General features: G+C 47.2%; 2 protein-coding genes across 5 annotated transcripts; both read right to left on the bottom strand.

Moving 5' to 3' along the window:
- Nucleotides 1–8511: 8511 nt before the first annotated feature.
- Loxhd1 (lipoxygenase homology PLAT domains 1) lies at nucleotides 8512–159207 on the bottom strand. Of its 3 annotated transcripts, XM_060376893.1 has the most exons (41): nucleotides 159075–159207; nucleotides 155021–155135; nucleotides 148670–148750; nucleotides 146555–146739; nucleotides 128306–128404; nucleotides 119812–119960; nucleotides 118169–118292; nucleotides 116427–116677; nucleotides 112344–112479; nucleotides 111763–111923; nucleotides 110725–110811; nucleotides 110023–110158; nucleotides 94542–94696; nucleotides 93460–93620; nucleotides 89910–89986; nucleotides 88047–88243; nucleotides 85320–85512; nucleotides 82966–83126; nucleotides 79803–80277; nucleotides 79184–79338; nucleotides 76755–76888; nucleotides 71228–71394; nucleotides 70380–70484; nucleotides 68361–68489; nucleotides 67084–67248; nucleotides 64270–64451; nucleotides 61116–61232; nucleotides 60117–60279; nucleotides 56028–56182; nucleotides 52507–52716; nucleotides 52237–52372; nucleotides 50097–50305; nucleotides 49157–49342; nucleotides 46340–46467; nucleotides 43469–43586; nucleotides 41849–42023; nucleotides 39890–40075; nucleotides 25418–25588; nucleotides 20970–21102; nucleotides 19771–19929; nucleotides 8512–9367 (listed from the first exon to the last, which is right to left on the bottom strand). In XM_060376893.1, exons 1-41 carry the CDS (start codon nucleotides 159205–159207, stop codon nucleotides 8887–8889), a joined length of 6840 nt encoding a protein of 2279 aa, XP_060232876.1. In that variant the 3' UTR covers nucleotides 8512–8886. The 3 variants fall into 3 exon arrangements, with proteins under 3 accessions (XP_060232876.1, XP_060232877.1, XP_060232878.1); XM_060376894.1 differs by lacking the exon at nucleotides 49157–49342; XM_060376895.1 differs by lacking the exons at nucleotides 79184–79338; nucleotides 79803–80277 and having other exon boundaries at nucleotides 159075–159204.
- Nucleotides 159208–172227: 13020 nt separating this feature from the next.
- On the bottom strand, nucleotides 172228–234774 carry St8sia5 (ST8 alpha-N-acetyl-neuraminide alpha-2,8-sialyltransferase 5). Of its 2 annotated transcripts, XM_021662323.2 has the most exons (8): nucleotides 234374–234774; nucleotides 215883–215990; nucleotides 197344–197436; nucleotides 188326–188412; nucleotides 185865–186009; nucleotides 182836–182948; nucleotides 180017–180109; nucleotides 172228–178711 (listed from the first exon to the last, which is right to left on the bottom strand). In XM_021662323.2, the coding sequence occupies exons 1-8, from the start codon at nucleotides 234502–234504 to the stop codon at nucleotides 178243–178245; spliced, it is 1239 nt and encodes a 412-aa protein (XP_021517998.1). In that variant the 5' UTR covers nucleotides 234505–234774; the 3' UTR covers nucleotides 172228–178242. The 2 variants fall into 2 exon arrangements, with proteins under 2 accessions (XP_021517998.1, XP_021517999.1); XM_021662324.2 differs by lacking the exon at nucleotides 215883–215990 and having other exon boundaries at nucleotides 234374–234772.
- Nucleotides 234775–254560: the final 19786 nt, after the last annotated feature.

A 254560-nucleotide genomic window follows, 5' to 3' on the forward strand; every position in this document is an offset into this window, starting at 1 on the left:
AGTTCTACCCCAGAAACTTAAACTATGCTCTGTTACAAGGTTGTCTAATAATCTTCCAAGAAAACAAACAACTTCTCTGCTAGAGTCTTCTGAAATTCTAAAAATTCTAGAAATTCTAAAGTTCTCCCAAAACAATCTTATTAGTAGTATGTGTGTGTACGTGTGTGTGTGTGTGTGTGTGTGTGTGTGTGATTTCAACATTGTGTAAGACATAGGGGTAAGAGTTCCCTTTCCTTCAGAGATGTGGGTGCCCCACACTCTGAGGTTCAGTGCAAAGGATCAAGGAGATGCCTGAAAAGCATTTCATTGTGTAAAATCTTAAGCAGAGTTCTTGAGATCAGTATTTGTTCATGATGTTCTTGACACCAACAGCAAGATGAAAGAGGCCATGCATGGTGTGTTTGGAGCCTGAGAAGGTTCTGGCGAGGGTCCAGGTGTCTTCCTCATTGGTTGCTATGCTTGTCTCTTGCGTCTGTTGTCCACAAGGGAGAGTGCTGTCATGTGGCTCATGTTCTGAAAGAGCTGACTTCCTGTCATAGACAGAATGTGTGACAAGAATGTGGAACCGAGATTATCGCTTTCTGCTGTGTCTGCAGACCACCACTGTGGTTAATATGAGGCTCTCTTTGTGTGGCTTCAGGTGAACAGCCCTCTATCTGTATTTTCATTTTCTACGGGTCTTGCAGCTTCTTTCTCTTTGGAGATCCCAAGAAAAGGCCAGATTTCATCTTGGAGGAGGAATATTTCTTTGTAAATTCTTTTAGGAGAGTTTTCAGTGCTTATATTTTCCAATCCTTCCAGTATTTTCTGCCTTTTGGAAGCTCTTTCCCTTTCTAGGTGCTAATCATCTGATTGTTTCTATTGCCGCCATTTTAAAGGAAGAGCCAGCTTCTAAGGGCTGGCCACTACCCTTCCCTAGGGGTTCCTGAGCCCTCAACAAGTCTCATCACTTGAGTCCCTTTGGTCCTTCTCTCCATGCTGAGGCTACAGGTGGAGAAGGGCCACAAGGTCCCCTAGAATGAAAGGCGGGAAGAGGCAGGCTCTGCTGTACCTTATCACCATGTTGCTATGCTTGTCTCTTGTGTCTGTTGTTGTCTTCTGTCCAAAGAACTGAGGGATACTTTTGAGAGGCCCCCAAGGAAAGGCCTGGCTTTGAGCCTCACCCCACCTGCTTTGCTTTTCAATTCACTCCTTCCCCAAGCAGGGCAGAAAGCAGGGCCACTGGGACAAAGACAAGAAAGAGCTCAGGATGTTAATGAAAGAGCAGAAGTTAAAGACTCACCCAAACTCAGGGGTAGCAAGTGCAAGCTTGGCCCCCAAGAACAGCTCCCCTGTGCATTTCCCACCTGGACAGATTGCCAACCTTACCACAGTCCTGGCATCAACAGAGACTCTCTTCCATCTGCAGCCCCCTACAGGACTCTGTACCCCGACAGTCCTAATCCTGAGCCCAACAGGAAGGAACACAGTCCCTTCTGGGAAAAAGATCCCTTCTATCCCCATCTTTCCCTGCTGCCACCAGGTTCCCGCATCTTTGTTGGCCCTGCTCTGTGACGGGCAGATAGGTGAGCCTGTCATTTCTGGTGATGCTCCTCTCTAGAACTCATAGTGAAGCAAAGGAAAGATTGACTCCCCTTCTCCCAGCTATTCCTTTCCTCCCCAAAGCCTCTGGAGAACGGGGGTGGGGAGGGGAGGCTCACCACAGGTAGCAAAAAAGCTCTTTTTCACATGGGTGGCTGGTTGAGCTCCATCCTTCCTCAACAATTTAGGGTTAAATCTACATTCAAGACTATTTGGAGAGAATTGTAGTTGCTTTAGAGCAGCTCCTAACAAAGTATTTCCAAACAAATATCCCTGGGGGTCTACTTTAAAGAAAAGATAAAAACCTTTTGCTACTAGCACAAGCTGTTTACATATAAATGGTCGTAAGAAGTCTAGAAAACACTTGCCGTTTCAAATAGGTTCAACAAAAGCCTTCCAGTTGATTTTTCTCAGGTCATGGGCCAAAGAGCTCTTTTCATTCAAGATTTTGATGAAAGTAAATTCAGCTTAGTCCAGATATTGTCTTTCTCAGCCGTGAGCATGTGCAATCCGAAACAGAATTGTGGGTCCCCAAAGCTGCGTTGGCACCAGGCATCTAATGTCCACCACACTGTGGAGATCTCCACCATATGGGACCGGGAACACAGGAAAGGTGGAAAGGAGCCTGGCCACGGGAGGGACATGGGAGGGCCCCACGTAACCCGCAGTAAGAGACTCTCTGGCCCTGGTTTTCTCCTGGTGACAGGAAGGTCCAAGTGACATGAAAAAGCTGTTTCTCCACTCTCTTTCCATCAGGGTTGGGTACCTTCCAGAGGTTCATCTGGAGGGTGGGTAGATGCAACTCTGGTTTCTCATTAGTACTTAAACTACTATCACATTTGCCTTTCTGTTTAGAGAACGGTGTTTTTGGTTTGTTAAAAATTAGAGATGTGTTTTTATTTATGTTTCTGTGTCAGTGGTTAAAGAGGAGAGTTTTTGTTTTATTTTTGTTGTTGTTTTGTTTCTGACACAGGAACTTATCACATTTAGCCCAAGTTGAGTCCTCCTGCCTTGGTCTCCTGAGTGCTGAGGTTACAGGAAGTACACTATCATATTTAGTAGTCCTGACTTAGAGTTAGCTCGTGACAATAACACATGAAGTAAAATTTTATATACACATACATTAGTGCACGTGTGCATGCGTGCGGGTGCACGTGTGTGTGTGTGTGTGTGTGTGTGTGTGTGTGCGAGTGCATGCTTGCATGGGTCAGCATCCTTCATGTGAAATGCTGGAGGCCAGAAGTACTTCAGATTTTGTGCTGTATTTGAATATACACAGTGAGATATCTCAGGAGTCGGACCCAGGTTTAAATACAAAAATTCACTATGTCTCACATGCACCTTAGACACACAGCCCAAAGGTAAACTTACGCCATATTCGTAATGCACCTGTGTTTTGACAGCAGCCCTTCACGTGAAATTGGCTGTGGAACTTTCCACCTGTGGCATCATATCAACATTCAAAAAGTTTCAGACTTTGGAATATTTTGGACCTCAAATGTTCTAATTAGGATGATGCTTAATCTGAATTTATCCATTGTTCGTCTGCAACCTGACTATGGAAAATAAAAGTTAGAAATAACTCCATTTAAATTTGAAGATTAAAACTAACTTAAGAAACTAGAAACCCGTCATCTCCTGGCCTGGGAGACAATGAATGCCTCGCAGTATTTCGAGGTGAAAGAGGATGAGTGAGATAAAGCCAAGTGGCAAAGCAGCTAGCACACGCCAGGGGTCAAGGAGCCAGCATGAAAGAGCGTCTTCAGGACAGGGGGCGCTAGAAATTTACCCAGAGAGCAAGGAGGTGGGAACCTGCAAGCAGGCGGCTGACTCAGTCTAACGATCAGTCGGACCCCTGGACTCTCCCCACACCACTCCCTGCTGGGCTGCCCCGGCACCTCACACTTCTGATACTGTTTCATCTGCTCTTTGAACAACTTGGTGGGTCACCATGGACCAGGGACAGGGGCCTCAGGGACTATGGGAAGGAGAGCTGCACACTTTCTTTGCTTCGGCAGGCTCTCACTGCATAGTCCTGGCTGGCCGGGAACTCCCCAAACTTACAGGGTCTAGCCTCTGCCTCTGCCCCCTGAACACTAGGACAGAAGGCATGGGTTACCACACTTAGCTGCACACCTTCATTCAACATGCACGTCCTCACTCTACCTTGAGATGTCCACTCTACCGACTCTTGGGGAGTTTGTTCTGTTTCTTGCATGGGTGTAGGGACCACTGATCGGGAGAAAAGATGAGAGCCCCAGTAATGCTCACACAAGCCTACAAGGCCACAGAGGGCTGCTGTCCTTCCGTGGGCTGAAGATGAGGCTTTGAGGACAGAGGGTGGGGCCATTCTGCAAGAGAGAGGGTACGGGTCAAAACACTCGACTCCCGGATGCTGACTCCATGAGAGAGGTAGAGAAAGGCCTAGTTTGTGAACAAAGTGCGAGAGGGTACGGGTCAAAGCACTCAGCTCCCGGATGCTGACTCCATGAGAGAGGTAGAGAAAGGCCTAGTTTGTGAACAAAGTGCGAGAGGGTACGGGTCAAAGCACTCGGCTCCCGGATGCTGACTCCATGAGAGAGGTAGAGAAAGGCCTAGTTTGTGAACAAAGTGCGAGAGGGTACGGGTCAAAGCACTCGGCTCCCGGATGCTGACTCCATGAGAGAGGTAGAGAAAGGCCTAGTTTGTGAACAAAGTGCGAGAGGGTACGGGTCAAAGCACTCGGCTCCCGGATGCTGACTCCATGAGAGAGGTAGAGAAAGGCCTAGTTTGTGAACAAAGTGCGAGAGGGTACGGGTCAAAGCACTCGGCTCCCGGATGCTGACTCCATGAGAGAGGTAGAGAAAGGCCTAGTTTGTGAACAAAGTGCAGCATTCACGCTGGGCTAGAGTGTCCCTTCACCCATGCGTACTGCACAGGTGTGCAGGTGTAACCAAAGGCATTTCCAGACTGATCTGTAATGTTAAGGCCTTTATAGAACTTTTTTTTTCTATAATTTTCCAGAAGGATGGGTGGAGTGGGAGGAGGATGCATCTTAGCCTCACCAGTTGCTACAAAGAATCAGTTCCCTGGACAGAGGAGTCTTCTTTCAAAGACAGGATGTGTGGACAGGAGCCCAGAGATTCCAGAAGAGACAGGAAGACTAAGCCAAGGTCTATGTTTACTAGGCAAGAGACCAGCTGGCAAGAGGAGAGGAAGCATGGGCAATCCTGAAATCTATGCTCGTCTTTGTCACATTGCCCTATGTCACCTGATAACTCCTGAGGCTGAAGTCACCCTGGTAGCCACCAGGTCACCTCTTCCTCCACAGTGATGGGGGGTGGCTTCCAGGCTGTGGTCTCCTGAGGAGAGAAGGGCTTTGCTCTGATTCTTGTTCCGGTAGAGGCCACAGTTGGATAGAATAGGAAAGCAATGGCAGAGCATCTGGTCACTGGCTCAGAGACGGGGTGATTACATTCCTGAAGCCCTCATGTAAACCTGCTAAGCTGGTTACTTAAAGCATTGAGTTAGTTTCTCATTTCTAAGGAAAATGGAGGTGAAGGCAACTTCAGTGACTTGCCCAAGATTTGATCCAGACTCTTACCGCATATTCAGGCTTTAGTGTCATATTCCAGGGATGCCCAGAGGAAGTAGAAGGTGTAGGAAGAGTTCCTTTATCTGAGTATGTCACTGAAGATGCTCTCTACCTTGAACATGGTACTTGGCTTCAACTGCCTGCTTCTCTACCCTGATGAAATGGTAGCTCCCATTTCCTGCTCACTTATGAAGCAGACCAGCAAACCTTAAGCCCTTGCCTCTATAGTCGTCTCTGTCAAGAAATGGTGGTTCAGGCAGATGTAGTGGCTCATACCTGTGCTGAGGTAGGAAGATCACCACAAGTTTAAAGACATTCTGGGTTACATTGTGAGTTTCAGACCATCCTGGGCGACAGAGTGAGACTTTATCTCTAACAAACAAGCCAACGTTAAGTCCGTTCTTTCAGATGCACAGGCAAAAACTTTTTTTGCCTTCATCAGCTTTTGCCCCAGGTCTCACATTTCATGTTCAGCTGTTCAGGGAAGCATGTGGCTCTGCCTTCCAGACCATTCTGAACTACTCTTACTGTTCCTGTTCCTGTTGAAGTCACCCTCTTCTCTTGCTTAGGTGACTGTCACCGCCTCTCATTGGATTTCCTTACTGCCAACAATGCAGCAGTCTGGCAGGGTCCACATGTGAGTTAGGTTGTACCATCCTCTGCGCATAAGCCCCGGTAGCATCCCGTGCTGCCCAAGGACATGGCAGAGACCTACAGGTGCTCCAAAGGCCTTCTGGGGCTTATCACTACTGACCTTGCTAAACATTTGGCTCCTTCAAGATTACACTGCCTCTGTCACATGGTCATCTTAACATTCTCCCACATTCAAAATTCATCCTTGCTGTTCCCTTTGTCCTGAGGGCCTTTCCCTCTGGTGAAGACATGACTGGTCATCTCTCCTTCAGAGACTGATTTACTCCATGCCGTCTCTCCAGCATTTGAGTTAAAGTGGGCCTACACCCCAATTATATCTTTTCCATACTTTATTTTTCTTTGCTCTAAGTTTTTAATCTGACATACAGTAGGTTTATTTATAATTTTTAATTGATAGACTTTAAATACCAGCAAGGAAGAGTATTTTTTATTGCTCACTGCTCTTCCCCCCAGTATTGCCTGGATTAGTGGTTTGAATGAGAATGGCCTCCATAGGCTCATGTATTTGAATGCTCAGTTCCCAGTTGGTGGAACTGTTTGGGAAGGACTAGGAGGTGTGGACTTTTTGGAGGAGGTGTGTCACTAGAGGCCAAACATGAGGTTTCAAAAACTCACACCATTCCCAGTTAGCTTTTTGTCTATTGTGTTTGTTGTGTCAACATGTAAGCCCTTAGCTATTTCTCCTGTGCCATACCTGATGCTGCCATGCTCCCCTCCATGGTGGCCATGGACTCAGCCTCTGAAACTATAGGTCCAATAAACTCCTTCTTCTGTAAGTTGCCTTTGTCATGATGCCTTAGTGCAGTGATAGAAAAGTAAGTAAGATAGCTGAGGTCTTGTAAATGCTGAAGTAATGGATAGTTCTAGGCTGAACCAGGACTTCTAGCATTCATCTTTCCTGGCCCCAGCAGCACACAGGAGTTCCCTGAGACAAAGGGCTTAACATGGGATCTCCCTGAGCAATCTTTTCTTTCATATACTCCAGGGGTAAGTTCACGAAAACTGCCAGCTGATATGTAATATGCACATTCCAAATACAATTTCCAATCTTGTATTAATGAACTTAAGAATTCCATTAATAAAGAGTTATGTTGCAAGAAGATTAGGTCTTTGGAGAAATGACCTAGAGTGGCTAGGAAGGGTTCTTGGGGAATAATTGGAGGATCAAGAATGGTTTGTTCATGAAAGAATTTTAGCTAGAAGTGATGAAACTGGGCATCCTCAAAATCTTGAGCCAGCACAAGTCTCAGCAGAGAGGGTATTCTAAGTACTGAAATTAATTCATTTGTTATGTAGGCCCATTTACCCTCTCAACAGCACATCCAACCACCTATCCAGCCACTTATAATCTACGTATCCACCAATCTATTCAACCATTTACCCCTCAATCCACCCACTCGATATCCCATTTATCCTTCCATATATCCACTCACTAGCCCATCTGTTCATCCATCCATTCACTCACTATCCTACCCATCCATCCATCCATCCATCCATCCATCCATCCATCCATCTTTCCTTTCTTCTGTCTTCTCCATCTACCACCCACTTAACATACACATTTATTTACTCACTTATCCTTCCTTCTGTCCTTCCCTTCTTCCTTCCATCCTTCCTTCCATATACTATTCTTCCAGTACCACATGGGTTTAGAGCACACACTATTCCTTGAGCCTCATGACAAGTTCTAAGATTACAAAGATGAATTAGACCTGATCTTCCTTGAAGACTGATGGTCTGGTTAGAGAGGCAATCCCCCGCAACATACCATTCATAGGTGTGGGCACAACATGAGGCCTCCCAGGTCTATCATGAGGGAGGGAAAATGGAAATATTTACTGGCAGTGAATGAAGACCTTGAGTTGAGGGGTGGATGGGCAACAAGGACACTTCTAGCAGAGAGGAGAGGCTCGGGAAGGACAGGAGATTGTGAGGCATTGCTAGCGAGCAGTGGGCTGGGCTCAGAGCTGTAATTGACTTCCCCAAGGTAGAAGTGGTCTGGGTCTCAGGAACCTGGGGAAAGGGGTGAGTGGGAGAGGTAGGAGGGGCCCTATGGGTAAAAGTACACCCCAAATCAACAGAAGTCCCAATAGTTTAATTGGTAGTTTTCAGTAATGTTTTCATCAGGTCCTGGCAAGCCAGCCCTCTGAGGAGCGTAAAGTAAGCAGGGCAGGTTAAAGAAAGCAAGAGACTTGGATATACATGGTATATGGTAGAGCCAGGCTTGCTCTGCTCCAAGAGCGGCGAGCCGGCGTTTACGGAACACATCATTAGCAGAATGAAAGCACGAAAGAGACCCTTCCTGCCCTAGAGGTAGTAGCTGCCCCAAAGATACCACCAGGGAGCTCTTGTCAGGGGAAGTGGCAGAGAAGTGGTGTGGGCTCTGAACTGAGCCCGTGTTTTGATGGGGAGGAGGGGCTGAAAAGAGCAGAGCAGGACAGGCAGAGAGACAGAGGTAGGCAGATGGGTGGGGGATGTGTGTGTGTGTGTGTGTGTGTGTGTGTGTGTGATCAGTGTGTCAAGCTCCTTTCTCTTGGTCTCTGTACAGTGGTAGGAAGAATTATCTACTTTTCACAGACTCATAGGTCCCCCAACACTTCCTCCTGATGTTTTTCTGCACTTGCCCCTGGATTTGTTGGAACTGGGAAGAAAACATACACTTCTTAGCACACAGATTTGTTCTCTCTGGGGTGTGGCTGGTAATAATTTAATTAGCCCAGCTTTTTTGGGAAATAAGTGTTAATTAGTTTTTGCTTAAAATACACCATCTTGATAACCTCTCCTTCCCCACTTGTCTCCCCTGAGTGAAGCCCCAATTTTCCATCCACACCCTGCAGCAAGTCCTAGCCTGGGCACCACTGCTATTACAAGAAAAGGGAAAAAAAGGTGGTTTGTGCAGTCATGGATTATGACACGTGATGATGAGAATTCTCGTATGTCTGAGGGATGGAGAAGGCAGAGGCTAGGGTACCACAAACAGGCATTTGCAAGGTGCTGCCCTAGATGCCACCCCTGGAGAGCTGGAGAGATGGCTGTTGAACACAGGGTAGAAAGAAAAAGGGGGTGGCCAGGGCATCTCAGACAGACGGGAAGAGATCCCGCCAGGTGAGCCCATCGCCCCGAGACTTGTCTAGCCACCTGCCACAGGAGAAGATGGTGGCCACTCCAGTGCTTGTGTTGGTGACCTCCACCTTCTCCACCAGCCAGCCCGAGTAGTAGCCGCTGCCATCGTGCTCCAGCCGGACCTTGCGCAGCTCCCCCAGCTCCAGCGTCTCCAGAAAGAAGCGGTCCGTGCTTCCGCGCTCGAAGAGGTTGCGCATTTTCTGCTTCAGCTCGCGCTTTCCGGTGTCCCCGTTAGCGCCGAAGATGGTTACAAAGACGTTGGCGTCAGTGCCCGCCCCTGGTTCGTAGCCCGTCGTCACGATGACCTCATACTTGACCAGCACCAGGCTCTGGATCCTACTGGCGAAGCTCTCTGTCGTTTTCGTAACCTCAAACACCTTGAAGTACTTCCTCTTCCTCTTGAGGGGGATGAGGCAGTCACAGTTAAAGAAGTACCTGACAGAAGGATAAAAAGCAGATAGGCATCGGCTCTGGAGACACTAGCACAGGGTCCCATAGCCTCCACGCATCATTCCCCTTAAGACACCGAGGCTGGATGGTTCATCCTTCCAGTTGCTCCTCGTTTCTTCTAATTCTTTTTTTTTTTTTTTAATTCTATTCTGCTTGAAATCCATAACCCAAACCTGTTGGTCCTATCTTTCAACTGTGCCTAGAATGAGCCTATTGGTCCCGCTACCTCACCCCCGAGTATCTCCCCGTGTGCTCTGCTCTGATCCAAATCACCATCCTCTTCTACCTGAAAAACATCAAGGACCAGGTAAATGGTCTTTGTGCTTCTTGCTCCCTAGGTTTTGCCACGAAAAAATTGCTATGGTTTCTTTCTAGTACAAATTGCTGATTGTAGCATGCTGTCTTGGAGGCCCTCTGAACTCTGGGCAGCTGTGATTTTCCACACACAAAAGACCAGAACAAGATTCCATCATGGAGTGGGAGAGGGACGCACAAGGCCCTGCCCCTTCCTGAGCATTTATAGGTAGTTAACCATTGCTGAGGTGTGTGTGTGTGTGCTAATAAGGTCTTGTCTCTCCTTGAGAATTTATCCGCAGTTAATGATTCTGAGGGTGAGGGTCTCAGGAAGCCCCGCCCCTCTCTGAGAAAAGGCTATAAGTTCCTGGGGCGGGGGGGGGGGGGGGAGACACATTTTGTTCAGCTGCTTATAACTTTCCTGTTCTCGCCGAGTAATCCCCTATTCAGCTCCCTGGTTCACCAGTCTAGATGTAGATGGAACCATTTATTTGTTTTGTCATTGGTTTCCTGTCTGGGATGAATAGCTGTTTGTTCATCTCCCCAGAAAAAAGTTCCCACAACACTGATAATTTAGCAGCTTTTGAAATAAAGCAATCTTGGAGCTTGCTAATGACTTCAGGAATGCAGCAATGGAAAAGTGTGCCCAGAGGTGAATACACTGGAGATGGGTGGAGGGCAGCCATCCTAAGAGGCTCTCTATAGAAGCAGTGGCAAGGAGTCAGCTTCAGAGGTTCCCTGCTGGGTCACCGGCCCAGTTCTAGACCAACGCTCCCTCCTTACACACCAGGAACACACAGCAAGTGTCTCAGGTAGACTGGAACATGGTTGGCAGCAGCACACCTCTAGATCAGAGAGAGGAGGAAACTGTGACTCAAAATTTCACTGTGTGCTGCAATGGAAATTTAGTTTGAACCCCTGGACACATAGAAAGAGGACCAGGGCTTGCCTTTCACCCTGTGGTAACCAGCACAAAAGGCAGGACCTGCCCCTGCTGTGCCTCCAGAAGAACCTTCCAGAGAAAGGATTTATTCCAGCACCCCACCGATGTGAGAACACACACAGGACTGGCCCACAGCATCTGTCTAAGTAAAAGCCCATGGAGCAACGCTAGCATTCATACCCTAGGCTCACAGAACACACACAGAGGCAGGTCCTATATCCGTGACCCAGCCCTGAAGTGACTAGTAAGCACCAGTGTCCTTCCTCTATGAAGACTCCAGTGAGTACTCCCATAGGCAGAGCCAGCACCAAGCCGTGCAGGGATCAATTGCACAAACTGGCGTGGAATTAGGGGTCTCCTTGTCTCAGTTCCTCAAGTGTTGGGATTGTTTTTGGTTACTGATTGCATCTCTCTCTCTCTCTCTCTCTCTCTCTCTCTCTCTCTCTCTCTCTCTCTCTCTTTTTCTCCTGTGTGTGTGTTCATGCACATGTCGGCACATACATATAGAGGCCATAGGTCAACCTTTTATGCAATTCTTCAGGTGCTACCTACCTAAGTAGGGTCTCCTCTTTGAGTCAGGGTCTCTTAGACTATGTTGGCTGGCCATCAAACCTCAGAGATCTGGCTGTCTCTGCTTTCTAAGCATGGGGGTTACAAGTGTGTGACACCATGACAGGCTTTTCTTGGGACTCACACTCAGGTTCTCATGCCTGCATGAGCCATCTTATTGACTCAGCCATCTCCTAGCCCTGACTGCATTTTTTTACCACCTTCTCTTTTCATTCTATATTCACTTGGAGCTGCCTTATCTTCTCCCTTTATCCTTTGTTCTTCGCCTATTTACCTTTCTCTCTTGTATTTTCTCTGTTGCTCTAATTCTACTTTCTAGTATTACTCTGCTTATTTACTTCCCTCCCTACGGGAAGTAACTAATATCTTAGGACATGACATTCTATCTGTGCTTCTTACTTCCTCCAAATTATTTACAAGGAAGGGCGATTGCTTTTATCTGACTATTGTTATATTTTTATAAGTCTATGTGTTGTTTATAGCCCCAATGAAAACAGGATTCTACTCTTGGAGGAAAGTTGGAGAGCAAGCACACAAACTGGAGTTTTAGCCACATACCCAGGTCAGTGAGGATAAATGACATATTGATCCTTCCATAACCTACTACTACCTGAACATTTCAAATACTTAGACTAACTGTATATGCATGATTAAAAGTAAGATTGAAAGCGTCCAACCTCCAACCTAATGCATAAAACCTAATGCAGAAACATCACTGATTCCACCATGATTGACCACACCAAGAGCAGATGAGATGTAATCCTGGACAATAATGTAAAATTATTATAAGAATGTTGCACAAACTCAAAGAGGACATGAAGAAACCCCAGAAAAATCACAAAGAGAACACAAATTATTGAATAAAATAAAGAAGTTAATGCAGGATATTAAAGAAAAATTCAATAGAAAGAAGTATTATAATTTTTTTCAAAAAGAATGGAAATGAAAAGTTCAATAAGGGAAAAAATGGAGAGCCTCATTGATAAAATAAATTAAGTGAGAGACAGAATATCAGGGTTTGAAGACAAAGCAGACAAAACATTCAGACAAGTGCAAAGACAAAATAATAAAGAAAGCTCAACAGAACACTTGAGACCTGCGAGATACCATGAAAGACATAAACGCAGAAGATGTAGAAGTTCAAACTAAAGGCACAGAAATCATATTCAGAAAATGCACAGCAGAAAGCTCCTCAAAAGCAGAAAAAGTGATGACCAATTAGTCAGAAGAGACACTGAGAATACCAGACATACAGAAACAAAAAAGAATTTCCCCACATCATACTTTAAATAAAACATTAAGACTACAGAGATGAACGTTGAAAGCTGCAAGAGAAAAGGATGAGGTATCAAAACAAAATTAATAGGAAGAGATAAAGAAAGTCACTTCATATTGATTAGGGGAACAGGACAGTAAGAGGATATTGTAATATGAACTGAGTATTGACACATAACTTTATAAAACAAACACTAATGGGTGGAAAGGTACAGATTTACACCAACACAATGATAGTGCCTCACTCTCACCAACAAACAGGCCACCTGACAAACAAAACCAAATTAACAAGAAATATCGAAGAAACATCACAGCTAAATGACACTGCAGATCAAATAAACTTAGCAGACATGTCCAGAATATTCCACCCAAACATTGCAGAATACATGTTTTTCTCAGAAGCTTGTGTAGCTTTCCTTAAAATAGATGACAGTTGAGGACACTAAAGAAATCTTAAAAACACAGACACACACACACACACACACAGACACACACAAGAAGTTTCAAGTAATTTCTTATGTCCTATCTTTAAAAAATTCTCTTGAGGTTCTAATTTAATTCAAACACTTCCTCTTTCCCTTTGTTCATGTCAAACCCTACCACATACCCCTCCCCACTCTCCTCCATTACATCCTAGTTTATTGCAACAAATAAAATAAGCATCAAGAGAAACAGTAGAACATAGCTCATGGGGCTTGAACAACTACTAAATGATAAATGGTCATTGAGGAGATCAAGAGGGTACTTTTAAAATTTCTAGAAGCAAATGAAAATAACAATACAACATACTAGATCTTGTGGAGCATCATGGTAAAGCAATATTGGGGTATTTATATTTACAAACACTTGCATTTAAAAAAAATCAGAGAGTTCTCAAATAGAGAGCTTACTGATGCACCTGAAGGCCTGGGAAAAACTAGAATAAGCCAAACCCAAACCAGTAGATGAAAAGAAATAATAAAGGTCAAGTCAGAAATGAATGAAATGAAAACACAAAAGAATAATGCAAAGAATCAATGAAAGAGTTGGTTCTTCGAAAAGATAAACAAGATTGGCAACCTTTTAGTCAAACTAAATAAAGAGAAGATCCAATTCGGTAAGATTAGAGATCAAAAGGGAGACATTACAACAGGAGCCAATGAAATTCAGAAGATCATTAAGGCATTCTTTTAAAGCCTCTGTTTGAGCTTGTAGGAAAGCTGGGTCGTGAGGATGCTTGCTAACAAGCCTGAAGACCTGAGTTCAGTATCTAGAACTCACATGATGGAATGGGAGAACCACTTTCCACAAGTTGTCCTCCAACTTCTCTGTGTGTGTGTGTGGGGGGTGCATTAAGAAATGAAAATACCAGATACCTTTCTAGATAAACAAACCTGCAAATATTAAACCTAGATTATAGAAACAACTTAAATAGATAAATAACAGGCAGTGAGATCGAAGCATAAATGTGAAGTTCCTCAGGCCGAGACCCAGTTGGGTTCACTGGCAAATTTCACCAGATCTATAAAGAACTAAGATGGATGTTTCTCAATGTAGCATATAAATCAGAAAAAAGGAGTGCTGCCAAACTAATTTTAAGATGGTATAGTACACTGCAATTAAAACCAGACAAAGACACACACACACACACACACACACACACACACACACCACTTGTAGACTGTATTCAATCACACATCACACATCAAAAAAAATCATGCACCGTCACCAATTGGGCTTTGTTGCAGGGATGTAAGGACAGTTCAACATCATAAACCAATAAATGTAATACATCATATTATAGATTCAAGGACAGAAATCATATCATCTCAGTGATTACAGAAAAAAATTTCTGACAAATTCCCATTTCCCTTCATGATAAAGTCCCAGAAGAAGCTAAGACTAGAGCGATGTAACAAGGATTCTCTGTGACAAACATTTAACATTGCATTGACTAGGGAGAGACTCAAGGCATTTCCACTAAAATCAGGAATGAGACAAGAGCGCCCAGTTTCTCCATGCTTGTTCAACACAGTCTGTGAAGTCTTAGCTAGAGCACTAAGGCAAGAGAAAGAAATAAAAGGAGCACTGACATACATGCAAGAAAGAATCAAACTATTCAAATCTGTAGATGATATGATATTATACATTAGGGACACTAAAGACTCTGACAGAGCATTCAGAGCAGAACCATAAAAGAAACCCAGCTGAAGATCTTCCTCAAAAGAAAACTTTGAAAGAGCAAAGTGAAGGCAATGGGAGACAGAAAGACCTCCCGTGCTCATGGATCAGCAGAATTAATTCAGTGAAAATGGAAAGAGATTTATTGCAATCTCCATCAAATTCCAATGACATTCTTTATAAAAATAGAAAAAAAAAATACAGCTAACACAGAAGTGTACAGAAGGCCCTGGATTGCACAAAGCTGTCCTGAGCAAAGCACAAAATGCCAGAGGTGTGCTTGTAACCACTGCCTTTTTTTTTCTAATTTTTAATTCACTTAATCTGACTGTAACCCCCTACCTCCTCACCTCCCAGTCCCACTCTCCCTTTCTCTCCTCCTTCTTCCCTCCTTCTCCCCTACTCCTCAGAAAAGGGGAGCCCCCACATCCCACCCTAGCACATCAAGTCTTATGAGGACTAAGTGCATCCTCTTCCACTGAGGCCAGGCAAGGCAGCCCCGCCAGAGGGAAGTGATCAAAAAGCAGGCAACACAGTACCTGTCAGAGACAGCCCCTGCTCTCCTTACTATGGGACCCATAGGAACAAAAGTAATGCAGTGCCCACAGAAAAACAGGGTAGTGAGAAAGATTTAAGGACCCAGATTTAAATTCATAGCTGTAGACGCCTGATTTTATGTATGTATTTATTTTTTTTTCACTAAGTTACTAAATAACATTCATTGTAGAACAGACTGCCTTTTCAGAAAATTCTGCTAGGGAAATTGCATATTCATGTGTAGAAGAATGACATTAGATTCTCATGTCTAGTCCTATACATAATCATTTCCAAATGGATGAAAGGCCTTACTATGAGACCTGAAACTCTGATATTGTTAGAGGACAGTAGGAGAAGGCTTTCAGGATACAAGCACAGGCAGAGGCTTTCTCAAAAGGAGACACTCAGGAACAAATGCCAAGAACTGGTGGATGAGATCACATGAAATTGAAAGTACAGCAGATGCTGGAGGGTTGGGTCAGAGGTTTAGAGTACTCTAATTCCCAGGGTTCAATTCCAGCCTCCACACAGAGGCTCACAATCATCTGTTACTTCAGTTCCAGGTGGTCTGACACTCTCCCTTGACCTCTGTGGGCACCAGGCACACGTGTGCACATACATATATACAGCCAAAGCAGTCGTACATATAAAATAAATAAATGTAAAAGCAATTAAAAGTACAGGAAAGGAAAAGATCAGCAGAGAGAAGCGACAGCCCATAGAATGGGAGAAAAATCTTTGTTGCTTATTCATCTGCCAGAGGATTAATATCCAGATCATATAAAGAACTTCAAGAAACTAAATTCCAAACAAGCCTAGTCAAGACATGGACTAATAAAATAAGCAGTTCTTAGAAGGTGAAGTAAAAATGGCCCAGAAAAACAGGAAATGTTCAACATTCTTAGCCTTCAGGGAAATGCAATAAAAACTACACTGAGAGTTCCATATCATTCTGGTCAGAACGACTATTAACAAAGAAAACAAATAGCAGCAAAGGCTGGTGAGAATCCAGGGAAAAGGGAACCTTTATGCCCTGCTGGTGGGATGTAAGCTGTCCAGTCACTACGAAAGTATAGTGTTCGTGAACAAACTAAAAATAGAATTATCATATCGTTCCTCCTGGATATAAACTTCCAGGATTCTGAGTCAGCACCCCATGCCCGTGTTCACTGCAGCGCTGCTCACTGTAGGCACGTTATGAGATCAGCCTATGTGTCTATCAACATGACCGAATAAGACAATATGGCATAAGCACACAATGGAGTTTTATCCAGCCACAGAAAAAGTGAAACTGTCGTTTTCTGGAAAAATAGGTGCCACTAGAAATCATCACGTTAAGAAAATCAGCCAAACTGCAACTTCGAAAATCACATTTTCTTTAATTTAGAGATGCTACTTTTTTAGAAAACAGATACATAAAACTAGTTGTGTTTGTATCTGACGTGAAGATAGAAGAAAGACTGGGGGAGGCAGGGGAATGAGAGAAAGGGCACAAGGTGAAGGGGAAGAGAGCGGCTATGGCAAAGCTTGGTAATATGCTCGAAAGAAATTAATTTTACAGAGTCTAGCACACGTGCTGTAAACAGATGCAAGTGAAGAACTAAGCATTGTTCATGTATGTACATTGGTTTTTACATGTATGTATGTGGCTGCGGCAAGCACCTGCCAGGGCATACATGTGGAGGCCAGAGAGCAACTCGTGGAAGTCAGCTACCACGTGAGGCCCAGGCATCAAACTAAAGCGAGCATGGTGGCACACACTTTCACCTGCTGAGCCAACCCTCTGGCCCTTGATGCCAATAAAGAAATTTTAGTTAAAAAGAAAGAAAAAATTTTAAGGAAAAGTAATAAATGTGCCTCAGAGGGAATTTTTCTTCTGTTTTAAGATCTCTCCTCCTCAGTTTTGTCACTTGATGTATTTAGACTTTTTTTTTTTTTACATACCAGAATATCTTCAAAGGAGATGTATATTCATTGTTCAGTTTAAAATTATTCTAAAATGTGTTTTTTGCATAGATTCAGTAACATTCATAATTGGATGTAAATGCACCAATTGTGTGTTCACATCCATGGGTTTCCAAGTGTGGTCTCTCTCTTCCTTTCTGTTGGCTGTGTGTTCCCTCTCTCTGGTTCCTACTGCAGCACCCCACCCTTACCTTAGATAACCCACATAACAGCTGAGGGTGCAGCCTGCCAGACTTCCTTCCACCCTTCTGACAGACCCACGTACACACAGACATATGGAGACGTCAGTGTTCTCTTTTCTGCACAGCATCATCGTACAAAACATGTTTTCCTGCATCTTGGTTTCCTCGCTTGGTACTACTTCCCGGGAGATGCTCCAAGTCATCTGTGCACACTTAGATCATTATTTCAAAAGGCTAAAAAAATCCCGGTACAAAGACAAGGACATGCTTCCTAATAGACAGCTAGAAACACGGCCCAAGATGTGGGGCTCAACACCAGGGGAGCCGAGGCTGTGGCTGGACGTGGAGGAGGGGCCTATAAGACTAAAGGTGGAAACAGTGAACAGAAAGGAAATCATCTGGCTTAACACCCAGGCATAGCATGGCCACCTTCTGTGAACACTGCATCCACAAAGGGTCAGAAAACTAGAGGGAAGAATGAGGTTCTCGAAATGCTCACAATGGCTAGCTCTGATGGGTCGGACCTTAGGGAAAATTTTCTGCCTTTTACCCACTTTTGGGTCTTGTTTAAATTTTGTAGTGATTATATATTAGATAAACTGTTTTGATAAAACAGTGTGTGTTTTATATTTAAAAAAAATAGATAAAAGCCTCTCCGTGTCCTCCCACTGGAACCTTGAGGGCATTAATGATGAACAAGAATGCCAAGAAGCTTGGGGATGCAGCTCAGTGATAGAACACTTATGTAGCATGTGCATGGCCCTAGGTTTTATCCCCCACATAAAAAGCATACCACACACACACACACACACACACATATACATACGTACATATATTCATACATACTTATATACACACACACACAGGAGAGTGGGAAAGGAGGGGGGGAGATTAAGTGAGGTTACCCTGTACAGAGGGATAGTGCACTTCTGAGATGCCATAGGTTATGAAATAAAAAGCCTGGTGCCACTCCCAAACAATACAACTTACTGCCATTGCTCTTCTTTATTCACTGAAACAAGATGGTAAGATCCTGCTGCTGAAGACACTACTTCCTTGAGTCATAGGAGATGAAGACACCTGCCTGTTGCTTCTCTGTGTGTAGTGACTGCCTTCCCAAGGAAGGAGGAGCTTCACCATGTGGAATGAGCAGGCACAGTTCCAGAAAGCAGAATGGTGGGAGACAGGCCAGCAATGGCCCTGGGTGAGATGCCCACAAGCAGTCAGTGGCACACTAGCCTTGTGGGCTGCACATCTTTCTATCTTATCCTACAAGGTGAGCCTTGGCTAACCCACTAGGCTTCTTGGGATTCTTCTCAGCCTCTCCCCAGGTCTTCTAGCGCCTTAGTGGTTCTCAACCCTCCTAAAACTGTGACCCTTTACAGTTCCTCATGTTATAGTAACCCCCAACCATAAAATTATTTTTGTTGCTATTTTATAAATGTATTTTTGCTATTATCATGAATTGTAGTATAAATATTTATGCTTTCTAGTGATCTTAGGTGACCTCTGTGAAAAGGCCATTCAACCTCTCCCAAGGGGGTCACGGCCCACATGTTGAGAACTACTGTCCCAGGGCTTTTCCTGGCTTGTTGTAACATCACCAAGTGGTTTTAATCACACCTGTTGCCCAGGTAACTAAGGTTCTTACTCTCCCAGAAATGGCTGAGTCTCCACTCTCATGGTGGAAATGCCAAGCCATAGGCACCTGGAAAGCAGGTGTACTATCGAATTACCTGGCTGGCCTGTGTTTATCCATAAGCTACCTCCTCACTAACATCTCCTAAGCCACTGGCATACAAACATCATTTCTGGGTCAGGAAGGAAGGAAGGAAGACAAGGAAAGCCTCCAATATCTTCCACTATGTGCCTTTCTTGGTGTTCTTAGAAGGAAATCTCCCTGAACTGAAAAAGCAGGAGCCACTCAAGGTCAGCCGATCTATCCCCCGGTTCTGGGAGTGCAAACATAGTTCAGAGAGCTCTGGTATCGACAGATCACCGGAGACTGCCCATGCCCTGCCTTCCCCATTACCATGCCCTCAGGGGTTCAAATCCCATCCAAGTAGATTCCCAATTACCCCACTGATCTCAGTCTGTGGATCTCGACCCCTTTGGAGGAGGCTGAACAGCCTTTTTACAGGGGTCACCTAAGACCATTAGAAAACAGGTTTTTACACTACAATTCCCAACAGTAGTGAATTTACAGTGATGGAGTAGCAACAAAAATAATGTCATGGTTGGGGTCACCACAGCATGAGAACAGTATTAAAGGGTCACAGCATTAGGAAGGCTGAGAGCCACTGCTCCAGCCCATAGCAGCTGCTTTTTGCTGTCCTGGATTATAGGTCAGTATCCATGAATAAGGTAACCCTGGCCTTGAAGGACACACCTTCCCACACTCGCCATCTCACACATGTGTGGTTGACGTCCCCGCTGCACCCCAGACTCAGCTTTATACATACACGTTGCCATATTCCATCTCGGTGATGGTGATTGTCTTGACATGCCAGGCCAGCTCTCTCTTGGGGATGAAACGGTCCTCCCTGGCCAGGTGGCCCACACAGAGGGAGGCGATGTCTCCTAAGAAGATGCTGTCAAATTCAAATGTGTCTGTGGTCCCCCTACAGGAAACAAAGGTGTGATCAATGAGCTGCCCGTGGCTATTGCTGCGGTGCACATTTGCTGAAAGCCTGCTGGATTCCAGGATGGTATGGAAGGAAAGTCCTGGTGTCAGCCAAGCGTTCCTTGAGGAATTCAGGCTAGTTTTAAATCAAGACAATGGAAAAGCATTGCCAGCAATCTGGTCCCCACACGGAGATGGCAATGCCACTAAGAAGGCTGCACCTCAGCTGGGGTTGGAGCAGCAGAGGGAGGAGGAGAAGAAAGAACCTTCTAATAGGGATCTAAAGGTTTTTGAAAAAAAATCTTACAATAGTGGGAATAGTGGGGTGATGGGAATCCACTTGGATGGCATTTGCATGAGGGCATGGTAATGGGGAAGGCAGGGCACGGGCAGTCTCTGGCCATGTGTTGGTACTAGTCTAGGCAGCTCAGACTCTGTACTCGTGGAAGGAGAATTTGAATAAAAGGTTGTGTGGTAAACAGAATGGAGCACCCTGCCGAGTTTGTGTATTGAAACCTAGGCCCATGTGGTGTAGTTTGGAGCTGGGCCTTTGGAAGGTGATTGAACAGCAGAGCCTTTGTGAGTGGAATCTTACAAAACAAGCCCCAGGGAGCTCCTGCACCCTTCTGCTGCATGAGGACACGGTGAGAGGACCCCCATCTGTGAACCGGGAAGCAAGTATCAGCTGACACAAAATCGGCCAGCAGCCTCAAGAACATGAGGAAAAGATTTCAGTTGTTTGTAAGCCACCATCTTGCATGGCAGCTTGAATGGGCTAAGATAAAGGAGGCTGAGCAGGAGGAATGTAAGACCTTCCTTGCGGTTCTGGCCAGAATAGACATGAAGTGAACACAACCACTGAAGCCTCCCAGGAGAAACAGGGTGGGGAACTCTCAACTGGGATGTGGGATAATATTTTCAAGGGAATCACACGTCCGGCCCACAGTCTGTACTCTCTGGCCCATTTGCAGGCCACTCAGTTGAGGGTATCTGCCTTACCCTCCCCACCTCCATTCCATCCTGCACCCTTCTTCTTACTTCCGAAAGGCCCGCTGTCTGGAAGAATTTTCGACCAGAAATTCCTTGGATCTGTTCTTTCTGCCTTCCAGGATGAGCCAGACGTTCTCTCTGGTTTCGCCTCCGTTGCCTGTTTCTATGACAATCTCGTAGGCTGCAGGGAGGAAGTGGGAGAGGGTCAGCAGCAGGAAGCAGCTGCCTGCAACCAGCCAGTCCCTCCCTCGGGGACTTTTCTCTGGCCTTAGGCCACAGTCTGGGTGTAGGAGGCGGGTCAGCCTTGCTGAGACCCTGGCACCCTAAGCAGAACTGGTGACTCAGGGAATGCAGTGGGCAACCTCCTTGCTGGCAGATATGGGAGTGTAAGAGCCAAAGGGAAGGAAACAGGAGGTGGGAATGAGTCCCCAAGAGATGTTAGGGTCTGGTTCTCACAGCTGGGTCAGCCACTATACTAAAGTGCAGCATAGAAGCCACATGCTGGGAAGATGAGGGAAGAGAGGCAGGCCCCAGCTACAGAAAGCGCAACACAAAGACCCAGGAGGTAAGGGCCTCAAGGAGCCTTGAACTTACTTTAGCACACAGCCCGCCCCACTCCCACCGACCTCACAGCAGTCCCTGCCTTGCTCTCTTTCTGCCTCCAGCCTCTGACCCCTAGCTCTTGCTTAGAGCTCTGTCACGTTCCCTCTCTCCACCTGACATGTCCATCCACTCCCCACCTCCTTTGGGTTATGTCCGCACCACCTGAGGGATTCCTGTGCCAGTGCTGTAATTAAGGTGGTAGCCTGGTCCCCTGACACTTCCATTCTGCCTCGCCTCGCCTCGCTGTTGTTTCCTTTAGTTCCCATCATCTTCAAACATTCCATATCATTTCAATTATTCAATACTGTTTATTATACCTCCTCCCCCTTCCTAAGGGAGAGTAGGATATGTTCATTACTAAATTCCCAGCTGCCAAGAACGGTGCCTGGCACATGGTGGGCCCTTACTACATGTATTCCTAAAATTTATTTATTTCTATTTTATGTTTATGTATGTCTATGTACAGTCTGTGTGTAGAGCCTGGGGATGGTAGAAGAGGGTGCTGGATCCTGTAATTACAGCCAGTTATGAGCCATCATGTGGGTGCTAGAAATGAAAAACACTGAGCCTTCTACAAGAGCAGCAAGTGCTCTTGACCACTGAGCCATCTCTTTAAGGCCTCCCCCACCCCCCACCCCCACCGCATGTCAGTCAATAGCTACTGAATGAAAGAATGAATAGCTAAGCGCACCAATCACTAGGAGCCTCATGAGTAAGGAAGCCAGAGCCTGCTGTTGTGGGATAGCTGTGATACAGTGAGCAGAGGATGGAGGAAGGGTCCCAGGAAGAGGGAAGAATGTGAGTGAGGACACAGGATGCACGTGTGACCCAGCCCAGGGATGGAGCCAGCATATAGGAGCACACATTAAATGTTTGTCTGAGATGGTCCTTATGCGGAGAGAGTAAACAGATGGGTAGTCTTGAGACAAGAAGGACAAACACAGGACAGCCGTGGAAGAATGATAGGGGGGACAGTGTGCTTCTGGTTGCCATCCAAAATTTTACTGCTCCCCTTTGTCAGGACTCTTATATACTGTAGAGCTCCCTGTCCCATGATGGGATGGACCAAGAGATTCTCCCCAGAGATATGCTCTTTCCCCTTCCTCAGAGGCCATTCAGCAGTAAGAATTCAGGTCGGTGCTGCCGGCAGCCATCTTCCTGGGATTCAGGGAAAATTAGCACTAAAGCAAGTTAACATACTGGGGGAAATCGAGCTGAGAAGAAAGACGTACAGTACTGGTACCCCTGGGGACAGCAAAGTTGGAACCAGAGCCATCTCAGATTGCAAGTTCTAGGAGCCAACACAGCTCCTGCATCCAGCAAAGATACGGTTTCCAGGTATGTGCTACCGAGAGTCCCAATCATTCCTAGAAGCTTCTCTTTGACCCTGTTGGGGCCATCAAAGGATGGAGGCTTCAAGAACATACATGTGAGGATGGATTCTACTGACTTGTAGACCAGTGAGTGTTCCATCTCCAGGGGCTGGTCAGCAGAGGGATGTATTGGGGCTAGAAGCAGGGCAGATAAATGGACAAAGCAAACCAACCTAAAAGACTATCATCAGTCAGGAAAATGAAGGGCTGGAAAGGGAAAGGCACCCTTCAGCTGGAAGGTGTTCCAGCAGGAGAGACGTATGCTTGTGTCTGCATTTGCACACATGAGCATACATGTAATCACACTGTTTAAGCAAGACCCTGGAAAAAGTGAACCCAATGCCCAAAAGCTTGGATATTAGGACTACATGCGAAGACTGCCAGCAGCATCTGGCTTTGGGGTATGTTGGCGTGAGCTGCAGAGGCGAATGCTTGCAAGACGGCTGGAGCAACTTCTGGTAGGGCTTCAGGGAACTGGAGATGAAGCCTGGAAACAGGATGCTGCCTGATGTGGGCAACTGATAGATGTGCTGTGCCAGCCAGGCCCAACATGGAGAAAGCATCCTAGAGCCATTTCGCAGTGGGCATTGTGTAACCTTTCTGAATTTTCGCTTTCCTTAATTTTTTATGCAGGAGAGTAAATGGCACCCCGCTTTCTCCTTATGATAGACGTTGGATTTCCAGGGCTTAATGAGAACCTGGTGTAGAATGCCTTCACACAGACGAGGCTTTGTTCAAGACTGAGTATCCCCAAAGACCCAAGGTGACCAGAAGGAAAACTCCAGGGTATGGGAATGTCCTCTGAAGTCAGGGTAAGGCATGGCACTCGTGACTGCTCACTGTGGATTTGTTTCATTATTAAATAAAGGCAGCTGAGAGCTGGGATGCAGCTCAGTGCGGGCCACCTCCAGGACCAGCTGCCGCACGAGAACAAAGGTATGCCTACCTGTCTGTCCCCATGCGAACACGCAGCTGGCTCCAGGATGCTCCCTACACATTCTTGGCTCCCTGCTCACACTCTCCTACTTTCCACACCCACAGAACTCCCCAGCCTCAGCCCGAATCCTGAAAACATCAGCAACTATTTGGCTGTTTGGTAATCTGAGAAGGAGTCTTGGCAATGGCGATGGGATTTACAGACTATTCCTCCCCTAACTGCCAATGAGCAGTCTCCATTGCTCATCTTGGTTCTGTGTGAGGAGCTTAAGTTTCTACCTCAAAGCACATCTTAAGGCTCAGCAGCACAGCACAGCACAGCAGCCTTTCACTGAGCATCAATTCACTGAGACTCAAGGTCCATAGTACTGCAGAGGGTGACAAACATGAGTGACACTGCCCTGAACCTGTGTAGGTCACAAAGCAAGGCATATCACTCACAGCTTCCAAAATAAACCGGGTACCCAGTAACTCCTTAGTACAATTGCAGAAGCAGAGAACACATTCTCTAATTGGGCTGTGGATCCCTGTCCTTACAGAAAACTCAGCAAATAGCTACTGTTTCCATCTGAGTGTGTTCCCAGGTTTGCAATGCTCACCACCTTTCAAGACTTTAACACTGGGCAGTTTGGCCTGGCAGAAATGGCAGGGGGTTTTCAAGCCAAGAAGCATACTTCTCTCTCACAGTGTAGAGTGGTCATGCAAAGAGCTTCGCAGTCAGGCCCAGGCACCCTTGTATCTGACAGAGCCATGAGACTCGTTCACCCAAACAAAACGCAGGTTAACATGCTGAGATTACACAGGTTTCTTTTTTGTGAGTCACGTGGGAGTCGTAGCGTAGAGGCGGCGGAGGCATAGACAGAGCTTGGGCTCCTAAATCGCACCATGGAAGACATCCCACCTCACTCCCACACTGAATTACAGACTGCAGAAGTGAGAGAGAAACCGTGTGGTGCTAAGATGCTGAGGTGTGTGTGGCTGGGCTGCCTTAATAACCGTGCTTGAAAAATCCCTTCGTCAATCAGGCTCTACCTTGGCGGGCCCAGATGCTGGCCTGGGTACCAAAGAAATGTCTTTTGAAGCTTTGATGGCCATTCCGCTTAGGAACTGATCACTCCTTCCTCCATGGGAGGGAGTAGGAGGCGAAGACCCCTGCTCTCCATGACTTCTGCTCCTAGAAACTCTGGGTTGGCAGTCATTATCATAGGCATCAGTTGGAACAGGCCAAGACAAAAAAAAAAAACAGCCCTCAGCTGCCCTGCCTAGCTCAGCTTGGCCCTTAGCTCAGGGAAAGCCTGTCCCCAGTGGGTTTTCCTTCATGATTCAGGGCTATGAGTTTCTTAGCAGTTCTAGGAATTCCCTTTGTGTGTGTGTGTGTGTGTGTGTGTGTGTGTGTATGTGTATGTGTGTGTTGTGTGTTATTGAGGAATCTCCTCTGCAACTGCATGGAAACATCTCTTTCCCACTTTGTTCCCTACCTCCTCTAGCCAGCCCTTCCTCAACTAGAAAAGCCAGCCCTTCCTCAACTAGAAAAGCCAGCCCTGGTGTCAGAGTGGGCTGGGTCCACACAGACCCACTACATACTGGTCTCTTCCAGCTCGTCACGAATCTCATTGTTGGCACACGCGAAGTCGCGGACGGTTTGTCTGTCACCCTCGCTCTTGGACAGCCAGCAGTCACACTGGAAGCGGAAGGTCTCATCACGGGAGTTGTCCTTCACATCAACATAGCTCAGATGCCAGCCCGGAAATATCCCTGTAGAAGAGAGGACGTGGAATGGAAAGTGCCCCCTCCCTGCCAAGACCTCCCTTCTCCCATTCATAGCTGTGTGACCCTGGACAAGTTTCTTGTCCTCTCTGTGGTCTGCTGTCCTTGTTGATGAAGTGACTGGCTGGGCTGGTGTCTTTAAGGACTCCTCCGGTCTGAGGAACACAGGGGCCTTTGTGAAATGTGTAGAGGACTTATGAATGAGGTTCCAGCTGTGGGCTCCAGAAAACTGCACTGCTCTCTTTCTGCAAAGTTCTCCCATTGAGAATCTATCCAACATGAACATTTCAGTGAGCAAAAGGCTTTGGCTTCCATCTGACTCATAGTGGAGGTCTTCAAGACCTTTCAACAGCTCCTTAGCTGGAGGGTGGCTTCTGTTGCTTCCTGACCTATGTCCACCCAGCTCCTATCAATGATCCTTTGGCATCAGTTCAGGTATCAGCTCCAACAGGAGACCTTTCCTGACGTCCTAGAGGCCATAGCAGGAGCCCACCCCCATGCTCTGTGGTACCCTGCATCCGTCTTCAGTACACTTTCAGGTTTCTGTTGCTATTATTTACACGTGTCTCTTCCCTGTGACCAGGGTTGTGTGAGGTCAGACTATCTTGATAGAGTTTGTTTTCCTAGTGCTCAGCGTATAACTGGCAGATCACTAGTTGCTCAATGAATGTTGAGTGAATAAATATGGCTTGTGTTGGGGGTTCTTGGCGGAACTGTTCAGCGATCTTGAAGGGCCCAAAAGCTGCCATTTCTTGGGTTGTGTTCCTGCATTTGACACATCCTGGCAGATCACGAGCAGAGAGCTGCTCTGTTGTAACTGTCAGGGCTTTTCTCAGAAGTGTCCCCACCACAGCAGAGCTGGCAGTGCGGGCCAATGTGGGTTTGCTGTGACAGCTGTGTGTCACTTACTCTGCTTCCATCACTCTTGTCAAACTCCTTGGGAGTGTGGAGCATTACGGGTCCCACAGAGAGAACAATCTCAGTGCTCTCTCGTGCTAGGTGATAATGCTTGCTACTCAAAACATATCCACGAGGCAGTCCCATGAGTGCACAAAGGTGGGTCTCACCCCCACCCCTGTTTCTTAGCCCACCTATGGCTCTAGAGGCATTCTACTGTCACCAAAAAAGCCTTTCTGTGAGATCCAGACCCTGTCCAAAGCAGCACCTCTAAAGATCCAGCCTCTGCACCCAAGAATACATAAAAGCATCATAGATTCCAGGATGCTGGTGTCAAGTTCATCGCTGGCATACATATGTTAGCATTATCTCAATTTAAAAAAAATATTGTTTGAGGGTCTCATACATAAATTTAAAGTGTTTTGGTCAAAGCTGTCCCCATCCCTTCCATCACAATCTCTCTCATATTCCCTCTTCATATCCTGCACCACATTTCCCTCCCAATTTTGTGCATTCTTTTTTTAAACCGTCTGAATGTGCTCAGTGCTGCTACTATGCAAATGGGGGTTGGTCCGTGCACTGGAACGTGGGTGTCCTGATCAGGGGCTGAATCTGAAGAAAAACAAGTCTCTCTGCCCTAGCACCCACCAACAGCTCTGGAGATGGTGGGATTCTGTAAGCCCCTTCCCATCCACACGGGGACCTTGGCTGGTTTGCTCTTGCGCAGGTCTTATGCATGAAGTCACAGCCACTGTGTGTTCATGTGTGCAACACCCTGTCATATACATAAGATACCACTACACACAAGCCTTCTGCTACATCCTTCTACTACCTCCGGCTCTTACAATCCTCCTTCCCCACCTTCTATGACAATCCCTGAGCCCTGGAGGTAGGGGCGTGGCCTAGCAGTCACACTCTGCGTGTTCTCTGCACTTTGGCTGGAATTTAGTCTCTGAATTAATCAACATGTACTATAAAAAGATGTTTCTCTGATGAAGGTTGAGAGATCTATTGGTATAAAGATAATTATTTCAGGGGCAGTTTAATATTGTTTCCATTAGGCTGAATTCTCCCCTAGGAACTCTAGCCTGGCCAGCCAGGGTTCTTAGCCCAGTATCACAGTTCTATCTTGTGGAGTAGGTTTCAAGCCCAATCATAAAGCTGTTGGTTATCCTCAAAACGCTGTGTCACTATATAGCAATAGGCATAACATGCCAGGCAAGTCATTATTGTATCGCTCAGTGCTCATAGCTGGGTAAGACTGTTGCTGACTTTTTTCTCCCAAAAGAGCACCTTCTGGGTGCTATGAAAACTAGCCATTAAGGAGGAAGGCTCCAGGTTAGTACCAGCTTGATTTCTCTGAGCCGCATGTCACTCAAAATGTCTTCAAATTAGGGTCTTAGCATCAAATTTGCAGTGGCAATACTTTGTATTATTTTGTGGATTCATGGGAACTCCCATTGACCAACAATTTGAATGGAAGTAACCCATGCCTGGTCCTTTTCTTTGTACTTCATAGACTATGACATCTGGAGAGGCATTACTCCCCTATACAAGGTAACTCCATTTAGACTCTCTTTATATGTTACATATCTATTTTAGAAAGCTTCTCCAACTGTAGGTTTCCATATGGCTTTTTCAAAGGTCTTTGGTGTTGGTTATCTCGCACTGTATTTATTGGGTTTTGTGAAGCCAGATCTTTGCTGAAGAAGAAAACAGTGAGAGATAACAGAAGTGAGAGTGCAAAACACTTCTGTTGTGTTATACAGCAGTGAGGTGAGTTAGTTTATTCATGAAGTTGCTTAGTACTTGATATGTTTTTTCTTTTTTCCGTTTTCTACAAATTAGGGCCAGTCCCATCTGTAAGTTTACAGATTGGCTGAATCAGAGATGGTCTTTGGTATACCATGAAACTGCTCACAGAAGTTAGCAAGCCTCCGTGCATGCAGAACGGAAATGATGAGATGGTCAGAGCCTTTTTCTCAAGGCTTTAATCTTAAAACACAGACAGGAAGTAGCACATGGAGAAGAGGCCACACACAGATGATTGTGCTGATAAAGAACCCAAATGAAGAGATACTGGGCTTTCCTCGTCCTACACTCTGCCTTGAGCAGTGTGTGTGGGTTCTCTCACCCCATATCCAATTCCCTTTTCCAGCTGGAACGCATCATTGCAGCTCTTTCCACTAAACAACAGGTTAACCTCAACCCCCTTCATGTGAAAAGCCTTGCATTCCTGATGGTTTTCCTGCCCTGCTTTGGAAATACAGAGTGTGACCGAGAGAGCCTAACTTAACAGTTTGTGCTACTAAAATCTAATCCAACCTGCAAGTGGGAACAGGAAGCTCTGTGTGGTCTGATGTCACCCAGATTTGATAGTGAAGACAACAGGATGGCAGATAGACTCATAGGTACAGCATGCTTAACTGACAGCCAGCCTGGTGGATCAATAGGGAATCACCTGAACCTAGTTGTTCAGAAACTCACTTCTTGCAGAGTGCCTCTTTTGGTGTCTCCATGCATTTTCACACAGAGAGCAAAGACCGCAGACAGTTCACCGCCACAGAATGTAGGTGTGTCTCACTGTTGATCAGAGTTTCCCAGATCACAAACTGCTCACCTTATCTTTGCTGCTAGAAAACTACCAAACTCCCCAGACTTTTGCTCCTGTGTGTCAGGCTCTTAGAAACACCTGTAGCATAGGGCACCATAGTGATCTTTTAAAGCCACAAATCATTTTGCCAAAATAAACCCTCACTGGTTTCTTATCAGTCCAAGAAACACAATCAGACAAACAACAACAAAGAACACACTGTTCATGGAGAACTGTATGGAGCAACACACTGAACTCCACATCTCCGTGACTCCTCACAACCTCACTAGGTCACACCTTTGTCACTCTTCTTCTGAAACCTTGATTAGCAGAACTTCGCTTATCCACCATCTGAAGTGATGATCCCCAGGCTCTAGGTACCGATGCTGCCTCATTGCAGCATAACATCCCTGGGAGAGTGCTTTGTTTGCACTTTCTCGTTCCGCAATCCTTGCTTTCAGTCTTCATGTGCTCACCACTTGATCTGAAATCACCTTGCTTTCACATCATTGTATATTGTTTTTGCCTGTCTCTGTCAATGAGATCAGAACCCTCTGAGATCAAGAGGCTGGCCTCATCTAGGTATTTTATCTCATAAAGCTTATTGCATGCGTGAGTTCATGCAAAGCCTGAAGATGAAAGAACAGGAAATCAGCAGTGGTGGTAGTTTTAGGACAGGAATTTATAGCCTTACCTAGAAGGAATGGTCTGCCCTGGTACTATTGGTTATTATATCCCAAATGTCCTAAACTCACTTTCAGGAAAAGGCCTAGAAACCCTAAACTGCTGTGGGGTCCCAATACCCCAGATAGGAGATGACAGGCTGAATGAGAGTGAGGCTGGTAACAGTTTGGACTCCCAAATGCTTCCTACTGCCCACTAGCCTGATGGCCTTCTGCATCTGGTGGCATGAAGGGCTCTGTGCTCCCTTTAGACCATTTCATTAAGCCCTTGTGAGACAGATTCATTAGGTATCCGTTTGGCATCTCCTTTCTCCTCATTAGGACTTCAAGCTCTTCCCCCATGCTCAGCACCTGCCTGCTCGCTGCACAGTATGGCTCTCTCTGCCTTGGGGCCTCTCTGCTGTCCCTTTGTCTACACTGTTCCTTCTGAACTGTATTAGTTATTTTGACCATCACCATGACCCAAATACCTGACTGGAACAACTGAAGGAAGAGTTAATTTGGCCTCAGTTTCAGGGGACACAGTTCTCCCAGAAGGGAAGGCATGGCGGTATTTACACAGCAGGAAAGTGTAGCAAAGACCCTCACATGATAACAGACTCAGAAAAAAAAATGACAGCACCCACTATTTCCTTCAGCCATATTCCAGCTTCCTAAAGGCTCCACAGCCTTCAAAATGGTGCTGCTAATGGGAGACTATTTAAAATTTAGCCCCTGGGGAACATTCCAGATTGAAACCAAAACATGTCTGTTCTCCTGGCCATGTCCTCTGATGTCCTGAGAAATCTCTGCAGCTGAGGTTATAACGATGCCTTAACTCTTTTAAGACTATTTTTATATTTGAGTCTGACTTCTCCAACATCAGGGAGTGGGAATCGTGTCTTACGACCTCTTAATTATATTACTTAGTATTCAATGATCATAGAAGCGACAAATTATTTTCACTATCAAAAAGTCAACTGTCAGTATTTTTATCCAGTGCAAACCATTGAGATTCTTCTCAGGTAGAAAGATTCGCTTCACCAAGCAACACCTTCCCTAAAAATAACCTGTAAGAAGCTAAAAGCCCATATGGCTGACTCACTTTTCCTCAGCAAGATCATGAATGGTTTGAAGTGAGCTACAGCACCATCGGAGAGCCCTGGGTATGGAAGAATAGAAGACAAGCTATCATCCTTTCAAATGCTCTCAAGGGCCTTATCTCAGAGGCCCAGGCAAGTCCTTGGGATTTGGCAGATCTGAGTTCGGGCCTCAGTGCTTCTGCCTAAGTGAGCACACTGTATCAGCCCTCTGATTATTTCTGAGGCCCTTCCTATTTCTATGGACTTACATTATTCAAAAAATGTCAATCAATTTTGTGGTTGAAAATTCTTTGCGAAACAGAGCTTTCATTTAACCAGAGGAAGCAAGAAGAACAAGACGGATTAGAAAATAAACACATTATTACAATTTGTTCAGTACTATAAAAGCTATCTGGGTAATTAAAATTAAGTAGAAGAATTAATCATTTATCTTGATTTTCTTCTTCAAACTGTGTTTTGTGGCATTCTAATAGCCACAGGGGAAAATTTTTTAAAAAGAAAACCCCTAGCTGGTGAGTGGAAGAGAAATGATAGACTTATAGCATCACATTTGTAATTCTAATTGATCATCACCAGATGAAGCCATTAGATAGAGAGTTAGGAAGGAAATTTACAATGGAGCAACCACGCTTGCAAGTGCTGGATCCAGAATTTGATATTGGCACTAGGAAGAGCAAGCCTTCTTCCTATATGCTACTGTATCCACACGCATTTCCTCAACATTTCATACACTCTTCCATGGACAGCACATAACTTTTAAGTGCATTTTCCTAGTACATACACTGGGGAAATGTATTATATAGTAGAAACTGAGTCATTGTTAAGTGTGATGATGGTGGGGTGGTTTTACAGAAAAAAGTCCATTTCCAAAGGAGAAAGACAGTAAGTGTGAGTGTGTTTGGAATGAAGCAGTACAAAATTTAGGATTTGGCTTCCTATTTTCTGGCAACTAGAGAGGAGTCAAGAATAAAAGACAAAAACAGTTAAGTTGATGTGATAAAGGGTATTCTTTGAACTGATAGACAGGTGGGAGTTGATGTTGCTATTTTCTTCACTTTTGTGCACATTTAAACGTTTTCACTAAATTAAACACACCCCAAAGGTCAAAAGTTTTTACTAATTTAACGCTTGCCCTCCTCTCCTAAGCAGATCCAGGGGATGAGAACACTATGATTTAAGTTAGCTAAACATTTGTGGCCTCACTTATATATTTGTTTAGAAATATTTACTTTTTGGCAGAAGAATTTCAAACAAAACGCATTTGTTCTCACACATTTTTATGCAAGGACAAGATGGAGTTGGGGCGGGGGAAATTGGTATGAAGAAAGTATGACAAAGGCTGGAGTTAAAGACATGCTCAGCAGCCTTAGCTTGTATGAACATCTAAATTTCCATCCTTGAAAGAGAAAGCTGCTGTAGAGAGGAATTGAGTGAGGGCCTGGCTCTCCTCAGGATTTGTGTCCCAACTACGTAGCTTCACCTACTCATGGTTTTATTCTGCTTTCAGGACCAAACTGTGCCTGGAAAGGACACCCACTTCTCTGCCTACAAGGGAAAGGGTATCATATCAATGACTCAAAGTTTGTTTGTACCCAAGAGTCATCATGGGACCAAGGCCATCAGACAGTCTTTGCTATCTAAAGCAGGAATCAGTGTCAAGCTCTCTGGGGAGTCTGGAATCTAAGACAGTGAACAGCAGCTAGCTGCAGCATGGAGGAGGATGGCGCTGTCCGCGGTGCTGAACCCTCTCCCTCCTTTTGCAGGGTTTTCACAATGAAGAGAAGAAACTGGATAAATGGGTGTTGGGTTTTTGCATGGGAAAACATACATAAAGAAAGCCCAGATAGTCTAGATATATGCACAAAAAACTGTCAGGAGAAGGGGTGTAGGCATCTAGAGGACTTAATCATGAGCTCATCTGAGGTTTATGGCCAGCCCCCTCCACACACACACTTTTTGTTATTGTTGTTTGTTTGTTTGTTTTCAATCAAGGCACAAGGAAATCTTTAGCCCTGAAGGAAACTAAATCTCTTTATGATGAGGGCATGAAATAAAATGAAAGATTTGAGAGCCTTAAAGAAATATGTAATTAAGTTCCATTAAACTAGACTAATTCCCACTTATATCACAGGTAGTGAACTGTCATCAGGGAAAGGCCAGGACAGTGGAACTCCTCATGGGACTACAAGCCAAGTGTGCTGGCTGGTTTTATGTCAACTCAACACAATCTAGAGTCACGTTGGAAGAGGGAACCTCAACTAAAAAAAAATGGTCCCAATAGATTGGCCCGAGGGCAAAGCCACAGTGCATCTTCTTGGTCGATGATTGATGTGGGTGGGTTCAGTTCACTAGGAGTAGTTGCCACTCATTGGCTGTGGTCCTGGATGCTATAAGAGATCTGGCTGAGTAAGCCATGGTGAGCAAGCCAGTAAGCAGCACTCCTCCACGGGCTCTGCTTCAGTTCCTGCCTCCAAGTTCTGGCCTTGAGGCTGGACAGTAAGTTTTTATTGAAAAGGGGAAGACATAAAGACACTTTCTACCCAGAGGCAGGGAAGTACAGTTGTGTTGGGATGCATGCTTGGGATCATGACACAAGGCAGAAATACTGGCAGCTGGGATTAAGCGGAAAGTTCATAGTGGGAGTCAAAGCTAGTTGATGATGTCACCTACACCAGACTGTTTCCTTTTTCAAGCTTAGAGGATGCCTTGTTTCTGTCTCCCAGTTCCTGGAAGACTGATTTTAGGGCTGTAGAGACTCAAGTTATGAAAGTTGATAGCATTGCAAGCATTATTACTGGACCATTCAGTCTTGCTGTACTTAATGTGCACCAGTTAGCATCTCTGACACTGAGCTTGCAATAGAACTGTGTACTCTGGTTTGCTGTGTTTTGCTTGGTCCCAGTGTCTTTCCATCAGCAGCAGGTCCTGAAGTAGATTCTCTACAGCATGCACATGGCTGAACTGGGACACCAGGGAAGTCTTTACTGTTTCTTAAAGGTTATTCCTCACTTTTTTATTTTCCTGGAGCTACAAAAATTACTACCACAGACTGATGTTTAGAAAAACAACAGAAAAATATTATCTCATGATTCTAGAGACCAGAAGACTGAAGGCAATCAAGGGTCACTTTCTTTGAATAAGTTTTTCTGACTTGTCTTGGCTTCAGTGTCTCCTGGCAATCCTTGCTGTTTCTTGGCTTATCACTACTGGCTAGCTCCACCTCTGTTTCCATGTTGCCTCACATGGTTGCTTTCCTGCATCCTTCTATGGTCTCTCTTCTTCTTGAAGGAACACACATCATTTTTAGATTTAAGAACCACTCTAGATCAATGATGATTTAATTTAAAACCAACTGTATCTATAAAGGCTCCATTTAAAAATATAATCATACTCTGAGGTTCTGGGTGAGCAACAATTTGGGGAACAGGAAACACTACTGAGCGTACAACACCTAGGCTTAGAGAATTACAAACACTTAACTAAGTGCCAGATGTGATGTGCTACATCTGGAAACTGCTCAGACATCTGGAAAAGAGATCTGCATGGATGACTAGAAAATAATCTGGAACCATATCAGATCCAGAAACTGCAACAAGCTGACATAGAACATCAACCTATTCACTCACTCACATAATTATTAGGGACCTATTAAATACACTTGGCATTGGGAGTACAAATCTCAATCAAACAAGGTCCCTATCCTTGAGAAAATGGAAGTCTGTTGATTGTAATTGGCAAGATTGTTATAATTAGGCACCACGCTACAAATAGAGGCACATATAGAAATCAAAGGAGTGGAGAGCAAAGAGCATTTAACTTCATTCAGGGTAGTCAGGAAACTTCATGAAGCACTTAATAACTAACATGGATTCTGAAGAATGCATAAGAATGTAACAGAATTGTAGATAGGAAAATATCTCTTGGGAATTTCCTTATGAAATACTTGATTGTGAAAAATATGTGAACCCTTGCAAGGTAACATTTAAGCAAGGGTTGGGCTCCAGTTGTAGGAAGATATTAAAGAGAGTAAGGAAAAGAGCAAGTCTTTAGAATGAAAGCAATACTCAGAGAATCTCTACCACAGACTCAAATGTACCATAGCATTTTCTGAATGGAGTAGAATTATCAAAAATAAAAGGGCAAATCCACATAACAAGGACCAAAAAGCAGAGAGACTGTGGCTTTCTGAGAGTGGTTCCTTGGCATTGTGTCTGGTGGAGAGGGGGCTCTTGGGAGACAGTGACCAGCAGTTTAGTTTATTGAACCCATATTCATAAAATTCATAAATGATAGAAGCCTGCATTCTCTCCATTGCAGGGACTGAAATATTTTGCTGTGTAATAAAACCTCTCAACCAGAAATTCTGGGAATTTGTAGAAAGAAACTGATTTTTATTTTACTATTTATTTTTATTTTACATGTAGGTGTATTTGCCTGTATATATGTATATATGTGTGCCACATCCAGGTTTGGTGCCCATGGAATCCAGAAGAGGGCATCTGGCCCCCTGGAACTAGAGTTATAGACAGTCATGAGATGCTATGTAGATTCTGGGAACCAAACCTGAGCCTTTTGTAAAACCAGCAAGTGCTCTTAACCATTGAGCTCCAGAGAAATGTATAAAACACTTTAAATTGCTTCATTATTTGAAAGCAAATGCTACTTCGTATTTCCTATATTAAGTTTATGTCCAAGAAACTATGGAGTCAGTACATCACAGCTTGGGATCTCACTAGAGTGGCCAGTCCTCAACATAAGAGTTCTCCAGATGAGTCCCTGCTTCCAAAATGCACTCTGGTTTAAAGAGAAAGACAATTTCTCTATCCACTCCTCTTCCTTCCCTTTATTTATCCCATTCAAAGTCAATCTTCTTTTAGCCACCCCTGATCTGCTCAAGCTGCATTCCCTTCATTGAGCCTTATTTATGGCTTTAATCCTGTCTGCTATAGTTTGGATCTTAATTGTTCCCTGAAAGACCCAAGGCCTAAATTTTAGCTTGGTTCCCAGGATGGCAATTTTGGGAGGTTGTAGAGCCTTTCAGAAGTAGGGCCTGGTGCAGTTCCTCAGGTATGCGAGCATGTGCTCTTGAAGGGAGATGGCACGCTCCTTCATGTTTTGTTTCCTGGGTTCTGATAGGGGTGGCCTTGCTCTGCCAAGAACTCCTGCCATGATGCCCTGTCTTGTCATGGGTGCAAAGCAATGATGTCAATCAGTCATGGACTGGAACCAGCAAAACTGCAAAGCTACTTTGGCTAGCTGACTGCACTGATCTATTTACTGAGATTGGCATTTGAATCATGAAGGTTGTTAGAGCTACAGAAGTAAAGGGCCTGGTTGCTTATTTTATTTAGGGTGTGATCATACCAAATAAGAGGAACACCCCACAGGAACATGTAAACCTGGACATCACTGAAAACAAACATTGTCCCTGTCTCATGAAAAGTTCCTGTAAGACCAAATATTACCAGAGATGTGAGCCTCTTCTTTCTTGGATTGGAAGGAAGGGTACAGCATGAAACATCCAAGAGGACTTGAGAAGGTTCTCTGTGAGAAACACACAGTGTCCATGGAAGCAGACATTGTGAGAATTGGCAGCTCCATGAGAAAATAGATGGGGGATGAATAGGTAGATAGGGCCCAGATTTGAATAAGATGGAGCTTTTATACTTGGAGAACAGAAGTGTGAGCTATGACCATTGACCCGCAGTCCTGTGTCTTTCATGCTGTCAGCTTGGGATAGGATGCATGAGATATGGATGTCTTTGCCAAGCCTCTGAGTATCTAAAGTAGGGTCAGGATGAAGATAGCCACACCTGGGTGGAGTAGCTCACATCTCTATTTGTAACACTCATGAGGTTGAGGCCAGAGGGTTGTCAGGCCAAAATGAAATATATAGTGAGTCTCCTTGCCTAGGCTACTGTGTGAGGCCTCAAAACCAAGCAAACAAACAACAAAAACAAGAAAGAAAGAAACTAAAGAGAAGTAATGAGGTAAGGGAGGAAGTAAAAAAAAAAAAAGAACTAAATAAATGAGTGAGTTGTGAAGTCACAAACCCCACATCTGGCTATGAAGTCCAGAGTGAACAGAAACTAGAAGTCAGAACCTTGGACAGTTCCACAGCTCCCAAAGAGAGCTGGTTTCTACAAAAACATGGTCTTTCCTAAAGAAGGACATCCTCAGCCTTTTGGTCATAACCGTACCCTCACCCCATGAATGAAACACCCACGTTGCAATAGTTCTGGTGTGGTGTTCCTTTTTGAGAAACATTGATGGGCTTAGTTGACACAAGCTTCTTCCCTGTCTACTTTGGGGCCTAACTAGAAGTTACTAAGGTCTCCCTGTCTTGCGATGTGGCTGTTGGTTTCGGCTGCCTGGGTATTGCAATCTTCCTTTTTGGGCATGAGTTCTAATGTTTCTGAGGTGGAGGGTGTGACAGAAGTCTTGAAGACTGTCTTCTGCCCTCTTTCCTCCACACTGGCACCATCAGTCTAGTCTATTGGGTCTTGTTTGTTTTATTTTTCAAGACAGGGTTTCTCTGTGTAGCCTTGCCCATCCTGGACTCACTTGGTAGACCAGGCTGGCCTCAAACTTACATCGATCCACCTGCTTCTACCTTCCCTAGTGCTGGGATTAAAGGTGTGTGCCACCACACCTAGCTCTGTTGGGTCTTTCTAATAAGGCCTATGTGCAGACATACACCTGTGGCTTGGGGTTTGCACATTTGTTTTGACTGAGGAAGTCACTGTGGCATGCCATATTAGAGGCTGAGCCTGATCTTTTGAAGTATCTGTGTCAGAAGACTATGGTATCATTCATTCATTCAGACTTTTGATTGCCATTCAACCCACTAATAGGAATATCATGGGAAATGGCAGCAGGAAGCGAACTCAGAAGCTTTGTGGTGGTTCCTCAGTGGAGGTGAGATTTACTGTGGATATGTGAGAAAGTCTCAAAGGAATGGGTCTCTCCACAGACTTGTGATGCCACCTGAGGTGACTAATCTTGATTTTAAAACTGACTAGGCCAGGAGGTTATTAAAGCACAGCCTAGGACCTAGTTAATAAAACTAAAATGTAAACAGGCAAGTGGGAGGCAAGTGGGACTGTGCAATGTGGGGTCTGCTGGAGGCAAGTGGGGTCATTGGGGTAGTTATTGAAAGGCAAGAGCTCAGGACCCTGGCTGTGTTCCTCTCTGCCTCTCTTGGCTGCAGTGATATGAGCAACCTTCCTTGGTCATACCCTTCCTTCATGATGATCTACCTCACCACATCCCACAAGCAAGGAAGCTGGCTTACCATTACCTGAATGCTCCGACACTGACCCAATATAAATTCTTCCTCCCTTATTTTATTATTTTTAAAGATTTATGTATTTATTTTATGTATATGAGTGTTCTATCTGCATTTACATCTGCCAGAAGAAGGAATCAGTTCACATTATAGATGGTTGTGAGCCACCATGTGGTCGCTGGGAATTGAACTCATGACCTTTGGAAGAGCAGACAGTGCTCTTAACCACTGTGCCATCTCTCCAGCCCTTATTTTCTTATTTTGTCCCAGTGATGAAGAGGAGCTCCTAAGCACTGCACTTTGTTGGGATGAGAGTTTTATCCTGAACATCTGATAATAAAGCAAACAGAGGATGCTTTTGCTCACACCGCCATCTTCCTTCCAGGTTCTCTGGCATGAGGGCAGTCAAGATGCAGAATTATGGTCAGTGGGATGGACATGGTGGATTAAAAGAACATCAGAATACTTGCTGATGACTGCTGGCTGGTCCATTTGCTGTTCGGTGGTCCTGAAATGGACATCCTAAGGCCTCGATGTTCTTTGGTTACAGAGCAGAGAACCAGTAACATCCTTTTGTAATGTAAGGTCACAAAAAACACTGAATGATCAAATATTTGCATCTCTTGCTATCTCACAGGGTCCCAGGCCCACCAGGAACACATAGATGTTCAGGGTATGAATGACATAATAGATGGAGGAAATCTGACAGCTGTGAAGTGCTGGGCAAGTCTACGTCATTGTTATTGCTTTGAAGAGCAGCTGTTTTTTATGCCTTATCTGAGATTATTGTCATAAGGGAAATGCTTTGACTGTGACCCCATGTTGAAACAAATCAGTGCTATTGCTCCTTCTGCAAGTGTAGTCAGCTGCGGAGTTGGATCTGTCAACGACCAGCTGCAGTGGGATTTGAAGAGCCTCAGGACAGCTTTGTAGGAGGAGACAGCAAGGCAGGAGAGGGCCTTAAGCAGACAGCTCAGGGGAAGCTAGTTTTGACTGAGGACACTAGAGATGAGTTAGAGGAAGTAGCAAGCACAGAGGTGACAAAGTCTGATAATGAACCTTTAACTCTGATATCAAACAGAAGCTGCAGGTGCAAAGCCAGAGTAAAGAGATACCTGCAGAGAGCAAAGCTGTGGTCAAAGGAATGTAGAGGCCAAGGACTCCATCACAGCAACAGATAAAGTACCCTGTAAGTGCCTTGGAGTTAAAAAGTAAAGTTCCCACTTGGCTTGTATCCTGCTTAAACTTATGAGTGAATGTAGCTACCTCTAAACTCAGTGTTGCAAGGGAAAACATGTAGAAAATCCATGGGAAGTGGACTTGGTGAGACTCCCTTCCTCCCTCCACTTCTCCCTCCCTCCCACTCCCTCCTGCCCTTTCCCCCTCACACTTTCTCCTCCAGGTATAGAAAACAGGACCTTTTGCATGCTAAGCAATTAAGTTACATTTGAGCTACTGACCCAACTGAATCCTCTTTTTTTCTACTTTTTTTTTTATGCCTGAACTAAGTAGAATCCATGCTCAGATTCTACTGGAATGGATTTCTACAGAAATGAAGAATCATTAATAACCCAGGGAGAAACAGAAGGAAATAAGTTACAGTATAACACCGGCCCTCGAACTGATGGTGCATCCAAATGCAGCAATCATGGCTGACTCGCCTTCCAGCTGGGGTAGAAAGTCAGGGGGCCCAGGAAGCACCATCCCAGGGAGACCCTTTACCACCCTATCTCAGGCCGTAGCTACCTTTGTTGTCGTGCCAGACCCTCAGTTTGCAGAGGTGGCCCAGGCTCAGCATGTCGGAGAAGCTGAAGGTGTCCGTGTTGTTCCGCTCAAACTTGTTCCAGTTGGCTGACTGCTTCAGGGCCAGGGTCCCGCTGTCCCCGTTTTCCCCAAAGATGATGATGAACACATTGGCATCCGTGCCTGCCCCTTGGGAAATACACAGGGTGAGGCTCTGGGAGCTGATAAAGCCCTCTGCTTTAGCCATATTCCCAGACCCTTGGGACACATGGGGACAGAATCTAGAGTCAGTGAGACTAAGGGTAAAATCAGAAAGGCCAGAAGTGGTCTGAGCCTCTTAGGTGTTGCAGGGAATCATGGAGCTGGCCTGGCCTAGTTGCCTGGAGAGGCATGAGTCATAGGTTTTTCTGGTTGGAGTCCATGGTTCTTGGGGCACTGTGTGCCCTTCAGTTCCTGAGAAACTGAGGAACTCCCTCAGGCAGTGAGGCATTCAGGGTGCCTTGTGATTCTCCATGTCCCCTAGAAGTCAATAAAGCATTTAGAACCTTGATACAATTAGTCTTACACATTAATCTTGTGTACTCTGTATAGAGTGCCAATATCATTGTATCCTGGCAACTGCCACTGTATTGATCCTGGCAACCATCATCATATTCTGCTTCTGATAAATGTATACTGCTTGGAATAAACCTGTCTCAGCCTTAGTCTTGCTGAGACCCCTCCATCCAGGCCTGGTTAAGATTCATTTCTAATCATCCATATCAGCCAACCTCGGCCTGATGAGTAAGCACTGGCACCTACAACGTGTCCAGTTCTCTCCCTTGCCTTCTGTTTGCATGTTGCAATTACTGTTGGTCTAATTGCAATCAAAGTAACACAAATACTTAGCACAGAAATGCATGTTCACGGGGAGGTGCTTCAAACAGGCGCTGGCCATGTTTAAGAAGCCAGAGCTCCTGAAAGAGCTATTTGTGAAGCTTTCCTGTCACATACATGTTGCCATCAAAGAATGTAATTCTTTTTCTGAGAGCATACCATAAAGGAATGAAAAGAGGCCCTTCGAAGCATGTGGACACTGGGAACGTCAAGAGATAAAGAGGAAGACCCACTGTGAGGAGAAAAGAAGTAAGGGACAAGCTAGAAACAAACTCTACCAGATTCCCTGACCATCTCTTGTGGCTGAGATTTCCACCAGCACAGCTGCTTCTTTGGCAAACTGCTGTGTTAAAAGTGTGAGCTCTCTTGACTCATGACCAACAAGTCATCTAGGGTGAATGTGAATGAATCAGCCAAATTCCTGTCCATGGTCCTTGCAGAGAGGCCCTGGCTAGAGGAAGGAAGGCAGGAGGCACTGCCTCCTGGCTAGATCAGGGCTATCCCTTTCTCTGCTTAGAAGCTTTTCTTCTTAGCATCCTATCAACTCAATGGCTTTGTTTATCTTTCTGAACTTGACTTGCCAAGTCAAGTCCAGAAACACCAAAGATGACTTTGGCAACTTTCTGGGACGCCTTTGTGGCCCTTGCCCCAATAGATATGGGCAAGGCTCCCCAGAAGCACTTAGGCTGACATCTGTCTTGGCTAATGGTGTGTTAGCTCCAGCAGAATATAAGACTTGTGGGTCCCCTGGAGCCACATCTTTGTCCCCAGAGTCGCATACAGATGTGAAGCACAGCTGTGCCAAGGGTCACAGTACTGGGCTGAGACACATACAGCAATAGCAGAAGTAGCAGGGCTCTTTGCCAAGCAAAGGCTGTGTAGCTGAGGTTATCTTCTCGGTTTCTGTGGGGGGTTGGGGAAGAAACCAGCTTGGTCATTGGGAGGAAATACTCTGCCCCCAAAGACTGTGATACCCTATGGAGATGATTTGGCTTCAGAAGGTTACATGAAGAAAAATGCCCTGATTAGGAGCCAGGATTCAAGAGTGGAAGGCAAGGGGAGAGGAGGCAGGAGGCCACAGCCTACCCAAGATGTCACTGGTCTTCACTGAGACTGTGTAGGATGTCCACTCCATCATCTCCTCTTCATCAATGACTGCACACATTTCACACACCAGTGTCTTCTTGCCCTTCCTCTGGGACAGCCAGTCTCCGTAGTAAAACATTGTCAGATCTCCTGTGTTCATGTTCTTCAGCAGGATCTGGAGAGGGGCCGTGAAGAAATGGGCTCTCCATTCCCTGAACGCCACCCCCACCCAAACTCCCTGATTCAGATTTGTGGGTGTAGGGAGGGCTCTGCTTATACGCTTTACTGAAAGTCCCATGCAAACTGGAAATTGGAAATTTATCCGAAAAGGCTTCCACAGCAATGCCTAGCATGATGTATAGGAAATGTTTGCTGAATAAGTGATAGAAAATAAAACTAATTAACCCATTCCTAGCCTGGGAGCAGGGCGCTGACATTTTCCAGGTTGGCCCGGACTCAGTATTGTCAGCTCACTGACAGTCTGCAATGGCTATATAGGGAACGGGGAGCCTGAGGAGAACCAGGACAGATGGCCTTGGGTGGACGAGGGGTGGGAAGACTATTTCAGACAAGCTTGCAGAAGGATTTTTATTATAAATTAAACTGTGTTCCCTCAACCCTGAGTGTTAGATATTCAAGTTCCAATCATCAAAGTCTTGAGATACAAGCTTAATAATAATCAGTTAAGATGAGGTCACAGAATGGGGGAATTTACACCCAACGACATATATACTGGGAAAAGTGCTATGTGACCACTGGTAGCGCTTGAGGACAGCCAAGGTCAGACCCTCTGCTGTGTTCAGAGGACACCCGACCTGCCTGCACCTTTGTTACTGAAATCCTGGAGCTTTGTCACACAGCTGCAGGAAGCTGTCTCACACTGTACAAGGAGAGCATCCAACACCAGCGCCAGCCCGTTTGACACTGGAGCATGCCTGTGGGACTGTCATCATTGTCATTTGTTCTCATGAAAACAGAGCAAGCTGAGCTGTGCCCTGGGAGCACTCTGCTCTATAGCAGTGCTAGTGGCCGTCCCCTGGTCCTGGTGTCAGAGTCTCGCAAGGGTAATGAGGAGCACAGACACCGTCTATCCTTGGGAGAAGCTGAGCCTGTGACTATGTGTGGTAAGTGATGCGTTCTGTATGCTGTGTGCTTGAGAGGGGAAGATGGAGGCAAAACAAAGCCATGTCATGCTTCCACTTGATGTAACTTTCTCACTATCCCTGTTAAGGATGCACTCAGCCTGCCTGAGAGCCCAGGGATGGGCTGCAGCCTGGCTGCCTGGTGAGTTCAGGCTCCTCCAGAGAGCAGCTACCTGACGGTGTAATTACAGGGTTCAGAACAGGCCGCCATCCGCCCAGCTCTCACTGCCTCAAGTCTGCACTACGAATTCCTCCAGCTCTTGTCCCAAACGGTGCTCACTCCAAACCTTTTCCAGGCCCTGCCCCCTGTGCTGTGTTTTCTGGCAGCAATCCAGCTCTCTCTAGACACAAATAAAGCTTCATTTCCCAATTAATTCACACCAAAGTCCATGGTCAGGACAGCTGCATTATAAGGTCACTTATAACCAAATGGCATGGAGGAGAGGTGGGTAGGGACAGAGCGAGGGCTCCACGTTACCCTCTCCAGGAACCACTCTGGCCGGCTACCCATTCCATCAATGCGGATGCGCATCTTGGTGAAGGGAGCAATGTCCAGGATCTCCATGATGAAGGTGTCGTTTTGTTCCCTCTCAAACCTGGGGGTGGGCATGAAGAAGGGACGTTGGTAAGCCAACCTGGTGATAGACCAGGTGCCTTCCTGCTCCCGGCAATTTCCCAGCTGCCCACCTTTTGCACCCCAGGTGGGATCCTGGAAGACAGGTTTAAGCAGGCTTGGATGATAGACACATCCCCGAACCCAGAGCTGACAGCTTTGGGTTTTGTTCTCATTTGCTAGTTTCCTACCTTCCTCTCTGGGACCAGGGTTCCCCACTTGTAATCTAGGGAGAATGACACCCTGTGGTTAAGGCTATCCTGGAGACCAAATAGACGGGAAGCCAACTTTAAAGGTAAAAGGAAAAAGTTCATACCTGAAAAAGCTTTAGGTGACATTCTATGAGTGACAAGGTCCCCCTAAAGGGCGGGGCAGGTGGTACACCTTCAGATCAGCCTCATTTCTCTGTGTGAAATTGTGCAGCTGAGCACAGTGGCTCTGGACTGGTCCGTGTCCCTGACAGTTGTGAAGTGGCAGCAGAAGCAAGGCCGCATTGCTGTGGCCATCTTTCTCTTGTCTGGCAGCCGCATCATCTCAGAGAAGTTCTACCCTTAGTCTTTGCTGCTCTTTGCACAAGTCCTGACTGGTTGTTTGGCTTTGGGCTGATTCTATGATACTGCTGGTAGGGTCCTGTGCTGGTGCAGGTGGTCCTGAACAGGCGAACTGAGTGGCCTCTGGGCACAAGACACACTTAAAACAGACCATGCCCAGCGCTAGTGAGGCTGTGTGCCACAGATTGAGAGCAAGGGGCTTCCTCGTCTTAGAGACAGTGTTAGTTCACATCACCTCTCCTTTGACAATTCATAGGTGTGTGTTTCATGACCATCAGATTTCTCTAGAGGTGGGGAGCTTAGATGAGGAGAATGAGTTGCTCCTGATTGCAACTGACAATAGGGGCCTCGCTGCACCATGATAGGGCCCTACTGTAAGCACTCCACAGTGACAGGGGCCTACCACAAGCACCCCACAGTGACAGGGGCCTACCACAAGCACTCCACAGTGTCTCTGTACATGTGTATGCATATGTGTGTATGTGCTGGCCTTCATCTGGGCCACACAGCTTTTCTTGGGGATATGTTTCTCCCTGAACAGCCCCATGCAGTGATTATGACACACACCCAGAGTGCGTTCTGTCCTCATCTGCCTCCAAGACACCCCTGCCATGGGAGAACCCCTCCTGGGAGCGGATGCAGCAAAGCGAGGCGTAGCTCAGGAAGGAGCTTCATGCCAGATCAAGTAAGACATGCAGTTTCCCTCTCACCATTAACCTATGTAGAGAAAGTCAGTCCACATGACCAGTGTCAGGGTGTTGGAGCAGAGAGAAGCGACTAGCAGGAACTGAACATGCGATGGGGCTATCGCCAGACCATGCCTAGAAATCAAGCCCCGACCCACAGCCTCCTTGGCACCTGGCTCACAATGACCACTTGTCCATCGACTACCAGCTTCCTTATTTGGTTCCAGTTTCCCAGCTCAGGACCAACAGGAGAAACAACATGTCTCTCTAATTCAGTCACATGGGATGCCTGATTTTCAGCATGCCTCACCAAACCACAATGATGCTTCACAACACATCCTTCCACGTCACCATACCTGGAAACATTACCTGTCCTGCGTCACAGCAAGCTCTAAATAAATCGCCTCTGTGCTCAGGGGTGCTTCATTTTTTCCCCAAGATTTCTGAGTTCAAACCCCAGTGACCTTGGACTATTTACTTTATCTCTTTGTACCTCAGGACTTCATCACAAATGGGAGATGCTAACAGTGCAGACTAAAGGCGGTGCCCTGGATTAAAACAGGTGGCAAAGCTCGCTGAGCAGTGCCAGGCATCGAGTGGGTACTCAGTGCGAGCCATCCCAAGGGTGTCACTGTGTCGCTTGCATACCAAGAGGGTGGAAGTGTAAGAGAGGGCAGCAAGGGACCCTTAGCAGACCCCTGTGATGAGCTGCTGTGTGGGAAGAAATCTCTGCCTGGTCTGCACTGCTTCAGCAGCCTACCCCCCTTTGCCACCTCCATCACTACCATCCTCACCCTCATGGACCATTTGTTAATGTTATGAAAGCTGATCACTTCTATTTTGCAATCATTTTAGATGCAGAAAAGCCACAAAAGCAAAAGAACTCCATGCACCCTTCACGCTGCTTCTCCCGCTGGGACATCTCACCTGATACAGTGCATGGAACAAAACCACGATGTGAATAAGATGAAGCAATGTCAGCCATACGGGCCTTCCGGTGAACATTTTTGGAAGATCAGATGAGTGAACAAAAGAAGAAGTGGGTTGGAGAGAGGTGCAGAGGTTGAGAATACTGGGCACTCTCCCAGAATGCCAGGGTTCTATTCATAGCATCCACATGGCAGTTCATAACTATCTGTGACTAACCAGTCTTAACTAACCAGTCTTAGGGTGTCTGACACCCTCTTCTGGCCTCCACCCAAGTGGTGCACAAACATACAGGCAGATAAAACACTCATACACATAACATAAAAATAAGTATTAGTTTAAAGGAGGAAACATTGTCATGGGTTTTGGTACTCAATGAAGGCTTCCTGGAGCAGGGATATTTAATCTGGTTCTTGAAAGGGAAAAGTGTGGGAAAAGAGCAACGAAAGACAGCTAGGGAGCCTTATGGAATACAGTGGGTGGGACAGAGCGAGCATGCCTGAAGACAGTGTGGCTGAGGACAGAGGAGGTCAGAGGTGATCAGGCTGTGGGGTCAAGCTCCTGCTGGATACCTGGCCTTCTTTTTGTCCAGCTGCACCTCTTCCGTGCTCCCGTTGATGCCATAGAGGGTCATGAAGATGTTGGAGTCCGTGCCTCCACCGACCACGTCACCAGTCCATACTGTCATTTCATAGAGCACCTGCCACGAGAGGGGTGAGTTCCTGACCCTCATCCCCACCCACCAAACCACCTGACCCATCAGTGTCCCCAGGGAGAAGAGACATGCTCTCCAAGCCCTGCAGCTGTGAGCTGAATCTAGTGCAGTTGACCAGGAAGCAAAGCCAGTCCAGCCACACCTCGCCCCACCATAATCACACAGCTGGGGCTCTGGCAGAGGCTGCAGGCTATGGGACCCCACCCGCACGAGCCCTGTGAAGGCAGGACAGTGGTCTTGGGAGCATGAAGAGCTCCGTCTATCCAGGTCTGCCTTCTGCTAGCTTTTTACCTGGGACAGATGCCCCGGCCCTATCCTTTCTCCCTTTACGGAGAGATGGGGCGGGGGAGCCAATCCTTGTAGACTCATGAGATACGCAGGTGGCTGAAATACAGTTGGTGCTGGCACTGGGCCTACCATGTGTGTGGAGGAGCTATACAAGTACATGGTCTGGTACCATGTGTATGGTGTCCATGCATGTACATAGTATGGACCATCTGTGTACTGTGGTGCCATGTATACGGACGGTATGGCACTATGTGTGTGGTAAGGCTATACGTGCGAGGACGCTGCAGTGGTTCTGAATGTTCCCAACTTCCTGTCATACCCAGCTAGCCCTGATGTCTGTGAGCAAGACATCTGTGGGGATACGCATGTGTGTGTGTATGTGTATGTGCGTGTGTGTGTGTGTGTGTGTGTGCATATGTGTGTGTGTGTGTGTGTGTGTGTGCATGCTTTGAGAGTTCTGCCTCAAGCTACTTATGAAGCCTGCAGTCAATTACCTGTTCATCCAATTTCCACTCTAGATTTGGATTTTTCTCCTAAAGGACCATATTCCCTTTATTTATCTTCAGGCCCTGGGTGGGGAAGGGGGAGCAGAGCTTGCCTTGCCTGAGTGTCTGACTTGAGGCACTTTGAAGGCTCTTCTTCAGAGGTGGCCTTGGGTGGAGGTGTCACCTGTGTGTGGCACCCTGTGGTCTTAGGTTTTTTATTCATCCCTTCTTAACAGGTACCCACAGACAGACTAGTAGCTCTGAGAGCTGAGGAGAGGTGGAGGAAAGGCAAGCCTGCCACATCCTGTCGTACCCAAGCCACCGCCCAGCCCCCATGCTCTTCAGGAAGACTTGGACCATGAACTGTGTGTGCTATGTGTGACCGTGGCCACACCCTGGTCACTGTTCCAGATAGGTGCTTTTCTGTAGTACCTACACTCTTCTCCAGGGTCAGCAGCAGCATGGGGAAGCTTGGCTCTCAGCAGAGCACAGGATATCATTGAGGAGAATGGACAAGTATAGGACTGGAAGAATTACTGAGCACAGGCAGTGCCTTTCTTGCTCTTATCCACACAGGCACAAAAGATAGAAAGGTCAGAAAAGGGTGTTGATGGCCTGGAAGAGACCAGCTTCTGAGGTCAGGCCCTGCTAGTTCCTTTGTTCTCTGGGTCCCTCATTCTCTCCATTTACAGACACAGGTCTTTTTAGATAATTGACATGTTTCCAAATGAGAGATGGAAGCAGGGCTGGGCTCCTGCCACTCTGGCTGGTTTCCTGGAGAGAGGACAGCACAAAGGGCCCTGCAGTTCCTCTCGTGGCTAGCCTGTGTTCCTGAAAGGCCCTGCAGTTAGTACAATGACTAGCCTACAGTCCTTGAAGGGCCCTGCAGTCTGTGTACTGACTAGCCTATGGTCTTTGCTCTGTGAACAGTGTGATATGGTCCTGCATTTCCCCTGGCAGAGCTGGGAAGAGCTGTGCTGCACAGGGTGTGGTGTGTATGGGGGTGAGGGGTGGGGCTCAGAGACACACAGAGGCTGGGAAGTGGGTCAGGGAAGAAGCCCAGGATAGGCAGCAGGTTCACCCACACTATCCATCTGGCCACAGAGGGAGATGTCTGTGCTTCAGGAAGTTGCCCTGCCCCCGACTCCCCTGCTGGGGAGGGCAGGCACAGGCACAGTTTCCTGTGGAGGATTTGGAGTGCAGAGTTCAGTCCCTCTTGGCCGCTCCCATCTCAGCACAGGAAGGCTTGCTTGGCCCTGACCTCAGCAGGTGGCCTGACTGTACAGAGCTGGGCTGCTGTTGGCTCCACAGCCCATGAAGGAGAGAGAAAGAGAAGCAGGTGAGCAGGAGGCCTCTGGATCGCTAACCTGGTGTTTGTCGTTGGACCACCTGCCTCCTGCTTGACCCTGACGTATGAGGTTTTGCAACTCACCCCAGCTCATGTGACCCATTAGACAGAAAGTAAACCTCATGCCTTCTTGGCTCTTCTTGATGCGATGGGTGTCATGTCACTGTTATACTGTGAGATCCTGAGGCCCTCAGTCTCTGGTGTCCCTTCCCCTGTTGCTATGCCATGGGTGCAGAGAGCAATGCAATGTGATCTGGGCAGAGCTGATACCACCCAAAGCTCTTCAGGGACTGTTAGCCATCTCATTGATTTTGGCCAAGACTGAGCACAGAAGGCAATGAAGGGAAATGCTTTTTGCATGTGGTGTAGGAGAAGAGGAAGGGGCTTCCCCAACGATTCACAGCAGCAGACCAAAAGGCAGCAGTCCGCTCAGCTAAGTGAGTCCAGCCATCTTTCCAGGCTACCGCTTCTGTCCGTACCCCAGCAGCGGCTCTCCTGCTTCCTCCACACCCCTCTCCCCTGTGTCTCCCACTTGCAGAAGACACACACATACCTTCACCCCGATGTTCACAACCATGGCATCCAGGAGGTCAAAGACGCGGGAGGAGACACCGTCGCCTCGGTCCTTGGCAAGCCAACAGTTGCAGCGTAATGTGTACTTGGTACCCTGGGTGGGCACTGCCAAGCACAGCTCCTCTACCAGCCAGCAGCTCTCAGGGGAGGCTCCATCATGGCCCAGCTGTGAGATACATCATCCCTGTGAGGATCTGGACAGAGCTGAGGAAAAAACCTTCCCTGCTCAGTGTCCTCTCCTGGCTTATGCTCCCCCTCCAGGCGTTTCCTCCCAATATGCATCGGGACTTCCATGGAGGACAGGTGATTTATCAGGGTTAATCAAAACATGAAGTGGATGTGACCTCATTGGGTGAGCTATTTAAAAGAGACCATGGGTGTTAGGGATGGAAAAAATCAGAGACTTTTTGTCCAAGCTCTTCAAGCTCTCCTACTGGACAAGCTTGGATGAAGGGCATGGATAGGTTTCGGTGATTGTCACAAGGCAAGGAGTAACAGGAAATGAAGGCCTTACCCCCAATAGCAAGAGAATGGTATGCCAACAGTCAGTAGGCTTGGAGAAGGATGGAGGCTCAAGAAAATACCACAGGCCTGGTCATGCTTTGCTTTCATCTCAGGAGGCCCTGAGAAGTTCCAGCCAGACTCCTGACCCAGGACAAGGCACACACCTGAGTTGTTTTCAGTTACCAGCTTGATGTTAACTTTTAACACAGCAATGAGGAAATGCATACAGAGTTATCTCCACTCAAGAGGCAGAAATAGGAAACCTGAGGTCACCCCACACACTGATGGTGAGGCTGGAGATCAGAGGAGCTCCAGGTCATTGTTCTGTGTGTCCAGTTTCACACCCCCACATGTTGACCAGTTGTTTTTAACTCCCCGGGGGGGGGGTCACCGTCAAGGAGACCCAGTGCCAGCACCTCTATTTTCTTGATGATGCCCACATCCAAGCCGCCGACGTAGAACTCCTCCACAGAGCCGCAGCTGAAGCCTCGCTTCCCCTGGGGATAGTCCAGCCAGATGCGGTTGGTGCGCTCATCATCCTCCCCAATGAGCACGACAAAGGCCCGGCTGTCCGTGGCCGCATCCTTGTGCTTCCCCGTGGTCACAGACACGTAGTAGGGGATCACTGCAAGAGATCGGTTAGCATCACAGCAGGCTGTCTTGTGGGCTTCAGAATTACACTGACCTTGGGAGGACCCTCTCCTTCCTCCCTCGCTCAGACACCAAGTGCCACAGAGACTTCCAGATAGGCCGCAACTTCATGGTGTGTGTCTGCTCTTCAGGAAGGAGTAATCAGTGATGCCCAATGAAAGACCCAAGAGAGCCTCCTCGTATCCCTTGCAGTGTCAAGCTTCTGAAAGCCCCATTTAATCCATTATCTTAGGTGAATCTTTCCCTCCCAGGCAAGGAAGAATATGAACAACTTCCCACCAGGTCTGGGGCGGTTACATGCCTGAAACAATCACCATTGCTGAGAAGGAAGGTCTCACAGAATGCAAATCAAAGAGTACTGTAGCAATAACACGGCTGAGGAAAGTTCAAAAGGCATCCATTTCCAAACCAAACCACATTGGTTTGGTCAGCAGACAAACTCATTCAGGTCACACAGCTCAGATTTTAGATACTCAATCAGAGTTCATTTTCCTTCCACTAGGGGTGGTTCTGATAGGTAAGCCAGTGGTTGCTGGGTGGGATTCTAGGGTAACTGTTTCAAGGGTCTGACTCTCCTGGAAGGAGTGCCCTATTCTGCTGGGGATGTGGATGTGAAGGCTGGTGCCTCAGCCCTCATTGGGGAAGGTTATCTTGGGTAGCCTTTAAGGTAGGAGCCTTTGATAAGGTGTCCAGAATGAGCAGGTTGTATTATCAGGGGCATCCTGGAGCCGTTGGGTTAGCTTTAGATGGCTTTCCTTTGAATTTTATTGCACTAGAGAAATGCTGGAGTTGTTTAAGCCATGGATCTCCAGATCCCTGTCATCGGCAGTTAGGAAGCCTTCTCCTGGCCTGTCATCCCAGTTGACAGGAGTCACTGCCCCGCTGCAGGGGGCTTAGGTTGTGCCATATGTATCTCTCTGAAAGTTAACCAGACGAGCCTCTCCCGGCTGGCACGCTGTACCAGCACCTTGCTTGGCTCTCCCCCAGGTGACCCCTGAGCTTTGTTAAGGGTAGCCATTTTGTGGATCCTGTCATGTTTCACACAATGAGAAGGTGGCATGTGGAGAGCATGTCAGTCTCTGTGACCCTATAGATCTATCCCATGCTGTCCTGGAGGGTGACCTCGTGCTGGTCACACCCCTACATCTAAGAAGGTAGGACTTTCAAATGTTCAAGAAATAAACATAGAACTGTCTCAAAAATATGATTGGTGGTGGAGTGAATTTTTTTTAAAAAATTATTTATTATCTATAGTCTCCATGTATGTATGCCTACACACCAGAAGAGGGTACCAGGTCTCTCCATAGATGGTTATGAGCTACCATGTGGTTGCTGGGAATTGAACTCAGGACCTTTGGAATAACAGCTAGGGCTCTTAACCTCTGAGCCATCTCTCCAGCCCATGAAATGAATTTTTCAAGGACATTGCTTCATGGAGGAAACAAACACAGAGGCCAAGAGACTGACTTATACAAAGCTGGTTTTACTGTCAGAACCAGAAATGGATTTTAAGTCCCTAAACTAACAGCTTGGGACCTCTTTTTCCTGGACACAGGAACATACCACGTCACACTTCGGGTGACGGGTTCCTGTTGGTCCTGCTTTCTGTTGGGTTGCCCCAGATCCTCTGGCTGGAACTCATGTTCTGAGAGTCTGGGTGAGGACGGAGTTCAGGACAACACCTTTCTGACGGGTTAAGGAGACCATCACCACAGTTCTCCCCCCTGCTTCCTCTGTAGGGGGCTTCTCTCTGCCTGCTCACCTCACAGGGCTGTTGTCTGTGTAAACACCACCAAGTACAAAGCTCTACATCCACTTGGTCAGTATCAGTAGAGCAACACCTATCTAAGACTAGCGTAAAGCCTCCTTCCTGTGCCTGCTCACCTCCCGAAGAGCTCTGCTTACCCGGGCCATCCTGAACATAGTCGACCATAGGTCCCGTTACTGTGGCGATGTCCACGTCTGCCATCTTGGAACTCAGGGCGATCTCCCAGAAGTCAGCGGGGCTGCTGCAGTTGCTACTACGATCTCCAGTGTACTCCTGCAAGGAAAAGCACAGCCTGGGCTCATTGCACGGCTGGCACCTTCTGCTCCAAGGACTGTCCCTTGGAGACAATGACAATGACGACAGGTTGTGGCTGCACAGAGGTCCCAGCGCCCCCTCCCTGGTGGTACCTTCTCATAAAAGAGCCTCTCCAGCCGCCCATCCTCCTTCTTCAGGGACAGCCAGCGTCCACACAAGAAGAGAAACTCGTCCTCGTTGGTGTCGTTCCAGATCTCCACCTTCTCTACATACCAGTCCGCACACCATTTGGTGTTGTCATGGCGGAGCTTGATCTTGTAGATGACACCCAGGTCAGCGGCCTCGATGATGAAGGTGTCAGCCTGGAGGGACCAAGTATGGGGACTTGGCGAGAACCTCACTTTAAGCCCACCCCATCCTCCTAAATTACGGGGTTGAGCAGACATTCCCAGCTGGAGATTCCCCTCCAGAACTGAATTCCAAAGATCAGTGTTTACTGTCCGAGCTCAAGCCTCGCCTCCTCCCTGGCCCCATTATACAGCCCATTCATGTAGGCCCCTCCTGGAGGAAGACTGCCTTTGCCTGGATTTCTCTTGGGATGGGCCTGGGGGTGTCTGGAAGAAAGCGTCTCAAGAAGTGTGTGAAATACTTGAAGGCTAGTGCAAATGAGGAGTGAGGTCTGTCAGCCAGAAGAAGCGGCAGCCACTGAGTCAGCTAGAGTCAAACCAAGAGTGCACCCTCCTCTTGGTTGTCTCCGTGTGAGCGGAGGATTTAACATGTCCACTAGGACATGTGCAATGGGACAGCTCGACAGAGGGAGGTCAGAGGCCATCTGGGGCCTTGCCCCTTTGGGACCAGCAGAGCGAATGTGGGACCGCATTTTCTGTGGAGTAGGTGGCTACAGAGGTCCCATCTCCAGAGATGCCAGCCCCCGTCTCTACTATCTCGATGGTAAAAGATTTCCCCTGCATCCTACTGAATGCACGGGCCAGATGAGAAGTATTTAGACAGCATCGTGGCTTTTAGGTAAAAGAGAGCGCCTAGGTCACATCAGCGCTGCGCGGTGCTCCTGTGGCACAGGGTGTGAATGCAGAGAAAACGTGGAAAGGCCGAGAGCGGAAAGTCTGGATACTCTTCAAGCTGGGCTCAGTGGCCTGCTGGGGGCTGTGCAGGGCGGGTCCTACAGTCTGCAAACAACCATGGCAGATTTAGGTGACATCCCTGATCGGTGGCGTGTCCCCAGAAAGAAGACACTGTTCTGTTAGCATGGGGGGGAGGGGCCAGTGGCACCTGCAGGGGAGAGAGGTTGGGTTCAATACAGAAGCAGCCGAGGCAGGGCTGATCCCAGCAGATCTGAGGGCGCTTGTAAGGAGACTCTCAGACCAGGGAATTGATTGAACGTGGGCAGGCAGAGGGTGCTGGTAAAAGAGGAGGCATCAAGCGTGACTGCCGGCTCCCAGAGCAAGCAGCTAGAGAGCAGCAGCTTTCAAATCCTCAACAATGAACTTAGGAAGTCACGTTAGTAACTGGGCCAGATGCAGCTTCAACCCTTCTTGTGGGACAACAAATCAGAAGAGGTGGACATGGTGGCCCATGTCTGTAATTCCAGCACTTGGGAAATGGAGGCAGGAGGACTGTCGTGAGTTTGAGGTCAGCTGGGGTCACATGGTAAGTTCTGGGTAAACTTTGGCTATAGAGTGAGACCCTATCTCAAAAAACTCCAACAAAACAAAACAACAAAAACTACAAACAAAAAAAATCAGAAGAAAAAAAAAAACAACAACGTGATGGGGCAGAGTTCTTAGAGCAGAGAGAGAGGAGGGAGGAAGAGAGAGAAAGAGAGAGATGGAGGGAGGAAGAGGAGGCAGAGAGGGAAAGGGAGAGGGAGGGAAGTGAGTCTGAACTTAAAGAATAGATTGCTTACATTTTTGTTCATGTATTCTCTGTGTGTATTTGTTAAGCACCTATTGTTTGCCAGGCTCTGGCATGAACAAAAGTCTGTCCATCAGCCACATGAGGCACATTACTATTATACCAATGTCTTTACCAGATGCCAACATAGGCATCCATGGCAGGTGGGGGGAAGGAACTCTCACAAGCCTTAGCAAGACCCAGGTTGGCTAGCCAACTGGGCACAGTTGGGCATCTCATGGTTTAATTCAGCTGGCTTTCACAGTCACTCAAAACTATTTTATGAGACACGGAGATATTAAGTAAGTTGTCCAAAGTTACATAACCAATTAGTCTTAGAGCCGGTGTCTAATTAAGGAAATCTGAGCCCATCTGGGTACTTGATCAAACATGTACTTGGTCTAGAGCCAGGGACATCACAGGAATTCACTTTGGCCTCTTCAGCTTTCTATTTTTCTAAAACGAAAAGAGCAAGATAGGCCCTTCTCCTGAGCAGTGTACTCAGGCAATAAACAGTTACATCTCATGTTCTCTCTCTCTCTCTCTCTCTCTCTCTCTGTGTGTGTGTGTGTGTGTGTGTGTGTGTGTGTGTGTGTGTGACTTGTAAATTATCTTCCCCGGTATGATGTACTTTTCTTCTTGATCAGTGCAGAGGTCTAATTAGGAATCCTGTTGTTATTCCCAGTTCAGAAGCAGGAACGTGAAGTTAAAGGCTGGTTGATGGTCTTTATCTAGCTGGTTAATGAGAGTGCTTCTGAGGGACCTGGCTTCTGAGGGACATGGCTTCTGAGGGACCTGCAGCCAGGTGAGCATAGCACATGGGGTCACCAGGCATTTCAGATCCACTCACAGGACACCTGCTCCCTGTCCCGCTGCTAATTTTTCCTCACAAGCAGCAGATGGTTCAATACAAAAGGCCTGTCTGGCTGAGAGCTGGGCTCTTGGGATGTGCATGGATGTTTGCACAGGCATGGCCATTGGCAAGACAGAAGCTGGACCAGCCCTATGACTCTCCTCTTTGGAGATTCTCCTGGAGAGGGAAGCTGAGCTGCACAGATGGGAAAGTTTCAGTGGACTTTCGTCCTTCTTGTAAATCATAGCACAGCAGAGCTAGAAGCGCTGCAGACACCGACTGGCCACGTGTCTTTCAGGCCTCTTTAGAGTCACAGAACCCTAACAGAGAGCATTATTGCCCTCAACAAACTGGTCAGGTCAAGGAGAGTCTACCTGGGTGGGTAAGAGGGCCTTTCTGCTCCCTATTATTATTTATATTGTTCCCGAGGGCCCCAGCTCCATGCAACACACCTGAGCCAACTTCTCTTTACTTCCTCGTCCTTGAGACAGGGAAACTAAGGTCAGCGAAGTTGAATCAGACAAGGAGGTGAAGGCAGAGCCAGGCTTCCAGGCCACTAATCAAGTCTCTGTCAGGCCAGCCCCTGCCACGGTACAGCCTCCACCTCCACATGCGTGCACCCTCCACAGTGAGCTGGCTTCCTGAAGAGGCCACTGCCACACAGAGAACAATCTGGAGCTCAGGTCCACACTTCCACTCAACCCCACCCTGTATACAAAATGTGGAGAAATGCACTGGCCAGAAATGGGGACAATCTGTGCTTGCAGGGTAAAAGCAGTATCAAAAGCCCAAAGGAGGATCACGGCATCCCACAGAATCCAAGATAGCCTCAGGGCCAGGAGACCTGGCACTCAGATGGATGGAGCCAGAGAGGAGACAGGTGATATGAACCCAGAGTGTCTCTCCTACCGTTCCTCTCTCAAACTTGTTGGTGCGGTTCTCTGACTTGCCGAGGTACCTCTCCCCCGTGTCCCCGAGGTCTCCGTAGATGGTAATGTAGACCTTGGCATCTGTCCCTGCCCCAGGAACGTTCCCAGTGAAGATCTGCACCGAGTACAGCACAACTACCCATCAAGTTGGGCAGACAGACAGACAAACGGACAGACAGATGGAAGAGAAAGGTGGAACGTTAGCTCTCGGGAGCAGGGTTGGTCGGTATACAAAGGTCTCTTCCAGGCCCTGAATCAGCAGCATTTTCCTTTCGCTCCTTGGCTATGTGTGGTCAGTGGCACACTGTGCAGGGTCTTCAGTCAGAGGTCACATGTCAGGTCTGGATTCTCAGAAAATTGAAAGATGGTCGTTTTGGGAGTGCCCTCCCAGTCCGTTCCTTCACCCACTCAAGCCAGTCCAAGGAGACTGCCTTAAGTATGTCTTCACTATGGCCACTGAGTCTTCATGTTGTGACAAGGCCTCAGTCACCTAACTACACCAGTTCCTTCTAACTGGATTGGAGGTGTGTGTGTGTGTGTGTGTGTGTGTGTGTGTGTGTGTGTCTGTGTGTAGTGGTTTTTTAAAAAATCACCATCATTCTTATTTTGATTTATTCTTCAGCCCACCCCCTAGTACCACTCACCTTGCCCCAAACAAACTCTTTCTCCCCAAACCACAGTGACTGATGGCTTCTCCTTGTCCCCACAGTGCCTGGGAAAGGGCTCAGTATCAGGTGACTAGTATACAAAGATCTTGAGGAGAATGGAACTGAGTGTGGGGTCTTGGTTTTGTTCTGATCATGTGGCTCAGCAAGGAAGAAGACAGCTGCTTCCGCAGCCTCCAGCCCCATGGATTAGAAAGTCCTCCACGTGCTTCTAGAGAGGCTGGGGAGACTGTGTTCTCTCTCTACATGCCTTTGCTCTGGGAAATCCAAGGGAACAGGATGGAGAGGAAGCTTTGTAGAGTAGTGCTTGGAAGCTGGGGGGTTTCCTGCAGGACTGCTTTTGGTCACCCAGAGAAACGGTGGACTGTCAGCGTGGACCCAGAGTGCACTGGTACTGCATGGCGGGTAGCTAGGGTGGGGTGACTCCTACCCTGGACGGAGGGCCATTCCTACTAATGCTGGGGACTTACAAGACGTTAGAAAATGGTTCTCTTTTACACACTGACCAAGATGAGCTTTCTCTCTGACCCCTGTAAGTGGGCCCACAGCCATCTCAGTGTTGCGAATCAACGTGCTGTGGGCAGCACAGTTAGGGACACGTCCATGCCCTGTATGGTTCCTGATGTGTTCTGTTTTTCCACTGGATTCCACAGCATCATGCTTCCTTCTGGCTTTCTTGGGTTCCTCACTTTCCACACAGCCCATGGCCACTAAGTTATTTAGCTCCATCTTCACCCTCCTGCTCTCATTTTGTACAACCTGGCTGTAGAGTTTTCAAACTCTATTTGAAGTTCCTAAAGCCTCTCCCTTCCAACCCCCAACCCTAGGTAGGACAGAGAAGGTGAGGGAGGAGAAGGGGTAGAGACCACTTTACTTCTCCTGGCTGTTTAGGGTCATACGGGTTCCCCTGGGGCTGTACCAGTCTCCATCAACAGCAGACACAGCAGGCAGTCTCCTCCAAAACCTCTGCGTTGAAACATTTCTCTCCGTCCACCACACCTTTCATCTCCGGTCGCTCCAACTGGCCCACCCCACACACCAACACCTCATGTCCCCTTTCTCTCTCTGGGCTTTCATATTTATATCCTTCAGAGTCCTAGACGACACCTCTCCTTGTGACACACGGAGCAGGCTGTTACCAGCTGGCAAAGGCCATACTCTGCATGAGACAATTATCAGCTATGGAAAAATGAAAACCCCAACTAAAACCCCACACTTGGGATTCAAACAAAAACATATCTATATAACATAACTGAGTTTACGAAGGAACTGAAACTTCCACCTGGCTTTGTCTTCCTTGGCCTCCTGAATCTCCATCTTCAACCCAGGTTCCTGGGCTTCAAACTTCCAACTCCTGTCACCTAGTAACTGCCTCTCCAAGACTAGACCCCAGCGTCACAAACTTACACATCTATGTGCAACTTGATCCCTCCTGTATCCTACACCATCTCCAAACCTACCCTTACCTTCCCCCTCTTCATAGCTCATGCTCCTTCATTCTCCCTCATTCTCCCTCGTTCCTGACACAGTCAAGAGTGGGGGACCAGTCCCATTTGCTCCAGCTCTACCCTGCTCAGCTTAGCACAGAAGCAGCCAGCTTGTCACAGGCCTCAGGAACTGATGATGAAATTGTCTTTTTGTAGCTTAAAAGAGTCAGCAATAAGTACCCAAGTCTGCCGGGCCAACACCAACACAAGGTAACATTAGGAATCCTGTCAGAGCTTAGACACAACATTTGATGACTGTCCTCTCCCTGCCACACCCCTCCGCTTCTGGCTGCATTCAAGCTCAGTTCTGCAGGCGAAATTATCACAGGTGGGTGGAGCTGTTAGAAATTCCTTTTCTAGGCGCCCTTGTCCCAGACTGGATGAATGATCTTCTAACACCCCCACTCCACCTCCTGCTGTTTTCTCTGGTCCTTTGGGAATTGAGAAAACCAATTCAGCTTCTGGATGCTGAGCAACACGGGGATACAGGATCCAGCTATTTCTGGATCCTCCTCCCTCACATCCCACCCAGGCCACACAGCTTGTCAAGGAAGAGGTGTTTCCTTAGAAACCTCAGAGAAGGTTCTGTGAAGTGCGGTTTAGAAAGAACATCCCAAGAGTGATGCTGGGAACAGCAGCCTGGCTTGTCCATCTGTGGTCCAAATAGAAAAAAAAATACATCTCCCTGACTGAATAGTAAAGACAATTTGGAGAAAAGGATGTGGATGGAGAGAGAGGCACTCTTGAGCAAGATGGTTTAGATTAAAGGAAAGCAGGGGCTGTCACTGTTTTACATAAAAAGGAAAACACATTTGCCTCTTGTCTCCTATCTCTCATAGCAGAAAGCTCTTGCTTTTTGCCCCCACTGGCTTCCTAAGAGAACCTTGAGTTTTAATGGAATCCTGGGTGTTACTCCAGTTTTCCCCAAACCGTAACACTATAAATTTGGGTTGGTTTCCAGGTTCTTGGAGCTTCTATGGTCTTTTTAGACTACCACGTTGGGGAGGACCATGGGCACCCTTTGTGTATCATCAGTGGTGGAAACGTCTACAGGTGACATTGACTCTCGGATATCTAAAGCTTACTCAGAGCTGAGTGGCTGGTCAGTGCTAGCTGTGTGGTAAAGGAAGGACACGTGTGTGTGTGCATGTACAGGCATGGGCACACAGTGTAGTTAGAGAAGGCTGGGGGATGAGCCTTGCATGCCAGTAGGCACAAGAAAGGACCTACTCTAAGCAGACTATTGAGGGAGGTAGGAGGATAACCAGAAAATGTGACGTCACTGAGACCAAAGGGAGGAAGAGGCACAAGGAGTGTGTGGTCGGGATGATTCAAGTTCTGACAAGAAATAACGTCCATGGGTGACAGTGACTGGCTCATGCAGAAAACAAAACCCCACAACCTTGGACAAACCTAGATCCTGGACCTAATCTCCTGAGATTTCTTGCCAGGAGATTTCTACCTTGTTTGGTTGTTGTTGTTTATTCTGTTCTGTTTTTCTTAAGAAACAAATCTTTTACAGTACAGGGTTTCAAAGCAGTGTTGGGCATTTACTCTCCCACTGAGCTGCACTCTGGCATAGACTGTCCAGCAAGAGCAGAAAGGGCCATACCACATCAACTAGTAGCCCAATGAGCTAAGCAACAGAAAGCTAGGAACACGGTAATGCAGGTAGTGGGTGTTATCTGAACACACACTTGAGGGAAACAGGCCAGACTCTGAAGACTGGCTTGCCATCTACCAGCTGTGTGAATGTGGCTCTGTGACCTCTGTGAGCCTCAGTTTCCCAGTCACAGCATAGACCATCCTCCAGTGTGAGTAGGCTCAACATGGCAGGGGCAGATGCTCTACCAGCAGGGCTGTGGTCACAGAGCTTCCTGTGTGACAAGGGCCACCTCTACCTCCCCCCCCACTTACTGTCCAGAGGCTCTTCCACTTCCTTGTAGACTTGTCTTAAGGACCCGTCTTTCATGTACTTCTCAGTGAAGATGTCATAAGGTACCAGTTCTCGGATGGTCTTCTTGTCATCCTCAGAGGTGGCCAGCCATCGATCACATGGGAAAGTCAGGGTCTCTGTACCCTGGAGCGAGGAGGAAAACCAGTCTGTGAGGAGAGACCACCAACTCCAGAGATTCGCCAGCATGATCAAGCTCACAGGAGCCAAAGACAAGTAAGGCGTCTCCTCATAGTGAGAAGACACGGGGAACCTTCCTGGCCCAATTAGAGGAGACCCAGCCTTAGAGACTCGCACAACCACAGCAGGAGGAGTTAGCTTTATGAAGCCTACACCTGTTGGGTCACTATCTGACCCCTCTCCCAGATGCATGGGGTCAATGAGTGACCCCATCTTGTCACCAGCAGCTCGCCATCTCCTAACTGTGGAAGTTTACATTTTCCTAATGTTTTCCAAGTTGTTCAGGTTAGATTTCCCTCTGGAGCTGACCCTGAGTAGAAGCAAGGACACGCTGATCACTCACTGGTCCTGTTGCTTTGGAGCTTGGGACAGAGACATAGACCGGACTAGATTGCCAAGGTCAGTAGTTCTCAACCTTCCTAATGCTGCAACAACCCTTTAACACAGTTCTTCACACCAGGGTAACATCCAACATAAAATTATTTTTGTTGCTACTTCACAACGGTAATTTGCTACTATTATGAATCATAATGTAAATATCTGATGTGTAGGATATCTGATGTGTGACCCATATGAAACAGTCATTTAACCTCAAAGGAGTTGCGCCTCACAGGTTGAGAACCACTGGCCAGACTCTTCCCTGATCTCTTGAAGATTCTGCCTTGGACCCAAGGTGGTTAACATGTCCCAGAGGCTGGAGCAGCCAGCAAGCCAGTATGTGGTGACCTAATTCCAGAAGAAGAAGAAGATGAGGCAGCGGGACAAATGCCTCTCAGACTTACGTCTTTATCGGGGAGGAGCCTGCGGATGTCCACGTGGGAGCAGTGCCACCCGGGGTTTACGCCTGTGTTATCATGACCAATCCGAATTTTTTCAATGATTTCACCCACGTCTTCTAACTTCAGAAAGGGAAAGAAGGCACTGCGTGTTAGCGCAAAGGCTTCGGTCACGTTGCACATCCTTGGGGCAGCCATATTCAGATCCCTCTGGACCTTATTTGCTCTCCACGTGTCTCTACTGAGTAGGCAGGCTGAGCCCCTGCTCTGCACATGCTAATGCTACATTCCCTCAGTCAGGACATAGTTGGCCATGATCTGGGCACTCGGGTCTTTCAGGGGTGTCTGACTCTATTTCTTGATGCCATGGGAGCCATCGTGGTATGTCCTCTAAGAACTGAGTTGGGTCTCAGAAGAGGAGATTTGGTACAGCCCGTGCTACTGTCTCTCTAGGCAGGCCATGTCCAAATCTTCCATTTCTTAAGAGCCCCTCCACTTTGGCAGTTCTTTTTCTATACTTCTACAAATTCTACTCCCTCAAACTTACAGAAAATGGTGTCTGAGTCACCCAAAGCCAGGACCGTGGCTGGGACACTCCACTGAGATCATGCCTAGGTCAAAGACCACAGCATGGTTCTTTTTTGTCACCTGATCAAGCACCATGCTGTCCCATAGACTGACAAGGATGTCACAGCTTCCATGAAATTGCTGCTCCTCCCAAGATGCTCTACTACCTGACACCTGCTCTGAATCAGAGAACAGAATCCATGGCCACAATGGTCCTTAGAGGCCTTGCAAGCCCAGAGAGCTCAGTAACTAAACAAAGATTGGTGCTTCCTGGTAATGTAAGGCCTGTAGAAATTTTAAATGGATCTTATTTATCTGTCAGAGAAGTACTGTTGCCCCAAGTGAAGGCTGTGGTCCACAGCATCTCAACTGACAACCTTGCTGACCAAAGTGGCTGGGAAATGAAGGGTCCCTGGCTTTTCTTCTACCAGGGGTCTTCTTTTCCCTTTCCTGTCCCATAGGCTTTAAGGTTTGGGGCATGTGGCTTCAATGGGACTTAGGAAAACTTAATTGCTTGTATCAGGGGACCATCTTGGCTGTGGTACCATGGACAGCAAAGAGGCCTTCAGAGGACTGGTAATCAGGGGTGATGGGCCTCATAGATAGGTTCAGAAGGTATGGGCATCAGAAAAGGCTCTAGTATTCTTCCTTAGGAGGGGTGAAGGCATTGCCCAAGAAGGCTCTGGAGCTGAACTCCCTAGCTCACTGCATAATGCCATCTTTGTAAGTTTCAAATGTTTCTTGTTCTGGGTGCTTATGTGTGATATGGGATTGTTATAGCACCATCCTCTAGGTATTGTCATGAGGAGTCAATGACTTAGAACAGGGCTGGCATTTCAGAAGAGCTCAGGAATCCTAACTGGTCAGTGTTCTTCTCCCCAGCCAAGCCTTTAGGGTGGACTACAGAGATGGGGAGCAGTTTGCTAATGGCTGATTCAGACTCAGGACAGGAAAGTGAGCTGTGAACTGAGTGACGGACAGAGAATCCATCAGGGAAGTGTAGAGAGGTGGAAAATGTAGGCAGGAAAGAGAAGCTAGGAGACAAAGCCTTTTCATTTGTTCAAGTTCCCTTGTTCCCCTAAGAGCCAAACATTGAGAAAGGAACACCAACAGCAAATGAACTGGCAAATTATGGTTGCCTAGTAATGGGGGACCTCATTGGTGAAAGCCCTGCTGAGATGTTACCCGGGCACTGATGACGTCACATGATCCACCCACAACATCATTATGGGTGGAGAGATGTTAGTCTGTGTAGATGAATGAATCTGCCTTGATTTTTTCACGAGAGACCTCCCACCAAAGCCAACTGCTCCCAGAGAGGGTGAGAAAGAAAGTGAGATTCTTGGGGCAGCAGCTGGATGAGGAGAACAAACTGGACATTGTTTCCCACCATACTACAAGGGCATAGCACCACTGGTCCCCATCACCCAGCGAGTTGAGGCTCCCAAAGCTCCTGGCTCCTCTTCAAGTCTGGCTTCATCCCTACCCTCTTCCTAAGTCCCACCAGGCTCCTCCTGGCCCCTCAAGCTCCATGCTGCTCCTGTTCCACCCATGGGCTATTGGGTAAAATGCCTCTCTTCCTTGGCCCCTTGCTGTCCCTGTTCTACTCATGGGCTATTGAGTGCAAAATGCCTCTCCTCCTTGTCCTGAGAAGGCCCACCCACATGCCTGGCTTTAAGCCATCTCCTCCAGGACCCTTTCCTCTCTGAACACTAATGGCAATCTCAGTCCACTTGGGAGTCTACCACAGGGTAGAAGAATACACATGCCAAAGTCAGTTACCCGGGTTTCATTCTGGTTCCCCTGCATGCTAGCTGTGTGGTTTGGGAAAAACCACTACCTTTGCTGTGCCACAGGCCCCTACACTTTACCCATGGCCAGTACATCACAGAATTGTTACAAGAGTCCACTAAGTGAACATAGATAAATCCCATAGGACAAGTGATGGTGTCAATCCCAGGTTTTCCATCTTGTGTGGAGGACTAGGCTCTCCAGCTATCCCACAAGCTCCTGGCAGGCAGAGTCTGGGCTCTTCTGTTGTGTCTCCTGCCCATGCTAGCTCACTGCCCATGCTAGAGCACATAACAAGTTGCTCTGCAAGCATAATGAGTTGCTCTGCATAGAGGCAAGTGGGAATTCCAAGGTGCTGGAACCCACATCTCCCAGCAAACATCAGACGGCAGAATCCCTTGCCCAAACCTGATAGGAGCCATGAAACATACAACAGTTCTGTGTTCAACTGGCTATAGCTTGAAAGCCAAGTAGGTGACACAGCCCTGCACAATCTCCTGGGAGAGATTTGCAACACCCAGCACCCCAGCTCCTGCCTTCCTGGAAGCCATGCTGCATGGGAGAAGCAAGAAGATGTCCTGTTTGTATGGCTTTTGTTTCCCCAGGTTCTGGTCACTTGTCATCTTTAATTATGACGCTTGTCCTAGAAAGCTCCAGCTAGCTTTATTGCCCTCCTGTCTGACTGGACACAGGGAGGCTCGGAGAGGCTAGGCAAGCTGCTCATGTCCTATTGGCTGTGGTCAATCTAGATGAAGTGCTACTCCAACCCCATCCATCTTTGGCAGGGCACAGAGTCAGGTACCTCCACAATGAAGCGGGAGGCAGACTTCCTCTCGAAGAACAGCTTCTGCTCCCTCTTGTTGGTGCACAGGAACTTCTGCCGGGTACACACAGCATCACAGCCATAGATGACTACAAAGATGTTGGCATCAGTCCCAGCAGCAAAGACATCACTAGTGTAGAGGGTGATCTCATAAGGGACAACTGAGAGGGACAGCAGAAGGCAAGACCAGGGGTGGCAGGAAAAAAAAATAGAAGAAACCGTAGATGAGGTCAAGTCCTTTATAGCATCAACTTTTCATGCCTAGTATCCAAAGACAGCCCCTGATCCTTCAGACCATGGATTTACGACTGCAGGCTGGCTGAAGATGGAGGTAATGGATTTTGAAAATCTCAAGCCCGAATCTAGAACCTAGCTTGATGACTAGTGTGTCCTGGACAAGTTATTCAGGAGCTTTGGTTTCCATTAAAGTGCCCTCAACATGAGGCTTAGCAGTTATTTGTAACCCGGAGCTTTATATTTCAGAGGCAAACTGTTGGTAAGGTCACCCAGGCTGCCATGATAGGACACTATTCTCTCCTCATCCTGTCCTTGGCTCTCAGCCTCTCATTTGCTCCCTTGAACAATCCATCTCACACCTGGCCTCTCATTCAGCTTCCCTGGCTTTATAGATGCTTCTTATAGGGGAGTGGCCAGGAGGAGGAAAGGGATTCTCTGGGGTTTTCCCATAGCCACAGGGCTATCTGTCTTTAAAGGAGAGTTGGTACATTAGAGCAGCAACTTCTGAGCACAGCTGCTCCATGACACGTGACCCTCTGTTTCTGTGTGGGCTGGGGATCTTCTCTTCAGGAGCTCTTGGACAGATTGATAAGCAGATATTCCTAAGCCCCTCTTCAGATTGTCTATGGGGTGGACCTAATTCACACCTCACACTATGGTTTGAAGTTTTTAATCTAAAATAGCAGTGTCAACTACAGGGCGAGATTCATTAGCAGGTTATGGAAGTAAGTGAGCAGTCAGTAGTGTTCTGAACAAAAATTACTCTTGCCTACCATACCGAGTGAGGTCATTTTTGTGACGTGTTTGCTTGTCACATGCATATATGAATGAATGTGCTCATTATGGATTGCTAGAGAGAGAGAGAATGAATACAGGCTGGGAAGAGGGCTCAGTGGGTAATGTGTCTGTCATGCAAACAGGGGGACCTGAATTCAGATCCCCAGAACCCACATAAAAAGCTAGGCAATCTGAAGTCACACACCAACATCACCAGCACCTAGGGCTAGGAAAGAGACGAGCAGACCCCTAAAGTTTACCAGTTAGCTAGCCTAGCCGAACTGATGGGAGCTGCAGCTTCAGTCTTGAAAAATAAGAGGTACAAAGCAATTGAGGAGACATATAACACTGAGGTCTGACCTCAGCATGCAGCGACACACATGTTACACATGATATATCACATACATTACCAAAGAACAGAAGGAGGTAAGAGTTGGAGGAAGGGAGGAAGGGAAGAAGGGAGGAGGAAGGAAGGCAGGAAGAACAGAAGGAAGGAACAAAGAAAGGAAGGAAGATAAAAAGGAAATTAAGACCCCAGAGGAGTCCACAAGCAAACACACCTTATTTTGTGCTTTTGGATCTTAAAGGGAGCCATCCATATGAGGAGCTACCAGCTCTTAGGGATCCCCACCTTCTCCCAATGAGGAGCCTGCCTTCAGTGTACTAAAAAGAATTCTCTGAAGACGGACAGAGGCTTCCATGCCTGTGCTGATGTCAGTCTGGGAACTTGTCCACCAGATTCAACACTATACCCTCGACAGTCATTTTAATCCCCCTTGGTGCCTGGTATTGTGCCCGTTTTATCACAGGAGAAAGCAAGACACAGAGAGGTGAAGACCTGAGCAACTGTTATTGTCTGCAAGGGTCCTGGAACCAATCCCCAAAGATACAGAGGAATGCTCGTGTACTCAGACCATGTGAAATCCCACGCTGCTGGGATACAAGGCGTGGCCTGTTGGTGCAGGAAGGGAGCTGGCAGCTGCTGCAGGCTGCATTCTCTCACTCCTGCTGCCCCTGCTGAGTGTCCTGAGACTAGCCTGCACTGCCCAAGCCATGACTAGGGGAAAGGTCACTTCAGTTCAGAAAATACACTGATGACCAGTTGGTTTCCTCTTTGGCTGCTGTAGCAATGCAAAAGCATGTTTCTGGTCCATGCTGTTTAAGTCTAAGTTGTTTGAGAAAAAAAATTAGAACTGTTCATTATGTAGCTAGAAAAAAAAAATGAATGTTCTGTGTGAATTTTAGATTTCACCAAATTCTGACAGATTTTCACAGTTGGGCTGATTTCCGTTTGGGTGTTAGCACCTAGCACAGACTTACAGGGACATGAGCATGAGATGTGAACATTTTCATGCCTCTTTGATTTGTCCAGTGAAAGGAATTATATTTACCCTCAAGTTCTCTCCACAACCCCCATCAGCAGAAAAACCTCAGAACAGGGATTTCTCTGGCCCAGTAGACTGTAAAGAGGATTGTGATCGGGTCATGGCTCCTCAAGACCACCCCCATCATTGTCCCAGAGAGGCTAGGTGATACATTGTCAGATGTAAGTGTCGGGAAGAGTTTGGAATAAACCCCGTATTATCTTTTGGGGTCCTGGGCTAGGCCCACAGTACCCCTTCAACCCCAGAGCACAGGACATTTGGGGAAAGAACAAGAGAGAGGAACAGAATCTCTGAGCTGACCCTAGCTCAGCTGTAGAGCATGCTTGGAGGCTGAGGTGGGATGACAGGTCATGGGGTCCCCCAGGAGGACCAGCCTTGCCATGAGGGTTCCTACATGGCGTGTAAAGCCTTGTCTGAAGTTCTGCATGGAAGAGGTCCCGGACGATGGCTCCGTCGTCCTCATTCTTTGCCAGCCAACGGCCGCAGGGAAAAGTCATGCACTTTCCAAGAGATGGGGCATCCACCTCCACCCAGTCTACAAACCAGCCTGGGGCCTTGCCTGTAGATGGAGAGAGAGAGAAAGGCAGAGCCCGTTAAGAGTGTGTGCAGATGCAGCTTCCTGGGGTGAGCTCAGAGACTCCCGGGACGCTCCCCTTCTTGACATTGGCAACCAGAGCTCTACCAGGTCTGTAGCACCGTCTTGCTGACAGCATTGTCAAGATGACATGTATTAATACACATGGCTGAAACTGCATCTCACTCCAGGCTGGACCAGTGAAAGCAGGGACAGTGGAAGAGCAGAGGCAGAAGACCAACCTGTCGTTGTTGGTCTAGGAGAAGCACCAAGAGGCAGTAACAGGAGGGTAGGCAAGTTTGGGCAAGGGAAGCATGGATGCTGTCCAGGGTAGGCAAAGCTCTAGGCAGGAGCTCAGGGATGAAAAGAAAGCTTGTGTCCACGGAGACGTTCTCCTCTCATCATATGTTGGAGATGAGGCCCACAGCTCCCTGATTCTGCTTGTGATGGATGAAAGGTGAGGCAGCAGGTGCTAAGCTTAGGGAAGAAAGTGAAGACCAGGTAGAGACCCTAATCCTACAGTCTGCCAGCCCCTGCTTTGAGGAAGGGGTTTCTTCTCACCCTAAGAAGCAGAGTTTTGGGGAACAGCACAGAGTCCCACTTTCCTGTGGAAAAATGGACACCTTTGCCTGGCTGCTTTGCAAGTGGCTTCCATGAAGATAAGGCCGGCTTGTTGGTCCTGCACTGGGGTATCTAGGCTAGCAATTGTGTATGAGCAAGGGACTTGAAAGTCAAGCACATTCTCAGAATTCCTGAGTCAGAGACACCCTGGTGGACTTGGGGGTCATGCTCCAATGCCCCCTCCCACTTAGGGTGACACCAGTGCACCGCCAGGCCAGAGAGCCATTGTGCTATTTCAGGGGCTTTCTAACACAGTTGCACATTACAAGCTCCGGGGTTGGGATCTGGAAAAGGGCTCCTCAAAGCACCCGTGTTCAGGTTCCCAGGCAGAGCAACCAGCCCCAAATCTGCCGCAGCCAAGGCTCCGCCGGGTGAGTGGGGCCCGGAAGCTGTGCCATCCTGGAAGACTGCCGTGCACACTGACTTGCCCCTGGCTCCCGAGTTCTACCACAGGACAGAAAGAGGGGAAACCAGACCTGTGTTGTCATGGCCGATCCTAACTTTCCACAGCTCTCCCAGCTCCAGCGTCTCCACAGTGAAGATTTCAATGCTGTCCCTCTCAAATTTGTCACTGTTGGTCTTGGAGGACTTCAGGAGGGTCATTCCTGCCAACCAGAGAACCCCAACATGACTGGCTGCCTCTAAGGCCCCCCCAACTTGGCCTCACCCACCATCCTAATGATGCCCAACCTTCTGAGTTTCCATCAGACCATCAAAGGTGCCACTCCACCCACAGTGTGTGTGTGTGTGTGTGTGTGCATGTGTGTGTACATGTGTGTGACGTGTACATATGTGTGTGTGGCATGTATGGTGTGTGTACATGTGTGTGGTGTGTATGGTGTATGTATGTGGTGACTGTGTGTATGTATGTATGTGTGTGGAGGATGCATGTATGTGTACGGTGTGTGTATGTGTGTAGTATGTATGGTATGTGTATATGTGTGTATGTGCTTGTGTGGTGTGTGTCTATGTATGTGCAGTATGTGTGTGTGTGTGCAGTGTATGTAGTCTTTCCTTATTGATCTTCCCTTCATGTATGCTCGCAGTCCTCTTTCTGCATCTGCAGCAAAGCCCCCTCCACACTCATCCAGGAAACGGCAGCAGGGCTTACAGCCAGTGTGGGCTCTTCTTCCACAACCTTACAGTTCTCTGCATGGGGCAGGCCCGCTGACAAAGTCGCCTTCCCCACACCCACGGACCACCAGCGATCCCTATGGGGACGTGACGTGCAAGAATTCCCTGGAGACTCACCTGGACCTACAAAGAGAGACAGCTTCAAGTGCCACACATGAAATTTGGGGCTGTGGTGTCCACATCAGTCTTCACCACGCCCTCCTGCCCGCTTGGTACAATGCGGCCTCGAAGCCCATCACCCCAGGTCTAGTCCCTCCTGCAGAAAGCCTCTGACACTCAACCTTAGGGCAGACTGACATAACTGCTCAGGCAGACAGATAGACAGACAGATAGACAGACAGACACCCTGTTCTGGTGCCTGGTTTTGCCTCCTACCATCCATTGGTCCTGGGAAAACGGCTTGGTGTCTATGACTTGCTTCCTCAAACACTGGAAAGAGATGATCCAGTGCTTTCCCTGCAGAGCTACTGTGAGGCCTGAAGAAGTCTACGATGACGAGTGCTCAACATGATGACAGCGGAAAGCTCCAGGTGGTCCCTCAGACATGACCCAGGCTCACTGATTATCAGCCGTGACCTAATTTGTTCATTAAACACCATTTGTTCTATTCGACCTACTAAGCAGTAGTGACAATTGATGTTTTTGAGTACCCCTTTGACCCCCAAATTTTAAGTGTTCAGTGTAATGAAACTCACAGTTCCATAAGACATGTAAAGCTTTATCGCTGTTTTACAAATGGGGAAAACTAAGGCACAGAGTAGCTAAGCCACTTGCCCCTGGTCACACAGCCAGTGCTGGAATGGAAATTTGAATAAACCAATCAGGCTCCAGCTTTGAATTAGCGCATCACTGCACTAGAATGGAATCGCCTCACGGTCAGGGGCCAGGTAGGTTCATTCCTCGAGTGTTGGCCCAGGGCTTCAAGCTAATGCAAGAAGACTGCATGAAGAATTGTTTCCTCTGTAGACGCAGGCAGAACACCTGGGAGAGTTGATCAGAAGGTGACAATGCTAAATTGAAGGTGCCACCTGCCCTGAGCTTCTGTATAGCTTCTGGAGTAACTGGAATTCCCTGAAGACCTTATCATGGGGATCCCTGGAACTCCCAGGGCTGATTTTTATAGAACTCGAAAGAGTCCTTTCTTCCATTTGATTCTTGGGGTACAGTTAGGGCAAGCACAGCAGGAGCAGGCTGGCTCCAGGCAGAAGAGGTTTTGTAGGAACAGAGAAGCTGCCTTTGTCTCCTTGGGCCCAGTACTGTGTTCTGCTGTGAGATAGGTATGCAAGAGAGTTTCCAGAAAGAGAGAGACCTTCTGACAAGTCTGCCAGGGTGCCCAGAAAAGCCCTGTGTTTCTTTCTTACCGTTGTCATCTTGTGTGCCAAAGAGTGTGATGAAGACGTTGGCATCTGTGCCCGCGTTCTTCTTGTCCCCGGTCTTTACGGTCACTGAGAATGTGGTTGCTTTATCTGCAGGAAGAAGAGGACAGAGACGTGAACTTAGATCACCTGGGGGTACCAAGAAGTGGAAGGGGAGGCCATGATCTGTCCACTGCGCCTCCATCACTCCAGTTCCTCCCCTGTATCCATCCTGTAGCAGTGAGCTGTGGTAAGCAACAAACGTGTCTGTTCACCTGGTCAGTTCTGGAAATTGCGTTCCTTGTAGTGCCTTTAACTCTAAAAACTCCCCAGTGGCACAGAAATGCCCCTGCTCTGGTTCCTACAGGAAGTCCTCGTGCTTCGTGGTCAAAGAGACATGAGGTGAGTGGGAGTCAGAAGCCTGGCGCTCTGCTCTGACCTCTCTAGGCTGGGCGGGGCTTCAGGGATAGGCCCCATGGGCCTTTTGCTAGATGGTGCTAATACTTTTTTTCTTCAGAAATATGCCTCAGGAGCCTAAAGATGTACCTAGAGGACAAAAGATAAGTCAGAGCTAGCTCAACCACTCTTTTCCTGAAAAGCAGTTCACAGCTGTGGACCTCGTTATTCTAAGCCCTATGCTAGGTATATGGGAACACTGCTCCCCAACCTCTACGTTCTCTCCATGGAGGGAGGAGAAGGCAGGACAGCTACAGGGTCAAGGAGGAGGTGCCCAGAGTCTATAAGCAGGGAAGAGCCTAGAGGAAGGGAAGGGATAGGAAGATGGAAGTGGGGAGGAGGAGAAGAAAGGGGAGGAAAGAGAGAAGAGATATTGGGGGAGATTATCTCTAAGATACCTTTTTGTTCCAGAGCCAGGTTGTCAAGGGGGTTACTGTCACCACGTCCCCCACCCTCTTCATCTTCGCTGGGTAGCACGTAAGACTCATCCACTGGCAACAGCTCCCTGGACAGCTGGCCGTCATCCTCCTCAACCGCTAGCCAGCGCTGGCATGGGAAGTAGTACCTGAAGGTGCAAGGTGAGGAAGATTGGGGTGTCTCTTTGGAAAGATCTCATATGGGAGTTGAAACAGGCTGAGGACGAGGGCCCTCCCCAGGGCTAAGACCCCCAAGCCTGCCCTCCACAGAATTGCACCCCCATTCTGCCCAGCCTAGAGATTACCCATATGTCTGCCTGGGATAAGTGATAAGCCCAGGGCACTCTCAGTCCATGATACATTAGGTAGAAAAATATACAGAGAGGGATTTATGAGACCCTTGTCACATCCTTCTTGGGCAATCTGAGTCCAGTGACTCTGGCACAAGGGAAGTGTTCCATGACCATGTACGGATGTACGGAGTCCAAGGACTTTGGTGGCATGGACCAAGTGTGCTTATGGGGGATACAAAGTGTATCTAAGGAGCAGAACGTGACATCCCAGCCTTCAAAGGAGAGGATGTCCATGAAGATTCCTCCATGGAAAAGCAGTACCTAGCACAGTGGCTGGGCCTGGAGAGGAAGGTAGACCAGGAGAGGGTTAGACAGCTTACTAAGGACTCACTTCTGAAGTTCAACTCTCAGGCCCCTATCTCCTGAGGACTCTTCAGCTAATTCTTGTGTGACCTTGAGCATCTTCCTTCCTAGGATTGTCAGATTTAGCCAATGGAGGGCCACGACTCCCAGTCACACTTGAATTTGGCACAAACAATGGGTCATGTTTTTGTGTGTATCCCGCGTGAGATCTGGAACATACTTGTTCCACAGCTAAGGGCATGCTCTCTGTAGGAAACTGCTAACTCAACAGCTGGGACTCTGGTTTCTTTCCTTGCTTCTCTTTCTTTCTCCTCCGCCATGTTCAGGTGATCGTGGAGGTTGTAGGCTAGCATCTAAGCTTTGGAACTGCTCAGAGGGTCTGAGGATGCAGCTGGTGTACAGGCTGGGGGCCATTGCTCTCTGTCTGCAGCTCTTCTTCTTGCCCTGATGTGAAAAGACCATTTATGAACTAGTCCACTTCTGGGCTGGACAGTATCCTGGCAAGTGTCCATGTCCTCAGCACCTCCAAATGCAAATCAGAGGGTGTGACTTCAGCCCCACACTCAGAGAGCCAAGGAAGGCCATGTTATACTGGAAGACTAGGAGGGTGAGAGTCACTGCTCCGGGGTAGCCCTGACAGCAGTGCTTCTGTGATGAACACGCACTGCTCTACTTCTTAGCCTTTAAATGCATGAGTCGACAGGCTAAACTTTAACCCAATCAAACGGCTCAAGAATAACTGGCTGCAATTATGTAAGGGGGTTGGGGTAGAGAGCTGGATTGTGGCAGAGACAATGAGAGCCGGCAAAGGCAAGGACAGAGGCAGAGACAGAGACTCTTAGAAAGAAAGAGCCTAGGAGGTGAGAGCATGGGGGCAGAAGCCAGGAAGGAAGGCTCGGCCCTCCCGCTGGCGCCTGCTGAGCACAGGCAGCACACAGGACCCAGAGGCTTTGTGGAGCTCCATTGTCCCTGAGACACCTGCAGCAAGATTCTGAAGGCCGCCACAGGCTCACAGCTGCTGCACCAGTAGGCAGAGCTCCAGCAGGCGGAAGCAGATGGGAGCTGGAGCCAAGCCAGGATTGGGGGGTCAGCCCTCTTCCCCCAGGGCCGGTGATCACACGTGGAAATCCTGGGGGACTGGGCCTAGTGACCCTTCCATCCTCGCATAGGAGTAAGTCCTGCTCAAACAGGTCTCTGGAGGCAGAAGATGCAGCAGGCAGAAAGTTGTAAGGAATAAAGGACAGGGGCAAGCAGGCATCCCAGCCAGAGGCAAACTGCACAGCTCAGACCAGGGTGGGGCAGAGAGGAGCCCCAGGCCTGAGCAGCAGGCGCTTCACATTGAATCAAAGCTTGGGAGCAGTTTAACACACACACACACACACACACACACACACACACACACACACACACCTTACTTGAAAGTACAAAAAAAAAAAAAGACTAAGATTACGCAGTCGAGCATCGTGTGTAAATAGCTAGCAGGGCCTGATGGTACTAAACCTGTAGTCTCGCTACCAGAGAAGTTGAGGTAGGAGGATCAGAAGTTCAAGGCCAGCCTAGGTAACTTGGCGAGACGCTACTTCAAATCAAAAGCAAAAAGGCTAAGGATACAGCTTGATGTACAGTGAATGTACCCAACTAACTAACTAAATATAGATGTTATTCCCCACTTTTTAAAATATAAGTAGCAGATGGTGGTGCTGATGGTGATAGCCCCAGTCTAGAGCTCAGGAACTCTGAACTTGGGTCTTGTGCAGCCACGCTTTCCTCTAGGTACTGGGGAAGTCACAATAGGAGCAGCAGAGAGGACGTTGTTTCTTCCCTGTGCCACTGTGGAGAAATGATAACAAGTAAATAAGCCAGATAAAAAGCCATCCAGAGAAAGGAGCAGGGAGGGGATTCCAGGGGTCCGTGAGGCAGTGACAGCTAGGCAAAGACCTGCCTAAACACGGGGGAATGGAGCTCTGGGGAGGGAATGCAAGAATAGGGGACCGCCAATGTTAAGGCTCCAAGAAGATCCATTTTTTGTTTGGCTCAAAGAATAACAAGAACTGAGAAAAATAGAGGTGGGGACAGGGCAGGTGGGACTAGAATCAAGAGCTAGGAGAGGAGAGGGAGACTAGCTAAGCCACTTAGGGCATGCTTGTGTTCATCCTGTAGGTGATAGGAGTCTCTTAGGTTTTAGAGCAGAGGCCTGAAGGATTCTGGGTCAGGAGGCTGTGACCAGAAGGGTGAAGTGGTCAGATGTCACCACGGACTTAGACTCATGCTCTTCTGAGCCAAGAGCCACAACATTCTGCCACCAGACTGGGGGAAGGTGTGAGACAGAGAGGGACGGAGGAGAACTGGCCGCAAGGAGGTTGCTACTGTGGTCCCAGGCAAGTAAGGAATGATGTAAATGTTCTCAACCTCCCTGACCACTGGGCGTTTCCCCTGCCCTGTAGAGGCTGGGAGAGCAGAGGGCAGGCCCTGAGACCTCTGTAGGAGAGCTGCTGTTGTCATTCTGTCTTTTGCATTTTCTTGAATCTCTCTCTTTTTTTTTTTCTACCAGATGAAGCTGTGCTCAGCGTCGGCGTGAAGGCTGTTGAAGCCAGCTCGTTACTGAAGAGAGCTTCTTATTAACGAAGCACAAACCAGTTACACATGCACAGAAAAGGATGGGGCAGGATGGAAAGATGAGAAAGGAAGGAAATAAAGGGCAAAGGAAAGACCAGTGAGAGGACTTTCTTCCCAAGAGCAAGAAGGACTTCTTCCCAAGAAGCACACTCTGCCTGGACATAGACTTAATCAGAACGAGTAGCCGTTCAGAGTAGAAAATTGTTGCAGATTATTGAGATGCACAAATGAACAGTTGGACAAGAGAGGAAATGTACCCGGAGGGGGTTGGCACTTTAATTTCTAAATATACAATTCCCCACATATTCTTTTAATGGCAGAACAATCAAACTCTCAAGAGGAGCTTTTGTTCCCCCCAAATCATTTAATGTCTTGATTTGAAAAAGGTAAGAATAGCTAATATCTTTAAAGGATAATGAAAGAGGACAAGTGCTGACAGATATTCAAATAGATTACAAAGCTACAATAATTTTTAAATTGTTGGGCTGGACCAAAACTGTCAAATCAACAGAAGAGAGTAACTAACCCTGGATGAGCATGAGGGGAGCAGGGCAGTGTCTTTTTCCAGCCTGTTTCGGCAGCACTCTGTCCTTTTCCCAGCTGAAAAGCCTGGGATTTGGCAGGGACATCTTGGGAAGTCAGCAGAGCAGTGTCACTGAGCTTGTTGGAAGAGGAGATGACAGCCATAAAGAGGTAACTTAGCATGACTTTGGCAGAGGATCTACCCAGGTCAGGACCCCTTGCTCCCAAGTCACAGGGTGCTTTTGGCAACCAGACACAGAGCTACCTGTGAGGTGAGCTTCCGGTCTCCTTGGGAACGACCACAAAGGGTGGAACTAGGGTGAGTCCTGCTACCTCATGTCCTGTATGGCGCTTAGCACAAGAAAAGGACATGCTCCAACACACAGCAGGATTCAGGCCAAGAAACTTATTCAACAAATATTTATTTACTAAGTGCTCACTAAATTTCACACACTGTCAGACCCTCAGCAGTCCTGATAACCATTCGAGAGTTCGCATGCTTTTCTCTATGCCACTGAACTCCACATGGAGGAACCTTCTTTCAGCTCAATTACCCTGGATCCCCTCATCCAGGAGGCAGTGTGACCTAGCGGTAGGAAACACACCGGGGCTCACAGCATTGGTCTGGATGTCGTGTCCTGTGCTGGCACCAGCTGGTTCTGGGCCAAGGGCTCCTTCATCTGTGGGGAGGACCAAACACCCTCTTCTCAAGCTAGGTTAGAGGGTGGCTATGAGTCTCCAACAGGTACCAGTCCAACCCAACACCTGCTCACATATATCAAGCCCACCATAGGTTTGCATCTCTAAGTGGTTGGGAAGAAAAAGTTGAAAGAATAATAGTATGTTGGGGTATGAAATTCAAATTTCAGCATCCACAAATGAAGTTTGGTTGGCACACAGGCCCATTCCCCATTTCAGTGCCATTTAAGGCTGGTGTTTTTGCTTTGAACCAGGATCTCACTATGTAGCTTAGGCTGGCCTGGAACTCACAGAAGTCTGTCTGCCTCTGCCTCCCAAGTGCTGGAATTAAAGTGGGCCTTAGCATTGGCCTGCTCTTTAACTAACTCCCCCTGAGGGGGAAGCAGCATTACCAGGCCACAGAAGAAGACAATGCAGCCACTCCTGATGAGATCTAATTGATTAGGACCAGAAAGAAGGAAAAGAAGACCTCCCTTATCAGTGGACTTGGGGAGGAGCATGCATGCAGATGGTGGAGGAAGGGAGGGATTGGGATGAAAGGAGGGAGGGAACCACAGGGGGGATACAAAGTAAATAAAGTATAATTAATAAAGATTTTTTTTAAAGTGTGCCTTAGCACATTCAGCTAAGGCTGCGACTGTAGAGTGCCTTCTACAGAGACCAAATGCTGTTCAGACCTGGAAATGTTTCCCACGTGGCCCTTTTAGAAGATTTGGCTGATCTCTGGCCCCCAGAACATAAACACCAGGTACTCTAAGTCGATCTCTCCATGGAGAGTTATGGGTGAAATGAGATGCTGAAGTGGGTGTTCCAGAAGAATGCTATCCGAAAGGACAGGAACTTCTGGGAGGGAGAGAAGAGGAGCGATGTTCCCCAGATTCCTTTATGGTCAAACTCATCCTGGCCTCAGCCAACCCACCCACCCTCAGACATCACCGTCGAACACCTGGTCCCCTCTCCAGGAATAGTTGAGCACCAAGCAAGATCCCCTCTTTCTCTGCTTGAGTCCCACTCACGTGATCTCATTATTCATGTCGGTGATGTCTACCCTGTCCAGGAACCAGCCTGGTCTGCTGCCTGTGTTATCATGGCGAATCCGAATCTTGGTCAGAGCCCCCAGGTCAATGGCATAGATGGTAAAGTTGTCTGTCTAGGAAGAGAGAAGCTATGACTCAGAAGAGCAGTGCATGTCCTCCCTTCCCTTGTCTTCAGCTCTAGTCTCTCAAGCACCCGAAGGAAGACCATAAACCCCAAAGCAACCAGAGCTAGGGTGTGGAGGTAACACTTCTGGTTTTTTGAGCTCTGCATGTAGCTTAGGTTGGTCTTGAACTTGTCGCCGTCCTGCCTCTGCCTTCCAAGTGCTGATATTACTGGTGTACACGACTATGCACAGTTCTTACGCTGCTGCTTTATAACCTGAGCCCATGAGGGCATCTTCTCACTATCATTGTACCAAGAAGCTAGAGAAAGGAGAAAGACAGTGACCTTGAGAGAGGCAGAGAAGACAAAGGAGCATGATTTTACATTTGTTGTTTGTTTTCAAGACTGGGTTTCTTTTGTGTATCCTTGGCTGTCCCTGGAACTAGCTTTGGAGACCAGACTGGCCTTGAACTCAGAGAGATCCACCTGTCACTGCCCCCTGAGTGCTGGGATTAAAGGTGTGTGCCACTACTGCCCGCTGGATGATGATTTGTGATGAATGTGAGGAGTATATAGGTGTGGGGAGGGCTATTCTCAGAGTACACATGTATACAATCTCCTTCCGTCCTAAGTGTGCCGAACACCTGCCATGAGCCAGTCCTGAGCAGATCCAAAGAGACAGACAGAAGTGATCTGGATGTGCCTGTCCCTTAGGTGGAAGATGAATGGAGTGAGAGCCATGCACAAGTCTGTGGGTCGCCATATGCATCAGAGGGAGACGATAAGACAGATCCAGTGAGCGAATGGGGGCTTCTGGACAAAACTTTAAAAAACTATTTTGAAAAATTTTAAACCTTCAGAAAACCCACAGAAATAGATATAACCATGACCTGCCTTCTCCCTGTGCTATTAGTGGAATTATTTCACTTCATCTCTCTCTTACATTCTTTCTTTGTCTGTTTTTTTTTTCTGGATCAGTTTAAAATAGGTGGTAGATACTAGGATCCTTTACCCCTAAATAGTTCAAGGTGAATCCCTAATAACAAGGACATTCTCACTTAACAACTTTCAATGGTCTAATTTGTGTTAACTTCAACACAATACAGTCACGGGCTCTTAGAAACAGACAATGTTCTGAGAAACACGTTGCTAGGTGAGTGTTGTCACCATGCAAACACCAGGCTTTGTGTTTATACCAGCTGAGATGGCGCAGTGTCGCGGGGTGACACACTACTAGGGGACCACAGCGCACACTCTATTCTTCGCCAGCTGAAACGTTGTGTGACATGTGGCAGTGCTGACAATCAACGCATAGTCAGTATTAACGCAGACTGCACCGACTCTACCAGCCTGTTCTCTACAGTGACGTCCCAATCCAGGAGTGCAACGGCTATCAGTGTCCAAGGTAGGCACTGGACACAGAAACAAAACCCAGTACTGAGTCATGGGAGGGATGCTGAAAGAAACATGGGGTCGAAAGGGCTGCAAATAGCTCACAGTGTGAGCTTGAGCGTTTTAGTGGATTTGACAGGTCCGTTCTTGTGTTGACAAGAGGGGCAAGAGAGGAGGGCGGGACAGGCGATTTTGTGAAATCTTGAAGGGCAAGAAAGCGCTTTCTTTTTCATCTTTCCTTTACGGTTGGAGGAGTGAGGTGCATACATTCCACTCACGGTTTCCCTTCCTCAGAAGCTGCAGGCCACACAGCCACACCATACTTATCAGTCCAGATTAAGTCACTGCTGTCCACCAAGCCTGTCCACCAAGTGTCATCTCTTTGCTTTGTGAGACAGAGTCTCACTACATAACTCACGGCTGGCCTCAAACTCAGGGGCTGGAGAAACGGCTCAGCAGTTAAGAACATTCCTCCATCTTCTCTAGGACTAAACTTTGATTCCCAGCCCTCACATGGTCATTTACAGCTGTCCACGCCTGCAGGGCAAAGGAATCTTAAGCCCTTTTCTGGCCTTTGTGGGAACTGCCTGCGTGTGGTACACACACATACACATGAGCAAAACACCCATACACAAAAATATAAATAAATATATATTTTAAAGCCTCTCAGCTCACTCCGTCAGAATACCTGCTACAGGCTGTAGTCTCTGGCTGACCCTGGGGACCAAGTAGCTTATGATATTCCCTCGCAGGAGTCTGCCTATCATTTTCTCATAACTCTACCAAATACTGGTGCTTACAGAAGGGTAGCTACAGCCAGCCAGACCTCTCTGGAGCAAACGTAACACCCTGTTAGACACACAGCAGACAAGATGCTGGCTAAGGTTGCTACAGGCAGGAGCTCTCACTCTACCTGGCCCTGCTCAAACTTGTTGGACTTGTCTGATTTCTTCAGGGGCCGCTCCCCTGTGTCCCCGTATTCCTCACCGTAGATGGTCAGGTAGACGTTGGCATCGGTGCCAGCCTTGGGCACGTTCCCTGTGATCACCTGGACCTCGTACGTATTGGCTGGAGAGAAAGAAAGATGCAGCAGCTGAAAATATAAGAGCCACAAGACAGCCACAGCCCATGCCCTGGGATCCAGGTAGGCCCTGGAAGGAGGAAGGTGCCACAGCTATGTCCATACCAGCTCCCCCTCTTCCCACCTAAAACTTGCCTTGAAACCAAGAGCCACTGGGCCCCAGCAACCCTCCTACCTTAACCCCAAATTTGGCTATCTCAAGGAGTGTGAGGGCTCCTCCCAAAGCCAATGTTCCCCTTGAGAAGCACAGGTCAAGGGCTGTGCTTAGCTCCAACAGAGGGGGTCAAAGGTCACTGTACAGGTGCAGGTCAGGAGAGCTATGTATGAACCACACTGGAGTCCTGCCTACTCAGTCTCTACCTGGGGATACTGAATCATCCTGCCCCCTCCCTGGCTCCTGTAGGGGAAATATGGCACTTTTTTAATTTAATTTAATTTTTTTAAGGCTTACGCTCAGGACCAGGCCGACCGGCTGGGACCAATTCCACGACAAGTTCATTGTCCTCCTTGCCCCGCGCCAGCCAGCGGTTGACTTCGAACTTGTACTGCTCAATCACCTCCTGCATCCCTGGCCCATACTCCTCTTCTTCCTCCTCCTCCTCTGTCTCCTCCTCTTCTTCCTCCTCAGACGAGGACTCTTCCGAAGAGGACTCTTCTTCCTCCTCACCCTCATCCTCCTCGTCGCTGCCTTTCTTCTTTTTCTTCTTCTTCCTCTGCAGCTTGGCCTTCAGCCTCTCCTTCCTCAGCAGCTGCCTCAGCTTGTCCTTCTCCTTCTTCTTCCGGGCCTCTTCCTCCGGTGTCAGGTTCACCTCCTGCACCACCAGGTGCCGCAGCCACACCATGTCCACAAACCAGCTGGGCCCAAAGCCCTCGCCTGTGTGTCCCAGTCGGATCTTGTAGATCTCACCCACGTCCGCCGCTTCCAGCTGTGCAAAGTGCAGGGCAGTAGCTTACGAGGCCCCTGCCAGCCCTGCCCTCCCCCGTGAAGCCAGTGCTGAGCTGCAGTGTAGAGCGCCAGGGCCCCACTCACAAGTATGGAAGATCCCCCTCTCCCACTGTGCCTGGCTCTTCCTCAGGCTTACAGAAAAACAGTTCTTTCTAATTCCCATGGTCTCCCTGTTTCTGTCATTTCTTTCACCCTCACTCTTGCTTCTGTATCTGCTCATATGGCAGAGGCAGGCAGATGTGCTCACATTTACATGTAAATGTGCTCATATTTACATCTGGGGTTACATCACTTTTACATCTGGGGTTCTGTGAGTTTGAGGCCAGCCTGGTCTACAGAGGGAACAGCCAAGGCTACATAGGGAAACAAACAAATGAATGAATAAGCAACAACCCCCCCAAACAAACAAACAAACAAAAAACCCAGACAATATTTTCTTGGTTTTTCTTTACAAATGTGTCCATGATTTGGGCAATAAACAAAGAAATGGGTTTCTTTCTTGTAACAAACTTTCCCATTTCCTCAGAGTTCTCCATTTTTACCAGTCATGCAGCCTTTGGTTTACCAGACCCTTGAGCTCAAAAGGGGCTGGCCCAGGATTTAGCTGGCTCTGGTCCTATCCTGCCATCTTGGGGCTCTAGAGCTGTGCGGTGGTTTGAATATGAAGTGGTCCCCATAGGCTCCCGTGTCTGAATACTCAATCTTCAGCTGGTGGCTCTGTCTTGGAGATTGTGAAACCTTTAAGAGGCAAGGCCCCGCTGAAGGAACTGAGTCACTGGACGTGGACCTCAACTTCTGATATCCTGACCACATTCCCTGCTGCTCTCTACTCTGTGACTGTACATGCAGTGTGACCTCACTCCTCCATCATTCCTTTCTTGCCATGATAAACCCTATCATCTTAAACCATAAACTGAAATAACCCCTTTGTCCTTACTTGACTTTTCCAAGTATTTTGTCACAGTCATGAAAAATAAACCAATACAAGCTATGAGCTCCCTGTAAGGACCAAGAGCATCCTTTTGGGTCTCTTCCCACAGCCCAGTGCATGGTGGCTCAGCCTCACTGTGTCACACATTCTTAGGAGGAGGGGAGGGACTGAGATTCAGATTTTGGGGGCACCTAACCTGAGGTCCTTTCTGTCTGGCTCTCCCGAGTACCTTGATACTGAGGCCATCTTCATGTTTGACTCTTTTCAAGGTCAAGTCCCACCAGTTTTTCCATCTGAGTGCCAAGCATCAGAGACCCAAGGCTGTCCTTAGCTACTCAGTGTCTACCCTTTCATTCCAGACTTAGATGAGAACAAAGCTCTCCCAACTCTGTATTCAGGAAACCACAGTGGAGCTAACGGAAATCATCAAGCAAGATGGTGCCTAGGGCCTCGGTAAAGCAGATTTCCCTCTCCTTGTTGCTTTAGGGATGGGAACTGAGCGCTGTTCAATTTCGTATCTATGACTGCTCACAGTTTCCCAGGTACGCATCTGACACTGACTCTTTGTATTGCAATGGGAACTGTGATGCAAGCCTGGTTAAATACAAAGCTGGATTATACTGATGAAGAAGCTGAAGAGGTCTGGAAAGGTCAGGTAGATGCGCTTGGGCCTGTCAGTAGTGTATGAGGACGTAAAACCCAGTGGGGATCCTATAGCTGTAATATTCCAGACATTTGTGATCATGTCTAACCCAACTTAGATAGGGTCTTTAATGGGCACTGGAGAAGGCTCTCCACCGCAGACCAAGGTGTTTGTGGTACAAAAGCACACACAGAACACCCAGCATGAGCATGTTTCCTTCACACATGTAGATGCGCACACACGTACTTGTACACACACGTACATACACACATGCTTTCGTGTCTAGCATAAAATACTCAGTGGCCCCTGCATCCTCCTCTCTTACTAACAGTGTGCTCACATTTACATCTGGGCTTACGTCAAGTTTACATCTGGGGTTTTGTTGGTTTGTTTTGTTTTGTTTTTAACTCTAGCCAAAGACTCGCAATGTGAAGAGAGGAAGCCCAAGGACATTAAAAACTCATTGGCAAACTCTGATACCTCTCAGGGGCCTGCCTGAGAAATATGCACATGTCACCAGCCTGGGAGAAGTTAAGAGTCAGAGCCATAGACAAGGAGCAAGCGGAGGAACCCAGCCCTGATGCCATCGTTCGTGAAAGAAGAACCAGTCACACAAGACTCGACAGTACGTTGGTTAACTGATTGAACTTCCAAGAGAAATCTACCTCAGAAAACACACCCTACTTCCAAAGATCGATTTGACTGGCTTGGGGTGTGGGGTGAAATAGTACTTTCCCTTAAAGATGGCCAGGTAACTCAAGCATGAGGCCAAGAAGGACAGGAAGGACTCTTAGTCATTTCAGACCCCAAACTCAGGTCCAAGATACAAGCTACCATTCAAGGTGGAGCATGGACGAACATCCATGTTTTCTCCTTTCCAGTTCAAAATCTACAGTTCGCTCATTGCTTCCAGAGTTCCCCAGAACCCAAGGGAATTTTAGTTCCACCTGTCCCCCAGGTAGCATCCCCCATTCGGCTAGAGGAAGGCAGTCTTTTCTCCAATGGGCATTAGCTGAGGAAATAAGATTACCTGGCGTACCACCTTAGTGAATGCTAGTCCTCGCCCCCCCCCCCATTGCTTCACTCTCACCTACCTGGAATATGTCCTTGGATGCCCGATCAAACACTTTGGAGCGGCTGGAGAGGAAGAGCACTTCGGTCTTGCCTTCTTCCCCATAGATCTGCACGTAGACCCGAGAAGTGGTACCTGCACCACCCACATCCCCTGTCCAAACCTCAATCTCGTAGTGGACCACTGGTGGGAGAAATGGGCTGGTCAGTTAAAACAACGGTAGCAGCAAACATTCCTCTACCCCCCCCCCCCCCCCGCAAAAGCACTTGCCAAGCCCAGCCCCACCTGGTCCTTCACAGGCACCATCCTACCTAACCAGCCCAACACGATGAGCCAACATTTTGCAGATGGATGAAGCCCTTAGGCTTAGAGGAATTGAGTAGGTTGTGGAAATGGCAAGCCTAGGCAATCAGAATGTTATGTCTGGTCCTCCATCACAACGCATGTGTCCTTGGAGACCAGGAATGAAGGGGACTCGCACACCAGCTGGCACTCTCTATTGTCTGCCTGCCTGCTAGCATCTGAATGTTTGTCCCATCCAAGACTTGTATTGGAAGCTAGTTGCTATTAAAAGACGTAGAGGCTTTAAGAAGTGATCGTGCCGTGGGGGCTCAACCCTTCTGGATGAGACTGAGTGTGTCCCCTTCTTTCTCTGTCCCTATCTGCCATGTTAGAATTAATCAAGAAGGTCCTCACCAGATGCCAGCGCATCAGCACTGAACTTCTCAGGGTACAGGACTGTAAGCCAGGTAGTTTGTGTTCATTTCACACTATATAGTCTATAATACTAAAACACTACTATAGTATTGTATTGATACTATATTTTAGCAACAAAAATTAAATTAAATTATAAAGCTAGATAGATCCTAGATAGATACCACAGGTCAGGAGGAAACAAAAGCTACTTCATTTTATAAAGGACAAGAGGTGGGAATGACAGTGCTCATTGAAATCTATGCAGCTATCAGACTATATCAACACATGCGCAGAAAAAGCTGTGCATATCTTGAAATGCTATTGATCACGGTGTTAGAGGGTGATGGAAGCATGTTATTGGCAGGTAGCAGTAGAGGGCCTTGCAAATAGAGTTGATGTGTCTCCCTCAAGGACTATGGCACCATGCCGTCTATCAATGTGACTACTCTTGAGAATTGTTAGAAGACAGTGTCAGAATTTCTTTTCAGGTAAAAGAAATCCTCTCTCTCTTTCTCTCTCTCTCTCTCTCTCTGTGTGTGTGTGGGGGGGGGCGGCAAGTGTGTGTAGTATGTGTGTGTATGTATGTATGCATGTGTCTGTGCGAGTGTGTATGGTGTGTGAATGTTCACGTAGGCATGAGTGAGTGTTTATGTCTATGTGGATGAGTGTGTGTGTTTAAGTGTGTGTATGGTGTGGGAGTGTTGTGCATGGAGTGCCACCCTCTATTATTCCTCACTTCAATTTTTTTTGAGGCTGGGTCTTTCTCTGAGCCTTTAGCTTATTCATGTTAGCTAGCTGACTGCCAGTGAGCTCCGGGGATCCACCTACCTCCTCTCTCCCTGCCCGCTCAGCCCCGGGATGGCACACATGCATGGCCACACCTAACTGTTTAGTAAGTGCTGGGGCTCCTAACTCAGGGGCCTCATTTGTCCAGCAGGCACTCCGCTTGAGGTCTGGCTGAGGGAGAGCTGGCTCAGCTTTGCATTGCTTCTCAAGAGAATTCCTGGGAAGAAGGCTGTGGGAAGAAAGCTGCAGGCAGCTGCTCTCAGGAGAGGGACACAGTGGCCATGGAAGGATGACCTAGCCACTGTCGTCTCCAGCCTCCAGACACCCTCGGGACACTGGAAGACCGACACAGGACCACCCTGGCCTTCAGCTCTTATGCAAAATCTGTTCACAAAGCCACTAACCCCACTACTACCCTCTCACTCTGCTCCGTTCTCCTTAGAGAGTGAGCTCACAAGGACAAGGCCGTGGCCTGTGCTGGGTGACAGCTGCCTTCACAGAGCCCAGGGAAGGACTGGCTGGAGAAACCTCCTTAGACATTTACTGAATGAAAAGTCTGACCTCCTCAGCAAGGTTTCCTTAGGAAAGATGAAGACTATGCCCCAAATTTTCCACAGGGCTGAGACTATTCATTTCCTAATTTTGTTTTTTCTATTTCTCCAGGACAAAAGTTCCATCCTTTGGGTCCTCATTTTTCCCATCTGTGAAATGAGCCCTTGCTGCCTCCCAGAAACCACGGCACTAGAGACGACTGAAAGCCCTCACCTCCCCCTCCTCTCCCCTTCCCACCACAGGGCTCCTCTTCCTCTGACCCTTCCTTCCTCCAACTCCATCACTCCCCCTCTCCCAGGGGAACAATGCTCAGTGCTGAGGCCCCACCGGCTCCTTCCTTACATTTCTGGATCTCCACCACCTCGCTGGGGTAGAGCTCCACCTCCAGGCGCCCATCGGCCTGGTTCTTATCCAGCCAGCGGTTGGCAGGGAAGGTGTACTGCTTGCCTTGGCGAGGCACACGGATCTGGACGCTACCCAGGAACCAGCCTGCATGCATGCCTGTGCTGTCATGCCCAATCACCAGCCTGTTGATCTGCAAGGAAACTCCAGAAAGGGCGTGTGAGCAGCCGTGTGCAGAAGGATTCAAGCCTCCACCTCCCTGAGCCCTGGGCAAAAATCTCAGGGTCTCCGGATCCTTGGGAGAAGTCTCTGACCCAGCCTGTCCAGTGATCAGGAGCCTGGGGGACTGCCTACCCAGGTGGTCTTTTCCTGCCGAAAGGCTCCATCTCCTCCTCCCTAAACTAATCCACCTCCAAGGTCAGAGGCAGAACCGAGTAGGACTTTGAAATCTGTTAGGTACTTAAAAATGAGTGTGGACACAGAAGCAGTGAAGTGTGCTGCATGGCTGGCAACTGCTACTGCCTCACTTTGCTTCAATCTGAAGTGATACAGTATTGTACACATTTCTGCATTGTTTCTTTGTCCTTCCCATCCTATAGGGTGAGAATTTGCAGACAACCTCCCTGGACGTGGTGGTCCTATGTCTAATTCTCCTCTTACTCTTAGACCCAAGGAACATTTCTCTCTGTCCATTAACAGTCTGTAATCACTTGCTTTGCTCTTTGACACTGTACTATCTTTGCAGGGATGAGAGCTGTACTATCAACAAGGATGAGAGCTCAGATGGTCCCCAAAGCATCCTTATGTGTAGTTGGTTTCTCAGGGTTTGAACTGCTTTCATTTTTGTGGAAATGTTGTATACAGGGTAATTTTAACCTCAGAAGGGATTAGCAGATGGCCTCTGGGAACCCTTCCAGCCCTGAGTTTTTCTCTCTAATGATTTGGAGGGTGACACTAACCTTGTCTCGTACCCAAAGTCCACATTTAGAAAATTGTCCACTCAAGCGTTGGTTTTTGCTTTCCCGCACACTAAGTGCTTCTTGGCAGCTGTTAATGAAACATTGCCACAGCCATGGAGCACAGGGTGTGGAGCAAAAGACCCTGAAATTGCCAGCTAAGTTTATAATGCCTCAGAGTCCTCAAATGCCTACCCCGGCTCAGAGGACAGTGCCATTGTTTCTCTGTGCTGCTGGAACTGGCACAGTTCCGGGGAGAGTATAAGGAAGAGTAACGACAGGGTCTGCTATCTAACAAAACTGGGGGTTCCCTAAGGATGGGGACTGCCACTCAGTAGTTATGCATCACCTTGGACTCGAGGTGGAGTAATTGTTTAGCGATATATACTGAACCGGACTATAAGCACCTGGGTTTGTTAACATATTCAATACTAATCACAATCCCCATGGCACCTCCATAATTTGGAATGAAAAAACTGATGAAAAGGTTGGTTAACCTGCACATAGCAAGTCAGTAGAAATGCTAGGCTCCCAAGCTCTTGGCCACACTATTCAGTGAGGGGGTTTCACCAACCCAAGGACAAGTGTCCATGGTCTTCTGCTGTCAACCCCCTCCCCTAAGGTACCCAGAAATCCTTCAGCAAAGGGAGCAAAATATTTAGTTCCACAATTATTGATTTGGCTTAAAATGTAAATACATTTGAAGTTCATTAGCCTCAAGGGGTAATTGACTGTCACAAGATCTTTCCCAAGGGTGCAGACTGATGGCAAAAGGAGACTTCCAGAGTACCTGAAAGGCATGGGGGTGGGGGTGGTATACATGAGAGGAGGGGCAGGGATGATGAGTTTCTGAAGGGAACACCCCATCCCAGTGCTCATCAGCTGGCACTTGGAGATTGGCAGATGCAACACAAATCCTAGTGCAGACAATTTGGAGAGTGTCCTCAGGGCTCCAGTCTTTCATTTAAGCCTGATTCTCCAGGTGACGTTAAGAAAGAGTGTCGCATGGACCAGCTCTTGACCAGGTTACTACTTGACTGAGTGTCAACCTTGGTCTATAAAGACTTAAGCAAAACACTAGCAGAGTTTAAGTAGATCAAGGCCACATTTCTAGAACAACTGTCAGCCCCTCACCTGAAATATTCAGATTCCAGTCAAGCTGAGCTTTCAGCCCAGCTCCTGGCTCTGGGATCTAGAAAGGTGGGAACCTAGTTCTTATAGGTGCCAATTAACAAACTCAGGTGTGTTTCCCATTGCCCGCCCTTCCCCTTACCTCTTCTCACTACCGGAATGCTATTGAGTTCCTACTGACCATCCTCCTATCCCCCTCCCCTCTTTAAGTCCCTGTAAACCTCTGGGCAACTCAGCTGAATTCCATTCACTCTGGCTCTTTTTCTGTTACAGTAGTCTATCACTGATTAGTCTGCCTTTCCAGTTAGTGGCCAGCATGCTCACATCACCTACAGCAAGGCCACATGGAATCCTGAGAATCTCGGGCCTCGTTTCCCAAGGCGCATTTCTCAGGAGTTCCCATGAAGGATGCACTTCTGGACACAATCCAGAAGCACACTCACATCTGGAATTGAGAACTATCTTTATCCCTCCTTTCCCTCCCTGAATCCAGTGTCCGCTCCTTCAGCATCCATGCTCCATCTATACTCTCCTGGCAAAAACACTGGGGTAAAAACACATCAGTGCAGATGTGAATGCATATGGTCCAAGGTAGAAACATGGTGGGAAGATGTCACTCGATTCTAGGATGGACACTTACAGTTCCAATGTTCAGGGTCTCCAGGGTAAACTCATCTACTCGGCGACGTTCAAAGTAGTCTTTGAGGTTGTTGTCAGAGACAAGAAGGACTTGCTTGATGGTGTCAGATTTCTCTCCATAGAGCTTGATGTACACCTTAGAATCTGTGCTGGCCCCAGAGACATCCCCAGTCTTCACACTGATGTGATAGCGGAAGTCTGAACATGCCAAGGCAAAGAGAGAGGGGAAAGTTAGTGCAGGTTGTACAAGGAGTGGGGTGTTTGAAAGGGGGACAATCTTCAGCCGGAAAGATCAAGGTTAGGACAGAACCCTGGAGTCTGGACCCTGGATCCTGGAACTGAGAGCAGAGGCCTCCTATATCTCTGTGGAGCCCCCTTATCTATAAAACTAGTGCCTTGGCTCTTTCTGTTCTGTAAAAGGGGAATATGCTGAGAGAAACTTAGACAAGAACACCCACACAGAGACTCAAAGCATCTTCAGAAATCTCCTGATCCAGCTTCTGATGCGCAAGGAACTGGCACCAAAGGCAATAGGGCCTTCTAGCATGTATCACTTTGGGCACATATTCTATGGTATTACTTCAGGTGCTCTCATTTCAGCCTTGCAGGAAAAGAATGCAGAGCTCAGGTCAGGTGTTTGACATGAGGTGGTGACAGTGAGGTTATCCAGTAGTAAAACCTTGATACGTATTTAAAGCCACTCCCGCCCCTAATGGAATGTCCCATTGTAGCTCCCAGAAATCTGTGCAAGGGTGAAGAACACAAGAGGGGATGATAAGTTACGGGACAATACGAGCCAAACTCTAGTTGTCCAGGCAGGCCCCCATGGTGTGTTTCTTAAACAAAGAAGAAAGATTTCAAGGCCTATTACTCATTGCTTCTTTGGGGTATTTCCACTGGAGTAAAGGGTCTGGAGAAAGCAAGTTGTGATGCCATGCCTGGGGCTATCTGCAGCAGGCCTAGCCCTATCAGATCAGCAATACCAGGGAAAGATTAGGTGGGAACCTAATGCCCCTTTCCAGATAAACCTTTGCAAATTTGGGACTAGGATACCAGGAGGATGGGGGCTTCGTCTACATGGTGAGCTGAGAGCTTGTTGCAGAGGGAAGAACAGCAGTCTAAAGTAGAGATGCTCAGGAAACTGATCCCAGCTCCATTGGCAACCATAGGTCTGAGTGTTCTGGTCATGGCGTCCTCTTATTCTAAGCATGGGTGACCTCTCCTCTTGACCTCCTTCCCAGGTTTTAGGCTCTGTGATGCTGCGTCCAACACTGGATTTTCTAGTTTCAACCACGTCAAGGTAAATATAAGTATCTAGGTCTTCCAGACCTTGATTTCCCCATCTGACAAACAGACAACCTCAGCTCTGCCTCCCCTTGGACGTTATTGCAGGGCTCACATGAGCTACAGCCTAGAAACATGAAGTGCTGCATTGTTGGGAATCTGGGGGATGTTTCTTTTAAACGTTTTCTAAAGCTCATGTTCCAACCATGGCATCAGAACACACATCACTAGTAAAAAGACCTCCATGGCTCCAGGACAATGCTCAGCATTTAAAAGTCCCCATTCAAGAGCCCCTCCACAATGCATTTCTGCTCACAAAGCAATGACCCCTGCGTTTGTTGCCATCAGCTGGTGTTACTCTTTTTATCACTCTGTTGACCCATATGCAGTCAGGGCCTGACACCATGCTGCACCCGGACTGTGCATTCAAAACAGGCATACAAGAAGTCTTGTTTCTCCACCACCCTGTGCTGCATCCATGAATTAAAATGAAGATGTGTCTTCTTTGAAGGTCTAGGTCCTGTTTAGCTGAGGAAAGGCAGCCGTGGACACCCATTACCTGGCCATCAGGGCGACTCACTTTTGAGTGTGGCATTGCTGTCGCTAGGTAGCAACTCTCGAACCAGTTGTCCATCATCCTTCTCTTTGTCCAGCCACCTTGAGAGAGAGGGGGTTGAGGGGCGAGTTTTTTCAGTGGAACAGGCAGATGTGCCAATCATCACATCCCTCGTGCTGAGTCACCAGGGAGGCCCACAACTTTGAATTGGCACTTTCTCAGACAACCAGGAATAGTGCTTCCTCAAGATCCAGTTATACCACTCCTAGGCATATACCCAAAAGAGTCTCAAATACACAATAAGGACATTTGCTCAACCATGTTTGTAGCAGCCTTCTTTGTAATAGCCAGAAGCTGGAAACAGCCTTGTTGCCTCTCAGTGGAGGAATGGATGCACAAATTGTGGTATAACTACACAATGAAATATTACTCAGTAATAAAAAACAAGGAAATCATGAAATTTGCAGGTAAATGGTGGGATCTGGAAAAGATCATCCTGAGTGAGCTATCCCAGAAGCAGAAAGATGCACACGGTATATACTCACTCATATAGACATATAATATAGGATAAACCTACTAAAATTTGTACACCTAAAGAAACTAATCAAGAGGGAGGAATCTTGCTAAAATGCTCAATTCCTATCTAGAAAGGCAAAGAGGATGGATATCAGAAGAAGGAGAAAAGAGGGAACAAGTCAGGAGCCTGACACAGAGGATCTCTGAAAGGCTCTGCCCTGCAGACTATCAATGCAGATGCTGAGACTTATGGGCAACTTTTGGGCAGAGTGCAGGGAATCTTATGAAAGAAGTGGGAAACAATAAGATCTGGAGAGGACAGAAACTCCACAAGGAGAGCAACAGAACCAAAAAATCTGAGCACAGGGGTCTTTCTTGAGACTGATACTCCAACCAAGGACTATGCATGGAGATAACCTAAGAACCCTGCACAGATGTAGCCCATGGCAGTTCAGTATCCAAGTGGATTCCATTGTAATGGCAACAGGGACTGTCTCTGACATGAACTGATTGGCCTCTTTAATTACCTCCCCCTGAGGGGGAAGCAGCATTACCAGGCCACAGAAGAAGACACTGCAGCCACTCCTGATGAGACCTAGTTGACTAGGATCAGAAGGAAGGAAAAGAAGTCCTCCCCTATCAGTGGACTTGTGGAGGGGCATGCATGCAGAGGGTGAAGAAGGGAGGGATTGGGACAGGAGGAGGGAGGGAACCACAGGGGGGACACAAAGGGAATAAAGTGTAATTAATAAAGAATTAAAAAAAAGAATAGAGTGTAGCGCTCTCTCTCACTCTGTCACTCCTCTTACTCTTGCCTCCCTCTCCCTCTCCCTCTCCCTCTCCCTCTCCCCCCTCTCTCTCTTTCTTGAAGCACCCCATTCTCTTTTCTCTCTCTCTCTCTCCCCATCACGCCCTGTTCCCCCACTCCCTCCATACCCACCCAATAAACCTCTTGCATAGAAAAATAAAAGAATAGAGGGTAACAACCAACCTTGCTTGCTTTGCATTTCCCCTTAGCTTTTGCAACCTAAGCTTTGCACAGTTGTGAGCTTAAGTTGTCGACTCTTCGTGCTGCTGACCCGAGAGAAATACGTGTGTGTGTGTGTATGAATGCTGTGACAATTATTTACTGAAAACAGAAAACAGGCTGAAAGCTGCCTTATAAAGTGAATATCCACCATCAATGCTGGGAGCAGCATTTGGACATATGGCTTTATAGTGTTTGCTTGTTACCTGGGTCAGCTGGCGTCAATGACTTAGTTCCTTGTAAAACTCTGTATTCCCCATCCCTTACCCACGTGCTGCTTTCTGTGCTGTTCAATGAAAGAGAGAGCAAAGCCCTTTGCTAGGGACATGAAGACTCAAAGCCAGGGACAGACAAGTTCACAAGACAGTGTTCAGGCAGGAGTGGATTCAAACTCACAAAACAGACAGGGAAACATGATACCAGGAAGGAGAAGTAAAAATTTCAAATCAAGGATCTCTTTGGGTTAAATTATAGCAAGGGTGAGCTTTTTAATTTGTTTTCTTTAATTACACACCTGTACATTATTAGTGACTGAGTTTGCCATTGATACATTCAAACAGACACATAAGCCTACAAAGGAAGCCAAGGCATTTCTTCCTCCTCACCCCTTCTGGCATGAAGTTCGGGACTCCTGAAGAGCCAACGAGGCAACACTATGCTTTCTTCATCTCTTCTTATTTATCTCATATCCAAATCCCAAGAGCCCCACTCCCCTGGGACCTTGTTGTCAGCCTGTATTAGTTAACTTTAAAACGCTATTCACTTATATAGGGTTCGTGGCTAGGATTTAGAACACTGGAGAGATGAAACAGAGACTCCAAGACACAAAGATTCATGGTAGCATTAAGTGTTGCTCACACAGCCTATGGGAATTGCAGAGTTCTAGCTACAGTCCTTTCCTTAAATTGAACCATTGTGACTTTCCCTTCCTCTGTCTTGTCAAAGTCACTGATGGTGCCCTGAGTCACAGAGCCTGCAGGAGAGATGGCTGGGATGTTGCCTGACCATTGATGGAGGCAGACAGGTCCCCAACCACCAGAAAAATTCCATCTACTGTTCATTGTCCCCTCGGTTCACCTAGCTCTAATCCCTCCCGTTTGGTAAAAGGAAACCATGACACATCCTTCTGTTGCTACCCAAATACTGTTGAGGTATTAATAGACATAGTTTTAAAAAGCAATTTCCTTCCAGCTTCAATTGCTTCAACCTAGTTTTGCCGTGAGGTGTTGCCAAATGGATGTCAGCATGCTGGTAGCTTCATGATAGTCTTCTGGGAGCCTACACAAGCAACTCAGGTGAAGAATGAACAGTGTGTGGGCTCAGGACCAAAGTTAATCTGGAAGTGTGGTCCTCCCAGGTATAACACACGTGAATGAAAGACACTGGGGTTTCACAAAACACTGACATTTCTCCTTGTTCTAAAATGTCTCTATTGACAACCTCCGAAATCAGCAGGAGCGCTGGCTGAGCAAGGAATGCTTCCAAAAAAGTAGTGCAGAAAGTCCTCTCTTAGGTTGAGGGAAGGAAATGCAAACAAAGCCGGGTTGGCAGCATCCTAAGCATCAGTGACACAGGATTTGGGGACCACAGACTTCTTGCTACCATCCCTTAAATCGAACCATTGGGACTTTCCTTTCTGCCTTGCCAAGATCACCGACTGCCCCTTAGTCACAGAGCCTGCAGGAAAGATGACCTGAAATGATGTAACCAGGCCAGAGATGTGGTCTGGCTATTCAAACCAAAATCCAACTTGTATTCCTATTTCATTCTGTACCTAACTAATTCCCCAATAACCCACTTAATTTCAGGAAATGTCAGGGTTTTATTTTTATTTTTTCATGAGAAAAAACATCCTGTTGGCATTAGGTGTGCACTGAAGTGCCAGACTCAGGTCACACACCTCCTGCAGGGCCACCTCTTTATTACATCAATGACCACCTTGAGTCACTGTTTCTTTTACTGTTCCCCGTAAAAGGTCTGAGTCTTTCTCTAGCACAAGCTGGAAGAAAGAAAGGCAGAGGACTGATGTACCTGAGGCATGGGAACTCCACGTTGTCGCTCTCCGGCTGCCCTTCCTCTCTTACCAGCACCCTGTCCAGGTACCAGCCGCTGCTTGAGCCTTTGCCATCATGTCTGACCCTCACCCGCCTCACCTTCCTCAGAGTGACAGACTCAATGGTAAACTCGTCGGCCTTTGGGAAAGAAAAGACAGCAAGGTCATGTAGATGGTGATGCCCCTGAGACCCAGCACCAAGTGGGGTCACACTCCAGAAGTGAGAAGGCAGAGCTGAGAGAATAAACTATAGTTCTTCCACAGGTGCACACAAGCTACCACAGGGAACAGAAATATAAAATACATGCAACAATAACCTCATTGTCCCTCCCAAGATGGACCAAGCCTACCTGCCACCTTCTAATGAGAAGGGCTTTACCAACACAGCCTTCAAAAGCCCATCCTTGGATTGGTTCAGACAGAGTATTCCATTGCATCCCAAGGCTCACCACTTCCCCACCAAGAAAAGGGTAAGTGGAAGAAGGAAAAGCAAAAACATCTACACATCCCTTTCATCTGGAAGTCCTCACCAACTTCATATCACCAAAGCAATGAGTCTTTACTGGGTATCTATTGTGTGCTGTGAACCATATCTGATCCCTACAGTTCATCAGTCCTCTGTAACCTTCACAATAGCCTGTCACAGGTAGGCATCGTTTCCCTCATGTTATATACAAAGAAAGTGTGGCACAGGAGAGTGGAGTGAGTAGCCCAAGGCTGGCTTTCCCTAGACCTATTTGGTTCTTTCTGCACTGCTTTACAGCCTTTTGGCTCACAGTAAACCTGCTTGATGGTTGTGGTAACATAGGGCCATACCTAACACATTGTGTTGTGGCTAGCAATGAGCCAATTGAGCTGAGTTCCCAGGTATCCAATCAACCAGATATTTCTGTGCCTTTAAGCAGCTCCTACCTGGATTCCCTAGACCCTACTTCTCCTCATCCAGATAGATACCATCTCATTGCGGGGGTCCTGCCACCAGCCATCAGCTCTACTCTGAGAAAACAAGGAAGGTGGAGGATAGAGCAGGGGTGCGTTGAGAGGGGGTGTCATAACTTACGTTGCCTTTCTCAAACAGGTCGGTGTTGTTCCTGCAGTTGTAAAGCAGTCGCTCCCCTGTGTCCCCCACATCACCAAAAAGGCAGAGGTAGACGTTGGCATCAGTCCCTGCACCTTCGAGCTCCCCTGTGCATACAGTCACACGGTACCGGGCCACTGGCAGACAGAAAGGGGGACACCATTGGCTGGATGCCTCTGCTCCCATGCCTAAGCTCTGCACCCACTTCTTCTGTCACCTCCTCATTTAGTACTTTCCAAATCCCAGTGCAGTGAGCCGCTTGGGAGCTGACTCATGCCAAGCCTTGGCTTAGACAGACCAGAGGCTCTTGATGCCCATCAATTATCAGAAACCCATGGGAAGTGTTTACAAGAATTCACATTTCTGAGGCCCACTTCAGACATCCCAGGCCTGAATTTCCAGAGGGAAGACCCTTAAAACTGGGTAATTAGTAAACTCCCTCTGTGGAGTCATCAGAAACCCAATGAAAAATATTTACAAGAATTCGAATTCCTGAGGTTCACTTCAAACTTCCCAAACATTAATTTCCAGAGGTAAGACCCTTAAAACTGACCCCTAAATCTGCAGGGAACAGCAATATAAAATACATACAATGATCACCTCATTGTCCCTCCCCAGATGGGCCAAGCCTACCTACAACCTCCAGATCAGAGTTATTAATGAACCCTCCATGTGGAGTCTCATGAAAAGAAATGAGTGTTACCTAGAAGTAGGGTTCAGTGGAAACAGAGAGAAGGCAACAGCTACTGTGATGGTGTAATTTAGAAGCAACTGTTGGTAATGGCTCAGATAGGTAATCAAGAAAAAGAGAGGAATCAGGTTTTGCTTTGAACAAATAGTGGAGAGAGTTGTTGATAAGGATTGGGAGGTCTAGGGTAAGGGTATGGTTGGAAGGCGTGGTTGTGCACATCTTTAATGCCTGCACTCAGGGGGGCAGAGGCAGACAGATCACTGTGAGTAAGACGCCAACCTGGACTACAAAGTGAGTCCAGGACAACCAAGATGACACAGAGAAAATCTGTATGAATTGAGGTGGGTTAGTGGGAGTCCCCTTTTCTGAGAAAGAGAAGAGGGGGGAAGAGGAAGGGAGAGTGGGACTGGGAGGAGAGGAGAGGGGGCTATGATTGGAATATAAAGTGAATAAATAAATAATTATGTGAAAAAGAAAGGAAGGCAGGAAGGAAAGCAAATGTGTTTGGGAATTGAAATCAAGGCTTTATTCTGGTCACTACACATTTGAGGTGCCAGTTAGATACTTAAAAAAAAAGAAGTCAAGATGGCAGTTACATATATGTGAAAGGCCAGGTCCAGCAGCATGACTTTAGTCATCATAAGTAGATGTCTTCCATTTAGAGCCATGAAATCTGGTGAAAGCCATGATGAAGAAGATGTAAACAAGGATTAAAATAACATTTGAAAATAAAATGGTCCCAAATTTCCAAATTTGAATTAAAAATATTAATCTGTATATTTAAATTTTTATGTAAAATGAAACTCTAAGTAAGAAAAATCCATAGAGATCTACTTCTAAACACATCATAATAAAACATGTAAGAGTGAAAGACAAAGAGGAAATCTTTAAAAGAAGTAACAGGAAATTAAGCACAAGGATACTCAATAAAAATTAGCAGACAACTTTTCATCCAAAACTATGGAAACCAGAAAGCAGTGGAATGCTAAATTCAATAAGCTGAAAGAAAAAAACCATTATCTGAGGATCCTATATCTACTAAAACTACCCTTCAGGATGAAAGCTAAATTAAAGCATTCCAAAATAAACAAATAATTCAAGAATCTCCCATCACTAAAAGACCTTCTCTATAACAAATATTAATGGGAAATCTTTGCATTAAATAGTAGGCAGTAACTTGAATTCGCCTGGAGTATTATGAATCACCAGAAAAGATAAAGTGATAATAGCAAAGATGCTGTACATGTATTTTTTTTCATTTTTAATACCTGTCTTCTCAGATTTTATATAAAATACAACCGCAGAGAACAATAACCATAAAATTGCACTGGTGAGTCTGTAATGTATAAAGACACAAATTCCCAGTATAGGGTGTCATATATCCCAGACAAAGACACAATTTAAATGATAACAGTTGTATGAAAGAAAGTGCAAGGGAGTGAAGTTTTTATGCTCCTGAAACTAAGTTGACATTACTTTGAACTAGATTGTTCTAAGATGTGCATTGTAATTTGGGAGAGACTACTTTGAGAGTAACTGAAATAATATATAGTAAAAGAACAGGGGGAAAATGGCCCCACATCTCCTTTGGGCAGTGCTGTGCAATGGCGGGAGAGCTGGCCCCACCTCTCACCTGGCCAAAGCAGTGGAGCTGGTCCTACCCCCAACCCCTGCCTAGGCAAAGCAGTGGAGCTGGTCATACCCCTCCCTCACACCTAGGCAAAGCAGGAGAGCTGGTCCTGGCAGTGCAGTCACAGGACAACTGACAGGTTTACTGTCCAGACCCAGATCCAGGGCTTTGAGCTGGCCCACCCTAACATCTATCCTGTCTATGAACTGCAGGATCACATGAAGGGGCTGGTTCTGCAGATCCAAAACTGCAGGATCTCCATGTGATACATTTGATGTAATTTTGATACATGGACTTAATGTTTCAAGCAAAAATCAGAGTATGGTGGGCACCCTGCAGAGATGGGGGCTCATGATGTCACTACACACAACCAGCCAATGTAAGATGTATTGTTGAACTCCTCTATGGCTGGTGGGAGTGCAACTTGTACAACCACTTTGGAAGTCAGTCTGGCTCTATCTCAGAAAACTTGGAACAGATCTACCTCAAGACCCAGCTATACCACTCCTGGGCACACCCAAAAGATGTTCCACCATACCACAAAGACATTTCCTCAATTATGTTCATAGCAGCTTTATCCATAATAGCCAGAAACTGGAATCAACCCAGATGTCCTTCAAAAGAAGAACAGATAAAGAAACTGTAGTATATCCACACAAAAGAATACTATTCAGCTATTAAAAAACAAGGGCATCATGAAATTTTCAGGGAAATGGATGGATCTGCAAAAGATCATTCTGAGTGAGGTAACCCAAACCCAGAAAGATGGATATTGTATATACTCATAAGTGGATATTAGGCATACAATACAAGATAATTATACTACAATCTACAGACCTAAAGAAACTAAATAATAAGGGGGACCCTAGGGAGGATGCTTAATTCTCATTCAGAAGTCAAAGAGAATGGACACTGGACATGGTTGAAGAGAGGGAACAAGGCAGGAGCCTTCCATAGATGTCCTCTGAAAAACTCCACCCAGCAGAGGACTGAAGTAGATGCTGAGACTCACCGCTTAACTTTGGGCAGAGCACAGGGAGTCTTATGGAAAAGTGGGAAATAGAAGAACCTGGAGAGGACAGGAGCTTCACAAGGAGACCAACAAAGCCAACAAATCTGGGCCCAGAGCGTCCTGCCTCCAGAGACTGATGCATCTGCCAAGAACTATACATGGAGAGGACCGAAGGCCCCTGCTCAGATAGAGCCGATAGGCAGCTCAGTCTCCATGTGAGTCACCTAGTAAGGGGACAAGGAACTGTCTCTGACATGAACTCTGTTGCCTGTTCTTTAATCACTTTCTCTGGGTGAGGTGACCTTGCCAAGCCACAGGGGAAGATGCGACTTGATAGTCTGGGGTCAGTTGGTAAGGGAGAAGGACTCCCTCTTTCTGAGGACTAGGGGAATAGGGATAGCAGGGAAGAGGGAGGGAGGGGGATATGATCGGGATGTAAAATGAATAAATTAATAACAATAGAAAATGAAGATAAAAGTGATGTATTGTTGACATGAGGGATTCTAGGGAAAGCTTACCAGGCTTTAAAGAAGGTTCACAAGCAAAGAGCTTGAGAATTTATGGTGGATAAAGGATAAGAAAGGTGAAAAGATCCTGTAAGGGCCCAGGTAGGACAAAATTTCTATCAGTGTTGAGGACCAGAGAACCCATACATTTCCACTAGCATCTGTTATACAGAGACTCTCAAAATGGACATGGATTTAAATATCTTATCACAAAGAAATATACTTTAGATCCTGCAACACAAATAGGTTGAAACTAAAGAATGACTATCAAAACTGACTTGAGATCAAACAGATTTACAGAAAGGAAAGAAAGAAAGAAAGAAAGAAAGAAAGAAAGAAAGAAAGAAAGAAAGAAAGAAAGAAAGAAAGAAAGAAAGAAGAAAGAAAGAAAGAGAGAAAAGCTTATGTCCAGATGTCTTGGGATATCTACTATACATAAAAAAAAAAAAACACTATTTCTTATGAAGATTATGTAACAAGAGAAGAATGGGTATATTCATTTACTTTTCTTCTAGTTGTGACCAAATGGATACCTGACAAGGAGCAACTTACTGAAAAAGATACTTGTTTTGCTTCAGGAGTTTAAGGGACTCGGACAGCCCTGGCAGGAAGACATGCAACATGAGTGCCCACAGCTGTGGTAGCAGCTGCAGGAAGCTGCTCGCTCACAATTGGATGAGCCAAGAAGCAGAGAGATATGACAACTCGTGCTTGATCCTCTCTTTTGCACCATCCACCCCTCAGCCCATGAGAAGGCTCCACCCCCATTCTAGATGGGTCTTTCTCAATCTGGGTAGGTCTCTCCCTTGGTTAATCTCCTCTAAAATAACCTCAAGACATACCCAGGAATGTGTGTCAGTCTCCTAGGTGATTCCAAATCCAGTCAGAGGGCAATAAAATTAACCATCACAAATTCACCCTTCATCAACTTGACTTTTAAACACATCACTGTAATCCATAGTGTTCCACTGCTAACCAAAAGGCCTGCGCCAGTCTGGTAACACCGAATGCATCCAGTCAAACTTTAGAAGGTCCCACAGTCTTGCTGTTCTTGGTAGGATCTTGCACCTGAGGCTCCTTTACTTTTGTCCTGCCAAGTCCCTGATTTGCTTTAACATTGCTAATGTCTTTTAACAATTACAGCCACTTTGTCCACAGCTGCATTGCCTGTGACTTTAACTGGGTTCACGCTCCTTTTCTTTCCTAACTATGTATTTTTTTTTTACTCCTGTCTGTTCCACCTTTTGCTTTGAATTCTCACTGTAGGACATCACAAAATGCAGTGAGCAATAAACGGGGCCAGAGTCTACATGGTATACTGAAGTTTGTAGTTCTTCTCATCAAGTAAATCACTCCATCGCTTTTTAATTCAGTCCCACTTGAGTTTTCAGGGTGCAGGTAGAATGAAGCCAGTTTCTTTATCATAATATGACATGCACGGCCTCTAACCCAGTTTTCAGTATGATCATCACTTCCTTCTGAATCCTCGTAAGTGTTGCCTTGTCTGTCAATGTTTCTATTGGCACTCTGGTCTTCCTCGCTCCTGCTGGAATATAGTTTACAGAATTCTGGGCCTTCCCTGTCCTTCATCTCCAAACTCAGCCATAGACTTTCTACAATTCAGTTCCAAAGGCTTAAGTACCATGTGCTCAGGTTTCTCACTACAACAGAAACAGCCTTGCTCCTAGTTTTCTATGTTTGTTTGTTTTTCTCATTGCTGTGGCCAAATACAAAAGCCGATGAAGACGTGGCTTGTGTTGCCTCACAGTACAAGAAAATACAACTCATCACAACAGGGAAGTCGCCACAGGAAGTGGCCCGTGGTGGTGGCAGCAGGAAGATGAGACTACTAGTTCAGGAATGGAGGGCAGCAAAACACTAGCGTTTAGATAACTTTTTTCTTTTTCCTTTTTGGTGCAACTTAACCCCCAGCCCATGGGATGGTACCTTCTTACTCGGGGTGGATCATTCTTTCTTAGCTAGTCCTCTCTGAAATGACCTAAAAGATGCACTCAGATGTATATTTCAATCTGCTAGGTGGCTCATTCAAGTTTGTAATAAAGGATAATGATCATCTTAGGGAACTCATTTTATGAAAGTCACACATTCTTGGTACCAAAGCTGGTAATGGCATCATAATAAAATAAAAGTATAGGCTAATATCTTTTATGAATATAGATGCAAAAATTCACAACACGATTGCTGTAAACCAAATACTGCAACACAGATAATGAATCAGCGAATGAGTGACTCATGAATCAGTGCGGTGGTTTTTCAGGAAGCTGGGTAGAGATCTACCTCAGGATCCAGCTCTCCCACTCTTGGGCATATACTGAAAGGACCCTATATCCCACCACAGAGGCTTTCACTCTTCTACATTCATTGCTGCTCTATTCATAATAGTAAAAAACTGAACACAAAGTAGATGTTAACAGATGGATGAAAAAAATGTTACACAATGAAATAATGTACATTTATTAAAAATAAAATAATGGGGGGCTGGAGAGATGGCTCAGAGGTTAAGAGCACTGGCTGCTCTTCCAAAGGTCCTGAGTTCAATTCCCAGCAACCACATGGTGGCTCACAACCATCTATAATAAGATCTGGTGCCCGATTCTGGCATGCATGTGTATATGCTGACAGAACATTGTATACATAATAAATAAATATAAAAAAAGAAACATTAAAAAATTAAAAAAAAATAAAATAAAATAAAATAATGAAATTCACAAGTAAATGGATGGAGCTAGGAAAAGAAAATCACTGAGTGAGGTAACCCAGACCCAAAAAGACAAATACAGTATGGAATCTCTTCTATGTGGATGAGAGCTTTTGGCCTTTGATAAGTATACTACAATCAGTATAACCAGAGAGGCTAGGTAAAGAGCAAGGAATGAGGGGCAGGAGGGGTTTGCCAAGGAAGGAGAAATAGAAAACATTGTTATGGAGAGAGAGAAGCGTGACTGGAGCAGAAAGATAGAGTGAAGAGGAGGAAGGAAGAAGTAGGTAAAGGAGGGAATATGAGGAAGAGCAAATAACACCATCTGAGTGGAAACACGGAAAACTACGACAATAGAAATGTCATATACATAGATATGTAATCCAAATGGGATCACCACATAACAGAGGAGACGAAGCCCCCAACTTTTGCCACCAGGTGAAAACTCCAGTGCCAGAAACGAGTTACATATAATTGAATTGTTGGCCAAGGCGGCCCCATGAGAACCCCCAAACAACTCAGACTATGCCGAGGTTATTGGTTTCTCTACACAAACTGATGGCAAGGCCCTCATGCTAAAGACAACACTTACATACCTCACTGAACATGAGTGGCACTAGGGCTTCACTAGAACCTTCACCCCCTACTGACCAGTGTCTGTGGTACTAGAAGGCACTCTGCATGCTACCAGAGAAGAGAGGTAAGCACCAACCCAGCTAAAACCTTGCAATCTGCAGTGGTGACCTGCCTGGATGGCACGATGATGTAATAGTGGCACAAATGGTGTGTGAGTAACCAATCACTGTCTTATAGGATTTAAGGTATATTCCATGAGAGAGAACCCAGCCCCGAAAATGTTCAGGTTGCCAAGAACCTGAGACTAGACAGACCTAGGAGAAAACCGAACATTATTGTTTAGCTAAAGGAACATAGCAATAAAATGACTCCTGATGATATTCTGCTATATCTGTAGATAAATTGTCTCATTCAGCCATAGTCAGAGACACTTCCTCTTTCCATAGATTGGAGTTATTGAGAGACCCAATGTGCAGAATGAGAGACCTTGGAACATTCAGTCCTAAATAGGATGTCTTCATCAAATCCCTCTCCTCAGGGTTTAGGGGTCTATGTAGAAGAGGAGGCAGAAAGACCGTAAGAGCCAGAAGGATGGATGACACCAAAGAAATAGTGTCACCCAGACACAACAGGCCCGATGCACATGTGACCATGCAGCAGCACGCACATGACCTACATAGTTTTAAGCCAGCATCGAGGGGGGGGGCAGATGAGCTCCTACTCCTAGCCAAGAAGCCATCTTCAATTGACAAGTGCATGCGCAGGAAAATAAGTTTTCCCTAATGGAGTATCACTGGATATCTAAATGGCACTTATGGGTAGGCCCCATGCCCAGCAATACATAGCCAACATACACAAATTCAGGGATGACTCTGAGGATATTTTGTCTCATATTGCCTTGTTTTAGTGCTTTTTTTTAATCTTACTGGTCTTTTACTTGTATACAATAATTTGTAATTTTATTGTTTTGGGTTTTGGTTCTCTCGTGTGTGTGTGTTTCTTGTGTGTTTTTCTTTATTAATTCTGATTTGTTTGTTTTACATATTTGTTTACTTTCCAAAGAGAAAGAGAATGAGTTGCATTAGTGGAGAAGTGGTAAGGATTAGGGAGAAGTTAAAAGGGGGAAACCATGATCAAAATATATTGTATGAAATATTTTCAATAAAAATCAAATGTACAACTCAAATAAAAATGTTTGATAAAGTGAAAAGTTAAAATAAAATACCTAATTGGAGTTCACACATACACAAAGAATAAGACACTATGACAAGTTAGGATTTGTCCTAGGAATACAATTTGGTTTAACTTCTAAAAGCCAATTAATGTAATATGTCATGCTAATAGAACAAAAACCCCAAATCACATGATCATCTCAATAGACACACAAAAAGCATTTGACAAACCCTTTCATGATAAGAACCCATTTTTAAAAGGGAACAAAAGGGAATCTCAGCTCATAAAGGTCATCTGTGAAACACCTACACTTAAAAGTTCAAACACGATTCTAGCAATTTTTCAGCAAGGCAAGAAGGAGAGTAAAGTTATGCTGGTATCCAGATTAGAAGGGCTGCCACAAGGTTGTGCCTGCTCATGGATGACATGATTGCATGTTTAGAGAATCATAAGGGATCTGCTAAAAAAGGTTATTATAGTTAATAAGTTCAGCAAAGTTGTAGAATATAAAATCAATATCTGAAAAATCTACTGTATTTGTAGTCTTTTATAATAAGTAACTTGAAAATGAAATTAAGAAATCATTTCTGGGCTGAGAATGTAGTTCCTTTAGAAGAGTGCTTGCCTAATATGCACAAAGCCAAGGATTCCATCCCAGCACTGCAGAAACTGGTTGTGGTAACACATGCCTGTAATCCTCATATTTTCAAAGTAGAGAGAGGAGAATCAGAAAACCCAGATCATTCTCAACTATATAGTGAGTTTGAGGCCAGTGTGCAATACATGAATCCCAGTCTCAAAAGAAAATGTATCAAAAGAAGAGAAGAGGATAGGAAGAGGGAAGGGGGAGGAGAAGGGAGGTGAAGGGAGGAAGAAGGAAGGGAGGGGAGGGAAAAGGAGGGGAGGGAAGGAGAGGGGAGGGGAGGGGAGGAGAGGAGAAGGGAGGGGAGGGGAGGGAAGGTTTTTCATTCACAACCACAGAAAGAATAAAATGACCTGGGGAGATGGCTCAACAATGAGGCTAAGGGTGCTTTTCGCTCTTCCACAGGATCCAAGCTTGGTTCCCAGCACCCACCTCAGGTGGCTCACAATTGTCTATGATGGCTTCTTCTGGCTTCTGCAGGCACTCAGACACCTGATGTGCATGTCTACATGTGTGTGCATACACACATAAAAATAAAAGTGTAAATAAATGTTTTTAAAAGAATAAAATATTGTGGAATAAATTCAACAAAACAATTGAAAAATTTATACCTTGAATATTGCAAAACATTATTGAGATTAAAGATTCAATAAATGCACCTGGAAATGTTCCGTGTCCATGGACTGTGTGACCTAGCATCATTAATATAGCAATATTAATGTCCCCAAACAGAACTACTTTGATTCAGTCCCTATTAGAATTGCAATGGAGTTCTTTGTAGAACTTGATAAGCTTTTTATCAATGAGACATTGCAAAATAAACTTCAAGAAGAAAACCAGCAAGTGTTACAAGATTTAGACAAGTGGGGACCTCCCGTGATACTGATGAAAACGTACCCATCTTTTGAAAAATAGCTCAAACTGAACCACCAACCAGAAAGCATGCATGAGACGGACCTAAACATATATAACAGATGAGCAGCTTGATCCCCATGTGGGGAGCCCTAACAGCAGGAGCAGGGCCTGACTCTAATGCTGTTGCCTGCTTTGGATCCTTTTCCACTAACTAGGCTACCTTGTCTAGCCTCAGTAGAAGAAGATGCGTCCAGTTCTACTGCAACTTGATATGTGAAGCCAATATGATATCCATGGGAGACCTCCCCTTCTCTGAGGAGAAAGAGAATAGGGTAGGGGAAGGGGAGGTGGCAGGGAGGGGTTGGAGGAAAGGAGGGAGGGGAAGCTGCCATCAGGATGTAAATGAATTAATTAACAAAAAAATTCTAGAAACATTTAAAAAAGAGAGAGAAAATCACCTCAATAGTTGCTTTAAAAGTTATGGGGAGAGGTCTGGAGAGCTGGCACAGTGGTCAAGAGCACTGGCTGCTCCTCCAAAGAGCCTAGGATCAGTTCCCAAAACTCACATGGCAACTCATAACTGTTTGTAACCCTAGTACCAAGGGATCTGACACTCACACCAGTGCGCATAAAATAAAGTTTAATATGGGGAGAGTCACTGTCTGACCAGGCTATACAGCCAAAGACCTAAAAGCATGTTTGAAGGGACACAGGTGCAGAAAGGTCAGAGCAGCAGTGCTCCTGATAACCAAGAAGCAGAAGCAACCTAGTGCTCAACAGTTGAGCATGCTACATCCATATAATGGGGTATCATTCATCAACTAAAGAGAAATTATGGGCCATAAAAATGGCTCAGCAAGTAGAAGCGCTTGTACACAATGCTGGTGACTTGACTTGGCTCCCTGGCTACCACAAAGTGGCAAGGCAGGATCAACTCTCGGGAATTAGCCTTTACCCAAGCTGCTGAGACACAAACCGGGCTAAGTGGCTGTCAGAGTCAAGAGTGAGGTGGGGAAAAGGTAGGGTGCTAATGCACATGGAGTTTCTTTAAGGGTGTGAAAACACTCTGGAATTTGATGGTGTGATGGATGTATAGATCTTCCAAACATAGATCAAAGGCCATTGGCTTGTGAACTTTTAGCAAATGAAATTAATGCCAGTGAACTTATCTCAATAAAACGGATGTTTTTAAAAGAGACATTATTCACTGAAAGTTCATCTAAAGTGAGGATGAAAGAGATGAGAAACGAGACAAATCTACGGGAAGTTTGGCGCATAAACTCAATTTTATTCATGTGCACAATTCCATATAGAGGCATCTGAAAAATCTGTCTGACCATGTATAATATGGGTACATGGAGATATTGTGGTATCTGTGCCAAACATTTGTTAGAAGGCAAAGAAGCATGGCACGTGGAGTCCTGTTTTAAGTAGAGTGGGTACAGGTGGACACTTACAGCATGGGTTGAAGTTCAGGAAAACATCTCTTGTTCCCCAACATTACTATCTTAGAGAACCACATTACTCACAATTAAATCATCCCTTCCTTCCCCAGGGAACTGTCAAAAGCCAAATGCTATAAGCCTTTATATATGCAGCAATGTGCATGCTTTGATATGGTCTGGATCTTATGTGTCCTGCCCCCCCAAATCTCATGTGTTGAAAGCTTGGTCACCAGTGCCATTTAGCGGTGGGATTTGGGGAGTGACAGGGCCATGACAACCTTGACCTCATGACTGAGCCATTCATGGATTCCTAGCTTAGACTGTTCCTGGGGGTGGTGGTGGAAGGTTTTTGAGGTGGGGCCTCCTGGAGGAAGTGGGTCTTAGGAGGCATGCCTTGAAGGGTATGTTTTGCACCTGGCCCTTTCTTCTCCAGCTCTACCTCTCTTCCTGTTTCCTAGCTGCCATGAGCTTTGGTTTGCCACATGATCCCTGCCTTGATGATCTGCTTCCTACACACCCAGGAACACAGATGGACTAAGCCCTCTGAAACCAAGAGCCAAAGAAATACTTCTTCCCTTCAGCTTGTTTACCTCAGCTTTTCCGTCCCATTGACAGAGAGCAGACTGGAACATGCTGTGATGTGATGGGACAACAAGAGGAATGGGCAGTGTTGGCTGGTGTGTGCCAACACAAGAAACCAGGGGGAAATCAAAGCCCCAAACCACAGTCTTGTTGCAGTCTGATTTGCTCATAAGTCTTGCTCTTAATAGTCTTGCTGGAAAATTCCTCAAAGCAAAGTGGTAACAAACATAGGAATCCCTTTCCTGGGGACCTCGTCCCCGTACGTCCAAGAGTTTTAAGGTCTGTTCCATTGGAGGTCCTGACAAGTCCTTACTCTCTAAAGGTCCCTCTGAGCCTACTAGCCACTGAGGTCCCAAACTCTGCCTGGAAAGACATCTGTGGACAATTGAAAATAATTACATTGTTAGTCATCAACAGTGAGAGACGTTAAACAGATGGGCAACTACCACAGCCTCTTGGGCTTTAATTTAAAAATTACGGCTCAATCTGATTAACAAGCAGCAATAATATTCAACACTCATGTCCAATGGACTCTTGCCCACTCATCAGTAGTGTGTAATCACAGTGGAGAAAGCGGATCTCATTTATTTTGCCATCTCACGTTCCTCCTGAGGGAAAGTCAAGGTGGAAATAAATTGTGAGTTGGTACATGCTTTGTCTGCACCTCTAACCAGGAGAATCACTCCTGAAAGCCCCTGAGCAACTAGACCTGATGTTAATTGCTTATTTGGCTGACCTTTATTTTGTAAGTAAATTGGGAACACACAACTTCAGACTCCAAGAATTGGTTTTAAATTGGTATTTACTCATTGTACATGACTGCAAGATTCTCCATTAAAGGCTCTCTGGGAAACCATGCATGTTATTTGTTATCTGCTAGAAGAGCATGACTTTGCCTTTGGCTCTGTTTAGTGGTACAAGAAACAACACAGACCACCAGAGATCTGGGAGAAAACAGAAGTGCATTCTAAGCACAAGACAAGAAAATCATGGGCCAGAAAGAACAAGTGATTTCAAGGAATTGGAGTCAGTAGAGGTGTCAAAGAACTACCAAAGACTTGCAGAAGGTATCAAACTGTCTTTATAGCCAAGATAGACAGACAGACAGACAGACAGACATTCTACCTATATTGATCACTAAAATGTTTCTCATTGAAATGGTTCTTTAACAGTACAGTCTAATTACAGTCATGAGCAGCCTGTATTCTCTGCACAGCCGATATGGAGTCTGTGGAAACATTCTTCCTCCCATGGCCTCTACTGTCAGAGCCCTTGCTTTCCCTGGCTTAGATGAACTCTGTCTGAAGCTCGAGACAACAGTTGCCGAGACAGAAAGTTTATCACAGCTGGGGTTCCACAGCAGTTACAACCACGCCCCACCAGCTCCACCTTCAAACAATTTCTTGAGCGTATTTTCTCTGCATGGAAAATCATTTGTGGGTTTGCTTCTCAAACCCATACCCTCACACTGAAGAATGGAGCAATCCTAGCACACCAGAAAGAAATGTGGAGACAAAGGTCTTAGAGGGATTTGAGGATGGGGACGGGTGGGAAGGCAAGGGGTATGCTTGCTGACAGCAGCATTGCCTGTGTCCTGGTTCCATTTCTGTTGCTGTGACAAATACGCTAATCAAAATCAGCTTTGAGAAAAAGGGTTTACTTGGCTTATAACTCCAGGTTACGGTTCAAAGAGCTGAGAATGTTCTGGATATTCTAGGTAAAACTGGCAGATGTTTCCTTGGAATAACTTCACTAAAACAAGACTCTATAGTTGACTTTAAAGATCTAACCAAATAAAAAGCTTTCACCAAGATGTCTGCTGGAGAAGACAAATATAGAAACAGCAAGAAAATTCCAGAAGCTGTAAAACAACAAAAAAGTGGACCATCCTTAGTGATGGTGGTTCCTAGTGTACTTCCTTGGGGGTAGTGATGATATTCCTAAAGGTTTCTGGACAAGTGCATTCTGGGGTCTTACTGCAGACCCACTGAATTAGAAACTCTATTGCAGAGCCCAGCAATGTGGAGCTCTACAAGTCCTCTATGCAATAAGGCACCTTGAGAAAGCTGGTCAGAGCTGGGAGCTGAGACGCATTGAAAAGCAGCCCCTTTCCCCAAAAACTCAAGCATGAAAGTGATGGGTAACTTCAAAAGAAGAGACTCGAGAACTAAAATGATAATAACTGGTTAGAAAGATTCAGAAAATGGCTAGGTCCCAAGACCTTCTTCCTGGGACCTGCAGGCACACAACAGATGCATTTCTACCCTGCTGAACTATGCATTCCATAACATCTCCATCAGATGGAAGTCAGTTGGTGTTAACTTATGGAAAGAGAAATGATAGTTTTGCCTTCAAAGCAAATATCAAGCATACGAAAGTAGGGATGGACTCTCAGGATAGACAGTCATTGAACCAATGTGTAAAGGATCCGTTCTGGCTTTGACGGTCTATAATCCACTGTCTAAGCAGGAGCTTCCTCAGTTCTACATAGGCTAATGCTAGATCTTGTGAACACAAGTATTCTGAAGTTATAGACCGAATTAAAGTGAAGAAGAATCCCCCAAATGCAAGAAACATGGCACTAACTGGAAGTATTGTCTTCTTATTCTAACGGATGGAATGACCTCATTTTAGATATTTGTTATCTGGAATATATTCATACTGTGCATATGTATATGTCTGTGTAAATATATGAGTATTTAACTCTAGTCAAGTTATTTCAACAAATATATCGAAAGCGTCTACTAAGTGTACAACTACAGAGTGTTCAGAATATTGCATGATCACTTGTGAACTGAGTTTATTGAAATGCTTAGGAGGCTCCAGGAAGCATACCTGGTTCTAATTTTCCATATATTCTTCATTTCTTATGATTTTTCAATTTCACTTTTGAAATATTCCTATTGAAAAGTTAAGGTCTGCCACAGGGTAACAACTAGGTTAATTTTCCATGTCAAGTCTGATTAGTTTGGCAATGGCTGCTACAGTGCTACAATGGCCATCAAGCTCAGTTCCAACTGAGCAAGAATGTTGTGATCACTTAATAAGCAACGTTTCCCTAAGAAGGGGACAGAGCACATTCTTCATATTTGCCTCTATGCTGCTGCTATAACCCAGAGGCAAAATGGCCTCCCTTTGGTCTTTTGAAAGTAAATGCTGGACTCCAGGTTAAAAGCTTAATTCTTCTCATACTGGCTCCAAACAGATAAAGGATTCATTGGGTACCAGCTCAGTGTGTCATAAAAAATTTTGAAAAAAAAAAAAAAAGAGCTCAGATCCATCCTTACAGTATAGAGAGAACTCAGGCATTTCACAACGTGAAAGGTCAAGAAGTTCTTGCCTTTAATTTCAAGGAGGTTCTGCATAACTGTTGTTTAGTGCAGATTCTTCTGGTCCTTTTGCGGCCAACTTGAAGACCTATATGTTTCCTTTTCCTCCATACCATACCCATCAGAGAAGAGTTCTAGCTTCATGCCCTGGAATGGATCCTTCCAGCCAGTCTCAAGGCTGGAACCTAGTTAGTCCACTGCAGTGTTCAGAGCAGTCAATGCCCAGTACACAGGGCTACCAGCCCCCACTAGCACACCAAACGAAGCCCCAGCTTTGATACAGCAAACAGCTCAACACTTACTTCCCATTATCCTGCGCACAGTTGGGCCCTCCGCAGTCATTTCCCTCACAATTTCATTGTCATCCTCATTGGCATCCAGCCAGCGATTGCAGTTGAAGTTATACTTATCCTTATTCAGAGTATTCATCAGGGTCATCTGCAAGGAGGTAGCCCTGAGGTAAGCAGGTGGGCCCATCAGAGATTTTCACCGATGGCCTATAGTCCTCATTCTGCTCTCTAATTGTGTGTGTGTTCCTTTTTTATTTTATCTTATTTTGTTTCTTCAACACAGGGTTTCCCTAGAACTCACTTTGTAGGCCAGGTTAACCTCAAACTTAGAGATCAGCCTGGCTCTGCCTCCCAGTGCTGGGATCAAAGGCGTGTGCCCCCACGCCAGGCCTTCTTTCTCATCTTAGGGAGACCCACGCCATTTCTTGACTCTTGAAGAAGGCAGGTGATCAGATTGCTTTTTCTTTTCCTGGTCTCCTAGAAGCCTACACTCACCTAACATCTGCAAGACAGGACAGGATGCAAACCCCACAGATACCTGAGCATTTTCTCTGTCTGCTTTGGGAGGACTCTCCCTACCTGTTCCTGCCAAAACACGCGGCCGATGTACACTCTTCCCACCTCCAACCCTAACAAATGAGAGGCAGATGTATATGACGCGATCATGAAAAGGGGTAGATCTGACTCCTCGGAACACCTCAAGGAATACCTTACCTTTTCTAAATGCCATCCAGAGCCAGGGTTCTGCCTATCATGCCATGCCCGAATCTTATAAAACCTGCCAAGATCTGGAAGCTCCATCTACAAGGAGAAATTAAAAGGTCTGTGTTGACACAGTCATGGAAGTGCGTCTATCTTCACAGCTGACCTCAGGCAGGTGGATACTCCTTTAGGCTGCTTTTTCCTGGTAAGGATGGGTTTGCTCCTAGCCACACTCAAACACTACATTCTCTCATGTTCCTGCTAACCAGTGGCTCAAGGGACCAAGACGGCTATGTGAAACTAATGTTCAGCTTGGGCTGGTGAAATTGAATAAAAATAACTGACCCACAGTAGGATTCAGCCAAGAGATCTTCCAATAACAAAATTCGTACAGCAGCCCTGCAAATTAGCACAGGGCCATAGCCCAGGGAGTCTACTGGGCACCGAGACAGACAAAAAGATCAATACATCAGCCCTGCCCTTTCCCTGGGGTCTCAAGTCTGCCAGAGAAGACAAACACATAAAGAGGAATGAACTTGGTGGTGGAATAGAGGTGTCAGTGGGGTGCTCGGAAAGGACAGCCGCTGATTACAGTTCTTCCCCTCAAAGGTCGGCAGCACTTCTGACTCGCTCTGCGCACCAACTGCAAAGCTTAAAGCTGCATTTTTCTTTCAAATGCTCCAAAATTCATGTTTTTCCTTAAATGCTGTCCTCACGCCCGAATACAGCCAGGTTGAGCAACCTAAATGTGCTCTGAGCCTCTGAGCCCACAATTCCCCCGTTCACCCCGTTCCTGAGTGCTCCAAGAATTCCATGTCCCCTAGACACCACCCTAGATGATTTCAGATGTAGGGCCAAATATAAACTGTATTTCTTTCAATAAATTCCCTATAAATCATCAAATTTGCCACTGCTGTGGGAGCCCTAACTCTCCAATGTACCTTTTGTCTTTAAACTTGGTCTAAAGTCTGACATAGAGAACTGAAATGTCCAGTACTTCCTCCAGCTCTTTTTCCCATCTCACTCCCATCCGTCCCATTTCCTTCCTACCCTGAACTTCTCAATGACGCCTGGTTTGAACCATTTGTTGTTGGGGTTCAGAAGAATCTCATCTGTCCGCCCCTTCTGCCCATAAATCTGGATGAAGATGGGTGAGTTGGTGCCAGCTTTCTTCAGATCAGTCGTCCAGACCCAAAGGGACCAAGGAAACTCTACAACACAGGTCAAGGGGCATCATAAACTCCAAGAGCCAATCGGGGGAAGAAAGAGGCGGGGGTGGGGGGAAAATCAAGTGATCAGGACGTAAGTTTACACACAACTGTGTCCACTCTTCGCACCCATTAAAAAAGTGCGGAATATGGAGCTAAGAATCCTCTGTGGTTAAAAGTCGGGCCTGTCAGTGTCTTAAGACTTTCTGCGTTTTAGCACTGGGGGAAGAGTTGACCCCACCATCCTGTGTCCAGTGTCTTAGGGGTTCCCTGAGAGAATCCCTCAGTTTAACCCCGTGTCCGTCGCAACAGCTCCTTCAGTTTGGGACACTGGAGTCACCTCCGCAACAGGGCATGGCCTGTCCTTTGACGAACTGAGCTCCTGTCTGGGAGGTCTCCACATGCCAGGCTCTTCACACTTACTTTTCAGCCTCTTCTTCCTCAGAGATACCATCTCATAGAGCTGGCGCTCGATCAGCCCATCTGCTCTCTTCTCATCCAGCCAGTTGCTGCAGGGGAAAGTCTGCTGGATGCCGGTGAAGGGGCACAGGACCACTACCTAGGAAGGCAGACAGCAAGTGTCTCCATAATAGGTCCACTGACGGGACCCACCCCAGTGCTCAGCAGCCTCCACAGCACCAATACACAGGTGTCTGTGCTAGGACCTTCAAGGAATGGCATTTTCCATGTTACCTTTCTCACTAAATCTTAATGAAATATACCTCATTCAAGAAAATTTTTGCAGATTAAAAACATAATTTTTTTAAAAAATTATTACTTTAAGAAGTCTTTCATGGCAGCTGCCATTCATCCTCCAATTCCACTAGCTCAGATACCAAATCCTCTCTTCCATACATTGCATCCTTTTTGGACAGCAGATGTCTTCATGTCCATCATAAAATCTGTTGATCTGAGCCAAATGGCCTATTCAGCCCAATTAATTTTTGCAGGAAAAGGGTGAAGCACATAAAAGCTAACCAGTTCCTCTCTGGAGTGCAATATGGAGCCAGATGCCTTCCCCATAGACTTCATTTCTATGGACTTCTGTCTCCTAACGGTTACCAGCCACACTGGTTTAGAGCATGGAGCCTGCCCTCTTTGGCCACTCACTGTGGTTGTCCGGAGAAATGGTCCCGACACACTACCAGAACTCTCTAGGCAAAGAAGACATTACTCTCAAGTTTCTAGATGCGCAGTTTTATCTTCTTTTTAACCTGGAAAGTGATCTGAGCTTCCTCCTGCTCCAGCATCTTTACTAATTATCATTTCATCAGATCCTTGCTGTTTGTTCTTTAAAGGGGTTGCCGTTGGCTGCACCTTCCTCAGCGTGACCCTTAGCCCTCAGATTAGACAATGATAAGGAGTCAGTTCACCAGGAAGAAGGCCTGTGCCTAACAACATGCCTCAAACCACACCCAGAAAAGACAGCTGATTCTAAAAAAAGAAACTGTAATGTCTGCTACTGAGGCGGGAAATTTCAGAAGACCTTTCTTAGCAATAAATAGATCAAACAAGTAAACAATCAAAAGGAAATATCACCAAGGAAATGGAAGATTCACACGTCAAAGGTAATACAATTGAATAAACAAAACCAAAATCTTAAATTCAGCTGTTAGTATGCAAACACATTGTGAGTGTTCTCCAGTGTTGAAAAGGGACATCATAAAAAACGTATTTCATGAGTAAAATCATTTAAAGTATGCTTTGAGAAGATGATTTTAATAAAATAGTATTTCTAGCATTAAAACCAGTGAAAAGAAAGGAAACTTGAGTGACAATGTCACTTGCATAGAAAGATTTCACATTAAATTATAAGGACATGTAAAATTGTAATCCACCGTCACCCAGGTTAGCCTAAAGAAGCAACGCAGCGTTGGCTAAGCATCAGAAAGTGCAGTCAGCCGGTGCAGTGTCTCCACCTAACAAACGAGGAAGAGCATAGGACTAACTCACTATGAACAGAAAACAGCTGTAACAGAGTTCAACCCAGCTCAGAAAACAACTCTTAACATTGAAGAAATAGAAAACAATTCATTTAATCAGTTTAATAACATACACCAAACCCCTCAAACATAATTAATGAAATAAAACATTAGAAGCATTTGCTTTTAACTACAAAACAAAAACTGGAGTGCAAGTCCGTGGTAGAAGTTAGCAAGCATGCTGCCCCAGGCTTGATGTACACGCACGGGGTGGTGGGGAGAGAGAGGAGAAAGAGAGACCCACACACACGTATGCATGCACACGTGTGCATGCACAGATATATCCACATGCATGTACCATCTCACACAGCATTAGAAGCAAGAGTATAGGCTATTCAGCCTTCTGTTCAGCACGCTACTGGAGATCTGAAGCGCACTCCTAATTTAAAAAGAAATTGTAACGCTTGTCTGCTGAAACAGATTCTGAAGACCAATCAAGCTGTGGGAAGACTCGCTGACGGAAAAAGACCTTCAAAGAGTGCATGGAGAAATCATTAAAAATTAACATACAGCTTAAAAGATGATTGTATGTAAACTCGGTGCTGGAAAGTACTTAATCAGCAACAAGGATAGTTTATAAGAGCACTATGACGACATAAATTTTAAGATCTATATGATTACACCTAACAAACTCTTTCCCAAGTTGGTCTTGAACTCGCCCTGCAGCTCAGGCAGACTCCCAAAACAAACCCAAACTCCTTTATTGGAAACTTCTTGGAAAGCACTGATTCTAGTTTCATTGGGGGGGGGGAAAAACCTTCATTTTGCACTGAAAGTGAATCATTGCATCCAAACTTCCTTAATGACAAAGAATTTTCAAGTAAACCCTGGTGGTTCTGGCCTGTAGTGCCAGTACTAGTGAGTCTGCCTGGGCTGCAGAGCAAGCTCAAGGCCAACTTGGGAAACAGTGAGACTCGGCCTAAAAATTTATAAAAAGAGCTACAGTGAGGGGGGAAGGGAAGGAGAGATGGAGAAGGAGACAGAGAGAGGGAGAGAGAGACGGAGAGGGGGTGGAAGGGAGAAGACGGCTAGGAGCCCTGCCTAGCTTGCACGAGGCCCTGGTATACTTCCTTGCACCCTCCGTTTCCCAACCTAAATGTAAAAAATGTGTTAAGTAGGCATAGTCTTTAGAAAACTGACTCAGTCAGTGGATCTGGGTTGAAGTTCAGGAAAACATTAAATCAAGAATGTCAGGAGACTCTTAAGATTTACTTAGTTATATGTTGACATTTTGCCTGTGTGTGTTTATGAACCATGTATATGTGGTGCCTGTGGAGGCCAGATGAGGGCATCCAAATGCCTGGAACTGGAGTTACAGAGAGTTGTAAGCCACTACATGGGTACTGGGAACCAAACCCAGGCCCACTGCAAAAGCAGTGAGTGCGCTTAACTGCTGACCCATCTCTCCAGCCCCTGACCCCAGATTTTTATAGCTTTAAGATAAATAGGCTTCTTCCAACATTACAAGAAGCATTAAACATGGGAATGGCTGAAAAACTGATTACAATTTCTCTCCTCTCCTCCTTCTTTGTGAGACAAAGTCCAATTCTGTAACTACCTCAGGTTGGCCTGAAACTCAGTGTCAAGGCCTTCTACAGGCCCATACGTATGTTTTAATTCTTTTGTGGATAGTTTCATAAGCCGAGGGGAAACACCAGGAGCTATGTAACCTATAAGTGGCAGGCAAGCACCTATGGTACCCTATACTGGGTCTGGAGACAGTGTCCACTCCCATAAGTCTCTACTAACAAGACAAAAATGGGTGGATATGATCTTGTACAAGGCATTACCATGTACTCTATAACTGGCTTGTTCAAGAGAAGTGGAAAATAGGACTATTCTAGTCAGGTTCCGCTAGAGAACAGAACTGAGTAAATATATATATACATGGATGAATATAGATACATATATATATATACATGGATGAACATCTACACACATGTGTATATACATATACACACATATGCATACATATATACATGTGTATATTAAATGAATTTGTGTGTATACATATGTGAATATATGTGTATGTGTCGATGTATGTGATTTTTTTCAGGGTGGCTCACAGGCGGTGGTCCAGCCAGGCCAACAATGGCTGTCTACTAACAGAAAGTCCAAAACCCCAGTAGTTTCTCAGTTTATGAGGCTGGATGTCTCAGCTGCTCTTCAGTATACACTGGATACCAAAGAAGTAGGTTCTAGTGCCAGTAAAGGAATGGATTTTCCAGAGAGAGTAAAGGCAAAAAGGCAGAGAGCAAAGAGCTTCTGTCCTTGTCCTTCACACGGGCTGCCGCCAGAAGGTGTGGCCCAGGGTTAGGGGTGGGGCTTCCTACCTCAAATGATCCAGTTAACTGAAAATCCCTAAAATCCCTCACAGGTGTGCGCAGCAGCTTGTTTTTAGTTGATTCCAGGCGTGGTTGTGTTGACAGCTGAGAGCAACCGCCACAAGGATGCAGGGGAGAGTTTGCACTTAAAAGTTAAAGAAGTAGTTGAACCAGAGAACGCTCCTATGTTGGCACCTTACCTTCTCACAGTACCAGCCTCGGTTGACGCCCACATTGCCGTGCCCGATGGAGACCCGGCTCAGGGGGCTGAGGAGGACAGCCAGATCGATGTGAAAGATGTCTGTGCGGCCCCTGTCAAACACGCCACCCTCCAGGAAGATCTTCCCGCTGTTCTTACTCCCTCTGGCTCCATACATGACCAGGTAGATTTTAGACTTGGTTCCAGCTCCACGGATATCTCCAGTGAAGACAGTGACAATGTAGCTTATGGCTGGCATGGAAAGAGAGGCAAAAAAAAAAAAAAAAAAAAAAAAAAAAAAGAGGGTTCAAAGCGGCTGCATTGAAATATTCCTGTTTCCATCCTGGCTACAGCACTACTCTGCCACACGCGCCCATGTCCACTCACATTTTTTTCACTCAGACCAGTCTCCTCACAATCTCATTTTGCTTTTCAACATTGTGTTAGTATATGTGAGGTTATACTAACCACATCTATTATTTCAGGAAACTGTCAGCACTCATTATGGGAAACAGAGAAGAGGGAAGTTGAGCTGCTTAAAAATAGTACTGATTATTAATGTAATTACCATGTGTATATTTTTAATAGCTGCTAGATAAATTTTGTTATGTCTAATCAAATTATAATAGTCAGGTCCATTGATGGAGATTTATATCAGCACTATCTCGTTCATTTAGCTTGCTTTTTTGCTGAAAATATAACATTTGAGAAAGGGCACTAACAGCTTCCTCGTCACCTGGGCTGAGGAAGAGGGAGAGGCACAGTAAGTTGGGTCATCTTGGGTTTTGATCAGTTGGGAGGAATTGTGAGTGCTTGGAATTCTGCAGAAGAACTGCCAGGGCTAAATAAACTCCTAAATAGGGCAAAAAGAACAAAGCAAGGCACAAGTATTTGAAACAGAAACTCTGTTAAAGGCTTGCTGGCACTTTTTTATTCTGTCCCAGGATTTAAGAACAAAGAAAACAGCAAACATGGCAGGGAGTCAGGGGGCAGGCAGGCATGGAGATGAAGATGTCCAGAAAACAGAAGGCATAGTGTTAGCAAGAGTGAACCATGGGCAGAGGCAGCAGGGGAGACAGAGGCACTGCAAAGTGGTGGGGGAAATGGTGTCATCGAGTCTCCTGGTGGCAAAACTGGAGCCAATGTGTAGTGCAATCTGCATGTCACCCTACAAAACTCTGGCTGTGCCTCCAGTCAAGAGAGATGGCCTTCGGGGGAGGGGCAAGTTCTCAGATGTATACAACACGCATGCTTTTTCTAAAACTCCAAAGACCACCTCGGCCAGGCTTAGGATGGAGGTTTCCTATGGTAGGAGGACTTGAGGCAGACCAAATACCAAGTCTGTCTTCCATAAGCTCTGTGACCCTGGAGAGCATTCTTAACTTCTACACGCCTCTGATTACCCACCTCACGATCTCAACAAGAAAATGCCTATGTTGATGGTGGCCATGGGGATTAAATAAAACACAAGAGGGTCACAAATTCTCCTTATGGCTTCCTCCTTTAGTTCCTTCTACCTACAGCTAGCAATGTCTAGGGCCATTACCTTCTCTCCTCAGATATCAACAGTCTTGGCTGCAGCAGAGAGAACCAGACCATTTTCTGGGGCAGCCAAGATGCTGTCTTCAAACCCAGCTGGCTCCTGCCTGAGCACAGTACGGGCACGGTCGTGAGCCCACAGGCACGGACACTGACTCTCCAGAAAGGACGATGCAGCTGGGTCCTCACCTCTCTCCAGCCTACCTGTGGTCTCAGCTCCACCCACTAAGATGTCTCTTTGGATTTTCCCGTCATCTTCGTCCAGTGCCAGCCAGCGGTTAAGGGGGAAATCATACTTCCTTTTGTTCCCAATATCTTCAATGATAATCTGAGAGGCAGAAGAGAGGAGGGAAAGTGCCTGAGCGTCATTGAGGACGCAACTGCTAATCTACAGCCCCGTCCAGTCATGGAGAATACTCTAAGAACACGCCCGCGTGTCCTCACATCTCAAAAACGGCTGATCACAGGACACAGCTGCCACTAGGAAATCCTCGCAAAGCCATCCAGGGATGATTATCGATCACCACTCTCGAATCTCTTGCCACTAGTTTCCCACTGCTTGAAGGCATTTTAGAGAACTGAAGCAAAAAGTGTATCAGGATACGCTCAGTGAGTTGGGACGAAGGAAGGGGGTTGGGGGGCAGGTCTGGTTTTGAGAAGACGATGGCTTCTCTCTGCTGAAGGTTGGACTTCTGACCTTATTGGGAAGCAGAGTCTCTTCAAGGGGAACTGTGGGCTGAAATCAGGACAAGGAATCCTGGGACATGGTGGTCATGTCAGAAAACATTGACAGCTGCCAGGGAGGCAAATGTCAGTGGCCATACAGCAAGCCTCTCCACCAAAACAACCATATAGCTGGGGTGGTGAAGCCATGTTATCTATAACATATCTAGAACATCCTAAAGAGATGGAAATACCCTCCAACTGTTCCTTTTGGATACAGCTATAAAACAGGACTAGAAAAACAGATATACTCTATGATGAACAGTGAAAGCATACACCATAGAGAGAGAGAGAGAGAGAGAGAGAGTGCTGAAAAGCAAGAACCATTATCTGGAAGGAATATTCTCCACTTATCAACAAGCCCACAAGAAAAGCAGATCTTCTGAGAGGCATGAGGGAAAGAGAATGAGCTCTTTTGGGGAGACTGAGTCCAAGAAGGGACCTGTCCCTGGTTAAGTACACTGTATTCTATGGATTCAGGGACATATCCCAAGGCAAGACTTTCCAATGTGAAGGCCAAGAAGGATAAGACATCCCCTAAGGGAGGACATCCCCTAAAATGGACAGGAAAGCATGAAACTGCCAAGCAGTGGTGGTTTCTTGTTTATCCTCCCTAAAATGGGCCACAGATACATCCAATGACCCTGGGCTTCCTCCACGAAGGCTCAGAACAACCTGAGTAAAAACATGGAGTGGCCTTGAAGTCACCCCAGCCCCCCTTCTTTCATCCCAAATCACTGAGCATATCCTGTTTAGGTCACTGTGGAGTGTCAGGTGTGACTAAATATCTCCCTGCTCAGTATGGGAGTCACTTCCATCACTTTTACATAGTCTGGTTGAGTAGGACTCTGTTCTTCACAGATGAGGGAACCACACACACACACAGAGCAATTAGGAGAGTCCAGAGGTTCATGGTAGAGACTTGGAGGATAATTAGGCCCCGGGCTTGATGAGAGAACTAGGATTCTAGAAGTTCTAACAAGGTCAGTCTTGGAGGCAGGACGGCAGGAGGTCAGCATGGATGGACAATGACGTAAGCAGCAGAGTAGGCTCAGTTTCAGGCCTCTGAGGATCCAGACATTCCCCTCCCGTGCCTCAGACTGCACACAAACAACTGAACCTACCTTGGACAGGAACCAACCTGCAGAGCCCCCCTTGTTGTTGTGGCCCACATTGATCTTCATCAGCTGCCCCAAATCCGGGGCATCCAGCATGAACTTGTCTTCGGCTCCCTTTTCAAAGTTATCCTTTTCATTTTCCAGCCTACGCTCTCCTAAATGCATAGACACAAGAAAGTTTAAAAAAAAAAAAAAAGACACACAGAAGAGAATAAAGAAGAACCTTAATGGTCCACCCACTGAAAGAGCTCTTACAAAGTCCAGGGCAGCTCCCTGCTGGGATCTAACAGCTCCTTCCATCCCTCCAGCCTCTGGAAAAGCTCTGTTGGCCTCCTGTGCTGCTGGTGCCTGGGTCTCATAACTGGATTTCTCATTTCATCCTTATTCTGCAGCCTTTGCCCCTGTGAACCACACTGTACCCCTATCCTACGACTTGAGGTCCCATCTTAACTTTTGCTTGTCCTAACCCAGAGCCGTGGGTGTGGTATAGGGGCTGCTGCTGGGATCCTGACCACTTTGCTCACTGCTCTGCTGGACGCAAAGCCAGTGACTGTCAGCAGACACCGTTTGTGTCTGTCGTGGATCTTCATCTTACTCCTTGCTACAACCCAACAAGGACGCAATGTTTAACTTGCTCCTGCAAATGAAGAAACTGAGACTTAGAAATAAATGCTTTGTCCCTTTCTAACCCATTACGCTGTTTTGCGATTCTCTGTTGTACCATAAGTACACAAGTTAGTCTTTCTCATCTCATCAAAGCACCAACTTTTGGCTCAAATCTTTCCATGGTTTCTCTTTTCTAAATTGACATTTTGACACCCAGAAAGACAGAAAAAAGTTACCAGTATTCAGGTACCGCCACCCAGATGTGAGGGACAGGGCAGTTGCTAACATTTTGTCTAGTTTGCTTCAGCTCCTTCATATTTCTACAAAAGATTTATTTGTTCTCATTTCATGTGTGTGAGTGTTTGGCCTGCACGTATGTAAGTTCACTTCGTGTGTGGCTGGAGCCCAAGGGAGCCAGAAGAGAGTGCTACGGCCTGTGGAACTGGGTTGTCAGCAACCACATGGGTGCTGGGACTAGAACTCAGGTCCTCTGCAAGAGCAGCCAGTGCTCTTGAGCCCTGAGCCATCCCTCCCGCCCCAAGGCCTTTCACTTATTTTATTTTATTTTTTTAAGGAAACAAACCTAGTAGACATGCCTAGGCTTCCCTGTTGTTCCCTCCCTCCTACCCTCCCCCTCACATCTAGATCTCCCTGAGACATAGGCCACTTGTGGCCATTTCTGATTTCTATGTAAACGAGGACGTAAGTGCGGATCTCTCTACCTCAAGTCCTTCATCTTCACAGTGGGGCTGTCAACAGTGACTGTGTCTCTAGGCGTCTGTGTGTGAGATCTGCTACCTTCCTCCACACCACACACTGCCCCAGAGCACAGGCACCAGCACTGCCAGCGCTGCTGGGATTGCTGACATCACCACGGGCAGGCCCTTGTGGAGTATCTTCCCAGCTGCCCGCACTCTGTTGACAGTGCCCTGTGGATGCTGGTGACCGTTTGTTCTTGACTGTCACAGTCAAGCGATGGCAGCGCCGCTCTGCATTCTCCTGGTGTGCGTTCAAGTTGTTACTGACCTTACATCGCAAACATCACTGAGGTGACAGCTCCGTGCCCTTCCTCTGCACACTAGTAAAAGCCGGCTGCACACACAGGCGCATGGACAGCTGTTAACCTGCTGTGTGCTCATCTTCAGCTTGTCAGGCAACACTGCTCTCCAAAATGCCTATACCATGCTAATTCCCACCAGCAATATATTATAATATAATATATAATATATATACATATATATATTCTGCGTGATTTAGGCAATGTGCCTCAGTCATTTTTATTCTAATATCTTTTGCTCCATTTTTAATTTCCCTATTTTCCCTCCCCATTCCCTCCATCTCTGTTTTCCTTCAGAAAAGGGCAGGCCTCCTTCTATCTTTTAAATTTTTCTTAGACTATTCTGTTGTTTATTTTCTGTGGGGTGTGTGCATGTACATGTGTGTGTTATGTGTGCAAACGTGTGTGCATGTGAGTACTTGTGTAAATGCTTGTGTGTGCTTCTCATAAATTGCCTATCTAAATTAAAATTAAAATTCCTTTCAAGAATTCTGATAAATTTCACATTTACGTCTTTAGCTCATTGGGAAGTTATTTCTGTACATTGTGAAAAATAAGAATCTAGTTTCATCTTTTCTCAGATGGCTAGACAGTTCTTTCTTCTGCTCTGTTGGGTAATTTTATTTGCCCTTCTTCTCATACCACAGTGTTCTAGTTTTTGAAGACCTGTGACTGGTTGATGAGACGGCTCCATTCATAAGGCCATTTGCTGCTAAGCTGGGCAACCTGAGTTCAGTTCCTGGGACACACACAATGGGAAACAAGAAGCAACTCACAGAAGATGTCCTCCCACCTCCACACCTATGCCTTGGCGCATGTGTTACTCACACACACACTAAACAAACTGAATAAATGTAGTTTAAATTTTTAAAAATACCAACACCATCTTAATTTCTGTCAGGGCAAGTATCTCACGTGACTATTATTGTTCCTACTATTTTCTATCCATTTTTACTTATTACAGCTACTTGTTCTGTATGTGGGGGAAGCGTGCACATGTGGCCGTCAGAGGAAAAGTTGAAGGGGTCAGGTCTTCTTTCCCACCCTGCGGTCCCAGGGTCGGAGCGCAGGTTGTCCTGTTTGGCGGCAGGTACCTTTACCTGCTGAGTCATCTCTCGGCCCTTTCATACTGTTCTCATTCCTCAAAATTATGTTGACAACATTTAGTTCTTTATGGTTCAACATCTGAATAGCCCCCTAAGCTTTGGTTGTTGGCTTTTAGGAATTTGACTGCAATAGCATCACTCTTATAAAAAAAGGACCAAGGAAAATTAGCATCTTAGTAAATTTGAATCTTTTCTCATCCATGGGTACATCGCTTCTTTTATTTGTATATTGTTGTGCCATTCAAAACCCTGTATTTCCCAGAAAGCTCTTTCTTTAGAGTCATTTTTATGTACTAATTTCTAATGTAAATAGTATGTTTTTACACTAAACATTTAAATTGTTTGTTGTTTTAATAATTTTTAAAATTTATCTTTAATCTATTATTTTTAGTAAACTTTTGATTTTGTTGGTTCTGGTGATTTTTAACCTATATAAATCCTCCTGTATTTGGTAGGTGGTATTGTTTATGAAAACGAAAGCTTGTTAATGGCTCATTGTACCTCATACCTATAATCCCAGCATTCAGATGGTTGTGGCAGTAGCATCACTATTATATCAGAAGGCCTACAGAAAGGAAGAGCAGACAGAGGGAGAGAGAGGGAGGGAGAGAGGAGGCGAGAGAGAGAGAAAGGGAAAGAGAGAGAAAAATGAGACAATGGAAAAACAAAGGGAAGAGGAGAGAAAGGAAGGGATGAAAGGGCAGGGAAAAAGGTGAGGAGGGAAGGGAAGGGGAGGGGAAGTAAGGGAAGGGAAAGGAAAAGAAAAGAGAAAAACATTTGTTCTTTTATTATCAATTATTAAAGCTTTCATTTCTTCTTTTGTGTCTGAAATTCTTTTTTTCTTCTTTTTTCTTTTTTTTATATTTTTATTAATTACAGTTTATTCATTTTGTTTCCCACCTATAGCTCCCTCTCTCCTCCCTTCCCAATCCCACCCTCCCTTCCTCTTCTCCAACCATACTCCTTCCCCAGTCCACTGATAGGGGAGGTCCTCCCCTTCCTTCTGATTCTAGTCTATCAGGCCTCATCAGGAGTGTCTGCATTGCCTTCCTCTGTGGCCTGGTAAAGTTGCTCCCCATCAGGGGGAGGTGATCAAAGAGCAGGCCAATGAGATTATGTCAGAGACAGTCCCTGTTCCCATTACTATGGAATCCACTTGGACAATGAACTGCCATGGGCTACATCTGTGCAGGGGTGCTAGGTTATCTCCATCAATGGTCATTGGTTGGAGTATCAGTCTCAGAAAAGACCTCTGTGCCCAGATTTTTTGGTTCTGATGCTCTCCTTATGGAGCTCCTGTCCTCTCCAGGTCTTACCCACTTCTTTCATAAGATTCCTTGCACTCTGCCCAAAGTTTGGCTATAATTCTCAGCATCTGCTTTGATACTCTTAACGGAAGAGCCTTTCAGAGGCCCTGTGTGGTAGGCTCCTGTCCTGTTCCCTGTTTTCTCCCTCTTCTGATATCCACCCTCTTGGCCTTTCTGAATGAGGACTGAGCATCTTAGCCAGAGTCCTCCTTTTTTATTAATTTCTTTAGGTGTACAGATTTTAGTATGTTTATCCTATATGTCTAATATCCACTTATGAGGGAGTGTATACCCTGGGTGTCTTTCTGATTCTGGGATACCTCATTCTAAAGCTTTCATTTCTTTTTCTTGTCTTTTTTTTTTCTGGCCTTAGCTTCCTAGTATTGTGATGAATACAAGCCATAATTAGCCCAAATATATCTATGATAATTCTGGTTTTTTTTCTTTTGTAATATACTACTGTGATAAAAATCAATAAATAGACTAACTAATGTTAAATTGCTGTTGACTTCCTGGAATAAATCTAGTAGAACAGGACATTCTTATCATTTATCTATATATTTACTAACAAATTTAGTGTGCTAATATCTTATTTAGGTTTGGGTTTTTTTTCCTTCATAAAAGAATGTAACCTATATATTTCTCTCTTCATCTTACCTGCCTGACATTTTCATCAAATTCATTAAATGAACTAGATGCACTAGCTTTTTCTTTTCTTTGAAATGATTTGTAGAGGATGGACACGAACTATCTCTTAAACATTTGGTAGATTTTCACATAAACAATGTGTGGTTCTGATGTGCTGGTTGATTTGTAATGGGTGTTCTCATTGCTTTCGTGTTGGAACCTGGCTTCTGCGAGCTCTCGAGACAATCAAACCTTACAGGATGCTGAGATGAAGGGCCAGGGTACGGCACGGAGTGGCATGCACAGGGCGTGGAGCGCCGCTTCTTACCAGGCCAAGGGAGGACCCTGTGCTTTACAGGTATGAATGCTAACACAGAGAGCTGGGATTGGTGATCAAGATTCTTCCAGGTCAATTTTTGTGAGACTCCAACTCCAGGACAGAGAAAATGCTTCTCCAGTGAGGTCTCCGCTGAGACCCCAGTCCCAGGTCAATATCCCTCTCCAGAGTCTGCCATCTTGGCTGCCTCCTGCCCAGATACCTAAAATGAGGCAGGTATCGAGGCTTCCACATCTGCTGTCAGCACTGCTAGCATCCTGCAACATATTCTGTTTCAAATTATATGTCCGATGATGATGATGATGATGGTGGTGGTGATGATGGTGTCGTATAGTGATGGTGATGGTGGTGTCAGTAGCATACCTTTCTTTACTTCTAACAAAGTAGTTTGCCTACATCTTGACCTTGATGGATATGGAATATATGATGCATAGTGTTCATCTTTACATGATAGATATGGATAGTGTTGGTCCAGCTTCTTGGTGAGATTTTCCCAGAGTACTTCATGCTGCTTGATTCATTTCAAATTTCTCCTTTCATATGCTTAAGCTGGATTTATTTATTTTTAATATAATATGAGACAATCTTTTATGAAAGCAAATCATGTTAACAGCTTAGGTTGGCCTCAAACTCAGATTCTCCTGTGCCTCCTTTGAAGTTCTGGGATTCTAAGTGCTCCTGGCAAGACTGCCTTCTCTTCAGTAACAGGTTTTCCCTGCTCTTGCGATAACCAATGTATTTATTTTTGCTGTCAGTTATGTTTTCTCATTGTTTCTTTTGGAGATACTGAATGCTTGGCTCATTATTCTCTTTTATTCATTCTATTCACTTATAGATTATACATTTCTGCTTTGGGTATTTACTTTTATAATTTTAATACTCACATGTAGCTTAGTGAAATCTGCGGTTCACAGTTTAACTCCTCTGGAGGTGGAGAGATGAATAATATACAAAGTCTACATAATGCTTTAGCCAATTTTCTTCTCAAATATCGATCTTAAACATTTTGGGTAAATATTTCTTCTTGTCCCTTGTGTTGGTCACTGTTATGTTTTATGGTTGATTCTTGCTTAGATATGTTACATGGCTATCAATGTTTTGTTCACTTTTGTGTGTAAAAGAGGGGCAGAGTCTTCCTTCATATGTAAGGTAAGCTGGCCTTGAACTTAATATATAGCCCAGGATAACCTGAAACTCTTGTTTCTATTGCTTTGGTCTCCCAAGTGCTGAAATTTATAGGTACGATACACCACACCAAAAAGTACATTCTAGTGGCTATTTAAGCATGGGTGTGGGACACATATCCATTCTCTTTGCTAGAATAAAAACTTGTTCATTTTCCCTCCTCACCTGAAATAATTTATGGAATGTACGGTTGACATGCATTCTTGCTGAGAATATTAAAGGTATGGTTACATGAATTTTTAACCTCTGTTACAATTGTTGATGATAGCAGCGTTTCATTTGTCTGGATAGAATTTTCACGAAGTGACCCGCCAAATCTGCTTTCTCTCAGAGCTTTCTCTTTGACTTTGGTTTTACACAGTAATATAGATTCCTTCATAAACTCTAGTCCATGAGTCTTTTAGCTACTTTAAACTGACAATTCAGACATGCTGGGCCTTTTTAAAAAATAAAACTTCTGGCCATTATCTATTTGAATATTTCTTCCAACATTCTCTGCTTCTGGAACTCCTACCCAACTTCTACCAGATCTCCCTTCCTCCCCCGCTCTCATGGCTTCCCATGGCTTCTTCCCAGCCCTTTCTGTCTGTGTGCCACCTGAGGGTTTGCCCAGAGGCTCACAGTTCGTTCATTCTCTCTTCGGCGTCCTTGGTTGCTTTGTCTGGCTCACCTGCCAGGTGCACATCTTTGGTGCCATCTTTTCATTTCCTGTGCTTTGGTTTGGTTCTCTTTTCGAATGTGCTGTTTTTAATGGTGCTGTAACCTTTTCAATGCCTTCTTTCATGCTGTTAACAGTTTTTAAAACTTTAAGTTATAGCTTCTCCCATACCCCTCCATTATCTGAAAAGCCTGGGAATCTCATTCTGGTTGTTGTGTGGATTACAGCTTCATCATGGTGGATCATGTCCTTAAGTGTTTTAGAGTTTTGGAAAATAAACTCACTCTAAGACTTCATTTGTGGGAATCTTATGCAGTCTTGGAAAGGTTTTGCACAGTGCTAAAGGTTTTTGCTATGGTTTTGTTGTTGTTTGTGTGTTTTGAGACAGGGTCTATTGTAGAGCCCTGACTGACCAAGAGCTCACTGTGTAGACCAGGTTGGTCTAGAACTCACAGAGATCACCCTGCCTCTGCCTCCTGAGTGCTAATTAAAGGCATGTGCTACCGCATCCAACTTGAACCAAATATTCTTGTGTGAGGAGGAACTATGAAATCACACACGTAGTGTAACAATCAGACTTCAAGCTCCACACAGCATAGATTTGCAGTTGATTTGTTTTTAATTTTTAGCTATTGCAGAGATGCAGCGACTCTGCCCGTGAGCCATTGGTCTGCATTTTCACTGAAGTTTCTCCAGGGCTCCTGACTTCATGTGTGGTTCTAATTTCAATTTCTTGCCTCATTCAGGACCTCTGTCTCATTTCTGGCCCCCAGGGAGCATACAAACCTGTCTTCTAGATTGACGAGAATGACAGCCCTCCTTGTAGGAGCCACAGGGTCAGTGCATAGCTAATACTTTGGTTTTGAGTCTTTCCTTCATGCCTGGTACCTGAAGAGTTTCCTTTTTTTTTTTCATTCAGAAATACATGTTGAATTATTTGATGTATTCTACCCCAAATTTACTGTCTGTAACTTTTCTGGCTCTTGTGTTTTCCCACTAAATTGACAGAAGTGACAGAAAAACACCTGTCTCCACCTGTGACCAGTGCTCCGTCCTAGTGCCTGCAGCTGTGTCTGTGTGCAGCTGCTGCTTCACCTGTGAGGCCAGGTTAATCCCACCCATCCCTCCGTCACACTCTGCATTATCCCACGCCACTACGATGACTTACATTATGCCCCAATGCAGTCCACAAAAGCACAGAGCTTATGACAGTTAAGGCATAAAGAAATTAAGTGAGAGTGAGCTCCTAGGGATGTGAAATTTGGGGTTTTTTCATGGTTTTGGATACAATTTTAATCAGCCCAAATCCAGGCTTATCATCATTCTAAAACCACACACACACAGAGAGAGAGAGACAGAGAGAGCACGTTTTGAAAACCTATCACACACACACACACACACACACACACACACACATACATTCAACCACACAAAGTAGATACCCTGCTGTTTGAGACTAACCATGGCAAATCACAGCATGAGAAGAGAGCTGCTAAACAGAAGGACCAACGCACGGGAGGGGCTGGAGCTGCCTACCTCAGCTGGGATTATAAGAAACAGCTGTTCTAGGGAGCAGTGCTGGGCATGGCTTGTGAGAAAAGGATTCAAACCCATTACCTGTGTCTCCATACTCTCCAAAGATATTGATGAAGACATCAGCATCTGTCCCTGCACCCAGCACATCACCAGTGTACACCTTGATTTCATACTTGTTTCCTGGGAACAAGAACAGAGAAAATCTTGCCTCATTAGGACCCCGAGAAGAGAAAACCACAGGCACATACACAGCTACAAAAGCATCCATCCTTCCCACAGATGTCCGGAGGATAATGAATTATCAGCATCACTGTCACTGTCATTACTGTCAATAACAGCACAAGAAAAAAGTCACTTACGGTTGGCTTCAAAAGGCCATCACTAAGCTCTGTAATACTCAAGTCATAGGTAAAAGAGACATTCTGTTTTCATCTAACACATTCCCAAATGGCCACCCCGAAACAACATCTACCATCGTATCTCCCTGAACTACTGCAATGACTCTAGCTGGGTCCTCTACACACCTATCAGATTTTTCTGTCCATTTTCCACACTGTCCATTTTCCACACAGTCACTGGGGCGACTGAATTCTGCAGATAAAAATAAAATTTGTATGTATCGAGGCCATAGGCAGCACAAAAACGAAACTAAAATCGTCAACAGTGGCAGGCAAAACACATGTTAAAAGACCTCTGCTTCCTGCGTCATTGCCACATTCACTAGACAAAAATCAATCCATTGTAACCCCAAACACGGCCTCAGTCATGGCCTCAAATAGGGCAGGGTTAACACTCACTTGACAGTGCTGAGCTCTGGCCAGGTCTTGCCTAAAGGTAGGGAATAAAGGCCAGAAGACAGTATGTATGGTGAGGGCGAGGAGGCTCTTTCAGGTTTTCTCAAATGGCTGAGACAATTCTCCTTTCCTTTTTCCCTTCCTACATAGCTTTTTTGTTCTCTTCCTGCCCCGTTTGCTAAGCTGATTGAAAACTGGTTATTCTAGGCAAGGGCCAGACAGCTGGCCCTTCTGCCCACCACCTCCAGCCTCTGAAGGTATTTGTCCTCTGTCTTCTCCAGCTCTGCTGACATTTGTGTGATGACATCAAGTTTTGCCACCACCTGCCTTGCCCTGTCTATCGTTGCCTGAATGTAAGTCTCTCATTTCCTCTGAAACTTAAAAAAGAGGATACATTCAAGATGTCTTTCCTCCTCCCTCTCCCTCCTTTCTTCACTCCCTTCCACATCCCCTAGTGCACTGCTAAACCTTCAGGCTGTGTGTTGGAATGCAAACTGAACCTGGTTTCCTGAAACTTGAAGTCCCACGGAAGTTGTTGAGGGCAAAGAACTAAGGAGAAAACTCTACGCCTGCCCATTTCCCACCTCCAGAATTCTCTGTTGCACAGGGTCAGCCTGGAGAGGCCATGTACCACAGAATCTGAAAGGGGCACACAGAGGGCACCCTTCTCCCTCCAGTGCATGGCAGTCGGTCTTTGCCGGTGGAAACATGATGCTTGTAATAGATGGTGTTTCCACTCCACAATCCTCACTCAGTTGAGGCCCACAGAGTAAGAGACAGGGCTCTTCCGATCCTGAGGTCGGCAACTGAGGGCTCGGGGAGGAACAGTCATCATCAGAATCTACCTCCACTTTCTCAATCATGAATACACCTTGACATAGCAGCTGGAACCAGAGCCCTTCAGAAGACACCAGGCCCAGTGAGCCTATGGGAACTGGCTTGACCCTTGGGCCTCGAGCTGCCTGGAGAGTGGGTTAAAGCACCTTCATGAGGGGTTTCTAGTCGTGTGGTTGTAAGGAAGGCTTTAGTCAAAGCCAATCGATTCTGTTCTCATCACCTCCAAGTTTCAGAGGCACCAAACACCATGACCAAGGCAACTTAGAGAAGAAAGAATTGGTGGGGGTGGGGGGAGCAGGGGGCCTATGGTTCCAGAAGGATCAGAGTCCACGGAATCAAGGCAGCAAGAGGCAGAAACAGCTGAGACTTCACAGCTCAAACCACAAGCAGGAAGCAAAGAGAGCACACTCGAAAGGACACAAATCCTTACCTTCTCAAAGCCTGTCTCTAGTGACGTAATGCCTCTAACAAGTCCACACCCCCTAAGCCTCCTGAAACAACTCCACTAGTTGGGGGCCAGTATTCAAATGCTTGAATCTATGGGGGTGGGCATCTCATACCACCTTTGCCAGAAGGCAAGAAAGACCCTGCTTAGTGATAGCAAGATTGCAGGTCACTGCAGCTGGTCATGACAAGGTGGCTGTTTCCAAGCTCCTCACAGTAAGGAGAGTCAGTGGGAGGTCACAGGCATTGTGGAGCAGAGGTAGGAAAAGAGACATAGGGAGTCATTTGTAGAAAGATTGTTCTGAGTCATTCCAGGATGCAGAATTGACATGCCTGGGCCAGATCGTAAGGAGGGCATTTTAACTCTTCAAGTTTTTTGAACAGAAAAAAAAAATGCAGCAAAGGAATGGAGAGCCCTTTGGGTGAGTCCTTCACCCCTAGAGACACCTAAGTAATTACTATGTACCACACAGTTGAGTAGAGAGTCATCTGTCCGAGACTCTGTGCCAGAAATGCCATTTGTGAAAGGCTATGGACACACCCGTCTCCTCCTTCCTGAAGAAGGAAGCCGAGAGACCAAGGGAACCATCAGTTAAAAAAAAAAAAAAAAAAAAAAAATCAGAAAAGTGCCTGATAGGGTATGTTTTGGGAGTGTGGACCATTTGATCTCCATTCAGTGACTTGCCAGCACAAGGAAAGCCTGGGAGGCGGGAGCCAAAATGGGGCTTCAGGAACACTGTGACTGTGCACTGAGGTAGCCTGGGGAGGTAGGAGATCAAGCCGGAATGAAGCAAGAAGAGACAGGCCAAGGCCGGGGCTCAAGAGCCAAGAGCTGGGAGAAGCTTCAGGGCCTTGCCAGCGGAAGTGACAATAGGGATCAAGAAATGAGGTGGACACAGTGGGCGGGGAGGAGTCTTCTGGCCTCTCTGGAGCTCTCTATGCAGCGGTGGGGTTTTGAGACTCTAGCTGGACAGCAGAATTTTGATATTAGGTGACTGCTGGGCCACACTAAGGAAAGGAAGAGAGTGGCCGCAGGGATGAAAAGGTTCACCTTCCAGTGCCACTATTTCAAAGTACCCCAAATGGCCAATGGGGATCACTCACTGCTTTCCGCCTCTTCCTTGTACACATTCCTCTTCTGCAGAGCTCCATGCTAAGTCACCAGTTTCCCAAACAAGGCCCAAGGGCACAGCACCCCAGTGAAACCCTGGCTGGTGACTCAGGGAAATACTGACAAAAGAGCAAGTCTGAGCAAGACCAACCGGTGCGGCAAGGGGAGCCTCCCTCCACGGGCGGATGTGCCCCCAGGTGGCGCTAGGTTTGAACATGAACCGTCCCTTACAGCTTCACATTTTGGTCCCTAAATTCTAGTGCTGTTGTCGGGGAGGTTATATATGAAACCCTAGAGACATGTGGCCACTGTGTTGCAGAAATGTGTCTCTGGGGAGAGGCCTTCAGCGACCCGCTTGTGGTTCTAACCCAAGCTCTCTGCTTTCCAGTCAGCTGCTGTGGGAGGAGCTTCCCACCAGCAGCCAGCCACTTGGCTGTGATGGGCTGAAACACCCTGATCCTGGGAGCCAGTAGCATCTTCTTCCCATAAGTTTTTTTTTTTTTTTTTTTTTTTAGTTCTGGCTTGTAATTTGTCACTGAAGAGTCAAAAATAACTAACACACGTGAGCTTTTGTATGTAGAATTCATCCCAAGATCCACTCATCAATAAGATGGCCAAATGTTGTCAGCCTTGGATGGAGGACCTTGCAACCTGACAACATGAAATTGTCCAGAATGAAGGGGAGGGACATAGAAGGCCTGAAGAAACCCTGCCCAAAGTCAGGAGGAAACGGCAAAGCCAGGAGAAAGACGTTATGAAGAAAGGGCTGAAAGAGGATCCCCAGGGGAGAAGGTCAGATCCAGGCCAACACCATGGTGACCTGCTCTCTCGGATGAGTGGTACTAAGCATGCATGTGGGACTTTGCAGCTTACAAAGCACTTGCACGTCTTTGAAGTCGTGTGATCCAGAGGTCTTATGATACAGGAAAGGCAGGGACCGCTGACATCGTAGCTTACAGACAAGGACACCAGAGCTTCAGAGTGTGTGGTGACCTGCCCAGGTCATGCAGCTGTGAACTGTCACCGTCTCTTGCCTTCAGGCCCGAGGTTCTTCCAAGATGCACATGGCCTCCCCCGCCCCAAGTGGGGTCGGGATACTTGGCGTGTGCCAGTTAGGACATAATCCATCTCTGTTACAATGACTCAACCCTGCCGCTACGGCACAGACGCAACCATATGCTGCTGACCAGGGGTGGGTGAGGAGACCTGTCCAGAAAGGAGCATGAAGAACTTTCTGGAGGACAGAAACGGTCAGTGTGCTGCAGTAGTGATCATAGGCTCTTCGCCTTCCTTTCCCCAAGCAATCAAACTACGCCAAGTGGACAGGTGTATGCTAGACCTCAAGGAAGCTCTTTAAAAGATTTTTTTAAGGAGCTACAGACCATACTACATGAACAAAATGAGTACAACCGGGTCCCAGTAAAGTTTTCCTTACTGACGCTTCATTAGAACTCCAGAATTTTGTATACCATGAGTAATATTTGTCCTTTGGCTTCAATTATTTAAAAACATATCTAAGTCATGATTTGCCCACACATACAGGTTGCAGCTGGGTTTGGCTTGGGGATATAGTGTGTTCCCAGGTCTGTGTGTGTCCGTGTCAGGCACTCAGTCCTCAGACAAGAGCAGAGCTGTCGTGTCACAAAGTGGGCTGTCCCAACTGGATGACAAGTGTTTTAACCAGTGACCGTGCCTCCTAGGGCTCTGGAGACTGGGGATTATCTCCTTTCTCTGAAGGGGTGGAGCATATCCCCGGGGCAGTTCGGGGCCAGCTCTCTCTGCCCACACCGTGCAGCACGCAGTGGAGGCTAAGTCTGGAAATGCAGGACGACACATGCACTCAGCCCCGGTGCACCTCACTCCACACACACCCTGCCTTTCATCCCTGCCTTGGCTCAGAGCTAGTGCCGAGCAGAGATAGAAAGTGTGTGTGTGTGGGGGGGGGGGGGTCAAATTGGAGAAGGAGAGTGAGCCGTGGGACAGGCTGTGGGAACCGCCTGAGCCAGCTCTAGAATTGGCTTGTGATTGGCTCATTTGGTGTGCCACTTGTAAAATTCTACCGAAACTGACTCCGTCCGTTCAGCCCGGTTACCATAAGCCCTTCCAGGAGCTTTGTGCAAAAAAAGAATCCTTGCCTCAAGACACTCTGGCGCCATCTGTTGGACAATTGTATTGAGCACACAAACCTATGTCTCCTGAAAAAGTTGAGCGGGCGAATATATATTAGGCCAGCAACCTTACCAAAGCAACAGCCTTCCTTCGCTAAAGGTCAGTGTAAGTTCAGAAAGGCCAAATTAACTCAAGCGTGACTCTGAACAGCACACAAGGAGGGAGGCAGAACCCGCCTTGAGATAGTGCATAGTGCCTTCCAAAGCTACCGCAGCCAAGCTGTGCTGGGGAGTTAGGGTCTGTTTGTACCTCCCAGGCCTCTTGTCCTGCTCCGTGGATGCGCACGGCCTTGCCCTGTTTCCTCTCTGCAGGCTGGAGGCAGAGGTACAAGGGCTGCCACCCTGCCAACAGGAAATCTGTCCCTGAAGGCCAGCGGAAGCGCCTGTGTGGGCTTCCCGAAAAGGCAGAAGCTGGCAGGCCCTGGCAGCTAAGCCTGGTGTGCCAGCCACCCCCGCAGCCTCCCCTGCACTGTCTGGAACAGTCAGCACACAGCAGCGACACAAAACGTCTCCGGAGAGCGCCCTGGCAGTGGGGAAGGCTCGGGGATGAGGAGCTGGTTCCCCAAATCTTGGTGAACTTGGAGAGGCTGCTGGGCACGGCCCCACTGCATGTTGAGTGCATGCCCGCGTCTGAGCCTCGTGGCCCCAGGGGGAAAAAAAAAAAAAGAATGCCTCACGCCAACACCGACTAAGCCTAGGCTGGAGGCCTGTACGTGGTTAACTGTTGTTGTTTTAGAAATAGCCAAGAGTCAACTGTGCCTTTCTCTTCCTTCCAAGCATCCCCGAACACGTGTATATGGACGGGAGCCCCAGCCCTTGGGACTGCGGCGGAGCTGGGGAAGCTGCTGGTGTCATTTTCACCCCACAGCCTGTAGCTTGCACTAGCTGAGGCGCTGGAAGGGAGAAATCACAGGCGGTGCGGGGGAGGACATGAAAAACGCAGGGGGAGAGATGGGGTGGGGGTGGGGGCGTGGAAGGCTGCCTGGAAGGTGCTGATGTTCTCTCCCAGCTAGACAAGGCTACTCCACCCTGCGCGGGTCAGGGAAACCAGGTGGTCAGGCGGCAGTGCGGCCAGAGGCCCTAGAATTCGGCCCAGAGACCCTTCTCCCTGCCCCTGAACCTGCCCCTGCGTCTCCCATCGCTAGTAGGTTCAGCCATCTTCTCCCTCTACCCCCCAAACCATGGCCTCTGGTATGTATTGGCAACTCCTGTGTTCAGAGACCCAGGGATCTTTCTTTGTGTTTCCCCACAATGCCTTTCTCTACTCTCTCGTTCTCTCTTCCAGTCTGGCAAATAGTAGTATTTTCTGTTTTCCTTAGAATGGCCTCTGCATGCCTGCTAGTACAGATATACCCACACAAGAGCCTCTTCAAACTGAGGATCTTTGAAGGGCCGGTCACACCTGTAACCTCCCTGCTGTGGTCTGTGGAATGTCCCCCTTGGGCTCCTTTATTTCAACAGTTGGGCCCAGCTGTTTCAAGGGGTGGTAGGACCTTCTGGACGCGGGGCCTACCTGGCTGACCCTCGCTGGAATATGTAAGGCTGTAGCAGTAAGGCTAGACAGCTGTAGCTTGGTCTCAGTTCTGGCCCGAGCCATCTGTTTCCCTGGCAGTGACCTATGACAAGCAGCTACTGTAGTCTCGCAAAGCCACAGGGCTGCCTACAGCTATGCCTTCCCCACCACCACAGAATGTGTCCTCTCAAACTGTGAGACAAAATAAATCCTTCCTCCCTTAAGTTGTTTCTGCCAAGCATTTTGTCACAGTCCAAGAAAGTAACTCTACAGACCATAATTGCTACGGTGGCACATCTGACTGACGGGGAGAAAGGAGGTCAAGAAACTTGACCAAGCTCATACTTGAGAAAGGGTTAGGCCCAAACTGAACTCAAGGGATCTGAACAAGCAGCTCCCACATGCCGTACCAGCTCACACACCAACTCTTTCAGAGTCCACACTGCACCCACTCCTGACCTCCTGGTGTCCGTGGCACCCACTGGCACTTGCATGGTCAAACACAGGCTGTGGGTTTCAGCTCACCACAGCCTTGTTGGCAATGCATTGAAGCATCACTTGGGAGAGGGGAGATGGCTCAATCAATAAAATGTTTGTCTTGCATGCATAAGGAGCTGAGTTTAGCCCCCAGAACCCATGTAAAAGAACTAGCGTGGTGGTATGTGCTTATAATCCATCACTTGGGAGACAAAGCTGGCTGGAGCTATGGGGATTACCAGCTAGCTGGCCTAGCCTAGTTGATAAGCACCAAGCCAATAAGAGACCCTTTGGTGTCCACACACACGTGCACCCACATACATGTACCAGTACACACACACTCACGTTAAATAAATGACTAAAATTTCACTTGGCCTTTAATAGTTGTTCGTGAACAATCATCTACCCCCTCCTTAGCTCTATAAATACACAGCATATTTTCCCAATAAGCTGTTAACATACACTGCATTGTCACCAATGCAGCGCTGTGCCCTGTTAGAACACAGTGTAGAAGCCTCCGTTCCTCACAGTTCACCTTGCTCTCCCCACCTCCACTGGCTCACAGGCAAGCTCTGCGGAGCTCTCTCTACATGTCCCTTGGTGGCCACTGGCCCTTGTTCCCACACCCGCTGCTCTGAGCGCGCGCGCGCGCACACACACACACACACACACACACACACACACACACATTCTCCCTCAGGAACCCCACCCAATTGTCCCAGACTTCTCTGTGTTGCTACGGTTTCTCTTCCCAGACACTGCTCACCAGTGGCAAAAGAAACTAGAACTTTTCTCAGCTTTTCTCAGAGTCAAGTGATTGACACTCATATATGCAGAAGTCTGGACAGGTGTAAACTGTGAGACGAGCTGTGTGAGCTCTGCTCGTAACAGTTTACAGGAAAGGAATGGTTCTGTCCAGCGTGCCTAAAGCAAGCACAGCATTCTTAAGAATACTAAAATGTCCAAACCAGGAGACTGAAGGGTGAGCTGTGATGTCATTCTACACACGGGCTACTCTGCAGCTGCTTCAAATAATGGTTAGATTAGGTAATGCTGTACTGTGGCGTTAGGATACAAACATCTATTCTAAGAGACTGCAACTTTTGCTGGACCTACAACCAAGTTAATAGTCTACCTTGAGCTCCCTTAAGACTCTAAGGCTGTTATTCTGTAGTGTGCTCAGCCCATTTGTTTAACCTGTCTTCAAGAGAACAAGTTAACAAAAAATCTTACTTGCCTTGGATTTCCCATGTAATTGGCCTTTACAACCTAAGCAAAGGCATAGCTATAATCTTAAACTATGCTCTCTTCCATGCCCTTGACGTGTGCATGTTATATTTTACATATATGTACATATATACATGTGTTATGATAATTCTTTGCTGCAAATAGCAAATATTGGTTGGAAGTAGGTTGGAAGCATTTTTATAGAATGAATAATATTCACTGTTGAACACAATATATAAACATCAGTTGATAGCATTGGCTTGTTTTGTTATCTGGGTCAGTTGTGGTCAGTTAGAGTCAACAAGGTAATCCCTTGTAAAACTTTAAAAATATTGGTAAAGTGTTCCCCAATGTTTTTCCGTGTGATGCTTTCTGTGCTGTTCAATAAAGAGAAAGATCCTTTGTTAGGGATGGACATGCAGACACAGACATACAGGGACAGATAAGACAGCATTTGGGCAAGTGCCTGACAGGTTCAGACCCATGCAAGAGACAGGCAGGGACAGTGAAAGATACGAGGAGAGCCAAGTAGAGAATTCAAATCTGAGCCTGCTCTTGGTCAAGTGATATCAGTGGGGAGGTGCTTTATTGATTTTTTTGTCCATGATGGGATACCAATGCATTATCGGTGACTCTGAGTTTATTATTAACATCCAAAATGACTGCACTGCACAGCAGCGTTGAGTCAAAACATGGTTACAGATCTGAGAATAAATCAGTATGTTATGTTTAATACACTTATAAATCCAAAATTTTGGGGGGAAAAAGAACAGGAAGGAAATTCGCAATGGTTTGATGCCACAGCAATCTTGCGCAGGCACGGGTTTCTGGCAATGGCTCGCCCCTGGCTCCATGTTTACTCAGCAGTGCTGTACTGTGGCATGTGTTCTGATAGAAATATCTCTTCTGTTCTCCGAGAAGCATCACCTGTAAGTGGGGTAGTAATAACACCTTCCTTATAGGTCACTGTGAATATTAAATGTACTTTATGATAGACAGACAGATAGATAGATAGATAGATAGATAGATAGATGATAGATAGATAGATAGATAGATAGATTATAGGTAAATAGATAGGCAGATGTTAAACAGATGAATACTTTCCTTTTTTTTTTTTTTTTTGTAAGAATTATGCCTGTCATGAGTAAGTGCCAAAGAAAAATCGCCTACTACTATCTTTGGATAATGAGATTAGGAAATGCTTTGGGTTTTTTTGTTTTTTGTTTTTGTTTTTTGCATATTTTTCTGTAGTTTGAGTTTGTAGGCCATTTTCCCCCCTGTCATTGGAAATAAAGAATAAAGCCACCTACTGTCAATGCCGTAGCCCTAGCCTCTGGTTTGAAAGAAACACTTGAGCACCTCTGCCAACTTCCTGTGCTTTGTGTTGGCTTTGACACCAAAGATCTCCAGGAGGCTGGAGGGAGGATTGAGGACTGGAGGGTGGAAGAAGGAGAGACTCAAAAGCCAAGGGGTAGACTTCCAGCACCCAAGAAGTAGGTACCTTTCTGTGACTCAACAAAATAACCAAGTGTGGAGGAAACCTATAGTTCCATGTCTACTCCAAAGGTTCTGGTTGCTTATTTGAAGGAGCCTGTAGCTGGCTGTGGTCCTGGTAAGAGCAGAAGCCTAGGTGATGCTGGGACCGGAGAGTATAGAAGAGATACAGCTAACAGCCCATTGTTTCCCCGCGGACCCTCACTCTGCGGAGGGCCTAGCCAACTCCTTCCCACCACGAATTCAGCCTGAGCTCCATCTCCTCCGTGAAGTCCTTCTGATTCTACTTCCACCATGCTATTAGCCTAAGCCACACCCACTTAAAGCATATTAGTTCTCTTCTCTGCACTGTGGCTATTGACTCTGTCCTCTAAGCCTCTAAGCTTATAGAGAGAGAGAGTTGCACACATCCACCGTGAGCGCAGGATTTGGTGCATAGGAATAGCAAAACGAGTCACTGAATGAATGTGATTAAGAGCAAGGCGAGAGCCCAGGGCTCCTGCTCTGCCCCGCTGTGTGACCAACAGCAGGTTGCTTGGCTCCCCTGGGTTTCCATTTTCCCTTCTGTAAAGTGGAGGAGGAGTAGATAAAAAATCCCTTTTAGTCCTGAAATTCTCTTTCATGCCTCAGCAGAGCCTCATTGTGAGCGGTTCCCTCTTCCCACTCTTTCCGGAGACGGATTTTCTGCAATGCTAGGTAGGAGCAGATGGGGTGGGCGGCGAGTGAGGTCAGGGGAGGTGACTGCTTCGGGCCTGCCCCTCCCACCAATCCGCCCCAACCCCCTCCCTTTCCCTGTCGTTGTGGGACTGGAGCCCCCTCCACAGGGTTACAGGAATGACGATACACCCTCAAGCGGCACCCACAGCCAGCAGAGCCCTGGCAAGCAAGTTAGGTGAAGAGGAAATGTCAGTGAGAAGGAAGAAAGCTGGGAAGAGAGGCTCTCTCTACAGACTCCACATGTTGTGGAGGCCGAGAGCCCGTCCGCAGTTGTCTTTAGTCTGCCTGGAGATAGTCCTTTCCTGAGGGGCCACCAGCTGCAGACTGGGCCTCAATCACAAGAACCAGAAGGGTTCTAGGTGTTGGAGAGGGGAGACACTGGGGTGCCGAAGGCCCCCGCCACCCCCAGGCTTCATGCTCAGGTCCCCAGATGACCTTAGACAGAAACTGATGCTCCCTCTGTATTAGTGACTTCTGAATCCTTGTGACCACAAGGCCTAATAGAAACAGCATCAAGGAAGAGGGTTTCCCAGGTTCACTGTATCCGAGGGTTCGCAGGAAGGCCACAGCAGCGCAGCTGAGTACACTGAGGTAGGACCCTGTGATGGAGGCCGTTCACATCCCAGTGAGCCAGAAAGCAGAGGCCAGCTATGACCTTCCAAAGCCCTGCTCTAGTGATCTGCCTCTGCCAGCCTGGCCTTACCTCCTAAAACAGCAACATCAGATGGGGAACAAGAGTTCAAAAGGTGAGCCTACGGGGGGGGGGTATTTCAGGTTCAAAACACAGCATCCAAGTGAGAACAGTACAGTGCTCAAGCGTCTGCTCCTGCTAGTGCAGAAATGAGGGAGAAGTAATTACAGCAGAAGAGAAGCACCAAAGGCAATCTCTTCCTGCCCTACACTCACCCATACTCTGTACCTACTGGACTCCAGAGCACCTGGTCCAGCCATTCCACAAAGGAGACATGTATGGGAGAGGAGCCCCAGGTCTCACTGCTACTGGCTTTGGAAAGCCAGAGCCAGAACTTGGGACGAGCATTCATTTCATGTGCCTTCTGACCTTAAAAGATCTGCCTTAGATCTCAAAAGTAATAATTCATTTACTCTATGGTATTATTCTCTGATACCCAGTACAATTGCTTAATCATTCAGTGGTATCCAGAAAATCCGAGAGAGGGAATAACTACTGGTTTCCTTGGCAGAGCCTCACGGTTGTTGCTTTGCATCAGTCACCTAGCAACTGTGATGTGGCATAGGTGTAGGTGCCACGCAGTCCTCTGGAAAGTCACGATCCACTGCTGGCCAAAATAACGTGCAGATGCCCTATTGTAGAAGGAACCTCTTGTGTATTGCATGGATGCAAACGCCTGTCAATTATAAAAAAAAAAAAAAAAAAAGCATGGCCTATAGCTGAGGCAGGAAATAGAAGGTGGAATGGAACATTGGGCAGGCAGGGGGATTCTGGGATAGAACCAGGCACAGGAGATTCAGCTGGTAAGATGTGAGGAGGACAAATAGGTGGTTCCTGAGCACAGGTAACCAGCCATGTGACAGAAGTAGGTTAGTAAAAATGGATTATTAAGTTATGAGCTAGTCAGAGAAGAGCCTAGCTATATGGCCTAGGTATTTATAAATAATATTTTGAGTCTCATGAGTCCTTATTCTGGGAGCTTAGAGATGGCAGAAAAACACGTGCACAGAATGCCACATTCCCTGCTTAGTCTGTCCCCTCAGATACATCCCGGGAACCATACCTAATGGGGCCTTACTGAAACCTTGTGCAAATCTAGCTTAATGTACAATCATGGCATAGCATAGCACAGGCTAAAATGCTGTTATAACCTAGTTACTCTGTGAAATGCCAGAAAGAGATGGTGGCGGTGAGAACCAACACAATCCATTTCTACCTGTCCTGAGGGTCTGGGCCACTTTCAGCCTCCAGACTGACAGCTCTGTTGAGCATAACAAAAGTGGGGGGAGGAACTAGACTGGCAGTTCTGATAAAAATGATGCCCCCCATCTGTCTATGAGGAAAGTGTGTGTGCTTCTTGAGAGAACTCTTTCCTGGTCTCTGTGAAGCATGTGGCAAGACTTCCAGCACACACAGCACAGTAGCAGCTGTTCCTACTATTAATCCAACAAAGATTAGAAGATTTGCTCCTAACAAAGCCTAGGAAACAAGTACCAGCTGGGAGTCAGGGGCGGGGCAAGCCTGGGTCCTCTGGATACAAGGGTCTTCTCCCTCCACTCATGACAGGGTCCGGGTATCACACGTTCGTGAGCTAAACATGGGTTCCCACAGCCTGGGCACTGAACTACTTCACAGCCTGGGTAGAATGTGACTCTGTGTCTCAGAGGCCTGTCCCATGCTCAGATGGCAGAGCTTCCCATAAAGGGATGTGGTGTGGGATGGGCACTAGGTTAAGTGACACAATTGTCTCTACTTCTCAGAGTGTAGGTCCGACTTTGTAGGCTGGACCTAGGCTGTGGCCAGAAGCTAGAAGTAACCACATTCTGTCAGTAAGAAATCCAGACAAGGGAAGCCCTACACAGGTCTTGCTCATGCTGTCAAGACTACTAAGGCAAACTCTATGAGACCCAATGCTGGGCCACCCCAAATCTACCCACAGAGGTACCACTGTCTTGTCAAACCTTATTAACCTCAGATGTCTCTACATTACCTCTTTCAGCATTACCCCACACCCCATCTCAGACTCAAGAAAGTGTCCTGAGTATCCCTGGGTCAGGGAGGGATACTGTTGGACCTGCAATCTTGGCCTTTGTAACTCTGCATCAGACTTATCGACTGAGGGTAGGTTCTGTGCCCAAGAATGTCACACCAGAAACAACAACATCATAGTAGAAGTAGGTGAAATTGGTGAGTGAGAAGTCTGGGACATACCAGAAAGACAGCATGAGAGAAAATCAACATATTATAGGACCTCAAGGGACATCTAGTATGGCTTCCTGGTAAGGTAAGGAGGCAGAAATGACTTACCCAAAGTCACAGTGGTGGAAATGTGGTAGAAGACCCCAGAGCTCTGCCTCTCAGAAGAGAGCTCTTAGAGCCTGTCTGTTGCTGCCTTATGGATGAAACATCACACATAACCCATATACACAAATCTATTGCCAGATGAAGTTCAAATAAGACCTTAGGAATCAGTTGAGGTGGGAGATGGTGGGGAGCGGGTGGAAAGACACCCTAGTGTTTCTCTGGGAATGGCCCAAGCTTAGAGAGAGAGAGAGAGAGAGAGAGAGAGAGAGAGAGAGAGAGAGAGATATGAAACTTATTTGGTCCTTAGAGTCAAAGAGGCAAGCAGCCATCCCTGCAGTCTGGTGTGTTTCTTAGCTATTTATCCATATCTAAACACCTGGGAGTTGCATCCCACGCTGTCAGCCCTGGAGGCTTGCTTTGGCAGCTGCTAAGGAGGATGCTGTGTCTCAGAGTGTGGGAGACTAAACTTGGCTTCAGGCCCAGGGCTTCCATAGGTGTGGAGATGGCTCCATGGCTTCTCTGCCCCTCTGATTCTAGGTTGTAAGAGGGCTGTTCCAGACAAGACACCAGAAACCTTCCAGGAAGAGAGTCAAGCATTCATGATAATGAAAGGGATGCCAAGAGGCAGATGGAAAGACAGAAAATTCACAGCACCTCTGAAGCAGCTGAATGGCTAAGCCTGGGTTCTCAGGGATAATAAATGCAAATATGCTGGAGAGGTGGCTGCCAGCCTCCCATAAGTTCCAGGAGATGCCAGGTCCCCCTGGTACCCTCTCTAAGTGGGAGACAATCATGGAGATGGCTGCCAAGTCCCTGTGCAAGCTCCACGTGTGCCTGAATTGCTTAATTGCCTGTGATGACTGCCTGGACTATATTAGCACAATGCTAGGGAAGCCAGCAAGCAAGAGGACCCCACTGGTGCTGGTTCACGTGCGGATGTGATAGGAGAATCCAGAATGTTTCTCCAGTGACCTTGAATCCTGGGCAGGAACTGAAAACTTGGAGAGCAGCAGCTGCTGCCTTTTCTCCAGGTGAACAGAATCCTGATGCTGTTCATTGTTAAGAGCATTTAATGACCATGCAGAATGAATCAAGAGAAGTGGGCTACAAAGAGATACTGAGTAGACAAAGCAATGTTGAAAAGAAGAACAAAAGTACAGGTATCACACTTTCTGATTTCAAAGCTTAATATAACAGGAGTGTACTGACTGGGGAATGAACATGCTGACCAACAGGATAGAACAGAAAGAAGCTTCACTTAAACAGGCAGTTTTCAAGAGTGAAAGGCAACTCTGTGGATGGAAGAGAAGTATTTATAAATATTATCTCTGATTAGAGGTTAATATTTACAAAAAATAAAGAACTCCTAAAATGCAACAAGAAGAAAAATCAAACCACTTGATATCTAAAACATGAGCAAAGAACAGAACCAAAAAATCTGAGCACAGGGGTCTTTCCTGAGAACTGATACTCCAACCAAGGACCATGCATGGAGATAACCTAAGACCCCTGCACAGATGTAGCCCATGGCAGTTCAGTATCCAAGTGGATTCCATTGTAATAGGAACAGGGACTGTCTCTGACATGAACTGATTGGCCTGCTCTTTAATTACCTCCCTCTGAGGGGGAATTGGCATTACCAGGCCACAGAAGAAGACAATGCAGCCACTCCTGATGAGACCTAATTGACTAGGATCAGAAGGAAGGAAAAGAAGACCTCCCCTATCAGTGGACTTGGGGAGGGGCTGGCATGCAGAGGGTGGAGGAAGGGAGGGATTGGGATGGGAGGAGGGAGGGAACCACAGGGGGGATAGTGAATAAAGTGTAATTAATAAAGAATTTAAAAAAAAAAAAAAACATGAGCAAAGGATTTGAATCGATAGTCCTGAAATGAAATGTAAAAATGTAAAGTGGGAATGCAAACCAGAACCAGAAAGCGGTACAAATTTGGGCCTACTGGATACTATTTTCAAAACGATAAGCATTGGTCATGGTGCAGGGAAATTGGGACTCTCAACACTGCAGGATGGGATGCAAAAATGTTGCAACTACCATCCAAAACGGCCTGGGGATTGCTCAGACTTCAGTATAGAATCGCAACATGATAGAAGCCTAAGTCTCACCTGCCCTGGGTGTGGACCCAGCACAGCTGAGCAGTGATTTGATCCATGCTCCCAGGTTTCCAGACGCTTTATCAACAATGGCAAAAGGTGCTGACAAGCCAAATGTGAGAGCCTCTCTCTCTCACTCTCTGTCTGTCTGTCTGTCTCTCTCTGATAGATAGGTAGGTGAGAGATGGTGTGCGTGCATCTGTGCACACGCCTGCGTTGCTTTCTGTACTTTCGGAAGAGTCAGTGCGATCTCTCCAGATGGAATCTGTTCACTAACTAGGTGGTGGGAGATGCTGGCATTGGTGCACTAGGGGTATCTAAAGAGATACACGCACATTGCTGTGTACTGGTGTCAGCTGTATTTCTGGCTCTAAAGAGCGGTGTTTCTTTACGGAAGTGCTATGCCTCTGTGCTTCGGACAAGCTTACAAGGCCATTACAAAGCCAGTGAGGAAGATGGTGACTAACGCATGTGGTGGCTGAAGAAGGTGAAACCCTTAAAGATGGAATGTGAGTGAGTGAGACTGGGCCAGCAGGGGCTGCAACTGGCTCTCAGAGGAAGTGGCAGGAACTCCGAGCTGCAGCCGTTCTTTCTTAATGGGGGAGCTTCCAGAATCTTCTCTCCCCACAGCGCTACCCTAGACTGTCATGTGGCCGAAGCAAGACTAAGATGAGGAGCTGAAAGTAGGAAAATGCCAAGAACGGAAGAAAAAGGGAAAAGGAAAAGATGGTGTTTGATATGGATTGACCCTGATAGACTCAATAACTCAGGATGTGTACAGTTTGAGGAGAATCTGAAAATTTCACCCCAAGGAAAAGACAGGCAAAGAGCAATAGCAGACAAGCTTCATTTACATGTGTTCATGGATGTGTGTGCGTGCGCACACACACACAGAAACCATTTTACTCTCTATAAAATATCTCCTAACTTTATGTAAACCTCAAATATATAATAGAATTTAGAAAAAACTAGTAAAGTTTAAAGTGAACAGTTGCCAATAAGTGTGAAATATTGAACCATACTAGTAAAAAGAACATTGAGGAGCCCTTCTTATGATCCAACTGAAAAAAATTACACTCTACTAACTAAGTGTGGGCAGGATTACATTTGTGGGGCTGTGCTCCATCTGATGTCTACTTCCTGCAGCCATTTAGAAATGTCCATCAAAAGCTCCAGCCAGACTAGTGGGCAGAGGCATTAGCTTCCAGCCCTGACGACCTGAGCTAGATTCTCAGAACCTGCATCGTGGGAGGAGAGAATGAGCTTGGACAAATTGTCCTCTGAGCTCCGCACTTGCACTATGGCAAATTTGCATTTGTACGTACATGCACACGCACGCGCACACACACACACACACACACACACCAATATGAAATACATTTTAAGAGCTTTAAGCATGAACATGCCGTTTGACTTAGAAGTTCCACTTTGGAATTTATCATAGAGAAAGAGCCTTGAAATCTAAACAATACACTTAGCTGTACTGTTTAGAAGAGAGACCCACCACAGATGTCCAATGATGAGGTATTCAGTGAGCGAATGACATGCTGAAGGACAGAGGTTCTCAACCTTCCCAACCCTGCAGCCCTTCAAACAGCGTGCCATAAACTTCTTTTCATTACTACTTCATAACTGTAATTTTGCCACTGTTCTGAATCATAATATAAATATGTTTTCTGATGGTCTTTTGTGAGTCACGACCCACAGGTGGCAAACCTCTGCTCTAGAGCATGCTCTGCCACTAGACATAAGAACGTTCAGTAATATTTAGCAGCATAGAAATAACCACGCCATAGAGAAAGGATATACCAGCCCATTACTTCATAGCACAGATGCACAGAATGGGCTGGAAATTAACGCATCTGTCGCTGGTGGGTGGTGTTCTTCCAGGTGATGTGACTAAAGTATTCTTTTTTATATTTCCATGTGTCTATTTTCTAAACTCTGTGCAATGATGAAATCTGGCTCTGTAAGAAAATAAACTCTTGATAACTTTTTTTTTTTAAGATTTAATGAAGTTGCATGTTTAGCACGATAGGGATTATAGACAGAAAGGCCTGGTGCTCAAAGCTGCAGGCAAGGTGGGAAATCAGAGGTAGGTGCAGAAATGGAGAGCCACAGCTGGAGACAGAGGGCATGCTTCCTTCTGACAGGATGGGCTGAACAGAGGGTGGGTCTTGGAGACGGCACCAGCATACGCCAGAGGGCTAAACCAGTGATTTCGATGATGTTTGTTCTGCTGAGTGGCTGAGCACAGGGAAGCTGCCTTTCTTCTCCTGCCCAAAGTCCCTTTCCCTTTCAACAAACACTGGCTGGCTCAGATGGGATTCTGCTTGGCCCAAGTCAAGAGGAAAACATGGTGAGAGGGGAAGGTGAGCTTCCAGAGCACAGCAAGAAGCCAGGCCCAGGCAGGGAGGGATGATGGGCAGACAAGCTACTGACCTCTGGGCATGTCCATGGGGTCAAAGCTGGCCAAGAGGTCACGGCACCACTGGCGGTCACCTTCCACCTTGCTCAGCCAGTTGTTGCAGTTGAAGTAGTATCGGAGATGGGGCCTCTTCATGTCAGTCACTATCACTCGGTCCAGGAACCAGCTGGCATTCAAGCCTGTGTTGTCATGCTCGATCCTGGGGGAGAAGCCAACACCTCCACTTCACTGGCAGAACCAAGATGTTCTCCCTTCCATATGAGGGCACCCAGTGATTCCTCCAGAGAGAGGTCCAATCCTTGCTTGCTTTGATTTTAGGGTTCCTTGTCTATTCGTGGGGATATTTTGCAAAGTAGAGGTGAATAGTAAGTCATATTGTCACCCTTCAACAGGGGAGTATTTTCTCTCCTGGGAAAATCCAAGTCCCTGAAGCTCTCAGTAGGAGCATCTTGATCTTGCCTTGGTAAGTTCTATGCTGTTTCCTAACCTTGGTCTATGCCAGCACTATACCCTGTCTGCTCTGTCCCAACTTGTATGTATACATCACCCCTTGAGGCGTATAGAGTTAAGGTGGGAAAGGCAGCTGATCCAGACTTTAGGAAGGGAGAGCATAAATGAATATGTAGAAAGCAGAAGCCCCCAGCCCTAGACGTGGTCCCTGGGGCAAACTGCCGCCTCCCATTACTCTGAGTTGATAAAGTCCCTCTCTTAGTGACTCTCACCCCATGTACTGTTTTCACTCTCATCATCCAAGGATCCCCATCCAGGCCAAGAGTGTCCCATGGAAATGTCACGTGAGCCACACGTACAATTTTAGATTTTTCCAGCAGCCTTGATTTTGATGCTACGAAGAAGCTGGTAGCGTTGATTTTAATAATATAGTGTATCTCCCACATAACCACGTAAAAAAAAATTTAGCAGCATGTGCTACATTCTTTTTCTTGTGTTAAGTCCTTTAAAATTCTGGTGTCTGTTTTATCCACACAACACGGGTGGTGCAAGCCAGATGTATTTTTAGTGCACGATAGCCACATGTCTTCTGTACCGGGGGACAGTGACACAGATACCTCTAAATCTGTGTTCCAGATCTTCCTCCACTTTCTGCAGCTCCCACCCCTGTCTAATGTCTTCCCCAGAACATGGCCACCAGATGCCTCATGGTCCAGAGGACACCTCGTTCCATCCCGTCACACTTGAAGCTTTATCCCAGAAGCTCACAGTCCAGTGAAGTCCGAGACATTGGGCCTGTTCTCTCCGGAGGCCCACACCTCTCCAAGGCACAGAGTCTGGCACTGAGCAAGGCTTTGGTCAAAGACCATTTCCCATGTGCCAGCTTCCCTTCCTCACCGCCCTGCAAGAGCCCCCTCTCTTTTTGTACCCCCTTCCCTGCACACAGTCAGTGCCTGTGGCCCTTATGTCCTCTTACTCCTCTGGCAAAGGGACTCCAGCTCCCAAATTTCCAAGTGGAAGAAAAAAGTTAGGACTAAACTGAGGCTGCATTTGAGCCCTGTCCAGGCTCCAGTTAGAGACAACCAGACCACAAATGGTCCTAAAGTAAACATATCCTGAATAGGGGTGGTTAGCAGAGACTAGGAAAGGTTTTTAAAAGGGTGATTGAACACTCTTCCTCCGTAGCCAGGCTGGAAGTTTCCCTTTTTATACAGTCCACAGAAACCCACCCAGCAAGAACATCAGGAAAATTCTCCACCCAGGGCTCCTGCAACACAGCCCTCGCTGAGTACTCAGTGCTTGGCAAGTGATTGCTCTATGCCCCAACTCAGTGAGTCCCAGCATTATATAGATGGGGCACATTTATTACAGAAGAGGGAGCAGCAGAGGCATGGAAAGATAAGCTGTACAAAATGCTGCATCTGAAAACCAGCAGAGCAGACCTCAGAGTTGGACACAGAGATCTGCTCCCAATTACCATGATTTAGTGTCTCTAAGAGCTTATATCTCAAGTGTGTGGAAAACTGTATCAAATTGTCCTAACCCATGCAAGCAAGTCTCTAATGGGACAGCTTAGAGTTCAGTAATTTGGGATGGGGGATTAGGGCAGCCAATGAGTATTAAATATCCAGAAAATGTCACTCTTGACCACCACCACTGCAGTCAAGGCAAACACTCACCTGATTTTGTAGATAAGGCCCACATTATTGGTTCGCACCCGGAACACATCAACATTGGCTTTCTCGAAAGCAGACTCGCTCCTGTGGTGGACACGTGCAGTCAGTCCCAGAAATACATCTCATGGGCCCAGGAACGGAGCCAAAGGCTGGCATCCTCTTCCTCCTCCTTATCACACTCACTGGAAGAGCTACATGCAACTAGCTACCATTCTGAACATTCTCTCTGACGTGGTCAGAGAAGAGGAAGGAAAGGACGGGCATGCTCGTGCCTAGGCTCACATCCAGGCGTCCATTTAATCTTTGCTATGAGTCCCTAAGGCAAGCACCATGGGCAATACATGGTGTGGACATGCAAGCCACCAGCTGGTAGAAGACCTGGGGTCTGTTCAGGGAAGAAGAGGAAGGAGGGTGTGATGGATGGATGCCTGGAGCCTCTCATCTGCAGGCCCCCTTGCAGCTTATCCTCACCTGCCTTGTTCTGTGAGAAGAATTGCAATGGCAATACCGAGCAGATTCAGACCTTGAATAGCAGCCTGTATCCCTGTCATTCCAATGAGAAAAGGAAACTTTCCCTTCCTCAGCAACCAGGGAGGCGGGAGCAGTAAGGAGACTCCTGACTGGCACCTGTCAAACAGTGCACTTAAAGGAAATACACCCAAGGTATGAGGCAGTGCAGGGCCAGGCCAGTCCCAGCTTCTGCACATCCTAAATTCAAGTACTTCACACAGAGGCTGGAGGCGCTTTGCCCAGGACCTTCCAGAGTGGACACCTGGGTCTCACATTAGCATCTAGTTCATCCTCTGTGTGGTCCGGGAACCCAGCCCTGATAGCTCAGACCTGCCAGCAGCTCCCTCTGACCCGTAGCTTTGAGTCTGAGTCTAAATGAGTCTATGCTCTCAGCCAGAGTCCATGGCCAGCACACAGCCGGGAGAAAAGAAAAGCACAGAAGACATTTGCCTGTGCTACGGTTTACACCTTAAATGTATTCCCAAAGCCCTTACAAGCCTGACACCCCACACATACCCCACTCACTGTCTGGAAGCCTTTAAGGGGTTGGACCTAGGAGTGTAGCTCAGTGGTAGAGCATTCTCCTGGCATGCATGAGGCCCCGGGTTCAGTTCCCAACACTGCACCATAAAGAAGGTAGTGCCTAGTGGAGGGAAATCAGGTCACTGAGGCTGTGCCTTTGAAGGGCATACTGGGACCCTTTTCCTCTTCTGGGGACTCCTCTTCCTCTCTTCACTTCCTGGTTGCTGTGAGTGAACAGCTTCTATCACCTCTGGGACTGACTCGCCATGTCCCCAGAAACAATGCAGCCAACTGGTCATGGACCCGAACCTCCAACACTCGGGAGCAAAACCAACCTTTTCTCTTTTTAGTTGGTTTAGTTTAGGTATTTGTTATAGCCATGGAAAACTAAATAAGCCAGCTTATGGTTATTATTAACATTTACTGGCTATCTGTGTTCTTCAAAATAGAGGGGGTGAGAGGCCTTCTCCCCAGGCCACAGGCTGAAGGTCAGGCACAGGGTCCTTCTGGGTTCTTCAGGGCCCAGAAGCTGGGGTTCTTCAAACAGACCCGCTCTGGTGAACAATCTGCCTTGGGGAGAAGATTCCTTAAGAGATGAGCATGATGGAACACGGCAGGGCAGGGCAGGGCTCGGGAGGGGGGGTCCTAGAAAAGAGCAGAGCCCAAGATGTATACTAAGGCAGCCTTGTCAGGGGAAAGAGGACCCAAAAAGAAGCCTGGGGACAGAGAGGGGAGAAGGAGGGTGACGGAAGCGTCTAGGCTTGCTGGAAGGAACTGGAGACTCGCAGGCTGGTGGCACGTGTCTGAGCTCAGGTGGGTGAGTGTCCAGGGAAGAAAGGAGGAGAGCCAAGCAAGGCCACTGAAGTGTGGAGATACAATGTTTCCTCCAAAGAATAATCTAGTCTCCTTCCTAGGAAAAGAAAGTTGAAGATGAAACCAAATCAAATCAGTACTGGGGAGGAGGTGTGCTGATGTGGGGTCGCCAACTGTGGGAGAGTAACAGGGCACACCAGATCCTGCTTCTGTCAAGGCAGCTGGGGAATAACTTGGAAAACACACAGTCATCGATTCTGCATGTTAGGATTTTGTGAATGAGAAACAAAAACAACAAAGAATGAATAAATGATATTTTCTTTTTCAATACGTGGCACAAAGCAACAGATTTTTAGAATAAATTGACACAGTTTTCTGCATTAAGTTAATACCCTAAGGAACGGATGCCCCGGGAAGCTATATGTTTGAATGCTTTGTACCCATTAAGAACACTTGAAGAAGTTTAAAATACGAGCTTTTAAAAAATGTTAAGATGGAATCTGTGAGCAGAGCAATCAAATAAACAGGATTCCAACTTTCATTTTAAAAAGGTGAGTGGGAGAATTTATACAAACATACCATGCCACACCTAGAAGCCAAGTCTATGTAGTCTTATTTGTTCTTGTCTATATGAATTTCCACATTTTACCAAAGGAACACAATCTGCTTTGGCGATTTCCCCTCCTGAAACCCAACTCGGCCCATGGGCTGCCAGGGGAACAGCCCCTGAAGGTCTGCGGATGGTAGGTGTCATCTTCTACAGTGGGGGAACCTGGGAAATAGACCACAGGGAGCAGGGGACAAGGTGGGGGAGGGTTCGCATCCTATTCCACCGATGGTGAAGGCAAAGGGAGGCAGCTGGGTTTCCGCGTGACCAGCAGGGGCACTCTAGACCAGCTCAAGGCCACATTGCTGGGGTGGGCATGGTTCCTTCCCAGATGTGACTCAGACTTCAGTAGTGTGTGCTCCATGGAGACCAACCTGCCCTTGCATACAGGAGAGCCGTGTTTTCAGAGAAGAAAGGGCTGTGGACAAACTCCCCTAACTGTCCATTCTCAGGGAGAGGCTGGGACTATCCCAAACAAACCCCCAGCCCCATCCACTCTGGGAACAGATCTGAAAAGCCCATTTCTAGTAAGAAAGGATGCAGAAGCTTTAGAGAACTGACTAAGGCTGCATTAGAAATCCCAGCAGAAACAGAAATGTAGGTTCCTCGCATTTCCCGGCAGGAGGAGGGGCCCCACCATGGCTCCGACACCATCCCCAAACAAAGTCTAGCTCAGGGCACTGCCCATGTCACCTCCCAGCAGGGACTTGCTCCAGAGAGAGCCTCCCAAAGCCTGTATCTGGCATTTTAGCCACTAGCGAAGCCTCCAGACTTAAAGGCCAGGCACTCTCCAACACACTCGGCTGTGAATTCTTAGCAGGAAAACAACAACCATAAAATACATGAAATCCCATCTTTTTGCCATGTCATAAACACGTGACCTCCTGGGCAACGGGAGAAGAGGAAACCCAGAAGATGGTGACTTCCTCTGAAGTCGCTTTGCACTGACCTGGGGCGAAGACTAGGTGAGGACTCACAGGTGGGAAACTAGGTGACAATGTCATCTTCACTGCCTAGAAGTCAGAGAGCAAAGATCTCGAAATGCAAATCGTGTTATATTAGGTGGTGGGTGAACCCTGCTAAACCATGAGAGATTCTGTGTTCTAGGACACAGAAAAAGGCACAGGGGTGTGCTCAGATCAAGGTGAGAGAGAGAAAGAGAGAACAGGAGTTAGGAGATGAGAGATGCGACCAGCGGCTGTGGAAAGGGGTCAGGAGAGGTGCCAGGAAAGATCAAGGTTGAATTTTAATACTGATGGAGCTAGCCCTGACTTTCCTGCATTGGGCAATGTGAACCCTTTCTAAGGCCAAGAGCTATCGGAGAAGCCTGTTAAATGCAAAAGTGTGTGTTTTTGTGTGCATGCACACATCTGGGTATGCAAGTATGTGTGTGTCTGTACATGTGTATGTGTGCAAGCTTGTGTGTACCAGTGTGGGTGCATGTGCAGGTGTGTGTGTGCATACAGACAATAACCCCTGCTTCAAGTAACTCAGTGGTTTTGTCTTGTAGTTGGCTGAGTATGCAGAAGAGAAGCAGACAGTGAAGTGTAGGGAGACCGAGGCAGCGCATCCTGCATTAACACAGAGGTGACCTCAGCTACTACCATGAGGGACGCATCCCAGACCCTCAGAAAGTCACATCCCCCTCTTGGACTCAGTTTTCAGCTTGGTTTGCAGGGATGTCATGGGCAGAATCTTACACAATTTTTTTAATAGTCTTTTCCCTTGGTTTCTCAATGTGGGCAGATTCTGACCTCTTGCTTCTCTCCATCATGCTCACTAGTGAGAGGACATCAGCTGTCACGGTCAACTCAGCATCTACTGCTTGGCTTTCCAGCCTGGCCTCTCCAGCCTTTCCTTATGCCTCAGCCTCATTACAGCAACATGGCGCCCGCCGGCTGCTCCAGCTGCTCCACCACAGAGTCTCTGCCATCCACACTCTTCCAAGCTGCTTTGTATTCCTCTAGCATCTGAGTTCATTCCAGCACTGAAGGCATTGGTTATGTCTTTTCTTGTGAGGTGTCCCTCTGGCAACGTGACACCTTGGGTTTCTACTGACCCAGGGCAAATACGGAAGCCCAGGAAGCTCATTCCCACCTTCCATGGCATGTCCATTGCCTCCCTACGCAGCCCTCTCTAGTCTCAGCTGCTACACCCGCCCATACTCCCTCGTGCAGACTCCTGTCTCTAGGCTGGTCTGAAGAAGCCAGCTCCCATGCCCTCCTGGCCCTGTCAACCCCTCCATAACACCACCCACTCCCCATACTGCAAGGTAGACTTTCTTTTGCTGTTGAGAGGGAAGGCTAAAAGCCAGGCTCTCAGGCTACGGGTACTCCAGTGACAACCCTCCTCAGTGTGTACCATCAGTGATCTGGGCCTGCCTAAGGGAGTTTGGCAAACGGACAAGCAGAGAATTATGGGTACATAAAAGGAGGAAGAACCGTGAGCTCCCACTACACGAAGATAAAAGGATAGTTTTGCTTTAAAAGGTGGGCTGGAGATGCAGACACCAGCCGGCCACCTGCCCAGGGCTAGTGGCATCTCCTTCCTCTGGGAGGGTGCATGGCAAAACGATGACTATCTCATGCATTCCCGTTACCGTGCCCACATCACAGGAGGAAAGACTTCCACAAGAGTCGCATGCAGGGTGAGGAGCGCAAGGAGGCGGGTACCCTGTTCTGCAGAGATGAACAAAATAGCGTGTTACGCACACCTCAACACGGCCGCACGGTGTCCCTTGCAGTTCTCACACATAATAAGACCGGTCACCCTGCAAAGCCCAGAGCCTCCAGTCTCCCGGCATGGCCACTCCACACTTCCCTCTTTACCCCCAGGGGGTGCCAGGCCATAAACCTTAGAGACCACAATCTGTGGCACAGGTGAGTCTAGAAACAAAAAATCTCTTGCATATTCCAGGGCCACAGAGCCATGCAGGCAATTGAAATATCTACACCATAAATGTGAATGAAAGACAAGCTTACACACACACACACACACACACACACACACACACTTCGCGATTGTGAGCCACTCCCCCTAGGTCCCCGTTTTTCTATGAATGGAGTAGAACAGGTCAGTAGATAACGGCTGTGGAACTTTTCCTCAATCAGAATCCTGCCCAGAAACCCAGTGGGTAAGAGAACTAGAAGTGAGACCGTTCTAAACCAGCTGCTCAGATTTGCCCAGACAGCACAGGCTGAGCGAAAGCCAGTGAGCTAAGACTCCTAGCCAACTCTGAAATCTTATTCTGCGGTACACTTGTGGGTTTGCTGTGTTTGCTTGTGTGTGCATGTGTGGAGTGAGGGAGTGGACCAAAGAGAAGACAGCAGTCTCTGCCCTCAGGGGTTATAGAAGAGCAAAGGGTTCGAGTGTGTCACACACAGATGCACACAGATGACATGTGACTGAGTGTGCATGGCTCCCAGGTAGGTTTAGTATGATGCTGGCCACCATGAGACCTCAGGATAGATCATGGCTCTCTCACACATATTCTTCATGGCATTCACTATCTCAGCGGCCCTAGGATGGTAGATAAGGAAATCAAGGTCTTGGAGACCATGAGATTTTGGCAAAGTTACATGGAGCAGAGCAGTAAAGCTGGTCCTAGACCTGGGGTTCTTGGTCCTGATTGTTCATTCTCCATCATCAAGAGATACACATGAGTTCTTGGGAGACCCAAACTAGATATTACTCTTTACAAAATCTAGTGTGGGACAAAGGAGGATTATCAGGAAAGCATTGGGCAACACCAGGATGATACTTGGATTGCTGACAGAGAATTCTTGTCGCACGCCTGTGGCCCAACTGTCCATTTCTCTAGTTCAGAAGGCCACCATGGGGTTCTAGGACTTGGCCAGCCAAACTAACATCCCACGACCCCAACAAGGCAAAATGGTACTCACTTGCTAGTGAGATGGAGCTTGGGGGAAAGCCCATTCTCTCCAAAAAGTGTGATGAACACATTGGCATCCGTTCCCGCACCACGGACATCCCCTGTGGCTGTGACCACCTCATACACTGGAGGAGGAAAAGACAGATTGTAGGCTCGGAAGGGAATCCACAATCTCACGCTCACAATCCTAAACCAAGCTCAAATCCGCACGAACTCCCGCTGCAAGAGCTAGACTACCTCCAGTACCACACGCTGCTTTTGCAGAGGACTCTGGAAGCTTGGAGACTAGGCCAGCTTCATTATGCATTAGGTAAACCATCTAAGGGCTGAATATGCAGCTTCCCCCAAGGGGTGTGCCTTTGGCTGCAGCACTGAGTTCCCTCTTGTGGTCCTCTTGAAGCTTGCACGGCTTTTTGTCAACACTGTTCAGGATCAGGGTGTCAGTACCTGCATACTTGAAGAGGGAAAAATCTATCAAGATTCTTAGAAATGGCAGCGTGGTGGTTTGAATAAAAATGGCCCCTATAGGTTCACATGGAGTGGAATTCTTTGAAAGGATTAGGATGTGTGGCCTTGCTGTAGTAAGTATGGTTTTGCTGGAGGACGTGTGTCACTGCAGATGGACTTTGGGATTTCAGAAGCTCAAGCAAGACCCATTCTCTCTCTTCCTGCTGCCTGCTGAGCCAGATAGAAAACTCTCAGCAACTTCTCTAGCACCATGTCTGCCTGCATGCTACCATGCTTCCAATAATAACAATAACAATAATAGACTAAACCTTTGAACTGTAAACCAGCCCCAATTAAATGCTTTCCTTTAAAGAATTACCGCGGTCATGGTGTCCCTTCACAGGGATAGAAACCGTCAGACAGGTAGGACCTGCTACAACCAGGGGAACTGAACAAGATGAGCAGGGGCATTCCATGGCCGGAGGAGTGTTAGCAGAATTGTAGGAATGTATATTAGATCTGTTTTTGGAATCAACTCCCAGAAACACCCAGCACAGACCCGTCCTAGGTCCTAGGAAGGGTTGCTGCAGCCAACCACCTTCAGAGCCACGTCACCTCTCCTGAGAAGTGGGAACAGCCACACACCAACCTATGCAGCTGCTGTTCCTATCTCCAAATGAAATGTGGGCCCCCATCCTGCTCGATGAGGAGACTCACTGCTGAATCAGTCGTGGGCTGGAAACGCTGATTCAGGGAACCGACCACAAGCGTGGGCAGCGCGGGAGGCTGACCAAAAGGAAATGACTATGCCGGGAAGCAGGAATTTGCAGTGTGAAGGGCTGGTCAAATGTGGGTATTTGGAATCCTCAGGGTGTGTGCCAGCTGTTCACCACCTCGTGGAAATGGTACAAATGCCAGCACTTGATGACTGCATCACAACCAACAATGACTTACTGCACGCCCGGCCCTGAGTTAGTTGTGCACATGAATGCTTATTGCTACAAACTTGTTTCTCTTTCCTATGTCTTGCCTTTTCAGAACAGGTCCCCAGTTGCAGAATACCTTTGAGCTCTCTCGAGGAGATCTGATGGATTGGGTTGCTCTTTGGGGGTTAAACAGTCGTTATTGAAAACCATCAGTTGGCAGTCCATTCCACCAGAGGAGTTTGTCCCATGTGCAAAGCAGAAAAGTTGATGGGAGGAGGGTGGAGAGCATGAGTACCTCGAGCATCTGTAGCGCTCTGGGCCTGCGGAAGGTTGTTCCAAGTATTATTCTTCCTACTGCAAGTCCATGAGCCTCCATGCACTGAGGCAAAGCGTTGGGCATCAGCCCACAGAGGTCTCGGGGTAGCCACTGGCTCTCCACTTAGAAGCAGGATGGCTCTTTACAAGGATCTCGCTGCCTGCCACACTGGCTAGAAATACCTGCTCCGCAGGGCTGTTTCTGGGAGTTGATGATGTAGAGGCAGCCCCACCACACAGAAAATAATAAATAGCTTTTCGATTTTTAAGCTATTGTTTATGCAGAAAAGCCTATTTCATCCAAGAGCTAACACCTGTTCCTTTGGCAGACGGCGTATTAGCTCAAGCGCCATGGACATGGTGTGCAGATGATTCTGAAGCCCTTGAGGAGCACTTCAGATTCTAACGTGGTCCTCCCTCGCCGGTGAAGAATGGCAGCTGCAGTGTCTGGAGAATGACACCGGATATGCCTGCTTCTGACAAAGCTCATCAGAGGAGCCATGGATGGGGAAAGAAAGTAGCCGTGTGTGTGTACTCTGTCGCTCATGATGCTCATGGCAAGGCTTGAGTCCTCACAGCCTGAACCCCAAGGCAGCCGGAGTACTACCTGCATCACTTATGAGCACACAGGGCCTTTCTAAGTCAAGCGGCCACAGGAGAATGGCCAGCCTTGCGGAAATGTCAGAGGCACATCACTTGAAAACTAGAGAAAGAAACCCAGAGATGTTTAATTTAAAGAAGAGGAGGCTCTGAGGTTCGGAACAGGCAAAGCAGATTCACTAGCTCACCCAGGAGCACATAGTTACTCCCTAAGCCAGACACACTCCATATAGAAGCTGCTCATGTCAACTAAATTACAGTTAAGACCATCAAGAAAATGACAGAGTGAGTCACCGATGAAGACAGCATTTGGAATGCATCCAGCAAAGGACTCATACCTAAAAAATATTAATAATTCACATCAGTAAATAAGAAAAAAAAAACCAGATTACATCCTTTTGGATACCAGTAGACAATCCAAAATGAGAGACTTCCTAAGTGCTTATCAATGTAACCCATGTAAGGCCAGTAACAGCAGTAAAAACAGTGAGACCGCGATAGACACTCCCTGGTAGTTCCACTCCCTGGGCTACCCCTCAGCAGTGAAAACCAGAGAGCTGCCAGCACGCGCTCTGCAGCACAACCTAAGTGCAGACACGAAACACTCTTCACAAAGCTATTTACGTGAAGTCACCAGAAGCAAATGAGACGCGCTGCAACACGAGGCAGAGGAAAGGCTGCCTGGGGTCGAGAACAGGAGGCTAGCTGGGAACGACACAGGAACCCGTGGTCTCGCTAATGTAAATACTCTCTGCATTGACCTTGTCTTGTGGGGATAACGCCAAAGAGGACATTTAAAACAGTTGTACTTTATCGTAACAAACTGTGTACTTCAGGAACACTGAAAAGTGCAGAAACGACTTAATACGTCACCAAAGAGACTCAAATGGCCACCAAATATGGGGGTGTGCAAATAAACATGTTCGTGCCATGATTCATCAGGGAAATGAAAACTAAACTCCCAGGAAGATGCCACCGTGTGCCCACCGGGATGGCTGAAGTAAAAAGAACCGACAATACCAAGCACTGGCAGAATGGGACGCCACTGCCCCTCTCTTACATAATGGGGGTGCATGAGTGGCCACAAGCACAGATAGGAGAACAGATGCTCACCCCGTAACCTAGCACCCCAGCTTCCAGTTACAAATCCTGGAGAGATGGCTATGAGGGCCAAGACCTGTAGCATCTTTGATCATATTAGTACAATAACAAAGGTGGAAGCCATTCAATCGTCCGTCAACAAGAGAACGGTGGACTGGCCAGGGATGTGTCTGCCAAAGGCAACCGGATTCACAAATAAAAAGAACCAACTAGGTGTCGCGTTACAGCAGGCACTAACCTCTCAGGAGGGATGGGGAGGAAAGAAGATAGGCACAAAAATATACCCACGGCAAAGGCTGTGGCTCGCTCCTGTGACCCCAGCACCGGGTGACTGGGGCGTGGGACCGCTGAGGGTTTGAGACTAGCTTAGGCCACGCAGTAAGGCTGGAGTAAAACAAACGTGGGCCGGGGGGCCTCCATTTATGCAACGTTAACAGGAAAAGCGGCTTGTGGAGTCAGACTCGGGAGACATGTCAGGTCCAGCACAAGTACAAAGGGCCCTCTGTGGGGCCTGGAAATGGGAGTCCCCATCTGAATCAGTGGTTCCACATACATGAGCACAGGTGAGTTCTTCCCTGCACTCCGCTTCCCACCGCCCCCCCCCCCCACACACACACAGGGTAGCTGGTAGGCAATGGGCGGGACAGAGCCGCAGCCCCACCAGGCAGCCCGCACCCTTGGCCTTGTAGTACTCATGCTCTAGCTCATCCTCGTTGTCCTCAGAGTTGTAGTTGAGCAGCTCCTCCTCGTACAGGCCCAGGAAGTCGATGTCTTTCTTCCTCCGCTTCTTCTTCTTCTGGGGCATCATCTTGCCACCTGCCTCTTCTGGGACCCTATAGGCTCACCAGTTGGACGGCTTCCTTAGATCTGGGCCTCTCACTCAGGAGGGGCCTCAGTGGGGCCCTCAGCCCTCCTAAGGCTTCAGGTCCAGATGCATCATCCTGGCTTTGTTCCTTAGGTCTTTTGGGTCCCCCATCCCAAACTTCTGTCCTGCTTCCCTCCTCTCTGATCCCCGAGCCCAACACAGAGTCTTTCTGTTTGTTTGTTAGTTTTTTCTTATCTTTTCCCCCTCTGTCCCTAACTTGTTCTCTGCCTCCCTCTCTCACTCTGCCTGCCTCGTGGCTTCTCCTTGAGTCCTATCACTTATTCATGAAAATGAGAAGGCTGTCCTCTTTCCTCCCACGCACACCCCTTTGCAGAGACTCAAGTGACAAAATGTCCTGGCATCCACTTCCCACCTGACCTCACAACGGGAAAGGGGGCACTCAGGACCCCTCCAGGGCAGCTAGGGGCCCACCACCAAGGAGACACCTGAGCATCACAGCCTATGAGAGTGCTGGACGCTGCCCAGATCAGGGTTGCTCCTGAGGAGGGCAGAGCTGAGGGAATCTGCCCAGCTCCTGAGCACAGATCAGTTTCTCTGCATTATGCACGAGCGCTGATCGTCTTACTCAGAAGGAAGGGCCTGACTAGGCTGGTCTCTGTTTCCATCTCCCAGAAGCATGCTCTCTTCCAGAAGTGACCCTCCTTGGGCAGTCCTGCTGCCCCTCAGAGCAAGCAGCTGGCCCGCAAGGCAGTCACTCAGTATGACTCACTGCCACTGCCTGCCTGTCTAGGACCCTGAGGAAGTCCACCTCTCCGTTTGGTAGTCCCAAAAGGGCACAGATGAGCCAAACAGGATACACCTGCCCAGAGCAAAGGTCAGATGTCACTTCCAACCCTTCATCAGCAGTGAGAGCGTCCTGTGGCCATTAGACTCTCCTCCTTGCTCATTTTATTTTTTTTATTTTTTGTAAAGATTCCTTATTACCTGGGGTATAAGGTTTCTATATAGATTTTTAAATGCTAGAACATTTCAATTCACTTGAAGCTCATGCTCCTCTGCCTTGCAGGTGAACATGAGACAGAACTAACTCCATCTATGCTACCTCCTGGCTGTGTAGCCTAGCACGCAGCCCAGTTTCCCATCTATAAAGGGGGAAAATATGACCCAGTATTGCGTGTTCAGCAGTTGGAGAAAATTCTTCATTAGTCAGAAATTTCTGGAGAATATTAGCGGTTAATGAGTGTCTGTAACTCCTGCAACAGACTAGATCTCTGTCTCTCTCCTCCGTGTTTGTATGTTGAATGTTGACACAAAAAAACTATCTCTGTATCAGGGAGATGCTCAGAGGTAGGGCCATGCAGGGAGATTACATCACGGAGGAGGAGCCCTTATGAATGTGATCAGTGCCTTAGAAAAGAGACGCCAGGACCTGGGAACGTGTGTGTGTGTGTGTGTGTGTGTGTGTGTGTGTGTGTGTGTGTGTGTGAAGTGGCCCCTGTGTAAACCTGAGGACCCCAGGTACATCTCCCTGAATTTACATCAAAAGCCAGGCATGAAGACACCCAACCCTAGTGTGGGGAAGGTAGAGGCAGGGGGTCCCTGAGCCTTGCTGACCAGCCAGTCCTGTCAAAGCAGTGAACTGAAAGTTCAGTGGCAGACTCTGTTTCAAAAGTAAGATGGAGCCCAGTGGTGCTGGTGCACGCCTCCAATCCCAGCACTGAGGCAGAGGCAGGTGGATCTCTGTGAGGCCAGCCTGGTCTCCCAAGTGAGTCCAGGACATCCAGGGCTACACAGAGAAACCCTGTCTCAAAAACAAAAACAAAAACAAAACAACAAACAAGTAAGGTGGAATTTTTTAATTGAATGTTTAGTGTTGCGTTTATGAGCATGGCTGTGGGACTGTCTACTGGAGTGTGGCTTCTAAGGGCCTGCACCCCAGACGTGACTCCGCCTACCTCAGCACCCTCAGCTCTCCATGCGCGCAGAAACCCAGAAAGAGGCCGTGAGTTCACACTTGAGCTTCTGTTTCCTCCCAGTTGCTGGTCTGGGGAGGGGCCGTTCCTCATGTGCATCTCCCTACCAAGCCCAGCTGTGAGCTCTTTGCGAGTGGAAGAGCCTCCCTCATGTTCACTGGAGCACGCTTAGGACATTTGCTGTGCCGAGTAGACACTGGGCTCAGTGATCGGATAAATGCAAGAAGGTCAACAAAACAACAGGTTCACTGCTTGCCTCCAGAACCCAGGACAGAACTCACCTTCGGAATGCTCTAGAATGGGTGCCGTTCTTACCACACTTCAGAGGAAATGGAAGAGAGAGCCATTCACAGGTACGCGAAGGAACATGGGAGCAGCAACCAGCACAGAACACCCCCTCTCCCCTCTGCCCTCTCACCCCCGCCACTTCCTATCTTCGGAGAAGCTTCTTTCCCACTTCATCCTTTTGAGGTACCCAGCTCTCTACCAAGGGAAGGCATTTCTGACCCCAGACATCTTCACCAGGGAGTGACCAAGCCTATCTCCTCCCTTACTCTGCAGAGGGATCAGTCACCCTGGAATCAGTGGTAAGACTAGAGTGGTTTAATAGTAGGTGACCTACGCCCCCTGCTGGCTGCATGTGGTTTGACCTCTGGAACCTTGAAGATTGGAAATAACCAAGAAAAATCATTTTGTAGGGACGGAGAGGACACACACACACACACACACACACACACACAAGAGCACACAAACACTCATTATTTTTCTTGAGGATCTACTCAGAGGCAATGCCAAAGCTTGTTTTTAATGAGATACCCTTCAGACAAAATGTTCATTGGAATTTTTTATTATAAGATTTTTAGATTAAAATATTTCTAAAGAATCCCAAAGCATTAAAAAACGTGAATTAAAAAAAAATCATGATCTGAATCAAAACCAAACATCCCGGACATAGAGCAAAGCAGAACCTGTCATACTGTGGCTGAAGAATGGAAACTACTCCCAACACTTGGGGAAGGAGCGTGCTCTCTTATGTGGTGGCTAAACAAACTCTGTCTACACAGTGCAGAAACCCCACTCCTTGGAAGGTGAATATGATCAAAATGCATTGTTTGCATGGATGAAATTCTCAAAAAGTCAATAAAATACGTTTTTAATAAAAAAAAAAAAAGATCTACCCAAGATCTGTCTGCGTGTATTCAGAGACGCTCCATTCATAAGAGCCCTGGGAGAATCTCATCAGTTGTCCTGAGGGCGAGCAGAGATGCTTCGATATGGATGATGCCACTCAGAACTGAAAGGGGAGTGAGTAGGACTGGGAAATGACAAGGAAGTAGAGTGGACTAGGGCTTGGCTCCATGGTGTGCAGATCTGGCTTGGTCCCAGAGAGAAGAAAAGGGGGGAGAGGAGTGGGGATGGATGCTACGCAGATGAGTCTCAAAGAAACTCTGTTAAGCGAGAAACCCAGGAGAAGGCTCTTGCTGTAAGGTTGCGTTTATGTAACGCTGTCAGAAAGAGACAAGCATAGGCTCGGAAAACCGGCCACCGGTGGTCAGAGGCAGGCATGGGTGTGGGGACGGGGGTGGAGTGGAGAGGGGCCATCAGAAAGCACAAGGAGGCACAGCAGGGCCTCACAGACAGGACACAGACTCCGCTCCTGTCTCCTCCTCCCTTGCGTCCTGTTTGGTCTGCCTTTCCAGTCCACATACCAGTCTAGCTGACTTCCGTCTAAGATACAGGTCTGGCCATTGGCTGAGTCCTCATCCGAGGCCCGTAAGTGTGAGGGCCTTGCACACAGTTGGCAGGAGAGAGGATTGGGGCATTCTTTGCAGGACCCACCTCTCACGGGCCCCCCAACAGCACCACCACTAACACCGCAGCTCCTGCCAGCAAAACGTGAGGATCCCTAACGCTGGCTATCGAGAAATGGTGACGGTGAGCAGACGGCAGGAGTGAGTAGGAGCGATGGGCGTTCATAAAGGCGAAGGACACACCCTCCGTTCTGGCGTGCTCCTGATTTCCCATCCGGGGTACCAGCCGGTCTCCCCTCCCGGGCTGCATCCCTTCCTATCCTGGGGGAAGCGCAGTGGGGGTCTTCCTGTCCCCAAGGAATGGGAGACTCCACACCCGCTTTGGGCAAAGCTCTCTCGGGCTCCAGCAGCCTGGGGTAGCAGGGGAGCAATGTTTCCACTCCCCTTGTCAATCTCCCGGCTAAGTACTGGGTTCTGCTTTAAAAATCCGCCAGGACAAGTCGCTCCAGTGATTTCCCACACGCTTAGAATTAAGTCTTGGCTTCTCCCAAATGCCTACAGTCTCTCTCCTCACTCTCCATCCCCTCCCCCCAGCCCCCAAGCACACTGGCACCCAAGTGCCCCAATTACAGTTTACTCCTCTTTCTGAAGGGCTCACCAGCCTGATGGGACGCCCACACTGCGGCCCCATTGCCAAAGGCAAACCCCACACTCACTTCCCCTTCCAGCGCTCTTCCCAAGCTCACCCCTCTCCGTGGGCCGCACCTCCTGGTGGCCCCCGACTGGTCATACTCTTGACAGAATCACGTTTCCGGAAACTGATAAGGACTCTCTTCTCGTTCCGTTACCTAGAAAGCAGTTCCGTGGATCTTGTGTACGTCCTCCAAGACCTGGTGCTGTACTGCTCCGTCGCCGCCTCGGTCCTCTGCACCCATCCTACGTGCTGGCCCCACACACACCCCGACCCCACACACCTGCCAGCGCCCCGCTCTTCTCGGACAGATCCAAGAAAGACAGTGACCGTTTGTCCCCGTGAAGTTGTTCTCAGCGGCCTGAAGCCTCTTGTTGGCTCCCACCTCTGGGGTTGTACACGGCTTACTACTTCAAACCACGACTGGCCCGCTCCCCTAGCGAGCAGGACTCGCGGGGACGACGTGGGTCGTTCTTCCCCTGGTGGTAGCTGAAGGCCGAGGCAGGCTTGTGACTGCCGGCTAGTCCTGACGGTCTGCACACACCACACATGCCAATGTGGCCCCACAGCAGCACACAATCCACAGCCTCCCCGGAGACCCTGCATGCACACCTTCCTTTGCCGCTGGAGAGGTGGCTGCCTTCTACCTCCCTGGTCTCCCCCTTGCCGGCTGCAGGCTCGGACACACGCTAGCCACTCCCCTCCTGCGAAGCTGAGCCACTTCACAGGAGGGTTTGCCCATGTGCCCCACAGACGATTTAAATCACCTTGCTCCGTGACGCTGGGGCTCTCCTCCCAGCAGGCTCCCTAGATAGGGACATGCTACTCCGTGGGATAGACAGCTCTAGTCCCACTTCTGCCCTGCATCGCACCTCCATTCCCAAGCTCCTTGGCCCTGACAGGCCACTCTCTTCATCAAAAATCCCACTTTACATGACTGGGTGATCTTTACGGGAAGGGTGGCAGGGCCTCTGTGCTGCCTCCAGGGTGGGGCTCACTTCCTAGTTCCTTCTATTAAAGAGCCTTCAAAACAATTCCACTGGTCGTGATGGTCCTCGCCTGTAATCCTAGCACCCGAAGGCAGAAGCAGGCAGATCTCTGTGAATTAGAGCTAGGCCAGCCTGTTTCCAGGTTAGCCAGAGCTAGATAGTGAGACTTTGCCTTCAAAAAACAAAAAAATAAAAAAATAGTTCTACATGCTCTGCCATCCCTATTATCTTTTTGCCTTAAGGTAAGGCACCCAAGAGAAGTTTCACTGATGGTCTGTCCAACCATCTGGAAGTGCCTCCTCTGGGAAGCAGCTTCCTCTGCAGCCTGATGCCAGGACTAGACTCTCCAACTTGCTTTCTTGCTACACGGATCTCTCACTCCTCCAGCAAGTAGCCTCATCGCTGGAGAGGGCCAAGGACTTAGCTTTCTGTGCCTCTTCTCAGAAACTATTGCTCTCACTGAAGTGGCCCTCCCTATTTATCCAGCATACCCTCGTTGGTTTGTCTTCTGATTTCACCAGTCTCTTGACGTGTCTCATTTCCGTCCATGTGTGCTATCTCTGCATTGCTCATCACACCCATTGCCACAGGCCTACCCACCAGCAGGAGCCTCCTGAATGGATGTGGCCATGCCCACAGCACTCTGGTCCTCAGCTATCCTGCACTCCTCATTGCAAGCAGGGTAAGCTTTTTCAAGGGTGGTCCAATGGCATCCTGTGTCTTCCAAGGACCATGGCCGCCTCTTGAACCAAGCGTCCTTCTCTGTCCAGATCTCCAGTTTTATCTCCAGACAATTGTGTCCTCTCCCTTTCCTGGTGGAAGCCACACAGACCTTCCTCAGGTTCCTAAGTACTCTCTCCTCACAGGAGCAGATTGATTCTCCCACCAAATCCTTCACAGATAGCTCTCCATGGTGCTGCCTGGAGGAGCTCTCACTCTCACAGGGCAGGAAGCTTCTCTACAGCACACTTCCGAACTCCCAAAGCTCAGCGCTCAGAAAACATCCCTTGAATGAAAGATGAAACAAACAGCATGCGCTTCATAAATGATGCTAAATAAATAAATGAGATACCATCACCCCCATCCAATCCTAGATCATTCACATACCCATTTATTCAAAAGCTTTATGGAAACCCTCCTATTATCACTCGAACGCTTGTTCTTCAGCTGCTGGGGCTAATTTGGTAGTCTGTGGCATCTTTAGGAAGTGAGGTCTAGCTGGTGGAAGTAGTCGTTAAAGGCATTTAAAACTTACACCCGGCACAGTCCACCACGTGTGGCCACTGCCACAGCCTGGGCTACTCCTCAAGCACTCTGTCAGAACGGGCTGGAAGTCTCTGAAACTGTGAGCTAACGTGACTCTCCCCCTTTTAAAAAGCGTTCCTGTCGGCTGTTGTGGTAACCAATACACCCTCCTCTTATAGAAGCGCAATGGTGTTTTGTCCTCCTCAGGTAAATGATAAGATACTGCCCAGGTCTCACCCTTATTGGAAGGCAGATTGATCTAAGGCTTTCTCAGGGGCCCTGATTTTAAAAAAAAAAAAAATCCTAGCAAAGGAAATGCTGATTCTGTGTCCTAGTCCAGTAGCAGATTCAGCAAGGTCTAGGGATGGGGCAAGAGCCTCAAAGAAGTTTGGTTTCCGGAAACACAGCTTTCCTCACTGAAGGGCAGCAGTTATCAATCCTGTGTCTGAGGAATCCTCTGTTTCCTTTGCCAACACTGTCTGATTTGGCTCTCTGCTGAGCTTGGTCCATTCTCCCCATGCAAATATAAGATGCTGTACTTCTTTTTTTCTTTTCTTTTCTTTTTTTTTTTAAGACTTATTTATTATGTATACAATGTTATATCTGCATATACACCTGAATACCAGAAGAGGGCACCAGATCTCATTGTAGATGGCTGTGAGCCACCATGCGGTTGCTGAAAATTGAACTCAGGACCTCTGGATGAGCAGCCAGTGCTCTTAACCTCTGAGCCATCTCTCCAGCCCTGATAAGCTTGCTTATCTCTCCAGCCTTCTTAATAAGCTTGCTTGGCATAAGACACCAGCTTATGCAAGACCTCCTGGTCCCAGCTGTCTGTCTTTATTTCTTACCTCCAGTCCTCACCCCCAACACCTTACCACGGGGGATCCATACACCTGAGGGTCAGACCCTCAGAGAGCATCCTTGGGTGCTATAATGCTTTGAGTGTTTAACATCTTGTGTCATAATGAAACACTTACACATCTGTTACCAACTGCTGTCACCAAATTTGTCTTAGAGAGAAAAAGACCTTCCTCAGTGGAAGATGGAAGACAGCAGGTGATCTGTGATTCAGCCTCAGCAGGAGGCCAGACTTAAACAGCTGCAAAGAAGAAGCGATGAGGATAGATGGAGAAGGAACAGGTTGAAGAGATGGGTGAGGAAGGTGAGGAACATCCACAAAATCAGCCAATGGCTGGATAGTCTGCATAGGAGGCTGCCCATTTGGAAGTGATTTTCATCCCTCCCCCATCATCTCTCACTCTGGAGCCCCTGATATGAAGTGACCGTTAGGTACCATGGAAAGGACTATTCCAACCCCTGGATCAACACATATAAAACAGAAACAGTTCCACAGCAGGAATCTAAAGACAGAGAAACATGGGAACTGTGAGCCCTTAGGAGTTTTCACAGGGAAAGCATCCTTCCCCAGGGCCAATGGGGCGGGGGAGGGGGTGGCCATCCTAAGCTACATCCCACCAGACCAAGTAGCTTGCATGAATCCAAAATACATCTTTATGTAATTCTATCAGAGAGGCACTCAAGAAATGGGCATTGAAGAAGCTTTGTTTTCATATCTTTATGAGGGTAACCAGTGTTCAGGGACTTCTAACACAACTTCCAGCTATGACAACCGATACTCTGCAGCAGTTCACGTATCAGATGTCCTGCATATCAGACATTTGCATTACAATTCATGAAGGCGGAAAAATTAATTATGACGTCGCAACAAAAAAATTTGATGGCTGGGGGTCACTACAACGTGAGGAACTGTGTTAAAGTGTCACAGTTTTAGGAAGATTGAGGACAGTGGCTTGAAGATTGGTTGAGCTGTGAGGTTTGGTGCTATGACAGGAATGTAGAGGGAGCACTTGCTAAGGCACCGCCTCTTCATTTGGACCTGCAGTGTCCAGTGTGTTAACTGAAGGCAGAAGGGCAGTTGGCATCTCTGCCTTCACTTCATGCCTGTCTCCTTTGAATCAGATCCCTGCTCAGCTCTAGGGAGCCAAGGTCAGCACTTAAGGAATAGTGCCTGTCTGTAACAATAGAAATAGGTTAGTCCTACCTAGCCCAGCTCATCCCCTTTTAAGACTGGAGGCATCAATGCAAGAATGACAAGGAAGTCTTACTGCCACCCTTTAAAATCTCTTGTTCCCACACCCCTGGGATAGCACCTAAAGGTTCCTATCAATTGCCCTAAGCCTGAGGTCTCCTTGAATTTCAGGGACAATGACCTTGCAGGCAGATGACCCATGATGAGGCTGCCCCCATTAAATGGGAACAGTCACCCCTACGGGGGCCATTTCCCCTTCAGCTCCCCACCCCTAACCAGAATCAACTCAAGATGAGAACAGAATTTCCCTCTTAGGCAATGACAGTGGTCACAGCTTCCCTAGAGCCAGAGCTGTGGTAACGCTCAACCAGACCACAGTCCACCTAAGTCTGTTTGGCTTTGCATGCTTCTCTCTCTTCCCCCTCAAGTCTATCATTTCTTGTGATTTAAGTGTAAAATGTTCCCCACAGGTTCATGTGGGACACTTAGCTCCCAGCTGAGTGTATTTGCAGAGGTTGTAGAAACTTTAGGAGATGGGCCTGGCCAGCAGAGGTGGGTCACAGGAGATGAGCCTTTGAGGGCTCAGCTCCTGGTTCCATTCTCACTGTTTTGCCCATCAAAATGTAAAGACCCACTGCCATGCCCTCTAGCCCACCAGGGACAAAGCCACTCTAGCCACCATGCCTTCCTTGCCACTGTGTACTGTATCCCCTTAAACAATGAGCCACTGTTTAAATTGCTTCTTTAGGGCATTTGATAAAGAAAAATAAAATAAAATAAAATAAAATAAAATAAAATAAAATAAAATAAAATAAAGGAGGGGCGTAGCTAATACAACACTTAGGTTAGTATCACCCACACACAGGGTTTTATCTTTTTCAAAGAATTTTTATCTTATATATATGAATTGTCTGTGTGAGTGTATGTGTGCCAACTGATTGCCTATTGGATTTCCTAGAACTAGGATTATAGACGGTTAGGAGTCACCATGTGGATTCTGGGAATTGAACCCTAGTCGTATGCAAGAGCAAGAAGTGCTTTAATCACTGTGCTGTCTCTCCAGCCTAAGGGTGCTGTTTGAAGAATGTTGACCCCTCCTTTTTTTCCTGCTATAGCTATGCTGAAAATAAAACCCATTTCCTGCCTTTTATCATTACATTTTCATGAGATCTGTGGAACAAGTGGCCAAACTTGATTAGTTAAAATGCTCTAAAGTCAGGCCTAGGATTCAGGGAACAAATGTAACAATTCTCTTGATTTTGTTTTTTGTCCTGATTTGCTGTTCAGCCTGTCCTGTAAGCCTGTGCCCTACCTTGAGTAGATTCAAGATACATCTGTCAGATGCCAACAGGTCTCCTGAGCCCCTTGTACCTCTGACAAGCTTTAAGAGGTGCTAGCATGTCCACGGACTCCTTAAAAGACCCAACAACCTCCCATACTGGCCACCTCGCCAGGCCAAACTACATATGAGCACAAAGGTGCAGGCCCAGCCGGTCTTTGCCAAATGAACCATTCGTCTGGTTTTATTGGGTAAAATTGAAGGTCCTTAAAACAGTGACAGACACAAAGCATGCTGATGATGTTATTAGGTCTGGTCCCAGCCTTTACTGCAAAATCAGTACTCAGAGGCAGCCATGTGCAGCTAGAATTATGTTGTCAGAGTTGTGGGAAACCATTTCCCCACAACAACAAAAATTTAGGCTAGAGCAAGTCTCCAAATGGCAGTGCCATTTCTCTCCAGGGCCAGGAGAAAAATGCTTCCCCATGGCCCAGCAAACACTGCCTCTCCAATGGGGATGCTCAGCTGTACCACACAGTGTGCTGTGGCTCTTGGAGAAAAAAATGAAAAGGAGAGAAGAATGGATCAGGGAATCGGTAGCAGCTGCTCAAGGATAAACCAGTGCTCCCGATCTATTAGGGACAGACTCCTGCCGATTCCTCTGGGAAACGGTCATCACCACCTAGGAAGACATACCAGGCATGAAGACAAGAACCCGAGGGCAAGTGGCTGGCCTACATAGTTCCTCTAATGGTCCCAGCATCTGTCCTAGCTTTATTTAGGGGAGGTAGCAGTGATGACTCCAGATGAACTGCCAACCAATCCACATGGAGCACTCATTTAAAAAAAAAAAAAACTATTCTGCAGTTCAGGAAATATGACAATAAGTATATGGCTTTCTAATGGAAGGTCACGCGGGTCCAGAAGGGAATCTGCAGGTCACCAAGCCCATATCACATCCTAAAATCGTGTGTACAAAATGTAGCAGCCTCAGAGAAGGCTGGCTGTGTCACAGTGACCTTGTTCAGAAACCAGCAGGAGTATGAGTTGGCTAGCTTTGGGGAAGATGGCAGGAGCTGCCCCTAGGACCCACAGCCTCCTCTGCATGGCCGCAGCAGGAGGGATGGCAGGGCTGGATCCATGTCCATTCCTTCTACGCCCTTGCTTTGTTCCAGCCTGTGGCCTTGATTTTCAACTGCCTACCCCTTCCCACTGAGTATAGTCACTCAGGCTGTTGGTTCTGGTGCACTGGACTTGGTCTTCAGACTGCAGTGAATATCAAAGCAGCCTCCATACAGATGCTAGGCAAAGATAAAGGCCAGGCCTGGATCACCTGATCACCAAATTCCCCCAGGTGCTAAAGAGGACACTGGCCACTTCCTCCTGCCCCAGCTCCCCATGCCTTGGGAAAGTGCAGGTATCCAATAAGAATCTTCCATCATCAGTGACCTGGGCTAGTCCTAGCCTCCTCCCACAGTGTAGCTGAGGCCAATGAGAAAATGGATGGCAGATGTAGTTTGAAAGCAGAAAGGTTCAGCTGTGAACTGTCTCCTGCTTAAATCCAGAAACTAACCCAGTGTCAGGGGTGCAGCTCAGTGGGAGAATGGTACCCAACACACATGAGGTCCTAGGTTCAGTCTCTTGCACAAGAAGAAGGAGGAGGGAAAGAAGAAGAAACCAACAAGGGCCTGAGTCACCAAGCTGGGTTCCAGCTCTGTCACCTGTCATCTGTGTCCTTGTGGCAAGGAAGCCACAAGCAGAGTGGACAGAGCAGGAAGAGGATGTACTGGCCTCACGCAGGGCCAGGGGACACGGTCTCTTTGGGGTTGAATATGGACAGGAGGTGTTTCTCTCTCTTTCTTTCTCTCTCCCTCCCTCCATCTCTCTCTCTCTCTCTCTGTCTTCTTTTTTTCTCTTCTATTCTGTTTGCCTGAAAAGACAGAGACTAGTAAGAACGACTTCACTTATAGGAACTTCAAGAAATCTGCGGAGTGAAGTCCTAAGCACCAAGACTTAGACTTTTTTTAAGGTGGAGTCTCTGAAGATGAAAACAATCCTAAAGTACAGTGCATCTTTGACTTGTTACAGACAGCAGAGTGGCCCTGTTAGGAGGTTTTCATGTCTCTGCGGATGTCCAGGGTGGAGAGACCTGACCTGCCTTGCCCTTGGGCTTATTACAGTGGAAGTACATGCTCCTCCACCAAAAGGCTCGCATCACCTGATGACCTCTGAGCCTTGTAGATATGGTCTTTGCTGGTGGACTGTTAGCTGCCATTTCTTACCTTGCCTAGCACCTGTTTCCACCCTTATTGTTTTAGAAGCCAGGCCCATTCCCATCAGAATTGAATACAAGATTGAAGCAAATGTCATGGATGACTTGCTTTTGGCAAAACGGCCTTCGAGAAAGGGTTTACAGTATGTATTTATGAGGCTCAAAACTCATTCTCCATCACCCCAGTCCTTGGCTATCTGGGGCCGAGGGACCAGTCTGGTAAGTAGTCTGGGTAAGAGAGTGGAGTTACAATGGAAAAGCAACCATTCTCTCACTCGGTGAATTGTCGGGATCTCCATGTATTTGTGAACTTTGCGGCTGGGTGTGTTCTCTAAGTTGCCATGGGAACATCTTCAGAAAGAACAGCAAGGCCCTTGCATCTGGACAAAGTGATAAGTTGAGGCAAATCTTAGTTCTTTTTTTTTTAAGTTTTATTTATTTATTATTTATACAGTATTTTGCCTGCATGTGTGCCTGCCACCAGAAGAGGGCACCAGATCACATTATAGATGGTTGTGAGTCACCGTGTGGTTGCTGGGAATCAAACTTAGGACCTTTGGAAGAGCAGCCGGTGCCCTTAGCCTCTGATCCATCTCTCCAGGCCCTAAATCTTATTTCTGACTAGTTGTTTCCAACTTGGGACTTTTCCAAATGCAGAGAGAAAAGGATGAGTATAAGAAGGTGGGGTGCTGTGGCCTTCATTGCTGAAACATGACCTCTTAGAGCCACCTCCCATGGTTTTTTATGGGGGGGGGGGCAATTGTGGTAGGTGGTCAGATGCATGGACCTGAGTCAGAAGGCTGGGCTGTCACCCAGGTGGGCAGGTAGGTCCTCCCTCTGCTGGAGGGTGTGGTGTGACGCTTGGGTTTGATCAAAGCACCAACCAGAGTGGCTTCTACATGGGTCCCAAGCTCCAGAATTGCTAGCCCCTTCGTTCTGATTACAAAATACACCCCAATCCAAAATTGTAGGTGAATTTGTAGTTCAGACACACTGCTCTGAATCCAAAAAGAAATTTGTTACTTTGCCTTGAAAAAAATCTCAGGGTGTTTTTTGGTTTTTTGTTTTTTTGTTTGTTTGTTTGTTTGTTTTTCCCAATGTTCAAAATGTACAGACAAAGAAAACTGGATGGCACTTTAAAAAAGCTTCATGCTCGAATCAAATGTTTCTAGAACAATCCACCTACCACAGACAGGAAGACTCCAATAGAACAGGGCCAAAAACCAAAGAACCATCCAGGACAGTGGTCCCCAACTGGATCCCTAGGTCAGCTTCACAAGTCCGTCCCAGGGTACCAGAGAACTTGAAACCCTGGGAGCCCAGTTCCCGTCTCAGATATTGCCATGTGGAAGTATCATGGGGCAGAGTCTCCAGGAATTTTAGAAATCTCTGTGGATGCTTCCTGTGAGCTGACAGGGCCAAGGCCACTGCCTAATGTAGCAAGGTGACTGTCAACTACTATGCTGGCGCCGTCTTGGGAAAATCCGAGGGCTCCTGGGAGCTTTCCTCAAGCCTACTGCACTTGCCTCTGGGAAAACAAGGTAAGACAACAGGATCACTTTACACAAACCTCAGGAAATCCTAATGAGCACAAGGATTAAGAGCCACAGTTCTGGAGGAGACAGAATGCCTACCCCAAAGCTGCTGAATGACCACATGGCAAAGAACCACCTCCTGGCTAGAAGGAGGCAGTCACTGATCTCTGGCTATTGTAGCCAGGTTAGGTGATGGTAGTGATTTTTCCCCTTTTGTCTTTGAAATGGAAAAAAATATATTTACAAGACATTATGCAGGGAAAAATAGAAACATCTAACAAACTAGCAAATCACTGTGACTAAGCTCATGTCAGCCAGGACAACTGAGCTTCCTGGCAAAGCCAACTTGTCTGTACTTGCTATCAGCAAAGGGCCCCAAGTCTCCAGACAAATTCCATTTACATGAGGGTCTTAGTGCAGTTGATGCCAAGAGGAAAACACAGATCATGGTGGGGAGGATGTGGGGTGCATTGTCATTTCACATGCTTCAAGTTTTTGTTTTGCAAGATGAAAATGGTCTAGAGATTAGTGGCACTTGAGTTTTGCTTTAAGCTCATTCTTCAAATTTAAGACAGGGTCTCTAACATCCTAGGTGGGCCTTGAACTTGCTATGTAGCCCAGACGAGACTCAAAGTCATGGTCATCCTGTCTCTGACTCTTTAGTGCTCCAACTATAGGTCCCAGGAGCACAGGCAGCCAGTCATGGGTGCCCTTAACACTATTTTGTGGCTCTGTGTCAGTACCAGGGCACAGAGTAGAGCTCGGCTCTGAGCATTCCCCTCGAGAAAAGACAACCCATCCACTGAGGGTCTGAGGAGGCAGCTGTGTGCTCTGAGGACATCCTAACGGAAGTCAGTGCTGCTTGCCGCAGAAGCACAGAGCGAAGAGTGTGTGACCCACTCCATAGAGCATGTGGCAGGCGTCAAACCTGACGTCATTTGCCAAAGTGACCAGATAGAAGAGGGGCAGAAGAGTGGGGCCATTCCAGGTATGTGGACCTCTTGCACAAAAGCACAGGACTAACAAAAGAAGGGAGGCCCACAGAGGCAAGAGGGTCTCTAAAAAGACCCTGTGACATGGCCTACATGGCTTGATTAAAAACTAAATAAAAATTAAATTTAAAAAAACTTGGACTTTGCAGTACAGGAAGCAATGGACCCCACAAAAGGTATTGTTGAGATGCTAATTCTTAGAATACAAGAAGCTCCCTCAAAAGTTCCTGAGTTATGGCAGTGGCAGAGGCAAGTACAGGGAGGCAATGAACTCAAGGAATATTTGTTGTAATTGGGATGAATAAACAGAGTGAGAAGAGTAAGATATCTGAGCAGAGCACCTGGGCATACCCACTGTGTGTTTGTGCTGGTACTGTGCCAAGCATTGTGCAACACTGTGTCACTTGATCCTGGAAACATCAATGGCCTGAGTTCCTAGTCTGTTTTAGATAATGAATCAGAGCCTCCAGGGCCTTCAGAGGCTCCATAAAGTCACATGCCTACTAAACTATGGGAGAAACTCTGAGTCCAGACTCTTCTACTTATGTCACTAGGGGACAGACAGACTGAGGTCTGAGGTGCCGTGCAAGGCCAAAGCTCAGAAGGCCCCAGTGGACATTTCCCTGGTGCTCCTGGGGAAGGCTGGCCTGCAGGTAAGGACAGGAAGGATTAGTGGCTGTCAGGAGAGATGGTTTCAGCAGGAGCTCTGCTGTTGAAAGCCCTGAGGAAGTGTCATGGAGGATGAGGCATTCAGAGGCTTGGCCATATCAGGAATCAACAGAGCAGGGCAGAGCGTGAGGACTTGGAGCCAGGCTTGGCAAATGCTACACGGCTGTCAAGGATAAGGTAAAGCATAGCGCCTTCTCTGGCAACAGCTATGCTGCTAATGCTCAGGATTCAGGTTCGACTTGTGCATCCCTCCTCCTCCTCCTCCTCCTCCTCCTCCTCCTCCTCCTCCTCCTCCTCCACTCCCTGATAAACGGAAACGTGAGAGAGCCCTCCCACACATCGCTTTTCTCTAAGTGTTTGAGAGAGGCTTCTTTCGCATTTAAGTGCCAGATGGGCAGCTTCAGTCATCGCATATGCCCTGACACAATGGACATACATTGCATATGGTAACACACAGTAAAGCACAGCTGTAGTCAGCAGGAAGCCCTGCAGCCTCTGCTTCCCTCCCAGACTCAGCAACATCTAGGGTGGTTCATGCCTCTCAGAGACTTGGCAGAGATGCAGGAGCAGCATCACCGGAAGGTTCCAGAAGCCAGCCTGACCTTGAGCTTCCTTCTTTTCTGCCTGCCTAAGCACTGAGTCACCCACTTGCTGCTGTTGCTGCTGCTGCCGCTACCTTTTGAGCCTAAAAATGCATTTAGTGCATAGGAACACAGAGTAGCAGCTTGGTTCATGCGGAACTGACATCCTTAAATTAGAATTTAACTGCTATCCTGCGCCAAGTGAAGGAACAGAGGCAGAGGAGTACTAGAATCGAGACCCATGTCCCTTCGGGCCTTTGATAAATGCTACACATACTGACTGCTTTAGAAAGCATGAAGGAGACTGGGTGAGTCTCAGGTGAACCTCTGGCTTGGCATGTGCCCCAGGGCAAGTCACTCATGCTGTCACTTAACATGGACCATTTCCAAGTATCTCTCCTTGCACCCAAATGTAGAGGTGGCCTTGGTTCTTCTCCAGGGCAATGGTGTGCCAGGCACCAAACCTGTTTCAGGTGTCAGGGCTGGTGAGAGGCACCAGCAGAGCTGGACTCCAGGCTTGGAGGGTGGTCTGTGAAGTTCTGCAGAGCCCTCCACAGGAGGCCTGGCCATGAGGGAGTGCCTGAGTCACTATGCCTCAGTCTCTCACCTGTACAGTAATAGCTCTTCACCTGAAGGGGTCTTGTAGTGATGATGTGATAATGTGATAATGGGGGAAATGATCAGAGCAGGGCCTGCCACAGTGAAGCAGCAGTTTTAATAGCAAATACTACTACGACTTAGATCCACACATCATGCTTGTCCCTCGGCAGTCACTGTGGAGACCCTACAACTCCTTTCTAAGCCTCTAACTGAAGGGAGGAGGAAACTGACATCTTGAGGGACAGGAGGGACCTGCCCTGCCAACACAGGAGGCAGAAGTAACACCATAAGCTAAGGGGATATCCTAACTCCCTCATCCATGAGCATGGGACGGATCTGGATGTGCCATCCCCAGCCCCTGTGAGAGCTCAGCTAGGGCAGGTTCTAAGCACCCTCAACTAGAGAGGGAGACCCTGACGTCTAACCAGGCTCTTGTCCACCTATTTCCCAGGTAGAGGGCTTTCTTGCTGGCAGACACACACTCTGACCACTGAAGTTACTTCTTTACTCGAGGTCTGTCTCCTTAAGTGGAACAAGTTTGTACTTATGAAACCTTTTAGTTCTGACTTCCTTGGCTCAGTTAGCTGTGAACACTGGCTATAAATCTCACTGACTATGAATCCGAGATCATTCTCAGAAGCCCCCCCCCCCGGCAGAAATAGCCAGAGCCCAGAAAGCCACAAGCACCTCTGTCCTTATATGGTGGCTCCTGTTTTACCCAAGTGTGCTGCCCTGTTTGCTTCGGCAACTGCTCCATGACCCCACATCCCTGCAGACTGAGGGTCTGGGCCTCCTGGGTGTCTCCCAGTCATCAGAGCTCGGAAAGACAGCGTCCAGACATGTGTGTGTGGACTGAGCTCCTGAGCACACAGGCTCAGAAAAGTCAGAGGTGGGAGTTTGAGCTGGTCAGAAACCTCTGGACCAGCTCTCTCCTGTCTTTCTCAGCCGGGCCTGGGCTGTTACCTGCAAAGTGAGGTCAGATGGAACACCTACAGGGGAGGGGAAGGGTTTTCATGATTCCTCACCGGGGAGGGGGAGGGTTTTTATGATTCCTAGAGTCTCTGTAAAGGAGTCCTCCCCAGCCCAACCACAGACCAGATCAGCACAGGCTTTTTAGAGATGTCTCAAGAAGGGAGGGAAGAAAGGTAGGAGGAAAGAGGAGAGAGGAAGAGGATGAAGAGAGGGAAAGAGCCAGAGGGAGGGCATGCAGGCTCAAGTCCTCCCCACACAGCATTCCACAACCCCACGAGGTAGTTCACCAAGCGATCATGAGGCACCATCTCTCAATTTCCACCCTAAGGGGTGGAAACACACAGGAGGAAGAAACTGGGAGGGATTGCAGATGCTGATGACATGAGAACCTCTCAGCCTCGGCACTACTGATTTCCCCAGGCACTGCCGACTTCCCTAGCCCCAGACTTAGTGAATCCCTGTGTCTGCACGCGGCAGGCAAGTGCCCTGGCTGTGTCACCTTCACAACAGAAACAGCAGGGATGCTGGTGTCAAAGCCCCAGCTAGCTGCCATCCACTAGGCTCGTGTGACAAGGCGCATTACAGCTGCTGATTTCTATTCAGGAACACAGTTTACCAAGATTCCGCTGTATTCAGGGACATGAAGAGGAACAGATCTTTATAAATAACTCCTGATTAAAACGGAACTGAAAACTGGGAGACAGAACAGGAAGCAAATTGCTAAGCACTTATTGAGTAGATAACATTGGCTTGAAGATCTTAGTGCAAATGGCTGGTCTGGTTTATTTCCTTCTTGTCAAAGGTTAAATTCGGGCTGGAACCTTGAGGCACCAAGGCTGTGTGTGTCCAAGGATTGTTTTAAGGGGCGTGGCTCTCAGCTCCCGGAGTCTTGGGGAGATGCTAACACTGGCCTTGATTAGATATCCCTGAAGCCTTTTGAGCTCAGCCAGGTGGTGTGACCAGAACACTCAGCCACTGTTTGGTCCCTGGAAGGGCTGGCTTCTGAGCCCTGAGATTCTAGATGGTGATTCACCAGCTGAGTCCCGGGTGTGAAACTTGGGCTGCCCAAGGTCTGGATGAGACCTGGACCCGTGCTCTCTCCTGTTAAGCGAAGGTGTCACCCGCTAGCCTATTAGCTGCAAGCAGGCCACTACAGTTCATGTTCTCTGGGAGGTCGAAACTGAGAGGAAATGTGCTTATTAGGCCCCTGTCCTCGGAGAGTGGCCCAGCAGCTAAATGGAGGCACAGAGTAGAGGCTTAGGACAGAGCTGACTTTGCACGGACTCAATCCCTGCCTCCCTCCCCAAGGACCCAGACACAAATCCTGAGGGAGTTGATGGCAGCCAGAATGGCAGGGCCAGGGGACCCTTCAGGGAGGAGGGTGGGAGCTGAGACAGCCGTGGTGGGCCTGTCTTTCAGCAGCAATTGCAGGCGCCTGTGTGTACGCGGAGGATGCCACGGCTGTGCATGCGCAGGAAGGTAAAGATCTCCGAGGGCATGGCGTGGAAGCCAGGCTTGGGCTTGACGTTGTCGTAGTAGTGGTGCGTGATGTAGAAGCCAGAGGGGTTCATGGGGAAGGCCCAGAAGCCGAACAGGTGCACCTCCTCGCAGAGCTCCAGGGCCGCGGTGACCAGGATGAGGCCGGTGCTGATGCGCCGCGCGCGCACGCCCAGGCTGAGCCAGTAGCGCGACACGTTAGACAGGTACTGCGGATGGAAGAAGTAGACCCGCTGCTGCGACTGGAAGTCGTCCAGCATGTACTTGACGCGGAAGGACACGAGCGTGTTGCGTTCGTTGTAGAACGCCGGCAGCAGCACCGAGGCGTTCTCGTACCTCTGCAGCACGCTGAAGAAGGGCCGCCGCCACTTCTCTAGCTTGTGGAACCTGCAGGGTGGCAAAGTGAGCAGCAGCAAGCGCCGTGTGTCCTGGCAGCCCATCCTCCCTGCCCCAGCCCCCAGCCCCAGCCTCACACGAGCATCCCATCTCCAACCCCTCAACTCCCACCTTTCACCCCTTCTCCCACACACAGGACTGACAGGGCCTCCTGACCTCCCCGCTTCTGCCTCTCTCCTGTCCTTCCTTTCCTTGTCTACTTGTTTGTTTGTTTATTCACAGAGGGGGGAACACATGACGTTGCTAGTGTGAAGGTCAGAGGACATCCTGCCAGAGTTGGTTCTCTCTTTCCATCATGTGGGCCTGGGGATTGCACTCAGTTCATCAGAATGTGCAGCATGAGCCTTTATCCACTGAGCCATCTCATGGCTCCCAGGAATGTGACCTTTCTCAAAGATGCTTTTTTTTTTTTTTTTTTTTATGGGCACAGGAAAGGAGACGGTATGGGCTGTATAACTAGGGTATGGCTATAGGAAAACACCAGCGTTCAGCTTAGAGGCTAAGGGGAGCCAAAGAAGGTACAGAGGCTACGTCTGGGAGGTGAAGCCTCACACAGCTCCCCTGTTCTCTTTTCCCTAAGATTGGGAGAGACCTCTGATCTTGCCACCTGATGTGGCTGGCCCCTGCCTAGCATCTTGGCTTCTGCCCAGTGACCATCTCTCCCTCTGCTGCTCTCTCTGTTCTCTGAAGGCTCCTGGCTGTTGGCACCTGATGTAATTTGGCAACTCCACCCTCTTCCCCCTTGTCCCTCTTATCCGCCCTCTGGCCAGGCTGACTATGTGCAGGGATTTCAACACATCCCACAGCCCTCTCAGGCAGACTGACAGCGTGGAGCCAGGTGAGAACAGAGATCTTCGCCTGAGCAGCCCTCGAAGAGACTTGGACCCTGCTTGCCCCCAGCACCTGCAGAGTCCCTGACCACCTCCAGGAACTGCTCAGACCTGCACTGCCTACAAAAATTAATTAATTAATTAATTAATTAATTAATTAATAAACAAACAATCTAACTAATTTAGGCCCTGTGTATGGAAATTAACAAGAAATGAGGAAAGTTATTAAAAATAATTGTTATATTTTATTTAACTAAATATAAAGATGCTGTTGCTTAGCGTGTAATTAACGTAAAAATCAACAAGATGTGCTAAGTCCCTTTGTTTGTGCTGAGTCCTTGACACCCAATGATGCTTCTTGTAGACAGCCGACAGGTCTCAACCATTTCCAGCCATATTCTCAGTGCCCAGTGTTTGCAAGTGACTGGCGGCCACCAAAGTCAGCTCTAGAAAGAGGACCACTGACCTGTCAATTATGATGCTGGGATTCACGGTGACTACATCTGTCTTCTCTCCCACATCTGTGGTATACATCCCTGAGATGGGGGGCAGGTTGCACCTGCAGAGAGACAACCTCGAATAGTTAGTGGTCAGTCACCTGCAGGTGGCTGGGAGAGGAAGGGGAAGGAAAGGATGTGCTTACAGGTCAGAAAGAGGCAGAGGCCACCAGCAGGGCAGGACCTCTGTGGCTGGCTAAGACAAATGTCCTTTCTGCTCTGTGTCACAAACACAATAGCAAAAAGTTCTATCCTTAGTCTCTCCCAAGTTACAACCATGGAGATATTTTCTGAAACTATCATCAAAAACACATCCTTAAAAGGGGTGGGGGCGCTGCAGAGACCAATCTGCCAACCAAGAACCATGCATGGAGGTAACCTAGAATCCCTGCACAGATGTAGCCCATGGCAGCTCAGTCTCCAAATGGGCTCCCTAGTAAGGGGAACAGGGACTGTCTCTGACATTAACTCAGTGGCTAGCTCTTTGACCACCTCCCTCTGAGAAAGAAGCAGCCTTGCCAGGTCACAGAGTGGGACAATGCAGCCAGTCCTGATGAGACCTGATAGGCTAGAGTCAGGTGGAAGGGGAGGAGGACCTCTCATATCAGTGGACTAGGGGACGAGCAGATGAGCATAGGAAGGAAAAAGGGAGGGAGGATGGGACTGGGAGGAGATGAGGGAGGAAGGGTGGGATTGGGAGAAGATGAGGGAGGGGGCTACAGCAGGGATACAAAATGAATAATAAATTAATCTAAAAAGGCTGTGGTAATTCCTGGGCCTCTGTAAGGGTATGGAAGCAAAGAGATGTGGGAGCCATGCCTTGTCTGGGGACTCAGGACTTCTCTGAGGAAGCAATGCCTGAGCTGAGGGCAGGAATTAGCAAGAGTCAGCTGGCAGAAGGACCAAATGCCTGTGGGATAGTCCAAGACTCCATTTGGAAATGCAATGCTGAGGTACAACTTGCAGAAGTGTGTGCAGTGTGATCTGCAGAAAGACCCTGAGGTAAGGAGAGTAGGGTTGCCGAAGCACCCAAATCCTAACCTCTGAAACTGGGAGCTCTTGCCTTAATTGGCAGGAAGGACACTGCAGCTGAGATTGTGCTAAGGATCTGAGATGGGGAGGCAATTCTGGATTAACCAGGTAGATCCAGGGAAATTCCAAGTGCCTATTTGTGTGTGAGTGTGTGTGTGTGTGTGTGTGTGTGTATACATATACATATATATGTTATAATACACCTTCCTTGTCATATCATATTCTCTTTATATTATATATAATACATATTATATATTATAGTAATATATAATGTAATATATAATATATACATATATAATGTATATAATATATATAACATATTATATAATATATATAATATTATATATTACATATTACAATGGCTTCCATGCTGTGGTCCATCTAGCCTTAACGATTGGATCTAAGGGTGACCCAAGAAAACACTGTGCCAACTTCTTCATGTAACATTCTTCGGGGTCTCCCCAAATCAGCATTACTATCCGAGAGACCCTGAAAATCTGTGGGTGAGAGAAAGGCAAACATCAAACTCTTAGGTGTTTTATCAAGGTCCTTCCTCAGGGGAACCTGGCCTGCTCTTCATTCAAGGGGCTCTGGGTCAGCAAATGGCTCCAGTCTGGAAACTGGTTCACCGGCTGAGATTATTTTTTGCTATACTCCAATGAAGCCTTTCTCTTATTTGTTTGAGAATTTTTTTTCTGCTCATATAGATCAAACAAAAATGCAGTAGGCTTCTTATCTATTTCATTCCCAGAAACACCATGATTGACTACCCTGTTCCAGAAGTCCACGCAAGTCATCTCACCTTAAAGATGAGTTTCCTCTGCTGCCCTCTGTGGGGTGGGCCGTGAAGGCACTGCACTGTGCGTGCTGCCCTTCGCAGTAACTACAATGGCCTTGCCTTTGGCAGTTCAGCACTGCCACCTGGCCCCTGCTACTCTGAGGCCCAATCAGTCCCACTGCATTTAATTCAACCCACCGAGCAGCAGTGTCTCCAAACTTAAGGTCTAGGAAAAAAAAAGGCAACAAGGCTCTTCACATGTGCTGGTGTCGCACTCACAGGATTAGTGAAGGGCATGTCTTCTGGGCCTTCCCAGTCTGGAGGATTGGGTTCCAGTCCCCTTTAGAATGACAACCTAGTTGACAGGTGTCAAATGTCACCTGTGAGTGACACCACATTCTATAGGAGCCCTGAGAAGGGTGCAGGTGGGGGCAGCCAGGAAAGGAAATGGCAAAAAGCAGCTGGTGCTCTTCACTGCTGAGCCATCTCTCCAGCCCTTGAAGCTCTCATTTTTAATCCCTTGCCTGGGCTAAGTAGAGAGTGAGGATCCCCATGTGAAAAGAGAGGCATGCCACATAAGGAAGGAGAAATGCAAAGATCCCTCTCCAGCTCAGTTAGGGCGTGGGTGAAGTCACGGGCATCCCTCCTTCCACCAGCGTTTGCAGAAAGGGACAACCCATGTAGGTAGCAGGGGACTGGGGTTGGGAGCGGTGGTCTGTGTTCACCGTCAGCTCTACAGGGCTGTTAGTCTTAGGGCCTCCCATCCAGAATGCCACTTGCTTTTCACATGCGCCACCCCCACCTCCATTTTGAAAACTAGAAACTAGAATCCCAGAGTCCGACAACCTGCATTAATGTATAGGGCTAGAGGGGTAAGAGGTCCTTGACTCATGAACATAATGCTTAAGCAGAGCGCACGGACAGTGACACACATGGGGGAAGGGCTCAGAGGGGAGGGCCATGGAGGCAACTCCTTACCGGAAGACAAAGTCAGCACTGTTGATCTCCTTCCCGCAGCCGCTGTTCTTCAAGATGCCTCCGTTGCCCACCACAGCACACTTCTTAAACTGAGATCGGTAGTAGGGCATTTCCTGGAGAGGAACATGGATGGTGTCACAGCCAGTGCCACCCCACCTTCATCTGAGGCTTAACCTCTGCCAAAAAAAAAAAAAAAAAAAAAAAGCAAAAAAGGTCCCCTACATGAGCTCTACCCATTGAGGCAGCTTTGTCTGAAATGTGAGAGAAAGGGGAACTCAGCTGACAGAGGAGAAGAGGAAAGGAGGGACTGGCTGCATTCAGTGGCTTTTCCTCCCATTTCTGACACCAAGGAGTTGGCAGGGCCGCTTTGCCCCCAGCACCTGCCAGCCAGCCAACCGCTCCCCACAGGAAGCCTCACTGCATCAGGAGCTCAACCAAAAGGAGCTGTCATGACCCTCTGTGGCACACTTGGGTCTGTGAGCCACATTCCCTGTGGGGACAGGTCTAGGGAACCAGGTCAGGGAGAGTGCCGGGATCTCACAGTTAATAGGGGGAGAGGCAGGACAAGCCACAGCAGTCTTAGGAAAAGTCATGGGGAATTTCTGGTGTTTTCCGTGAGTGTGTTCTAAACATGTGCAAATCAAGAACTGTCTAGAAACAGCCATCTCCACGCTCCACCCAGTAACCATAGAATCGGAATTCTGGGTGGGCAGGAGTCTAGAGAGCTGGCCTTTTAGAACCCCAGAGACACCTGTGTGCTAAAGGAAGCTGCCGTGTGCCATGACTTGGGGGCTGGAAAATCATGGGCCAAGGCTGCTCTACCACCTGTTTTTGTATGGCCGGCAAGATGAGAATAACATTTATATCTTTAAATGGTCTGAAGCCACTCAAAGAAGACATGTGGCATGTGACATTTATGTAAACTTCTGAAGTCTGTGCCACTGAGGCAAAGCTCCCTTCATTAGTTTATTCAGGATCATGACCACTTTCAGGCTGGGACCACGGTGGCAGTAATGATCATGATGATGTGACCTGCGGGGCTATTTACTATCCTGTCCTTTTCAGGGAAAGGTGTGAAGACCCTGCTGTATCTCCTGACCTCAGTGGTTCATGCTCTGGCTTTCCAAGGACCTGCAGGCCAGCCCAGGCTTCGTCACATGGTGCTATGACTTGCTTAAGATGAAAGTTTATCTGCCACCTGCCTCATGCCCTGGGCCTTGAGATACCCACCTAGTGAAGGTGGCTCAATATCACCCTATCAGCTCTGTTCTGTACCTTCCACTCATTCTCTGAGCCCAAATCTTGCCAGATCACTCTGGTATCAGCAATAGGACATACAGAGAGACTCTGGTTTTATCTTGTTTGCACCTCCCCTAACCCATTAAAACATGCAGGCCCTCCCAGGGCTCTCCCTCCAGAACATAGTCATGAACACACCTTTGCCATCCCCTTTCTGCCAAAGCCCTACGATGCCAACATCACAGAACCATCTGAACTAGCCAAAGGTACAATTTCTGCATCCTGCCCCCAAAGAGTCCAGAACTTGGATCTGTGCCAGCTCTCAGCCTCAGTGGTCTAAATGAGCTATGGATGTGGACATCTTTACCCTGTAGCCGGTGGGCATAGAGCTACTACACACTGAGCAGCCCACCTTCATGCAACATCTGATATTGGAGATGTATTATAAGTAACCAATGCCTGCTCTGAATCCTAGGGTCATAAAGAGACTGAGACTTCCAAGGGGGGAAGAGATCACCCAAGTGCTACACTAACAAGTGGCCAGGTGAGACATGCCCACTGGAATGGTAGTGGCAGGGCTGTTGAAACCATATTCTGATGCACAGAAAAGAATTCACATCTGACACTGCAAACCTGGTCAAAAGCCCGTGGCTAGGAGGTCAAGGGGCCCAGGGAGGAATCTATAGCTGTTGATATATTAAAAAGTATATGTTGTGCCTATACATCATATACTTGCCTTGTACATAATTATATGTATCCCTATACATAAGAGCTGCTGTCAGTTTTTCTCAGAAAAGCTTCTTTTGCACTTGGCAGTACGTGTAGCTGCAGAAATTAATAACTAGACTAAGTGACCATTTATGGCTAACCATAAATGGGACATACATATCACTTTCTTAAAGGCTCAGGGAGCATCACGGAAAGGAGAGTGGACACAACGGAAGAACCATAGGATGGAATAGAGTTTGGTGGAATGCATCTGGGCAGGGCATGATGGTGGCACTCTTGAATTCACAGTAGCTGTGATTACTACACCAGATTGGACCAGTCGACATGCTTTTATGGAATGGGGATAGACTTGGGAGCCCCAGCCATCCCTGGGTATCTATAGGCAGTTAATGGTTGCTAGGCAGGGTGCGGGGTAATTGCCCATGCTCCTGTATGCAACCTCAATAAAACCCATTGAGATACTAAGGGGGGGAAAGATGAGAAGGGAGTAGGTTGGAAGGGGAAGGGACATGGGAAGGGAACAAGAGAGGATGGTGGTGGCAGTGGAGGGAAATAGGATTGAAATGCATGGCTATGAAGCCATACATGAAAATGGCATAATAAAACCAATTGTTACATATAACTAATAAATGCTAAGAAAAAGCCTTCTTACAAAATGACAGCAGGGTTTTCTGACGTGGCTGACACTCAAGCCCGGGCCTCCTTTCTGGTGTTGCATGCCTTGTGTATGTGTTCTTCTCTTGTGCCTGCCTCAGGTGAGGAATCAAGGTGCAATTAATCCCTCTCCTAAATAGCTGTGGTATAACGTTGACATGCAATCATATAGGCAGAATTTTAACCCTTTCCCCCTAAATCATGAAAACCATAGCTAGTCAGCACTGTCTTGTCTAGACAGGACTCCTCAGGAAACCAGTGGATGGACTACAAACCACTGGGCTTCAGACCACTGCTTAGACGAAACCAAAGCATCTGCACGCAGAGTGCAAGGCACACTGGGCAGACTTGGGGCATGCCACAGAGACCGCCCACTCCCTCCCAGACCCCACCACATCGGGGTGTACCTTGGGAAACATCTGGAAGATCTCCCGGCTGATGTGATAAGAGCCACTGGAATCCACCTCGTACCTGAGCTTCGTCTCAACCGGGGTGTTCTTCTGGGTGGTGAAGAGGAAGCTAGGAGCATTGCAGCATCTGGACAAGGTGGACCTGCCAGGCATGGAGACAGGGGTGACACTGGGCAGAGCATAAAGGGGCCCTTCCTTTCCACCCCATTCCAACACTCAGTTCCCACCCACCTCCTCAACATCTTCCTGGTGCCTGTGCTTCTCTGTCTAGGCCCCAGGTTGGCGTCCTACTGAGAAGCTCTGGCTGCCATACTTTCATGATGGCTCTTGTCTTTGAAGGCTATGGCACAGACTAATCCCACACTAACCTTCTCAGGCTGGAAGGAAAAACTAGACACGAGGGCCTGCACCTCACTAAACCTCACACAGCACTCAGCATGGGTACGTTCAAACCACCCTGTGACAGCCAAGCCATCCAGGCCTTGACTGATGCCCACGCAGCTACAGCAAGACTTCCGCCTCAGAGTTCCACAGCTCCAGGACATGCTCTTCCCATGTCACTCATCCAGTGGCCTGAAGCCAGAGTTCGTTAGGGTCTCAGCCCCCATAGCCAACACTCAACAAAGATCTTCCCTTATCTCATAAAACCAAGGCCTGTATGGTCACCAAAAGTGCTGTTTCTCTCACTCAGAAGCTGACTTAGGAGGAGGGGAAGGCCAGATTGGAAATGCAGGGTTGGTACCAGCTGCCTGCCTGCAGAAGGTGGAACATGGCTCCTTAAAGAAGTTTCAGGAATTCAGTATAGATAGGAAGGAAGGAAGGAAGGAAGGAAGGAAGGAAGGAAGGAAGGAAGGAAGGAAGGAAGGAAAGAAGAAAGGAAAGAAGGAAAGAAGAAAGGAAAGAAGGAAGGAAAGAAGGAAGGAAAGAAGGAAAGGAAGGAAGGAAGGAAGGGAAGGAAGGAAGTTAGGAAGAAGAGTCCTCACATTTTTGTTTCAGAAACACTCAAAGCTGAGCTACAGCAGATTAAAGCTCTGACACCAAATTTAAAAGAAAACAAACAAAAAAGCCCAAGGGAAATGGGGCTGAAGCAACCTGGTTTTTTGTTTGTTTGTTTGTTTGTTTTTGTTTTTGTTTTTGTTTCTCTCTTCTCCAGGCCTTTCCAAGAAAGCTCTTGTTAGGGTTAGCTCTTGGGAAATCTTGCCCCCTTTCTTGGAAACTTAATGGGTTCTGGCTGTGGCCACGGGCACAGATCACTGCCTCCTTGATTACTGGAGTACTAGAGCCAGAGACTGGAGTACACCCTGCTCCAAGCTCAGTCCCCTTCAGGGTCCAGGCAGTCATGGTGGAGGGACCACCTTCTCCACAGAGACCTGAGATGACCACTGGCAGGTCCAGGAGTCCTGGCGCTTTCTCATGAGCTCTGGGATAGAAATATGAGTTGGCACATAGCATCCAGAAGCTCACTGAGGCCATCAATATCAAATAGTTATATTTATAAAAATGTGTCACTGCATACTGCTAACCCCACACACTATAAGCTCAGTACTTGGGAGTTAGAGGCAAGTTTATGAGTTTGAAGTCAGCTTAGGCTACGCAGTTAGAACCTATCCAGAGAGAGAAAGGTGGAGGAAAAGGAAAAAGAGCGAGGGGGAAGGAAAGGAGACAGGAGGGGAGGGAAGAGGAGAGGAGACTTTCTGACCTGCTATTACCAACTGAAAGAAAGTGTTGATGAAGAAAATACAAAGGCCTGGTGACACCTACTTTCTACAGCCTCCTGTGTTAGATTCCTCCATGTCAGTAACTCCTAAGTTCATTTAAACTTGAACCTGAGTGGCTGAAACCCAGGTTAGACACAAGTTGCCAAGACCACATCAATTTCTTAGTGTAAGGTTTACCTGACCTGGCATGATACCACAAGCTGGCAGGAGGCTAGCAATGGAGAGAACCCGAAAGGCCATCATTAACAAAAAAGCATTTTTGGATGCCTCCCAACTGTTCCCATAGGAGAGCCTGGAAATACAGCTACTGCTTCTCCCAGAGCTTACTGCCTGTTAATTATGGTTAGAGAGGGATTAAGAAGATCAACAGCCAGCTTCAGACATCAGGTGGAAACATGGTAAACACAAGAGCTCCAAGAAGGTGGGGAGAGCTGCTGTCCCAGGACAACGGAGGAACCTTAAGCAAGTACATCACTTCTTGGAACCTTAGTGTATGTACATCAGCCTGAGCTAGAGGTGACCAGCCCAACCTTGTAAGGCCACAGCAAGGGCCACAGAGAAGCATGGAGGATGGTGGCTGACCACATGCTGGCCTTGCCACTGCTCATATTCCTAGGCCCCTTGGGGTCAGCTCCAGGCAGATGCCCCCTGAGAACTAAGTGTTTCTGCGCGATGGGCATCTGAAGAAGCAGCAGTGGGGACCCACACCGCGAGGCGTGAGGACAGGTGACAATGCATACTTGAAAAGGCTGGCTTCAGAGGTGTCCATTGCCCACTTGCATATCTGGAGGCTCTTCCACCTGTCGAACAGATCAGACTGCTTCACCCTGTGAGAGAGAGGTACGATTGCACCGCATGTCGTCACTGTTTCCGAAGACCCTCCCTTCCCTGCCCCCGCACACCACCTCTGTGTCCAGCATTCTACTTTCCTTAATCTTGGCGTGAGTCTAGTTCTCAGTAGAAGCTCAGGACCCCAAGACCTGCCCTTCACATGCAAACAGTACAGAGCCAGCCATCCCCTGGTGTGACCCTGCGGGTGTGGCAGGATTCCTATTTCTAGGACTCCACAGTTATAAAACCTCCTAACGTCCAGAGCAGCAGCGCACACCTCTAATCCCAATACCTAGAAGACAGAGGCAGGAAGATTATGCATCCAGATCCAGCCTGAGATACACAGTGAGTCTGAGTCCAGCCTGGACCCTGTATCCAAACAACAACAACAAAAACCCCACCACACACACACACACACACACACACACACAAAATCCACCTTCTTAACTCGGTCACTCCATATCTATACATCTTAACTGCTTTCACCTCAAGCAAGTTGGCCTGTCCCATGTGCTTCCTCAGAGGCCAGCACTGTCAGAAATCAGTCTATTTGGGAAACGAGACCACTTCCGTATCACAATGGCTGTGTAAACACTGCCCTGCACAGACTATGGGGCTCACAGCCGTGGCACTCCCTTCTCAAGTAGGTCAGGAGCAGGAGAGAGACCCACCTCTGAACAACTCCAGGCCCCACACTGCTGGCTTTAACATCTCTGCTCAGGATGTTCCCAGGCACTCTCAGGAAAAGGAACACTGTCTAAATAGAGGTGATTCTTCCTTGCACTGGCACCCACAGAAGAAGTAGTATATAAATTATAAATTTAACATTACATATTTATAACAGTACACTCAGACAAAGTTTCAGTGTGGGCAAATGTGGGCACTTGATAAATGTGGTTGGTTTGTTGAATGAATGAATGAGTAAAAGAATGAATGAGTAAAAGAACTAAATCAAAACTGAGAGTGCCGGAAATGAGTGCTGTAGTTGCACGCACTTGTAACCTCAGCACTTGGAAGGCTGACACAGGGAGGGCCGTGAATTTCAACCTTGAGGCCAGCTTGGGCTACACAGCAAGGTCCTGTTTAAAAAAGACTGAAAAGGGTAAGGCTATGGAACCTGGGAGCCGCTTCTGTGGAGAAATGCTGGGTGCATGCGTGCGTGCGTGTCTGCCTAGCAAACCAAGCATCATTCCACTATTCCTCGGGTGTGTGCATGTGATACAGGGTCTCTCATTGGCCTAGAACTCATTGATGTGTGTGCATATGACACAGGGTCTCTCATTGGCCCAGAACTCATCGATTAGGCTAAAGTAGCTGCCAGCAAGATCCAAGGATATTCTGTCTCTGCCTCCACAGCACTGGGATTGCAAGTGTGTACCACTACATCTGGCTTTGTACATGCTGGTACTCAGGTCCTTGTGTTTGCAAGACAGGACCTTTGCTGACTGAGCCATCTCCTCAACCCTTGGCATCAGATTTACAGTGTCAAGATTTACAGAATTCTGTTCCAGACTCCCTTGAGGCAGTATCTAGAAGTTTCCAGTTACTACCTTAAACCCGTAATAACCTTGGCTTTCAGAAACAGCAGAGCCTTGGGGACAAATCTCCTCCGGAGGGGACTTGGGGCTGTCTCTACACACAGGCGCAGTCATCTGAGAAACATCAGGTGGCTCCCACAGTCCACGACAAGCAGGACCAGAACTGAGGTAATGACCAGCCAGCCCCTGAGCGGCAGAGACAGCTTATCATAAAAACTCTCATGCCACACCTTAGGTCTTCCTCCGTTTAAACTGCCAGTGCCCCCAAAAATGGGCTGGGATGCTGACGGCTTCCATTTCCCCAGTGTGGTTAACCTGAACCATATTTATTAAGCTCCCTTCCTGCCTTTCTGCTTGTTTGAGTTCTGGGGAGTGGTTAGGCCCAATCTGTTGAGACCACCTCCCAGAATCAAGCCTGTTCTAGGATGTCAGTACCACCTGTATGCATGTTTTCTTTAGGTTTTTCTCAAGTTGATAGAGGCCACAGTCTTCTAGGAAGAGGCACCCTCAACTGAGAAAATGCCTCTATCAGACTGACTTGGAGGCAAGTCTGTGAGGTATTTTCTTACTTCATGATTGATACGGGAGGGCCCAGCTCATCCTGGGCAGGCAGCACGGGATAGGATAAGAAAACAGGTTCAATAAAGAGACTTGGTGTGAACTCAGACTCATCAACAAGCTCATTAGGCTGTTGAGACAAGCTAGGGTCATCCTTCCCGACACCTGCTGTGTATCTCAGCACTGCGTTAGTGAGGAGCGCAGGCTTATTCCTGACCTGTGGCATTTTATCATGTAGGGAGAAAGATCAGGGCGAGGAATGAGAATGTGTAGGCTTTACAAAAACTTATAGGGGCTAGGAGAGAGCCTAGTCAAATCTGTTCAGCAATAACGGCAACCGATGCCCACTTCATGTGTGCCATGCACCTGCCCGGTCTGTTATTGTACCATCTTATTTAATACTTTTTAAAATCTATGAGGGGCTGGAGAGACAGCTCAGCAGTTAGAAAACTGGCTCTACATGGCTAGATGTGGAACTGTAATAGCACAAACAGCATTTCCCTACATGCATGGAGATTCAGAGCAACAAGGAAGACACATGGGGAAGAAGTATAGACTGCCTTGTCTGGAAGTGGAAGAAAAGTAAAGGACTCAGGAAGTGACTGCCCCATGGTTGGCTGGAAGCTTTCTCGAGGAGGGATGCCTTGCACAGAATCTTGGAATAATGTAGACGTGAGGCACACTACCATCTGGGAGAAAGTGTAGCTCAGTCAGAGTACAAAAGCCCCTGCAGCAGGAGCATGCTTGGTGAAGAAAGGTGCTGTTTCCTCCTGCCGAAGGCAAGCCTTCCTTGCAACTTTCCGGAGTCTCCTAAGGCAGCCCTGCTCCCCTCAGCCCACAGGACATCAGAGAATAGATGCCAGCAGCATTTTGGCTTACCACTGCTCCTCTCCCCTTACCTCCCTGCAATTCACAACACACACACACACACACACACACACATGGTACTGCTCAAACACTTCAGAGAAATGCAGCATAGCCAATGCTCCAGGCCAGGGGCCCAAAGTTTGACTGTTCCCAGTGTCCAGACCTTATTCTGGGTGTTTCCCATGCCCTTGTCACATCCTAGTCCAAGGTCAGGGCTAGACACCTAGCCTTAAGTCCTGGCTCCATCCCCAACCCACAGTGTGACCTGGATAAGTCCTTTAATCTCTCAGGACACTCGGCTGCTTTGTCTGCATTCTCTGCCCGCCTTGAAAGTTGTTGGAAACAGCAAATGGAGTCACATGTATAAAATACACTGTAGGTTGCAATACAGATACAGAGCCACCTCCACCTTAAAGATGCAGGACTGACCCAGACTATCTGTTCTTTCTCTGGTGGCATCACCATCATCCCAGAAGAGAAACCAAATCATTCAGACTTGCCTGGATAGATAGTGACAAGGCTCTCTGTAGAAGAGAACTCTCCACAGGTCCACAGAAAAAGGAGGGGCTTAATCAAGAACAGGATGACAAAGTCCCTCCCCCAAAAAACAAATTCCAAAACCACAGGAGCAGTGGGCTGAGGCACGGCCCTAAAAATGAGAATCAGTAAAAGACCATGAGCCTCAGGGGTGGGGCTGGAGCTCAGGGTTAGAGTGCACACCTAGCCTGCATGAGGTCTCGGGGGAGACACACCTGCTCCTCCCCGCTGTGCCCCTCCCTCCCCGCCCTTGCCAGGACCGAAGAGAAAGCAAAAGAAAGCAACAAGACCATCCAGTCCAGGGGCTGGAGAGATGGCTCAGCTGTTAAGAGCACTGGCTGCTCTTCCAAAGAACCTGGGTTCAAATCCCAGCACCCACATGGCAGTTCACAGCTGTCTGAAATTGCAGTTCCAGGATATTTGACACCTTCGCACAGATATACATGGAGGCAGAACACCAATGTAAATAAAATAAAGTCAAAATCATTAAAAAAAAATCCAGTCCAATCCACACCCTGCAGCTTCCTCCAACCAAATATTTGATGTCAGATAAAGTGGGAAAGTCAGACCATCCATTCCTTTCTAAAGTCCATGACATCAAAACCATGAACATTCTGTACCATCTCAAATATTGTCAGACACAAAACTACCAGATTCTAATTGTTTTTAGTCTGAATATGAACATGCAGCCAAGGGTAACTGAGTCTACCTGAATGGCACAGAACAAGACAAACCACCAGGTAAAATGACCACAGAGAAAACTAATACAAAATAAGAGCCCTAAAAGACATCTGTGTTGTCTCCAAAGATAACCAGTACAATAGCACATTCTTAGCAGTAAGAATATGCAGAAGCAGTAAGAGCAATGCAGAAGCTGTGTGTGTGTGTGTGTGTGTGAGAGAGAGAGAGAGAGAGAGAGAGAGAGAGAGAGAGAGAACATTAGAAGAGTAGGGAGATGACATTGAGGAATTTTACCAGGGTTGAGAAGCAAAAGGCAAAAAGAGAAATGATGAAATTAAAAGATGCACAGAGACCCGGTCTCCAAACGATACAGGTGGGGAAACAATTGAAGACACCCGGCCTACACTCAGAGAAAGAGGGGAAAGGAGGCAGAAAGAGAGTGAGAGAGAGAGAAAGAGAGAGGGACACAGAGAGAGATCATTTAGGCATGAAAGGACCCAAACCCTTCCCTCTCACCTACCGATTCCTGAGACTTGAAAACAGGCAGGAGTAAGAAGGAGAAAATATGAATCAGCCCTGGGTTCTAAACAGAGCTGATTCCAACCCTAAAGGGCAGAGGTAATGCTAACGGCCTCATCTTTTGTGGCACAGGATCTAGAGACACTGGAGTTGATAGAAGAACAGCTTACTTAGGTAATCCATCCACAACGAACACGCGCATCCTGGGCCCATGCAATGTCTAACACAAGGTACCCGAGCTCAGAACCTGACTTCGTTGAGCCCCAACCTGGCAGAGGACATAGACATCCTACAGCTATTCCAGATCTGAGCTTTGAGAGGCATGAAGACCACCCAGCCCAGAGAGTAGAGCTTTCTGCCGGTGGCCATGGCTCCAAGCTGCTCTGTTCGGCCTCATTATTGCATTCTGCACCAAGTCCAGCTCCAGAAGGGTTGGGAAGGAAGCCGGAAGCTGGTGTGAGCATGGGCAGTAACTGAAGGCTTACTTTTAAAGGCAGACACTCAGATGACTAGAATAAAACCTAAATGATTTGAACAAGAATCAGCAATGGACATTTTCATGAGAAATCATGGCAGAGCGGCTCCTCATGCCTCTGACACTGTCAGGAAGCAGGCGCTCTCCACGTGGGCGTTTTCTGGCTGACTGAATTTTACCATTGATCTGAGAAATTCTGGATCAAAATTACTCCTGCGGGAATCACACATCTCCCTGTGTGCTCAGACGGAAATACCAGCTGATGCTCCGTGTGCTGGAGGGAACAAGCATGCATCCACGCAGCTGCCTCTGTCCACAGATGGGATTTGACCTTTTCCCTGTGATTCAGGTCAGTCCTGCTGTGACCCACATCATGGCACTAGGCTGGAGCACAGTCCAGACTGACAGCAGGTGGACAATCTCGGGGCTGCCTGGACAGAAACCACCCTCTGGGCTCTCTAATCCCTCCCACGGAGGACCCACGGACCCTCAGCTTGGGAACTCAGGAAGGGAGGCAAGGGCTTGCTATTCCCTGACACCCCACAGACTCACACGACTGATGTGCTGTGAACGGCCCAGTCTTGCCTTTACTCCACAACTCAAGTCCCCAGACATGACAGCTGCCATGGAAGAGACCGTCTATGAAAGACTGACTAAGCTTGAGGCCACCAGCTGGATTGCTGTTCATCCCAGGAATCTATCCTGAGGAATGGGACAAGGTATCCCAAAAATAGATGAGAACTGACACCAATGGTGGAAAGACACAAACACCACCAAGGAGTCCATGACCAGGGACAAGGGTAGTCAAGGGCATTGCTGAGGTTAGTCTTCACTCCCCACGCTATTTATCTGTAGGTTCATATCAAAGTGTCTTGGTAACTTTTCAGCTGGTCTCTAAGTATACACTGTAACATCTAGCTTCCACATGCATACACACACATACACATTCTCACACACTCACACAACATACATACACACACACACAAACACATTCACACACATAAACACACACATATAACATACACATATATACACGGACATACACATACACACCCCCACACATATATACACACAAACATATTCACACATACTTACATACTCACACATATATATGCAAACACATACACAAACATATACACACATAAACAAACACATATACTTACACATACACACATTTATACAAACACCCCATATATATATATATATATATATATATATATATATACACACACATACACATAGACACACAAATACCCACTCACACACATATACACACACTGCGTGTATATAGACACACACATACACACTCACACAGACATATATACACACACATACATATACACATACACAAACACATATGCACACACACACAAACACACCAAAAAGTGGGAAAAGAAATTAAATGGCTTGATAATGGAATTCTGTGGTGGCAGCCCCAGAAAACTGCTGCAGGGACTACCACCAACACACAGAAAACAGCCGGTTTACATGCTTCCTCGGCACTTTCTGTCCAGGCCTTGAAGAACCCATGAAGAAATTGTTTTCCAGTTTAAAGCTTGACTGTTTTTCCTTTGAAAACTCTGGGAAACACTGCCAACAAGGGTTCTGTGCAACCCCAGTCAGACATGTCAAGGCCTCGAATATTTAATTCTGAGAAAAGAGAAGCAGCCTCTGCGTTCTGCTCCCAGCTGGGTAGGCTTTCTCACATAATTCCTCGGAAGCATTCCAAAACATCTATTAGCCCACACCCCTGTGTGCTGCCTACAACCCTGCCCACAGCGTTCCCCGATCCTCAGAGAAAGACACAGGTGCAGGGTGACGTCTGGTGCCATGGCTTCTATTTCCCCTCCCACGCTGACCTGCAAGCTGCTCTGGTCCCTCCGAGCCAGGGCCCAGCAGGGACCTTCCTGCCTCAAGGGCTCATGCCGACTGCTCCAGTTAGAATGTCCGTGGCCTAATTAGTAGCCACCATCCCACAGACCAGAACTTTATCTCCTCTTCCTCAGCAAGCCATTGCCACGCATTACCCACCCCTTGGTCAAGCTCTCTATCACCCTGAGGGTTTGTCTCTGTTTCCCCACTGGGCTGTGGACTCTCCGAGAGCTGGGACCACAGTGGGTGCGTGCTCATCTGCAGTCGACCCCAGAGGAGGAAGACCTCATTCATCTCTACAAAGGCGCACCGATTACTGCTCATTACAGGCACATCACCAATACAGATGATGCAACCTTACTCTCTGGACTTGCAGCAGCAGCAATGCCCACGGAGTCTGCTAGTTGGGATCTTATGCATCTCCTGAGGGCCCATGTGTTGAAGGCTCTTCCTCAAGACGATCTATTGGGAGGCTATGGGACCTTTAAGGGATCAGTGCATGGGGGGGCGGGTCTCAAGGTCACTGGGACTGGCCCTTGGAGGTGCTGGTGGGAACCTGGTATCTTCCTCCTTCTGCTTGGCCATGGAGACGGCAGCTTTGTTCTACCTCAAGCTCCCGCCCATGGCATGCTGCCTCAACACGGCGCCCAAGACTGTGGGCCGGCTCACCTCCGAGTTATGATCTCATTATATATTCATTGTAGTCACGGGGAGTTCACTGACAGGTCCTGTGTACAACTCAGAAAAAAGCTACTCGTGCCGCTTTTATAGAAAAAAGAAGCTGGAGGAAAGAGAGTAGATACTCACACCTACTGAGTGCCACTGCGCACCCCGACCAGTCAGCACCTGCTGTCTATGGTACAAACCGTCTCCACCAGTCGGCAGCTATGCTAAGAAGCAGGCAATGCCGCCTCCAGTAAGTAATTTGCCTAATAATTAGAACTGGCCAGGCCCAGAGTCAGCTTTTGGTCCCAGGGCTGCCTGAGCCCAAAGCCTACACTTTCCTCATGACCCACACTACTTGACAGATCATGTCAGGGGATCATGAGTCCATAGAAGCACCCAACGTTACCTCTGTATAAATTTTTCTCTTGTCCATGTCCAGATGTAATTGTTTCCCAATAGTTTCAGAACCTAACGTAAGTAACGTAACCCAGATGACTCTAGATACGTCTGCTGGACTTATGGGAGTCGAAAACAAGAGAGGGAGGACTCAAGCGAGTCACCAGGAAGAGACTCAGGTCTTCCTCCCACTGGCTGTAGGAGTGGTGTGGGTGATGGGCTGTGGGATGGGATGGAGTGGGGGAGGGGGCTCCTTTGCCATTTATATAAACATGTATGATGTATGTAAGGAACCTCCACACAGAGATGTTGTGTGTGCGCTGACACTACGGAAGGACGCACTGGGCCTTCTGGAATTAGAACTTGGTGTCGGGGGGGGGGGGTGCTTCACCACATCCCATTTTGCAACACTTGGATTTTGTGCCTAGATAACTGACAAATAACTTTCAAAGAAATTAAAATTGTAAAAGACAACATCAAGAGGGCAAGACTTAACCCTGCAGTACGAAATGCCGAGTTTCAGGTCTGGCCCTCCCAGACCTCTTGGATTTCTACTGAACAGAAGCCCAGAGATGATAATCAGAAAGGCTGGTAACTGAGCTGCGGACTTTCACACTTGGCCAGCAGGTCAGCAGAGGTGACCTTGCAGAGCTGTTCTGTGTTACAAAACAGCTTCCAGGGCTTTCTGATGCCAGTGAGACAGCTAACCTACAGCTGATGAGGCCTGCCTAGGGTTTCCTGTTTCCTTTGGATCTGGGGTCTGCTTACCCCATCCCACCTCCACATACAACTTCCACCCACCCCCAGCCCCTACTCACATGGATAGCACCTTCACCTCCAGGATCTCCTGCCTCAGCTCCAGGCATCTCGTGGAGTTAAACTCTAAAGGGCCTTTGTAAAATTCGAAGTACCTGAGAACCAACAGGGACAAAGGTTACACAGAGAAATGGGCCAGCTTTTCTAGGACCCATCAAGTCCTAGTCCAACAAATAAAGCAAACCAGCCCACCCCATCTCAGGACCCAGTAGGTGGCTGGCTCCAGGCAGGAGCAACCCCACTGCTCCATAAGCATGCATAGGAACAAAGCCCACTTGGGCCCACACTGGGAGGCAGGCACAGGTTTTGTTGCAAGTAAGTGGCTGGGAGAGTGGGGATGGGGCAGGCTCTGTGCACTCTGGTCAGATGGAGCTCGAGATTGGCAGCATCCACAGCCGATCTGGGAGGCAGGCAGCGCGCTGTCCCAGCCTTCCCTGCCCTTTTTGCCTTCTCTCACCCTCAGGACAATGTCCTAGACACAGGCACGGACATAGTTGAGACCTCCACAGAGTTTTCCATTTACAAAGCATTTCCATTCCCATCTGCTTCCTTGGTGCTCATGTTCATTCAGTGTTATCTCTGAGACATGGTTGCTTTTGCCCCATCTGCCTACCAGAACAGCTGGTGGGCTCACAGCCCTGGAGAAGGAGTTGCCTCCCTGGGAAGAATCCAGGTGATGCTTTCCTCATGGCCTCTCCCACTCCTGAGGTGGTTCTGGAGCCAGGAGAGTGGGATCTCAAGACAGCCTCAGTCAGGAATCAGGAAGACTGCAGGTCCTGCCACACTAACTGTGGGGTCAGTGGCCCTTGACAAGTAACCCTCAAGGACCAGAGTGACAGAGGTGCCTAGGGCCATCACAGAGCCAGAACTGGGAGTGTGGGCATCCTTGGAGCATGCCCCAGGCCCTTCCCAGCCATGGTGGTAGTTACCACGTCGCTAACCTAATGCTACAGACATGCATTAATTTAAAAATCATAAAATGCTGGCTGGAGGGGCAGCTCAGTGGTTGAATGCTTGCCTAACATGCTCAAGATCCAAAGAAATAAAGTTCTATATAATGAATTGTCTCCCATTTCCAAAATCAACTGGCTCCATATCTTTATCATGAAAGTATTAGGTAGAATTCATAAGAACTAAGACTGAGGACCTCTGTAATAGCAAACTCACCCTTGCTCTGCTTCCCTCTTGTTTCTGAAACCCTTTCTCTGTCTTTCTCATTTGGCAAACCCAGCTTCACAATCTAAGTCAAAGGCCTACACCTCTGGGAGTTCTCATGTAGTCCCTACCCCTGGGCTCTATTCACTATATAATAGTTAGAACAAATAACGCCATATTATAATCTGCCTCTGTCTCTACGGCTTTTCCAAATGGTGAGCATCTCAAATGCAGATACTGTGTCCTTGTTATTTCTTTCCCATCTGAACTACAAAAACACACTAAAGACTACACTTCCCAGATTCCTTTGAGTCTAAGGCCCTGGAAATAATTTAGGTCCAACCAATCAGAAACGTTCTAAAGAGACTGATTCCAAGCTGTTCCTTGAGAAGCATAAAAAGGAACATGGTGCAGACAGAGATGGCATGGATCTCAGAAACTACAGTTGTGGAAGCAAGTTCATGATTACATCACAGACAGCAGCTTGCATGATGGCCCCATTTCACAGTGCCATTACTCAGTGTGATGGCTATTTTTGGTTGTCAACCTGACTACATCTGGAATTAACTAAAATCCAAGTGGCTGGGTATACCTGTGAAACATTTTTTTTAATGAAATCATTTGGGATCAGATGATCCACTTTTAATCTGGATCTTTTGCAGTAGGTAGATCCACCTTGAATCTGGACCACATCTTCTGGTATGTGTTTCTCAATGTTCTATTGCTATGAAGAGACACCATGACCAAGGCAGCTCTTATAAAAGAAAGCATTTAATTAGGGGCTTGCTAACACTTTCAAAGGTTTAGTCCATTATCATCTTGGTGGGGATCCTGGTGGCATCAGGCAGGTACTAGAGCAGTAGCTAAGAGCTACATCTTGATTCATGGGCAGAGAGAGAGAGAGACTCTGGGCTGGGCATGGGCTTTTGAAACCTCAAAGCCCACCCCAAGTGACACACTTCCTTCAACAAGGCCACACCTCCTAATCCTTCTAATTCTTTCAAATAGTGCCACTCCCTAGTGACCAAGCATTCAAATATATGAGCCTATAGGGGTCATTCTTATTCAAACCACCACATTCCATTCCCTGGCCTCCATAGGCTCAGATATATAATATGCTACAAAATATGCATTCAGTCCAACTTCCAAAGACCCTGTAGTATATCACAGTCTCAACATTTTTTGAAAGTCCAAAATCTCTTTAGAGACTCATGGCAATCTCTTAATTATCATCCCCATAAAATAAAAATTAAAAAGCAGATCACATGCTTCTATCACACTGTGGCACAGGATGTATATCACCATTCCAAAATGGAGAAAAGGTAGCATCATGGGGAAATATCGGACCAAAGCATACCTAAAACCAGCAAAGCAAACTCCAAATTCTATAAATCTCTATGTCTGAAGTCAAAGTGCTCTTCAGATCTCCAATTCCATTTCTCTCTCTTGTGCTGGTTCTACACCCAGTCTGCAGTTTGGTGGGTATCCCCCAACTCTGGTATCTCCAACATCTTGGGGTTTCTAAGGCAATCCAGGCTTCACCTTCACAGCCTCATGTGATGGCCTCTAGGCCTCCATGCAGGGACACATGCCTGACCTCAGTGGCTTTCCTTGGCCATGGAAGAAGATTCCACAAGCAAGCCCTTTCTTGTATCTTTGACTCTAAAGCCAGAATCGCACTGCTGAAGCTGGCAAGTCCTACTGCTTGATGGAACTGGAACTTGGACACTTCCTTCAATTACATTCACACCAGTTTCCTTTTGGTGGCAGCTTCCTTCCTGCCAAAGCTTTTCTTTCCTTTCACAAGTTGGAAGCTTAGCTGGTGAGGTCTTACTCTGAGGTTATTACTCCTTTTATTCCATTTATCATCAGGATTTTCTTTTGTCACCTTGAACACTAGACTTAGCTCCATTACATTTCCTGGTGCTCCTTATCTGCTAAAAGTGTACATATCACATTGAAGTGGAATGTTGTGGTTTGAATAAAAATGGCCCCCATAGGCTCATATAATTGAATGCTTGGTTCCCAGGGAGCAGCACTAGTTGAAAGAATTAGAAGGATTTGGAGGTGTGGCCTTGTTGAAGGAACTGTGTCATAGGGGTAGACTTTGAGGTTTCAAAAGCCCATGCCAAGCCCAAAGTCAATCTCTCTGTCTGTCTCTGTCTCTGTCTCTGTCTCTCTCTCCCTTCCTTCTCCCTCCCCTCTCCCCATAGTAATAGAACAGTGACTAAGACAGAAGGTGGTACCAGGAGTGGAGTATTGCCATGACAGGCTTGGCCATGCTTGTTGTAAGACTAGAAAAATGGTTGAACACTTTAAATGGTGCTTACAGGGTCATCCTAGTAGGAGCATGGAAGACAGTGCTGCTGAGAATGACGTAGATTATGATGGCTGGGCTCAAGAGGTTTCAGAAAAGAAAAATATTAGTAAGTGGCCCTAGAAACTGTTCTTGTGATATTGGAGAAGAATATGGCTTCTTTCTGCTCTTGTCCAAAAATACCTGCCTGGAGCTAAATTGAAGAGTTTGGGATTAATGGAAGTAGCAGAATAGATTTCAAGGCAGCATAATATTGACTGTATTGTATGGTTATTTCTTGGGGCACATTGTGTGTAGGTGTATTTCTGTATTTTCAATTGTTGACTGCTAAGCCAGAAGAGAGCTAAGTACTAGCTGGATCTTGGTATTGTTATTTCTATTGACCATCACTGGTCTCATATTTTGTAAATATTCATCCTTCCTCACTTGCCTATTGGTTGTAATAATGATCTGACAGCCAATAGCTGGGCAGGAAGTGGAGGGTGGAACTTCTGAGAGAGAAGAAAGGATGTGTGGGAAATTTGCCAGCTGACACATGGAGGTGGATGGACCAGAGTGGAATAGAGAGGCAGAGCTAGCCAAGTGATGGGACACAGTACCATGATTAGTCAGGTTAAGCCAGATAGCTGGCTGAGAGATTGCCCTCGCTAAAGGACGTAAGCTTTGAAACATTAAGAAGCATCTGTGTCATTATTTATACTTCTGATGGGTCCAAAAGTCCCACTATAGTTATTAGTAATCACTCTTACATAGATCTGTAATGAAAAGGAGCAAGCCAGTAAGCAGCAACCCCCTCCATGGCCTCTCTAGCAGCTCTTTGCCTCCAGGTTCCAGCCCTGCTTGAATTCCTGCCCAGACTTCCTTCAATGATGGACTACAATGTGGAAGTGTAAGCCAAATAAATCACTTTCTTTTTTCCCTTTTTTTAAAAAAATTATTTTTAGTTTATATATTCACTTTACATCCTAATCACCACAGTGTTTCATCATAGCAATAGTTACCCTAACTAGGACATATAGTATAAAAGATGTGGAAGAGGGAAACTTTTGGTCTGTGCCTGCTTGTGCTCGCTGTCACTGGCAGTCCACTGCTCCACTGGCATTAGACTCTACTTCTTCATGATCCCAATGCGTGCTGAAGCCCAGCTGAGAAACCCAGCCTCATGGACCGAACAGCTACTGTATTCTTAGACTGTCCATTGTTGGAGTAGCTGGATCAGTGTGTAAGCCACTCTGTTAAATCCCCTTTTACGTTATCTACATAGTCATCCCTTTCACTATGTTCATTCTATATTCCATTGCTCTACTAGAGGACCCTGACTAATACACTCAGCTACTTCTTCGTTTTTCTCAAAGATTCTGAGCTCGGAGTACCCTTAACAAATCCCTTTCTCCTTTAGCTAGCTGACAGGCATTCTGTCACCTCCAAGTAAGAACAAGGGGTCAAATTGTGGCCACCATGCAAGTCCATGACCTTGGCTCTAACTCAGGTAGTTTTCCAGTCACATGGAGAAAAGTAAGGTCAGATGTCTTGTCACAGTCTTATTTGCAACCAATCCCTGCAGATGTCACTAAAGCCGTTGGGACCACAGGTTGAGTGAAGTCATGATCCTAGACTGCTAAGAAAAACTCCAGACACAAATGTTATCAAGATAATTAAAAGTCAAGAGATAGGTCATGACCCCTTTAGGGGGTCACATATCAGACATTTACATTACAATTCATAACACTAGCAAAATTACAGTAATGAAGTAGCAATAAAAGATTTTTATGGCTGGGGGGGTCAGCACCAAATGAGGAACTATGTTAAAGAGTCATAGCTTTAGGGAGGTTGAGAACCACTGCTCCAGCATCTTTGGGGAGCTGGAGACTTGCAGACACATCTCCAGTGTCTACAAGGTGTCTGGGTCACTTTTCCCTCCTGCTTTGAACTAAGGCAGCATCTTCCAGCTGACCAGCCAGCCTCCCCTCTCTGCCACCCAACCGTCCTTCCTTTCTTCCTCCTTTCTCCTCAATCCCAACATCACTCAGACAGGCAACTGAATGATTCTGAACAGTCTCCTGCCATGTGTCGAGGGGTTCTTAAGTTGGGAGGTTTCCAGAGCTGGGCTCACATCCTTCATTAGCCACTGCTATCACCTGAGTGTCTGCAGCACCCCAGAATTCCTAATAGCAATCACAAACCCTGATATGGTGAGATTAGGGGTAAGTCCTATGTCCATAAGGCAGGTAAATACTATATCCATTGCTACTTCATAACTGTGATTTTGCTAGTTATAAATCATAAATATCTGATATGTGAGCCCAAAGGGTGTCGTGAGCCCAAAGGGGGTCGTGACCCACAGATTGAGAACCACTGCGCTAGACTTATAATATAGACTTATACAACCCCATACTTATAAGGTAGAGCCTTATAAAATGAAAGTGAGACTCTTTGTCCCCTCTACCACATGAGGATATGGGAAGAAGGCACTGTCTATGAACTCCACCAGTCAATGTGTTCTGTGTCAGTAGCATGAATGAAGCAAGATAGCCGTCTTAGCATTGTATCACTTCTGTGAAGACTGAGCGCTGCATGAGCAGCCCCCGAGACACTGTTGACATCTCCAGGACAGCATAACACACAGGAAGTGTAAGGCATGCTCACCCCCACTGCCCTGCCATTGAAGGGTAACTGCCCCCAGCAGATAACGCAGGGAGACCCAGGGAGTGCAGCGCTCGCCTCTCTCCTCTCAGCTGGTTGATAGCAGAGCTGAGTCAGAGATGAGGAACGCAGAAGTTTCTCTACCATCTGCTCCAGTGACGCCGCCTTCTGCTGAGCTTACTAAACCTCCTTCCGCCTCCTGATGGCTGCAGCCCCTGCCAAGTCCTGCCTGGGTGTTAGATGTCCTTGATCACCCTGCCTCTGCTAAGCATCACCGGTATGAAGACTGTTACTTCTGGGAGTGGTGGCACGTACCTTTGATCCTAGCACATGGGAAGCAGAGGGAGGCTTATTTCTGTGAGCTCCAGGCCAACCAGGGCTACATAGTAAGACCCTAGCTCAAGAAGAAAAAGAAAAATTGTTTCTGAAGCCTTGAGCCCTGGGTCCTGCCTACCCTACAGGAAGTGTCCCTTTCAGGGTTCCTAGAGACCATAACAGACTAGCCTAGAAGTGCCTCTGCCATGACAGGCAACCAAAGCAGAGCCGTTCTCAGACCCTTCCTCCCCCATCTTCCACACTCTCTGCCATCACTCCTTGCCATAACCACCCCATGGCCAGGTATAGGCTACCTCGGGCAACCCCTACACCATGGAGCCTGAAAAAATAGTACTCAAGCAGGACTATTTTAAGCCTGGAAACCCTGCCTTGTCAGTTCCTGCCCTGGAGATCAGTTGTCTACACTGCCACCATGCTTCTGCTGCCTCCTAACTGGCAGAAGGGTTACTTATCATGTGGTGGGCTGTGCAACTATCTCTAGGAACTGTAAGTATAAAGCCCCTTCCCTCATGACAGGCACTTGTATGTTTCTATCTTACCATTCCTAATTAACACAGATCCTAGGCCCTGTCATCCAAACCGCTTCCTGGTTATATCTGAAATCTCAGTCTTGCTGTCGGGAAAAGGAAATCAATTCTTGTTTCTTTCTCGCACCTTGCTGGGCTCTGCTTTTGAGGGCACACTGTTCCAGCCTGGTCTCTACTGATGATGCATTTGATGACACAACATTTCAAGGAGCACTGCCATGGTGGGAACCCCAAGATTCTGCCAGTGACTGGAAGCCTGAGGGGTCCATCTGAAGGAAGACATGCAAACTGGGAGTGCTTTGAATCAACGGAGAGGGAGAGGGTGCTCACATACTTTCGTGTCGGGGAAGAAGCCACCATGAGAGTGAGAGGTACGAGCTGCAAGGAACGCACTGTGACCTGCAGAAAGAACTCCAAGGGTATGTGACTGGACCTGGGCAAGGGACGGCCTGTGATGAGATGGCTGAGATAACACTGGGACCTCTCAGAGTCAGGAGATGGAGATAGCATTTAAAATGTCCTTTCTGTGTGGTTTCCCACAGTGGAGTTATGGTTCTTTTTTTTCTTTATTAATTACACTTTATTCATTTTGTATCCCCCCCCCCGTGGTTCCCTTCCTCCTCCCATCCCAATCCCTCCCTTCCTCCACCCTCTGCATGCATGCCCCTCCCCAGGTCCAATGATAGGGGAGGTCTTCTTCTCCTTCCTTCTGACCCTAGTCAATTAGGTCTCATCAGGAGTGGCTGCAGTGTCTTCTTCTGTGGCCTGGTAATGCTGCTTCCCCCTCAGGGGGAGGTAATTAAAGAGCAGGCCAATCAGTTCATGTCAGAGACAGTCCTTGTTGCTATTACAATGGAACCCAGTTGGACACTGAACTGCCATGGGCTACATCTGTGCATGGTTATCTCCATGCATAGTCCTTGGTTGGAGTATCAGTCTCAGGAAAGACCCCTGTGCTCAGATTTTTTGGTTCTGTTGCTCTCCTTGTGGAGTTCCTGTCCTCTCCAGATCTTACTGTTTCCCACTTCTTTCCTAAGATTCCCTGCACTCTTCCCAAAGGTTGCCCATAAGTCTCAGCATCTGCATTGATAGTCTACTATTGAAAATTGCCAATGAATATTCTTCGCTTTTAAGTCACAGACCTCCCTATAAATACCTCTGGCTTCGCTTTCCATGAGGAACCTGACCAAAGCATCCCCTGCCTTCTCAAACTCCCCAGGCTTTGTAAGCAAGCGAATCACCAGCTCTTCCTTCCGTTCCAGAAAGTCTATCCCTACTCAGCCCAAAGGGGAGGGACCTGGCACCACGATCAGCGTCTACAGGTATAAATAGCCTAAGAGCTGTGTCAGAAGCCTAGCTCCGCTCTAATACCATTGGACTTCCAGAAGGGAAGCTGAAGCTGGCTCCAGGCTACACCCATCCTGTCTCTGGCCCTGTTGCCCTCAGGGGACCCTGTGGGGACTGAGCCAGTCAGCCCCAACTGCCTGGCCAGCTTCTCCACTATGAGAAGACAAATGAAGAAGGCCTGGAGGGTCCTGGTTGACTGGGTGCAGCTTTCCTTCTCTCGCCCACATGAGGGTTCCAGCTTTGTGAGATGAGGCCCCTCTCAGGAGGTTGGCGCTGGCCGGCTGAGAGTCCACACCGGGCTCCTAATCTGCTCCAGTGATCCCTTCCTTAGGAACTCCCCAACAGGGGTGCTCTGCTTATTACCTCCTTAGACACCCTTCATCTTCTTCCCTGGGTGTCACAGTGACCACAAAACTCTAGGCCCAGGTCACCACTGGTTGGTGTGAGATGGGGCCCTGAATTCTCTTCCCAGTCACACTCCACCCAGCTGCACGCATGAGTGGTATCTAAGAACCCAGAAGCCCCGAGGAGGTTCCCTGTGCCATAGAAGAACACCGCTGGTAGGCTTCAGCACCTTCAAGGGGCAGGAGGAAGGGAAGCTGCCAGAGCCTATCAGTTTATACCCTTTTTGTCCTGTTATGCCTGGGGCATTCTAAGAGAACTGTAGACTGATTCCACCCTAGTAGAAACACTACTAGTCCACGGGTACCTCTGTGCAAAAAAAAAAAAATATTAGAAAGCCCTCCAACCCCATTAATTAAGCCACATGCCAGCAACGGGGCCTGATGGAGTGAGAGTGGGCTGGGTTTCAGCCCCGCCTGATTCTCATCCTGCCCAGCTGTGTGAAATAGCCTGCTCCTAGACTCTTAAACTGTCTCATTTAATTCTCTTAACAGCCCGATGAGACTTGCTTGAAATTCAGGCTGCAATCAGCAAGCCCATTTGCCCAAGGTCATCCAGCTAATAAATTACAGCAGAAAAGAAACCTCGGGCTTTCGCAGGCCCGGAACCCAAGGTTTTCATCACTTCAGTGCATTCCTTTTCCCAGCTCCCACAGCCATGTCTCCCTGGGGGCTTTGTCAGTAAGCAACCCCCTTCTCTCCCAAAGGCGACAGCCCTTCAGCAAGGATCCGTGCTATTTCCAGCACTAGAACAGCTGCTGTCTGGAGCCAGCACAAGCCCCGTCAGCAAACGTGCAGAAAGCAGTCGGGAAGTTGCAGACTGACAAGTACCAGGGCTGTAAGTATCTCCCTGGAGAGGAGCAGAGGGACTCAGGACTCCCTGCTACCAGCCTCCAGAGGCCGCAGCTGCCAGGAGGAAGAGTAGGGGCCCTCCATGTCTGCTTAGCAATCTTTGACTGAACCTGCTCTCTCTGGGATGTGATTTCCCTATGGCAGGAGTCACTGGAGCTAAAAGGTCTAAAGGCTAAAAAAGCAGCAGGCCTGGTGATGTGGATCTGTTGGCATAGACTTATAAACCCAGCTACCAGAGAGGCTGAAACAGGAGGGTCACAAGTTCAAGGCCTACAAGGGTGACAGAGTCACTTCAAGGCCAGCATGGGAAACTTGGAAAGATTCTATGTCAAAAAAAAAAAAATGTTTTAATTAAGATAAAAGAAGGCTGTGAATATAGTTTGATGGTTGAGTAACTGCCTAGCATGTGCAGCGTCCTACATTCAACTCCTAATACTGCAAAATAATAAGTTAATAAGCTAATTAAATAAAAGCTGCAGGGCCTTGATCTGGTTGCCAGCACATTCTAAGCCAGCACAGGAAACCCTGAAAGTACCCCTGGTAAGGTCCCGCTTTGCCCTGGCTGCTCAACACATCCACCCCAGTACTGGTTAGGGTCTCACTGACCTTACTGGGCTTTGTCCACCATTTCCTAGTGCTAAGACCAGAGCTGTACCCGAGTCACCTCCTTTTCCAAATCTCTGCCTCTGTGGTGGCCCTGGTCTCCGGCCCAGCACAGGCCATAACGTGCTTTGCCTGTCCCACTGGCGTCTGGGTCTGGGCTGCTCTTCTCCTGTGAGTCTTCCTATTCACTTCCATCAGGGGTCTACTTGATCAACATCCCGGGCCACCTTCCTGCACCCCCTTTTTCATGCCAACATTCCCCCAGGCACAATGCCACCCACCTACCCTAAACGATGGCTTACGCCTGATTCCTTATGGCCTGCCTGTGCCCTTCAGGTGGGGATGGCTTATCTCTTCCACTCAGTGGAGGTGACTTGAGCCTCCAGTGTGGGCCAGACTATTTCACCTCTAGCAGTGATCAACTAGCCCCACAACGTCCCCTCCCTCACAGAGCTTCCCAACATAGTGGCTACAAACACACAGCAGGTAGGAGACTGGAGGGGATCTGAGACCAACCGGTCAGTGAAAGCCTCTCCAGACAGTGAACACAGCCCTAGGCAGATAGGCAACCAGCATAGACAGTATATACAGCAATAACTGGCCAGCTGAGGGTATAGCAGCAGCCAGGGTGACTAGAACAGGACGGTAGCATCAGAAAGGCTGGGTGGGTCGTGGGCAATCTTGCAGGGCAGGAGCTTGAAGAGCATTTAAACAGGGGGCAACATAACCCGATTTAAAGGTTCACCCTGGCTGTTGAGGGGGTTCTAAGAGGAGAAGAAGAAGCTCAGAAGTGGAAGGAGATAGCGCGTGGCACAAGAGGTTGTAAGCAAGGGGCAGGGGAGACCAGCGCAAGCAATAGTGCAGAGAGGAAGCCTGCAGGGTGTACTCGTGGCTAAGATTCAGCACTGGGAAAAGCCAAATCTACAGTAACTGCTGGGCCTGCCTCTCCTACACAGGGCTGTGTGATGGAGACAGGTCTGGGTGTGAATGGCGAGCAGAGTGGCCACAGAACGTTCGCAGAGACCTTCAGCCATCAAAGGGTAAAAAGTAACAGGTAAGAGTCAGGTACAAACGGGAAACACAGAACAGAGGACAAGACACTCGCTCCACAGTCAAAGGACAAAGAGACTCCAGGAGCTCTTCAAGACAGGCCTGAGGTAGGTCGACTGAAAAGAAAGTGATGCAAGAAAAAAGAAAAACCAGCGTGTGGAGCCCAAGGACCAAGAGCTCTGCTTTCCAGGACACAAGGGATAGCTCCACCCAGTGCTAATGGGGTCAAGAAAGAAGAGACAATGCCATTGGTCACTCAGAGGCTACCAGCTACCTTGACAATAGCAGATAACACTCCATGGGCATAGGGTGAGGTAAGACTGGAGGTAGGGGGTGTGGGCAATGGTGACCATGAAGTCTTGATGTAGGACTGGGAGGATGGGTTCCGGGGCAGGAGAGAAGAGGAAATGAGACACTTTCCAACACATCATGAGGGCCGATGGATGAACGTTGCTGTTCTGTGAGGCAAAGGTCCCAGCTGAGCACCACAGAGGGTGCTTTCTAAGGAGGCCTTAGAAGCCTTTCTAAGGAGGCCTTTGGTGGAGGATAACCTCTAGTCAGCTTTGTGAGCTCCCATCATTTACTGCCTGACGACAGACTCTCCATCAAGCTAGGAGAGTACAGGACAATCAAGACCACATAGAGTGTCTAGGTGAACTTACAGCTTTTAATTGGGGGTTCACTGATTTGATTATCAAGTAGACACTGGCTTCCTGGCCCAAACACTCCTTTCTTTACATTCTCCATTTCTTTCTGTCCTCCCTTTGCCAAGTCCCAGTGTGAAGTTCTTAGAGACGGTAGAGCAGACAGGAAGAGGCAAACCATGAGGGAGTAGAGAGGGATAGAGCTTGGGGGGGGGGACAGAGTGCCTAGGAGCTAGCCATTGTAATGGAGAGCTGCCTCATCAGAGGGGGCTGTTACTGATCCAACCTTGTTTTTCTTGAAGAACTGGATAATCACTGATACTGTGAGCTTCGTAACAGAGCTTATTTGCAAGGTGTTATGGGGGAAATGTGAAAATGGGGGGGAAGTATATAGCTTGCCTCCCCAAAAATAGGGTTTGGGGATATTTGTGGAATAAAGAAACAGCATGGTCTAAGGCGTGGGGAGAGGTGACTGGAGGTGAAATGAGCAGCAATCTGCATGTGTACAATCCAGCTTTGTGCCCCTTCGCAGGAGGTATGTTTAGGTGATAGCGGTTTGCCATGATCTGTGGATAGAGTTTTGGCTCTCTGACACCAAGAGATCACCCACTGGGTACCTGTGTGGGCTGCAGTGGAGATCTGGTGGCTTTGACAAAAGCAGTCTTCAAGTCCCTGAAAAGTAACCTAGACAACCAGTGCTGACAAGACCCACACACCAGAGGCCCTGCCTACAGCAAAGCCTGTGGGAGACTGGTCTTATATTGTTTGGCTCCATGACCTCCAAAATTAGTGATTAAAAAAAGTCAATCAAAAGCCTGTGAAGCTAGACGGTTCACTCAGGCTTTCCTTTGGTTTAAAGGAGTCATGCCCCAAATATGGGGTGCCACCTCTCCAAGACAATGCCCTGGGTCAGGGACAAAGCTAGGATTCGGTCCTGCCAGGAATATCTGTTCAGAGGACCACAGCAACGCCTGCATGTGACAAAGCAAGTTGTGATGACCTTACCTGTGTGGCAATTTTAACCTTGGGGCCTTTGGCTGCTTCAGAGCATGCGACCGACCTCCTTTCTAGCGACTGATCAGTTGAATTAATGCCCCCCCCACCCCCGTTAACAGGAGCAGAAATGGAGGCACAGAAAGTTCATGAGAGTGAACTCATGGACTTGTGGAGGTCATGTAAGCCTAGGAGACTCTACTGAGGTTTAGCTATGGCCCCCAAATCTCAGAGGCTGGAAGCCCATAGAGCTTCACCATCTAAGGAGCTTCCTGAAAACAGCCCCCTCCTCCACCAACAGCCTCATATGCCTGAAGCCTGATACTGTCGGGCTGTTGGAGGCCTAAGTCAGGTTCAAGGGATGATGGGGGAAGACACATTTGCTTTACTTGTGTGTTTCCTAAGCACCCAGCCAAGCACATTTCTGCCAAAGCCAACACTTAAGTTCTTCTCATTTGGATGCTGCCCAGGAGTTCCCACTCTCTTCTGTGCCCACTTTACTTTTCCAAAGAAGTGAAAATTCACCAGAAAAGTTCACACTAAGACAGCCTGCATCCCAAACTTCCCCAAGGGGCAGGCACTCTTGTAGAAGGCAGAACGGAAGGGCAGTCACGTGGGCCAGGCTGCCAGGAGGACCACAGGCTACACCTTGGAGTTCCACCTTGGAAGCAGGATTATCTGAAACGCAGGACTGGAAGGTGCAGGCAGAAACAGGCATTTTCCATAATGATCAGGAAAATGCTAAACTCAGAGGTCAGGGGGCCATGAAAAATCCCCCTTCTGAAAAGTGAGGGAGAACAGAATACAAAAGTTGGGGAAAGAGATGGGGGAGGGAGTAAATGAGCCTAAAGTAAATAAGATTTCCCAAGTTTGGATTTAAGTAGACTGCTTCTCAGCATGATCCCCAAGGGGGAAACGTAGAGAGAGAAATTGCTTAAATCCAAACGGCCTTTTTATCTTGGCCCAACAGTCAAGAGCAGGAAGAGATAGTACGGATGGACGTGAAAGTGGCATTCCCTATCATGGGTGACCTGCCTGCAGCTCAGATAAAGAATTCCCTCCATACTTCCCACCAGAGCTGTGGCTCCTGCTGCCTCTCTACCACAGGCCACCTGGAGGTGACTCAGTCCCCTCACCTGTAACGTGAGAGAGTAATAGTGCCCAATGCAAAGGTGCAAGGGCGAGAATTACTGGCAGTAATTCACAGAATGTGCTCCGCAGTAATTCACAGAACGTGCCCAGCAAATTAATGTCTGGCATACAGCCACACCCCAGTGATGGCAGGCTGTAGGCAGAGTCCTCCAGACCCAAGCCAAGTCTCATCGGCTCTGGGCAGTGCCTCTGCCTTTCACACTCAGCTCCCAGTGCGCTTGCCATCAGCAGCCCACGGTTTAGTGCCTAATTATACACAATTAGGAAGCAAGTCACATAATAAAATACAGAACTGAATTCAGTCAAATTCCTTCCAGCCATAAATTATGACAATTTCACTCCCACACTCTACAGGACTTGCTAGACACACACATGGCAGATCTCAGTCTTAGCCCCTGACATTCAATTGGTTCTCTCATACCTTCGATTTAGGCTTCTCTTGTCTGTTATGGTGAAGGCCACCCTCCATTCTCCGGTCTAGAAGCTATTAAGATGGGGAAAGCAGGGTCTAGCCACAGGCAGCTTGGTGGTGGCAGTCAGACCAGCTGTGCATTAGGCCTCAGGCAGTCTTTCTTGGGTCACCTCACATTTCTTCCTCTGGCCATCCCGTTAGACTGGAGGGCCAAGACTGGCGTGGAAGCCGTGAGGCACCGATGAGGTCAGGCTGCACCTGGGGCTCAAAGTCATTGTGCTGTAGCTCTGGACTAGACTGTCAACCATGGGTGATGAATAGCTCGTAGAGGTGGAGGACCTCCTGCCTTAGCTGCCCTCGGCACCATGTGACTGGGATCAGAATGAGGACTTTACCTGGGATGGCATGAGCAAGTGAATGCAATGTGCCCACCCTACAAGACAGAGTGGGCAAGCACCAAGGAGACAGCTATGTCCCCAGAGCAGCTGCAAAATAGGCAGGCAGACAGACAGGTCAGGTGAGAGGAGTCAAGGTGTCCAGCTCACCAAAAAAGACAAGGCCTCTGCCCCACTTCCTGGAAGCTCCATGCCTGTCGACAGGCATAGGGGTATCTTGGAAGGGTTTCTCAGCCAGTCACCACAGGCACATAGAGCCCACCTTCACTGACTCGTCTCTGCTTTTTACACACCCCTCCCTGACTTTCAGTCTCCTCTTTTCTATCCAGGATCCCAGAACTCTCGGCCACCCATCCATCCGCTCTTCCTGAAACATAATCTTTGATAGTTGCTACCTGCGACAGCTAACTTTTTACAGAGAGCATCAGGGGATGACAAGGTTGAATCCAGAGTGCAGATCTGGAAACAGAGAGACTGGAGTTTGCTTTCTCACCACTAGCCTCTCTTTCCCCCTTCACTCGCCCTCTTAGGCTGTCACCACCTCTTAAGCATCTGCTCCAGCAGGTGCCACCATGCACTGAGGACTGCCTAGCTGAGGAGACCAAAACATGAGGTCATAATCTGAACACAGGAACTGTGTTAAAAAACTCTCCCAGTCGGTCTAAACACTCAATTACCAGTTCTCAGCTAACAGTTACTTCATTAAAGCAGCCCTCTAAAGATGCTTACTGGACAATACTTCCTAGCCCTGACTGGAACTTCATAAACCTGTATGTCAATGTATATTGTATGATGCGCACTCCCCAGCTCAGCCGGAGCTCTCCCGGTGTGTGTCCAGCTAGATCTGACCACAGCCTCGATGAGCATCATTAGCCAGGATGTTCTCTGTGATACTATCTGGAGTTTTTCAGACTGGCTTCTCCTTTCTAGACTCTGCTAGAAATGGTTTGCTGGTGTACTCCTCTTCATCGTCTGGTTATATTTGGCTCCTCCTGACTTTCTTTCCATCCATGTTAATAATAACACACTAACAGGCTGTACCACACTTCCACATACCACACAACTATAGAGAGTAAAATATGGCAAGCACTGAATTATTCAGTGGGTGAATAATACCACAAAGATATTTTATATCCCAGATACAAAGTTGTTAACTGGGATGACGTATTTGACATCTGTCCTTTTTTAAGTCCTCCCTGGGGGCTGCAAATCTGTTACCAGGAGCTGTTCAGCCCATTTTAAGGAAGGCACAAGCTGCTCATTCATCCAGGTGAAAAATCTCCCATATGTGGCCTGCTTCCGGTTATGTTTATCATTCTTCCTACACAGGAGAACCACACACACATTGCACGCAGTCTTTCACACATGGGACCAACAGGGGACCAAGTGCTGTGTGCTGGTCTGATGTGTAAGCTTGCTCCTTCGGATTCCTGGTTACTAGACATCTTTGCTCTGATCCTCACAAAGAAGGAGCTATGGGACTTAGTTCAAGTCCCTTGTGGCCGTACTCATCACCAGCTTTCCATCAACACTTAGAACAAAAGAACGTGTGGTAAGAAACTCAGAAACAAGACATCTACTGAACAGGAGGCACCTTGCCAGCTTCCGATGAGAGGAAAGTCTATTATTAACCACGTGTGGATCACAGCTATTCTTTAGAACCAGCTCTCTGGAGAGGCATGCCTTACAAAGTGGCTTCAGTTTTGCATCATGAGTCTTGTAGTGAAAGACTGTATGACTGGTTTATGGTTTCTCAATAAACTTTCTTTTAGGGAAAGAAAAGTTGAGATTTGAAATCGGATTTGTTCCAGAGAATTTGGGGATGTGTGGTCAAGACACTCTGTGACCAAGGAGATGCTTGGTCAATGGCAGCTCTCCAAAAGGAACTCGGTTCAGGCGGTAATGTTGCTGGATAAAGAGCTTCTGAATTCCAAAAGTAAACAGACATTAGCAGTGTCTCCACCCATTAGGAGGCCAAGATGAGGAGGAAGAAAGCTCTGGGTTATAAAGTGGAAGAGGAAAAAAAAAAAATAAAGAGAACTGGAGATGAGAAAGGAAAGGAGAAAGAAATGTTGGCCAAGAAAGGTGGTGGAAAATAAGATCAAAGCAAATGGCTTTATGTGAGAAGAGGGAAGAAGAAGGGAGGGGCAGGGTAAGAAGGGAAGGGAGATGGAGGGAAAGAAAAGGGAGAGAGAAGGGAAAGAACAGTACTGAGGATGAGAAAAGAGAAGATGCTGACAGGTGGGAAATTTGGGGATAGACCTCCCACTTTTGCTCAAAGTTTTGAAGAAGTAAAGATGCAGTGACAGAGTCAGAAACCAAGTGGGCAGATGTCTGAGGTAGGCAGAGTGGTCTGAGTGGGATAACATGGCTGCAGCCTCAAGGGTCTGATGCTGCTCTCTTAGGACCACAATTCTTCCTGTATAAGTCCAACAGGAGCCATGGGGCCCTGTGATGCCATGAGACAGTAAATGGTTAGTATTTTTATGAATTCTTTGAGATTTTCATACATGCATGCAATATGTTTTGATCATATGTACTCCTCATTCCTCTTACCCACCCCCATCTCCCTTCATACCCTTTTAAAATTTATAACCAACTGGGTCCAGGTCATGCTGCCATATACACACAGGTATGTACTACCCACTGGAGAGAAGTGGTCCTTCAGAGACCACTCTCCAAGGAGAACTAACTCTCTCTCCTGATGACAGAGACATCAGCAGCTGCCAACATTTCCTCAGCTGCAGCCTTTTCCCTTCCACGTTAGAACGTTGGCAGGCTTGACCTTGCCCAGCTTTTCTTGTGCAGGCAACCACAATGCTATGAGCTCATGTGTACAGCAGTCTGTAATGTTCAAGAGATGTAATGTTTCATCTTGGTCTTCCCTGACCTTTGACTCTTACAATCCTCCCACCCTGTCTTCTTGATGGTCCCTGAGGGGTGAGTATGTGATAGCCCATCTATGGATGAGCTTAATCCCTGTGCTTTGAACAGTTGTGAGTCGCTGCATTAGCCACCATTCGCTGCACAGAGAAGCTTCTCCGAAGAGGCCTGGGAGCCACACCACTCTATGGATATACGCGCTGTTAGACGGCCTCATGATACGACTTCCATGGAGCAAAATAACAACAGTAGGTTCATCCCTGGTGCCTGGGAGCCACCCCCCAACAGGGATGGCTCATATTTACAGCACCAACAGAGCCATGCATGCATTTTCATGAATGGCTAATCTTGGTTTTCAACTTTATTGGATTGAGATGCACGCACAAGAGTACTAAAGCGCATCTTGGGCTTGTCTGTGAGGGCATTTCCAGAGATCAGATCGTGAGGGCTCTGACCCAATGAATGGTTTCATCCATCCATGGACTTAAATGATGAATGGAATATGGTAGGTGGGAGAACTGTGGAGGTGGGGCCTGGTCAGAGGGTGTAAGCCACTAAGGGTGTGTCTGTGGGAGCCATATCTTGCCCCAGCTCTCTCCTGGTACTCTCTGACAAATTCTACCCACCATGATGAACTGAAAGTGGGGTCCTAGTCTTCATCCCTCATATCCACTCACCCCTCAAGTAAAGAACACAAGAGGATCCCAAATGTAGTGAACTGTGGAAAGAAGACCATATCTCCCCAAGGCATCTCTAGGGACAGGCAGTGGGGTAGAGACCGCAAAGTCCACTCAAATTGGGCTTCCCCTCCCCCACCACTGAGGTCTGTACCTGGAGGTGACTTCACTGATGTTCTGCTCTGTTGGGCTGTCGCTGTCATTAAAGAGCCCAGTCCAATTGGCGCGCTGGTCGCCCCTCTGCCAACCAAACTGGAAGCCTCTGGCAAGAAAATGAGGCAGTCGATATACACACTCATATGTTGGATTAGCCTCTCTAAGGGCCACATTCTATCACTGCACCCACAAGTTTCTGATTATACACTAGACAGAGAAGATGGTGGCAATTCCAAGCATAGGGATGATGGTGGTAAGCCACAGTCCTCCTTGCCATATTTACTCTTTTGCATCCTTCCCTTGGTCCATCTTTTCTACAGGGCACATATTTTACAGGTAGGGAAACTGAGCCTTACAAAGTCATAGTGCTCTTCTACCTTCTATCTGGTGCCCTCCCTCAGTTCCTTTTCCTAGAGACTTAAATGAAGAGAAGTCTATCACCAGTACTGTGCCAGACACAACTTCAAAGATTTTAATCCACCATGTGAGGACCCCACTTCTGGTTTAAGGTGAAGGACTTTGCACATTTGTATCCATTCACTCTCTCCCCAAACCTGACGACAATGGCAGCAATGCGATGAGCCAGAACATGAGCATGGAGAGGAGGTAACAGAAGGGACCAGAAACAACAATGAATGACAACAGGCGGAGGGGTAAGTGACCCAGGCCAGAGGGAGCAGCATCCGGATGGCCTGAAAGAAGCAGATCCATTCTCAGGACTTAACTACAGAAAGATGAGGAAAGGAGGGCACCAGGCTACTGCAGGTGGGCATCTGATGGTACCAAAGCAGGAGGTAGGTCTATAGAGGGTTAGGTCTACAGAGGCGGCAGTTAGGCACCTTCCATTACATGTGTGCACACACAAACCTGCGCATACCCGGGTCCCCTTCCCACACACCCCATAGACAGCAGCTCCTGGGGATGTTGGCTTGGGGGGGGGATTCTATACCCAAAGCAGGTACCGTAGAGGGCCCGACTGGGTGCTCTAGAACCACAGTTTAGCACTGCCCAACATGAACCTCTGGAATCATGAGGATCATGGCTCTTAGGTGGGGAAACCACGCAGCTTTTTAAATAGCTAAGAATAAAAGAGGGTGTCCTCCTGGGACACGCTTTCTCCAGCCAGGACTGTGGACCCCAGGGCTGGAGAACCCTTTGTTGTGGGACTGTCCTGTGCTGTATATGGTGCTGGGTGATGTCCCCAAGTGTCTGTCATCTGCATTTGGCTTCCAACTCTCCTGTTATGATTATCAAAATATCTCCAGGTGAAAATGGCTCCTGGGGGTAAAATCACCCCTACTGGAAACCACTGCTATACAACAATGCATAGGATTTTCAAAACCCTCTAGTAATTGCCTGGCCCTTAAATGTGAGGAAATGATTAGTGATCACTTCTGGTGAAGAAAGCTTGAACTTCAAAGTCAGAATAGAACTAAAAAGGAAGAAAAAATAGGGGGAACTCTGGGCATGGAGAAGAGGACAGATGGGAAAAGCTGAGGAAATAGTTAATAAAAGAATTAATAAATAGCCTATTAGCGAAGGTACTGGGGGCAGCAGATGGTTTCTGAAGCTCTCTCATCTGTACTCCTCTAATTAGCGGATGCCCTCCATCGATTCTCTGAACTTCTCGTGGTCTCTGTTGTCATCGTTCAAATGAATAACAAACAGTCTAGGATGTCTCTGGAGTCCTTGAGTGAAAGTATCACGAAAGTGAGCCATTGCCCCGGTGACCAGGCAGCCTGCTGAGGGCATTTTGCTCTACTCAGATGGAAATCACCAGAAGGCAAAGAATAGCTTTCCAGAATTGGTAGGCCTGGGTCCTTGAGCACCAAAGGCTTAGGAGCCCGGGCCGACAGACTCGGTGATTATAGCTCTTAAGCCCTGAGAACTGGAGGCTGTGACTTCAGGTTGCAGATCAGGTGGCCTCAGAGGCTTATGGTTCTAGGTGCTCCAGTTGTAGGCTTGGTGACCTGGGCCTTGGCTACCAGCATCTGAGCACTTGGCAAAATGCATCTCTTGGGCTAGCAGCAGCTGCAGTAATAGCACTTGGCACCTGCCTAAGCCACAGTTCCCAGGGGTGTTGGAACCCATGGCCTTCAACAGAACCTGTAAAGTTCTCAAGCCTTGTGTGCCAAGCTTGGGCCTCTGGGCCTTTGAAGTCCTCTGGAGCATTCCAGTGGCTCGAGCCCCGAGGCTCTTCTAAAGCATTCATAGTCTTCTGTTTGCTTCTTCACCTTCCCGGTCTTTAACCCTTTACCACACTGCTCCCTGCCACTGCTCCCTGCAGAAACTGCTCCAACTCACTCCCTGGACTCTTCAGCTACCTTCTTGCTGCTATTGGTACTGCCAAAGCTGCTGCTCCAATTACCATCATTGCCACTGCCACGGCCACCTATTCCTCACGTTATCAGTTCTGCCTGCCCTACCCAGGACAAAGACCACTTAGGAGCCATCCCTTAAGGGAACTAACGGTGCAACAGAAGCAGGAGGAATGCAAGAGACTCCCTAGCTGACTCAAAAAGCACAGGGGACAGACTACTTACATAATCGTCCTCAGAAGGGGTGTGGCATGCAAATATGGAATTGTACTTTGCACCAATAACAGCACACCTTCCAGTTTTCCCCAATCCAAGAACTAATCACAAGCCATGTACAGGTGTAGCTGTGTCTCTTTTTGCTGTATCCCTGGGGGAGTACTCTTCCTCTCTCAACCTGTTGCAGAGAAGGTAGAGCATAGCAGCTGTAGTCAAGGACTGGGCTTTCTGAAGCAGCGTCAGGCTTGGTCATCTGGAAACCACTGAGACCTGGAAAAGCCAGAGTGAATGTTTCCAGTGCTGGAGCAGACTGGAGCAGTTGTAACAGGAACAAGAATTCCTAAACAGCTGCAGATGCCAGCCATGGCTGCGAGTGTTGCTTGTAGCAGGAGTAGAGTTTCTTCAAGGTGTTCATAAAGCATTCAAAGCCACCAGGCCACTATATAACAACCCAGTCAGTCACCTGAAGAGGAACTGCTTAGCTGACTGCGCCCTGCGCAGGGTAACAGAGCTCACGGGAGGAGTCTATCATCTGTCAATCAGGTGGGTAAATGACAGCATTCCCACAGTTGCACTCATTTTTTTCAAGGGAAAAAAATTGAAGCACACTCATAATAAAGACCTAGGAAATATATATTCTTTTCAGGATAGCAGTGCTGAACACCCAGATATAAAGCCTTAGGGAGAGCTGGACCACTTTGATCTGCTTTCTCCAGTACCTACCAGCTCCCTCCTTGGGAGTCCTGTTCACCTGCCACAAGCAATGCTGACCAAGCTCCTAGCAGATTCTGGTCTGGGTCCTCTTGGGTCCTTACTAATGGATAGCTGCATACCTGAAGTACTCTACACGTGCCTTGCTGAATGGCTGTTGTTGCTTTTCATCCCCTCCAGTCTCCATAGTAGAGAGAGCTTAGCCCAGAAGAGGAGCAAAAACAGATGACAGAAGAGCCCCTAAAGCCAGCAGAAGAATGCATGTCCAGATGCCAGTCGATTCAGAAAAGGGCATCGATCAACTTCATCTGATTCCATAGTTGTACATTGAAGTGTTTGTTGAAGTGATCATGCGTTGCTCCTTAAGAAATCAGTGAGAGGGGCTGGAGAGATGGCTCAGAGGTTAAGAGCACTGGCTGGCTGCTCTTCCAGAGGACCGGGTTCAGTTCCCAGCAATCACATGGTGACTCACAACCATCTATAATGAGATCTGGTGCCCTCTTCTGGCATGCAGCTGTACATGCAGGAAGAACACACTGTACACTAAATAAATAAATAAATAAACCTTTAGAAAAAAGAAAAAAATAAATCAGTGAGGTGTTTGTCAGCTTATGGGTGTGGTTTGCCCGGGAGAGAGGCTTTTGTTGAGCACTTATTAGCAACAGGTGCTGCACATATAGAAGGTCCCATTAGCTTTTGTTGTAGATGAAAAACAAGAATCCCAGAATCTAGTCACATGCCTGAGGCTAAAGAGTGGCAAGACCTCTGCCCAGGGTTGACATCAAAGCTCTTAGCAAACCAAGGCCAAGAGGACATTTCTACCTGGGACTTTGCTATCCAGCTGGTTGTGCTGGCTAGTGTTTTGTCAAAGGGGCAGAAAGTAGGGCCATTTGGGAAGAAGACAATCAGTTGAGAAAATACCTCTGTTAGACTGCCCTGTTACAGAATCTGTGGGGCATTTTCCTGAGTAGCAGATTGATGGGGCAGGGCCCCAGTCTACTGTGGGATGCCATTTCTAGGTGGTCTTGGGTTAAGGCATTTCTTGACAGCAAGACATGCAGAGCAAGAGTCTTAGTTAAGGTCTCACTACTGTGATGAAATGCCATGACCACAGGCAAGTTGGAGAGGAAAGGATTTTTTCTCTTTTGGCTTATAACTTCCACATTGTAGTCCATCATAGAAGGGAGTCAGGTCAGGAACTCAACCACGGCTGGAACCTGGATGCAGGAGTAAATGCAGAGGCCATGGAGGAGTGCTGCCTTGTTCCCCTGGCTTGCTCAGCCTGCCTTTTTTTTTTTAATTTATTTAATTTTATTTCATAGGTATAAGGTTGTCAGATTCCCTCAAACTGGAGTTATAGACAGTTGTGAGCTGCCATGTGGGTGCTGGGAATTGAACCCGGGTCCTCTGGAAGAGCAGACAATGCTTTTAGCCACTGAGCCATCTCTCCAGCCCTCAGCCTGCTTTCCTATAGAACCCAGGACCACCAGCCCAGGGATGGCACCACCCACCATGGGTTGTGTCCTCCCGAATCAATCACTAATTAAGAAGATGCCTGACAGCTGAATCTTATGGATGCATTTTCTCAAACGGTGCTCCCTCCTTTCAGATGACTCTAGCTTATGTCAAGTTGACATAAAACTAGCCAGGACAGTTGCTCCCTTGTCAACTTGACACACAAATATATCACTGTTAACCATAACCTAACATTTCCCCAAGACCACACATTAAAGTCAACATCATAATATAAAACATTTTTACAAACTTAAAGAGTTCCACAGTCTTTACAAATTCAAACACTTTAAATTCAGTCTATTTTAAAATCCAAAGACTTCTTTAAGACCTAAAATCTATTTAAAAATTCAGTTCCTCAACTGTGGGCTCCTGTAAAATAAAAAGTGTTAAATATGTTCTTGCTTCAAGAAGAAAGAACCAGGACACCGTTGCAATCTGAACAAAACCAAACTAAACTCCAAAGTGTAAATCACTACAGGTCCAGGTATCTGGGATTCACACATGGTCTTCTGGGCTCCTCCAAAGGGTTTGGGTACCTTCTCCAGCTCTGCCCTCTGAAGCACACACAGCTTATCTTCTAGGCTCTGGCTGGCTCCACTCCACTGCTGCTGGTGGTCCTTCCAACATCTCCAAAATGCTGGTGTTTCTGCTGCACCTGGGTTCCACTTTCACCAATAGCCTCTCCTGGGATCTTTCCATGGTACCAAGCATCTCTCTATGACCTCTTCAGTCCTGGGGCATCAACTGCTACTGAGGCTGTACCTTCTCCAATGGCCTACCTGCCCTCTCACAGTACCAAGCCTCTGCTGCCCTCTGTGACACCGTCATTCCTTCAAAGCCAACACTACATTGGTGACTCTTACACATTACCAAGTTTGGCCTCTGGGACAGAGCTGTGCTCCCAGGGAACACTTCCCAGAGGAGTTCACCTCAATTGTGCTGCTCTCGTCATAATCAATGCTAATTTCTCAGCTCCAGCTGAGCAGCATCAGTTGTCCCAGGAAGACAACAGTTTTCCTTTAGGGATTCAGGTCACTGGTTAATCAGAGCCAATGCTTCAGCTCCAGCTGACCAGACACCACAGCCTGATAGAGCCTTTGCTTCCCTCTGAAACTTCACCATCATCTCCCTACTCTCAACATTCTCTTTCCAAGCTCCTACAAATACTTTCCCAAGCTTTATACACTTAATGGCTTTTCCAGTCATTGTCCACCCAAATTCCAAAGTCCTTCCACAATCCACCCAAAAGCAACATGGTCAGGTCTGTCACAGCAATACCCAACAATCCTCGTACAAATTTCTGTCTTAGATAAGGTTTCTATTGCTGTTATAAAACACCTTGACTGAAAGCAAGTTGTGGAGCAAAGGATTTATTTGGCTTACACTTCCATACTGTAGTCTATCATTTATGGGAGTCAGGACAGGAACTCAAACAGGGCAGAAACCTGGAGGCAGGAGCTGATGCAGAGGCCATGGAGGGTGCTGCTTACTGGCTTGTTACTTCTGGCTTGTTCAGCTTGCTTCCTTATAGAACCCAGGACCACCAGCCCAGGTATGGCACCACCTACAATGGGCAGGCTCCTCCTCCATTCCTCACTAATTTAAAAACTGCCCTACATCTAGATCCTATGGTAGCATTCCCTCCTTTCAGATGACTTTAGCTTGTGTCAAGCTGACATAAAACTAGCCAGGACACTCCAAGGAATGGGTGTTAAGAAACATAAAGTCTGCACCTCCTGTAGCCAGGTGAGGGAGGGGGACACCAACCCATACATTAAAACCTTCAACGCAAAATGTGTCTTGTCTACAAGAAGTGCAGGGGCAAAGATGGAAGAGAGATTGAGGGAATGACAAACCAGTGACTGGTCCACTTTGAGACCCACCCCAGGGAGGGGGGGGGGCACTGTCACTATCAATGATACTCTGCTATGCTTGCAGAGAGGAGTCTAGCATAACTGTATTCTGAGAAGCTTTGTCTGTCATCTGATGGAGACAGATGCTGTGGCCCAAGGCTAAGCAGTGGGCCAAGCTCGGAGAGTGCTGCAGAAGATCAGGAAGAAGGCTAGAGGGAGCCAAAGGGGCCAAAGACACCACAAGAAGCCCTACAGAGTCAACTAACCTGGGCCCGGGCAGGGGGATGGGGGGGCTCACAGAGACTAAACCAGCAACCAAAAAGCTTGCATGGACTGAGCCTGGACACCCTACACACCTGTAGCAGATGTGCAGCTTGGTCATCATTTGAGTCCCCTAACAATAGGAATAGGGGCTGTCTCTGACTCTGTTAGCACTGTTACTGCTGGTCACTATCCCCTAGCTGGCCGGCCATGTCACTCCCCTGTGGGAGAGGATGAGCTTAGTCTTGCCATGACTTGAGATACCAGAGTGAATTGGTAATGATTGGGGGCCTCCCCTTTTCTGGGAGGAAGGAGAGGGGGAATGGAAAGAGGGCCCTATGGGAGTGGGACTGGGAAGAGAAAGGGGAGGGGCCTGGAATGGGGATGTAAATAAATGGAGGGGGAAAAAAACTAACCAGGCCAGCAGGCCAGCAAGCAGAGATCCTCCAGGGCCTCTGCTTCTGTTCCTGCCTCTAGGTTTCTAATGAAGTTCCTACCCTAACTTGTCTCAATGATGGACTGTGATGTGGAAGTGTAAGCCAAATAAACCCTTATTCCTCTCCCCCCACCCCTGTTTTTTTGTTTTGTTTGGTTTGGTTTGGTTTGGTTTGGTGTTTTTGGTCATGGTCTTTATTGTATCAGTAGAAAGCAAACTAGGACAGTGGTTTACAAATGTATTTCAATAGTCTGGCAAGAAAAACATTCCATGGACTGCTCAAAAGGTTATCTAGCCATACTGTCACCCACAAATGACTGTCACCCACAAAAACTCCCAGAGTTATACAAAGATCAACATATAGTCATTAAGTGCAAGTCCGAGCAGAAGATGAGGTGCTCACTATAAATTAAATAGACCAAAAGCAGGCTACTCAAGAGGGTGTAGAGTGTCCTATTTTATAAGGTTTTCAGCCATAAAGCTGGTTATCTTTGTATGTGGCACTAAAGTTTATTCTTTTTTTTTTTTTTAGGCTAGTAATGTTTTCCGGTTTATCTAAAAATTGATTATACTATTTCTAAAACCAATTATTATATAATTTAAATTCCATTCCTCAGCTCACTATAGGAACTGTCTATTATTACCCAATTCAGCCATAACGAGAAAGGCTTACTTAAGATGAGACGGGATGACACAGCGAAGTTTCCTTCAGTCTTGCCTGTAAGTAGCAAACATTTCTGAAGCCTCCCACTGTGTTCTAGAAAAACTAGCCACTGGGGACTGGTGGTTAACGAGGAGTGTATTCTTGTGTTTGAATGCTTACCATGAACGTGAGGCAGCAAAGCTAACCCACATGAAAATCTCAATAAGCAAAAAATAATGCACCTGAGGCCTAAGCTAACACACATGGAAATATTAGCACACAACTAAATAAGAACACACACACACAAATGCTGGCAAGGATGATGGGCAAAGCCAAGCACCGAAAACAGGCTGCATCTACTTTGTTGGGGTTTATTTAACTTATTTTAAAATAGGAAAAATACTTGAAATAACTATGGCAGAAAGTTAACACTGTTGATTCTCTGCCCTCTGTCCTGTCTCCGTGAATATTTGTGCTATAGTTTATGGAGTCCTGAAGGATGGTACGCCACGCCTGATGACCTGAATCCCATCCCTAGGATCCATGTAATGGAAAGAGAGGATTGACTTCAGAAAGTTGTTCTCTGATTTCTACCTGTACACCATGGCACACATACACATACACACATAAACGTAAGTTTTTAAATAAAAATGAGCTGCCTATGATAAACTCATGATCACTGAGAGAGCCTTAAAGCAGGCAGGGACAGCTTTGCAGCACTTTTATTATTGTATGCAGACTTGTGTGTGCATGCGTGTGTGTGTGTGTGTGTGTGTGTGTGTGTGTGTGTGTGTGCATGCCCATGTGTGCTTATACCTGAAGAAGTCAGAACTCAATACCTGGAGTCTTTATCACTGTCCACCTTTCTTTCTGAGGCAGGATCTCTTGCTGAATCAGAAGCCCTCTGGCTGGCCAGCAGGCACCAGGAATCCCTAACCTCTGCCACTCCAGTTCCAGGATCATAGATGTTTGGCACCAAAGCCTCCTTTTCACATGGGGTCTGAGGATCACATTCAAGTCTTTGTACTTGAACTGTCTCTGTGGTCCCAAAGGAAACAGCACATAAATTGTCTCAACTAATATGCTGAAGGCTGAGTCAGTCAGTATCTAGTGGCTTCATGCCCTGATAGATTATGGTGCCCCTTAACTGCCCATAGGTTCTCCTAATACATGGCTGACAAAATATTTTCGTTCACAATTTCCTGCTTCTGAAATAAGAGGTGGATCCACGGAGGCTCAGCTTCCTGCTGTGGTGACAGTTGCTGATGACAAGCAGCAGGCTCAGCCAGAACCCTGGTGTATGACCTTCAGATATAGAATTGGATCCTCTGCTCCCGAAATGATCTCATAGTCATCTGAGGTTGCGGGAGCTGCCTAGGCTGACTTGGGTGGCTACCAAGGAAACTCTGGAGAACAGGGAAAATCACTTCTCAAAGAATCTAAAACAGGGGGCAATGCTCACAGAGTTTAATTACCTCCATTAATAATATCCTCCAGAAGTGGTGAAGCATTGTCTTACTTAAAATTTACTAGTGGGTCTGGAAAAAACAAAACAAAACATGTTTTCTCTTTTCTGTTTCCTACTCCACACGAGGTGAACTTAAACCTGTCACACTCCCACCGCTGTGACATTCTGCCCAGTGACTCCTTTAAAAAGTACAGCAAGCACTGAGAGGCAAAGTGAGCACAAACCCCCATTCCTAACCCAGAAGTTATTTCCAACTGACATCCACTTGTAAATGAAAAAAAGTTTGTTTTCTCCAGCAAAGTCTCACTGGGTATACAAACCCCTCTAAAGGGCAGGGAAAGAGATGGTCAGCACAAAATGGACCCAATGGTATCTTTGGAGAGTCCTTGTCTTATTTTGCCAGCACATTTTTTTAATTGACAAAGTATTATTTGTTTATTTATTTTATACTTTACAAGTTCTTTGTATATACATTATGGCTTACAGGTTTGTGTTTAATGGGATCCCTGTGTGAGTGAATGTATCTCTGCTTCTATGTGTGTCTTGACTCTGATTTGCTCAGTTTTGTCTTAACTCATTTTATTTTATTGTATTATAGGCCTTGTTTGTTTTCTAACAAAAGACAGAAAGGAGGTGGACCCTGATGGGAGGAGAGGAGGAGAAGATCTTGGAGGAGTAGGAGGAGGGGAAAATATAATCAGAACATAGTGTATGAAAAAAAAATCCATTTTCAATAAGAGAAAGAAAGAGAGAGAGAGAAGGAAGGAAGGAAGGAAGGAAGGAAGGAAGGAAGGAAGGAAGGAAGGAAGGAAGGAGAGACAGAAAGCTGGACCTGGGCTCCAGAAGTTTCCAGAAAGCAAAAAGGCAGAGCAGCTGAGGGTGCTATGGTTTGGGGGGTCCCCAGAAGGTCTTTTCCCATACAAGACCTCCAAGATCTTCACACAATGTTGTGGGTAGAGGGAGGGTGCCCCAGCAGGGATAAATTTTCCTAGCTGGTTGTGGAGCCTTGAATCTTGGCAGTTGGGAGACTGAAGCAGGAAGACATTGAGCTTGAAATCTTGTCTCAGATTTACTTAATTGATTAATTCACACCAATAGTAGATGAGGCTGAATAATACTTTTAACTAAATAATTTTAAATGATCCATTTCCTTCTCAACAAGCTCAGCTTGTGAAATGAAAGGTCCAGCCGTCCTCAAATGTTTAGCATTGTTCAGTGCAGCTGGCTGAGGGTGCATTTCTTTTATTTGTCCATTCTCCTTTTGTTATAATATGCTGTGTATATTCTATTATATCATCCTGTGGGCATCACACAGCCATGAGGCTGGGTGCCTAAGTTTGCAGTAGTCTTGACCCAAGTGCTAAAGTCTAGCTAGAGAAGTGGTTCTCAACCTGTGGGCCACGACCCCTTTGGAGCTGAACTATCTTTTCACAGGGGTCACATAAGACCATCGGCAAGCACAGATATTTACCGTACAATTCATAACAGTAGCAAAATTCCAGCTATGAAGTAGCAGCAAGAATAATTTTATGTTCTGGAGTCAGCACAACTTGAGGAGCTGTCTTGAACGGTCTCAGCACTGGGAAGGTTGGGAACCGCTGAACTAGAGGGAGCCAGACACTAAGACAATAAATAACTTGCTGACAAAAGAGTGTGCCAGGTAAAAGGCATGGTGGGAAACACCGAGGGACACAGGGCTTGGTGTGTGCCCTTTCAGGATGAGTGGGGAGGACTCTGTCTTCAAGGAGGTTCCCCGATTTCAGAAATGCCCTAGGAGTTCTGGGGAACTAATAGTGCAATCACAAGGTTCCTTTCTGTGGCTGCCTTGCCCCTAGCTACTGACTCATGATTTTTCTCTCCAGAATAAATGTTACTAGAAAACCACAGGGCAGGGGTGGGGAGTGAGGGGTAATGTCCATTCTCTCACAGTTCGCCCATGGGGCATGATTATCAGGTTGGTCCCCTACTCTCCCCACTCGCCAAAAGGGAAGAGGTTACCAAGCTGGTGGCAGAGAGGAGCACATGAGGGCTCTGAATGGACAAGGATTGGTTTCTTGAGTTTTTCCTGGGTGCAACTGAGCCAGGGAGAGTCTAATGCCTTGTAGCTCCGCAGAAACCTTGGAAGGATGCAAGACCCACAGTGCAGAGGGACAGAGGAAAGAAATCAATGCTTGTGTGTTACCCAGCCAAGGATGGGTTCAGAGGAAGAACACAAAGCAAGTTCCAGGCTGAGCTCTGGGGCCAGGCCCAGCACAGTTATTCTTAACATTTGGCTGAGACTCTGAATTTCTACTGTACATCCCCTCCCCTCCCTGGCCAGCTCCCTCAGCTCACCCCCAGGGGACACACACACACACACACACAGTGGGATGTTTGGGCCATCAAATACTGCACATCCTCCCCAACTGCTTTTTGCTAACTACCTGCTTGACATTTATTTCAAGGAGGAACTGCTTACAAGAAATAAAAAGCTGTTCTCTTACATTACAATTCATCTAATGAATGAGGGAAAAAGAGTACACGCCAGCCTCGACCACATTCACAACAGCATAGAACCCCCAACAGGCTCCATCTCTCGAGGGTGCCAAGCTGGAGAGCAAGCCTTTATCTACGAAACCTTTGGGGGAAACATTCCAGATCCAAGTTACAGCGATTCCAAATCCAGTCAATGGAACCTGACAGTTCTCTAAAACAAAATCATCATCTCCCCGACCAGTACAAATCGGAGTTAGTGTTTAATGTACGCTCCTTAGAAAAGAGAGCTTTCTGGTTCACTTTGTATGCATCTAGTCACCTGACACCTAACAGGAGTCCCTGTGCTTGATCCTAAGAAATGAGATGAAGAAAGAACCTCTTGCAGGGACCTTACAGGCTGAATGGCTTTACACCGGCTCCTCTGTACTGTAGATCAGGTCCTCGATGTCCCACAGAGATCTACCCACTGAAGGCTTGGTCACCAGCCTGTGGTGCTGTCTGGAGATGATACAAGCTTTCATTGGTGAGTCTTAGTTACTGTTCTCTTGCTGTGAAGAGTCACCATGACCTCACAACTCTTATAAGGGAATGCATGTAACTGTTTCCTTGCTTACATTTTCAGAGAATCAATCCATTATCATCATGGCAGGAAGCATGGTGGCCAGCAAGCATGTGGCTGAGAGTTTCATCCCAACCCATAGGCAAGAGAGACAGAGACAGAGACAGATAGACAGAAAGACAGAGAGACTGGGCCGGCCTGAGCTTTTGAAACCTCAAAGCCCAACCCCAGTCACATACCTCTTCCAACAAGGCCACTCCTCCTAATCTTTCCTAACCAGTTTACCTCGGCATGCAAATATATGAGTCTGTGGGGGCCATTCTCACTCACATGAGCACAGGTGGGGTCTGGAGGAAGTGAGTTAGGTAATTAAGTGCACCTTGAAGGCATACTGGATTACAACCTCTTCTCTTTCTGTTGCTCCCTGGCTGTCATGAGATGAGCAGCCTCATGCCCCACAAGCTTCCACTGTAACTTGTTACCTCACCGCAGGCCAGAGCGATGACACATCAGCCATGCACTGAACCCCTAAATCTGCAAGTCCAGACAAACCTTGCCTTCTGCAAATTGGCCACTGTCACCATGGCAGCTCAATAGCATGTTTACCAACTGTGCCGTAGAGAAGTGAAGTAGAGAGGACTGTGTCTATTGAACAGGGCTATGGCGTGGGGTCAGTGGCATATCCTCACATTGGAGTGAGCCTGGTTCATGACTCCTCATCAATATTTACCCCAATAAATATTACCTAATGAGCCCTTTTCCTAGTGTGTGTGTCGGGGGGTGGGGGAAGGATCTATAGGATAATCATTAGCATTAACAGCTAAGTGGGGAATATTTTAGGTGAGAGGTAAATGAACTTAATAAAGAGAAACTAAACCCTACACAAGGCTAACCTCCCCCCCCCCAAAAAAAAAGAGCTGGAGAGAGATAGGTAAAAAAAAAAAAAAGTCAAAAAGGACTGGAGAGAGATAGGTAAAAAAGAAGAGATGTAATACAAAAGTGCATAGGGTATCACCATGTCCCCAAAGGACACTGAGGAAGGGACAGGAACTCCAACCCTTCTCTTTGTACAGGGCACATGGCAGGGTATGGCAGGACCCAACAGAGCCCAACAAGGGCACAGCAGCATGCTGAAGAAGGCTCTCCACTCAGGCTCACGCAAGCATAGGCCTGACACAGAGCGCAGGGTCTCAACACACTTTGTTTCCTGGCTCCTTACCCTCAGTCGTGCAGCAGCTGCTCAGAAGCAGCACCCTAACCAGCCAAGCTGTAAAGCTACCATGCTTACAGCACAGCTCCTGCCCCAGGCAGGCCACAGTCTGCTCAGCAGGCTTTTGTCTTTCTAGGACATCCCATGCCCCAAGTGCCATATTCTGGATAGACAGAGCCACCTGCCATGATCCCAACCTCTTCTTGGGCTGCACCTGTTTCTTTGGGAAGTGGAACAGCAAGCTGTGTTCCTGGGACGTGGTGAGGGCTGGCTCCATAATAAAAGCCTCAAAATACACGCAAAGACAGCACAGAGGCAGGGTGTCCTTTCTCTTGACCCAATTTCCTAGTCTCAAGTCTCAGGTGTACACCAGCCTAGATTTGTACCCTGGGGGTATCAGAAAAAGGAGACTGGGCCATACACACACACACACACACACACACACACACACACACACTCACACACACACAAGTCCTCTACACTTGGCTCAATAGAAGAAACCTCAGTCTATCCAGTGTACAAACAAGTAAGCCACAGCACAGTGCTTTGCTTAGCATCTAAGTGCTGCCAGCATGGGTGCTGGGAATTCAAGGGACAAAGGGACACTGTAGGCTGGGAATGAAGGAGTGGGAGCACTTAGATGGCCAGGCATCCAGTTAGGAACAGGACAAGAGATTTGGACACAGCATGGCTAGAAGCATGAGTTAGGGCAGATGTCATGCATGTACACGACTCTTGGCTGAGAGGTGAAACATTGGACTTCAAGATGGACTTCCTACACACAAACTGACCATTAGGAGGGAGACTCCCATATGCGTTTATGGGGTGGAACTAAATCCGGGTCCTCTGTAAGAGGCTGTTGAGCATTTTCTCCAGCTTCCCTACAAAGTTTTATTTTCGTGAAATTGAGTAGAAAATGTTGAGCACACTTTTCATAGTACAGCCAAATATTACTTCACAGAGTGCTATCCCCAAGTAGGATGGATGTTCTCACTGCACATCACCGTCACGGAGGTTCTCACTGCTTTGACAGCAGGTAATTCCCACACTCTCGTTGAATAGCCTGACTCTTCCCTGTGTGTCAGTTCAGAGCATCTTTCCAAAAAGTTGCTGGCTCGCTCCAGATAGACTGCCTTCCACATCCGAGCAAAGACACACTCAAGCTCTTCGTGGTCATTCCCCAACACCCTCCTTCTTACGCACTGTCCAACTCTTCACACTCTGTGCCGTCTCACCTGGCCAGGCAATGCAGCCCTAGCCCTGCTCGGTGTAGATGGCTCAATCCTCCCTGCTCTTCATTCCTTGCTTGTGCTGGGCTTCTGAACCTCCCTCCCACCTTCTGTGCCCAAGGATCATTCCTCTTTCTTTAAGACCTCTTCAAATGTCCTCTATAAGCCAAATAAGCCCTTTCCTAAAGCAGCTCCCTCCTCACCCTTGCCCATGTCTGCATGCATGCCCTCTGTCTTCCTCGCAGCCCCCATGCTCCCTTTCTCTGTACCTGGGGCCTTGCGCATGCTAGCCTCAGCACTTCCAGTGGTACTCAGTGCAGAGTACTCAGTGCAGTGGGCTCCAGGTACAGCAAGTACCATGTAGAGAACATACTCAGTGTATAGTAGGTACTCCATGCACAGTAAGTACTTCGTGTAGAGAACATACTCAGGGTATAGCAAGTACTTGGTGTATAGTATACACGGAGTGTATAACAGGTACTTAGTGTAACAGCAAGTACTCAGTGTATAGCTAGTCCTCAGTGTATATAGGAAATACTCAGTGTATAGCAAGTCTGAAGCAGGCATGGGAAGCAAACACATCACAGCTTTGTTCCTTCCTGGTCCTTTCCTCCAGAGCCGTTGGTGTATGCCTTCTTCTGCAGAGAAATGGCACTCACTAGGCTATCACACTGCTCCCCTTGTAATCTACCAAGCTGCATCCCTAGAATTTCAGTGGCTTATGGTGGTCCTTGTCAAAAGAGCCCATTGCATATCCCAGGGAAAGGCCAAGGGCCCAGGATAGATAGATAGATAGATAGATAGATAGATAGATAGATAGATAGATAGATGGGTGGACAGAGAGCTGCACATCAGCTCACATCGCCACTTCTTTCACCTGGGTACTGCTGTCAGTTTTGCACGTGTGATCACACCGCCAGTCTCTTCTTCTCCAAGCCTTCCTGAACAGTACCCAGATCACTTTGCTTTCCAGGCGCTTTTTTCCAGTGACTGCCCTATGTGCGGCTAAGGACCCCATGAGCTCAATCTGTCCACAGCCTTTAGGGCACTTCACTGAAGCCACTAACCACTACTGTATGGAACATCCCAATATGTCCCCTGCCCCCCTTATATCATGAGATCCACCTTTTCATTGTGTCCCTTCCAGTGACTACACCTAAATATACACCCATGCATGCACTCACACACACACACACCACTGCTCCTACCTTCATCATTTGTTCATTGTCCAAAGTTATTGACTTCTTATTGCCCATACGTGACACGTGCAACCTTGAGCAACCAAGACTCCTACCTCACAGCTTCTAATCCAGTGCAGTTTTCAACCTCAGCCCCACTGACATTTGGGACTGAAACATCTTTGTTGTGGCAGGCAATTTGGGCCTTGAGGAGTTTTCAGCCATCTCCACCCACTTCCTCCTGCATGCTGGTAGCATCACCTCTCTCCTTGTGACAACCAAAGACACTATTCTAATATCTGAGGGTGAAATTGACCCGACAGAGATCTACTGGCCTATGACATCAAGTGGAGCTTGCTGGTTCCTGGTCCCTCAGGGGTCCTGCTGGAGAGGCAGGTTTCCAGATGACAGCCTAGAAGGGAGTTCAACGCAAGGACCTAGGCACCTGCATCCCAGGCCTCCACAGGGAACTGCAGTGCGGGTCTTCGCTGTTTCCGGATAGACAGAAAACAAATACTCCCATGGATCCAGCTCATAGCAACTGTGATGTGTGAGGACATAGGACACACAAGCAAATGAGTCATCCACAAGACATAGGGAAGCCTGACAACAGACCAGAAATGGAGCCAGCATGGCAGTGCAGGTGGGATCAGGTATGGGAGAGCTGGGAGGGGACAAAGCCAGGCCTGAATCCTGTACTCAGGTTTCTGCTCCCTCCAGATGTGCATGTCCTCTCCCTGCCCAGATCTGACCTGCCTTCAAGGTCCACGAGAACCACGCCAGCCCATCATGCTTCTGGCCATGTACTTCCCATCTCACTTGTGGCCATTTGTTTCTCCAGATAGACTTTAATCCCACTGAGCACCTGGACCGCATCAGCAGCTTCTTTATAGCACCTTTTCCTTGGCTCCCTTCCCAGAGGGAACAAACACCAGTCTTGATTGGTTGGTTGCATTACGCAGAGTTCCTAGAGTAAGGACGGCAGGGTTTTATCTGCCGTTCAGGGGTCAGGGAGAATGGGAAGCAACCGATACACCTGCTGGACTCTGGGTACCTAGCCTATCCATCCAGACTCAGGCAGGGTTGGCCAGGGCAATAGAGCGGCTGGCCCCTACTGTGGCCCTGAGGCCCCTCCGGTCCTAACAGCTCTAGGAGCCCCGGTAATTCTGGGGAGTTACCAGCAGAGGGCAGAAACCAAGAGCTGCCCCACTGAGAAGCAGGTGCCAAGATCCAGCAAGGCTGCGCAGCAGACAGTTCAGGAACATCTCAGAGGGCACCACCAAATCCGGCAGGTCAGGAGCCCCGAGGGTGTTTTAAAGCCAGCAGTGCCCACAGGACACGAGAGCTGGTGCTAACTGGGGAAGAAAGCCGTCTGGGAAGTCGGCAGCGGTGGGTGCTTAGAAAAGAATGCACGAGGCAAGGGGCCACGCGGTCCCCAGCTTTGCTGCTGGGGGCGGATCACCGGCAGCCGCCCTCGCTCTCCCCCTCTTTGGGCAGGCCAGACTGGCAGTGTGATCAGTGCGGACCCCAAGGCTGGGGAGAGAACAGAATTCAGTTACTGGGGAAGAAGAAAATGCGAAGAAAATATCGTTCCTCTCTGTTGGAGGCAGTGAGGTCAGACAGGCTCCGGTGCTGAAGGCGCCGGCCTCCAGCAGGGGAGAGGGCTCTTTTCACCAGTGACTTTAGCTCGGGAGCATCCAGAACGGAGCTCCCCCCTCCAGTCAGGCAGGTAGCTGGCAGCAGCTCCGGCTGCCTGGCTCCACCAAGCAGCAAACCCGCAGGAGCCAAGCGTGTGCATGGATCTGACAGAGACTGAGGCTGTGCCTGAATTTTGAGCGGCATCTACTGCCCTTTCTCTTCAAGGAGTTTGGCTGTGGGTGGAGGAGTGAGAGAGCCCTACTCCTGCTGCTTCTCTGACCTTTGATGCTAAGGGTGCAAAAGACACATCCGCTTTGGAGGCCGGCAGGTTGCCTCACAGACCCGTGTTTGGCCACCGACCACCACCATCCCACCTAGTCGGATGTTCCTGGGGAGAAGAGAAAAAAAAAAAAAGCCTTTATCTCCAAAGTCCCCTACAGGAATTTAGACTTTGTCAAACTAAGAAAAAAGAAAACTAGCATTTGACCTTCCAGCCGCAGCCAAGTGGCACGGAAATGTAGGTTTGGGGAACAGCGGGGCTTTGCTGCTTGGCATTCCACGCTGCTGCCCACGTTCACAACAGAACAAAGTTGCCACACACACACACACACACACACACGCACACAGGTCCCCATAACCTCAACAGCAGAGATGCCATAGGGCACACCACGGAGGCGCCCCCGGCGAAGGGCAGACCTGCTGTCGCCTGCTCCGGACACCGGCGCCGGCACGTCGGCCGCCCCTGAGCTCGAGCTGTCCCACCCCTCGGCCTCTCTTACCTCTTGATGTAGCTCCTGCTATACAGGATCTGCTGCAGCAAGGTCACCAAGGCGAAGGCGCAGATGAAGATGAAGAGCAAAGTTCGGTTCCCCAGCAAATCCCGGTTGGCGGAGGGGTCTGCGTAGCGCATCCTGGCGGCCCGGCGCCGCGGACGCGCCGTGCGGGGAGGCACGGCAATCACGCGCGCTGTGCGGGGCCCTGGGGGCCGTCAGGTGGGCAGTCCCGGTGTCGCCAGGAGGGCAGAGGACTTCGCGGGGCAAAGTTTCCCGCGGGCGCAGCCCTGGCTGCGGCGGCAGAGTGAGGACAGGGCTCGCGGCGCGGAGATCTACGGAGCCGCTGGCCTGCCCTCTGGTGCTGCGGCTCGCGGACGCCAGGGTCCCGCCGCCGCCGATCTGCCCGCGGAGGGGCAATGGCAGGTGCGGAGCCGGGCCGCCCTCCCGCCGGGGTGAGGACCAATGGGGAGCCGGGCCGGCCCGGTTGGGCCGAGACTCGGCGCCACGCGCCGCCCTCTCTGGGTTGGCTCAGAATCCGGGGCGCCGGGCGCGTGGGGCGGGCGGGAGGAAGGCGCTCCGGAGCCCCACGCCCGTAGCCAGGGAGTGCGAAGGTTGGTTGGCCTTGGATGCTGTGGGGGCGAAGTGGGCGACGCAACCTCCAGACGCGGGGCAGTGGGGAGGGGGCGGGGAGGAGTGCCAAAGGGCCGGGTTGGAACCGTGGGGTTCGGAGGAGCGCGGGGACCAGCGCAGACCGCAGGGCCAGCCTCGTCGGAGGCGAGCATTTGCATGCGGCGCGCAGGACACTGAGTCACCGCGCCGCCGGCCGCGTCCTTGCGCGCTGCTGGAGAATGGGCGCTGAAAGCCGAGCAAGGTCAGCCAGGCAACCCTTCAAGGACGGCGCGTGCGGCCCCTGCATGCTAATGGCCTAAGGGGCTGTCCCTGGGGCCTGGACTCCCAACTCCTGCTGCCTCTGTGCTCCCTACACACACCCCACCTTCCTTCGCCAACCCCCACCCCACCCCCGACACTGGCCTCTACCCTCACACCATCCGCAGCTCGCAGCCTTTCATCAATAACCCTGTTGTCACCCAGACACTGGGACTTTGTCTCATCCTTGGAACTATTCATAGACCAAAGGTCAGCAGCCGGTCGCCTTCGGGTACTATGGTTGTCCAAAGCTTTCAAAAATCACTGGGTCCAGCAGTGAGCACTCCGTGCTTCACTGGAGAAAAAGGTCGCGAAGACGCAACGGGAAAGCTGTGGTGTTGCAGAAATCCTTGCCGCGAAGAACGCCACCCCTACCGGGTTCCCTGCTCCCGACAGCCATTCCGACACTACACAGGCTTGGGAGTCAGTCACATACAGCTGGCGTCCACTTCTCAACGCACTCTGCTGCTAGGGCGTCCTTCCCAGGACCTCCTAGACACTCCTGAGGCCCCAGGGTCGGGTTTGCTTCGCACTTGTAACCTGACAAAACTAGAACCGCAGTGGGGGTGAAGGAGCAAGAATTCGTGTGGGAAAAGCCCAAACTCCAAACCTTTCAGCCTTGGCATTTAGCAGTTTCTATGATTAGAAAGCCAGCAATAATTGCAATTTGTGTTCATTCAGAGGACTGAAATATTAAGTACCGTCTTTGAAGAATTTGTGTAGTTTTCTATTCAGTGTGCCTATCTGTGAGTGGGCTTTTCAGCCCATTAGTGGGATCATCCAGAAATCTGGAGGGCTCGTCATTGTGTGATTAACATAGAATCCGTTGGCGTTCACACATCAACCTGTAACCAGTTGTTCTCACATACGCTAATCCTGTCTTCTAACACTTTCTGCAACTGGATGGGCCAAAGTGCAAGTTACCTAGAGGGATTCACCTGGGAAGAAGTCCTTGGACTTGACGTCCCGTACGTTAGGAATGGGGACCCATCAGTGTACTACAACAACAGCAACACTGGTTTAGTGCTTTGCTCCCCATTTCTTCAATTCTTGCCTTTCCTTTTCACTACAGGGTCTTGCTCTGTAGCCCTTGCTCTGTAGCCGGCCTCCAACTTGTGATCATCCTCCTGTCTCAGCCTCCTCAATGCTCAAACTTTTTAACAGGGGTCTCTGTATACCACTTTCCACTGGGTCCCACACACATTCTGCAGCAGGTCCCATACCCAAGGCCCAAGTTGATGGAGCAGGGATTCTCACCTAGCTAGTACCAATGCCAAGCTAGCTGTGCCTTCCTCAGGTAAGGTAAGAGGACAGACAGACACAAGAATGAGGCACTCAATAACAATACACGCTTCTTATTCAGCTGTGGAGAGGGACTCTGGCCTAGAAACGGAGCCCACTTTCTGCTTCCAAACTGGGGTCGTTGGAGAGTGGAAGGGAAAGAAAGGTTAAACAGTTAACATTTTTGCCTCATGGCTAGCCCACTGTGTGTATAATCAGGGAGAGCTGCATCGAAGAATGTCAGATGGCAGATTCAGGCACATTACTGCAGTCAACAGAGTAGGTGGGCAAACATTCAGAGATTCAGGTTACTTTAATTCTGGGAAACTAGTTTTAGATCTGTCACTCTTTAACCATATGAAGGAGCTATACAAAACGGAATGGCTAACGCTAGCTAACACCTCCTTCCAGTCCTGGCACTTGCTTTCTTTCTCATCCCGTTCCTCCTTCCTCCCTAGTAGGTGCTCTTCTGAAAACTGTCTTTGGATGCAAGCTTCCCTAAAGAAACAAAACAAAACCGTTTTACAGTAATGAGTCCAAATTATCCCATTAGCCTTTTAATTGAAGTATAACACATTTACCAAGAAGAGTAAGGACCATCAATGGACAGCTCACTGCACTTTCATAAGCTGAGTACAGTGATAGGAACAGAACATGAATCAGAAGGGAAGTCTTCATCACTCCCTAGGATCTCCTCCTGCCTCTGCACACTCAAGGGTTCTGAAGATCAGACTCTAAGCAGCAGGCTTGCACAGCCAGCGCTTTTACCTGCGAAGCCGCCTCACAGAGCCGGCTCTGACTTCTAATACCAAACTAATGTGTTTCCTGTTTGGGCATTTTCTGTAAATGGAATATCCTTTGTGTATGGCTTCTCCGGCTCACCGACAACTGTAGGTTGTTCTCCGTGGCCCTGACCACACGTCCTGGAAGAGAGCTGGGCTCTTCTCTGGAGGTGATTTGAAGCATTAGAGAGATTGATTCGAGAGAGTGCTCACTGATGGCTTTGAAGACAGAGGAGACCTCTTGGCAAAGGACTCAGATTCTCTCTCAGAGGAGAGATTGGCTCCTGGCCAATAGCCAACAACCACACACAAAAAGAGTGATTTCTCTCAACAACCTGAAGAAGATTTGTAGAAGATCCTGAGTTCCAGCTGCCCTGACCTTGACTGTAGTCTTTGAGACACATCAAAACTGAGACCCCATGGAGCTGGAGAGATGGCTCAGCAGTTGAGAGCACTGACTGCTCTTCCAGAGGACCTGGGTTCAATTCCTATCATCCACATGGTAGCCCACAACTGTCTGCAACTCTGGTTCCAGGTGATCCAACACCCCCACACAGACATGCATGCAGGCAAAACATCAATGCACATAAAATAAAATCATTCAAAGAAAACAAAATTTAAAAAAGAAAGAGACCCCAGTACACAGTTTGAGGCTATGTATGTGCTCAATGTGACACTAAATGTGTGGCCCTTTCGAGACAGAACAAAACCTGTATCTAGTGTGAAGTTGGAGTTTCTGAGATCTTTGGGACATGTAATACTGTGGCACACCTTTTTGCTTTGCGATTTTAGAACGTCAGTAGGACCCAGTCACTTATGCATGCTAGGCAATATCATCATACCACTACATGCTAGCATTATCATTTCTACTGTTGATGGACATGTGGCAGGAACTGCCATGAACCTTCCAAACCTTCTTTTTGGTGCATGCATGCACGTCTATTGGGCATCTGCATTTGGAAGAGAAATTGTTCAGCTGAACACTGTATGTATGTTCAGCTTTAGTGACTACTGCCAAATGGCTTTCCAAAAAGGACACATTTTTAAATAGATATTTATTCTGATCACCAAATGAGGTGATATGAGCATTAACCTAATCCAATAGGGAAGAGAAAAGCACCAAGATTACTGAGAGACAAAAGCAGACCCAGAGGTCCTTGCTCTCTGTTACTTGCATGAATCTGCAGGAAATAAGATGGATGCCCATGATGGGCATGTCTGGGGCTTCATGGAAACACATGTGGGGTAGGTCTCCATCACTCGATACTCTGCAAAGGGCCAGCAGTGATCTAGCACACCTCTGCTGACACTGCTCATCTAACCCAGCGGCATCTGAAATCTGATTTCCCAGATCAAATCAAAGAGTTATATTTAACCCACCCACAAATGTCTTGCAAGTCTAGTGGAATCAAAGACCTAAGGTCAGGAAATGAACAAGCTTGAAATCTCTGATGCTACTAGCAATGAAGAGCTGGACTCTACCTTAGGCCAAATTTATACTCTGATTGTAGAATTGCAGCAAACCCTCAGAAGGACTTAACAAACAAAAGAGTGAACACGTGGCCAAGTGATCACAATGCCAGATTCAGTGAACACCATTTTTATATTGTAATTGCCAGGAACTGGGACAGCTGCATCATTGTTTAAAACACACACTCACAGACAATTAAGCCAAGAACAAATGTCAACACTGGCACAATCTGCTAAATTACTGATAACTGATGGGACTTACTCATGCTGTGAGCATTGTCTCCAATATAAAACAGAATGGCTTAAAGAGAGGAAAGAACTTAGCAGTCTCTGTGGGCTTACAGAAGCTGGCTTTTATTTCGTGCAGCCCAATCACAGCCTGCTAGATTATGTAAGTGACATTCCACGCATGTGTTCAAGGAGTGTGTGATAAGTGTGTGCCGTTCTTGTGCCTCTTTACATTTGCCTTTGCAGTCAGGCCTTTGCAGGACTGCTCTTGGCTTTGGGACAATGTTTGTGATGAAAGCATCTGCTAGCGTGTGAGCAAACCTGCTCTGGTTACAGCCTCACCATCTACAGGGCTGGGCTAACCACCACAGAGCTCACTGCAGGTGCTGGGTTTTACATCATCCATCTTTGTTTTTAAGCACTTGGTGTTGTGTGCTGGAACTATAATTCCCCTTATGAAGTGTGTACACATCACTTCTAACCCTGAACCTTCCATTCTGTGCCACCTCCAACCCCAGAAGCTCCTCCTTCCCATCTTCCATCAGTCAACCAACATGGTTTGTACCTTCGAAGGAGATTAGAGTCCAGTGAGGAAAGCAGATGGACAATCCTTATGGGATGAATAGCTGGGAGTGGCTGGAGGACAGCTAGGAGGACAGACTACTAGGAAGGTGTCTAGAGGAAGTGTTTGGGGCTGCAGTGCAATGGGAAAGGATGGTACAGCAGGTGAAGACAGTGGGTCTAGATGCTCTAGGCAGAGAGCATAACTTGAGCAGAGGCTCCAGGAGGAGTTGTGGAATTGCTGGCTCCACACGTCTTAGAAATGAGGTTGGTGGGTGGGCCAGAGGCAGAACCATGGGAGCTGGAACTCCATCCACAGACTACTGCAAAACTGCATCGTACCTAATCACGTTGCAAACTGATGAAACACATCTGAGGGAGCATTGCCTTTGAGGCGTGAAGGACTCAGCCTTCTACTCCCTAGAGGCATCGGACCCCACTCCTCAGCATTCATTCCCTATCAGCAGGCAGCACTGCCCAACCCAAGGCTTAATCCTTTGCCTTCTTCCATGGAAGCAGAAGAAGAGTAGTGAAATATGATCGCTGCTTTGTAAAAGCTGTCACCATATTAAGTGACTCATTATTCAATTCATTTGAGATTCATGGAACTAGGTTAAGCATGGCTGGGGTTGGCACACTGAAAAAATATGCAGTTGCTAGAGCTTGTGTGTGCTATGCAATGTCCTGCCTTCTGGAGCTCTCTGTCCTCCAGGTTCCTGGTTCAAGTCTATGTTACTCTCTGCTTTTCCAATCTCCCCTCCTGGGAGAGGCTTTGAGAAGTTTCATCTAATTCCTTAATGGAGAGACTGAACCTGGAGTATCACCTGAGAATGTAGTTGATATTGTGTCCCATTTAAATTGTGTTCTCAGCGCTGTAAAGGATTATATAAACAAGCAACAAACTAGTCACATCTTCAAACATTTTTAATTCAGTCTACCAGGGCTGATTTTTCCACAGAACATATACTTGATTTTCTAACAGAATTAATGGGAATAGGATTTGTTGGACAGAAATTTTCTTGCCTCCTACTAGCTAACACTTAAGACTAATGTGCTCTTCCTGAGAACCTAAGACACAAGCAGTCATCAGTTTGACAGCCTAGCTTAGCCATGATGTGAGTCTACCCTGATTATCATTCTCACAAGCCAAGTGGACAATGAAGAAGAGCAGAAAGCAGCACGATTTCAGAAAGACTGATGTAAATGTCACAAGTTTCATGAAACAGTTTCTGTAGCCAGTGCTCCACTAAGTTGCTATAATGTGGGAGCATGGCCACCCCTCAAATCCAGCTGGCCCATAGGCTGTGTTGCTGACTCCACTCTACATAGGGATATGCAGAACCTAGGCACATAGTTCCAGCCCTTCTTTGGTTTAGACATTGTTTCCACAAGGGCTTGAAGAATCACAGCATATGAACCTATTGTCCACTGCTAACACATCGGATTTATTTACCCTTGAATTGAACCTGGACTCACAGTGTGCCATTTATATGCATAAAAGACCCTGGCTGTTCCCTACAGTCTATGTGTACTTGTCTCTGGTCACCACAGGTCACAGAGCAACATTCATGAGGTTGTTTGAGATGACTCCACCTTCCCCCCTGAAGACAATAGAATCGTGGGTCCTGGTGGCCTGTGTCAAGCAGCGGAGAGGGCGCTACATCAGCTGTGCTGTATTGTGGCACTGGGGAAGTAGACTGGGGGAGCATGCTGAAAGAGACCGAGAGACTCTCACATGGGTGGCTGTAACCAACAAGCTCACAGTGAAGCGATAAGCCAGGGCAGCCTCCTTAACAAGCACGGAAGCAAATCCTTTGTTGACTGAATGCCTTGAAGTTTGAGTGGAAAGGCTGTGACAAGGCTGTGACAAGGCTGTGACAAGGAAATGGCTGGTGATGTCCCAGGTGCTGGGAGCACTGAGACTGTGGTGCGGATTAAAAACAGTTTGTCAGGACCAGGTGTAAAACTCTAAGAGCGCTTTTTAAGTGGAGTCTTTTCTGGTGAGCCAGTCTTCAAGGTGACCTTAGGTGGAGAAGTCATCTCACTAGCACAGACTCAGCCGGGTGACACTAGCCGCGTGTCTTCACTGCTCGTCTTTGTCCCTGCCAGCCTCACATTCAAGCTCCCAGGGCTCTGTCTGACTCCTCCGTGTCCTCACTCAAGCCTAAACTGCAGCTGCTACAATACCACCAAAACTTTGCTGCCATCCCATCTGCTCAGCAAGGCCAGAAGCCAGCCATGAAACATGGGCAGTGGGGAGGGGACAGACCCAAGCGCCAGGTCTGGCTCTGCCACTGACTGGCTGTCTCTCTCAATCAGTTAGTTAACCCTGGACTTGAGAAACTTTAGAATTTTACCCAAATATCTTCAGATCCTTAACAGGTATTGTTTACATAGATGCAAATGAGAGCTACATAGTTGAATGTAAACTTTAAAATACATTAAGACTCAATAATCAGATGCGACAATATTCTTTTCTTTGTAACCTGTGTAAACCGTAGAACATATGCTCCAAAGACACATCAGTTGGTGTACAGCCCTCTGAATAATCACAGCGTGAAGATGGCCGTGAAAACAAACAAACAAACAAAAATGATGAGGGAAAGAAGCCACCAGCCTCTAGAGCCCCTCTTCATCCTTCAGGTACAGGCCACATCAGCACAACGAGGGAAGGTCACGCTGTCACACAATAAATACACTGGACAGAAACTCTGGAACAGGCACGTACAGGTATATTTTGGGAGTTCAGAGGAAAAGTCCCTTACCCCTTTCCAAGATGTTCAGTTATTTGTTTAGATGGTGGGGTCAGGCCTCTGCTTGTGTTAACTTTTTAACTGGGCAGAGACCTGAGGAATACACGCTGGACGCTTTCATCTTCACTACCCTGCCTGTGGTGCACCCAAGCTCACCGGATCCCGGGTTACCCCCACACTACAACAGTGGAAAGGGCGTGGACAAGTCTCTCTCACCTCTACCACTCGCTAGTGTGGGAGATCTGGTAAGACATACTGTCTCCCTAATAGTCTCCGAGCACTGTCCAGGGGACCCACTGTGCTGTCCAGTTTCCAAGGGACAGGGCTGGTGCTCTGAGGTGGTGGCTCAGGGGCAGCCACTAAGGTGTCACATAGTTGCGTTTTGTGAGCCTCTAAATCCCTATGTGGGAAGTCACTGTGTCTGGGTTGCAGGTTGCCTCTGTGATTCCCGTGAGGGTGTTATGACTAGTTGGGTATCACACCCTTGTCATGGCAGACTGGAAGCTGCTTTGGGGCTCTCATGCTGGCCAGTGTGACCCAGAGGTGACTCGGCCAGGGAAGGCATTCAGACTTACCCACAGTCCATGGACATCTGAATGTAAGTTTGGGCCAGAGTGCTGGTCCTTTTAAGAGATTATCTTCACTGATATTTATCTCAGCCTTTGCAGGATGTTTCCTAAACAGACACATAAATGCCAGCCTTATGACACTTGCTAATAAAAACCAAATCCTCTGACTTGATTGGGTTGCAGTGGTGCCTAATAATAGCTGCAGAGGCAGTGGAGTGCTTAGCTGGCCATGCAGAGAATCTGTGGGACACTCGGAGCCAAGAGAATCTAGAGCAGCCGGAGCCAATGACAGCATCAGCAGTTAGGGCAGGGGCCAGTCTGGCCTGAAGCTGCAAGCAGCATTTGTGGGAATGGTGGTGGAAACCAGTCAGCCCCATCCTGGCTGCATCAGCAAAACCATGGAAGGTCACACTATCACACAGTAAATACACTGGACAGCGACTCTAGAACAGGCACATACAAGTGTATTTTGAGGGTTCAGAAGAAAGTTCCTTACCTCTTCCCAAGATGTCCACATATCGCTTTAGGTGGCGGTCAGGTCTCTGTCTGTGTTAGAAATTCAAAGCAACAACTTCTTAACTCTGGGTGGAGAAACCTGGGGAATAAATCCAGAGCACAAGGTTCCTTGCTCTCTTTGTGGGAGGCTGGCTAAGGGAACGGAAGCACAGCCTGAGTCTGTTTGTCCACCACACAGCCTCTTCAGCTGCCATGGCATCTTTGTCCCTTTGCAGCTCCAGGTCTTGTGCATGATCTGTGAAGCATTCACCACAGAGTTGAGGTTCCCCTCCCTATGAGCAGGAAGCAGCTGAGCATCCCCTGGGTTAATCTATTCAGTCATCATCATTGCATAAACCAAGACCTGTGACTATATTTGACACTTGAAGACTTGAGTGTCAACTTGTGGCCTAGGAACTCAGTAGCAGCTACATAATGGAAAACAGAGAAGGCAAGAGAGCACAAAGGTGAGGTCTTTCTGCCAGTTCCCTCTCCTGCTCGGGAGCCTCCAATACGTCTTCCTCTTCCATCTCACCCCAGAGCCACCATGCTTTTGCTCACACACTGGCCTGTATTAAAAAAAGAAAAGCAGAGGCTGCACTGAGCACTGAGCTGCCTGGCCGGTCTGCATCCGGGATGACTTCAGCACGAAGTCTGCTCCCATGCTGCTCCCAGCTAGAGACAGACAACTCTGCTCTCTGACATTCCTGAGCCAAGCCCTCATCACTCATGCTATCATGGATCGCATGCTACATGGATATCCTCCCAGGCATCCCATTGCTTTCCTGCCTTGTTGCTCTGGGAAAGCCAGGAGCCTTTTCTCTTTCCTTGTACGAGCTTCATACATTCTCGTGAAAACCTGACTAAACTAGAGCCTTCTCCAGCGAAACTCAAGGCCTTAGCCAAGAAGGCACACCTGTTACCCCAGCAGCCCTCCACCTTTCCTCAGTCTTCTCTGAAGAAAGCTCAGCATTGCAGTCAGTCAGCTTGGCCCTTTGGTGACAGGTCAGTCCCCTTGTTTATTTCCTAGGGTTGCAGGAGTGCCATGCTGGCACACAGTCCACCTCCAAAAAGGAAAATCACTCTGTGGGGAATGTCAATGCTTGAGCTGAGGGGACAGTGTCTACATTCTTATTGAAGCCCCCACCCCTATATTCCTGGGTCTTGCGTGCATCTGCAGGTCCCTGACTGAGGTACGAAGATGATAAGTAAGTAGAGGGAAGGAGAAAGAAGAGTGGGTATTCTAAGCGCACCAAGGCTTCTGCACAGTCTCTGGCACTGCCATTCCAGGAGACTGTCCACCCTGGCCCCCAGGCCTAACATCCTCTGTCCCCCTTGCTCCCACTGGATTTAATGAGGCCTTGGATCAGGAAATCACTAAGAGCTTTGTGTAAAAAGTCAGGCTTGACGTTGCTATAAAAAGAAGCAAAAGTAACAAATGCGACTTTTCACTTGTCTTTTACTCCATCTGATTTAGCACACACCTCCTGTAACAGCTACTTGGTCACCTTTGCCATCACTTCCTCCCTCCAATATACTTGATTAAAATAATGCTTGCTTCCAGGGTCAGCCTTGCAGCCACAGGTCTAGGGCTTAGCCCAGATAAAGTGTCCAGCATGGCTCATCATGTTCTGCCCACTCTCAAGCACTCAGAGGTTAACACCGAGTGAATAAACCTGGGGATCCACCTGGGTGGTGTTGGACACTCCTGAGGACAAGCTGAGCTACGAGAGCAAGAGAAAAGGCATGGAGAGAGCCCCTAACCAGACACAGCACTGAGATCATGTTGGACAAGTTGTCAGTATGTTGTGTGGTATGGGCAAGTTGCTTTCCCTCTCTGAATCTCAGATCCCTTATCTGTAAAGTAGGGCCTTTGACAACCTTTCCAGAGCTGGTCCATGGCTAAGCTCCTTGTACATTTATCACTATTCTAAATCAGTTTCCTTTGCCTCCCACAGCAACTTAACTTGGCTTGCCCTTGACTTAGCTGCCTATTGGCCTGATGTCTGGCCTTATCTAGGAACTCTGGATGTCTTCCAGCCTCTAGGCCCAATAGAAGTTTGTTCTGCCTGAAGTTTTCTTTTTTTTTTTTTCCATCCTGCCTTCAAGCTCCCCCCAATGTCAATCTCATGTCTTCTTTAAATTCCTCATCATGGTTGAGCTTAACCCCCTGCTCAGATGTAGCTCATAGGCAGCTCAGTCCCCATGTGGGTTCCCGAGTAAGGGAAGCAGGGGCTGTCTCTGACATGAACTCAGTTGCCTGTGCTTTGATCACCTCCCCCGGTGGGGCAGCTTTACCAGCTTTACACAGAGGAAGAGGATCCAGGCAATCCTGATGAGACCTGATAGGCGAGGTTCAGATAGTAGGGGAGGAGGACTTCCCCTATCAGTGGACTAGGGGAGGAGGATAGAGGGTGGGAAGGAGGAAGGCAGGGTGGGACCAGGAGGAGATGAGGGAGGGGGGTACAACTGGAATACAAAGTGAATAAATTGTAAAATAATAATAATAATAATAAATAAAAATGTAAAAAGATCCCTCATCATGAAACTGGAGAGATGGCTCAGCAGTTCAGATGGGCTATTGCTTTTGTAGAGAACTTGAGCTCTGTTCCCAGAAGCCATTTCATAACCACCTTTAACTCTAACTTCGAGGGATCCAATGTTCTCTTCTTGATTCCCTGGTCACCACACTAATATGTACACATACCCACACAGACAGACACAGAAAGACAGACAGACACTTCTATTCATTCTGTTTCTCCAAGAAGCCTAACACACTGAGTAACTCACCTCTTCATTTATGTGATTCAGTTGCTGAAGAATCTGTGAGAAGGGAGTTAGCATCTGCACATGCTTACCTGTCATTCTTGCATTTTCCTTCATGAAAAGTCTGTTTTCATACTTAATAGATGACAGGTGATAAAAGACAGATAAATGACAGGTGATATATACATTAGATAATAGATTGCTTTTAGCTGATTGATGATGGAGAAGTTTTATCAAATATATGTGACTTGTAAAATTTCCCCCTAGAATATGGCTCACAGTTTCATTTTTAATGCTATTTTTTATTATCAGAAAATTTTCATTTTGATAAAGTCAAGTCTATCTTTTTTTTTTTATTCCTTGAGGCTTTTGTGTTCTAAGAAATCCCCTATAATATTGCAAACACACTGGCATTTTGAGAAGCTTGACTTATCTTTTGTAGATACATGATGCAGCTAAAGTTATGTTCATATGTGGTATGAGGTAAGGGTTGGATTTCACTTCTGTCCTTATTAATATAGAACATCCACCTTATTCCGATACATTTACTGATAAAATATTCTTCCCCCACTAAATTGGCACTTTCATTGAAAACAAGTTACTACATATATGGATTTATTTCTGAATTTGACGTTTTATTCCATTGATCTACTCAACTATTGCTATGTAATAACAATTTCTCAACATAGCTTTCTAGTTTATCTTGAAATCTGAAAGTATACATCCTCAAACTTTAGTCTTCAAGATTATTCTGGAATCACCTTACCAATTTGTACTTACAGAATTCTCGCAGTGTCATTTAACAATGTCAAATCTTATTTACCTTGTCTTCAAAATTATTGGCTTAGAATGCATGTCTACCAATCTGTATCTTTATCTGTCTTTATATCTACATCTGTCTATCTATGTATCCTTTCATTTATTCATATCTTCTTTAGTTTCTCTCAAATAGTGCTTTGTTTATTCATTCACTCAGAGACAGGTTTTTATGTACCTTGAATTGGCTTCAAAGGTTGTCAGTGAAGACAACCTTCAACTCTGACTCTCTCTGCTTCAATCTCTGAGATTGCAGGTGTTCACAACCAGAGCCAATTTAGGCAGTGCTGAGGAGCAAAGCCAGGACTTCGTGCATGCTACCAACTGTGTTACATCCCTGGCCTGATTTTTGAACACTTTTCTATAAAATATTAAGAGAGTGCAGAGTTCCTACATATTCAACCTGGGTCCTTTGCACAAATAGTGAGTGTGCTCTTAACCACTGAGTCACCTCTCCAGCCCCACCAAAAAGATTTAAATACTCACCCCACACACACACACACACAAACCTCAACCCTTACCTGTTTTCCAAGGTTCGGGTACCACTTCCCTCTCCCTCCAGGACTGCAGGAGAGCTGCAGCTCAGCCTTGCTGCTGTCAGGTCACCCTTAGCCACTGTAACAGCAGAGTAGCTACATATGGGTGGATGTAGCTCAGACTCAGTGGTTTCACTAAGCTTTTAAACTTTTTTTCCAGACAGAATTTCTCTGTGTAGCCCTGGCTATCCTGAATTTACTTTGTAGACCGCACTGGTCTTGAACTCACAGAGCTCTGCCTGCCTCTGCCTCCCTGAGTGATGGGATTACAAGAGTGCACTACTGCACCCAGCTGAACGTGTTTTAAACTCATTAATTCATATATTTTATGGTGCTGGGGGTTGGATTCAAGGCCTCATGCATGCTAGGCAAGCCTTTATTAGTGAGTGATATCCACAGTTCCTCAAGTAGTTTTAATCTGCATTTGCCCAACGAGTAATGGTGTTAGATATACTTTTTTTGGAACAAACAAGCGTAAATTTATTATACAACATGGCTACAGAGAAATCTGTTGAGATGTCACATGCTTTAAAATTAAAAAAAAATAGAAATATTCTATATTTTTCTTGTCTTTTTTTTTCTAACTTCTTCTTTGTAAATGTTCTTACAAAAATACTATCTTTTTGTTCCTAGATGTCAACACTGCCAATTTATATTGGTGAACATTATCTATATTGCAAAGAATAAAGGTCAGCACAGATGATGAGGGAGTAATACAAAATATATCAGACTGATAAAAAAAACAAAGTTAGGTTTGTAAAGGAGCATGGGAAGAACAGAGGCGGCTTCTACCTTTTGGTCACTGTCTTCTAGAAATTAATCAACTCTGTGTTCTCGCTCCGTCACATTTAACCTAGGTTAAAGGCATCTTCCACAACCCACAAGTAATGGCACATGTCTGTAATCCCAGTGCTTGTAGGTGGAGACAGGAGGATTAGAACTTCAAGTTCACCAGCAGCTACACAGTAAAGTTGAGGCCAGCCTGAGCTACAAGAGACCCTAATCTTTTTTAAACAAAAAGTTAGATGTGAATAATACCCATTTCAAAAAATAGCAGCAAGAACAAAAGGCATTGCCATAAGACTGCATAGTCACTAGACATTTTTCCTTAAAGAAAATTAAAAAACAAAACAAAACACTGAAGAACTTTTTTTTTTTTTTAAAGATAGGGAGGTAGCCTCAGAAAGTTAAAAGAGCTTTGAGGCCACTCTTGACTTAGCTTGAGTCTTAGGTCCCACGCTAAAGGAAAAGAAGAATGGTAGCTATATCTCAGATGTAACTTGAACTTGAATGTTGTCAGTTCAGTCCAACTGCTTAGACTTAGCATAAGAGCTGCAAGCCAAACAATGCCTCTAAAACGTGACAAAGTAGGGACTTTACTCCATAAAGGGAAAACAATAACAACAACAACAACAAAACAAAAGAAAAAAAAATTACAGTCATTACTTGGGACTCAGCAGGTGAGCAGACATTAATCTCAAAACAAATAACTTTCTGTTTCACAGAGGTTAGAATTCACAGTATCACAAAGGAACATTTAATAAATCCACTTCTGACAATTTGAGCCCTCATGGATGTTCTTCTAAGGTAATTGTTTCGCTATTCTGTCGCAGTTCCCATGTGACAGCATCTCAATTTCACTTGAAGATTATGGATTTGTATTTGATAAAAGTTGTTTTCTTTAAGAGTTAGTATAATCCAAACATTTCCCATGGCTACTTTATTATTATTATTATTTGATCTTTTGGGGTTTCTGTCTTATCATCTAGCCTAGTACCTGAAGCTTCATTGACCTGTGAGTTCTGACCTGTGTTTTAGTCTACAGACATTGCACTTTGAGACAGGTCTCATTTACTCCAAGCCGGACTTGAAATCGCTCTGTAGCTAAGATGACTGTGCACTTGTGATTCTCTTGACTCCACCTTCCCAGTGCTGGGACTCTAGGTATACACTCCACTCTTGTCTGTGCAGTGCTACCGATGGAACGCAGGGTTTTGAACATTCCTGGCAAGCACTCTGTTACTGAGCTACATCCCCAGCCCACTTTCCATTCTCTTGAGTAATTCCGCTAGTTCACTGTGTCATCTCAGACTGACCGGCTTCCAGTCTGCATCATTTGTTCCAGTAGCTCTCGTGTTCCATGCTTGGTTGGCCCAGCTCATCTTGTGTTGCCATTTAAAGCCCAGATAATGTCACAAATGCAAATGGATTTTTCTTTTAACCCTTTATGCCAATGTGTTAGATCTCCCTTCCCTTGAAAACTCAATGGAACAGGAAGGGTTAAATTGGGGTTGGGGAGGAGAGGGCACATGATAAAGGAGGCAGTACAGGAAGGGACAAATAATACTAGAGTCCTTTTGAAAAGTCATGGAAATCTATTACTTTGGAAGCTTCCTTAGAAACACAAGTTAAGTTGGAGTTCCCTTCTAACAGGGTAACAGTACCCCTACTAGGCAGCGTGGATTATTAAGAAGCCCAGTCCTGGGTATGGACCACTTCTTTTGGTATTGTTGGCCAGTGCAGCCTCACAAGGTCTCACATCCTTCCAAACACTACAGGTTTCTGCAACTGCTCTGGGTTACCCTCTAGAAGACATCACATACTTTGAGTTATAGAACATGAGGAATCAGGCTGGTACTGACCTGGAAGCTTCATCACTACTGGCTAGTTTTCGTAGTGCTGGAAGGTGCCATACTCTACCAGGGGAGGAAAGAGATCACCTGTCTTACCTAGCGACAAACCCTGGAAGCCACAAAGATAACTGGTCTGACAAGACATGCCTGCTGCTCCTACAAACAGTATGGGAGTATGCAATAACTAGATTTAAGTCCTGCTTCCCAATATGAAACCCATACCTGGGACTCTTATTTTTGGCCAAGAACCTGTGGCTAGACAGGCCATGGGTTCTAGGGGAGAACCCATTACTATTATTCTACTAAATGAACCCATTACTATTATTCTATTAAACTGAGTCCTAATGATTTAGCACCAATCTTACAGATTAATGCATCTCTCAACCCTCATCAGAGAAAATTTTATTTACAATAGATGTTGACTAAGAGGTACTCAATAACTAGCCAAAATGCAGAAAATGAGACCATGGAGTGCTCAGCCCTAAGTGAAACATATAACACACAACACACACAGATACACATAGACACACACAGATACACACACACTCCTGAAGCTTAGGGATCATTGTGGAGGAGGGGACCAAAGAAATGCAAGAGTCAGGCCATGGAAGGCTTAGAAAACAGTATCATGTAGACAAAGGACAGCAGCACTTTGAAGTTCAGAGGAGTTGCAAAAGACAGACAACTTGCAAAAGACCTGTGAAAGCCCAAGACAGACCAACTCTCAACATAGAAAGGGAAGTTGGGGACAGAGCCCCCAACCCTAGCCAAGAGGCTTTCAGCAATTGAAAACTGCTGGAAGGGAGAGTCAGTTTTCTCTAAAAGTGCAGCCCCCAGTGAACTGACCACACTCCAGTAGAAGGCTACACATCCAAGTGTGGGTATCCCAAACTGGTCTTGATGGGTTTAAAAAGAAAAAGTACATAAAGTTGGGTGGGCAGAAAAGGGGTTGTGGATTGGAGAAGAATTGGGGGATATTATCAAAACACATTATACAAGATTCTCAAAGAACTAATAAAATATTTTAAAAATATATTCTGAGTTTCAAGGCCCAGCTTCACTCTGGGAACTTGTTCTGGATGGCTCGTAGGCTCAGTTACTGAAGTAGGTTTAGGTTTTGAAAGGGTGTGTGGGCAACAAGAGTGTATTGTCCCAGAAGGAATGGCAAATGTGCATTTGCAGAACAGGCTGCACTGGCCAAGTTTTCACACTCAAAAGACAATGCTCTTTGAGTAAAATTGGCTGAGGTGGTATCTTTCTAACATTTCTTTGCCATATTCTCCTTTTCTGTGGAGTACCCAGTTTGAAGCTCAGCTTTGTTTTTTTGTGAGATATTTGATCTTGTCCTCAGTTGCTTGCTGAGCTGTCAGATCAGTGTAAAAGTCTTCTAGGACACCAAGCTTTCTGGTTTTGCACACAGCTTCATCGGATTGTTCCCTTTCCCTTTGAAGCTGGGCCTGCTGTTCCAGGCTCTCCTTGACTTCATCTATACTGAGGCCCACCCTCTGTATATTCTAGTTGCTCCTCCAGAAGAGCCAGAGACTGGGCTGTTTAACTGTGGACTTTTCCCCACCCTTCCTTACCAGGCCATGGGGAGCCAGACTTCTCTCATTTTTTTAAACTCCCAATCATTTTGTTTTGTTTTGTTTTTGCCTCAAGTGCTATTTCCCTGGAAAGAATATCTCAGATAATCTTCAGCTTGTGTTCTCCCCAGCTCTAAACCTGGAATCTTCCCTTGAAGATCTTTTTAAGGTTAAGATAAGCATTTGCCTATTTGAGCCATTAAGCATAGGGAGAGGTGGCCTCTAAGTTCACAGGCTGGTGACTCCAAGATGACTCACCTGGAGGCTTCAGATAGCTTCCTGCTAGACTGCACATTCATTCAGAATCTATTATTTGGTTGAGAGAAGCGATCCTGAGTGTGACAATGGATCCTTATAGAAAAATAAATTTTTTTCTGTCTGAAAAGAAAATGTAGGAGCTGGTGTCAGGACACTCTTAGTCCTGAATATATTTAGGTTTGGTGAGGGGGAGGTTGTTTGTTTGAGGTAGTCCTGGCTGGCCAGGAGCACGTTATAAAAGCAAGCCTGGCCTCAAACTCACAGAGACCTATCTGCTTCTGCCTTGCAAGTGCTGAGATTAGAGGCATGCAACACTACACCCAGCCTCTTGTATATTTACCCACACATTTTATTTTATATATTTTTGGAGAAAAATAGAACTTTTGGTAAATAATTTTTTCCAATTTCTAGCTCATCCTTTCATTTTTCTCCAATGTCTGTCTTTAAAAGCTCAGTATACCTGCCTAAATAGATATTAAAGCATTGAGCTAAGGACTCTTTCTGCATAACAAAAACACGTAGATACTCCCTGCTTTGTTTTTCTGCTATGCATTTCATGACTCTAGGTATTCTATTTAGGCCTATGATCCATTCTTTTCTTAATAGTTTCCTCCAGCCATTTTACTTTGACATCTGACAAATCTCAGACCCCTTTTTAAGTGGGTGAAGTTTAAACTGTTTGCTTGGGCATGTTGCCTTTTTGTTTAATAGACCTTTTAGAGCAGTTTTACATCCATAGTAAAATTAAGGGCCCAGTGAATGAATGCTCAGCTTCCCTCACTGCTAACACTGTACTAAGTGCTGTGTAGATCACAGTCTGGGACATCCCATCACCCAAAGTTCATAGTCTACATTAGGGTTCACCCATTGTTTAGTGTCCTTTTGATATGTATCATGGATGTCCTGTCACAGCATCACACAGAATAGTTTTACTGTCCTTCAAACCTTCCCTCTATCCTTTGCCTCTTCGTGCCCTCCTGACCACTACCCCTGGCCACTACTCCTCTTTTCACTGTCTGCAGTTTTTCCTGCTCCAGTTTGCCATATAGATAGAACCACATAGTGTGTGGACTTTACAGATTGGCTTAATACATCATTCTTAAATTTTATTTTTATTTTTTGTTTTGTACACATGGGGATGTGGGGGTTAGTGAATAGCATGCCACAGTGCACATGCAGGAGTCAGAGGACAATGGAGGGAGGTGGTCCTCTTCCCACTGTGTAGGTCTGAGGGATTAGATGATTGTCACAAGGCCTGGTGGCAGCTGCCTTTCCTGTTGAGCCATCTTGCCAGTCCATAATTTTTACTCATTTTTGTGTGTGTGTATATATATATATATATGTGTGTGTGTGTGTAGTGTATGAGTATACATATGTGCGGATGTGTGAGCCTGTCCATATGCCCAGAGCTCAGAGGAAGATGTGGCTGTCAACTTTCCTAGTGCTTCAACTCTTTAATGCAGTTCCTCATGCTGTAGTGACCCACAACCAAAACACATTCATTACTACTTTATAACTGTAATACTGCTACTGTTATCAGACTGTAAATATCTGATATGCAGAATATCTGACATAGAATGCCCAAAGAGGTCGAGACCCACAGGTTGAGAAACACTGATATATACTATCCCTTTGAGGCAGGAGCTCTCTTTTGGAGCTCACTCTTATTCATTTTTTATTTATTATTTTTTGGCTAGGCTGTCAGCCAACAAGTCCCAGAAATCCTCAGGTCTCTGAGCTCCATAGCACTAGTGTGACAGGTGTGCAGAAGACAGAGCCCAGCTTATTACCTGGGTCCTGGGATCCAAACTTAGACTTGAATGGTGGCGTACCAAGTACTCGAACTCTTGGCTATTTTTCCAGAGAGAAGTGATGCCTTTCTTTTCTGACTGACCAATATTCCACTGTCTGGACATACCTTTTACTTACCCATTTACCTAGTGAAGGTTAGGTACTTTTAAGTGTTGGTAATTTCTAACAAAGCTGTAAATCTTCAGGTACAGTTTTGTGAGATGTATGCTTGGCTGTGTCATATGGTAAGAGCATGCTCATCTTCAGAAGAAACTACCAAACCAAAGTGGTTATAACACGTTGCTTTCCCATCAGTGAATGAGAGTTCCTGTTGGGCCACATCCCTCCAACATTTGGTGCTTTCAAAAAGAGGTAAAGAGGAGGAGAAAGAAAGAGAAAAGCTGAAATGTTTGTGCAGTAAGGAGAGATTTAATGAGCAGTGCAGTGCATATGTTGGCTATATTAATTGCACCAGCTGAGAAAAGTTGACATTTTAACAAATTATCATGCAGCAAAATAGTAAGTCCAGAATTCTGATTTGTAGACTTTGCTATCATCCATAGGTTTCCGTGTTAATGCTCCACCAGGCAAGGTCTAGGCCCTTTACATGGGCCACTCCTCCTACCAATTTATAAGGTCTTAATTGAAATAACAAATGTCACCAAAGACAAGAGTGAAAGATTTGGAAGCAAGCTCAAGGTGTAAGTAGTTTTCAGCTACTGACACGATGAGTAATGAAGTCAC

Source organism: Meriones unguiculatus, chromosome 2 (genome assembly GCF_030254825.1).
Source record: "Meriones unguiculatus strain TT.TT164.6M chromosome 2, Bangor_MerUng_6.1, whole genome shotgun sequence".
Taxonomy (NCBI): domain Eukaryota; kingdom Metazoa; phylum Chordata; class Mammalia; order Rodentia; family Muridae; genus Meriones; species Meriones unguiculatus.

What these genes read in the sequence shown, in the direction of transcription:
- St8sia5 (XM_021662323.2), bottom strand. Translation starts at nt 234,504, where the DNA reads ATGCGCTACGCAGACCCCTCCGCCAACCGGGATTTGCTGGGGAACCGA. An exon ending in TCTGAAGCCAGCCTTTTCAA is followed by an intron (nt 186,010 to 188,325) that starts GTATGCATTGTC and finishes CATGCCTGGCAG; the next exon opens with GTCCACCTTGTCCAGATGCT. An exon ending in AGTGCTGACTTTGTCTTCCG is followed by an intron (nt 180,110 to 182,835) that starts GTAAGGAGTTGC and finishes GTCTCTCTGCAG; the next exon opens with GTGCAACCTGCCCCCCATCT.
- Loxhd1 (XM_060376893.1), bottom strand. Translation starts at nt 159,207, where the DNA reads ATGATGCCCCAGAAGAAGAAGAAGCGGAGGAAGAAAGACATCGACTTC. An exon ending in CTGGATGGCATTTAGAAAAG is followed by an intron (nt 110,159 to 110,724) that starts GTAAGGTATTCC and finishes ACCTCCTTGCAG; the next exon opens with ATGACCCTGATGAATACTCT. An exon ending in GCATCATCAAGAAAATAGAG is followed by an intron (nt 49,343 to 50,096) that starts GTGCTGGCACTG and finishes TGTATCTCACAG; the next exon opens with CTGGGCCATGATGGAGCCTC.